This window comes from Oncorhynchus keta, chromosome 24, assembly GCF_023373465.1.
Source record: "Oncorhynchus keta strain PuntledgeMale-10-30-2019 chromosome 24, Oket_V2, whole genome shotgun sequence".
Taxonomy (NCBI): Eukaryota; Metazoa; Chordata; class Actinopteri; order Salmoniformes; family Salmonidae; genus Oncorhynchus; species Oncorhynchus keta.
Window position 1 is genome coordinate 21,192,354 of NC_068444.1, and position 288,358 is coordinate 21,480,711.

The 288,358-nt window shown below is 44.3% G+C and overlaps 5 protein-coding genes and 1 long non-coding RNA gene across 18 annotated transcripts; 2 read left to right on the forward strand and 4 right to left on the reverse strand.

Annotated features, from left to right (window-relative positions):
* Nucleotides 1–213: 213 nt before the first annotated feature.
* LOC118402803 (stonin-1-like) lies at nucleotides 214–21,064 on the reverse strand. 2 transcript variants are annotated; one of them, XM_035801070.2, is made up of 7 exons: nucleotides 20,858–21,064; nucleotides 6,217–7,522; nucleotides 5,863–6,060; nucleotides 3,981–4,121; nucleotides 3,258–3,777; nucleotides 2,676–2,878; nucleotides 214–2,369 (listed from the first exon to the last, which is right to left on the reverse strand). In XM_035801070.2, the coding sequence occupies exons 2-7, from the start codon at nucleotides 7,420–7,422 to the stop codon at nucleotides 2,304–2,306; spliced, it is 2,334 nt and encodes a 777-aa protein (XP_035656963.1). In that variant the 5' UTR covers nucleotides 7,423–7,522; nucleotides 20,858–21,064; the 3' UTR covers nucleotides 214–2,303. The 2 variants fall into 2 exon arrangements, with proteins under 2 accessions (XP_035656963.1, XP_035656962.1); XM_035801069.2 differs by having other exon boundaries at nucleotides 5,863–6,072.
* Nucleotides 21,065–23,226: 2,162 nt separating this feature from the next.
* Nucleotides 23,227–48,712, reverse strand: LOC118402804 (protein phosphatase 1 regulatory subunit 21-like). The gene is made up of 21 exons (XM_035801071.2): nucleotides 48,404–48,712; nucleotides 46,772–46,840; nucleotides 46,452–46,598; nucleotides 45,991–46,095; nucleotides 42,632–42,796; nucleotides 42,343–42,401; nucleotides 40,868–40,962; nucleotides 40,265–40,317; nucleotides 38,632–38,781; nucleotides 37,767–37,957; nucleotides 37,311–37,447; nucleotides 34,594–34,686; nucleotides 34,214–34,341; nucleotides 30,509–30,661; nucleotides 30,153–30,245; nucleotides 29,655–29,921; nucleotides 28,419–28,454; nucleotides 28,197–28,313; nucleotides 26,790–26,888; nucleotides 26,202–26,330; nucleotides 23,227–25,383 (listed from the first exon to the last, which is right to left on the reverse strand). The coding sequence occupies exons 1-21, from the start codon at nucleotides 48,455–48,457 to the stop codon at nucleotides 25,351–25,353; spliced, it is 2,373 nt and encodes a 790-aa protein (XP_035656964.1). The 5' UTR covers nucleotides 48,458–48,712; the 3' UTR covers nucleotides 23,227–25,350.
* A 30,550-nt stretch (nucleotides 48,713–79,262) lies between these two features.
* Nucleotides 79,263–133,266, forward strand: LOC118357699 (forkhead box protein N2-like). Of its 3 annotated transcripts, none has more exons than XM_052477963.1 (5): nucleotides 79,263–79,470; nucleotides 114,115–114,701; nucleotides 117,856–118,030; nucleotides 118,818–118,889; nucleotides 129,508–133,266. In XM_052477963.1, exons 2-5 carry the CDS (start codon nucleotides 114,129–114,131, stop codon nucleotides 129,969–129,971), a joined length of 1,284 nt encoding a protein of 427 aa, XP_052333923.1. In that variant the 5' UTR covers nucleotides 79,263–79,470; nucleotides 114,115–114,128; the 3' UTR covers nucleotides 129,972–133,266. The 3 variants fall into 3 exon arrangements, with proteins under 3 accessions (XP_052333923.1, XP_052333922.1, XP_052333924.1); XM_052477962.1 differs by lacking the exon at nucleotides 79,263–79,470 and adding an exon at nucleotides 79,549–79,679; XM_052477964.1 differs by lacking the exon at nucleotides 79,263–79,470 and adding an exon at nucleotides 80,117–80,286.
* Nucleotides 124,741–128,022, reverse strand: LOC127911413 (uncharacterized). Of its 8 annotated transcripts, none has more exons than XR_008078353.1 (4): nucleotides 127,914–128,022; nucleotides 126,949–127,102; nucleotides 125,238–125,430; nucleotides 124,741–124,872 (listed from the first exon to the last, which is right to left on the reverse strand). It is a non-coding gene; the product is annotated as an uncharacterized LOC127911413 (long non-coding RNA). The 8 variants fall into 8 exon arrangements; XR_008078346.1 differs by lacking the exons at nucleotides 126,949–127,102; nucleotides 127,914–128,022 and adding exons at nucleotides 125,784–126,052; nucleotides 127,758–127,906 and having other exon boundaries at nucleotides 125,238–125,391; XR_008078350.1 differs by lacking the exons at nucleotides 126,949–127,102; nucleotides 127,914–128,022 and adding exons at nucleotides 125,784–126,052; nucleotides 127,719–127,867 and having other exon boundaries at nucleotides 125,238–125,391.
* Nucleotides 133,267–148,763: 15,497 nt separating the features above from the next.
* On the forward strand, nucleotides 148,764–188,049 carry LOC118377555 (F-box only protein 11). Of its 3 annotated transcripts, none has more exons than XR_004824266.2 (21): nucleotides 148,764–149,147; nucleotides 169,808–169,938; nucleotides 170,427–170,508; nucleotides 170,809–170,953; nucleotides 172,638–172,767; nucleotides 175,975–176,058; nucleotides 176,321–176,453; nucleotides 176,723–176,829; nucleotides 177,127–177,238; nucleotides 177,578–177,684; nucleotides 177,808–177,945; nucleotides 182,763–182,980; nucleotides 183,152–183,332; nucleotides 183,767–183,889; nucleotides 184,020–184,105; nucleotides 184,289–184,365; nucleotides 184,631–184,885; nucleotides 185,238–185,345; nucleotides 185,534–185,584; nucleotides 185,935–186,033; nucleotides 186,342–188,049. XR_004824266.2 is itself a non-coding variant. In XM_035764484.2 (21 exons), the coding sequence occupies exons 1-21, from the start codon at nucleotides 149,060–149,062 to the stop codon at nucleotides 186,469–186,471; spliced, it is 2,640 nt and encodes an 879-aa protein (XP_035620377.1). In that variant the 5' UTR covers nucleotides 148,765–149,059; the 3' UTR covers nucleotides 186,472–188,049. The 3 variants fall into 3 exon arrangements, 2 of the variants coding, with proteins under 2 accessions (XP_035620377.1, XP_035620376.1); XM_035764484.2 differs by having other exon boundaries at nucleotides 148,765–149,147; nucleotides 170,812–170,953; nucleotides 185,534–185,642; XM_035764483.2 differs by having other exon boundaries at nucleotides 148,766–149,147; nucleotides 185,534–185,642.
* A 10-nt stretch (nucleotides 188,050–188,059) lies between these two features.
* Nucleotides 188,060–221,268, reverse strand: msh6 (mutS homolog 6 (E. coli)). Its single transcript, XM_035764482.2, has 20 exons — nucleotides 220,890–221,268; nucleotides 218,630–218,835; nucleotides 216,262–216,437; nucleotides 209,042–209,728; nucleotides 208,629–208,781; nucleotides 208,268–208,465; nucleotides 205,386–205,532; nucleotides 204,871–204,961; nucleotides 204,262–204,521; nucleotides 203,688–203,928; nucleotides 203,236–203,534; nucleotides 202,818–203,020; nucleotides 202,533–202,647; nucleotides 202,163–202,349; nucleotides 193,730–194,031; nucleotides 193,327–193,444; nucleotides 192,947–193,036; nucleotides 192,526–192,680; nucleotides 191,028–191,230; nucleotides 188,060–188,344 (listed from the first exon to the last, which is right to left on the reverse strand). Exons 1-20 carry the CDS (start codon nucleotides 221,147–221,149, stop codon nucleotides 188,263–188,265), a joined length of 4,173 nt encoding a protein of 1,390 aa, XP_035620375.1. The 5' UTR covers nucleotides 221,150–221,268; the 3' UTR covers nucleotides 188,060–188,262.
* Nucleotides 221,269–288,358: the final 67,090 nt, after the last annotated feature.

Genomic DNA, 288,358 nt, shown 5'->3' on the forward strand with positions numbered 1-288,358 from the left:
AACACAATAACTTGTTTCTCTTCAAATGGGTATAGGATACAAGATTTTAGAGTCAACTAAGGGCCTTTTACACTGTTAAAATTCACTTTCATGTCATTGTGTTGGGAGAGCCTACGGGACCTAACATTTAGTGAAATATATAGAGCATTTTAATATAAAGACAATTTAATATTATTATAATATGCACTGAACAAAAATATAAACACAACATGCAACAATTTCAAAGATTTTACTGACTTACAATTTGTGTAAGGAAATCAGTCAACATCATCAGTACTGACATATCACTCATGTATGTAGTAAATAAGTAGTGAAACACGTATTATTGAGTAGAACTTGTAAGGTAGTGATGAATAGTACGTTTTTAGTTTTTTTTACAAGATTGTGGCAATATACTGCTATCTGGTGGTGACTAGAACAATTGCATAATAGGAACTATTACAAATGGATGGTCCTTGAAAATAAATACTAGTGCTTGAAAAAGTACTTGAAAGTCCTTGGATTTGACTTGCCATTGTCTGTACGAACCCCGTAAATGTATGATGGACATCCGCAAATGAATGCATATCACATGAAACAAAACGTATCATGCTAAATGGTGTGTCCTGGATTTACTATCAAAATAATACAAAATGCTCTGAGACCAGGTTGCAACTTTTGATCTACACCTCTACCATTTCACATACACAGGCATAAAATGCAGATATCTTTAATTTGTTTTGTTAATAACTACCACTTAATTCATATACACATACAACACATTTAATAAATGTAGTTATATAGTTTCTTTTGTGAGCGCAGACCATTGCTGCATCTCTAGAGCCCCCTCTGAAATATTGTAATTAGTAATACATTTTAGTCATTTAGCAGACACTCGTATCCAGAATGACTTACAGTAGTGAGTGCATACATTTTCGTGCTGGTCCCCCCCATGGGAATCGAACCCACAGCCCTGGCTTGGCAAGTACATGGGACCATAATGTATGTGGGCTACTTCATATAACCATAAGTCAATGATATTGACTTATAGAATAATAGATGAGTGCACATGCTTAGCTGTGCAAAATGACCATGGTCAGCTAGCTAGTCAACAAATGACAGGACATTACATTACATTTACATTTAAGTCATTTAGCAGGCGCTCTTATCCAGAGCGACTTACAAATTGGTGCATTCACCTTATGACATCAGGACATTTTATATAATTAGCCTAATTGTCTTAATTGGAAATTCATTCCAGATAGTTTTTGTAAACACTATGGGTTGTTTCCCAGAGACAGATAGAGCCTTGTCCTGGACCGAAAAGCAAGCTCAATTGAGAATCTACATTGAAGGTGCTTTTTATATAATAATAATAATAATATATGCCATTTAGCAGATGCTTTTATCCAAAGCGACTTAGTCATGCATGCATACAGTATATTTTATGTATGGGTGGTCCCGGGAATCAAACTCACTATCCTGGCGTTGCAACTGCCAACTGAGCTACAGAGGACTAGATTTAGCCTAATCTCACATGAGGTTGGTGGCACCTTAATTGGGGAGGACGGGCTTATGGTAATGGCAGTAGCAGAATAGGTGGAATGGTATCAAACACATGGTTTCCATGTGTTTGATGTCATTCCATTTGCTCCATTCCGGCCATTATTATGAGCTGTCCTCCCCTCAGCAGCCTCCTGTGCCTAATCTGTGTCTGGAAAACCAGTCCTTTTGAGTGTGTTAAATACAAGCCTACAAGATTATATGTGGTATTTACTCTTTTATAAAGAGAGCTTCTTCAACCGCCTGTCATTTCACAATGAATAATCTTCTGAGAGAAATGTAAAGTGCATTGTGATGGTAGAGCTGTGTGTTCGGTTGTTTGTTCTTCCAATCATAATATATTTGTTTGTTGTAGCCTAATTCTATTCTACCGTGCAGGTTAGAACTAGCCTGGCTGCCAGTCTGTTTCTGCTCTCTTGTCATGTCTGGCACCCAGGATATACAACATGTTAATATCCATACATACAGGAGTACAATAGGACCAAACAATATTATGACAGACTTAAAGGTGATAAAGTGTACACCACAAACACAAAATATAAAAGCACAATTGTTCATCAGCCACATGTAGATTATGTCCCTTTCAAACATTTGTTCTTGTATTGAAACAGCGAGGATGAGTTTGGTTGGCAAAAATGTCTTGGACCAAGGAAATAGGCATCTAGTGTATAGCCTCATTTCCAGGCTTCCTTACAACTAACGAGACTTGGGAGTATGGTAATGTGAGACTTGATCCTTTAAGACTTCCTTGATCATAATCATTACTGTGTTGTGCAGCCTGATTGACCTTGTGCTTCTGTCTCAATCCACTTCTTCTCAATTTCTACCTATAAAAAGGACAGACCGATACGGTTCAGTTTCATTAGATATGGAATAATCACTATGGCATGACAACGATAGAAAATTTTGCTACACTACAGCACATGCCTAGGCTGGTCCTATAGTGTAAGGTCAGCTGGTGTCACAGTAATAACTACAGTATAAAAAATACCCTGCACCCTTAATCACAAAGCATTATTCTGCTTGGGAAATAGATTGAAATAGAATCTACAACAGCATTATAGATATTAAACAGCAAAAAAATACTAAACATTATAGATATTAAATTTAACTAATAATATCTCAGGCCTTACCTGGCAATGATAGTGGGTCCTACTGGTGACATGTTTCTGAGGCTGAATGTCACTCTCTGTGCCCAGTGACGTCACTCTGGTCTGTGAAACCACGGCCCCCACCATGTCACACTCCATTGTGACAAACGGGTACCAGTCACTGGGAATCTCCTGGTCTGAACCAAGCTCTAACTTACATGAGAAGGTATGGGGATGGTCCACTGCTGTGAGGTAAAAAGGAGAATGTGTAGTTAGCAATCTATACCACTTGGGGGAGCAATATGAGCAGAATCTGAAAGATACATGTTTCCATCCTCTGGCACAATGCAAACAAATCACTAACGTCAGTCAATTGGAATTTAATATTTAGCCAAGCAATAGTATAACAAACCATAATACTATAAATAATATGTATTGTAGCTAAACTGATTAGGGAACATAAGTTACAATTCACATAGACTATTTGGAAACCAATTTCGGTAAGTTGTAATTATAACATGTAAAATAAAGCCACTATTGTCAGAATAAACCAGCATTCCATATGAAAATAGATCAATAGACCACCATCATCAATAGACAGCCAAACTCTTCCTTAGTCCTTACCCATGTTCTTAGCAGGCAGTCTGTCGATCCTCCACACTATGGCTGAGTACACATTCTCATACTTGACCGTCCCCACGGTAACCTGCATGACTGGCTGTGACTCTGAAGCGCTGACTGACCCCAGACACGCGTTCCGGTTCATCCTGGCCGTCAGTGACTTACGTCGTAGCAACGTCACTGTACGCGACACCTTCACCCAGTCCCCCGGTACCGGCACACGGATCAGGACATTCTCGCAGAGTGGCTGAGTCTCCGACACGCTGATAAATGATGGGAAGATGGCTGACATGTTGAGAAAGGCTTGGAGTTCCACGTAGGCCCCTTGGACAGTCACCACAGCTTTGACGGAGAAGGGCAGCTCGGTACTTCCCAGGGCTAATGTCTTGTAGCGCATCAGTTCTACTCTACAGGCGTCCGGAGGAGAGAACTTGAGCAGCCGAGACCTGTGGAACTCCAAGTCGTTGATACACTTGTGGAAGTGGCAGTCACTGATCTCCATCCAGCCCTCCAGGAGGTCATCCTGAAAGACCACAATGGCAATAGACATATCTTGATTTTTTTTGGTCATCCTGGATGATTTTACTTATGTTAAAATTGTATGTTTGTGTTGATGGGTGTTAAAATTGTGCATTGATGTGTGTGTTCAAATTGTATGTTTAGTTGTTATGCATGTTAAAATGTTGTTTGTGTGTTGATATGCATGTTAAGAAACTAATACTAAACCTCCTCGGAGCCAGAGCCGTAGCTGGCGTCGAAGCGGAGAAGCCCCAAGTCGTTGAGAGCCAGGAAGCACTCCCCTGGGCCATTGAGGAACGCCAGGCAGTGGATCCTCGTCATGGCCGCTCGGTCCATCAATACACCGTCCTTGAAAAATGTATCCTCTGATTTTAGCAAATGATAGGTGGAGTGGCAAAAAGGATCCCCAAGGTAGGGAATCATTTTTATGTGAAAGATTTTAGGAAAAGACATTCATAGCCTAAATAATAAGGGTATACATTTCCATCAATGTGTTGTATAATAAGTAACAGCAATTAATAAAATAGTTTTTAATAACGCCTGATTTTAAGAACCTGTAACGTATAGCAACCCCAGGTGTAAAATAGTAAATAACTGCTACTTCTCAGAGAGAAGTATGGCTGAAAATGCACAACATTGATCTAAAATTTACCCTAGAAATAGTACTGTTAGGAGATCTGGATAGACCGGGTCAGTCAATTACTAATATAATAATACTCTTAGGAAAAGTATTTATCTTCAACTCGCAACCTGTGGATTCTATTCGATAGATTGAAATTGTACATTCAACATCACAGCATAGTTGAAAGATATGTGGCGTAGAAATCCAAACCGGGTGGCCAGCAGAGATAGATGGGATGGCCTGAGGGTGACCAGCAGAGATAGATGGGATGGGCTCAGGGTGACCAGCAGTGATAGATGGGATGGCCTGAGGGTGACCAGCAGAGATAGATGGGATGGCCTGAGGGTGACCAGCATAGATAGATGGGATGGGCTCAGGGTGACCAGCAGTGATAGATGGGATGGCCTGAGGGTGACCAGCAGAGATAGATGGGATGGCCTGAGGGTGACCAGCAGAGATAGATGGGATGGCCTGAGGGTGACCAGCATAGATAGATGGGATGGCTTGAGGGTGACCAGCAGAGATAGATGGGATGGGCTCAGGGTGACCAGCAGAGATAGATGGGATGGCCTGAGGGTGACCAGCAGAGATAGATGGGATGGCCTGAGGGTGACCAGCAGAGATAGATGGGATGGCCTGAGGGTGACCAGCAGAGATGGATGGGATGTGGGAGTGGAGTTGCTGGGCGGGAGATAGAATGATAGTCAAAGATAAAAGTTAAAAAATAAAGTCAAAATAAAACATAATAAAAAGAATGACACTGAGGGGCAGTGTTTTTACAGCTAATGCCGGTTTGCCAGAGGCTGATGCCATGCAGGTGTTTGTACACATCCATATACACACACTCTCATTCAATACACACATGTAAATAGTGCCAGACATGCACTCAAACAAACAGTTGGCCTTGCTGTTATGATTTTAGTTGTCCTTTGATGTACTTATTTTATTTTTTTTGCATTGTTTTCTGTTTTCCTTTTTGTCTTTATTCTCTTTAGTTAATATTCTTGGTTGTTGGCGCATTGGGGGGCTTCCTTGGGGTGGGGAATGGAATTCATTCATTTTTTTATTATTGGGGGGGTGTGGGAAGGGTCTCGGATGGTTGAGGGGCAGCTATTGGGGAACTGTGGGGGGAGATCTTAGAGGATTCGTGTCCCTGTTTTTTGTCTTGTGAGAGATCGGTCGACATGCCCTTGTGCAGGGCTTTGACCCTGGATGCTTCTGTGTGTCGCCCTGAATGGGAATCTGTTGAATGAATGACTGGTGTGGTGTAGTTGTTGAGCGGCTTCACTGCAAGTATATTGTATGTTTTGGATATTCTTTTTTTTTAAATGTAAAAAATTCAAACATGTAATAATGCTGAAATACCAATGAACTACACTAGCAAAGTTAAATTTCCTGACCAAAATGTGTGCTTGCGCCAACTGTCTTACAGTAGTTATATGGTAGTGGAAGAAGAAGTACATGCACCTTGTCCAGCTGCACCCAGAGGTGGTCTGTGATCTGCAGTGTCATCTCCTGTTCGTCGTAGTGCCGTTTCTGCAACAGCGGTGGTGCCAGCCTGAGAAGTTCCTCCTCCATAGTTTCGAAAAGGTCCTCCATGTCGCCGTGTTCCGTGGTTCCAAACTTCAGCAGCTGCTCCACCTCTGCCTCGTGGGACACCTCCAGCTTCAAATCAAACTTTATGCATTTAAAATCACGACACACAGTAAATCAATATGATGACATCTATAACAGTAATATCATTGATTGATTAAACGCCAAGCTACAAAGGTGTGTTTTAAATGTGATTTAAAAACCTCAATTGTGCTCCCCCCACATTACCTTGGGGTGGTAACGCTTCTTCTCTGTGTAAGACACGTGCTCCACCTTAACTGTCTGGATCTTGCGAGGCTCTCCATTGCTTTCTAGCTTGAGATCTGACAACCTGCAGTGAGGCTGCAGCTGGAACTCTTTGAAGGGCTTCTCCAGTCCTTTCTCATAGTACATCTGGAGCACACCTCCAGACAGCAAACGCAGGTAAATGGGGCCCCACTGTCGGGACGACATTCGGTTTTTCTTCTCTGGGATCCTCAGCATTAAAGACCAGCCGTCTCTCTTCTCACTACGGAACAGACCGTGAGAGACAAAGGCTGGGGATGGTCCCTCCTTGGCTGCCTCCCTGTCTCTTACTCCTCTCCTCTCCCCCCTCTCCATCCCTACTCCTTCCTCTGTGTCATTGTCTTCCTCGGCCCGCAGGCCCTCCAGCTTGTGGCAGATGTAGGAGTAGGAGCTCTGGAGGTGGTCTGGTCGAGGAGGCTTGTTGCCGTCTTTCGTCCGAATGAAGAAGCGAGGCAGACTAGAACCTCCAGCCTCGGAGTCGGAAGATGAGCTCCCAGAGTCCACGCTATGCCCACCAGCCCCCTCCCAGAATGGGTTGAAATGTCCCGGGTCCCCCTGGAAGGAGGGGAAGGTACTGGGGCCATCGGAGACAGAGACGTCACCCTGAAGATGTGTGGTGGTGCCGGTAGTGGTGGCCTGGTCTGGGCCAGGGGGAGAAGAAGAATAAGGCACAGAGGCAGAGGATGAACTGGAAAAACTACTGAAGAAATCGTGCTGATCCCAGGGCCTGCAATGGAAAGGTAACGCGCCGGTAGGAGGAACCTCCCTCACCGGAGTGCAAAGAGGAGTGTTGCAGGGCACACAGGAACTTCCATTGAGGTTAAAGTGCATTGGAGGGGAGCTGGATTCAAGGGAACTGCTGAAGATCCAGGATGGATCTCCCACTGGGGGCAGTATCAGCTTTAGTCCATTGGGACGGGGGATTGTCTTTAACCCTGTCGTTGTCACACTACCTGGGGCTGTCTTCAGGGGTGTAGAGGCAAAGGAAGGGGGTGAACTTGTCTTTGCCCCTGGTGACTTCAGGGGTGTTGCGGCCAACTTTGTCCCACTCTCTGGGATCTTCAAGGGGGTTGAGGCAAAAGAAGGAGACGTAGACGTTCTCCCCTCATCCTCGAAGGTCACCCAGTTTGGATTGTTCACGGAGCACATGGCTTTGGTTGTTTGGTGTCAAGGTTCAAGTCAGCACTTCCTGCTTCTGTTGTTGGCGTTATCCTCAGACTCCGCCACAGGGGTCTTCCCTGCTGAAACACTGAACAGAACATAGTCATAGATTAGAACACACAGAGTATCAGAAAATAATATCTACAGTTATTATATATTGATGCATTTGCTTTGAAAGATATCAGTTATCTCTTGTGTACACCGTGCAATGACCCTACAGTGTCCCCTTGTGAGTATTCTGGCCTAAGAGACATCTACAGTTAGTGTTGCCAGATAGGGTTGTTTCATGGGCTACTTTTAGTAGATTGGAGGGGGATTTTTGCTCAGATTCACCTGCAAAGTGTCATGAAAATCTGGCAACACAGTGCAGTTAGATGATGTCCCCACTCAGCCACTCGGCGACATTAAATTTCCCACATGACTGTTGGTTTAATTATTTAATAGCTGGTGTGTTGGTGTGTTTCTTTTTTCCTTTTTATTTGTGGCAATTCAGCAACTGGCTCCATGTGGTAATATTTACAATAATGCACTTTGTGCAAGGAGTAAATTCAAGTAAAATACATGAGGGGAGGAAAAAATATAGTACAACTCTTTGCTGTGTCTTGTCACCAGTCAACCACACACACTCCATGTGTTCTCTCACTGGAATTGAGTAGGATAAATATAGAAACACTGAATATGCTAGTGGACACTGCTGAGTAACATTTGGCTAAACACTACAGTTGCAGCCTTGTTGAATGAAAATGCAGAGAGGTACAGCTCTGCTCTGTCAGCCACTACCAGAGGAATTGTGGTCAATTTCAATTTGGGTTGAACTTCAGGCGTCAGCGCCCTCCTATTCAAAGGTGGTGAAATTTGGAATAAAGTGGAGTTGGAATAAAATGTAGGGTTTTGGAATTTGTAGATAAATTGTGTTGGATGAAAATACCATGCTCTGGTAGGAAATGTAGAAGACGGAACTGAATTGGGATTGGTTGGAGGGGAACCCAAAGCCTGGGTAGGATTCAGGAAACGTGTCACTGGCACTCGAGCAGAGAACCAATCATCCTCTTTATTCTGCATCAGTAAGAAGCCATCTGTGCTAACTAGGCTGTGGAACACTGGAACAGCTGGTGTGAGGGTTCTGGATTATTTAACAGCTGGTGAGATATGAGGCACAGACACTACTGTGTTGTGGTGTAATGGGAATTGGAAAATCCAAGCATAATGAATGTCCTCATAGGACTTAGTTAGTTACACCTCCAAATATATATATATATATACACACACACACACTACAAGACCAAAGACACACACTATAGGACCAAAAGTATGTGGACACCTGCTTGTTGAACATCTTATTCCAAAATCATGGGCATTAATATCGAGTTGGTGCTGCCTTTGCTGCTATAACACCCTCCACTCTTCTGGGAAGGCTTTCCATTAGATGTTGGAACTAGAGGACGACCGATTATAATTTTTCAACGCCGATACCGATTATTGGAGGACAAAAAAAAACGATAGCAATTAATCGGACGATTTTATTTTTACATTTCTTGTAATAATGACAATTACAACAATACTGAATGAACACTTATTTTAACTTAATATAATACATCAATAAAATCAATTTAGCCTCAAATAATGAAACATGTTCAATTTGGTTTAAATAATGCAAAACCAAAGTGTTGGAGAAGAAAGTAAAAGTGCAATATGTGCCATGTAAGAAAGCTAACGTTTAAGTTCCTTGAGAACATATGAAAGCTGGTGGTTCCTTTTAACATGAGTCTTCAATATTCCCAGTTAAGAAGTTTTAGGTTGTAGTTATTATAGGACTATTTCTCTCTATACCATTTGTATTTCATATATCTTTGACTATAGGATGTTCTTATAGACACTTTAGTATTGCCAGTGTAACAGTATTGCTTCCGTACCTCTCCTCACGCCTACCTGGGCTCGAACCAGCAACACAACGACAACAGCCACCCTCGAAGCAGTGTTACTCATGCAGAGCAAGGGGAACAACTACTCCAAGTCTCAGAGCGAGTGATGTTTGAAACGCTATTAGCATGCACCCCGCTGACTAGGTAGCCATTTCACATCACATCGTTACACCAGCCTAATCTCGGGAGTTGATAGGCTTGAAGTCAAACAGCAGAGCTGCTGGCAAAACGCACTAAAGTGCTGTTTGTATGAATGCTTATGAGCCTGCTGGTGCCTACCATCGCTCAGTCAGACTGCTCTATCAAATCATAGACTTAATTCTAACATAATAACACACAGAAATGCGAGCCGTAGGTCATTAATATAGTCGAATCCGGAAACTATCATCTCGAAAACAAGACGTTATTCTTTCAGTCAATTGGTTAAATATAATAGGGCAAGTTTCCCTTGATGCTATAATGAAGTATATGAATGGAGCTCAGGGGCTGTAGGAACCCAAGGTAGCATCTCAGAGTAGGAATGCTGATCTAGGATCAGTTTTTCATTTTAGATCATAATGAATCAACGGGTGTATTTACTTTACAAATAATTTCCTGCAATTCTACAGTTTGACATTACTTAAAATACCCCTCTCGAGGCATAATAAGGGGTATATGGAGGGGTATTTTGAAAACACAGTATAAGTGGAAAGAACCCCTAACTTCCTGCATTTCAACACGTTTTACTATGGGGCAGAGAAAAAAGTTAGCTGTTTTATAGCTGATCTCATGCTATTCACCACATTTTGTCATGAGGATTAGGCATAATTTTGTGGTTTTAAAGTTAATTTCCTTCTACTCTACACATTTTGCCATGAGACAGAGACAATGTTGCAGTTTTCAAGTAACTTTCCAGTGAAAATCTCACTTAAAAGTTAATATTCCCTTAACTCATACCCAAATAATGTTGTTGACTCCTCTTATACTCGTGTTTTGTGGCCAGCGCATAAATTGGAGGGGAAGCTGTCTCCAATTACCCATTCCATCTGAAGATATATAAATGCCAGTGTTCTGTTCAGGGGGGAGAATTTTTGCTGGAAGTAGTTTTGCTAGAGAATTTAGTAGGAAAGAGATTTTGCTAGAGTTTTTGCTAGAGATTTTGCTGGGAGTTCATTGCTGAGAGTTGGTATGTTTTGTTTGTTGCTCAGATAGAGCTTATTTAATGTCCTTAGTTTGTTTGTGAAATTGTTTAATATTCTGTTTCATTTGTTCCCAGGGGGAAAGGGGAAGGCACCTCTAGGGAGTGCTTAGGCAAGAGGCCCGTGGGCATACATATACCCGTAGCATATTCGCTGTCTAGGCACACTAGGTAAGACCTGGGCAGACCACCCCCTGTATTTTGGTTAGGGCACCAGGTGGTGCTAAATTAGGTAAGTAGTGGGTAGGCAGGTAAGATAGGAGAGGGGGGGCTTTGAGATTTACTTTCTTTGCTTTGGTTCCGTCCAGCCCCTTTTCCCCATATTACCGTGTAAAGGAATAAAGTCCTTGTAAACGGTACCACATTCTGTCTGTTGTCATCCTTACTCGCACCTACAGTCCATACCTTTTTCACTTCACGGAGAGTTTAGTTGTAGCAGGGTGTCGCGTTCCCTCTTCATAGAGGCGTGCGTAACACCGTGAAATACGGAACCTTTCCTTATTTTATCTAACGGATGGCATCCATCAGTCTAAATATTCCTGTTACATTGCACAACCTTCAATGTTATCTCATAATTACGTAGAATTCTGGCAAATTAGTTCGGTATGAGCCAGGCGGCCCAAGCTGTTGCATATACCCTGACTCTGCGTGCAATGAATTGCTGGCAACACTGCTCTTGGGGCTGCAGGGTAGCCTAGAGGTTAGAGCGTTGGACTAGTAACCGGAAGGCTGCAAGTTCAAACCCCCGAGCTGACAAGGTACAAATCTGTCGTTCTGCCCCTGAACAGGCAGTTAAACCCACTGTTCCTAGGCAATCATTGAAAATAAGAATTTGTTCTTAACCGACTTGCCTAGTTAAAAAAATAAAATAAAATGAACGCAAGAGAAGTGACACAGTTTCACCTGGTTAATATTGCCTGCTAACCTGGATTTCTTTTAGCTAAATATGCAGGTTTAAAAATATATCATCAACCATATGTAGTTATAACTAGTGATTATGATTGATTAAGTTTAATGCTAGCTAGCAACTTACCTTGGCTTCTTACTGCATTCGCGTAACAGACGGGCTCCTTGTGAGGCAGGTGGTTAGAGCGTTGGACTAGTTAACTGTAAGGTTGCAAGATTGAATCCCTGAGCTGACAAGGTAAAAATATGTTGTTCTGTCCAGGGCAAGGCAGTTAATCCACCGTTCCTAGGCCATAATTGAAAATAAGAATGTGTTCTTAACTGACTTGCCTAGTTAAATGAAGGTTAAATAAAGGTGTAAAAAAAAGAAGGAAAATTCGGCGTCCACAATTACCGATATCCGATTGTTATGAAAACCTGAAATCGGCCCTAATTAATCCAGCCATTCTGATTAATCGGTCGACCTCTAGTTGGAACATTGCTGCAGGGAATTGTTTCCATTCAGCCACAGCCGCATTAGTGAGGTCGGGCGCTGGTGTTGAGTGATTAGGTCGGGCTCGCAGTCGGCATTCCAATTCATCCCAAAGGTGTTTGATGGGTTGGAGGTCAGGGCTCTGTGCAGGCCAGTCAAGTTCTTCCACACCAATCTCGACAAACCATTTCTGTATGGACCTCGCTTTGTGCACAGGGGCATTGTCATGCTGAAATAGGAAAGGGCCTTCTCCAGATTGTTGCCACAAAGTTGGAAGCACAGAATCGTCTAGAATGTCATTGTATGCTGCAGCATTAAGATTTCCCTTCACTGGAACTACGGGGCCTAGCCCGAACCATGAAAAACAGCCCCAGACCAGTATTCCTCCTCCACCAACCTTTACAGTTGACACTATGCATTCGGGCAGGTTGTGTTTTCTTGGCATCCGCAAACCCAGATTTGTCCGTTGGACTGCCAGATGGTGAAGCGTGATTCATCAAGCCAGAAAATGTGTTTCTAATGAGTCCAATGGCGCGAGCTTTACACCATTCCAGCTGACACTTGGCATTGCGCATGATAATTTTAGGCTTGTGTGCGGCTGCTCGGCCATGGAAACCCATTCCATGAAGCTCTCGACAAACAGTTCTTATGCTGACGTTGCTTCCAAAGGCTGTTTGGAGCTCGTTAGTGAGTGTTGCAACTGAGGACATATGATTTGTACGCGCTTCAGCACTCTGCGTTCCCGTTCTGTGAGCTTGTGTGGCCTACCACTTCGTGGCTGAACCGTTGTCGCTCCTAAACGTTTTCACTTTACAATTATAGCATTTACAGTTGACCGGGGCAGTTCTAGCAGGGCATAAATTTGACAGACTTTTTGGAAAGGTGTTATCCTATGACGGTGCCGTGCTGAAAGTCAATTAGCTCTTAAGTAAGGTCATTCTACTGCCAATGTTTGTCTATGGAGATTACATGGCTGCATGGTCTATTTTTAAAGACCTGTCAGCAACCGGTGTGGCTGAAATAGTCAAATACACTAATTGGAAGGGGTGTCCACATACTTTTGTACATACACCGTAGGGTACTGTAAACCTCATTCCCAGACTAATTGCTAGTGAAAGAGCCGGATGGTGGAAAAATCTAATACAATGGTTACTGCATAGCCTATTATGTGGTAGCAGTTTCTTAAGAGCTGTGGAAATATAGCCTGGTTCCAGATCTGATTTGCAAGACATCACTGACAGATCTGGGACCAGGCAATTCAAAATATAGGCTAGTACATTATCCTGAGCTCTGATGTCATTCATGTCCTCCACCCTAGCCTCGACCCCAGCTGTTAAAGATTTCAAAGTTAGAGAATATGGCAGAATGGAGAGCAGTCACGCTGTAATCAACATACCATCTAGCAATTGATTCCCAGTCAACCTCAGCAGCCAATTGTTCCTTGGCTGTGACACGCTGGCAACACTGCTCTTGCCAGCAGCAGCAGCATTAATGACAGTAGTAACTCCCAGACAGAGGCAGATCAACTGGTTTCAATCTGTATCTGTCACAGCCACCGACCTCACCACAGAAATAGAGGCCTAACTTACATTACATTTACCACAGTCAATTGGTTAAATATAATAGGGCAAGTTTCCCTTGATGCTATAATGAAGTATATGAATGGAGCTCAGGGGCTGTAGGAACCCAAGGTAGCATCTCAGAGTAGGAATGCTGATCTAGGATCAGTTTTTCATTTTAGATCATAATGAATCAACGGGTGGTAGCATCTCGAGGCATGGAGGGTATTTTGAAAACACAGAATGGAAAGAACCCCTAACTTCCTGATCTAGGAAAAAAGTTCAGCTGATCTCATTTTCATTTTTTAGATTCATAATTTTGTGGTTTTGAATCACATTTTGCCATGAGACAGAGACAATGTATTTAACTTTCCAGTGAAAATCTCACAAATAATTTACCCTGACTCCTCAATTGTAAATTGGAGGGGAAAAAACACTTCAAAAGCCCCACCTCGAACGTGTATCTCAAACAGACCATTTAAAAAATGCTTGCTATCTCCTCAGAAGATGATGTCATCCTCCTGAGCAGGATGAGCTGGCCAATCAGCGGTCTACTAATATTTTTTATGACCACTATATAGGCCCACACCATTCTGTTGTTTGGGTTCGCCCACACCATTCTGTTGTTGGGGTTCGCCCACACCATTCTGTTGTTGGGATTTGCCCACACCATTCTGTTGTTGGGGATCGCCCACACCATTCTGTTGTTGGGGGCCCACACCATTCTGTTGTTTGGGTTCGCCCACACCATTCTGTTGTTGGGGCCCACACCATTCTGTTGTTGGGGCCCACACCATTCTGTTGTTTGGGTTCGCCCACACCATTCTGTTGTTGTTTGGGTTCGCCCACACCATTCTGTTGTTGGGGTTCGCCCACACCATTCTGTTGTTGGGGTTTGCCCACACCATTCTGTTGTTGGGTTCGCCCACACCATTCTGTTGGGGTTCGCCCACACCATTCTGTTGTTGTCGCCCCACACCATTCTGGGTTCGCCCACACCATTCTGTTGTTTGCCCACACCATTCTGGTTTCGCCCACACCATTCTGTTGTTGGGGCCCACACCATTCGCCCACACCATTCTGTTGTTGGGGGGCCCACACCATTCTGTTTGCCCACACCATTCTGTTGGGGTTCGCCCACACCATTCTGTTGTTGGGGTTTGCCCACACCATTCTGTTGTTGGGGTTCGCCCACACCATTCTGTTGTTGGGGTTCGCCCACACCATTCTGTTGTTGGGGTTCGCCCACACCATTCTGTTGTTGAGGTACACCCACACCATTCCTACACAGAAAAGCTGCTTTTGAACATACTTAATTACAAGTTTTTTTTAAAGAAAACTATTTTACTCATATCCCATTGATTCAGGCCTATTGAAATGACAGAATGTGGACTTTAGGGAGGAAGAACCTTGTATCGAGGCTAACTGAACCTTGCTCCAGTCCAATACTGGCAACTCCTGCAGTTCACTTCCAAACAGTACTGCCACCTCCATCAGCCTGTTCCAAAGAGATGGAGCAGAGAAATATCCTGGTCCTAGATGTATTGTCACACTAGCAGGAGTTCTGACCAGGCTAGTAGCAGGGGGAATGAAAGGTTACTAAATCTACAAAGGCAGAAAAGAACAGACATTCTAATCATTCCTAAGGGACAGAGCAGCATGCACACAGGAAATACCAGCCTACTCTACTGATTCTGCACACACACACACACACACACACACACACACACACACACACACACACACACACACACACACACACACACACACACACACACACACACACACACACACACACACACACACAACTCAATGTCAGTCTGTCAATGGGTCACAGAAAAAAAAGGAAATTTTTCTCCATTAAAATAACATCAAATTGATCAGAAATACAGTGTAGGCATTGATCAGAAATGCAGTGTAGGCATTGTTAATGTTGTAAATGACTATTTTAGCTGGAAACGGCAGATTTTTAATGGAATATCTACATAGGTGTACAGAGGCCCATTATCAGCAACCATCACTCCAGTGTTCCAATGGCACGTTGTGTTAGTTAGTTATTAGAAGACATGTTTGCAATTGCACAGCTGAAATCTATTGTTCTGATTAAAAAGCCAATAAAACTGACCTTCTTTAGACTAGTTGAGTATCTGGAGCATCAACACTTGTGGGTTTGATTACAGGCTCAAAATGGCTAGAAACAAAGACATTTCTTCTGAAACTCGTTAGCCTTAATTTCTCAGAACAAGAATAGACTGACGAGTTCCAGAAGAAAGTGCTTTGTTTCTGCCCATTTTGAGCCTGTAATCGAACCCACAAATGCTGATGCTCCAGATACTCAACTTGTCTTAAAGAATGGCGAGTTTAATTGCTTCTTTAATCAGAACAACAGTTTTCAGCTGTACTAACATAATTGCAAAAGGGTTTTCTAATGATCAATTAGCCTTTAAAAATGATAAACTTTCGATTAGCTAACACAGAGTGCCATTGGAACACAGGAGTGATGGTTACTCATATGGGCCTATGTAGATAGTCCATAAAAAATCTGCCATTTCCAGCTACAATAGTCATTTACAACATTAGCAATGTCTACACAGTATGTCTGATCAATTTTATGTTATTTTAATGGTAAAAAAAAAGCTTTTCTTTCAAAGACAAGGACATTTCTAAGTGACCCCAAACTTTTGAACTGTACTGTACATGTCACTCAGGTTTGGTTGCTCATGTCAGCTGATTTACGATTTGAAGCCCAAACTTTTAGGGTTAGGGACACCAATTAAGCCTAATCTGGGACTAAAAAGCATTTTAAATGGAACTTCTCCATTGAGCTTGCTTTTTAGGCATGGTTTCCCGGACACAAAATGTAATCTGTGTCCGGAAACCATCCCTTACTGTATGAAACTCTTTTGTTGGCATGTAGCCTAGCGGTTAAGATAGTTGGGTCAGTAACCGAAAGTTCACTGGTTGAATCCCCGAACTGACTAGGTGAAAAATCTGTCTGTGTCCTTGAGCAAGGCACTTAACCCTAATTGCTCATGTAAGTCACTCTGGATAAAAGTTTCTGCTAAATGACTAAAATATAAATGTTGTAAGGGCAAGCATGCTCAGTGGTCTAATAACTAAATAAGAAGTATATGTTCATAATGTTTGCATGATATGATCGCTCGCTTTCCAGTAATGTTTGTCTCACATGATATAAATCATCCTTTTATGACTTGAAGTGGGAGAAAGACAGCCCTTGTCCCCATGAATCAAGTTCAAAGCACCTACAAGATAGCTAAGATAACTTTTTAACATTAGGTTATGTATTTTCTGGCAGAGACTCTTTCCAAACAGTCACAAGATAATGACTTGATGAGTGAGAGACAAAAAAAGCCACATTTAGAAAAGAGATGTGACTTCCCTTGTTAAATAAAGAACCGTCTCGTTGTCTAGTCTTTAAAACTGTCAGATGCTTGCTGCAGAAGTGAGTTGAGTGAGTCACAGACAGATTTATTTTCTTACTTGATCCATAGCTATTCCTACTTGCATCCATAGCTTTGTCTATGAATTATTTGAGAGTGGTAACATTTCTCCAGTCCCATCATTCAGTTGTTTATCAAAACAAGTGGTCATATTCCAGATTGCCCCTTTGAAGGTTGTCATCGTGACCTTATTTAACGTGTTCAGCCAGTGGAAATGTACATGAATGCATATTCGACTACTGTCTTCTTGAGCGTTTTACAGTATCGTATTTGCTTCCAAACTTTGACAGAATACTTAATAGTAGAATAAACAATGTAATCTGGAATCAAATACTCCCTGCTGTGACCAAAGAAGAGATTCATGCCCCCTACAAGTACTGCTATGCCCTGCTATTCCCCCTGCTACTGTGCTGAATTCAGGCATTTAAACAGGGAATCAAATATAGAGTCCCTACAGTACCTTTGCAAAAATGGTGTCGTTTGTGAAGTTGTGGGTATTCTTATGATGTCTCCTTCCCATCTTGATTATGACCAAACGTAAACAAGAGTGTTGATGTAAACATAAGATAAACACACTATGATCTGTAGATCTTGATAATGCCTTTATAGCCATCAGTATTGACCCTGTGCTGACACCGTGTCCTCTAGATGTCCCACTGGCAACTTAGATCAGCATGGCTTGATTAGAACAAATCAATGACTTGATAAAAGGGCCAATCTGCAGGTCGAATGATAACAAAGGGGACACAGCTGAGGGATGGCGCTGAAGAAATGTAACCACTCAAACAGATCAGCTTTAATATTGCCGATATACTGAACAAAAATACAAACGCAACATTTAAAGTGTTGGTCCCATGTTTCATGAGCTGAAATAAAAGATCCCAGAAATGTTCCATATGCACAAAAAGCTATTTCTCGCAACTTTTCTACACAAATTTGTTTACATCCCTTTTAGTGAGCCTTTGCCAATATAATCAATCCACCAGACAGGTGTGGCATATTAAACAGCATGGTCATTACACAGGTGCACCTTGTGCTGGGGGCAATGAAAGGCCACTCTAAAATGTGCAGTTTTGTCACAATGCCACAGATGTCTCAAGTTTTGAGGGATCGTGCAATTGGCATGCTGACTGCAGGAATGTCCACCAGAGCTGTTGCCAGAGAATTTAATGAATTTAATCTTCATTTCTCTACCATAAGCTGCCTCCAATGTAATTTTAGAGAATTTGGCAGTGTGTCCAACCGGCCTCACAACCACAGACCACATGTAACCACGCCAGCCCAGGACCTCCACATCCGGCTTCTTCACCTGCGGGATCATCTGAGGCCAGCCACCTGGACACCTGATGAAACTGTGGGTTTGCACAACCAAATAATTTATGCACAAACTGTCAGCAACCGTCTCAGGGAAGCTCATCTGCATGTTCATCGTCCTCACCAGGGCCTTAACCTGACTGCAGTCCGGCGTCGTAACAGTCTTCAGTGGGCAAATGCTCATCTTCGATGGCCACTGGCACGCTGGAGAAGTGTGCTCTTCACGGATTAATCCCAGTTTCAACTGTACCGGGTAAATGGCAGGCAGTGTCTATGGCGTTGTGTGGGCGAGCGGTTTGCTGTTGTCAACGGTTATTACAGAGTGCCCCATGGTGACATTGGGGTTATGATATGGGCAGGCATAAGCTACAGACAACACACACAATTGCATTTTATCAATGACAATTTGAATGCACAGAGATACCGTGATGAGATCCTGAGGCCCATTCATCCACTGCCATCACCTCATGTTTCAGCCTAATAATGCACGGCACCATTTCACAAGGATCTGTACACAATTCCTGGAGTTGAAAATGTCCCAGTTCTTCCATATCCTGCATACTCACCAGACATGTCCCCTATTAAGCATGTGTGGGAGGCTCTGGATTGACGTGTACGACAGCGTGTTCCAGTTCCCGACAATATCTAGCAACTTCGCACAGCCATTGACGAGTGGGACAACATTCCACTGGCCACAATCAACAGCCTGATCAACTCTATGCAAAGGACAAGTGTCGCGCTGCATGAGGCAAATGGTGGTCACACCAGATACTGACTGGTTTTCTGATCCAGAAGTAAACTAACGGACAAGAATACTTCTATTTACAGCTATTTTCCCTTATACCTATGGTACCTGTAGTTAAATAATTATACCTATTCCTAATTTCCTCTTCAAGTGCTTGATTTTCACCCATAACGGCCAATCCACCATCATTCTGATCTTAACCCCAAACCCTCCGATGTCCACACATTAGCCCATCTTTCCCAGTATAATGCGATTTTGCAATTTCCTTTTGCAATACATCCCTCCATTTTACTATAATGTCTTACAACGGTCCTGAACCTCCCTATTTGTGAAATGTCTACCGATATTTCGCTAAAACTAAATACTTTACGCAAGAGTATAATGATAGTTCCCATTGACTGATCGTGGTTTTTCAGATCCCCCTAACAATACAGTTTCCAGGTCCATCTGAACCCTGATATTATGACATAACCATTCCTGGACCTGACTCCAAAAGCGAGCAACCGATGGACAGTACCAGAAGATGTTTTCTAATGATTCTGTTTCCTCGTGGCAAAATCTACACAAGGCTGAGTTTTCAATGCCCCATATTGTAAATGTAACCTTTATCTAACTAGGCAAGTCAGTTAAGATCAAATTCTTATTTACAACGACGGCCTACCCAGGCCAAACCCGGATGATGCTGGGCCAATTGTGCGCCACCCTATTGGGACTCACAATCACAGCCGGATGTGATACAGCCTGGATTCAATCCAGGGACTGTAGTGACGCCTCTTGCACTGAGATGCAGTGATCTGACCGCTGTGCCACTCTGGAGCAAAGGATCTTCATTTGAGCCAGTTTGCTACAGCAGGAAAATAATCCAGCAGCAACAGGAAATATTATGTGGATTATAATTAATGACCATTTTTGTAGGGGTTGATGCATTTTTCAGAAGGGAACATTTCATATTGGAAATTACAAACTTCAGAAGCCTTTTAAAACCTCAAATAATATGTTTCAAGTTAATACAAGTTAAAGATTTCCTGCATTTAAGGAAAGTAATCATGCAACAGTGTGATCAAATTCAGATCCTAAATTACAACTGCTATTGTTTATCAACCAATACATGTTTAGCAGGCACTATGTGTGGACACCATCCTGTTTGAAAGCGTCTCTGCTATAGCTGATGTATTGCTTTTGAGTGACATACGCAAAGTCTATGTCCAGTGTACAAGAATGTATTGTTGAGTGACGTCTGACCTAGTGGTTTGAAAATGGACATATAATGAGACAACAAAATGCTGAATGTTGGTCCTACCGCATCATTCTGTGAAACGGTGCATAGTGACAATCGTTGTTTTTCCATGTTTTGCTACAACGCAGACTGTGCATTGGTCTCGGTAATAATTCAACCGTGCTGTGATCGTCCATGACTCATTACCGCCGGAGGAACTCTGGTCTCAACATCAGGACAGGAACGATGTTGTTTTCAATGCAATGTCACGAAATGAGAATGAGGCTATCCTACCAGCGTATTTGTTGTATTGTCATTCGACCTATGACTTTCGCTGTAGTTTGTCAGCAATGAATATGACCGTTTTAAAATGGTTAATTATATGCTACCGTTATAAACGCAAAGTCCGCTCGTTCAAGAAATATCAATGGCCATGATAGTCAAGATTTGCCACTAAGAATAGAATACATATTTTATAGAATAAACAACTTTGCACAGTGTGTGGTAACAAGTTGTCCCCAAAATAGAAGTTAGCTATTGTTGTAGCCTTGCTTGCTTCTTCTACAGTAGGTTGTTTTGACGGAGCAATGAGATGGAAGTTGTCAATTGACTCTCTGGTGGAAACTTGCAACGAAACAAAACAATACTCACGTTCTACACAAATCCCGAAATAACAACAATCAGGTCATGATTCTTATTTTCCGTTAAAACAGCAGAAATCCCAATATGCGAGGCCGACAGGTTTCTCTCAAAATGGCAGAGGGAGAGAGAAAATGCAGCCGATTTGCTATCCCCTTTCAGTCCTCCCGTTAACGGGACGTCCCTGCTAGAGAAATGAAGTGGGGCGAGTGAAGGAATGAACCGAGGATGCCCATATTCTCCTCCCACATCTCATCTGGCCGAATGATGACGATGCTTTTGGTGTGACAGGGAGTTTGTTTTTGCCAATGTTATGAGTGTCCGGTGAAGTAGACAAAGCTTATGGTTTGGCTACAATAACACACACGATAAAACATCAAGCTGCATTGTTGCGAGCGCAAAGAGCCATTAGCATACATTACGAGTAGATAGCCTAGTTGGAAGCTTTATGAATATAATATTTTTTTGTTGATTTCCACCAACTAAGTAAAACGGTAATGAATAAGTAGTAAAGCACATTCTAGACATTCTGACTCTTTTTTTTTACGTTCCAGGTGGGACATTTAGAAGTTGGATTAGGACAAGGACTGGGTTGTCTGTCAAAGAACCTCGTTCCACCCCAGTCAACTCACTCACACACTGATTAGGACAAGGTTGTCTGTCAATTAACCTCTTCCCCAGCCCTAGCCCTAGCCCGACATCACAGTGGGCTAGTCCTAGTTACAAACTATGGAGACTGGAGACTATAAATTATGACCAAAGAGAAAAATCTGAAGTGAGAAAGAGATTTGAGCGGAGATGGAGAATTTGAGCTGAATTCTGGCAGACATGTTCATATGACTCCATGATAAAAAGGGTAGTGGTTCACACAGTGACAGAGGTCTGATGCTAGGGTGGGACAATTAGGCGTGGATGACTAGAGATTACTCACCAAGGGAGGGGTCAGCGGTTGGATGGGAGATAATTAAAGGGTTGAAGATAACAGTCATTGAAGTGCTGTCATCTGGAGTTGGTCCAGACAAGAATCACACTCTCTCACATACACACACACTAAATTAAATTAAACCAATATCAACACAAACTGAAGTGGTTTTCCTCTGTTCCCCGGGCGCTGAAGACGTGGATTAAGGCAGCCCCCTGCACCTCTGTTTCAGAAGGGTTGGGTTAAATGCGGAAGACATTCAGTTGTACAACTAACTAGGTATCCCCCTTTTCTTTCTGTTCTGTCCGATAATAGATGAGTGGAGGAGGGTGGATAAACGGGATAACATAGCACTCTTCACAGAGGGGAGGAGGAGGATGGCTATGGGTTATGGCCAACCTTCAGCCTAACACAATACAAGGTCATTTAGCCCCTTTGGAACAGACCCAAAACAAACAATGCAAACAGAGAGAGGGAGTATTTGGATGAGAACAGTGTCACAGAGAGAGAAGAGAGGTAGAAGTTAGATGAGGACATTCAGTCAGAGAGAAGAGAGGTAGAAGTAAGATGAGGACATTGTCAGAGAGAAGAGAGGTAGTAGTTGGATGAGAACATTGTCACCGAGAGAAGGGTGGCAGGTAGCCTAGTGGTTAGAGCGTTGGGCTGGATTGAATCCCCAAGCTGACAAGGAAAAAATATGTAGTTATGCCCCTGAGCAAGGCAGTTAATCCACTGTTCCCCGGGCGCTGAAGACATGGATGTCGATTGAGGCAGCCCCCTGCACCGCTCTGATTCAGAGGGGTTGGGTGAAATGTGGAAGTTGAATACCTTTCAGTTGAATACATTCAGTTGGACAACCCTAGTAGTTGGATGAGAACATTCAGTAAGAGATGGAGAGGACAGAGCGAGAGGAGTATTTGGATGAGAACACCCAGTCACAGTGGACCAAGGGCACACTGACAACATGAATGTGATCAGGGTTTATCCTGTTCTTTGCTGAAGAAGTAATAGTGCAGCTGGCAACAAGTCTGTAAGGGCCATCATCCTGGAACTGCCAACTATTATTATGGGTGGTAGTGTATGAGTGGTTGCAAAAGCTCTGACGAAGGCCTAGAGGCCGATGGGTAAAGCTTATTAAAGAGCAGTGTTGAATACTAGCAAGAGCGGTGTGCAGGTTCTTTTTTCTCATATTATTCAACTGTTACCATGCACCTGCAACAAAAATAGCTCACATGTGCGAGTGGCTTATGAAATTTGCTTGTGTAGGAGTGAGTGTTTGGTTCTAGCTGCTAGTGTTGCCTGAATTATTTGAGATTGGGAACATTTTGGACATAGTTAACAAGTTTGTTTGCCATATAACATTGGAACTTCATAAATCTACAGTAGCTTGTCAACATATCCTGAAGTGTTCAACTCTGTGGTACGTCATCAATAAGTACTAGTACTAACACAAAACAAAGAATATTGAGCTCTTTATTATTTATTTCATATGTGCAATCTGTTGGTCTGTCAGATTACATTGTTTTACAAGTTTCAGTAGTATAGGGCATGTTGGCAAACCTCTTGAATTCTCATCATATAAAAGATCCAATGGCAGGTATAATAGAGATCTCATTATTGGTAAACCTGGTGGTTGAACTGAACACGTAAGAACCAGTCAAAACCCATCAGAAGCATCCAAACTCATCAAAACCAATTTTCGGTCTAAACCGTCCACAGGATAAGGTACAAAATGGAAGAAAATGTTCCATAAACTGGCCGAAACTGCATTTAACTATCTGAACTTTCATTTTCCGTTGCTAAAAGTTTTGATACGGTGTACCCCAATGAACACAACCCTGCTGTTAATTGTAAACAGTTTAGAGATGTCATTACACATTTCCAGACAAGGGGTTGACTAGCTTGCCAACATGCCAATAATACAATTGTAAAGTGCCGTACACAAACAGTGATACAGTCTCAATCTAGTTCCAAGAGAGTGGACCTTTGTGTGTGTATTGCCTTTCAATAGACATATTTCCAAAGATCTCAAACCCAATATTCAAAAAATAAATGCAGGTGAGTGATTGATTACCTTGATATTTCTTATCTTTTTCATTGATCAACCAGTCATTTCATTGGGTCATCATGGAAATTAGACATTTCAAACTGTAGAATGAATGCCTTTTTTTTAGTATATTACTTTTAAAAAGTACACAATACAATAAATGTACATTGAATGATTCAAAAGGAGTATTATATTCACAACCCTTTTTCATCAATACATAATAACATGGGTTTAGAGACTGGTGCTACACATAATATGTCCCAAATGGCACCACATTATTCCCTATATAGTGCACTACTTTTGACCAGGGTCCATAGGGCTCTGGTAAAAGTAACACACTATTTGGGAATAGGGTGCCATTTGGGACGCAGACATAGTTCTCCTCAGTGCACATCCACACTACAGAAACATCACAGACAAAACGGTCACCATTTTATGAAATCTACATTGGCCCGAGTTCAGATAGAAATATCATATAGAACAGTTCTGTCATGTTAGAACAGATTGGGGAATCGAGACAGAAATGCAGTGACATAGATCTATTCTGCACCATCACATTCTTTACGTTTCATCTCACGGAATACACCCCTGGACTACTTCCAAAATGGCACACTTTTCCCTATATAGTGCACTACCTTTTTACCAAAGCCAGTACACTAAATATGGAATTAGTCTGCCATTGGGACATAGACAAGGGCAATCTCCACCTTCTGGCGAGTAAGGTCATAAATGCTACTTGTGTATGGATTCTTCTATCCGTTCTAGAGGATAGATGGGATATCTAGTTAAGGGAATGTGTCTGTTTCAGGCTTTCGGTCAAGCGCGAAGCCTGGACTTCAGAGGCTAGTGTGAGTCTAATTAATTGGTCACTCATTCCTTGATTTAATCTGGGGCAGCCCTTCTTCAAACAGAAGACTGTGGTAAACACAACCAACATTTGCACACATTTTCTCTCACTGAAACTAAAAACCATCTAATAAAACATGGAAAGATTCAATTATTTTCTGTCACAGTATTAGACAGACATTCCCTTACATAATGCAAACACATTGTCACTCTTCCCACTTAATAGCAATTTGAGTAATACCTATGTCATTCCTACGCTTAACACACAGAGATAGGAGAGAGAGAAAGACAGTAACCATGAGGGCCTGGTGGTCTTCATCCCTGACTTTAATGAGCATCCATGACCTCACTAGGATTTTTATTTTTTCCTCTACTTCCCTCAAACCAAAGGTCAAAGGGTCAAGCAGTTGTCAGTCTGCCCTCCATCATACGTTAGGAAGCACTTTACAAAAGTCATTATCTGTGTAAATCAGAAATACACATTAGATAAACTGCTTATTTATGGTTAAGCAGAGTGGTATCAGAGAGACACCCCCAATAGCCCACCCTCTGATAGAGAAGTTAACAGGGTCCTCCATCTTGGGGTGCTAGGGAGCTGACAGGACTGTAGTGGGTGGGTTGTCCCATAGTAAAGCTCAGTCCAGGGTGCTCTGCCGATCCAAAATGTAGCAAGTTTCCCAACAGACTTTCCTACCGACTCTTCTTCAGAAGTTTGGAGTTTCCCTGGAAAAGGCAAGAGGGGTTGAGTTACATATAACGCATGGTAAACCAAGACTCAACACATTTTTGAATGAACATTAAAGCGATAAAGCAAAAGCAGGAGCGCTAGTCCTAGTATCAACACTTCTGGTTTGGTACTGTAATCTGGAGATCGGAATGGCATTTTTTGAATAAGATTGTGGTGTTAGTACGTGACCAGTGAGCACTCATTCAAGAAACCACATGAATGAGTCTCGACTTTGAAACATTGTTAGTTCCATTCTAGAGTTTCACTCACAGCTAATCATGTAAATCGGTTTATTTCTTTACACTTGGATTGTATTCAGGTTGAATAGGCTTGTATCAGCACTTGGCCGCCACCATTCACACACAATAGCTTGGGTTGATACCCAAGAACGTATACACACACCTCATCTCAGAAGTGTTTTAAGAGAAGTGGGTTTTAACAGAAGGCCTCTTCCTCGACTTCAACAGCCCAGCCAAACAGTAATGACTTTCTCAGATGTCAGCCTGACTCCAGCAGGTGCTTTTCCTATCAGACCCTGCTGTGCCCCCCACCCCCCCTTATCCCCCACTGGCACATCCCAGCTCCCCTCAGAATGGATAGTAGTTTGTTACTGGGTTATGTTTATATCAGCATAACCTGACCTAGTACTGCTTATGTTGCTGTGTGGGCCAGTGAGTGAAGTGTTTTATTGAACCTTAACTTATCAAGGTTAGTCTCAATGAGATCAAATCTGTTTTGAAAGAGAGACCTCATCAATATAGTAGCAGTCGACAGAGTGTGTAGGAAGTGAGGAATGTGTGAGGGGACTCCATACTTTGCTGCCCAGTTTGAGTGTGTCGATCTCCTCTCTCTGTTTGCTGAGAGTCTCGTTCATGCTGCACAGGTGGTCACTCATCATACTGAGCTGTTCCTTGTAACTCCTCTTGGTCGTGGCCAGTTCATCCTGAAAAACAAGGAACATGTTGTGGCTAGGTAGAGCCAATATGTTTATTTAAAAAATGTCCAACTTTATATTCATAATCTCCAGCACCACCCGAACATCAACATATGTGAAAATTATGTCTTTTGTAGTAAAAAAAATAGAGGAAAATGACAACCAAATTTATCATCCTCTCTTTTTTACTACAAAACAGAAACGCGCAATTTTCACATGAGGTGGTGATGGAACTGAATATGAAGTTGAACATTTGTATATTTGTTTTTAAGGTTAAAGTTAATATGCCATGTTTACTGAATACATGGGAATCCTACTTTCTAAATCCTACTTAAAAAATAAAAAGGTCAGAACAAATATACATATACATAATAAACAACAAATAAACAACAAATATCAATGAATAAATTATAAAGCTGACTCGCTCTGGGATATGCTGGTTTCTTTCAAACAACAGATGTTGTTTACCTGGAGACGTGTGATGTTCTGATTGGCCAGTTTGATCTCCTCCGTCAGAGTCTCCCGTGACTTCTCTGCGATAGCCAGACGCTTGGCCAAGGCTCGACACTGAGGGTGGGAAGTTACAACACAGGAGATAGAGAATAAACAAACCTACAAAATATAACATATCCACAGATGATCACTTCAACTAATGTGAAGTCACAAAATGGGATGCTCTTCACTAAAACTATTTAAATATAGGCCTACATGATGTCTGGGTTTGAACTGAACGGACCCTGCTACAGTAATGTTTAACTTTGTGGGAGATTCTAAGTCACTACTTCCAGTTCCCCATCTATCAGGAGGAATCATACTGCCGTGATGCATAGCACGGAAGGGTTGACATGTGACAGTAATTCAATACTACATACTAACGGCACATGGCCATCTTTAGATTTGGTTAACTATAGCATAAACTTATTTCATGCCAATGCAGATACATGTATATATAAAAAAAAAAAATATATATATATATCCTAGTGTAGGTCTGGAACCGGGAACACCAGTGTAAAAATGTAATGATTTCCCTGTGAGCACACCTGTGTCCGTCCAGCTGGAAACACAGGATGGAATAGAAAGAGCGGATCGAGAGAACCGGATCGAGAGAACCCGAAAGAGGAAGAGAAAAGACACAGTTGTCTTCTTAGGGAAACAAGGTTTGACTACAGTATAGTCAACTGTTGCCGTTTCCATTTCCCTTGGAACAAGACGTATAGGACTGAAGTAGGTTACCAAAATAGCAGCAGGAACATATACACATGTACAGTGCCTTCGGAAAGTACTCAGACCCCTTGACTTTTTCCACATTTTGTTACGTTACAGCCTTATTCTAACATGGATTACAATTTACACACAATACCACATAATGACAAAGCTAAAACTGTTTTTTAGAAATGTTTGCAAATGTATTAAACATAAACAAATACATAACTATTCAGACCCTTTGCTATGAGACTGATATTGAGCTCAGGTGCATCCTCTTTCCATTGATCATCCTTGATGTTTCTACAACTTGATTGGAGTCCAATCATATATATAAACTTGTTTTTTCATTGTCATTATGAGGTATTGTGTGTAGATTTGAGGGGGAAAATTTTAGAATAAGGCTGTAACTTAAAGTCAAGGTGTCTGAATACTTTCCGAATGCACTGTATGTATTAGAGGAAGGAAGACGTGAGGGGAAATGGTTAAGTGACTGTACAACTAGTAAGTTAGTCTTCTGTATAGCAGCGTCTAAATTGAGCGCACATGTGACTTTGTTCCCCATATCTCTCCCCAGTATCCACCAACAAAATAAGATCTACACATCCTTTTACATTCAATAGGAAATAAGAGTTCTGTGTTTATGAATGGGAATTAGATCCAGTATCTCACCTCAGCATGGAAGTTAACCGCCTTGCTGTCAGAGACCTGTAGCTGTGTGGTGAGCTCTCCAACTCTGGCCATGTAGTGAGTCTTAATCAGCTGTTCTCTGGACTCCTCGTCTCCCACCTGTAAGCACACAGAGAGGACAACAACTTTACATGACATTGCTCTTACACCGGTGTTGTAATTACACTAGGAATAGTTGGGTCAAGAAGAACAAGACAAACTTACATCCTCGTTGGTAGGAGTTGTGGTTAACATGCCAACCTGATGAGATGAAAAACACAGTTAGATACTCACTCCCTATGAGAATTGAGAAAGCTATAAAAATTGAACCAAGCCTGGTCCCACATCGGTTTCTGTCATCTTGCCAACTGCTATGGTCATTTATGGCTATACAGCACAAACAGATCTGGGCCCAGGCTAATAAAACCCACTGAAATCCAATAAAACACTACAGGTCCCTAATGGTATCTGAAACTGGACCTGCAAGGAATTACATTTATAAACACCTGTGAATGAAGAGTTTAGCTGGTTGTTAATGACAACCGTGTCAAGTTAGTGACTAGCATGGTGCTAGCCAGGTCCCAGATCTGTTTGTGCGATCTTGACAACACAAATAGATCTGGGACCAGATTAAGTGGGTGTATCCTGGACCTTGAGTATGCTATTAAAATACAGGCATTATGAAACAAGGAAGCTGGTGCCTCCCAATACTATTTATTTTCTCATGAGGTGTACTCTCGTTCACTACTATAGGGCTCCAGAGTGGTGCAGCGGTGTAAGGCACTGCATCTCAATGATAGAGGCGTCACTACAGACCCTGGTTCTATTCCAGGCTGTATCACAACCGGCCATGATTGGGAGTCCCATTGTGCGGCGCACAATCGGCCCAGCGTCGTCTGGGGTAGGCCGTCATTGTAAATAAGAATTTGTTCTTAACTGACTTGCCAAGTTAAATAAAGGATTAAAAAATATATATATTTAAAAATTAAAAAACATTGAATTTGTGGAGGCATGGGCTAGAGGGAGTTTCCAACATATTCCTTATACCCATCATTTACTTTCAAATCAGAGAAGGGAAATGAACAAGTGCACACCTTGGGCCAAAGGAGAGATAATTGGAACTTAACCAGACACTGATAACACAACCGCCTTCACTGAAGCCAAAACACTCAAATGCATGTTACGGATGCTCCCACGAGGATGTGTCGGACTCATTTTGTGGGAAAGGGGAGTGTTGTAAAGGGAGGAATGATGTCCCTAGATTTAATCTCACGTCATGCCAGTCTCACACAACTGCAAAGTAGTATTGTTAAGCATGAGGATGAAGACAAATTCAATCACTGTTGAAGAAAAATAAGGTCGCAAAATTCCGGAAAGTTTTCAAAAGTTGCCAGTTTTCCTGAAATCCCTTTGAGGATTCTTGCAGCCGTAAAGAAAAAACAAGAGTGAAGATGTATCTACCAGACTGTTGCTTAGCATAGCCTCCTTCCCTGCTCCTCTCTCCTCCACCTCGCCGTCCTCCAGGCTGGTGAGGGCTGGGCTGCCCGGGGCCTGGCCCAGGGAGTGGGCTGGGCTGCCTCCTCCTCCCAGGGCAGAGGAGAGCTGTGTCTCCAGGTCATGTATGCGTTGGCTCTCCTTCTCCAGCCTCACCCTGCCCAGCTGGGCCTCCAGCAGCCAGTGCTCCTTCTCCTGCTCCAGACGAGCAATCTTCTCCTGGCTCGCCACCACCTGGGGTGATAAAGGAGAGGACACAGAGGAAAATGGAGATGTGGAGGAGAGGACACAGTGAGGAGAGGTGGAAAGAAGAGGAGCGAGTTGGTAAGAGGACTATACTTCTCTAACACACTTACCTAGTCAGTAACCAAATGGGTTACCTTGAGCATTATAAAGAGTCAGACGTGTGTACTGACAGACTGAAGGGTAGAAGGGAAGAGAGGAGCGTGGAAATACAAACAATACCTGTTGTGTGAGTCCCTCTCTGCTCTCTGTAGAGCTAGTTAGAACACGGCGGTGCAACAGGGCCTCTCTGTATGGAACAGTCTCTGGTCTGGGCTGGATACACAACAGACAGGACAGGAGTCAAATACACACTGTTGTACTGAACCACAGCATCGTTGTTAAGGGGATGTTCCACTGTTTGCTTTAGGCAGCCTGGATTGGCGTGCCAGATGGGGCAGGATTTACACTTGACTATTTTATTGGTTCTATTTTGCTAGGCAAGCTTAATTGAACACAGCTGAATGATGTTTAAAATAGTATTTTAACCCAGGTCTGTGAAGGTGACATGACCAGCAAAGCGAGGGAAAGCTACTGACCTTTCTGATGGCATGCATGTAGTCAGAGGCCTTCTTCTTGTTACCCAGCATGCTCTCTGCCTGCAGGGGGTTGAGTGCCCCGGCCCCCCCTCTTGGACTGTAGCCTGGCGAAGACGTGAAGAAATCCAGGTTGTTGCTGAAGAACGTCGCAATCTGTAGAAAAACAGTACAGAATTAATATTACGGTAAGACTTATCCAGGTATAGACACTAATTCTTTATCATTTGTTTTAAGGAAGTATAAGCTTTATAAAGGTCTTCTTATAAACAGTATTGGTGAGCCATATACATGGTCTTCTAGGCCTATATGTTGTAGTCCACACTGCTATTTCAATATCACGGTGCAACAATGTCATAGAATATACGTTTTCAATCTGTCAATATTGTATACGCTTCAATATGAGGGTGAAACAGGTGCAATTAAACAAACTAATGTGAAAGGAGTACATAAAATCTTTTGTCATGATTACTTCACTATACACACACTTCAAACAAAGCCACAACACCAAGTCAAACTTTCTTATACACACTTATCCAATACAACTACGTCTCTGTTCCTTTAAGTAGGTCAGTGGAAGGGACTGACAGAATAGACACATTTCCTATACACACTTATCTAATACAACTACGTCTCTGTTCCTATAAGTAGGTCAGTGGAAGGGACTGACAGAATAGACACATTTCTAATACACACTTATCTAATAAAAACGTCTCTGGAGGTCTGGAAGGGACAGAATAGACACATTTCTAATACACACTTATCTAATACAACTACGTCTCTGTTCCTATAAGTAGGTCAGTGGAAGGGACTGACAGAATAGACACATTTCCTATACACACTTATCTAATACAACTACGTCTCTGTTCCTATAAGTAGGTCAGTGGAAGGGACTGACAGAAGACACATTTCTAATACACACTTATCTAATAAAACTACGTCTCTGTTCCTTTAAGTAGGTCAGTAGAAGGGACTGACAGAATAGACACATTTCTAATACACACTCCCACTACAACTTTTAATTATATGACGAGTGCCTTGCTCCTCTTTTTTGACACTCCAACTACTGTTACATGGGAATAGGGCTGTCTACTGCCCCCGCTGGAGTAATTGCGTGCCCATAGTAAACATATATTTTTTTTGTCAAAAGTTGCTAATATATGCAAATAAAAAATATTATTGAATAGAAAACTCTAAAGCTTCTAAAACCGTTTAAATTATGTCTGTATGTAAAGCAGAACTCTCAGGGCAGTCATTCTCCCAAACTCTCTTGTCATCATAAAAGTTGGCCCAACTTCGACGTCATCGCCCCCACCCTTCCCAAGCAGTTACAGTTCTGGGAATAGTCTCTCTGTCTTCAGCGCGATCTCAGCTTTCAATGGGGCTTCTCATTGTGAGAATCGTGCACTCACGAGAGTTTTGGCGGGCCGAAACCTTTCGGTCACGCGAAAATACAGGTCACTTTTATGCACGCTCTGGTCAGGTCCTGTCTTTTTTCCAAGATCGATTAAACGGTGCCTGTGTTTCTGTTCGTCCTCACGATTGCTGTACACCTTTATAACATGTTAAAGCTTGATTATGAAGTTAGTTTGACAAGTTTAATCGACATATAATATGTAAGTTCGACGTTTTGGTGCGCATCCACTTGACTTTTGGCTACATTTCAACCGAAATGTGTCGTTTTTGAGAACCGAAAGACTGCAAAACTAAACGCTGTTTTTGGTAAGTATAATTCCTTCCAGGTCTTCTGATGGAAGAACAGCAAAGGTAAGGGAATATTTATGTGGTAAATTTGGGTTTATGTGGACTCCAAGATAGAGGAGCCATAATGCTACTTTTTGAGCACTGACTCATAGTATAGCCTAGTGAACGAAACCTGTAACACAGCGATTGCATTCAGAAGAAGTGTATCTAACTATATATATGTAGAACATGCATATTTAGTCAAAGTTTATGATGTGTATTCCTTGTTAGCTGACGTTATCTGCCGGAGCTATCGTCATTTCTCAGGACATTTGAGTAGCATTTTTTGAACGATGCATCATTGTAAACAGAGATTTATGGATATATATATAGCATATTATTAAAAAAAACATAAATGTACTGTGTAACATGTTATATTACTGTCATCTGATGAAGATTTCAAAAGGTTAGTGCATTATTTCTCTTTTAATCCTGCGTTTGTTGATTGCATATGTTTTTCAACTTGGCTATGCAAATTAGCCGTGTCTTCGGTGGTGGTTTGACATAAATGTGCTATGTTTTCGCCGTAAAACATTTTAGAAATCTGACTTGCTGGGTAGATAAACAAGGTGTTTATCTTTCATTTGAGCCATTGGACTTGTTAATGTATGGAGGTTAAATATTTTTAGGAATATTTTTGCATTCCATGCGCCACCTTCCAGCTGAACGTGGGGGAGGGGGGTGTTCCAAAATTGGAACCCTAGTCCCCAACAAGTTAACCAAGTTCGTATTACTTTTTTATTTAACATGGCCAGGTGGCCTGGGTGGGAGGAGTTTGCACATTTTAGACCACCTAGGGCACCAGGCCATTCAAAACAACTCGCCCACTCAGATCACCTCATAGTAAACATCCTTCCTTCAGAACTCTGCAACCAACCAGCTCAGAGCATTCCATCCCTGTTCTTCCACAACAACAGAACAGTAGCCCATCTCTCATACCTCAAACAAACAGTCAGTCTGTGTCTGGTGCATTCATCAGCCAGGCAGCAGTAGAGACTAAAAACATGCCTTACTATTATAACTGTAATACCAAAAAATAATCAGTGTGGTTATTACAGTTATAACAGTAACATATCTACTTCCTCTACATACAATCAGTTGGTACGGTCGTGGTTTCAATTCCCGCAAGGCTCTCATACGTATAGTACAAACGTATCCACTCACTGTACCGTCTCAGTTTCAAAGCCCCCATCCCCCATCCCCCACCCCTTTTATCTGGGGTACACAGCTGTACTGCTCTGATATGGTGCGGCTCTGTGAAAAAATCCCTCCTGCCCCAACTAAGCCCTCCCTTCTTATTAGTGGTCATGTATTGTAAATGACCAATCCTCACGGTTGATAAGCCAGATACCAAGGCAGTTGCTACTATTGCTTAAACTCATCATATGTAAACAGCAAAAATAGGGACCACAATGGAAATAAGTCCGATGTCATTGACTATTCCCGGGAAGTAAAAAATAAAAATACATCTTGTTTTTTTACTGACAAAAATCCATCAATATTTTTTTCATGTTACCAAACCTATGAAACTGTGATAATGTGAGAATGACAACCAAAACAACAGCGTCTCTGTCAGTGTGCTTGTTTGCTGGGGCCAGTTGTGTCCATTTAGACACAGATGTTGTGATAACAGATAGGGCCAGGAATTGCCAGGGAACTCACGATACGATATTATGACCATACTTCGGTGTCGATACAATATATATTGCAATTTGATGTTCCAAACATATTGCTCATTATACATCTGCTACAGAGACAAGAGAAAATGTGTTTTGATCAATCATGGAAATAAGTGCTGAAAACATGTTGGCTCACTAAAAATAAGATCGAGAACAAGGATGATTTGATGACAGCTGAATTGATAGAATATCATCCCAAAATAATATTGCGATATGTAACTGCATTATTTTTTCCCCCCAATCGCTAATACATTCCCAGTGTTTCTATAGCGGTAAATGGTCCTACCTTGCCGGTGCTGCTGGTGAGGGAGCCCAGGGAAGCCAGCAGACACTCATTAGTAGTGCGGAGCTTCTGAGTGATTGTAGACAACTCCTGTTCCAGACTGGCCTTCTGGCTGTAATGAGTAGACATCTCTGTAGAGACAGAGGGATTTAGCTTATACATACAAAATAATCTCCACACACAGGAAGGAGACCAACAGTTAAAGGATGGCACAGGGGGCTTACCCTGTTATTGGTTCCATTTTATTTGAAGCCTGCAGGTATATTGCTTTATAACAGTTAAGCTTAGACATCTCTACAGAACACAGAGGAAGGACAGTGGCTTGAACATTAGTCTATAAAAACAGACAAAATAACAATTTCTAGTAAAAGAAAAGGTTTCACCTTTGACCGCATCGTGAAGGCTGTGTAGACAGGCCGCTAGCTGGGTGAAGACAGCAGAGGAACTGCTCTGGGGCATGGAGTCCTGTCGAACACCTGGAAAACAATTGCACACATGATTTTCCTCAAGTCCCACACTACTCACTAGTAAGGCCAGTAAGCTGACATTTTTTATTGAATTTTTATTTAACTAGAAAAGTCAGTCTTCGAGTGGCGCAGTGTCACTAGAGATCCTGGTTCGACTCCAGGCTCTGTCGCAGCCGGCCCAATTAGCCCAGCGTCATCCGGGCTCGGGGATGGTTTGGCCGCTAGGTGCACCGGTTTCAGTGTCTCAAGAACTGGAACACTGCTGGGTTTTTCACACAACAGTTTCTCGGATGTATCAAGAACGGACCACCACCCAAAGGATATGCAGCTAACTTGACAAAACTGTAGGAACAATTGGAGTCAACATGAGCCAGTATCCCTGTGGAATGCTTGTAGATTCCATGCCCCGATGAATTAAGGCTGGTCTGAGGGCAAAAAGGGGTGCAACTTTTACACTCAGTGTAACTCACTAGGCCAGGCCAGTAGGATGATGGTAATCAAACATTATCTACAGGGCCTTCAGAAAGTATTCCTAACCCTAGACTTCCTCAACATTTTGTTGTGTTACATCCTGAATTTAAAATGGATTACATTTTGATTGTCACTGGCCTACACACAATAATACCCCATTTTGTGAAGGTGGAAATGTTCAAATTAATAAATTATCAGTACACCCAGTCACTATAAAGATCCAGGTGTCCTTCCTAACTCAGTTGAAGGAAAATAAGAAAAAACACTCAGGGATTTCATCATGAGGCCAATGGTGACTCTAAAACAGTTATAGAATATAATGGCTTTGATAGGAGAAAACTGAGGATGGATCAACATTGTAGTTACTCCACAATACTAACCTAATTGACAGAGTGAAGCCTGTACAGAATAAAGTATTCCAAAAACATGAACCCTGTTTGCAACAAGGCAGTAAAGTAATACTGCAAAAAATGTTGCAAAGCAATTGACTTTTTTCCTGAACACACCACTCTCCATATTTGTAAGCATTGTGGTGGCTGCATCATATGAGTAATTGGGTATGCTTGTAATCATTAAGGACTGAGGAGTGGAATGGAACAAAGCACAAGTAAAACCATAGAGGAAAACCTGATTCAGTCTACATTCAACAAGACACTGGGAGATTAATTCACCTTTCAGAAGGACAATAACCTAAAACACAAGGCCAAATATACACTGGAGTTGCTTACCAAGAAGACAGTGAATGTTCCTGAGTTGCAGGTTTGACTTAAATCTGCTTGAAAATCTATGGCAAGACTTGCAAATGGTTGTCTAGCAATGATCAACAACCAATTTGACAGCTTGAAGAATTTTGAAAATAATACAAATGGGCAAATATTGGACAATCCAGGTGTTCAAAGCTCTTAAGAGACTTACCCAGAAAGATTATAACATGTATTGACTCAGTGGTGTGAATACTTACAGAAAACATTCTGAATTTCATTTTCAATAAATTTGCAAAAACATGTCTTCACTTTGAAATGATGGTGTAGATGGGTAGATGGGTGAGGAAAGAACATGATTTAATACATGTTGAATTCAGGCTGTAACAACAAAATGTGGAATACGTCAAGGGGTATGAATACTTTCTGATGGCACGACCTTGACAAGATATTTGACCGTCTGCTCTACCAATGGGAATAAATGTCCGCAAAGGACAAAGGCAGGCGGGAGGAGACGGGAACATCCTAGACAACGAGAGGGCAGATATGCATGTGAACATGCACAACCCCGATATAAAATATGTTTCTCAAAGCTGCTGGGATGCCACGTTCATCCTCTTATATCAGTACTTTCGTAACAACTTCCATTCTACCAAATAAGCCTCGCTTAACAAAATTCGACACACTTCTAGGCTTTAGTAGTATATCGGGGTATTTTCGAAAACTGACTGTATGATGTTCAATACCATCCCCCAAATATTTTTCATGAATTTCTTTTTCATTCACAAAAATTCTATATAGCCAGTTACATATGTTTGTTTACAAAGATCATATGGAGCAAACTGGTGTTTTAAACTTACTTTTGTGATACGATGTCCACTGTTGAGCAGCAAAAGTGATGATCAAGTTCCACTTGAAATTCCCTACTAAATATCTTAAACATAAGTTATCTAAATGCCAAATACATTTTCTCCATCTCAGGGCTCCAGCTATGCATTTGGTTTGCTAACTTGCTAGCTGGTTAGTGTGTGATGGTTAGTGTGCAAGTTCAAGCTTCTTGGTTACAGCAGACGATCAATCCCCTCCTGGATAAAGTGAGAGTTGCCTTTTGAGACATTTGTATAACTTTATGAGTTGAGTTGTCTGTACTTGCATTTAGTTTATGTTCACTTGTGCTTGTTAGCATTTAGTTAGCATCCAATATAGGAATTCACTAGTACTTTGTTAGCATGATATATATTTTTTATACTCTGAAAGAAATAGCGCCCCTTATGTGCACTGCTGGTAATACCGTATACCCCGGTATGGTACAGGAAATGTATGAAGGTATGGAAATCCACCCAACCCTAACACCCTCCATACTAAAAAAATCCCACTTGGTCTGCTTCACGCTTTATTCTTGCGCGGACTGATTTTGGCACAGAGTCAGTCCTCTCACTTCTATCCTTTGTGTTAACTCACTAGGTAAGGCCAGTAGGCTGATGTAGCTGTGTAGTTTGTCGAACAAAGAAGTGATTCTCTTCATGTCACTCTGCAGCTCCTGGTTCTTCGAGGTGAGAGAGGAGGTACACAGAGGAGTCCAGCACTCTTCCTCCAGACTGGTGAGGAGAAGAGAGGAGGAGAGGGTGAGACACATCGGCTGCAGTTTCACAGGCAGCCCAATTCTGATATTTTCTTTTGACCAATTATTTGATGTGATTGGTCAAAAGACCAATTAGTAGGGAAAAAATATCAGAATTGGGCTACCTGTTATAGGCCCTCCATAGAGAAACACACACACTCAGAGGTGAGGGCTCAGGTACAGAGAGGGGACGTACTCTTCCTCCAGGTTGGAGAGGGGGAAAAGAAGAGGGGGATAGGGAGGAACACACACACGCATGCGTACAGTACACATTACCTAATGTAATGAGTACTGACCTTTTGAGCTGGTATGGTAGAATCTTCTGCAGAAAGTGGGTGTAGGAGGTGAAGTGATCGGCAAAGTCCTTGAGTTTCCCCACAGTCTCCAGCACTGTTACTGTGTCCTCTGTGATGCTCTGGTGTAGTTGCACTAGTCCTTCCTCCAGGGGGCGCACATAGGCTGCATTCTCATGTAGATACTGGGAGAACTGGGGAAAAGATTGCAGAGTAGAGTTCATCTTACCTACTTCAGCCAAAATCACTTATTGTATGTTACTATGGATAAGAGCAGGTGTCGAAACTCATTCCACGGAGGGCCGAGCGTCTGCGGGTTTTTGGTTTTGCTTTCAATTAAGCCCTAGACAACCCAATGAGGTGAGTGCCTTACTAATTATCAAATCAAATTGTATTTGTCATGTGCAGAATACAACAGACCTTACCATGAAATGCTTACTTACAAGCCTTTAACCAACAATGCAGTTCAATAAAGACTTAAGAAAAGATATACTAAATAAACTAAAGTAAAAAAATAATAACAATAGCGAGGCAGATTATTAATTGTTCATGGCTTGGGGGGGGACATGGAGCTCTGGTACCGCTTTCCGTGCGGTAGCAGAGAGAATAGTCTGACTGGAGTCTGACAATTTTTTGGGGCCTTCCTCTGACACCACCTAGTATATAGGACTAATTAGTGACCTTTAAATTCATCAATCAAGTACAAGGGAGGAGCGAAAACCCAAAGACACTCGGCCCTCTGGAATGAGTTTGACACGTATGAATAAGAGCATCTGCTAAATGACAAAAACAGGATGTCAGGGCATAGACTGTGTGTGTGTGTGTGTGTGTGTGTGTGTGTGTGTGTGTGTGTGTGTGTATCCCTGACCTTCTGGTTGAGTGGTGAGATGGGTTCGATAGAGGAGTCCAGAGGGTAGATGTGTACCCTCTGCTCTGTGTAGGAGTGGAAGTTTAACAGAGCAGCCACTATGTCCTGGACGAAGCCTAAGGCCTGACCAGCCACGTCTCGGGCCTTCAACTAGAGGACAGGAAAATGAGAAATTAGTACCAAAACTCTGGACCACATATCTACAATGACAACATATGATGGAGCCATAACTGTTCTATAAAATATGAGGATCATGCTATAGTTCAGGGTTCCCCAACTAGTGGCCTGTGATTTTTTTGCCCCCCCCAAGTTCTCTTAGCAAAAACATTTTGGGACACAAGTCTAAAAACACCAGCAAATCAGTTTCAAGTGATTTTAATTTGGGAAATCAGTTCCAAAGTATTCCTACACACAATAGAGATATGTGGTCTGGGCCTTAAACGGACCTTCTGGTCCACCAGCCACTGTGGCAGGCACATTTTTTTTACAAATGAAAAACATACTGTGTATATACAGTGCCTTCGGAAAGTATTCAGAGCTCCTCTGTGGAAATGGGAGAACCTTCCAGAAGGACAACCACCTCTGCAGCACTCTACCAATTAGCCCTTTATGGTAAAGTGGCCAGACAGAAGCCACTCCTCAGTAAAAGGCACATGACACCCCGCTATGAGTTTGCCAAAAGGCACCTAAAGACTCAAAACCATGAGAAAGAAGCATCTCTGGTCTGATGAAACCAAGATTGAACTATTTGGCCTGAATGCCAAGTGTCACGCCTGGAAGAAACCTGGCACCATCCCTACAGTGAAGCATGGTGGTGGCAGCATCATGATGTGGGGATATTTTCAGCGGCAGGGACTGGGAGACTAGTCAGGATCGAGACGAAGATGAACGAAACAAAGTACAGAGAGATACTTGAGCTTGAGAGGGTCTGCAGAGAAGAATGGGAAAATCTACCTTGTAGCGTCATACCCATTAAGACTTGATGCTGTAATCACTGCCAAAGGGGCTTCTAACCACTATGGAATGAGCATGCTTTGTAATGTTTCTAAAACAACTGAAGTGATGTGGTATATTGCTCAATATTACAAACATTTTTGTGAACCTAATATTTTAACCTAAATATCCCAGATTAGACATTTTCTCAACTGCTTAGTGACAATGTTCCTGTGTGAGCTAGAGAATGTCTTCGCTAGAAGTTGAAGCAAACTCCAACATTGAAAAGCAACGTAGCTTGTAAACAAAACAATGTAAATTGTCAAGAAACACAAGGACAAAGTCTCACTATTTGACTTTAGTAATTTAGACCAACTTGTATGCCTGTGCTCCTAAAAATGTATCTTCAGCACTTAAATCACACTGCTCACAGCTCCCCAGCCAGGCATCATCGCTGCTCGTTGGGCGATGTGGGATATATACTGTAGGATTCATAGTTCAACCCGCATTTAGCCGGCGTTCATTTCAAACCTTGTAAGCAAGGTTAAAAAAATAATAATTTTTACAAAATATCAGTTTCGGCTTCTTGTGATCAATTTGCAGTCTACAAATAATTTGTAATTATGTTCTGGCCCGACCATCCAATCAAGAAAAAATATATAATCTTGTTGATGATGCCTCCTATAAGACTTCCTCTCACCTGGTGTCTTCTGTTGTGTGGTGGAACGTTGAGACTGTTGTAGTCACTGAATTCTAGAGAAAAAGGGAGGGAAATTTAAAGGAGAGGTTGCGAGCAACGGCTCGCCAAACTACCTTCAAACTGCACGCAGAGACATACAAACGGTATCCATGAGTTCATCTGACTCTGGGTGCTTAATTGCCAAAATCTTGCACTATGCCTTTAAAGCGCCGAATGATGGCATGTCATAGGTCGGTCCTTCATTTAGCATGAAAACCATCTGAGGAGGAAAACAGGGCTCTAGTGGCATGACACACATTACACAGTGCTTCAGTTTTCCTCTTACAGCGTCAGTGAGATAGAAACGTAATTCAATTTCATTAGTAGTTAGTACTGCATACATATATGTGTGGGTGTCATGTCTTAGAATGGGAAGACGTGCTCATAGATAAACCATCATCGGTGATGTTTCTACAAGGTTGTGTTCATTAGAGCACACACTGCAACAGAAAATGTATAATGAGCAGTTCATATTGGACAAATCCAGGTAGTCCCTTACTCTTTCAGTCTGTTTTCTTCCTAATAAACATGATCTGGGTCAGTGAAATGTTGCATATTACTCACTGGTGTCGTTGAAGGGCACTTTCTCTTGGATGACAATGCTGCTCTTTTTCACCTGTCTGTTGAGCTCTGACTGACACTTCCTCAACTGCTGCTGACTGGAGAGAGAGGGATGATTGTGAGAGGAAGAGAGGGTAGAGGAATCAGGAGATGGTGAATGACCACTCGGTGACCATATTAAATACTTCCCTATCCACATTATTACAACCCTCATTATTCCATCATGTTAACCACAAGTCCTCTACCAGATACATACAATCATTCTCCATCTACACTGAGTGTATAAAACATTAGGATCACCTGCTCTTTCCATGACACAGCTTTCACTTGGAGGCACCTGGTCAGCCTATGATCCCTTATTGATGTCACCCGTTAAATCCACTTCAAATCTGTGTAGATGGGGCCTCCCGAGTTGCGCAGCGGTCTAAGGCACTGCATCACAGCGCTAGAAGCGTCACTACAGATCTGTGTTTGATCCCGGGCTGTGTCACAGCCGGCCCCAACCGGGAGACCCATGAGGCTGCGCACATTTGGCCCAGCTTTGTCCGGGTTAGGGGAGGGTTTGGCTGGCTGGGATGATAGTAGGTGCCAGGTGCTCCGGTTTGAGTGTGTCAAGAACTGCAACGGGTTTTTCACACTCAACAGTTTCCTGTGTGTATCAAGAAATGGTCCACCACCCAAAGGACATCCAGCCAACTTAAACTGGGAAGCATTGGAGTCAACATGGGCCAGCAACCCTGTGGAATGTTTTGGACACCTTGTAGAGTCCATGCCCCAACGGATTGAGGCTGTTCTGAGGGCAAAATGCAGTGTAACTCAATATTAGGAAGATGTTGCTAATGTTTTTTAACGCTCAGTGTAACTCACTAGGTAAGACCAGTAGGCTGATCAAAGATTATCTATAGGGCCTTCAGAAGGTATTCACACCCTTGACGTTTCCACATTTTGTTGTGTTACAGCCTGAATTTAAAATGGATTACATTTTGATACAATACCCCATAATGTCAAAGTAGAAATGTTCACAAATTAAATAAAAAATGAACATCTAAAATGTCTTGAGTCAATAAGTATTCAACCCCTTTGTTACGGCAAGCATAAACTACATTCAGGAGTAAAAATGTGCTCAACAAGTTGCATGGTCTCACTGTGTGCAGTAATTATGTAAACATGATTTTTGAATGACTACCTCTCTGTACCCCACGCACACAGATAATTGTAAGGTCACTCAGTCCAGCAGTGAATTTCAAACACAGCTTTAACCACAAAGACCAGGTTTTCCAATGCCTCGCAAAGAGGTCAACATGGGCCAGCATCCCTGTGGAATGCTTTCAACACCTTGTCGAATCCATGCCCAAACAAATTGAGGCTGTTCTGATGGCAAAAGGATTGCAACTCAATATTTGGAAGGTGATCCTAATGTTTTGTACACTTAGTGTATATCTAACTGATACATGTGTAGATTAGAACAAGTTATTTACCATTCCTCTGTCCGAGCTCTGCACTCTTTAGCTTCCCTCTCCAGAGTCTGGGATTTCACCTGTAGGAGGACACAGAAAATAGCATCATGTATTACTATTCTATCATTTACCAATAACAAAAGATTGAGTTTCGCCTTTGTTCAGTCGCTTCCCACTTGCCCTCATCCTCCTTCCAGCAGTCTCTCTCGCCATCTCACCTCTACTCAGACCTTGTCACTAACGTTTCTCAATAGTGTCCATGTAGTTGGAGGTGAGACATCCACTACTCTCCACCTCCCCTCCCTCTCACCTCTAGTCTGGCCTTGTCACTCTGTAGTCTCTCAATAGTGTCCATGTATTTGGAGGTGAGTCGGTCCACTATGGCCTGGTGCTGTTCGTGGTCTCTCTCCAGCTCCTCCAACTGGACCTTCAGCTGAGACTCCTGCTGCCTGTGCTGCTCATCAGCCTCATAGAACTTAGAATAGAACATAACTTTATTATCCAACCAAGGATTAAACATCTCTTTGGGCATCACCTTAAGAATTCTAAAAATATCATCATTCTCAGACACACATTCTAGAACAGACCAGCACACAAAAACTGATCAAATACATTATGTAGTACACATATTCAAGCCAGTAGTCTCTTTGTAAACACTTGCCCATACATACAGTTGAAGTCGGAAATTTACGTACACCTTAGCCAAATACATTTAAACTCAGTTTTTCACAATTCCTGACATTTAATCCTAGTAAAAATTCCTCGTCTTAGGTCAGGTAGGATCACCACTTTATTTTAAGAATGTGAAATGTCAGAATAATAGCAGAGAGAATGATTTATTTCAGGTTTTATTTCATTCATCACATTCCCAGTGGGTCAGAAGTTTACATACACTCAATTAGTATTTGGTAGCATTGCCTTGAAATGGTTTACCTTGGGTCAAACGTTTCAGGTAGCCTTCCACAAGCTTCCCACAATAAGTTGAGGAATGGGCCAAAATTCATCCGACAGAGCTGGTGTACCCGAGTCTGGTTTGTAGGCCTCCTTTCTCGCCCACGCTTTTTCGGTTCTGCCCACAAATTTTCTATAGGATTGACGTCAGGGCTTTTTGATGGCCACTCCAATACCTTGACTTTGTTGTCCTTAAGCCATTTTGCCACAACTTTGGAAGTATGCTTGGACTCATTGTCCATTTGGAAGATCAATTTGCAACCAATTTAACTTCCTGACTGATGTCTTGAGATGTTGCTTCAATATATCCACATAATTTTCCATCCTCATGATGCCATCTATTTTGTGAAGTGCACCAGTCCCTGCTGCAGAAAAGCACCCCCACAACATGATGCTGCCACCCCCGTGCTTCACAGTTGGGATGGTAAACTTCGGCTTGCAAGCATCCCCCTTTTCCCTCCAAACACAACGATGGTCATTATGGCCAAACAGTTCTATTTTTGTTTCATCAGACCAGAGGGCATTTCTCCAAAAAGTATGATCTTTGTCCCCATGTGCAGTTGCAAACCGTAGTCTGGGTTTTTTATGGCGGTTTTGGAGCAGTGGCTTCTTCCTTGCTGAGCGGCCTTTCAGGTTTGTCGAGATAGGTCACGTTTTACTGTGGATATAGATACTTTTGCACCGGTTTCCTCCAGCATCTTCACAAGGTCCTTTGCTGTTGTTCTGGGACTGATTTGCACTTTTCGCACCAAGTACGTTCATCTCTAGGAGACAGAATGAGTCTCCTTCCTGAGCGGTATGACGGCTGCGTGGTCCCTTGGTGTTTATACTTGCGTACTATTGTTTGTACAGGTGAACGTGGTACCTTCAGGCATTTGGAAATTGCTCCCAAGGATGAACTACACTTGTGGTCTACAATTTCTGAGGCTGAGTTCTTGTGATTTTCTCAGGATGTCAAGCATGAGGCACTGAGTTTGAAGGTAGGCCTTGAAATACATCCACAGGTACACCTCCAATTGACTCAAATTATGTCAATTAGCCTATCAGAAGCTTCTAAAGCAATGACATCATTTTCTGGAATTTTCCAACTACTTAGTGTATGTAAACTTCTGACCCACTGGAATTGTGATACAGTGAATAAGTGAAACAATCTGTCTGTAAACAATTGTTGGAAAAATGACTTGTGTCATGCACAAAGTAGATGTCCTAACTGACTTGCCAAAACTATAGTTTGTTGACAAGAAATGTGTGGAGCGTTTGAAAAACTAGTTTTAATGACTCCGACCTAAGTGTATGTAAAGTTCAGACTTCAACTGTATACAGTGCATTTGGAAAGTATTCAGACCCCTTGACTTTTTCCACATTTTGTTTCGTTACAGCCTTATTCTAAAATGGATTAGATTGATGAGGGGGAAAAATATATATCCACACACGATACCCCATAATGACAAAGTAAAAACATGTTTAGACATTTTAGCAAATGCACATAAATGTGAATAAAATATTTACATAAATATTCAGACCTTTTACTCAGTACTTTGTTGAAGCACCTTCGACAGCGATTACAGCCTCAAATCTTCTTGGGTATGACGCTACAAGCTTGGCACACCTGTATTTGGGGAGGTTCTCCCATTATTCTCTGCAGATCCTCTCAAGCTCTTGTCAGTTTGGATGGGGTGCGTCGCTGCACAGCTATTTTCAGGTTTCTGAGATGTTTGATCGGGTTCTCCCAGTCCTTGCTGCTGAAAAATATCCCCACAGCATGATGCTGCCACCACATTTCACTGTAGGGATGGTGCCAGGTTTCTTCCAGATGTGATGCTTGGCATTCAGGTCAAAGAGTTCAATATTGGTTTCATCAGAGCACAGAATCTTGTTTCTCATGTTCAGTGTCCTTTAAATGCCTTTGGGCAAACTCCAAGTGGGCTGTCATGCTCCTTTTACTGAGAAGTGGCTTCCATCTGGCCACTCTACCATAAAGGCCTGATTGGTGGAGTGCTGCAGAGATGGTTGTCCTTCTGGAAGGTTCTCCCATCTCCAGAGAGGAACTTTAGAGCGCTGTCAGAGTGACCATCGGGTTCGTGGTCACCTCCCTGAACAATGCCCTTGTCCCCCAATTGCTCACTTTGGCAGGCAGCCAGCTCTAGGAAGAGTCTTGGTGGTTCCAAACTTCTTCCATTTAAGAATGATGGAGGTCACTATATTCTTGGGGACCTTCAATGCTGCAGACATTTTTTGGTATCCTTCCCCAGATCTGTGCCTCGACACAATCCTGTCTTGGAGCTCTATGGACAATGCCTTTGACCTCATGGCTTGGTTTTTGCTCTGAAATGCACTGTCAAATGTGGGACCTTATATAGACAACTGTGTATCTTCCCAAATCATGTCATATCAACTGAATTTACCACAGGTGGTCTCCAATAAAGATGTAGAAATCTCAAGGATGATCAATGGAAACAGGATGCACCTGACCTCAATTTCAAGTCTCATAGCAAAGGGTCTCAATAATTAGGTAAATAAGGTATTACTGTTTTAATTCTAAAAACCTGTATTTGCTTTGTTATGATGGGGTATTGTGTGTAGATTGAGGATTCTTTTTTTATTTTTAAACCCATTGTAGAATAAGGCTTTAACGTAACAAAATGTGGAGAAAGGGAAGGGGTCTGAATACTTCCCAAATTCATTGTATACACTCCCATGTCTCAGACACAGACATACCTGGATATGAAGCCTCTCGTTCTCCTGGATCTTCTTCTGCAGGTCCTCATCAAACACACTCTGGGTCTGCTGCAAGCCCTGTTGGGAGGGGGAGTCCCCTTTGTTCTGGTGAAGAGAAAGTGTCTGAGATCGAGTCTGAGTGTCTGCATCCCAAATGAATACTCATTATGTGATCGAGATGAGTGATCCTGCACTTCGCCTTGCTTAAACTGATCTCAAACATGATCAAAGGTAGAAGGAAAGCAAGGTAAGCCTGTCGAACTATGACATGTCTGATTGTGGGGTGCACCCGCCTCCCAGTCTAATATAATGCCATTTTAGCAGTTGTCTTTATCCAAAGCTATAGTCATGCGTGCATACATTTTAAGCAGGGGTGGTCCCGGAAATCGTACCAACAATCCGATCGTTGCAAGAGCCATGCTTTACCAACTGAGCTACAGAGGACCCGTGTCTGTCTCTACCTTGCTCTTCTTGCCCTTGGCCTCGCTGGCAGACAGTTCCTCTTGCAGCAGCTCTACTCTCTTAGCCAGCTGCTGGTTCCTGAAGGTGAGACTGTCCATCTCCTGCTCCACCTTCCTCAGGCTCTGTTCTCGCTGCTTCACCTGATCCTGTAGTGTCGGTGTGGAGAAGACACTCAGTGATTTTAAAGTATATCACCCAAAATTCCCAGGTTTTTCAGAATTCCTGGTTGGAGGATTCCCTTCCTGATTATTTCCTCCAACCAGGATTGGAAATTGGAATTTTGAAACCCTATTCCACAGGGCTCTGAATGGTTCTGTACCTTAAGAGAGGTGGAGCTGGCCTGCTCATCTACCACGCCTTTCTTCAAGACCTGGTTCTGTGCCCGGAGCTATGGAGACATGGGGAGTATAGACACTGAGCTGTAGGTCTACTGCAGACACACCACCTCTAAATTTACAGTATTGCCTCGGCCTTTGGCTTCTAAGCAAAGCAACACGGCTATCTTATGGATTTATTTTGTGTGAGACATATTGTTAAATCATCAAATATGGATAACTCCACTGCAATGCATGACTGCACTAACATTTCTGAAGGTTGGGTGAATGTTGCTGCTTATTGGGAAACTACACCCCATATTCAATGGAAAATAGAACTAACAGGATATTGGCCAGCGGGGAGCTATGGTTTTACAACAGTCAGACAGGAAACACCATGCATTCCATTCACTGCCTGTCAACTGACAGTGTTGGTCAGGAGAATGGTTCTTATATTAACCAAAGCTAGTCAGTCTAACTGACATTTATTTTAATAATGCCTAAAAAGGGTTTTTAGGATGGGTACTATTGACATGGATACCAATCCATTTTCTACCTAACGTATGATAGAGGATTTGAAGAACATGGCTGCCCGTGTTTTACTCAGGCTATGTAACATTGTATTGTTTAGAGAAGGGTGGCTTCTGTTCTGGCCTACCCTCCTCCCTTTGTCATAAAAGACAGACAACATTGTGAGTGCCAGCTGACATATCAGGCAGTGACCTAGGCTAAATCATAGAATGAAGAAACCAACCAAAATAATGTTCACTATGAGATTGTTTTGATTGATTGACAGCAGTTAGCTACATCCCTTGCTGTACACAGTTCACGTTCATAGTAAACAGTGCAGTAAAGACACCAAATATTGCCTTCGATTATCACAAACACAAATCAACCTATTAATGGGCTGCTCTCTCTATACTTGACAATACACCCAGGAGGGTGACACTAGTGAGTAGTGACACCCTGAAAAGGAACTTGATTGGAAACAGATCGAGCTAAGTAACTAGATACTTTGGACAGCACCTTTTATTTTTTAGGTTGGTGGAGGAGGAATAATGGTTCAGGCTATGCCCCTTAGTTCCAGTGAAGGGAAATCTTAATGCTAGAGCATACATTGAATGACATTACAGATGATTCTGTGCTTCCAACTTTGCGGCAACAGTTTGGGGAAGGCCCTTTCTTGTTTCAGCATGACAATGCCCCTGTACACAAAGCGAGGTCCATACAGAAATATTTTTTTAGATCAGTGTGGAAGAACTTGACTGGCCTGCACAGAGCCCTGACATCAACCCCATCGAACACCTTTGGGATGAATTGATACACCGACTGCAAACCAGGCCTAATCGCCCAACATCAGTGCGGACCTCACTAATGCTCGTGGCTGAATGGAAGCAAGTCCCGCAGCAATGCTCCAATATCTAGTAGAAAGCCTTCCCTTAAGAGTGGAGGCTGTTATAGCAGCGAAGGGGGGCCCAACTCCATATTAATGCCCAAGATTTTGGAACGAGGTTTTCGACGAACAGGTGTCCACATACTTTTGATAGTGTACCTTGCACGTTAGTTAGAATGAATCAGCAATCGGATTAAATAGCCAAGAACTGTGGCTAACGATATAACAACAAATAACTCCTTACCTTTGAATACTCCAGGGCCAATTTGGTGTATTTCGCTTGCAGGTCTGCAGCCATTGCTTTAGTAAAAATAAAGCTAGTTAGCTGGATAACCAATATGTAATGGAATAGCTAGCGAACGCGAGAAAATAAACTGGCTAGTTACTGTAGCGCAGGTACACTGACGAGTTAGCTTGCCGTTTCTTTATCTGAATGACAGTTGGTGCAAGTGACTGATAAACAGTTTCATGCCATGTAGGAAGGGGAGGATAGCTATTCTATAATCTGATTGAGTGGTAAAGCCGGATGTTATTCAGCTAGCTAGTAAGCTAACGATCCAGCAACAATAAATAAAAAAGCACTTCCGGGTCAGTGAATTTTCCAAATAAAAGTCCTTCACGTAATAGTAGAAAAGTATCAATAAACGGTATATTTTATTATATGAAAAATAATTGTTTATAACTTAACAATTATTCATATTTGTTCTTATTTAAGTGACATTTGAACCACGAAAACATGTTTCAATGTCAAATAAAGAATAACACATTTCTGTATACAGTATACACATACAGCACTGCACAGGAAAACTATCGATTGTGTGTCCATAAAACCAGGGTCTAGTCTACTCACTGGAGTCCCTAGAAAATAAATCAGGTGAATTTGAACAAAAAGATAGGTCATAGGAAGTGTTGCTGGACTTTTACTGTGGTCAAAAAGTGTAAAATGTGCTGGTCTAGTTCCAGGTCTTTCTGCAAAGTGTTCCAAGGTGATGTAAAGGGAAACTATAACTACATGTGACTACAATCCTTTATAATTTATTTAACCAGAGGTCACACTGTGATTTATGCTGCAAGAAAGCAGCATAAATATACTGTAGTCAAGGATGTGCAAAACTTCCAAAATTCAATTACACAAAATACAATTACAAAATACCATAATGATCAATGTATCAAAATAAACAACAAAATGATTGTATTTTGAAATGCATTTAATGAAATACTTAAAAGGTGCACTATGCAGAAATCAATTCTTCAGGTGAATAAGTCGACGTGTTTGTGGTAGAGAAATTAACATTAAATTCTCTGGCAACAGCTCTGGTAGACATTCCTGCAGTCAGCATACCAATAGCATGCTCCCTCAAAACTTAAGACATCTACGGCATTGTGTTGTGTGACAAAACTGCACGGTTTAGAGTGGCCTTTAATTGTCCCCAGCACAAGGTGCACCTGTGTAATGATCATGCTGTTTAATCAGCTTCTTGATATTTTACACCTGTCTGGTGGATTGATTATCTTGGCAAAGGAGAAATGCTCACTAACAGGGATGTAAACTAATTTGAGAAAAATATTTGAGAGAAATAAGCTTTTTGAACATATGGAACATTTCTGGGATCTTTTATTTCACCTCATGAAACATGAGACCAACACATAACATATTGTGTTTGTATTTTTGTTCAGTGTAGTTCATTGAGCATGCCGTCAGACTTCTGATACCAATGCAGGGTGAAAGGGGACACAAAATTGTGAACTGCTATACAAAATATAAAAATTGCATAAAGTATTTTGAAAATACAAATTACAGCACTCAAAAGTATCTTGTTACAAAATATATTGGAGTGTAGTTCAGCCCAGTGTAATGTTAATGACAAAATACTCCAGTGAAATACATGTTTAAAATACATCCAACATAAATGTTGCATTTAGTAAACGCATGAGACACAACAAACCATAAAACATAACAATGAATGCAAGTTAAAAAGGCGCAAAGTGCATAAAACAGGTTAAAAGAGCACGTTTAAATACATGTGCAATTTGTGGTCAGCAGCCCTCCAATCTGGGATTTAAAATCATCAATCAGAGTAAAATTATCTAGTTTTAGGTCCTTCTGAAAAGTGTTCCAAGATAAGGTAAATGGAAACTATAGAGGACTTGCAGTTGACGTATGACGCCTCCTGGTGGCCATGTTGGAAGACCACATTAATTAATCCGACAACAGCTGAGTGACTACCACAAACTACTTGATAATGGTGCCTTAAACTAGTTGATTCATCACCATGGTCATTTTCTGTTCAGTATTTGCCTGCTCCAACAAGACAGGAAAGACAATGAGGATATATTTTTTTTACAGATTCCCTGCAACCATTGGTGACAAGGAGATAGCACGCGCTCCAGCTGGTATATTTCACTGGTCATCCCCAAAGCCAACACTTACTTTGGCCGCGTTTCCTTCCAGTTCTCTGCTGCCAATGACTGGAACGTATTGCAAAAATCTCTGAAGCTGGAGTCTTATATCTTCCTCTCTAACTTTAATCATCAGCTGTCAGAGCAGCTTACCGATCACTGTACCTGTACACAGCCCATCTGTAAATAGCACACCCAACTACCTCATCCACATATTATTACTTACCCTCTTGCTCTTTTGCACCCCAGTATCTCTACATGCACATCATCATCTGCACATCTATTAGTCCAGTGTTAATGCTAAATTGTAATTATTTCACCTCTATGGCCTATTTATTGCCATACCTCCCTACTCTTCTACATTTACACACACTGTACATAGATTTTTATATTGTGTTATTGACTGTACGTTTGTTTATGTGTAACTCTGTGTTGTTGTTTTTGTCGCACTGCTTTGCTTTATCTTGGCCAGGTCACCGTTGTAAATGAGAACTTGTTCTCAACTAGCCTACCTGGTTAAATAAAGGTGAAAAAATACAAAATAAGTCTCAAGAACTGTCGGAAAAATGAAAACGTTTTTACCCGTCTAGACCCGAATCCAGACAGCCTTCAGTACAGGGTCTATAACAATAATTGTGTCACTGGTTAGTCAAATCTGATCAATTTTGAGTTTTGCTGTTATTCTAACCAGGTGTTAACAACAACATTAAATTAGCCAGCTAGATAGACTATAGTGTACCTATTAGCATGTGTCGTGTGAGTTTCGCGTTTTGGGAAGCAATTCTTTTCACCATAAATCTGCACCTTTATAACAAAGTATTACATGCAGATATGATGCATTTGCAGCCTAAAAAACTAGTTTGCAGCCTAAAACTACTATTCCTAATGTTGTGAATAGATGGGATAGTCACAATGTAGGCTATTAATGAGCACGTAGTGGCATATGTTTGGCTATATCAGAGAAGTTTCTTTCCTTAGCAGTGAAAAATGTGGCCTTTTGATAAACATTGCATCCACTTCTACTATACTTTATGACTCGAGACATTATTACCCCAATCATTTTTAATACACAGCCTACACTGCTGACAACAGGTCAATGACAACGACCTTGTCTTTAATGTAACCATGTAATCTAGATCTATAAAAAGGGATCCAGCTTGCGGTTGCCAAACTGAGCAATCGGGGGAGAAGGGCCTTGTTCAGGGAGGTGAACAAGAACCCGATGGTCACTCTGACAGAGCTCCAGAGTTCCTCTGTGGAGATGGTTGTCCTTCTGGAAGGTTTTCCCATCTCTGCAGCACTCCACAAATTAAGCTTTCATGGTAGAGTGGCCAGATGGAAGCCACTTCTCAGTTAAAGGCACTTCTCAGTTAAATGACAGCCCGCTTGGAGTTTGCCAAAACATTTACATTTACATTTAAGTCATTTAGCAGACGCTCTTATCCAGAGCGACTTACAAAAGGCACCTAAAGACTCTTAGACCCTGAGAAACAACATTCTCTGGTCTTATGAAACCGATATTAAACTCTTTGGCCTGAATGCCAAGCATCACATCTGGCACCACCCCTATGGTGAAGCATGGTGGTGGCAGCATCATTGTTGGGGTGCTTTGCTGCAGGAGGGACTGGTGCACTTCACAAAATAGATGACATCATGAAGAAGTACAATTATGTGGATATATTGAAGCAACATCTCAAGACATCCAAATGGACAATGACCCCAAGAATACTTCCAAAGTTGTGGCAAAATGGCTTAAGGACAGCAAAGTCAAGGTATTGGAGTGGCCATCACAAAGCCCTGACATCAATCCCATAGAAAATTTGTTGGCAGAACTTAAAAAGTGTGTGCGAGTAAGGAGGCCTACAAATCTGACTCAGTTACACCAGCTCTGTCAGGAGGAATGGGCCAAAATTCACCCAACTTATTGTGGCAAGCTTGTGGAAGGCTACCCAAAATGTTTGACCCATGTTAAACAATTTAAAGGCAATGCTACCAAATACTAATGGAGTGTATGTAAACTTCTGACCCACTGGGAATGTGATGAAAGAAATAAAAGCTGAAGTAAATAATTCTCTCGACTATTATTCTGACATTTCACATTCTTAAAATAAAGTGGTGATCCTAACTGACCTAAGACAGGGACGTTTTACTCTGAATAAATGTCAGGAATTGTGAAAAACTGAGTTTAAATGTTTTTGACTAAGGTGTATGTAAGCTTCCGACTTCAACTGTATGTCAGAGTGACCATCGGGTTCTTGATCACCTCCCTGACCAAGGCCCTTCTCCCCAGATTGATCAGTTTGACTGGGCGGGAAGAGTCTTGTTGGTCCCAAACTTAAGAATGACAGAGGCCACTGTGTTCTTGGGGACCTTCAATGCTGCAGAAATGTTTTGCTACCCTTCCCCAGTTCTGTGCCTCGTCACAATCCTGTCTCAAACCTCTAAGGACAATTCCTTTGATCTCATGGCTTGGTTTTTGCTCTGACATGCACGGTCAACAATGGGACCTTTATATAGACAGGTGTGTGTCTTTCTAAATCATGTCCAATCAAATGAATTTGCCGCAGCTGAACTCCAATCAAGTTGTAGAAACATCTCAAGGATGATCAATGGAAACAGGATGCACCTGAGCTCAATTTTGAGTCTCGTAGCAAAGAGTCTGAATACTTATGTAAATTTTAATTTGCAAACATTTCTAAGAACAAGTTTTTGCTTTGTCATTATGGGGTATTGTTTAAAGATTTATGAGGAACATTATTTAATGAATCAATTTTAGAATAATATGTAATCTAACAGAATGTGGAAAGAGTCTGAATACTTTCCGGGTGCACTGTATATGAACGGGGAATCTGGGATCCTTGGGAAGTCCCTGTATTATTAATCTACATGGTATATGACAAATGTTTGTCTATAAATTAACTATGATTCATATTTGTTCATATCTATGACATTTGAATACAATTTGGGTTTTAAAACATTTTGCAAGGTCAAATAAAGAAGAACACATTTTTTGTATAGATTATTGGTTGATGTGTTTAGCAACAAAACAGATGCTGTGCGCAGCTATGGGGCAAAAGGGATTGGCTTAGATTGTTTAAAAACGTGTAAACTATATATTTTTTACATAAATACATTTGCACAATGAACACTTGTTGTCTCTCAAATACATCATTATAGTTGTTGATTAGCTAGCGAGCACATTTGAACCATATTAGCATAGACATGACATCAGTCATAACACCTCAAAACAAGACATAGTATCAATAGACTACCACAGTATCATAATACCCATAAAACCTAGTGGTCAAACACGGAAATGGTTCCAATCACCATTCATTTGATCCATTGTGGATTTTAGAAACACTTCAAATAAGGGCTGTGTTTCATGTAGTCTTACCCTGTGTTAAAGGAATTCGATTCCTATATCTTTATTAACCAATTCAATTCATCTCTCTGCCCATTCCTAAGAATTTGTAAGATACTTATTTGCATAAAATGGACAGAGGCCAGTCTCAAAATCAATCAATAGCGTTTATTCTCGAGAGTACTGATCATGGTACAATTTACAACAGGTTATAAACTAAACACTCCAATACAATGGCAGTATAGTTCACAAGCCTTCCCACATCGTTCACCACCCGTTAGATCATTTACTACCAGCCCAAGGTCTCTCCTCTCCCTGTGTAGATAAGCATTCTAGCCAGTCTGACGATAACTTCCTTCGTTTCTACCAAGGAACAGGCCGTCTTTGTTCTAATTCTTGATTCTAATTACACACATTATATTCAGTACTAAGATTATAATAAGATTCATACATCCATACAGTAACATTATAGTATTCTGTTTAGTCATAGTTCTGATTGAAATGTATACATAATTGAGTCATTATTAATACAAATCCCTTAACACCCTGGCATGACGTTTTGATAACCATGTAAATCTCTCTCAGACAAGGTGACTTTTATCAACATATTCGCCGGGATTTCCCCCCACCCACACAAACAAAATGCTAATTATATGCTAATGTGCTGATGGCCTTGATGATCTGGACGAGATTGTCGAATCAAGGCAATGTCCAAATTTGAGATTTTTGGTTCCACCCGATGTATCTTTGTGATGCAGTGTAGAAGAATGGATGATCTCCGCATGTGTGGTTCCCACCGTGAAGCATGGAGGAGGATGTGTGAGGGTGTGGGAGTGCTTTGCTGGTGACACTGTCTGTGATTTATTTAGAATTCAAGGCACACTTAACCAGCACGGCTACCTCAGTATTCTGCAGCGATACGCCATCCCATCTGATTTGGGCTTAGTGGGACTATCATTTGTTTTCAACAAGACAATGACCCATCACATATCCAGACTGTGTAAGGGCTATTTGACCAAGAAGGAGAGCGATGGAGTGCTGCATCAGATGACCTAGCCTCCTCAATCACCCAACCTCAACCCAATTGAGATGGTTTGGGATGAGTTGGACCGCAGAGTAAAAGAAAAGCCGCCAACAAGTGCTCATCATATGTAGGAAGTCCTTCAAGACTGTTGGAAAAGCATTTCAAGTGAAGCTGGTTGTAGAAAATGCCAAGAGTGCAAAGCTGTCATCAATGGAAAGGGTGGCTACTTTGAAGAATCTAAAATCTCATTTGATTTAACACTTTTTTTGGTTAATACGTGATTCCATATGAGTTATTTCATAGTTTTGATGTCTTCACTATTATTCTACAATGTAAAGAAAAACACTTGAATAAGTAGTTGTGTCCAAACTTTTCACTGGTACTGTATAACACATTATAACACTCTCAATTTAAAGTTGAACTTCTTGACTGATGCCGTGGCCATGGCTGCTAAGATGGAGGGAGCAGCTGTGAACCACAAGACTCCAGCCAAGGCAGCACTGGTCCATACCTGCCCTGTCTGTCAGGTGAGTAGTACTGTTGGTACTGTATGTGCCTTTTAGGTTCCTCTCCATGTGTAGTCCATTGTACTGGCCTGTGTGGTAGTCTTTCATATGTGCAGTAGTTTGTTGCATTGTATTGCTTAGTTTATCATTTATGTCAACTTTGAAGTCAATCTAAGCCACATTGTTAACTTCCTTCATTTTGTACTTGACCTTTATAGATGCAGACCCGAAGACATTCAAGTAGTACTTTTTATTTTATTTTATTTATTTGACTTTTATTTAACAAGGCAAGTCAGTTAAGAACAAATTCTTATTTTCAATGACGGCCTTGGAACAGTGGGTTAATTGCCTGTTCAGGGGCAGAACGACAGATTTGTACCTTGTCAGCTCGGGGGTTTAAACTTGCAACCTTCCGGTTACTAGTCCCTGCCGCCCCAACTACTTTGAGAGCAAGCATCCCAAGTCTCCAGTGACGGGCAACAACAGCGAAAAGAGGAATGGACATGGGAGGACGGTTTGGACGGCAAGAATATGGACTATACTACTTGGGAGGAAATAGACAGGTGGGCGGTCGACCCAGGGAGAGTGCCGGAGTCCGCCTGGGATTCGATGGAGCAGTGCACGGAAAGTTACAGGAGAATGAGGTTGGCGAAGCAAGCACGGCGGCGTGGACAGAAGCCCGAGAGTCAGCCCCAAAAATGTTATCGTGATTAGTCAAGGAGGAGCTCAGAACCAGAGCTGGTGTTGGAGGTGAGCGAAGCAGAGACTGTGAAGGAGTTCATGGGGAAATTGGAGGAGAGAGATATGAGGGAGTTTCTGTGTTGGTGCATGAGACACGGAATTCGCCCGACGGAGTGTGTCGGGGATTTGATGACACCTGGGTCAGCTCTCCATACTCGTCCTGAGGTGCGTGCTAGTCGGCTGGTGAAGATGGTGCCAGCCTCACGCACCAGGCCTCCTGTGCATCTCCCTAGCCTTGCACGTCCTGTGCCATCTCAGCACTACAGTGCTCTTAGCAGTGCTAACCGTTGCGAGCGTGGTGCTGGTCAGGCACCGTGTTATGCGGTGGTTCGCACGGTGTCCCCAGTACGCGTGCTTAGCCCGGTGCGCTACATCCCAGCTTCCCACATCTGCCGGGCTAGGGTGAAGATCCAGCCAGGGCGGTTAGTGCCAGTCCTGCTCTCAAGATCTCTAGTACGCCTTCACGGTCCGGTCCATCCAGTGCCACCTCCACACACCAGCCCTCCGGTGGAAGCTCCCCGCACCAGGCTTCCTGTGCGTGTCCTCGGCCCAGTACCACCAATGCCAGGACCACGCATCAGGCCGACAGTGCGTCCCGCCTGTCCAGCGCTGCCGGAGCCTTCTTCCTCTCCAGCGCAGCCAGAGTCTCCCGCCTGTCCGGCGCTGTCAGAGCTCCCGCCCCTCATGCCAGAGCCGCCAGAGCCCCTCATTCCAGAGGCGCCAGTGCTCCTCAGTCCAGCGCTGCCAGAACCTTCTTCTCCAGCATTGCCGGAGCTTCCCGTCTGCCCAGCGCCGTCTGAGCTACCCGTCTGCCCAGCGCCGTCTGAGCTGCCAGTCTGCCCAGCGCCGCCACCGCCGCCAGTCTGCCCAGCGCCGCCAGTGCCGCCAGTCTGCCCAGTGCCGCCAGTCAGCCAGGATCAGTTAGATCCGCCAGTCAGCCAGGATCCGCCAGTCTGCCAGGATCCACCAGTCAGCCAGGATCCGCCAGTCTGCCAGGATCCGCCAGTCAGCCAGGATCCGCCAGTGGGAGGGGCGCCGACTGAGATGGCCGCCTCGCTTCGCGTTCCTAGGAAACTATGCAGTTTTTTGTTTTTTTACGTGTTATTTCTTACATTAGTACCCCAGATCATCTTAGGTTTCATTACATACAGTCGAGAAGAACTACTGAATATAAGATCAGCGTCAACTCACCATCAGTACGACCAAGAATATGTTTTCCGCGACGCGGATCCTGTGTTCTGCCTCACAAACAGGACAACGGAATGGATCGCATGCAGCGACCCAAGGAAACAACTCCGAAAAAGAGGGAAACGAGGCGGTCTTCTGGTCAGACTCCGAAAAAGGGCACATTGCGCACCACTCCCCAGCATTCTTCTTGCCAATGTCCAGTCTCTTGACAACAAGGTTGACGAAATCCGAGCAAGGGTGGCATTCCAGAGGCTGCATTCATTGTAGCTGGGGATTTTAACAAAGCTAATCTGAAAACAAGACTCCCTAAATTTTATCAGCATATCGATTGCGCAACCAGGGGTGGTAAAACCTTGGATCATTGTTACTCTAACTTCCGCGACGCATATAAGGCCCTGCCCCGCCCCCCTTTCGGAAAAGCTGACCACGACTCCATTTTGCTGATCCCTGCCTACAGGCAGAAACTAAAACAAGAGACTCCCACGCTGAGGTCTGTGCAACGCTGGTCAGACCAAGCTGACTCCACACTCCAAGACTGCTTCCATCACGTGGACTGGGACATGTTTCGTATTGCGTCAGATGAAAATATTAACGAATACGCTGATTCGGTGTGCGAGTTCATTAGAACATGCGTCGAAGATGTCGTTCCCATAGCAACGATAAAAACATTCCCAAACCAGAAACCGTGGATTGATGGCAGCATTCGCGTGAAACTGAAAGCGCGAACCACTGCTTTTAATCAGGGCAAGGTGTCTGGTAACATGTCCGAATATAAACAATGCAGCTATTCCCTCCGCAAGGCTATTAAACAAGCTAAGCATCAGTACAGAGACAAAGTGGAATCTCAATTCAATGGCTCAGACACAAGAGGCATGTGGCAGGGTCTACAGTCAATCACGGACTACAAGAAGAAACCCAGCCCAGTCACGGACCAGGATGTCTTGCTCCCAGGCAGACTAAATAACTTCTTTGCCCGCTTTGAGGACAATACAGTGCCACTGACACGGCCTGCAATGAAAACATGCGGTCTCTCCTTCACTGCAGCCGAGGTGAGTAAGACATTTAAACGTGTTAACCCTCGCAAGGCTGCAGGCCCAGACGGCATCCCCAGCCACGCCCTCAGAGCAAGCGCAGACCAGCTGGCCGGTGTGTTTACGGACATATTCAATCAATCTCTATACCAGTCTGCTGTTCCCACATGCTTCAAGAGGGCCACCATTGTTCCTGTTCCCAAGAAAGCTAAGGTAACTGAGCTAAACGACTACCGCCCCGTAGCACTCACTTCCGTCATCATGAAGTGCTTTGAGAGACTAGTCAAGGACCATATCACCTCCACCCTACCTGACACCCTAGACCCACTCCAATTTGCTTACCGCCCAAATAGGTCCACAGACGATGCAATCTCAACCACACTGCACACTGCCCTAACCCACCTGGACAAGAGGAATACCTATGTGAGAATGCTGTTCATCGACTACAGCTCGGCATTCAACACCATAGTACCCTCCAAGCTCGTCATCAAGCTCGAGACCCTGGGTCTCGACCCCGCCCTGTGCAACTGGGTACTGGACTTCCTGACGGGTCGCCCCAGGTGGTGAGGGTAGGCAACAACATCTCCTCCCCGCTGATCCTCAACACGGGGGCCCCACAAGGGTGCGTTCTGAGCCCTCTCCTGTACTCCCTGTTCACCCACGACTGCGTGGCCACGCACGCTCCAACTCAATCCTCAAGTTTGCGGACGACACAACAGTGGTAGGCTTGATTACCAACAACGACGAGACGGCCTACAGGGAGGAGGTGAGGGCCCTCGGAGTGTGGTGTCAGGAAAATAACCTCACACTCAACGTCAACAAAACTAAGGAGATGATTGTGGACTTCAGGAAACAACAGAGGGAACACCCCCCTATCCACATCGATGGAACAGTAGTGGAGAGGGTAGCAAGTTTTAAGTTCCTCGGCATACACATCACAGACAAACTGAATTGGTCCACTCACACTGACAGCGTCGTGAAGAAGGCGCAGCAGCGCCTCTTCAACCTCAGGAGGCTGGAGAAATTTGGCTTGTCACCAAAAGCACTCACAAACTTCTACAGATGCACAATCGAGAGCATCCTGGCGGGCTGTATCACCGCCTGGTACGGCAACTGCTCCGCCCTCAACCGTAAGGCTCTCCAGAGGGTAGTGAGGTCTGCACAACGCATCACCGGGGGCAAACTACCTGCCCTCCAGGACACCTACACCACCCGATGTTACAGGAAGGCCATAAAGATCATCAAGGACATCAACCACCCGAACCACTGCCTGTTCACCCCGCTATCATCCAGAAGGCGAGGTCAGTACAGGTGCATCAAAGCTGGGACCGAGAGACTGAAAAACAGCTTCTATCTCAAGGCCATCAGACTGTTAAACAGCCACCACTAACATTGAGTGGCTGCTGCCAACACACTGTCATTGACACTGACCCAACTCCAGCCACTTTAATAATGGGAATTGATGGGAAATTATGTAAATATATCACTAGCCACTTTAAACAATGCTACCTTATATAATGTTACTTACCCTACATTATTCATCTCATATGCATACGTATATACTGTACTCTACATCATCGACTGCATCCTTATGTAATACATGTATCACTAGCCACTTTAACTATGCCACTTTGTTTACTTTGTCTACATACTCATCTCATATGTATATACTGTACTCGATACCATCTACTGTATGCTGCTCTGTACCATCACTCATTCATGTACATATTCCTTATCCCCTTACACTGTGTATAAGACAGTAGTTTTGGAATTGTTAGTTAGATTACTTGTTGGTTATCACTGCATTGTCGGAACTAGAAGCACAAGCATTTCGCAACACTCGCATTAACATCTGCTAACCATGTGTATGTGACAAATAAAATTTGATTTGATTGGATTTGATTTGAGTCACCCAGGATCTGCCGGAACCACCAGCCAGCCAGGATCTGCTAGATCCATCAACCTGCCTGAGCTTCCCCTCAGTCCCGAGCTTCCCCTCAGTCCGGAGCTGCCCCTCAGTCCAGTGGGGCCCGTTGTTAGGTTTCCTAGGCCAAGGTTAGCGGCGAGGGTCGCCACTCAAGGGACGCTAAGGAGGTGGACTAAGACAATTATGGAGTGGGGTCCACGTCCACCGCCAGAGCCGCCACCGCGGACAGATGCCCACCCAGACCCTCCCCTATAGCTTTAGGATGTGCGTTCGGAGTCCGCACCTTGGGGGTTCTGTCACGTTCTGACCGACCATCGTTCGTATGCGTTTTCCTTGTTTTAGTGTTGGTCAGGACGTGAGCTGGGTGGGCATTCTATGTTGAGTGTCTGGTTTGTCTATTTCTATGTTTGGCCTGATATGGTTCTCAATCAGAGGCAGGTGTTAGTCATTGTCTCTGATTGGGAACCATATTTAGGTAGCCTGTTTTGTGTTGGGTTTTGTGGGTGATTGTTCCTGTCTCTGTGTTTTGCACCAGATAGGACTGTTTTAGGTTTTCGCACGTTTGTTGTTTTGTTAGTTTATTCGTGTACAGTTTCTTTATTAAAGTACAATGAATAACAACCACCCTGCATTTTGGTCTGTCTCTCTTTCACCAGAAGAAAACCCTTACAGGTCTGATATACCAGAGCTTTCAGCCAATCAGCATCCAGGAGCCAAACTACCCGGGTTATAAATACAAATATAGCACTGTACAGGACAAACAATCGATTGCGTGTCCATAAAACTAGGGTCTAGTCTACTCAATAGAGTCCCTAGAATACAAAACAGGTGAGTTAGAACAAAAAGCCAGGTCATAGCAATCTCTAAATCCTGAACCATCAGCAAACATGTGAAAGGCTGCTGTGACTATAAATACTCTATAGTGACTCCTCCAACATCAAAGCAAAATAAATGGGGTGAAATTGGGTAATGATGACCTCTAACGGTTGGAAGAGTAGCTACACCTACGAGAAAAGCATGCTTGTCTGTGTTTTTTTAATGTCAGGGATGGTCTTTGTGATTTTTTAAAAAATGAATCACATTTTTAAAATCAGCTATATTTTAATGTGGAAAGGCTGTTGTCCCATGCTTCCTCTTTTGGGCAGATTTCGTCAAAGCTATGTCCCATAATCTCTACATTTTTTTCTAAAATCTCATTTGTTGATAGATTTAAATAATCCTCTATTGCCCAGTTTCTATTCCGAGATAATGCTGTAACGCATGAAGCTGTCATAAACCATATTCTGCTCTCTTTCTCTCTTTCTCTCACACTCTCTCTCTCTCTCTCTCACACTCTCTCACTCTCTCTCTCTCTTTCACACACACATGCACACACTACACTACTGTGAAGCCAGTGGCTCCAGCTCTCTGGTTGCCTGGTAACTGTTGGCGTGGCGTGGTTGCTAGGGCCATGTAGGATAGGGGGAGCCTAAACCGCTGCTCTGATTTCTAGTGAACTGAATTGAGTCAGTCAGCGGGGAGAAGAGGAGAGGCCACTGCTTGCGGCAGACACGCACACACAGACCGTCTCTGTCTCTCGCTCACACACACACGCATGAGCACACGCACGGATGCGCCTAGTACATACACACACAGGGCTGTTATGAACAATAAAGGCTGTGCCAACGGGGCATTGGGCTAGTCAGACAAGCCCTTGTTCAGGGTCACACAGGCAGCCCTAATGGCTCTGGACAAACGTTGTAGACCACATAGGGGATATACTTTCATTTAGGACACAGGCAGTGTGTTCATATATCAGACCTCCGTGACTAATTGACCAACAGGGAGGTGTCGTTAGTAGGATTTCTGATGGAGCATCCATCACACACACACGCACGTGTGCACACGCGCACACACACACACTTAGATCATAAGTAATGAAGAGTGCTTTTCTGGCTGTCTTCTATGTTGACGTTGATGTGTGAGAGAGAGAGAGAGAGAGAGAGAGAGAGAGAGAGAGAGAGACAGACAGACAGACAGACAGACAGACAGAGAGAGAGATAATTGCATCAGCATGTGTGTTTAGTTAGCTGTCCGTCTATCAGCACCTGTAGCAGCTGATTTTACAACAGTTCTTTGATGTGAGAGAGAGAGAGAGAGAGAGAGAGAGAGAGAGAGAGAGAGAGAGAGAGAGAGAGAGAGAGAGAGAGAGAGAGAGAGAGAGAGAGAGAGAGAGAGAATGGGCAGAGAGGGATCATGGTAAATACTTCCTACAGAACTGTCACGTGATTCTGCTTGATTGCATTTCTTTAACAAGCCACACAGTGGTGCTGTCTCACAATATTTTCTCTGGGTTTCTCACAATAATACAGAGAGTGGAAATTAGGTCAGAAACAGCATAGTAGTCTATTCTTTACTTCCTCCTTCCTAGTCAGTGAGGGAGCTGACCTCAAATCATCATGCATTTTCCAACCACTGTGATTTTATGGACACAGGACCCTGAGTGACAGGGTCCTGAAAATGTAGGCTCCATAACCCAGGCTATGAAACGGCCACTTAGGATTTCTATTCAAACGTAATAAGCCCTTTCAAATAGATTTCTGTTTTGGTGGTTACCACAGGTGGGTAGCTGGTACTTTGTTAGACTTGTGATCTTGATCCTGCAAACTACAGTTACTACACTCTCGTAAAATGGGGGGCATTGGAAGGTCTGCCTGACTGCTTTTGCCATTATCAGGCAGATTATATATATTTTTTAAAAGCTTATTTACTTATATAATTATAGGATTCCTTGAAAGAGGGATTGTGGGACATATAGAAGCAGTGAGTAAAAACAAAAATGCGATTAGGCCCTCTGACAATGTGACAGTTTTCCACCATTTCCATGGTGACAGTATAGTGCACAGGAAGCTGTAGGCAGGGTGTGCATGGGCGGGGAGGGGTATCAGTACACTCCAGCTGGGCTGGTGTGTGTGTGCGTGTGTGTGCGTGTGTGTGTGTGTGTGTGTGTGTGTGTGTGTGTGTGTGTGTGTGTGTGTGTGTGTGTGTGTGTGTGTGTGTGTGTGTGTGTGTGTGTGTGTGTGTGTGTGTGTGTGTGTGTGTGTGTGCGTGTGTGCGTGCGTGCGTGTGCGTGTGCGTGCGTGCGTGCGTGCGTGCGTGCGTGCGTGTCTGTGTGTGTGTGTGTGTGTGTGTGTGTGTGTGTGTGTGTGTGCGTGCGTGCGTGCGTGTGTGTGTGTGTGTGTGTGTGTGTGTGTGTGTGTGTGTGTGTGTGTGTGTGTGCGCTCATGATGGCAGGATGTGGCAAAAAGTTAAAGTAGTTATATTTTCCCAGCTGACAAAAGAAGAACAGAAACTCAACCTCAATATTGTTTTAAACTCATTCAATTTTGACACCCTCTTTTGACACACTATATCACAATTCCTTGGTATATTTCTTGAAATCTTCATAACTTAATTTGACAGTGAACCTCCTTGTAGCCTACCATGTCCCCACCCTCCTATCTCCAAATATTCGGTAAAACTAAGAGAAGAAAGTTAACAAGTACACCGTAATATCTTGTTATAACTGTTCTTGTTCTTCCTCCTGCCTGTCCACCAACACAGTCATGACTCATAACCCCAGGCTGCTACCATGACAACCATGTCATGTGGCCTGTCCTGTTGATGCACACTAAACACAAAACAGACACTTCACTCCAAGCGCATAAAGCCACACTCACACATACACTTTCAGTTTCAGTTGAAGTCCGTTAACCCCCCGCCCCCCATGCAAATGCACTATAATTATGTATATGACGTGTGCGTACATGTGAGCATATGTGATGTGCATTAACATGATAATGCTCATGGACCATCCCTAAACTTGTCTTTAATGTCTAATTTCACCAGTTGTGCCAGTTTCTCTCTCTCCCTCTCTGTCTCGTTTGCATGGAAACAGCACCATACTGTATCCTGGAAAGCTGTAAGTGAGTAACTGCTTTTATCCCCCATCAGGTTGACTTTGTACTGTTTTAGTGTCAACAAACTTGTGATGTCTATCAAAATATAGAACACTGTGTGTGTGTGCGTGCGTGTGTGCGTGCGTGTGTGTGTGTGTGCGTGCGTGCGTGCGTGCGTGCGTGCGTGTGTGTGTGTGTGTGTGTGTGTGTGTGTGTGTGCGTGCCAGCGTATGTGCATGCATGTGTGTGAGTGTTTTACATTCAGATGTTGGTGTGGTGAGGGAGGCATATGTGTTGGCTTGGTAACCAACCTAGTATCCAGTGGCAACAGAGGTCTATTGAGCAGCCAGCGATGGCTCTGTATTGGCTGCTCTGTGCCCACCACACGCCTGTGTCACAGAGACAGTCCCTATGAAGAGTATTCACATAACAGGCATTGATTACTAAATGGGGTTATTACAGTTCACCAGTCATTGTATAAACAACACTGAGCCTGTATTTATTCACACCAGTAATAGGCTTCATCACTATCAGACACTGATGTAACGTTTAGCGATCACAACATAGACACCAGCAACTACAAGAAAACCATCAACTAGTTTACTTGTCTTTTAGCTTTGTACTCAAAAGAAAATGAGGTCCTGCTTAAGTGTCACTAGAACCAAGGTATTACCTGCTATTTACACATGTTATGTTGCAAAGTTGCTTAGGAGCTGGAAGTAGAGTTGCCATGTCTGTCGGCGCCATCTTGCCTTACAGGTATACCAGTTGTAAGTACTATGTCAAAGAGAGAGAGAGAGAGAGAGACAGAGAGACAGAGAGAGAGAGAGACAGAGAGAGAGAGACAGAGAGACACAGAGAGAGAGAGATAATTGCATCAGCATGTGTGTTTAGTTAGCTGTCCGTCTATCAGCACCTGTAGCAGCTGATTTTACAACAGTTCTTTGTAAAAAAACGACTTATAAACAGAATGAACACAGCTACCCTTTAATCACACACACACATTTGAGTCATTTAGCACACACTCTTATCCAGAGAGACTTACAGTCAGTGCATTCATCTTAAGATAACTAGGTGAGACAACCACATATCACAGTCATAGTAAGTGGCTATAATAGTAATTTCCTCAATAAAGCAGCTGTCAGCAGTCAGTACTAAGAAGTCATGTGAAAACACACACAAAACCACACAACACACACACTCAACACACACTCACGCGTGCATGCACAGACGCACTCAAGCACACATTCACCAACAGTTGTCATTGCAGTTCACCAGCCATTGTCTACACAGAACTGAGCCTGTATTTAGTCACACCTGGTAATAGGCTACATCACTATCAGGCACTGATGTCACCTTTAGCGATCACAACAAGACCTGTTGAGTGTTTGGTTACCACTGACAATGCTCAGCAACATTTTTCCCAATGTGCAAAGTGAGAGTGAAGCCACGATGTTTGTTTCATGGTGTTATGATCCTTAGCTTGTCTTTCATTCTCACTCTCATCCTCTGTCTCTTCCACAGAAATACTGAATAATGTCTGAAGGTCTGAAGGTACTGTATCTATAGCAGAGCTCTTCAACCCTGGAGAGTTCCTGGAGAGCTATCACGCTGTAGGTTTTCTCACAGTTGTAACTAACCTGATTCAGTTTATTAACCAGCTATTTGTTAGAATCAGGTGCGCTAGATTGGGGTTGAAGTGAAACCTACAGGACAGCAGCTCACCAAGAAAAAGTTTCAAGTTTTATTAGTCGAATGTATGCGATACATCGTCCAGCGAAATGCTTACTTACAGGCTCCTGAATGGTTGGACAGTCCTGATCTATAGGGACAGACACAACAAGTAGAGGAGGAGTCTTTGTCTCTGTGTCCCGCCAGTAGGCTGTCAGAGCCTGTCCCCCCAGCACTCCTACTCCCCGCTCCCCAGCCCCCCTACAACCCACTCCCCCAGCCCCCTCCCTTGTTTGGGCCGCTGTGTTCAGAGAGGGCAGATGGCTCATTACCATAAATAGGACAGCTAGAGACAGAAAGAGTGTGAGGGAGAGGGGCCACCACCCCCACACCATCCAAGGGGACCATGATGCCTGCCACCCAAAAACACAGGAAATAGGAAGCCGTTGCTAGGTGAGGTAGAAACACAATGCTGCCTGACTGCCTGACTCTATGACTCCCCCTACCCTCCCATTCGACCTCATCCCAGCTCACGCCCCCTCACCCCCTGCTTTGGGGACAGCGTGTGTGTGTGTGTGTGTGTGTGTGTGTGTGTGTGTGTGTGTGTGTGTGTGTGTGTGTGTGTGTGTGTGTGTGTGTGTGTGTGTGTGTGTGTGTGTGTGTGTGTGTGTGTGTGTGTGTGTGTGTGTGTGTGTGTGTGTGTGTGTGCTCTCTGCTCCGGGGACAGTGGCTGCCTCTCTCTCTCTGCTGGTCAGGGACAGATGGCCGATGGGCCCTACCATTGCTACAACTGGAGCCAGGCTGAGGGCTGAGCCAGCACAGTGGGGCCTGGTTTGTGTGTGTGTGTGTGTGCGTGTGTGTGTGTCTGTGTGTGTGTGTGTGTGTGTGTGTGTGTGTGTGTGTGTGTGTGTGTGTGTGTGTGTGTGTGTGTGTGTGTGTGTGTGTGTGTGTGTGTGTGTGTGTGTGTGTGTGTGTGTGTGTGTGTGTGTGTGTGTGTGTGTGTGTGTGCGAGCGGGTGTGTGTGTGGCCAGCACAGTGGTACCTGGCAGAGGGAGCTCACACCTTCTCCTCTCCGGCCCTCTAGGAGCAGGGTGCCGGAAGAGAGAAGTGTTAGGACCTGGGTTGCAGACTATGAATAGCACCACACTTGCTGACTCACACCGTGTTGGTATATCAACCAAAAATCCATAAATGTTTCATTGTAGTGTGTTGTTGAACAGTTGATGGCTCATCTACTCTGAAACGTGCTCTGTCATACATCTTACATTTTACAAATACATATGACATACAAACTCAAACTTATAGAAAAGTTTATTCGCATAAATTTCCCGTCTCCTTGGATCATTGACTCCTAACAGTCAACTAGGCTCTGAATACATGCATTGATTTAGAAATGTTTTTAAATGTACAAATAGACATATCTTCTCTCACCCTAAAAGACAATCACTCAGGAGACTCACGTTTCAAGGCCCCTGGATCCCAGTGCAGATAAGACAGAGGACCAGACAGGGGTAATTTTCCCAGTCTGTGGAATGCCATTCAAGACAACACTGGAGACGCAATATCACATCTGCTCAGGCTAGACCTCATAGGTCAATAGGGCAAAGGTAAAGAGGAAGACAAGAGCAGAAGAACACAAGGAAGGAGAGAAAGAGGAATAGAGAACTCATGAAGAATTAATATAGCGGGGACAATGTGAACAAAAATTATTGAGTTAAAAAAAGATTTTCCTTCACTTTCATAAACTTTCATCACAAAAAACAGAATATGTACCTGCAGCTATTATATATGAACATGTAATAAGGCTTGTCTTTTGTTTGAGATGTAAATAGAGAGGTTTTTGATGAGTAATGAAAAGAGAGATGGCACGAGAAAAAACAAGAGCGAGGGACATGAGTGGACAGTTCATCTCGCTGAAGTCTGCACTCGTTCACTACTCCGCACAAATGTTGAAGTATTAGATTGGTGCAGGCATGGGCTAGAAGGAGTTCCCATATACCGGTCATTTTCTTTTAAATCCATGAAAGGAAGTGTACAAGTGTACGCTTTGGTTGAAAGGAGAGATTATTGTGACGCAACCAAGAGTGTGGCAGGGCTGGCAGCAGTAGCATGACCGGAGAGCAGAACAGAGCCAGGCCGGCAGGCAGCCCCCTGCACAGTGATATGGTACTGGTACTCCCTGCATATAGCTGCATTCTTGTGTTATTTATTCCATTTGTCTTACTATTTTAATTGTTCCCAAAACTATTTTTCTCTGCATCGTTGGGAAGCATTTCAAGGAGAAGTCTAAGTCTTATTGATTTGATTTGATTTTGATTTGCTGTACTGTCTCACCTCCCCAACATTGATCCTGGTTTTCGGCACCCTACCTACCCTGCAGCCACATTCTCCTCTCCTCCCCTCTCCCCCCTGCCCTCCTCCCATACTCTCCTCCACTCCCCTCTCCCCCTCCCCTACTCTCCTCCCCTCCTCTCCTCTGCCATGCTTCATTACCCTGTGCTCAGTGAGGCAGAGAGAGGCAGCACACGCTTCTTTCTATCCACACACACACTGTCTGCAGCCGTGTTGCCCATAGCCACAGCCAGCCAGCCAGGCAGGCTCCCCATAGACCTAGAGTTCTTTATACAGCCCCACGCCCCTAGGCAACGGGTCACACTCACTCACAGCCCTACACCCCACTGTACACTCAAGTCTACACAATAACAATGTCCACACCACTATAGTTCCACAATAAACATTTTAGCAGGCTAACACTTGCCCTTTAGTGCTTTACATTTCCAACACTCTGTACACACTAACTCTATTCAAACTAATTAGGACATATACTTATGTAACACTAACAGACACTAATAGACACTCAACCCCCATAGTGTATAGATTGTATCCCAAGTTTTTGTGATGCATATCCTTGACAGTCACTGCACAGTAATTGTACACACACACATGAACTTCATTAACAAAACACACACACACATGCTGCTCAGGGAACAATAGCTAGCTCCACGGCAGCCTACTATGGAGCTGATGGTGCCAGACAACATTGGCAGAGCACAAACACCACAATTGTCCCCCCAACACAAAGTGTACTTGTGCCCCAGGCAGAGTGGGGTGGATGGGATGCTGTGTAAATCAATGTGGTGGCAGTGGGACTGGTACACTCTTAGATAAAAAGGTTCCAAAAGGGTTCTTCCACTGTCCCTATAGGAGAACCATTTTTGGTTCCAGGCAGAACCCTTTTGAGTTCCATGTAGAACCCTCTATAGAAAAGTCTCTACATGGAACCCAAAAGGGTTCTACCTGGAACCAAGAACGGTTCTTTAAATGGTTCTACTATGGGGTCAGCCAAAAAAGCCTTTAAGGTTCTATACAGCCCCTTTTTTTCTAAGAGCCAAAAGTAAAGTGTTGTTACCTCTGGCAAGCCTTCACTGGTTACACTAAAGATGTTGAGGAAGACTTACGCTGAACCCCTTTCACTATAAACAACAACAATGACAACAAACAACTGATGAGTGAGGATGAATACATTTACAATTTTGGATCATTTCAACATTGTAATGAACTATACTGAACATAACACAGAGTGGCTTGTCTGTCTGTCTGTCTGTCTGTCTGTCTGTCTGTCTGTCTGTCTGTCTGTCTGTCTGTCTGTCTGTCTGTCTGTCTGTCTGTCTGTCTGTCTGTCTGTCTGTCTGTCTGTCTGTCTGTCTGTCTGTCTGTCTGTCTGTCTGTCTGTCTCTGTCTGTCTGTCTGTCTGTCTGTCTGTCTGTCTGTCTGTCTGTCTGTCTGTCTGTCTGTCTGTCTGTCTGTCTGTCTGTCTGTCTGTCTGTCTGTCTGTCTGTCTGTCTGTCTGTCTGTCTGTCTGTCTGTCTGTCTGTCTGTCTGTCTGTCTGTCTGTCTGTCTGTCTGTCTGTCTGTCTGTCTGTCTGTCTGTCTGTCTGTCTGTCTGTCTGTCTGTCTGTCTGTCTGTCTGTCTGTCTGTCTGTCTGTCTGTCTGTCTGTCTGTCTGTCTGTCTGTCTGTCTGTCTGCCTGCCTGCCATCCATCTGTCTTTTCATCCTCTTTCCCTTGTCAGTTAATAGACTTGCCGAGGTGTTCATTTGCCAGCACGAGGCAGTCATTACGAGTAGAACATAATTTAGCAGGGTAATAGAACAGTCCAGGATCAATAGGCTAATTTAATTGCCCCTGCATGTGGTTGATTGTATTGCAGGGTTATTTGCAGGAGTTTTTATAGAGAGGAATTATCCTCCCATGCAGTTTTACTGGGGCTATAAACCATGAACCACAATCACAACAAAGAATAGAAACGAGCCTGGTCTCAGATCTATTTGTGCTGTCTAATCTACTTGTTGTTGTCATAGCGACAGTACAAACAGATCTGGGACCAGCCTTAAGAGAAACGGTTGTTATTGCTCAATAAGAAACTCTGTCCAACTGTAGTTACTACCAGCACTGAATTGGTTGCTACAATGACATAAAAGCAGGCAAAGTTCAGTGCTATGCTGTTATATTGCTAAACTGAACTTCAGGAGTTGCTGTTTCAATGGACATTGCAGGTTGTAAACGTGATAAAAACAGGGTAAGTCACATGCCATATATCTAAACCTTCCTTGACAGCTTGGACAATGCCATTTCCCTAGCTGTCAGCACTCTATTGGCAGTCTAACTCATCGGGTTGGAGTTCAACTTTGCACCGCTATACTCTCCAGTTGTCCCTTTGGTCCTTCCAGGAGAAGCTGTGACCAATTGCGGTTGTAAATCCAGGTCCTGGATTACTTTAGTACCAGGCTTTACAACAAAGCCCAGGCCAAGCCAGGCCCAGGGACACTGCTTTGTGGGCGGTGATTGTATTTGTGTTGGTGCTACAGTATATCTCCATGCTCAGTAGTCAGGCAAAGTTGAGGAAATGCCAAAACAAAATACAAAAAAGGAAGCCTGTATAATACAGAGAAGATACTTAATGTAGATACTGTGTAAACAGAGGTAGGAGCAGAATTACATAGCTGAGCAACATGTTTCGACCAACCAGTCTTCCTCAGACTGTGGGTATGGAAATGGAGGCAGGGGTAGAGCTGTGGAATCCCACTCCTCTTGATCAATCCCAGGAACTGGAGTGGTTAGGTTTTCTCTAGGAAGTGGGTTGATCCCGTGATCAGAGAGAGGCATATTTTTCATGGTCAGTGCTCCAACCAGCAAATCCTAACTCCCTATTGTGATGTCATCCTCCTTTATGGAATGTCCAACCCCCCACTCATTCCAGGTCCCTTCTCACCCTCTAGCTGAATAGGCCTAGCCTGGGGTCTATTGATTTTGATCTGTGATGCCTTGGTGCCTCACACTATTGCAGCTCTCATCCTGACCTGTAAAAAGGATAGCCACTCAAGAGCAGAGAGGGTTTCCTTTTCAACCACTGACTGCTCTATACAGATAAAGCCCCATGGCCAATGCTGTTTAGACTGTTGGGATTCATGTGAGATAATAATAATTTAATTCTGGCCACACTTCCTCTCCTAATCCCTGCCTTTCTTTCTTCCTGCTTCTCTTTCTGCTTGGTTATAATGGTGTAGATTAAAACTTTTTTACTGATTTTTAAACTGTTTCAAAGAAGTTAAAGAAATACTTATTAAAGGCAGAAACTATTTTTTACACGGTTCATTGAACACAAAATGTAGATGCTGTCATTCATCTATCAGTAAACTTAGCCCGCAGCAGGACTTGGTTTAAAAAACAGGATTTACTAAGCAGCTGCTTCAACATTCCTGCATAGAAGTCTGTTAAGTCCTTTTTTATCAGTTAAAACATTGCTGATTGTTGTTTGTTCGTGTCATAGTGTTTGTGTACCAAATGGCACCCTATTCCCTTTACAGTGCACTACTTTTGACCAGGACACATGCATTATATGAAGAATAGGGTGCCATTTGGGATGCAGCCAGGGCCTGGGTGCTCATCCTGCCCTGAAGTGAATCAACAGTTCAACACCTCATCAAAAACAATGACTATTTACATTTCTAACCTGAATAAATAGGCTGAATCAATAGATAATTACTGGCTAATTGTTTGGCTTTAGTCTTTCTGAATGTGTGTTGCCTTTTTCTTTCTGGATAGCCACTCAAGAGCAGAGAGTGATTCCTAGACAGGCCGTCATTGCATATAATAATTTGTTCTTAACTGACTTGCCTAGTTAAATAAAGGTAAATATTAATAATAATACAATTTTAAAAAGAATGTTCCTACCTGCCTGTCTATTGAGTTATTTTATTGCCCCATCATTGAAGGAGGCCTTTATCAAGCTATAGATAAGAGACAGCCAGCGCCTGTTGACATAATTCATAAGGCCTGGTTAGCACAAAGGTCTGTCAAACACAGGGATTCTGTAAACAAACAGTCTCCAGTACTGCATTTAGGATTATTACTGTAGGCTAGGGAAGATAGGACACGGGAGGAGCGGGAGGACAGGAATGGAAGGAGAGGGAAAGACCTAGGGAACAAAACCTGAAGAACAGATAAGTTAAAAGAAACCTGTTAACCACACCCAGGTCTTAGGCAGGTTTTCAGTTCTTCGGTCTAAGCCACTGCCTCTGGAAGACATGGGTTTGAATCTGCTCTATCAGCGCCCTATCTTCTACCTTTCACCTCTATCTCTCTCCACCAATAAACATACAAAATACTTCACAAAATGAATACTGTATATGTTATTATTATTTTGTATTCATTTATTTTTTTATCTACAGGTGTAGCTCAGCAAAGGTAAAGGGGTTTTCCTTGAAAATCTGGATGTCCAAAGGTTTCTTGTGTTCTGTCAACCCATTTTGTTTTTGATTGCCTTCCCACACTTTTATAGTGAACTTTGATCATCATGTAATGGAGTAATAAGCTTGAGTTAGGGCTGGGCTCATTGACAGGGTAAACAAGCAGTATTTGCATTCGCCCAAGGGCAGGTACTGCCTGTTTGTCTGTGGAGCCGTCACTGCACACGTCACCTGGTGTAATGAAATGCAGTAAGTAACACTTACTGCATTGGGGCGGCAGGGTATCCTAGTGGTTAGAGCGTTGGACTAGTAACCGAAAGGTTGCAAGTTCAAATCCCCGAGCTGACAAGGTACAAATCTGTCATTCTGCCCCTGAACAGGCAGTTAACCCACTGTTCCTAGGCTGTCATTGAAAATAAGAATTGGTTCTTAACTGACTTGCCTAGTCATTACTCAGGTGATGTGTGCAGTGAGGACTCCACAGACAGACAGACAGACAGGCAGTACCTGCCCTTGGGTGAATGCAAATACTGCCTGTTTACCCTGTCCGCTGGCCTTGAGATCCTTATCTATGGAAATATAGCAGAGTAGTGTGTGTGCTCATGAGTTTTATACTGTTTAACAACTTCAGTTTCAACGAATTAGCACAAGTTGGCCTGAGAGTAGGGATCCCCTGGGAACTTCAGGTGAGAACGAGGATGAATGTGTGTGCATTTGAATGTTTTGCGTGAGTGGTGTGTCTCATATCACACTCATTCTGCAAAGGAAAACATTGTACAGGTAGGATCATTAAGCTTTGGCCCATATGACGATCCCAATCGGTGTGTCTATAGCATGATGATTCAGCCTCGTTCTCACCAGTGCTGTCATCGGCCTCTACTCCCGGTAAGAATATGATTTGACGGTAGCCATAAATAAAGAACAGGTGACAGAAGAAGGCAGTTCCACCATATGACCCGTGTCCCCAATGGAACCCTCATCAGAGACCAGTCACGCAAGACAAATATGGCCTCCCACCTTGCAATGCAACTACACATTCTCTTTCAGAAACACACCCTGGTGGAATCCCAATTAGCAATTTAATTCAACAAAATAATTAGATCCATATCGCCACTGCTGAAGGCATAGAGTGATGAGAGCACCACTGGTTTCCTGTTTCCTCCAGCGGGCCACAGGTTAAACACCTTTTATGTGTGTCTGATTGTGTGTGTGTGCATGCATGCCCCCCTGCATGCGTGCATACGCACATGTTTGTGTGTGCAAGCCTGCCTACATAGATGTGTGTTCAGGCGTGTGTACGTGCATACATGCGTATGATTGTGTGTAGTTCAACAAAATGTATGTCAAAACTAGACGTTAAACTGACATCTGTCCCCAGTCGGGAGCATGTGGGTGCATGCTTGCGTGTGTGCATGTGTATATTAAAATGACATTACCAGGCTTGTAGCAGCCATAACCTAATCTTCTGTGGAGATGCATTACAGACACGTCTATGTTAAGAGCTGCTTAAATTCAATAACAACTCCAGCACAGTGACTGAGAGTTGTTATTGAATTTTTGAATTTGCCACTTTAATGATGATGTTTACATATCTTGCATTACTCATCTCATATGTATATACTGTATTGTATACCGTCTATTGCATCTTCCCTATGCCACTCAGTCATCGCTCATCCATATGTATATGTATATATTCTTATTCCATTCCTTCACTTAGATCTGTGTGTATTAGGTAGTTGTTGGGGAATTGTTAAATTACCTGTTAGATATGGCTGCATTTGCAGAATTAGAAGCACAAGAATTTCGCTACACTCGCAATAACATCTGCTAACCATGCGTATGTGACCAATAAAATTAAATTTGATTTGATGTTGAGTGTTACCACAATCACAGATCCTCATAGGCCAAAAGTGGAACAAATATGACTGTGTAGTGTGTGTGTGTGTGTGTGTGTGTGTGTGTGTGTGTGTGTGTGTGTGTGTGTGTGTGTGTGTGTGTGTGTGTGTGTGTGTGTGTGTGTGTGTGTGTGTGTGTGTGTGTGTGTGTGTGTGTGTGTGTGTGTGTTTGTGTGTGCGTGTGTGCATGTGTGCGCGCATGTGTGTGTGTGTGTGCGTGTGTTTGTGTGTGCGTGTGCATGTGCATGTGTGCGCGTGTGTGTGTGTGTGTGTGGTTGCTCACCCTCTGGAAAGCTAAGTACGGTGTGAAGAGAGTATCAGGGGGGAGAAATAGCAAGCCAGGGAAATCAGAAGAGAGTCAGAATGAAGAGGACTTGTCATTAATGGAGTGTTTTAGGAGCTCCAACAGGGTTGGAATGGAGTATTGCTGTGTATGTATGTGTGTGCGTGTGTGTGCGTGCATGTGCAGCCTCTCTTATCGGATAGCGGCCGGCAGGGGCGTGTCTGTGTTAGTCTGTTTATGTCTGTGTGTCTGTGCGTGCGTGTGTGCATGTGTGTGTGTGTGCAGCCTTTCTAATCGGCTAGCCGCCTGGCAGGGGAGTGTGTGTGTGTGTGTGTGTGTGTGTGTGTGTGTGTGTGTGTGTGTGTGTGTGTGTGTGTGTGTGTGTGTGTGTGTGTGTGTGTGTGTGTGTGTGTGTGTGTGTGTGTGTGTGCGTGCGTGCGTGCGTGCGTGCGTGCGTGCGTGGGTGCTTGTGTGTGTGCGTACGAGTCTGTGTGTGGGAGCTTGGACACTTGCGGTCCGTAAAAAGGGCTTGATTCATTTCCGCATGAGTGGGTCTCAGTGGGGCAGTGTCAGGCTAGCCAGGCCGCACAGATTTATAGACCATTAAAGCAGCAGGACTCCTGTTCCTCCTGACCACAACGCCACCACCACTACTAACACAATGCAGCCTGTTAATCTGACACACTACACACACACACACACACACACACACACACACACACACACACACACACACACACACACACACACACACACACACACACACACACACACACACACACACACACATACATGATCTCTCTCTCACACACAAACACACACACACACTCTCTCACACACTCTTACACACAGAAAATACACAGTCTCTACAGATTGCATCCATCCTCATGTTTCATCCCTCCACTACCACCTCACATACATAGTTCATCTCACACACTCAGTTCAACGGCTAGGCAGGTAGACTAGCGTTTAGAGCGTTGTGCCAGTAACTGAAAGGTTGCTGGTTTGAATCTGTCGATGTGCCCTTGAACAAGGCACTGAACCCTAATTTAATTAGGCGGTGCTGTACTACTATGTCTGACCCTGTAAAACATCACATTTCACTGCACCTATCTGGTGTATGTAACCATAAAACATACATTAGCTCCTCCTTCTCATAGGTTCCTCTCCACATTTAATTTCTTCCTCCATCTCTCCTCAATCTTCTCACACTCTTCCTTCCATCTACTTTATGTATCCCCTTCCTTCAATTTAGCCACCATAACCCAACCATCAACACATAACCTCCTCTTACCTATGCATCCCATCTAACTACATTACCTAATGCTTTACTATTGCCTCTCTATTTTTCATAAATATTCTCCTAAATGAAATCCAAGGCAGACTGTTTTTCAGTGATCTGGTCTGTGCCATTCCCTCCTCCCTGAATCAGGTATCTGGACCTATCCCTGTCAATGGTCTCTTGGGCATAATGCTTTAGATTGTAGTAACAGATTTAAAATCAGATTAGCACAGTTCCAGGCGCACAGACTAATGGCTCTGTCTTTTCAAGGCATCCTCAATCAGCTCCGTTGCCCTGGTGATTGCTATATCTTGTTCTCCTCTCCCATTTGCTGTCTTTGCAACTTCATCATCCAGCTAGGGAAAGAGAGGAAGGAGTGATACAGGGAAGGGAGGAGAATAAAAATGAGGCAGAGTGATTCTGTGCTATAGGCTGTACGCTGCTGCTGGCTGTATGGCCCTATGAATAGCTCTTAGCATGTACAGTATGGAAATGATGACACGGCAACCTGAGCAAAAACAACGTACAGACAGTACAGTAAGTGAAGGAAGAGGATGAACTCAAGGATTCTATTTTGACTTTGGTCATAAATCCTTTCGCTTTCCTTCTCATACACTCTCGTAGAGTATGGCTCATCTATCTGCTATATCTGAATAGCAGGGAGATTGGCTATGGAAGACACCATGAATACCATTCTAAATGTATTATTATTCCTCTTTATCTCATCTAGGTCTGTGTGAGAGTAGACAAACACCACATACATACACTCACAAACCGAAACATACCTGTACATTCAGAGAGGATTACATGAACAATGTACCATGTGAATAATGAATGTAAACCATGACCGTCAGAGCTACGTCGGTGGCTACACAAGCCACATACACACAAAGGATTTATTCAAGAGAAATATAATGGTCCTTAGCTATCCAAATATATCTCTAAACAGAATGTGGCATATAGGTCAAATATATGACCTTAAAGGGTTTGATTATTCAAAGGGGCATTTTTGGGGGATGATTCATTCCACTCCCACAAGGGACTTTTAACCAGTAAACCAGAAACAGACAGACAGCTTCCTTCATCATTTGTCCATCCTTTCCTCTTCTCCAAGCACGAGATAGGCCATGTAATCCAGTCACCAACAGTAGACATGGTGAAATGTGCTGGGGGAAAAACAGAAACAGCAACTTCAGAAAGAAAACGAGTGAATGAGGACAACTCAAAACTGAGACTTCAAATCAAAGACTTGATAGAGCACCACATGTGGGATTATATTATTTCTTTCAAGCCTCAAAACCCAGAAAAGAAAAGAAACCATCAACATGAAAAGGAGTTATATGGGTTAGAACAACACGGCACCTGGGTAAACAAACACTACAGGTCCTGTTCAACCCTCTAATGGCTGGTTTACTTGAATCCAGTGTGGCTGTAGCATACCACCCACCCTATGATTCACAGAAGATCCTGTTTGTCCAGTTGAACTAACTGAAGGGCATGAAGTGAAACAGGGTGTGTTTCTGTGTTTCCACTAGAAGGATGCAAAAGCATTGTAAATACTACAACATCCCAAACAGAACAATGGCGTAGAAAGACATTTCAAAGTGAATAAAAAGGTAGGTAATTAATTACAAGGTAATAGAGAAATTATAAGCCTTGAATTCAACATATTGAAAGAAGAACTTTGGCAGGAAAATAAAATCTAAGCTACCTTGGTAGCTTTCAGAGTTATCTCTCTGAGAGAGGTTCTAAAAACAGGATCGAAGTGGACAGAGGAGGAGGTAAAGCCCCACCTTATCTTAGCTCATTGGTTACCATAGCAACACCCACCCGTAGCACACGCTCCAGAAGGTATATTTCAGTGGTGATCCCCAAAGCCAACACCTCCTTTGGCCGCCTTTCCTTCCAGTTCTCTGCTGCCAATGACTGGAACGAATTGCAAAAATCACTGAAGCTTGAGACTTATAACTCCCTCTCTAACTTTAAGCATCAGCTGTCAGAGCAGCTTACCGACCACTGTACACAGCCCATCTGTCAATAGCACACCCAACTACCTCATCCCCATAATGTTATTTTTTGTTGTTGAAGCTCTTTTGCACCCCAGTATCTCTATTTGCACATCATCATCTGCACATCTATTAGTCCAGTGTTAATGCTAAATTGTAATTATTTTGCCTCTATGGCCTATTTATTGCCTTACCTCCCTAATCTTACTACATATGCACACACTGTACATATACTTTTTCTATTGTGTTATTGACTGTACGTTTGTTTATCCCATGTGTAACTCTATGTTGTTGTTTTGTCGCACTGCTTTGCTTGATCTTGGCCAGGTCGCAGTTGTAAATGAAAACTTGTTCTCAACTGGCCTACCTGGTTAAATAAAGGTGAAATAAAAAATGAATAAAAGGAGAACAGAGGGGCGGAAGGAGGAGCTCTAAAGGGGGTCAGGTATCACATTGATGTGAGAGTTACAGTTTGGTGTAAACTCACTGATGCTAAGAGTGGCCCATACCAAATGAGTAATAGGGTCGACTCCAGAATACAAATAATGCAGCCCTTTCCATTATACTGTAGGTCTACATGACAAATGCTGTGCCTATCAGTCACATATGTACTGAAATCAGGGGTCTCTTTAGTGTTGGCTGCATATTGAGGCATTACAAAGCTTAACAGTCCCTTTAATGATGACCCGTTTGCAGCGCTTAGGGAGAGATATACTACAAATTAATCTGCTAACGGAAGAGACTGCTTAGTCCAGATAAAGTAGGCTACATTGTACCATCATCATGACGGCTCACTGGCTGGAGTCCCCCGCCAAAATGACGTAGATGCCTTCTAGTCCCCCGCCAAAATGACGCAGGTGCCTTCTATTACTTTAATCCCCACTTTCATCACCACATGCTGTGTAGTTTATTCTAACCGCTGAAATAAACTGTGTTATTTGGAGACACCCCAAAAAATGTACTGTGCGTTTTTTTCTGTATTTTAATTAAGTTTACAATATGCCATATTCTATGTAGGCTACACAATGAACTCATAAGAAAAAAAGTAAAAAAGAAAATAGAGTGGCGTCGGCAGCGCCACAGAAAAACCATGTGCTTCTGCGCTGCGGCAGTTGCCAGGGGATATGGAATGGGAGGGGTTATGATTGGTTGAAGTGGGTTTGTTGCCTTGGCGACGGCGAGGGGTTCGGTAGCGTTGCTGTGCGGCGTGATCTGCGCGTTGCGTGGATGGAGGAAGCAGCTGCCGATGTGATCTCTGACACTGAGACAGACATCTGAACACACAATTCCTGCCATACTGCTACTTTGCAGGCAGCGCTTGCATGAATGTAAGTACTTGAAAATGCGTCTAATTTATTTAATGGTGTGATATTACGGAATGCTTTAATGTGTTTTTCGTGAACGGTGAAAGGTAGCGCAAAATAAATGGGAGAAGTGACTGATAGCTCGAGCAGCCAGCATGGCAGTTCAATAGCGAACAACATGTACTGTACTTCCCCCATTTGTTCTCTGAGTTCTAGCGTTGCGTTATGGAATGGTAAGCTATAATAGAGACGATGCTATATCGAAACTTTTCAATTCTTTAGACTTTGTTTAATTTTTTCCAGTTGTGCTAATACGTTGTTTTTGGCGTCTCTTGTCTTCCATGTGGCTCTTTAGCTATCGAGTTGGCGAGATGTAACTTATTTTACGGTCGAGTTGTAAGTAGTTAGCCAACAACGAGTAATTTGACCGTCCAATGTGTTTTCATTTTCACTTGAACTTGCATGAAACACTTAACTTAAATATCAATTGCAACAATGTGTACCGACGATGGATATTTTGTATCCAGCTTGGATAGCTTCGCCGCTTTTCCACCAATTTCATTTGGTCAGATAACAAATGGCTCGTTTGCGCATGCAGTCATACGATGAAAATGTATCGTTCTAGATTCTGTGAAGTGTTGGCTTGCTGCCCGTTTTAGTTGACATTCGATTGCCATGTCACGAGTCTGGCAGTGAGTTCGACTATTTCTGTCAGACACCATATCGATAGCTGCTTGAACTTATTTCATATTGAGCACCGAGGTCGTGTGTAATTTGGATTGTGGACCATTTTAACAGTTTGATACGAGTCATCTTGAATCAAATTTCAAACGTTTTTCGGTGAGCCGTCCATACAAGGACTCTATATATTTATTTATATTGTTTAAAAAATATATATATACATCTGGTGTGTGTGTGTGTGTGTGTGTAAATGTAAGGAAACTTTATTGGGCGAAAGTAGCAAGGGGGAGGTTAACGTGTTTGTGATTATGTAGCCCATTTGCCGTGTGTCCTCTGTGATATAATATATTTCTTGGAAATTATATCAGTAATTTAGTTATTTTACTGTTATTGATTCCTCGTTTAGTGACATTGACAGTGGAAAGTGTTCCAGGGGTTATCGAAGAGCTGAGCAAGCTAAATCTAGCTTGCTAGCAGCTTGCTAACATTTCTGTTCTTCCGCTAAAGCTCCTCTGTCCCATGAGTTGGCCTGTACGCAATGCAATATGTCTGGATGGACGTTGAGTCAATTCCTCAAAAACACTCACATGCCCAGATTGTCGCGGTGTTGCAATTTTGTCAGTTGAAATGTCCCACACACAGTTCCAAACCCATCCACGCGCATGTAAGGCGCTAGTGAGGCAAGAGCGTGGCCTTTGTCATAATGCATTATTGGACAGCGACACAGCTCGCTGTTATAGAAGTCACAACAGCAACTCCGAAAGGCTTATTCACATATTGGAGCATGTCAGCACATCACTGGACATGCAATGCGTTTAGTGTCAAGTTGCCTTTGGTGTAGCTGGAAACTCCAACAGTGTCTTAAAAGGGCTTTGGGCTACCACGTGCCGCCAGAATAGCTGCAATTCACCTTGGCATAGATTCTACAAGTTTCTGGAGCATAATTGGAGGGCTGCAACACCATTCCTCCACGAGAAGTTCCATAATTTGGTGTGTTGATGGTGGATGAAAACGCTGTCTCAGGTGCTGCTCCAGAATTCCCCATAAGTTTTCAATTGGGTTGAGATCTGCTGACTGAGACACACCCTTTAAACTCCATGCTCATTTGAGACCCCTCTTTCAAAGTCACCGAGATCTCTTCTAGACAAAATAATTTACGTTGACATTTTTAGTCATTTAACAGACGCTCTTATCCAGAGCGACTTACAAGAGCAATTTGGGTTAAGTGCCTTGCTCAAGGGCACATTCAACAGATTCGTCACCTAGTTGGCTCGGGGATTCAAACCGGCGACCTTTCAGTTACTTGGCCAATGCTCTTAACCACTAGGCTAATAATGGGCAACTGGGCATTTTTAGAAATGACGCAAACCATTATGGGATGTTTATTGCTTATTTAACTACAGAACCGCCGCACCTGTGATTTTGGACATTGAAATTGGTACCAGAGGTTACAGCTAGGCTGCTACGGCTAGGTTGCTACGCTGTTCATGATGTAATGGATTGTCCCAGATACAAATCACTAGCTATCTCCAAACAGTGAGTGACTGTTGGCAGCCAATTCATTATTTTTCTCTAAAGAGCTATGTCAGTTGGTGTGATAAAATACAATGATAGTTTCCCCTCTCGTGTGTCTGTGTGACCATGTTACCCATTTTCTCTAATCTTAGAAAAGTTACACATTTGGGATTTCTGATTGTAAAAATAAAAAAATATCCTAAATCAATTATTTGGATTGAAAAGTGTTGCCTACTGTAGTTGTCTTGTTATGCAGGCAACAGTTTGTATGTGGTTTGTGTGTTTGACATGAGGGTGGAGAGGGGCAATGTTCCTTTTTTCACAAACAGTTTGCTGACTAATGTGCCTCAGATAAACAGTAAAACAAAGCAGGCCTGAGATAAAAGGAGAGGAAGAGAAGTGATCAACCTGTCATTTGTTTACTGCCAGGAATTCATGCCAATAGTGTGTTTGTGTAGTGTGTGTGAACACAGTGTACATCATGATTGGTTTTCTTGGAACCATCTGCTGTTTTTATGCTCTTTTAATACCCTGTGTGCTTTTGTAAATATGTTTTTTTATACCATTGTCATTTGGTGTACAAGTATGTATAGTTGCAGAGGAGGGCTGCAGTCAGACGGGTAAGTAGTTTAGCTGCCTGAAATAGCCTAAGACCTGCTCTCTTTCATGGCATTCATGACTATAAATATGCCCTGCCCATAACCCTAATAACGCTGCTGCTAACCCCGCTGCTAACCTCGCTATGGAATGGCTATCTCTCTTCGTACAGTGCAGCACAGGCACATGGAGCTGCACGATTGTCACATGTGTGTGTGTGTGTGTGTGTGTGGGCGGGGGGTGCTGTGCGTCGGTCATAATAAGGTTATTTAGATTGCGGGCCTGAGATTCTGGAATCTACATTTCCTCCCTGTTTTTATTTATTTATTTGCGCTCAACACTAGTTGAGAGACACACACAGACACAGCCTATTCCACAGAGTGAAAGGAGCCATGCCATTTAATCAAGAAGTGGAATAGAAAGAGCAGCTGGTTCAATCTTAGTGAATATTCTGTCCTTGTCCTCTGGGACATGTTAAAGTGTACCAGACTGACTGACATTATACATCTCACTCTGGAGACAAAGGGAATGAAACACATGTTTCTGAAACATGTAGGAGGATATTCAGTGCCTTCAGAAAGTATTCACACCCCTTGACAGCCTGAATTTAAATTGGATTAGATTGTCACTGGCCTACACACACAACCCCAAAATGTCAAAGTGGAATTGTGTTTTTAGAAATGTTTACTAATTAACGAAAAACTCAGTCAATACGCATTTAACCCCTTTGTTATGGCAAGCCTAAATATGTTGAGTCATTTTTTTTAAACAAGTCACATAAGTTGCATGAACTGTGTGCAATAATAGTGTTCAACATGATTTTTGAATCACTACCTCATCTCTGTAACCCACACATACAATTATCTGTAAGGTCCCTCAGTCGAGCAGTGAATTTCAAACACGTTCAACCACAAAGACCTGGGAGGTTTTCCAATGCCTCAAAAAAAGGACTCCTATTGGTAGATGGGTAAAAAAAAGCAGACATTGAATATCCCTTTGAGCATAGTGATGTTATTAATTATGCTTTGGATGGTGTGTCAATACAACCAGTCACTAGAAAGATATCGGTATCCTTAACTCAGTTGCTGGAGAGGAAGAAAACTGCTCAGGGATTTCATCCTGAGGCCAATGGTGTAAAACAGAGTTTAATGGCTGTGATAGGAGAAAACTGAGGATGGATCAACATTGTATACTGACCAAAAATAAACGCAACAAGCAACAATTTCAAAGATTTTACTGAGTTACAGTTCATAAAAGGAAGTCAGTCAATTAAAATGAATTAATCCCTAATCTATGGATTTCACATGACTGGACAGGGGTCCAATCAGAATAAGTTTTACCCCATAAAAGTGCTTTCTTACAGGCAGCAATACTCATCACCCCACAGATGATCCAGCAGGTAAAGAAGCCGGATGTGGATGTCCGTGCTGGCATGGTTACACGTGGTCTGCAGTTTTGTGGCCAGTTGTAAGTACTGCCAAATTCTCAAACAATGTTGGAAGCAGCTTATGGTAGAGAAATGAACATTACATTCTCTGGCAACAGCTCTTGTGGACATTCCTGCAGTCATCATGCCAATTACACGCTCCCTCAACTTGAGACATCTGTGGCATTGTTGTGTGGCCTTTTATTGGCCCCAGGACAAGGTGCACCTGTGTAATGATCATACTGTTTAATCAGCTTATTCATATGCAACAGTTGCTGTGTAGATGGATTATCTTGGCAAAAAATGTGAGCAAAATAAAATTGTGCTTGTGTGTATGGAACATTTCAGGGATTTGTTTTTTAGCTCTGAAGCATGGGTCATGTTGTGTTTATATTCTTTTTCAGTGAAGTTACTCTACAATAATAATCTAAATGAAAGAGTGAAAAGAAGGAAGCTGTACAGAATAAAAATATTCCAGAACATGCATCCTGTAAGGCACTAAAGTAAAACTGCAGAAAATGTGGCAAAGAAATTAACCTTATGTCCTGAATACAAAGCACCAAATTCAACTCATAATATTTTCAAGCATGGTGGTGGCTGCATTATGTTATGGGTATGCTTGTCATTGGCAAGGACTAGGGAGTATTTATTTATTTTAAATTTTATTTTTAGGATCAAATAGTGGATTAGAGCTAAGCACAGGCAAAGTCCTAGAGGAAACCTGGTTGTCTGCTTTCCGACAGACACTGGGAGACAAATTTACATTTCAGCAGGACAATAACCCAAAACACAAGGCCAAATATGCAGTGTCTTCAGAAAGTGTTCATACCCTTTGACGTATTCCACATTTTGTGCTACAGCCTGAATTAAACATTTATTTGTTTTTTCCCTCACCCATCTGCACACACTACCCCATAATGACAAACTGAAAACATGTTTCTAGAAATGTTTGCAAGTTTATTGAAAATAAAATGTAGAAATATCTCTTACATTACACACCCAATACTTTGTAGAAGCCCCTTTGGCAGCAATTACAGCTGTGAGTCTTTCTGGGTAAGTCTCTAAGTGCTTTCCACACCTGGATTGTGTAACATTTGCCCATTTTTATTATTTTCAAAATTCTTCAAGCTCTGTCTAATTGGTTAATTCTTGCTAGACAATTAATTTCAGGTCTTGACATAGATTTTCAGTTAGATTTCAGTAAAAACTGTAACTCGACCACTCAATTCCCTGTCTTAGTAAAGCCACTTCAATGTTGCTTCAACTTCAAATGTAGATTTGGCTTTGTGTTTTGTGTTTTTGTCCTTCTGAAAAGTGAATTAATCTCCCAGTGTCTGGTGGAAAGCAGACTAAACCAGGTTTTCTTCTAGGATTGTGCCTGTGCTTAGCTTCATTACGTTTATTTTTTATACCGGGGAAAAACTCCAGAGTCCTTAATGATTACAAGCTTACCCATAACATGATGTAGCCACCTGAAAATAGGAGGAGTGGTACTCGGTGATGTGTTGGATTTGCCACAAACAAAGCGCTTTGAATTCAGGACATGAAGTTAATTTCCTAGGCAAATATTTTTGCAGTTTTGCTTTAGTGCCTTATTGCAAACAGGATGCACGTTTTGGAATATTTTTTTATTCTGTACAGGCTTCCTCCTTTTAACTCTGTCAATTAGGTTAGTATTGTGGTGTAACTACAATGTTGATCCATCCTCTGTTTTCTCCTATCACAGCCATTATATTCTGTAACTGTTTCAAAATTCCCATTGGCCTCATGGGGAAATCCCTGAGCAGTTTCCTTCTTCTCCTGCAACTGAGTTAGGCAGGACACCTGTATCTTTGTAGTGACAAGGTGTATTGATACCACATCCAAATGTTATATTGATTCACCATACTCAAAAGGATATTCAAGGTCTTCTTTTTTTATTTATTTTTTTACTATCTACCAATAGGTGCCCTTCTTTGTGAGGTATTGGAAAATATCCCTGGTCTTTGTGATTGAATCTGTGTTTGAAATACACTGCTCGACTGAGTGACATTACAGAATTTTATGTGTGGTGTACAGAGAAGAGGTAGTCATTCAAATATCATGTTTAACACTTATGTGACTTGTTAAGCTAAGGCTTGCTATAACAAAGGGGTTATTAAATACTGACTCAAAACATTATAGCTTTTCATTTTAAATGTATTTATAAAAAAAAAAAAACTTCTCCCCAATTTCGTGGTATCCAATTGTTAGTAGTTACTATCTTGTCTCATCGCTACAACTCCCGTACGGGCTCAGGAGAGACGAAGGTTGAAAGCCAAGCGTCCTCCGAAACACAACCCAACCAAGCCGCACTGCTTCTTAACACAGCGCACATCCAACCTGGAAGCCAGCCGCACCAATGTGTCGGAGAAACACTGTGAGTCGCTAGTGCGCAATGAGACAAGGATATCCCTTCCAGCCTAACCCGGACGATGCTAGGCCAATTGTGCGACGCTCCACAGACCTCCCGGTTGCGGCCAGCTGCGACAGAGCCTGGGCGCGAACCCAGAGTCTCTGGTGGCACAGCCAGCACTGCGATGCGCCACCCCGGGAGGCCCACAGCTTTTAATTTTTTATTAATTTGTAAAACATATTTTCACTTTGACATTGAGGCATTGTGTGTAGGTCAGTGACTAAAAAATATAAATTTGATCTATTTTCAATTCAGGCTGTAACAAAACAAAATGTTGTGAATACTTTTTAATTGCACTGACGTTGAATGTTCCTTAATGGCCTAGTTACAGTTTTAACTTAAATCAGCATGAAAATCTGTGCCAAGACTTGCTAATGGCTGTCCTAGCAATGATCAATAAGCAACTTGACAGAGCTAGAATAATTTTTAAAAGAATAATGTGCGAATATTGTACAGTTGTGGCCAAAAGTTGAGAATGACACATATTACTTTTCATTCTGCTGCCTCAGGTTGTATGATGTTAATTGCAATTCATTGCAAAGTCCCTCTTTGCCATGCAAATTTACTGAATCCCCCAAAAACATTTCCACTGCATTTCAGCCCTGCCACAAAAGCACCAGCTGACATGTCAGTGATGCTCACGTTAACCTCTCTGGAATATGTGGGATAGTAGTGTCCCACCTGGCCAAAAGCCAGTGAAAATGCAGAGCGCCAAATTCAGATAAATTACTATAAAAATCAAACTGTCATGAAATCACACATGCAAGATACCAAATTAAAGCTACACTTGTTGTGAATCCAGCCAACATGTCAGATTTCAAAAAGGCTTTTCGGCGAAAGCAAACAATGCTATTATCTGAGAATCTGAGGATGGCAAATTCTGAATGCTGCCCCCTATCCTAGAGAAGTTAACACAGGTGTGAGTGTTGACGAGGACAAGGCTGGAGATCCCTCTGTCATGCTGATTGAGTTCAAATAACATACATGGAAGATTCAAGAGGAGGGTGGTGCTTAGAATCATTGTTCTTCCTCTGTCAACCATGGTAACCTGCAAGGAAACACGTGCCGTCATCATTGCTTTGCACAAAAAGGGCTTCACAGGCAAGGATATTGCTGCCAGTAAGATTGCACCGAAATCAACCATTTATCGGATCGTCAAGAACTTCAAGGAGAGCGGTTCAATTGTTTTGAAGAAGGCTTCAGGGCGCCCAAGAAAGTCCAGCAAGCGCCAGAACCATCTCCTAAAGTTGATTCAGCTGCGGGATCGGGGCACCACCAGTACAAAGCTTGCTCAGGAATGGCAGCAGGCAGGTGTGAGTGCATCTGCACTCACAGTGAGGCGAAGACTTTTGGAGGATGGCCTGGTGTCAAGAAGGGCGACAGAGAAGCCACTTCTCTGCAGAAAAAGCATCAGGTACAGACCGATATTCTGCAAAAGGTACATGGATTGGACTGCTGAGGACTGGGGTAAAGTTAATTTCTCTGAATCCCCTTTCCGATTGTTTGGGCCATCTGGGGAAAAAAAGCTTGTCCGAGGAGACAAGGTGAGCGCTACCATCAGTCCTGTGTCATGCCAACAGTAAAGCATCCTGAGACCATTCAGGTGTGGGGTTGCTTCTCAGCCAAGGGAGTGGGCTCACTCACAATTTAGCCTAAGAAGACAGCAATGAATAAAGAATGGTACCAACACATCCTCCGAGAGCAACTTCTCCCAACCATCCAGGAGCAGTTCAGTGATGAACAATGCCTTTTCCAGCATGATGGAGCACCTTTCCATAAGGCAAAAGTGATAACTAAGTGGCTCCGGGAACAAAACATTGATATTTTGGGTCCATGGCCAGGAAACTCCCCAGACCTTAATCCCATTGAGAACTTGTGGTCAATCCTCAAGAGGCGGGTGGACAAACAAAAACCCACAAATTCTGACAAACTCCAAGCATTGATTATGCAAGAATGGGCTGCCATCAGTCAGGATGTGGCCCAGAAGTTAATTGACAGCATGCCAGGGCAGATTGCAGAGGTCTTGAAAAAGAAGGGTCAACACTGCAAATATTGACTCTTTGCATCAACTTCATGTAATTGTCAATAAAAGCCTTTGACACTTATGAAATGCTTGTAATTATACTTCTGTATTCCATAGTAATATCTGACAAAAAATATCTCAAGACCCTGAAGCAGCAAACTTTGGAAATGTAATATTTGTGTCATTCTCAAACTTTTGGCCACGACTGTACAATCCAGGTGTGCAAAGCTCTTAGACTTACCTAGATAGACTCACAACTAATTGCTACCACGGGTGATTCTAACATGTATTGACTCAGGGGTGTGAATTCTTATGTAAATTATATTTAATTTCAATACATTTGGAAAAAATGTCTACATTTTTCACTCTGTCATTATGTGGTATTGTGTGTCGATGGGTAAGAAAAAAAATCTAACACAACAAAATATGGAATAAGTCAATGGGTATGAGTCCTTTCTTAATCATGCCTTACCTATAGGTGATACTTTTGTCATAAATGTATGTTTCACACAGCAATATGCTAATTCGTCTGCTTTCCAATGTTTTTCCAAAGTAAATGCTGTTCGATTGCATGCTCTTTTTGTTTTTAATCATTTGATAACCAATCACAGGAGGGGGTTGTCACATGGAATTGAAATCATTTTATAGGATCTTTATAGTGTCACATTCATTAGTGTTATGAAGGTCTTCTAGGGTCTTACAAACCCTACTATGTGTGCTTTTTTAAGTCCACACAAAGCATTCCCTATTACGTTAAAGAGATACTTCCAGATTTTGGCAATGAGGACCTTGATCTACTTCCCCAGTGTCAGATGAACTCATGGATACCTGGACGCTAAATGACTGGAAGTCTATGGTATCTACTAGAGGTCATGGGCTCCTGAACGTTTCTGCAAAAAGATTTAGTTCGATAAACTTGGAGTTTTTTCACAAGGACCTATAAAATATACTACCCTCTACAACACAACCTTCATTTTAAATCAAAACTACAAACCTACAGCCTGGATTTTGGGCAACATTACTTGGAAGGATTCTTACTTCCAAGGACTCTCCAGCTAACTTTCTAGTAAACCAACAAACAGCAGAAACATCAAAATACCATCCAACCTGGACCTGAGTGAGTATTGTTCAGTCTGAAGCTGCTTCTATAGCCAAGATGTAAAAGGTACAATCTCTAGATATTTTACTTTATAAACACTGATAAGTTAAGACTACAGAGCTACCAAGCTTGCTAGGACTGAACAGACCCAGCTGCAACTTCAATTCGCGCTGAAGTATGAAAGCCCTTGAACCCAACAATGGCAACGGAGAATCACAACCTCACCAATCCCAAATGCAGAGGGCTCTGAAGCCCCCTGCTCCATGTCTTCGTTACACCCCTGTGCAGAGAAATAAAAAATGACACCGCACGAAAAGACAACAAACAGAAGGTCCTCGGGGACAATCCAGAAACACTATTTGCGAACTGTTAAAAGACTGGGAACATAAGCAATTTAATTTTCCACACAGACAATCCCCTGGCACGGCACAGTGCTATAAGACCACACTATCCCTCTGTCAAGAGTGAGGGTATGGGCCCCGGGTGGAAACGAAGACCCTGAGACTGCGACAGCCTCTATAAATGTTGTATCAAAAGGTTGGAACAGTGGTGGTGCACGCGATTTTCAAACACTCCCAACAGGTCTGAGGTCCTCTGCTTTTGACCCGAAGAGCAGGAACCCAGACTTCACCAAATAAATCAGAAATGCAGACATTGTCATCCTGCAAGAAACACGATATAGAGGAGATGGCTCCACTGGTTGCTGCTGGACTCTAAAGGAAATTCTCTCAACAAATAAAAATGGCCTCCTGTGTGCTACCTATATTCCCCCCCCCCCTCCATATAATGCCCATAGTTTATCCAGTCTGGAGGGGGAGATCAACAATTTCCATACCCAGGGACACGTACTAGTTTGGTGAACTAAATGCCTGAACTGGACAAGAACCCGACATTCTCAGCACACGAAGACACATGCCTACCTGGAGGTGAAGGTATTGCTTCCCTAGACACATACCACAAAACAACCAACAAAAAATGGGTCACAACTCCTTGCAGCTCTCGCATGCTGGGTCTGTACGTAGGCTTTGCGGGGAATCCTACGGCATGGTGGATTCCCCTACGGCAGTATAGTGTCCTCCCTCTGCATGGGTAACGCTGCATTGAGGGTGGCTGTTGTGTTCCTGGTTTGAGCCCAGGGAGGAGCGAGGAGAGGGACGGACACTATACTGTTACACTGGCAATACTAAAGTGCCTATAAAGAACATCCTATAGTCAAAGATATATGAAATACAAATGGTATAGAGAGAAATGGTCCTATATTTCCTATAATAACTACAACCTAAAATGTCTTACCTGAGAATATTTAAGACTCATGTTAAAAGGAACCACCAGCTTTCATTTGTTCTCATGTTCTGAGCAAGGAACTTAAACGTTAGCTTTCTTACATGGCACATATTGCACTTTTACTTCTCCAACTATTTGTTTTTGCATTATTTAAATCAAATTGAACATGTTTCATTATTTATTTGATTGATGTACTATATAAAGTTAAGTGTTCATTCAGTATTGTTGTAATTGTCATTATTACAAATAAATAACAACAATCGGCCGATTAATCGGTATCGGCTTTTTTGGCCCTCCAATAATCGGTATCGGCGTTGAAAAATCATAATCGGCCGACCTCTACTGTAGACTACACACCTCAACCCAGAGTCTCTGAGTGTTCAGATAGCCCACAGATATCGCTATCAGATCACAGCAAAATCAGTCTACTTGAACAGAGCAATACTCGATCATTAGGTATTAAAGCCAAATAAACTGCATACTATTAAGAAACGCTATAGATGGGAGGAGAGTAGTGTTGAAACCTACCAAAAAACAAATCCAATCCCTTTTCGACAACTTCCTGGAGGAAACATTTCCCTGAAAAGCCTAAACAGTATATTACACCATTTTCAGCTTCCTGTCAAATGTAAAAATGTCATACGTACATTTTACAAATGGATGGTCCTGAGAATCAAACCCACCACCCTGGCGCTACAAATGCCATGCTCTACCAACTGAGCTATAAAGGACCACGCCGTAAACTAACTTCTCTCACTCCTATTCTTCTATTGGCTCCAGTGTGCTAAGGTCAACACCCTTGGTGTTCCAACATTAACGATGTGTGCAGCAACTCGGACCATCTGGAGAAGTGTGTGGGGATTGAGGTGGTGTTTTCCAATTGTAAAGCCATTTGCCTGTAAGAACAAAAACTGACGGGTTTCTTGAAAAACTACAGTACCAGTGACCTCTGGTTGCTGCCTGACATTAGTCAGTCTAGAAAAGGTCTGCGTGATTTCACAATGACTTTAAATGTGCTGTTGTCCTTCGTGTGGTTGGTTGGATAATTTGTTTTCCCATGTTGATAGCACCATGGAAGAGAAAGATGAGGAGGATTACAAAGACCATCACATTAAATCACCGATGTCTGGTTTTCATGGACAGACAGACAGGAGCAACACTTTGAACTATGCGAACGGTGTTGCATTAGAAAGTTAAACAATGAATTCCTGTCATTCAACCCAGGCTGTATGATTTTAAAGGAAGTGAAATATGAGCAAAAACGGTGTGCCTTCTTGCCGTGGTTCGTTCTTTTTGACGTCGCCCTAATTCAGTTATATTCATCATGACCGTTTATCCTTCATCCTGTCCTCTCTGTGCATTGTCCCTGTGGGGTTAGTATGTTGCGTCTCCTCTGTCCATCTCTGGCTTCTGATTTCTCCAACTAAACCAGCCGCCTTGGCTGTTGCTGCTGCCCCCTATCAACCCATCACAGCTCGTGTCTCTGCTGATATGATCTGGCCTTTGTTTGGAGGTGACTGCTTTTAATGACTGCAGCTGCACAAATGTTTCATCTCCTGACAGACAGGAGGAGGTAGCCGTACACCCCCACCACCACACACACACACCCTGAGCAACGCTTCCGTTGTCTTGGTTACATGACATCAGAGTGCAGTAATCAAATAAACGTGGCTGCTCTGAATTTGGGTTGCAAATGTATTTACCGCGCTCTCTCTCCTCTTCAGGCAGAAGTGTGCCCCTCCACTCTTTAGGCCCCCAATCACAAAACAACAGTTGGTGCCCCTATCCCAATGGGGAGCACTTTTCTGAAAGCGTCACTGTCTGATCCGGTTTAATTAAGACGAGTGTGACTTTACTGTGTGTTCAGACATAATGGAGTGTGTTTAATTAAGACGAGTGTGACTTTACTGTGTGTTCAGACTTTAGGAGTGTGTTTAAGACGAGTGTGACTTTACTGTGTGTTCAGACTTTAGGAGTGTGTTTAAGACGAGTGTGACTTGATTAAGCATGTTTGTAGTTTTGCATGTCTGATTTCTGAGAGTGGAGAGGTCGGAGGGGGGAAGACGTGTAGGACTTCATGCCCCATAGAGAGAGCGAGTAATGGTGTCTTTTTGTAGACACTAACTCCGCCATGGTTCATTGGACTAATGCCTATGGGAAAAAGCATTTTGGATGTGTTTAAGTGTGTTTAAGACGAGTGTGTTTAATTAAGCATGTTTGTAGTTTTGCATGTCTGATTTCTGAGAGTGGAGAGGTCGGAGGGGGGAAGACGTGTAGGACTTCATGCCCCATAGAGAGAGCGAGTAATGGTGTCTTTTTGTAGACACTAACTCCGCCATGGTTCATTGGACTAATGCCTATGGGAAAAAGCATTTTGGATGAACACCGAAAATAAGGTCTGTGGTAAACACGGGCTTAAGAGATCAGCTAATGTCACTTTTTTTGTGAATTTTGAAGCATTTGTCATAATAAAGGTCATGTTTAACTGACTGCCATTATCTCATAGAACAACCTGTATAAGATCTCCTAAGCCTGTGTTAACCCCTGACCATATTTTTGGTGTTTATTCCAAAAACCCTGTTTTTCACCATTCATTTTTTCCATAGGGATTGCTGAATGAGCCAGAGGTAACTTCTTTCCGGATTTTAGGACTACAAGCTGGCAAGCTCTGTTGAAATGATGCTAAACTGTGACCGTTGGAGGGTGGGAGCGAGAGTGCTTGAATAAACAGGCTGGGTTTAAAGGAGTGTGTGACGACGCAGAACACGGAGCGGCTTGGCTGACATTGATCAGGGTTTGGGCAGAGGGGGGTGACCACTGGGGCAGTGCTACTGTGGTTTTAAAGGCTTTTGTATGGTACAGTAAAACGGAATTCATAATGCTCTTAGTCCTATGTTCAAAGAATGCACAGCAACACATTGGTGTCAAGTTATTACATTGTAATTTCAAGAAAAGCTGAGACGATAGTTATTCGGTTATGAAAAAAGTATTGTCATTGTCAATACTTGTCTATTCAAATCAATCATTTCTGACATTCTCCACACAAATGAAATACTTTTTTCCGTCTTCTCAAAAGAGCACAAGCATTTTAATTGGTTTCAATAGTTGCCTTAGTGCTGCTCTTTTTTTCATGATTCTGCAACATCTCTCCTCTGCCACGAATCTGTGTTAGCTGGCTGAACTCTAAACCACATGGTCCCTAAGAGATAGATGGAAGGCATTCACACCTACCTCCCCTCACACACAGCACATGTTTTACTATCCTTGTGGGGACCTAACCCTGTGTTTCCATTCAGAATTCCATCCCCTAACCCCTAATTTTAACCCTAATTAGAACCTTCAACCTAACCCCCAATTAGAACCTTCAACCTAACCCCCAATTAGAACCTTCAACCTAACCCCCAATTAGAACCTTCAACCTAACCCCCAATTAGAACCTTCAACCTAACCCCCAATTAGAACCTTCAACCTAACCCCTAATTAGAACCTTCAACCTAACCCCTAATTAGAACCTTCAACCGAACCCCCAATTAGAATCTTCAACCCCAATTATAAACCTAACCCCTATGCCTAAAATAGCCTTTTTCCTTGTGACTGGCGAAATGTCCTCACTTGTCTGAATCTTCCTTCGTTATTTGCTTTTTTACCTGTAATGCATTGGGCAGACCGCACCACCCTCTGGAGAGCCCTGCAGTTGTGAGCGGTCCAGTTGCCGTACCAGGTGGTGATGCAGCCCGACAGGATGCTCTCAATTGTGCATCTGTAAAAATGTGTCAGGGTCTTAAAGGGCTAAGCTGAAATTCAGCTCTGTCTCTCTCTGTCTCTCTCTGTCTCTCTCTGTCTCTCTCTGTCTCTCTCTGTCTCTCTCTGTCTCTCTCTGTCTCTCTCTGTCTCTCTCTGTCTCTCTCTGTCTCTCTCTGTCTCTCTCTCTCTCTCTTTCCGTCTCTCTCTGTCTCTCTCTCTGTCTCTCTCTCTCTCTCTCTGTCTCTCTCTCTGTCTCTCTGTCTCTGTCTCTCTGTCTCTGTCTCTCTGTCTCTGTCTCTCTGTCTCTGTCTCTCTGTCTCTCTCTCTCTCTCTGTCTCTCTCTGTCTCTCTCTGTCTCTCTCTGTCTCTCTCTGTCTCTCTCTGTCTCTGTCTCTCTCTCTGTCTCTCTCTCTCTCTGTCTCTCTCTCTCTCTGTCTCTGTCTCTCTCTCTGTCTCTCTGTCTCTCTCTCTCTCTGTCTCTCTCTCTCTCTCTGTCTCTCTCTCTGTCTCTCTCTCTGTCTGTCTCTCTGTCTCTCTGTCTCTCTGTCTCTCTCTCTCTTATTCAATTGACATTTGAAGTTCATTATTACTTACATTGTCAAAGTAAACATATCGATAAATATGTATTTATATATAAATAATGGTGGGACCAACAGCAATATTAATAGTAGTAGTGGACATGGGATTACCATCAACAGCAATATTAATAGTAGTAGTGGACATGGGATTACCATCAACAGCAATATTAATAGTAGTAGTGGACATGGGATTACCATCAACAGCAATATTAATAGTAGTAGTGGACATGGGATTACCATCAACAACAATATTGATGAGAACAAGAATACATTAAAGCAATGGTAGTGGACCAGTGTCAACATGATGGAGAAGACAGTCTCTCTCTCTCATGACTGAGAAGACACATGACCTGGTATGAAAGATAAAACAAAACAATGGGAAATATGATCGACATTACATGGCACTTTTCACTGTCTGTCCCTCATGTTGTGGCAGGAGGACACATATTTGGTGGCCAAAACTGCACATTTTAGCTTTTCACCCAATAAATATATATTTTTTTCATCTTTTATAGTTTCAAATTCTTTGCATTGAATTATAATTTTGGGAAAGAAATATTCTCTTAGGTCTGAGTATTTGTCACAGTGTCATAGGAAATGCAGCTCTGTCTCTACCTCTCCCCTGGAGCAGTGAGCACAGCCTGTCCTCTCTGGGCAGCCAGGTTTGTCTGTGACGACCGGTCTCTATAGCCAGTCTGTGCTCACTGAGTTTGTACCTAGTCAATGTTTTCCTCAGTTTTCTATCAGTCACAGTGGTCAGATAGTCTACTACCACGTACTGTCTGTTTAGAGCCAAATAGCATTGACGTTTATTTATTTATTGTTATTTTATTCCCCTTCCTTTCCTGGTCTTCTTCTATATAGGCCTATGTTAGGCTGTCTGTGTCACTCCCTCACTCGGTGAGCTAAAGGACACTGTTTATCGTCACAACCTGATACTAGCTGTCTGACTCCTCCTATGACTAGTAGTCAGGTGACTTGGCCTCTCGAGTGAGGCAGTGGTCTAAGGCACTGCATCTTAGTGCTAGAGTTATCACTACAGACTCTGGTTAGATCCCGGGCTGTATTCCAACCGGCCTTGATCGGGAGTCCCATAGGGCGGTGCACAATTGGCCCAGAGTCGTCCCGGTTAGGGAAGGGTTTGGCTGGGCTAGGCCGTCATTGTAAATAAGAATTTGTTCTTAACTGACTTTCCTAGTTAAATGAAAACAAGAAACATTGCAGCTGCTGTGTGTGTGTGTGTGTGTGTGTGTGTGTGTGTGTGTGTGTGTGTGTGTGTGTGTCGTACTCATCACTGTTCTTTTACATCTTTATGTTTTCATCTTCAACTCTGTTTGGGTTCAGCGGTTTTGTATTTCCCCATATGCCTGCTATTTGGGCATTGTTTTGTCTGACAGTGCATGTTGTGGCAACGAGTACATTCAGCTGACGCATGCAGCCACACACACAGCCAGATAACCCTTCTGTGAGAAGACTAGTCTCCCTCAAGTAGGGAACTCTACTCCTTACACTGGTCAAGCACACAGTCCCATAGAGGTGTCTGTCTGTGAGTTGGTGTGTCTCTGTAAATCAACTTCCTCACCAGGCCTGAAGGGTTTCCTCCTTGCTCCGTTCTCTGTTTAGAATACTGTGGGGGTTACCAAACGTCGCCAGAGCAAAAACAACTGCTCCTTTATGAGGAGAATGTCAAGCCGAATCTAATGTCTTTTTGTCAACTCAACTCTCCTTGTTGGCTTTGACCTTTAGCACAGATCAGACCCAAGTATTTCTCAGTGTCAGAAGTTTAAAACCTCATTGAAAGGTTTATCAGAGACCTCTGAAAAAAATGATTAACCTATTAGTTGCTGTCCTTTCTAATCAGTGGAGATACCTGTGTTTACTGCAGGCAGAAAGGCAGACAGACAGACAAGGCACCCACACACACTTAATAAAAACACACATAAACCAGCTTCACCAATAAAGTAAGACGCCAACTTGTTGAAACATATCTTACTCCTTGTTCCAATATCAGACGGAGCAGGTTGTTAAGTAACCCCCACTGTTACAATGATCACTTGTTATATATGCGTAAGCATCGTGACACACCTTTGTGTACCTATTAGAGGTGTTACAGGTTTGAGTCAGTGGTTTCGGTGCAGGAGGGAGGGAGGGAGGGTGGGATGGTGTGTGTGTGCCTTTATCCACCTCTTAACTTCAAAATGTCATGTTGTTTAGATATCAATGCATTATTTGAATTGTGGTGTGGGGCCATTAAATTGTTGTTCGTAAGGTAGAGTCTCATGCTTTTACTGCACTCTCAAAGAATGACATCTGGGCTGATCTCTCTCTCCCAGTCAGTCACTGAAGCCAAGCCACCTCTTTGTGATGGAGGTTTGAGGAGAATGGGGCTAGACTGCTGGCCTCAGCACTTTAAGCGAAGCGTGTATTGATCCCTCCACATCAGCCTCTCTTCTCATGCCTCGCTCTGCCACCATCACCACCTAGAATACAATCACATCCCTTTACAGCTAGGCCCTGCTGCCACGGGAAACAACACTGCAGATCAGGAGATAAGCATCTGGTATGTGGCCTCTCCTCTTCTGTTCTTCATAACCTGCTATGTTTTAACAAGGCATTGAAGTTGCACTGAAACAGTGACAGACTACATGGTTGTCCAATAAGAATCTTTTTTTTCTTTCTTTTTTTTCCCTTTGGGAAAAGTTTCAAACATTTTGCTACTGTGTGTCTGACCTAATGAACTTAACCCTGAGCTGGTGTAATCTGTCATCTCTACCCACTATTTCAGTCCTTCTGTACACATCTATAGAGAACTGCCCAAAGAGACGTCATTAATTAAGTCACCACTAACCTAATGCCTCCATATGTTGTTTTGTGTCTTCAAATCAGTGCATTAGAAGGATAAAAGAGATCCATTTGCAAAGGATAATAGCCTAATATGTGCTCCGGCACCTGTCGTCGTCTTTTGTCTGTCTGTTACCACAATCATGTCATGAATTTGAATGGAGGGCAGGGGCTGGCCCGACGGAGAGGCGGGTTGCTTTAACTTGCAGATGAGCCACCACCCGGGCTGGTGCTGCTCCGGTAGCGAGTTGCTTAGCATTGCGCTAACAGTCAACAGGCTAATCTCTCTCATTAGCTCTCTCTCCACTCCTCCACCCCTCCACTCACAAACACAAGTGGCCCATTAACCAGCTAGCACATCCCTCGCTCGCCTTGCCGCCTCTCGCTTTGATGCCTTTTTGATAAGAGCAAGGATAATGAGGATAATCATAACAGCGATGATAATTCACTATCCAGCGCAGCGGCAACGTGCTAATCGCCTAAAAGCACTTCCTGTGTGCTCCTCAGATGGATGCTCTTCTGCTTTTTTTACACACTCACACTTTAACACACACTGTTGATATTCAAATGTGCGTGGCTGTTGGAGTGTGTGATCTAAAGGATACTGGGCCGGTGGTGCTGCAGAGAGGTGGCGGGGGGGTTGGTGTGGAGGGAAGGAGAGACTTTGTGGGTGTCGGTTGGAGGAGTGTGTGATCTAAAGGATACTGGGCCGGTGGTGCTGCAGAGAGGTGGCGGGGGGGTTGGTGTGGAGGGAAGGAGAGACTTTGTGGGTGTCGGTTGGAGGAGTGTGTGATCTAAAGGATACTGGGCCGGTGGTGCTGCAGAGAGGTGGCGGGGGGGTTGGTGTGGAGGGAAGGAGAGACTTTGTGGGTGTCGGTTGGAGGAGTGTGTGATCTAAAGGATACTGGGCCGGTGGTGCTGCAGAGAGGTGGCGGGGGGGTTGGTGTGGAGGGAAGGAGAGACTTTGTGGGTGTCGGTTGGAGGAGTGTGTGATCTAAAGGATACTGGGCCGGTGGTGCTGCAGAGAGGTGGCGGGGGGGTTGGTGTGGAGGGAAGGAGAGACTTTGTGGGTGTCGGTTGGAGGAGTGTGTGATCTAAAGGATACTGGGCCGGTGGTGCTGCAGAGAGGTGCTGGGGGGTTGGTGTGGAGGGAAGGAGAGACTTTGTGGGTGTCGGTTGGAGGAGTGTGTGATCTAAAGGATACTGGGCCGGTGGTGCTGCAGAGAGGTGGCGGGGGGTTGGTGTGGAGGGAAGGAGAGACTTTGTGGGTGTCGGTTGGAGGAGTGTGTGATCTAAAGGATACTGGGCCGGTGGTGCTGCAGAGAGGTGGCGGGGGGGTTGGTGTGGAGGGAAGGAGAGACTTTGTGGGTGTCGGTTGGAGGAGTGTGTGATCTAAAGGATACTGGGCCGGTGGTGCTGCAGAGAGGTGGCGGGGGGGTTGGTGTGGAGGGAAGGAGAGACTTTGGGTGTCGGTTGGTGATTAACCTCGACTAGCATGTTTGTTGCCCCAGACCTGCACATCATAAAACAGAGCAGATCATGGTTTTAATGGTTAAATAGTAGCTGCAGATACAGTACATTCCGAAAGTATTCAGACCCCTTGACATTTTGTTACGTTACAGACTTATTCTGAAATTGATTTTTAAAAATCCATCATCAATCTACACAAAATACCCCATAGAGCACACCTGTATTTGGGGAGTTTCTCACATTCTTCTGTGCAGATCCTCTCAAGCACGGTCAGGTTGGATGGGGAGTGTCGCTGCACAGCTATTTTCAGGTCTCTCCAGAGATGTTTGATCGGTTTCAAATTCGGGCCCTGGCTGGGCCACTGAAGGACATTCAGACACTTGTCACGAAGCCACTCCTGCATTGTCTTGGCTGTGTGCTTAGGGTCGTTGTCCTGTTGGAAGGTGAACCTTTGCCCCGTTTTCATCAAAGATCTCTCTGTACTTTGCTCTGTTCATCGTTCCCTCGATATTGACTTGTCTCCCAGTCCCTGCCGCTGAAAATATCCCCACAGCATGATGCTGCCACCACCATGCTTCACTGTAGGGATTGTGTCAAAAAGTACAATCTTGGTTTCATAAGATCAGATTCTTGTTTCTCATGGTCTGAGAGTCTTTGTTTCCTTTTGGCAACTCCAAGCAGGCTGTCCATGTGTGTTTTACTGAGGAGTGGTTTCCTTCTGGCCACTCTACCATAAAGGCCTGATTGGTGGAGTGCTGCAAATATGGTTGTTCTTCTGGAATGTCCTCCCATCTCCACAGAGAAACTCTAGAGCTCTCTGTGACCATCGGGTTCGTGGTCACCTCCCTGAACAAGGCCCTTCTCCCCCGATTGCTCAGTTTGGCAGGCAGCCAGCTCTACGAAGAGTCTTGGTGGTTCCAAACTTCTTCAATTTAAGAATGATGGAGGCCACTGTCTTCTTGGGGACCTTCAATGCTGCATAAATGTTTTGGTACCCTTCCCCAAATCTGTGCCTCGACACAATCCTGTCTTGGGGCTTTAAGGACAATGCCTTCGACCTCGTGGCTTGGTTTTAGCTCTGACATGCACTGTCAACTGTGGGACCTTTATATAGACAGGCGTGTCTTTCCAAATCATGTCCAATCAATTGAATTTACCACCGCTGGACTCCAATCAAGTTGTAGAAACATCAAGGATGATCAGTGAAAACAGGATGCATCTGAGCTCAATATCAGTCTCATAGCAAAGGGTCTGAATACTTACATAAATAAGGTATTTCTGTTTTATTGTTTTTGGCAAAGAAATTATATTTAAAAAAAAACCTGTTTTCGCTTTGTTATTATGGGGTATTGTGTGTAGATTGAGGCAAAACAAATATTGAATCAATTTTAGAATAAGGCTGTAAAATAACAAAATGTGGAAAAGTCAAGGGGTCTGAATAATTTCCGAAATGCACCGTTTATGCCAGCTATAAGTGTACTGTAGTGCAATAGATAAGCTAAGTTTGTTGGTCAGAGAGGGAAGGAAGGGAAGCTATCTGGTGTTCTGCACTAGGACACACCCACACTGTTTATACACCAAACAATACCTCTCTGCCATACCTGTTTGAACACAAACTAACCTTCAAACAAAGCTTTCTTTGCTACACTTAGCGTGTGCTTTAAGAAGCCCATGTAGGGCAGAATGTAGCCTAGCGGTTAGGAGTTGGACCATTAGGGGGCGGCAGGGTATCCTAGTGGTTAGAGCGTTGGACTAGTAACCGAAATGTTGCAAGTTCATATCCCCTAGATGACAAGGTACAAATCTGTCGATCTGCCACTGAACAGGCAGTTAACCCACTGTTCCTAGGCCGTCATTGAAAATAAGAATTTGTTCTTAACTGCCTTGCCTGTTAAATAAATAAACAATGTAAGTGTGTGAAATAGGACAAATATATATAAGCACCCGCCAAATAATTATCATTATTATGTGATGCACTTAGAAACGGGACAAACACGCACCTACACAGTGGTTATTGAGCTTGGATCAAAATGATAGGATAGTTGTAGACTAATATAACAAGTGGCATAAATGCAGACAACTGTGATTGGTTCCTACCATCCCTATACAGTACATATCGGCAGAACACAGGCTAGAGCAGTTTGTCCTCTAGTCTGAAGTGCTGCCTGTTACTACAGGTATGTTTGTGTTGTATTAAAGATGCAGTCCGGTATCTTAAGCACATATCAGTACATATTGTCCGTATTTGTAGAGCGAGGAAATTGGGGACCAAATGTTCAGGAACCCGTTTTGGCTCGTGAGCACGACTTTCAAGACTACTGACAAATGTTACAAAAGCTTTGTAGCATCACTTTAAGAGGTGTGGCACCACTCCAGAGGCTACAGACCTGTCTGTCTGGTTTTCTATATTATTTCTCCCATTTAGACCAGACAGAGCAGGGGTTGCACCCAGCCTCCCATGTGGTAATACGGGGGATGTATTTGTGTTGTGGAGCTCATTCTCTTTAAAACAAACGGCCAGTCTGACATGTCTGATTGCTCTACTTTACTCTGAGTTATGATTCATCTTCATCCTCAGCTAGCCTGCTACTGGAGATCTGACTTATTTCTTTATTTACTGTTTCTATGGCTCTTTGCTGCTTGTTTTCTCCTCTTTTCTCCATCCCTCTTTCTTCTACTCCTCTTCTCCTTCCCTCTCTTTTCTCCATCTCTCTCTTTCTACTCCTCTTTTCTCCTTCCCTCTCTTTTCTCCTTCCCTCTCTTTTCTCCATCTCTCTTTCTACTCCTCTTTTCTCCTTCCCTCTCTTTTCTCCATCTCTCTCTTCTACTCCTCTTTTCTCCATCTCTCTCTTCTACTCCTCTTTTCTCCTTCCCTCTTTTCTCCATCTCTCTCTTCTACTCCTCTTTTCTCCATCTCTCTTTCTACTCCTCTTTTCTCCTTCCCTCTCTTTTCTCCATCCCTCTCTTCTACTCCTCTTTTCTCCTTCCCTCTCTTTTCTCCATCCCTCTCTTCTACTCCTCTTTTCTCCATCTCTCTCTTCTACTCCTCTCTTCTACATCCCTCTCTTCCTCCTCTTTTCTCCTTCCCTCTTTTCTCCATCTCTCTCCCTCCTCTTTTCTCCATCCCTCTCTTCTACTCCTCTTTTCTCCTTCCCTCTCTTTTCTCCATCCCTCTCTTCTACTCCTCTTTTCTCCATCTCTCTCTTCTACTCCTCTCTTCTACATCCCTCTCTTCTACTCCTCTTTTCTCCTTCCCTCTCTTCTACTCCTTTTCTCCTTCCCTCTCTTTTCTCCATCTCTCTCTCTTCTACTCCTCTTTTCTCCTTCCCTCTCTTTTCTCCTTCCCTCTCTTTTCTCCTTCCCTCTCTTTTCTCCTTCCCTCTCTTTTCTCCTTCCCTCTCTTTTCTCCTTCCCTCTCTTTTCTCCTCCTCTTTTCTCCTTCCCTCTCTTTCTCCTTCCCTCCTCTTTTCTCCTTCTCTTTTCTCCTTCCCTCTTTCTTCTACTCCTCTTTTCTCCTTCCCTCTCTTTTCTCCTTCCCTCTTTCTTCTACTCCTCTTTTCTCCTTCCCTCTCTTTTCTCCTTCCCTCTCTTTTCTCCATCTCTCTCTTCTACTCCTCTTTTCTCCATCTCTCTCTTCTACTCCTCTTTTCTCCATCTCTCTTCATGTCTGATTGTCTACGCTCCGAAGCTGCTCCCTCCTCTCTTCTTTCACTCTCTGCCCTCCCTCTCCCGTCTCCCCCTCTTTCTCCTGCTTTCTCTCAGTCCAGAGCAAAGCTTGACCCAATTCCTCTTTAACAACAACAGTGAAAGGATGGGCCCCAGCCACCCTCCACCCCTCTGTTTCTCAGTGTCCCTCAACCTCCACCCCTCTGTTTCTCAGTGTCCCTCAACCTCAGCCCAGACATAAACCAGACCACTGAGCCCAGCACTAGTCTAGTCACAACCCACCCCATTCCCAGCCTCAGCCCCACCTCAAGCCCAAAAAGAATCAGCTCAGCACAACCCAAGCCCCAACCTGCCTATACTGGTACGTTTGGTGGTGCCCTACAGACTGTAAGGTTCCCACACGCTGAATGCTGATTTGGTTGTTGGCTACAGTCAACAGACACGGCCAGCCTAGATGGATAACTTATTTTCCCATTTACTCTCTCTCGTTGGGAGGATTTCTGTTCTTAATTGAAGTGACAGCAGCAGGGTTGTCATGGTGACACTGGGGACATAGATTAAAGCTTGTTGTGAGCAGGGAGAGGATGAGCGGGGGAGGGGGGAGGAGAGGGGTGATGTCTCTTGCTGGCTGCCTGCTGTGCTCTTGGTTGGCCTCATTGACCATCATGCAATGCTCTACACACTAGCATGTCTGTGTTAGTATTCACTGCAGCTGCATTGACATAATTGGACTATATAGCCTATATTTCTTCACTGGTTTTATGACGTAGAAGTAGCTACTGAATGTGTGCAAACATTCCAGAGGAGGACTGCCCAAAGTATGTGAGACTATTTCCTGTGGAGGGTCTTTCAGGACAGGCCTACTGAACATTGTGTAGCCCAGCTTCACTTGTCTGTTTTCCGTAGACTTTTAGCTGTTTTCTGGGAGACCAGATGATCGCTATCCGGGCTAATCAATAATATTCATATTGACTTGGCTGAATTCCTCAGTGCTTTTGAATAGCGGAAGGAGGGCAGGCAGTATGTCAGTTGAATCCCTCTGGTATCAGGTGGGTTGAGTTAAGTAATGGTCTTGACTCCAAGATGATTGCAGGGCAGGTGGCTCTTTATTTGAGAGCTGTCCACTCAAGGTAGTGTAAGAAGGAAGGATGCCCTCCTCTCTCTCTCTCCCTCCTTTACCCGGGACAGGATTTTGCAGATGGTTTCATGCTCATTGGCGTCTTAACAAGCAGGTGGTCTGGTCTGAGATGAGGTGGGCGGAGAGGAGAGCAGTCTGGAGAGACTGGAGTCGTCTCCCACACTTCAGAGGTCCTCCTCAAAGGCTCTCAGCTGGAGAGGGAGAGAGGAGGGGAGGATAGTCTCCACCATCAGCCTGCGTGAGAGAGGGGGCAGAAAGGAGGAGAGGGGATGGTCTCTTTACCATCAGCCTGTGTGGGAGAGGGGATAGTCTCTCCAACATCAGCCTGCGTGAGAGAGGGCAGAAAGGAGGAGAGGGGATGGTCTCTCTACCATCAGCCTGCGTGGGAGAGGGGATAGTCTCTCTACCATCAGCCTGCGTGGGAGAGGGGATAGTCTCTTTACCATCAGCCTGTGTGGGAGAGGGGATAGTCTCTCTACCATCAGCCTGCGTGGGAGAGGGGGCAGAAAGGAGGAGAGGGGATAGTCTCTCTACCATCAGCCTGCGTGGGAGAGGGGATAGTCTCTCTACCATCAGCCTGCGTGGGAGAGGGGATAGTCTCTCTACCATCAGCCTGCGTGGGAGAGGGGATAGTCTCTCTACCATCAGCATGCGTGGGAGGGGATAGTCTACCATCAGCCTGCTAGTCTCTCTACCATCAGCCTGCGTGGGAGAGGGGATAGTCTCTCTACCATCAGCATGCGTGGGAGAGGGGATAGTCTCTCTACCATCAGCATGCGTGGGAGAGGGGATAGTCTCTCTACCATCAGCATGCGTGGGAGAGGGGATAGTCGCTCTACCATCAGCATGCGTGGGAGAGGGGATAGTCTCTCTACCATCAGCCTGCGTGGGAGAGGGGATAGTCTCTCTACCATCAGCATGCGTGGGAGAGGGGGCAGAAAGGAGGAGAGGGGATAGTCTCTCTACCATCAGCCTGCGTGGGAGAGGGGATAGTCTCTCTACCATCAGCCTGCGTGGGAGAGGGGATAGTCTCTCTACCATCAGCCTGCGTGGGAGAGGGGATAGTCTCTCTACCATCAGCCTGCGTGGGAGAGGGGATAGTCTCTCTACCATCAGCCTGCGTGGGAGAGGGGATAGTCTCTCTACCATCAGCCTGCGTGGGAGAGGGGATAGTCTTTCTACCATCAGCATGCGTGGGAGAGGGGATAGTCGCTCTACCATCAGCATGCGTGGGAGAGGGGATAGTCGCTCTACCATCAGCATGCGTGGGAGAGGAGGAGAGGGGATAGTCTCTCTACCATCAGCCTGCGTGGGAGAGGGGATAGTCTCTCTACCATCAGCCTGCGTGGGAGAGGGGATAGTCTCTCTACCATCAGCATGCGTGGGAGAGGGGGCACCATCAGCCTGGTGGGAGAGGGGATAGTCTCTCTACCATCAGCCTGCGTGGGAGAGGGGATAGTCTCTCTACCATCAGCCTGCGTGGGAGAGGGGATAGTCTCTCTACCATCAGCCTGCGTGGGAGAGGGGATAGTCTCTCTACCATCAGCCTGCGTGGGAGAGGGGATAGTCTCTCTACCATCAGCCTGCGTGGGAGAGGGGATAGTCTCTCTACCATCAGCATGCGTGGGAGAGGGGATAGTCTCTCTACCATCAGCCTGCGTGGGAGAGGGGATAGTCTCTCTACCATCAGCCTGCGTGGGAGAGGGGATAGTCTCTCTACCATCAGCCTGCGTGGGAGAGGGGATAGTCTCTCTACCATCAGCATGCGTGGGAGAGGGGATAGTCTCTCTACCATCAGCCTGCGTGGGAGAGGGGATAGTCTCTCTACCATCAGCCTGCGTGGGAGAGGGATAGTCTCTCTACCATCGTGGGAGAGGGGATAGTCTCTCTACCATCAGCATGCGTGGGAGAGGGGATAGTCTCTCTACCATCAGCCTGCGTGGGAGGGGATAGTCTCTCTACCATCAGCCTGCGTGGGAGAGGGGATAGTCTCTCTACCATCAGCATGCGTGGGAGAGGGGATAGTCTCTCTACCATCAGCCTGCGTGGGAGAGGGGATAGTCTCTCTACCATCAGCATGCGTGGGAGAGGGGATAGTCTCTCTACCATCAGCCTGCGTGGGAGAGGGGATAGTCTCTCTACCATCAGCCTGCGTGGGAGAGGGGATAGTCTCTCTACCATCAGCCTGCGTGGGAGAGGGGATAGTCTCTCTACCATCAGCATGCGTGGGAGAGGGGATAGTCTCTCTACCATCAGCCTGCGTGGGAGAGGGGGGAGAAAGGAGGAGGAGAGTGGATAGTCTCTCCATTTGGTGGGAGAGCGGGACAGAGACGTGCAGGGCAGACCGATGGGGGTGTACCCTGCCCATGCGTGCCCTCAGGCCAACCTTAGACAAACACGTTGAGTGCTTGGAAGAGCACATAATTTCAATGTGTCACATCAATTTATTTCACATTTGCAGTGGTGTTGGGAAAGCAGCTCCCTCCTCATTCCCCAGCATAACTACTGTGTCGCTGTGAAGGAAAGTTCTATGTTTCAACCACAGTTTTTATGTAGCCACTTAAAGCCACTGGTTCTGGCCTATGTAGCCACTGTCTCTATGTAGCCACTGTCTCTATGTAGCCACTGTCTCTATGTAGCCACTGTCTCTATGTAGCCACTGTCTCTATGTAGCCACTGTCTCTATGTAGCCACTGTCTCTATGTAGCCACTGTCTCTATGTAGCCACTGTCTCTATGTAGCCACTGTCTCTGTTGTAGCCACTGTCTCTGTTGTAGCCACTGTCTCTGTACTGTAGTCTCTGTACTGTAGCCACCGTCTCTGTACTGTAGCCACCGTCTCTGTACTGTAGTCTCTGTACTGTAGTCTCTGTACTGTAGCCCCCGTCTCTGTACTGTAGCCACCGTCTCTGTACTGTAGCCCCCGTCTCTGTACTGTAGCCCCCGTCTCTGTACTGTAGCCCCCGTCTCTGTACTGTAGCCCCCGTCTCTGTACTGTAGCCCCCGTCTCTGTACTGTAGCCCCCGTCTCTGTACTGTAGCCCCCGTCTCTGTACTGTAGCCAGTCTCTGTACTGTAGCCCCGTCTCTGTCTGTAGTCTCTGTACTGTAGCCCCCTCTCTGTACTGTAGCCCCGTCTCTGTACTGTAGCCCCGTCTCTGTACTGTAGCCCCGTCTCTGTACTGTAGCCCCGTCTCTGTACTGTAGTCTCTGTACTGTAGCCACCGTCTCTGTACTGTAGCTCCCGTCTCTGTACTGTAGCCCCCGTCTCTGTACTGTAGCCCCGTCTCTGTACTGTAGCCCCGTCTCTGTACTGTAGCCACCGTCTCTCTGTAGTCTCTGTACTGTAGCCCCCGTCTCTGTACTGTAGCCCCCGTCTCTGTACTGTAGCCCCCGTCTCTGTACTGTAGCCCCCGTCTCTGTACTGTAGCCCCCGTCTCTGTACTGTAGCCCCCGTCTCTGTACTGTAGCCCCGTCTCTGTACTGTAGTCTCTGTACTGTAGTCTCTGTACTGTAGTCTCTGTACTGTAGCCACCGTCTCTGTACTGTAGTCTCTGTACTGTAGTCTCTGTACTGTAGCTCCCGTCTCTGTACTGTAGTCTGTACTGTAGTCTCTGTACTGTAGCCAGTCTCTGTACTGTAGTCTCTGTACTGTAGCCCCGTCTCTGTACTGTAGCCACCGTCTCTGTACTGTAGTCTCTGTACTGTAGCCCCGTCTCTGTACTGTAGCCTCTGTCTGTAGCCTCTGTACTGTAGTCTCTGTACTGTAGCCCCGTCTCTGTACTGTAGCCACCGTCTCTGTACTGTAGTCTCTGTACTGTAGTCTCTGTACTGTAGTCTCTGTACTGTAGCCCCGTCTCTGTACTGTAGTCTCTGTACTGTAGCCCCCGTCTCTGTACTGTAGTCTCTGTACTGTAGCCACCGTCTCTGTACTGTAGTCTCTGTACTGTAGCCACCGTCTCTGTACTGTAGCCCCCGTCTCTGTACTGTAGTCTCTGTACTGTAGCCCCGTCTCTGTACTGTAGTCTCTGTACTGTAGCCACCGTCTCTGTACTGTAGCCACCGTCTCTGTACTGTAGTCTCTGTACTGTAGCCCCCGTCTCTGTACTGTAGTCTCTGTACTGTAGCCACCGTCTCTGTACTGTAGTCTCTGTACTGTAGCCACCGTCTCTGTACTGTAGTCTCTGTACTGTAGCCACCGTCTCTGTACTGTAGTCTCTGTACTGTAGCCACCGTCTCTGTACTGTAGCCACCGTCTCTGTACTGTAGTCTCTGTACTGTAGCCACCGTCTCTGTACTGTAGTCTCTGTACTGTAGTCTCTGTACTGTAGCCACCGTCTCTGTACTGTAGCCACCGTCTCTGTACTGTAGTCTCTGTACTGTAGCCACCGTCTCTGTACTGTAGCCACCGTCTCTGTACTGTAGCCACCGTCTCTGTACTGTAGTCTCTGTACTGTAGCCCCGTCTCTGTACTGTAGTCTCTGTACTGTAGCCACCGTCTCTGTACTGTAGTCTCTGTACTGTAGCCCCCGTCTCTGTACTGTAGTCTCTGTACTGTAGCCACCGTCTCTGTACTGTAGCCACCGTCTCTGTACTGTAGTCTCTGTACTGTAGCCACCGTCTCTGTACTGTAGCCCCCGTCTCTGTACTGTAGGCCCCGTCTCTGTACTGTAGTCTCTGTACTGGAGTCTCTGTACTGTAGCCCCCGTCTCTGTACTGTAGTCTCTGTACTGTAGCCACCGTCTCTGTACTGTAGTCTCTGTACTGTAGTCTCTGTACTCTAGTCTCTGTACTGTAGCCACCGTCTCTGTACTGTAGCCCCCGTCTCTGTACTGTAGTCTCTGTACTGTAGCCCCCGTCTCTGTACTGTAGTCTCTGTACTGTAGCCACCGTCGCTGTACTGTAGCCCCCGTCTCTGTACTGTAGTCTCTGTACTGTAGCCACCGTCTCTGTACTGTAGCCACCGTCTCTGTACTGTAGTCTCTGTACTGTAGCCCCCGTCTCTGTACTGTAGCCACCGTCTCTGTACTGTAGCCACCGTCTCTGTACTGTAGTCTCTGTACTGTAGTCTCTGTACTGTAGTCTCTGTACTGTAGTCTCTGTACTGTAGTCTCTGTACTGTAGCCACCGTCTCTGTACTGTAGTCTCTGTACTGTAGTCTCTGTACTGTAGCCACCGTCTCTGTACTGTAGTCTCTGTACTGTAGTCTCTGTACTGTAGCCACCGTCTCTGTACTGTAGTCTCTGTACTGTAGTCTCTGTACTGTAGTCTCTGTACTGTAGTCTCTGTACTGTAGCCACCGTCTCTGTACTGTAGTCTCTGTACTGTAGCCACCGTCTCTGTACTGTAGCCACCGTCTCTGTTGTAGCCACCGTCTCTGTTGTAGCCACCGTCTCTGTACTGTAGCCACCGTCTCTGTACTGTAGCCACCGTCTCTGTACTGTAGTCTCTGTACTGTAGCCACCGTCTCTGTACTGTAGCCACCGTCTCTGTACTGTAGTCTCTGTACTGTAGCCACCGTCTCTGTACTGTAGCCCCGTCTCTGTACTGTAGTCTCTGTACTGTAGCCACCGTCTCTGTACTGTAGTCTCTGTACTGTAGCCACCGTCTCTGTACTGTAGCCCCGTCTCTGTACTGTAGTCTCTGTACTGTAGCCACCGTCTCTGTACTGTAGCCACCGTCTCTGTACTGTAGCCCCCGTCTCTGTACTGTAGTCTCTGTACTGTAGCCACCGTCTCTGTACTGTAGTCTCTGTACTGTAGTCTCTGTACTGTAGTCTCTGTACTGTAGCCCCGTCTCTGTACTGTAGCCACCGTCTCTGTACTGTAGTCTCTGTACTGTAGTCTCTGTACTGTAGCCACCGTCTCTGTACTGTAGTCTCTGTACTGTAGTCTCTGTACTGTAGTCTCTGTACTGTAGTCTCTGTACTGTAGTCTCTGTACTGTAGCCACCGTCTCTGTACTGTAGTCTCCTGTAGTCTCTGTACTGTAGCCCCTGTCTCTGTAGCCTGTAGTCTCTGTCCTGTAGTCTCTGTACTGTAGTCTCTGTACTGTAGTCTCTGTACTGTAGTCTCTGTACTGTAGTCTCTGTACTGTAGTCTCTGTACTGTAGCCACCGTCTCTGTACTGTAGCCACCGTCTCTGTACTGTAGCCACCGTCTCTGTTGTAGCCACCGTCTCTGTACTGTAGTCTCTGTACTGTAGCCACCGTCTCTGTACTGTAGTCTCTGTACTGTAGCCACCGTCTCTGTACTGTAGCCCCCGTCTCTGTACTGTAGTCTCTGTACTGTAGCCACCGTCTCTGTACTGTAGCCCCCGTCTCTGTACTGTAGTCTCTGTACTGTAGCCACCGTCTCTGTACTGTAGTCTCTGTACTGTAGCCACCGTCTCTGTACTGTAGCCCCGTCTCTGTACTGTAGTCTCTGTACTGTAGCCACCGTCTCTGTACTGTAGCCACCGTCTCTGTACTGTAGCCCCGTCTCTGTACTGTAGTCTCTGTACTGTAGCCACCGTCTCTGTACTGTAGTCTCTGTACTGTAGTCTCTGTACTGTAGTCTCTGTACTGTAGCCACCGTCTCTGTACTGTAGTCTCTGTACTGTAGCCACCGTCTCTGTACTGTAGTCTCTGTACTGTAGTCTCTGTACTGTAGCCACAGTCTCTGTACTGTAGTCTCTGTACTGTAGTCTCTGTACTGTAGCCACCGTCTCTGTACTGTAGTCTCTGTACTGTAGCCACCGTCTCTGTACTGTAGTCTCTGTACTGTAGCCCCCGTCTCTGTACTGTAGTCTCTGTACTGTAGCCACCGTCTCTGTACTGTAGCCCCCGTCTCTGTACTGTAGTCTCTGTACTGTAGCCACCGTCTCTGTACTGTAGTCTCTGTACTGTAGCCACCGTCTCTGTACTGTAGCCCCCGTCTCTGTACTGTAGTCTCTGTACTGTAGCCACCGTCTCTGTACTGTAGCCACCGTCTCTGTACTGTAGTCTCTGTACTGTAGCCACCGTCTCTGTACTGTAGTCTCTGTACTGTAGCCACCGTCTCTGTACTGTAGCCCCCGTCTCTGTACTGTAGTCTCTGTACTGTAGCCACCGTCTCTGTACTGTAGCCACCGTCTCTGTACTGTAGCCCCCGTCTCTGTACTGTAGTCTCTGTACTGTAGCCACCGTCTCTGTACTGTAGTCTCTGTACTGTAGTCTCTGTACTGTAGTCTCTGTACTGTAGCCCCGTCTCTGTACTGTAGTCTCTGTACTGTAGCCACCGTCTCTGTACTGTAGTCTCTGTACTGTAGTCTCTGTACTGTAGTCTCTGTACTGTAGCCACCGTCTCTGTACTGTAGTCTCTGTACTGTAGTCTCTGTACTGTAGTCTCTGTACTGTAGCCCCGTCTCTGTACTGTAGTCTCTGTACTGTAGCCACCGTCTCTGTACTGTAGTCTCTGTACTGTAGTCTCTGTACTGTAGTCTCTGTACTGTAGCCCCGTCTCTGTACTGTAGCCACCGTCTCTGTACTGTAGCCACCGTCTCTGTACTGTAGTCTCTGTACTGTAGTCTCTGTACTGTAGTCTCTGTACTGTAGCCACCGTCTCTGTACTGTAGCCCCCGTCTCTGTACTGTAGTCTCTGTACTGTAGTCTCTGTACTGTAGCCACCGTCTCTGTACTGTAGTCTCTGTACTGTAGTCTCTGTACTGTAGCCACCGTCTCTGTACTGTAGTCTCTGTACTGTAGTCTCTGTACTGTAGTCTCTGTACTGTAGCCACCGTCTCTGTACTGTAGTCTCTGTACTGTAGCCACCGTCTCTGTACTGTAGCCCCCGTCTCTGTACTGTAGTCTCTGTACTGTAGCCCCGTCTCTGTACTGTAGTCTCTGTACTGTAGCCACCGTCTCTGTACTGTAGTCTCTGTACTGTAGCCACCGTCTCTGTACTGTAGTCTCTGTACTGTAGCCCTGTCTCTGTACTGTAGTCTCTGTACTGTAGCCACCGTCTCTGTCTGTAGTCTCTGTACTGTAGCCACCGTCTCTGTACTGTAGTCTCTGTACTGTAGCCACCGTCTCTGTACTGTAGTCTCTGTACTGTAGCCACCGTCTCTGTACTGTAGCCACCGTCTCTGTACTGTAGCCCCGTCTCTGTACTGTAGTCTCTGTACTGTAGCCCCAGTCTCTGTACTGTAGTCTCTGTACTGTAGTCTCTGTACTGTAGCCCCGTCTCTGTACTGTAGTCTCTGTACTGTAGCCCCCGTCTCTGTACTGTAGCCACCGTCTCTGTACTGTAGCCCCCGTCTCTGTACTGTAGTCTCTGTACTGTAGCCACCGTCTCTGTACTGTAGCCACCGTCTCTGTACTGTAGTCTCTGTACTGTAGCCACCGTCTCTGTACTGTAGTCTCTGTACTGTAGCCACCGTCTCTGTACTGTAGTCTCTGTACTGTAGTCTCTGTACTGTAGTCTCTGTACTGTAGCCCCCGTCTCTGTACTGTAGTCTCTGTACTGTAGCCCCCGTCTCTGTACTGTAGCCCCCGTCTCTGTACTGTAGTCTCTGTACTGTAGTCTCTGTACTGTAGCTACCGTCTCTGTACTGTAGTCTCTGTACTGTAGTCTCTGTACTGTAGCCACCGTCTCTGTACTGTAGTCTCTGTACTGTAGCCCCGTCTCTGTACTGTAGTCTCTGTACTGTAGCCCCGTCTCTGTACTGTAGTCTCTGTACTGTAGCCACCGTCTCTGTACTGTAGCCCCGTCTCTGTACTGTAGCCCCGTCTCTGTACTGTAGCCCCGTCTCTGTACTGTAGTCCCCCGTCTCTGTACTGTAGCCCCCCGTCTCTGTACTGTAGCCCCGTCTCTGTACTGTAGTCTCTGTACTGTAGCCCCCGTCTCTGTACTGTAGCCACCGTCTCTGTACTGTAGCCCCGTCTCTGTACTGTAGCCCCGTCTCTGTACTGTAGCCCCCGTCTCTGTACTGTAGTCTCTGTACTGTAGTCTCTGTACTGTAGTCTCTGTACTGTAGTCTCTGTACTGTAGCCACCGTCTCTGTACTGTAGCCCCCGTCTCTGTACTGTAGCCCCCGTCTCTGTACTGTAGCCCCCGTCTCTGTACTGTAGCCCCGTACTGTAGTCTCTGTACTGTAGTCTCTGTACTGTAGTCTCTGTACTGTAGCCCCCGTCTCTGTACTGTAGCCCCGTCTCTGTACTGTAGTCTCTGTACTGTAGCCCCCGTCTCTGTACTGTAGTCTCTGTACTGTAGTCTCTGTACTGTAGTCTCTGTACTGTAGCCCCCGTCTCTGTACTGTAGTCTCTGTACTGTAGTCTCTGTACTGTAGTCTCTGTACTGTAGTCTCTGTACTGTAGCCCCCGTCTCTGTACTGTAGTCTCTGTACTGTAGTCTCTGTACTGTAGTCTCTGTACTGTAGTCTCTGTACTGTAGTCTCTGTACTGTAGCCCCCGTCTCTGTACTGTAGTCTCTGTACTGTAGTCTCTGTACTGTAGCCCCCGTCTCTGTACTGTAGTCTCTGTACTGTAGTCTCTGTACTGTAGTCTCTGTACTGTAGCCCCCGTCTCTGTACTGTAGTCTCTGTACTGTAGTCTCTGTACTGTAGTCTCTGTACTGTAGTCTCTGTACTGTAGTCTCTGTACTGTAGCCCCGTCTCTGTACTGTAGTCTCTGTACTGTAGTCTCTGTACTGTAGCCCCCGTCTCTGTACTGTAGTCTCTGTACTGTAGTCTCTGTACTGTAGCCCCCTCTGTACTGTAGTCTCTGTACTGTAGCCCCCGTCTCTGTACTGTAGTCTCTGTACTGGAGTCTCTGTACTGTAGCCCCCGTCTCTGTACTGTAGCCCCCGTCTCTGTACTGTAGTCTCTGTACTGTAGTCTCTGTACTGTAGTCTCTGTACTGTAGCCTCTGTACTGTAGTCTCTGTACTGTAGTCTCTGTACTGTAGTCTCTGTACTGTAGTCTCTGTACTGTAGTCTCTGTACTGTAGCCCCCGTCTCTGTACTGTAGTCTCTGTACTGTAGCCTCTGTACTGTAGTCTCTGTACTGTAGTCTCTGTACTGTAGTCTCTGTACTGTAGTCTCTGTACTGTAGTCTCTGTACTGTAGCCCCCGTCTCTGTACTGTAGTCTCTGTACTGTAGCCCCCTCCACTATTGTGTCCTATCCTGCAGTTGTTTTCTAACCATTTCTCTCCTCTCCAGACCTACCTGGTTTAATGGGTCCAATCATCGGGATGTCGCCGGATAAGAAAGCTGAAACGCCGGGGATGCAGGAGGAGAGGGCGGGGCTTAGGGGCGTATGTGGGGGGGTGGGGACTCTCCCGGAGGCGGAGTGCGGCGCAGCCAGCCCATTGGCCACCAGCCTGGACCGGGGATCCGGTGGCTCCGAGGACGAGGAGCTCACCAACCTCAACTGGCTCCATGAGAACCTGCTCCAGAACTTTACCCTAGGGGGGCCCGGTGTGGCCGGGGGGGCCCAACCCAGCGCCAGCCCCCTCTTTGACATCGAGGGTGACCCCGGGGCACCTCAGAACCCATCGTCTTCATCCTCTTACTCCTCGTCGCAGAGGGACTTGTTGAAGTCCAAGCCTCCCTTCTCATTCTCTCTGTTGATCTACATGGCCATAGAGCAGAGCCCCAGTAAGAGGCTGCCGGTGAAGGACATCTATGGTTGGATCCTACAGCACTTCCCCTACTTCTCCTCTGCCCCCACTGGCTGGAAGAACAGCGTCAGACACAACCTGTCACTCAACAAGTGCTTCCGCAAGGTGGAGAGGAGCCTGGGAAAGGTGAGGGAACTATAAGGTCATGCGCGCGCACACACACTTTGTTTACCTTGCAAGGAGCTGGCAGTGCCTGGGTTTGATTCTCACAAGGGTCACACGTTATTTAACCATTTGAAAGTTGTCATGCTGACACTGCAGGGTGAGATTGATATGACATTATTGTTGTGGGTTTGAAGTGGTCTTTTAATGGGGTTGAAATGAGCTTACAGTATCCTTCCCCATTGAGATGGTTTGTTGTGTAAAGGTGCCACAAAGAGTCATTAGAGTTCTTCACTGATATTCTGTAGTGGCATTAGTGTGACATTGACAATGTGCTCAAAGTGTTTAACTAACAGTGTTAACTGTACACCTCCACTCTGTGTACCTGTGCCTGTGTAGGATTTGCTGCTCTCTGTATGGCAGACTGGCAGGGCCAGGGTTTTAACCCACCCTGAGGTCCCCTGACGTGTGTGTGTGTGTGTCAGGACCAGTGTAGTGCTGCACCCTGCCTGCGGCCCCCTGTGTGCCTCCCCTTGCTGTGATAAGGCTGGGAGAGTCGGTGTATACCAGTCAAGGTCATAGACCCTCCTCTCTCTCCTTCAGAGGAAATGCAAACGCAGCAGTAAGATGGGGCGCTATCTCCCAACGCACCCCACACACTTCAACTGTAGAGCCATGACCAGGCAGTGGACACACACACACACACTGCAACTGTAGAGCCATGACCAGGCAGTGGACACACACACACACACACACACACTGCAACTGTAGAGCCATGACCAGGCAGTGGACACACACACACTGCAACTGTAGCGCCACGACCAGGCAGTGGACACACACATACACACACACACACACACTGCAACTGTATAGCCATGACCAGGCAGTGGACACACACACACACACACACACACACACACTGCAACTGTAGAGCCATGACCAGGCAGTGGACACACACACACACACACACACACACACACACACACACACACACACACACACACACACACACACTGCAACTGTAGAGCCATGACCAGGCAGTGGACACACACACACACTGCAACTGTAGCGCCACGACCAGGCAGTGGACACACACACTGCAACTGTAGAGCCATGACCAGGCAGTGGACACACACACTGCAACTGTAGAGCCATGACCAGGCAGTGGACACACACACACACACACACACACACACACACACACACACACACACACACACACACACACACACACACACACACACACACACACACACACACACACACACACACACACACACACACACACACTGCAACTGTAGAGCCATGACCAGGCAGTGGACACACACACACACACTGCAACTGTAGAGCCATGACCAGGCAGTGGACACACACACACACACACACACACACACACACACACACACACACACACACACACACACACACACACACACACACACACACACACTGCAACTGTAGAGCCATGACCAGGCAGTGGACACACACACACACACACACTGCAACTGTAGAGCCACGACCAGGCAGTGGACACACACACACACACTGCAACTGTAGCGCCACGACCAGGCAGTGGACACACACACACACACACACTGCAACTGTAGAGCCACGACCAGGCAGTGGACACACACACACACACTGCAACTGTAGCGCCACGACCAGGCAGTGGACACACACACACACACACACACACACTGCAACTGTAGCACCACCACCAGGCAGTGGACACACACACACACACTGCAACTGTAGCGCCACGACCAGGCAGTGGACACACACACACACACACACACACTGCAACTGTAGCACCAGGCAGAAGACAGGCCCAGGACTGAAGACCTGACCTGCACAAACACAGAGGGAGAGAGACGAGTGTCTGTGAAAGAAGGGAAATGAAAGGACGAAGTGAGGGAGAAAGTAGAGCATATATAGGAAAGAGACATGGTTTCTGTAGTTGTGTTGGACACTGGTTCAAGCTCAGCTTGGGGACAAAGAGAATATAACTATACTGTTACAATGGGCTCAGTGGCTAGATAGCATGTAGTCTGCTAGGAGGGGCTGAAGACCAGTTAGAAGTAGAAATGAGCTCAGCGGCAGCAGGGCTGTTGTCCTGTGCATCACAATGTAGACAGAGTTCAGTGTGTTGGGGGCTCAGTGTGAGCCCACCCGTCTGCTGAGCTGAGTGAGCGCGCAGCACTGGTTTCAGATGACACGCTGCCTGGTGGTTTGCGTTGCCATGGTGACATTTCCTCCTTCCTGCCTGCGAGCCGGCTGGTAATCTGAGTCAAGGTTATATCCCTCCTCCCTCGCTCCTTCCTCCTCCTCCTGGACAGAACCCCAGAGATACATAATGAGAGAACCATTTATACACTCTCACCCCCCCACACCCACATAAACATTTGTTTTTCTTGTGAAAACACTATGGAGACGTGTTGTCTCAGTCGTAGTTCATGAACTTGCATACAGGATATGACAATGCCTTCACATGTCTTTGGCTACTGTAGTGAGAGGTTCTACAAAGGCAAGTCACATGGACAGCACTATAAAAAGCTAAACTCAGTCCAAACCTGTAATAAATCATTTAAGGACGGTGTGGATTGTTTATCGACTGTTTTCCTCCCATCATGCAGTTCACCCAGCAGGGTCTGGATGGTTTATCACATGCTCAGGTGACTGCATTATGAGTCATCAACGTTTGTCCTAGTTAAGCAGAGTATAAAACAATCTGAATGGAGAAAGCCTGTTAAAACCACTTAGAATTAATGAGTTGATGTCCTAGGGTCATGCAATACTCATAACATATTTAGAACTTTTTATTATTCAGAAACATAAAATACTGTCAGATACCGCCATACCGTCAAAAATGAGAATATGATGATATATTGTTTTGTCCATATCGCCCAGCACTAGTCAGACTACAGGGAGACTACCGTGAGAGTCAGCCAAGCAGGCAAAAAAGTTTGAGGTGTTTGCTGTGGAAAATCTAGTAAGGCTCGTCATGATCAGTACTTTACCAAAGTATCTCTTGATACTACTGTGAGATTCTATATGAATTTATCCAATAAGAAATGCTCGGTTTTGAAACATTTTGTTACAATGTGCCCCAATGAACACCTCAGGTCAGTCTTACTGCTTTGTGATGTAGTATGTGATGTAGTATGTGATGTTTTTTCAGGTGAATGGTAAGGGTTCTCTGTGGTGTGTGGACCCAGAGTACAGACCCAACCTGATCCAGGCCCTGAAGAAGCAGCACTTCCCTGCAGCACATACCTTCTGCACACCACCCGCCTCCCCACCCAGTGCCTCCTCACCACCCAGACACCACTTCCTGCAGGGCTGCTCCCTCAAAGGTGATTCCTGACTTTTTTTTTGTTAATTTTGTACAATGTTACACATTTTGCCAAGAGGTGTAAAGAAAATGTTGCTGTTTTTATAGCAAGTTTGCTGCAATTCTACACATTTTGCCATTGGGCTGAGAGAAGATATAGCAATTTTATAACTCATTTTGAAATTCTACAACAACAAAAAATGGGGAGGGTGGGATTGATTTGAGGGCCTTCAAAAGAGGGGCCCGCCGCCTGTTGCCCATCCCTGGTCTAGAAATAGGATTGGTATTAGATTTGATCCAGTGCATGTGATTTCAAATTCACATGGTTATTGCCTCTACATATTTTTGTCATGCAACATTGGCCGGCAAAACATTCAGCATCACCATCCCCTCATCTCCAACTGTCATTTTAGTGTTTATTTGATTTCTAATCGTAGATGCCTCAAGGTAGATTATTCTAATCTGTATCCTCCACTCTCTCTCTGTGTGTGTGTCTCTGTCTTGGTGTCTCTCACTTTAACGCTCTCTCTCTCCCCTACCCTCTTGTTTGGTAACCTTGACTACAGAGGCCCTGGTGATGCTGATAGAGTGTAGAGCAGAGCACTCAGTCTCCACTCTAGTTGATTATAAATAATTTAGGGCCCCTGAAGTGAGGTATGGAGAGAGCTAGGAATCCTCTCTTCCTTTAACCCTCTACAGCCTCCTTCACCAGTCGGCCACACACACACACACACACACACACACACACACACACACACACACGCTCAGGCTATTCCACTGACCACCATGCATGTTCTCTCCTCTTCCAGAGTCTGACATAGATGCTGCCACTGCCATGATGCTCTTAAACTCTGCCCCTGGTCATCACCACGCCAACCCATGTAAGAGACGCCACCCCACACCATGCCTCTTCCACTTCTCTCTGTCTCTACCTTTTCATTACTACTCTCCCCCTTTCTCTCTGTCTCTACCTTTTCATTACTACTCTCCCCCTTTCTCTCTGTCTCTACCTTTTCATTACTACTCTCCCCCTTTCTGTCTCTACCTTTTCATTACTACTCTCCCCCTTTCTCTCTGTCTCTACCTTTTCATTACTACTCTCCCCCTTTCTCTCTGTCTCTACCTTTTCATTACTACTCTCCCCCTTTCTCTCTGTCTCTACCTTTTCATTGCTACTCTCCCCCTTTCTCTCTCTCTACCTTTTCATTACTACTCTCCCCCTTTCTCTCTCTCTACCTTTTCATTACTACTCTCCCCCTTTCTCTCTCTCTACCTTTTCATTACTACTCTCCCCCTTTCTCTCTGTCTCTACCTTTTCATTGCTACTCTCCCCCTTTCTCTCTGTCTCTACCTTTTCATTACTACTCTCCCCCTTTCTCTCTGTCTCTACCTTTTCATTGCTACTCTCCCCCTTTCTCTCTCTCTACCTTTTCATTACTACTCTCCCCCTTTCTCTCTGTCTCTACCTTTTCATTACTACTCTCCCCCTTTCTCTCTCTCTACCTTTTCATTACTACTCTCCCCCTTTCTCTCTGTCTCTACCTTTTCATTGCTACTCTCCCCCTTTCTCTCTGTCTCTACCTTTTCATTGCTACTCTCCCCCTTTCTCTGTGTCACTACCTTTTCATTGCTACTCTCCCCTTTCTCTCTGTCTCTACCTTTTCATTACTACTCTCCCCTTTCTCTGTGTCTCTACCTTTTCATTGCTCTCCCCCTTTCTCTCTGTCTCTACCTTTTCATTGCTACTCTCCCCCTTTCTCTCTGTCTCTACCTTTTCATTGCTACTCTCCCCCTTTCTCTCTGTCTCTACCTTTTCATTGCTACTCTCCCCCTTTCTCTCTGTCTCTACCTTTTCATTGCTACTCTCCCCCTTTCTCTCTGTCTCTACCTTTTCATTACTACTCTCCCCCTTTCTCTCTGTCTCTACCTTTTCATTGCTACTCTCCCCCTTTCTCTCTGTCTCTACCTTTTCATTGCTACTCTCCCCCTTTCTCTCTGTCACTACCTTTTCATTGCTACTCTCCCCCTTTCTCTCTGTCACTACCTTTTCATTGCTACTCTCCCCCTTTCTCTCTGTCTCTACCTTTTCATTGCTATTACTCCTCCCCTTTCTCCCCTTTCTCTCTGTCTCTACCTTTTCATTGCTACTCTCCCCCTTTTCTCTGTCTCTACCTCCCCCTTTTCATTGCTTTCACTCTCTCCCCTTTCTCTCTGTCTCTACCTTTTCATTGCTACTCTCCCCTTTCTCTCTGTCTCTACCTTTTCATTGCTACTCTCCCCTTTCTCTCTGTCACTACCTTTTCATTGCTACTCTCCCCCTTTCTCTGTGTCACTACCTTTTCATTGCTACTCTCCCCCTTTCTCTTTGTCACTACCTTTTCATTGTCACTACCTTTTTCATTCCCCCTTTCTCTCTGTCTCTACCTTTTCATTGCTACTCTCCCCCTTTCTCTCTGTCTCTACCTTTTCATTGCTACTCTCCCCCTTTCTCTCTGTCTCTACCTTTTCATTGCTACTCTCCCCCTTTCTCTCTGTCTCTACCTTTTCATTGCTACTCTCCCCCTTTCTCTCTGTCTCTACCTTTTCATTGCTACTCTCCCCCTTTCTCTCTGTCTCTACCTTTTCATTGCTACTCTCCCCCTTTCTCTCTGTCTCTACCTTTTCATTACTACTCTCCCCCTTTCTCTCTGTCACTACCTTTTCATTGCTACTCTCCCCCTTTCTCTCTGTCTCTACCTTTTCATTGCTACTCTCCCCCTTTCTCTCTGTCTCTACCTTTTCATTACTACTCTCCCCCTTTCTCTCTGTCACTACCTTTTCATTGCTACTCTCCCCCTTTCTCCCTGTCTCTACCTTTTCATTGCTACTCTCCCCTTTCTCTCTGTCTCTACCTTTTCATTCACTACATTCTCTCCCCTTTCTCTCTGTCTCTACCTTTTCATTGCTACTCTCCCCCTTTCTCTCTGTCTCTACCTTTTCATTGCTACTCTCCCCCTTTCTCTCTGTCACTACCTTTTCATTGCTACTCTCCCCCTTTCTCTGTGTCACTACCTTTTCATTGCTACTCTCCCCCTTTCTCCCTGTCTCTACCTTTTCATTGCTACTCTCCCCCTTTCTCTCTGTCTCTACCTTTTCATTACTACTCTCCCCCTTTCTCCCTGTCTCTACCTTTTCATTGCTACTCTCCCCCTTTCTCTCTGTCTCTACCTTTTCATTACTACTCTCCCCCTTTCTCTGTGTCACTACCTTTTCATTACTACTCTCCCCCTTTCTCTGTGTCACTACCTTTTCATTGCTACTCTCCCCCTTTCTCTCTGTCTCTACCTTTTCATTACTACTCTCCCCCTTTCTCTCTGTCTCTACCTTTTCATTGCTACTCTCCCCCTTTCTCTCTGTCTCTACCTTTTCATTACTACTCTCCCCCTTTCTCTGTGTCACTACCTTTTCATTGCTACTCTCCCCCTTTCTCTCTGTCTCTACCTTTTCATTGCTACTCTCCCCCTTTCTCTCTGTCTCTACCTTTTCATTACTACTCTCCCCCTTTCTCTGTGTCTCTACCTTTTCATTACTACTCTCCCCCTTTCTCTGTGTCACTACCTTTTCATTGCTACTCTCCCCCTTTCTCTGTGTCTCTACCTTTTCATTACTACTCTCCCCCTTTCTCTCTGTCTCTACCTTTTCATTACTACTCTCCCCCTTTCTCTGTGTCACTACCTTTTCATTACTACTCTCCCCCTTTCTCTGTGTCTCTACCTTTTCATTACTACTCTCCCCCTTTCTCTGTGTCTCTACCTTTTCATTACTACTCTCCCCCTTTCTCTGTGTCACTACCTTTTCATTACTACTCTCCCCCTTTCTCTGTGTCTCTACCTTTTCATTACTACTCTCCCCTTTCTCTGTCACTACCTTTTCATTACTACTCTCCCCTTTCTCTCTGTCTCTACCTTTTCATTACTACTCTCCCCCTTTCTCTCTGTCTCTACCTTTTCATTACTACTCTCCCCCTTTCTCTCTGTCACTACCTTTTCATTACTACTCTCCCCCTTTCTCTGTGTCTCTACCTTTTCATTGCTACTCTCCCCCTTTCTCTGTGTCACTACCTTTTCATTGCTACTCTCCCCCTTTCTCTGTGTCACTACCTTTTCATTGCTACTCTCCCCCTTTCTCTGTGTCACTACCTTTTCATTGCTACTCTCCCCCTTTCTCTGTGTCACTACCTTTTCATTGCTACTCTCCCCCTTTCTCTCTGTCACTACCTTTTCATTGCTACTCTCCCCCTTTCTCTCTGTCTCTACCTTTTCATTGCTACTCTCCCCCTTTCTCTGTGTCACTACCTTTTCATTACTACTCTCCCCCTTTCTCTGTGTCACTACCTTTTCATTGCTACTCTCCCCCTTTCTCTGTGTCACTACCTTTTCATTACTACTCTCCCCCTTTCTCTCTGTCACTACCTTTTCATTGCTACTCTCCCCCTTTCTCTCTGTCACTACCTTTTCATTGCTACTCTCCCCCTTTCTCTCTGTCACTACCTTTTCATTACTACTCTCCCCCTTTCTCTGTGTCACTACCTTTTCATTGCTACTCTCCCCCTTTCTCTGTGTCACTACCTTTTCATTACCTTTTTCATTACTCTCCCCTTTCTCTGTGTCACTACCTTTTCATTACTACTCTCCCCCTTTCTCTGTGTCACTACCTTTTCATTACTACTCTCCCCCTTTCTCTGTGTCACTACCTTTTCATTGCTACTCTCCCCCTTTCTCTGTGTCACTACCTTTTCATTGCTACTCTCCCCCTTTCTCTGTGTCACTACCTTTTCATTACTACTCTCCCCCTTTCTCTCTGTCTCTACCTTTTCATTACTACTCTCCCCCTTTCTCTGTGTCACTACCTTTTCATTACTACTCTCCCCCTTTCTCTCTGTCTCTACCTTTTCATTGCTACTCTCCCCCTTTCTCTGTGTCACTACCTTTTCATTACTACTCTCCCCCTTTCTCTCTGTCTCTACCTTTTCATTACTACTCTCCCCCTTTCTCTGTGTCACTACCTTTTCATTACTACTCTCCCCCTTTCTCTCTGTCTCTACCTTTTCATTACTACTCTCCCTTTCTCTGTGTCACCCTTTCTCTGTGTCACTACCTTTTCATTACTACTCTCCCCCTTTCTCTCTGTCTCTACCTTTTCATTACTACTCTCCCCCTTTCTCTGTGTCACTACCTTTTCATTACTACTCTCCCTTTCTCTGTGTCACTACCTTTTCATTACTACTCTCCCCTTTCTCTGTGTCACTACCTTTTCATTACTACTCTCCCCTTTCTCTCTGTCTCTACCTTTTCATTACTACTCTCCCCTTTCTCTGTGTCACTACCTTTTCATTACTACTCTCCCCTTTCTCTGTGTCTCTACCTTTTCATTACTACTCTCCCCTTTCTCTCTGTCTCTACCTTTTCATTACTACTCTCCCCTTTATCTGTGTCACTACCTTTTCATTACTACTTCTCCCTCTCCCCTTTCTCTGTCTCTACCTTTTCATTACTACTCCCCCTTTATCTGTGTCACTACCTTTTCTGTGTCACTACCTTTCATTTACTACTCTCTCCCCTTTCTCTCTGTCTCTACCTTTTCATTACTACTCTCCCCTTTCTCTCTGTCTCTACCTTTTCATTACTACTCTCCCCCTTTCTCTGTGTCACTACCTTTTCATTACTACTCTCCCCCTTTCTCTGTGTCACTACCTTTTCATTACTACTCTCCCCCTTTCTCTGTGTCACTACCTTTTCATTACTACTCTCCCCCTTTCTCTGTGTCACTACCTTTTCATTACTACTCTCCCCCTTTCTCTGTGTCTCTACCTTTTCATTACTACTCTCCCCCTTTCTCTGTGTCTCTACCTTTTCATTACTACTCTCCCCCTTTCTCTGTGTCACTACCTTTTCATTACTACTCTCCCCCTTTCTCTGTGTCTCTACCTTTTCATTACTACTCTCCCCCTTTCTCTGTGTCACTACCTTTTCATTACTACTCTCCCCCTTTCTCTGTGTCTCTACCTTTTCATTACTACTCTCCCCCTTTCTCTGTGTCACTACCTTTTCATTACTACTCTCCCCCTTTCCCCTTTCTCTGTGTCTCTACCTTTTCATTACTACTCTCCCCCCTCTTCTTTTCTGTGTCTCTACCTTTTCATTACTACTCTCCCCTTTCTCTGTGTCACTACCTTTTCATTACTACTCTCCCCTTTCTCTGTGTCACTACCTTTTCATTACTACTCATTACCCCTTTCTCTGTGTCACTACCTTTTCATTACTACTCTCCCCTTTCTCTGTGTCTCTACCTTTTCATTACTACTCTCCCCTTTCTCTGTGTCACTACCTTTTCATTACTACTCTCCCCCTTTCTCTGTGTCACTACCTTTTCATTCACTACTCTCCCCTTTCTCTGTCTCTACCTTTTCATTACTACTCTCCCCTTTCTCTGTGTCTCTACCTTTTCATTACTACTCTCCCCTTTCTCTGTGTCTCTACCTTTTCATTACTACTCTCCCCTTTCTCTGTGTCTCTACCTTTTCATTACTACTCTCCCCTTTCTCTGTGTCACTACCTTTTCATTACTACTCTCCCCCTTTCTCTGTGTCACTACCTTTTCATTACTACTCTCCCCCTTTCTCTGTGTCACTACCTTTTCATTACTACTCTCCCCTTTCTGTGTCACTACCTTTTCATTACTACTCTCCCCCTTTCTCTGTGTCTCTACCTTTTCATTACTACTCTCCCCCTTTCTCTGTGTCTCTACCTTTTCATTACTACTCTCCCCCTTTCTCTGTGTCTCTACCTTTTCATTACTACTCTCCCCCTTTCTCTGTGTCACTACCTTTTCATTACTACTCTCCCCTTTCTCTCTGTCTCTACCTTTTCATTACTACTCTCCCCTTTCTCTGTGTCTCTACCTTTTCATTACTACTCTCCCCTTTCTCTGTGTCACTACCTTTTTTCATTACTACTCTCCCCTTTCTGTGTCACTACCTTTTCATTACTACTCTCCCCTTTCTCTGTGTCTCTACCTTTTCATTACTACTCTCCCCCTTTCTCTGTGTCTCTACCTTTTCATTACTACTCTCCCCTTTCTCATTTCCCTTTCTCCCCTTGTGTCTCTACCTTTTCATTTCATTACTACTCTCCCCTTTCTCTGTGTCTCTACCTTTTCATTACTACTCTCCCCTTTCTCTGTGTCACTACCTTTTCATTACTACTCTCCCCCTTTCTGTGTCACTACCTTTTCATTACTACTCTCCCCCTTTCTCTGTGTCTCTACCTTTTCATTACTACTCTCCCCCTTTCTCTGTGTCTCTACCTTTTCATTACTACTCTCCCCCTTTCTCTGTGTCTCTACCTTTTCATTACTACTCTCCCCCTTTCTCTGTGTCACTACCTTTTCATTACTACTCTCCCCCTTTCTCTGTGTCACTACCTTTTCATTACTACTCTCCCCCTTTCTCTGTGTCACTACCTTTTCATTACTACTCTCCCCCTTTCTCTGTGTCACTACCTTTTCATTACTACTCTCCCCCTTTCTCTCTGTCTCTACCTTTTCATTGCTACTCTCCCCCTTTCTCTGTGTCTCTACCTTTTCATTACTACTCTCCCCCTTTCTCTGTGTCTCTACCTTTTCATTACTACTCTCCCCCTTTCTCTGTGTCACTACCTTTTCATTACTACTCTCCCCTTTCTCTGTGTCACTACCTCCTTTTCATTACTACTCTCCCCCTTTCTCTCTGTCTCTACCTTTTCATTACTACTCTCCCCCTTTCTCTGTGTCACTACCTTTTCATTACTACTCTCCCCCTTTCTGTGTCACTACCTTTTCATTACTACTCTCCCCCTTTCTCTGTGTCTCTACCTTTTCATTACTACTCTCCCCCTTTCTCTGTGTCTCTACCTTTTCATTACTACTCTCCCCCTTTCTCTGTGTCTCTACCTTTTCATTACTACTCTCCCCCTTTCTCTGTGTCACTACCTTTTCATTACTACTCTCCCCCTTTCTGTGTCACTACCTTTTCATTACTACTCTCCCCTTTCTCTGTGTCACTACCTTTTCATTACTACTCTCCCCTTTCTCTGTGTCACTACCTTTTCATTACTACTCTCCCCTTTCTCTGTGTCACTACCTTTTCATTACTACTCTCCCCTTTCTCTCTGTCTCTACCTTTTCATTGCTACTCTCCCCCTTTCTCTGTGTCTCTACCTTTTTTCATTACTACTCTCCCCTTTCTCTGTGTCTCTACCTTTTTCATTGCTACTCTCCCCCTTTCTCTGTGTCACTACCTTTTCATTACTACTCTCCCCTTTCTCTGTGTCACTACCTTTTCATTACCTTTTCTACTCTCCCCCTTTCTCTGTGTCACTACCTTTTCATTGCTACTCTCCCCCTTTCTCCTGTCTCTACCTTTTCATTGCTACTCTCCCCTTTCTCTGTGTCTCTACCTTTTCATTACTACTCTCCCCTTTCTCTGTGTCACTACCTTTTCATTACTACTCTCCCCTTTCTCTGTGTCACTACCTTTTCATTACTACTCTCCCCTTTCTCTGTGTCACTACCTTTTCATTACTACTCTCCCCTTTCTCTGTGTCTCTACCTTTTCATTACTACTCTCCCCTTTCTCTGTGTCTCTACCTTTTCATTACTACTCCTCCTTTCTCTGTGTCTCTACCTTTTCATTACTACTCTCCCCTTTCTCTGTGTCACTACCTTTTCATTACTACTCTCCCCTTTCTCTGTGTCATTCTACCTTTTCATTACTACTCTCCCCTTTCTCTGTGTCTCTACCTTTTCATTACTACTCTCCCCTTTCTCTGTGTCTCTACCTTTTCATTACTACTCTCCCTTTCCTTCTCTGTGTCTCTACCACTACCTTTTCATTACTACTCTCCCCTTTCTCTGTGTCACTACCTTTTCATTACTACTCTCCCCCTTTCTGTGTCACTACCTTTTCATTACTACTCTCCCCCTTTCTCTGTGTCTCTACCTTTTCATTACTACTCTCCCCCTTTCTCTGTGTCTCTACCTTTTCATTACTACTCTCCCCCTTTCTCTGTGTCTCTACCTTTTCATTACTACTCCCTTTCTCTGTGTCACTACCTTTTCATTACTACTCTCCCCTTTCTCTGTGTCACTACCTTTTCATTACTACTCTCCCCTTTCTCTGTGTCACTACCTTTTCATTACTACTCTCCCCTTTCTCTGTCTGTCACTACCTTTTCATTACTACTCTCCCCTTTCTCTGTGTCTCTACCTTTTCATTACTACTCTCCCCTTTCTCTGTGTCTCTACCTTTTCATTACTACTCTCCCCTTTCTCTGTGTCACTACCTTTTCATTACTACTCTCCCCCTTTCTCTGTGTCACTACCTTTTCATTACTACTCTCCCCCTTTCTCTGTGTCACTACCTTTTCATTACTACTCTCCCCCTTTCTCTGTGTCTCTACCTTTTCATTACTACTCTCCCCCTTTCTCTGTGTCACTACCTTTTCATTACTACTCTCCCCCTTTCTCTCTGTCTCTACCTTTTCATTACTACTCTCCCCCTTTCTCTGTGTCTCTACCTTTTCATTACTACTCTCCCCCTTTCTCTGTGTCACTACCTTTTCATTACTACTCTCCCCCTTTCTCTGTGTCACTACCTTTTCATTACTACTCTCCCCCTTTCTCTGTGTCTCTACCTTTTCATTACTACTCTCCCCCTTTCTCTGTGTCTCTACCTTTTCATTACTACTCTCCCCCTTTCTCTGTGTCTCTACCTTTTCATTACTACTCTCCCCCTTTCTCTGTGTCTCTACCTTTTCATTACTACTCTCCCCCTTTCTCTGTGTCTCTACCTTTTCATTACTACTCTCCCCCTTTCTCTGTGTCACTACCTTTTCATTACTACTCTCCCCCTTTCTCTGTGTCACTACCTTTTCATTACTACTCTCCCCCTTTCTCTGTGTCACTACCTTTTCATTACTACTCTCCCCCTTTCTCTGTGTCACTACCTTTTCATTACTACTCTCCCCCTTTCTCTGTGTCACTACCTTTTCATTGCTACTCTCCCCCTTTCTCTGTGTCACCTGCCCGTTTCACGCATTCTTCTTTATTGCTTTTACATCACTCGCCCAGCATCACTCGCCCAGCATCACTCGCCCAGCATCACTCGCCCAGCATCACTCGCCCAGCATCACTCGCCCAGCATCACTCGCCCAGCATCACTCGCCCAGCATCACTCGCCCAGCATCACTCGCCCAGCATCACTCGCCCAGCATCACTTGCCCAGCATCACTCGCCCAGCATCTATCCACCCCTTGTAAAACATATTCCTGTGTCTCTCTATTGCTTATTATGTACACTCAACAGCACAGTTGAAGTCCTGCATAGTCCCGTTCCAAGCCAGACGAGGTTTTGCATATAGAATTATCTTCCTGTGAATAAGTGGTGTTGTATTTCATGCCTCCCCCATGTGTTTTAAGTGTTCATTCCATGAGACACTTCTGCCTCTGCTGTTATGAATCTAGCCTGCTGGACACGGACACTCCCTAGCCTGCTGGACACGGGGACACTCCCTAGCCTGCTGGACACGGGGACACTCCCTAGCCTGCTGGACACGGGGACACTCCCTAGCCTGCTGGACACGGGGACACTCCCTAGCCTGCTGGACACGGGGACACTCCCTAGCCTGCTGGACACGGGGACACTCCCTAGCCTGCTGGACACGGGGACACTCCCTAGCCTGCTGGACACGGGGACACTCCCTAGCCTGCTGGACACGGGACACTCCCTAGCCTGCTGGACACGGGGACACTCCCTAGCCTGCTGGACACGGGGACACTCCCTAGCCTGCTGGACACGGGGACACTCCCTAGCCTGCTGGACACGGGGACACTCCCTAGCCTGCTGGACACGGGGACACTCCCTAGCCTGCTGGACACGGGGACACTCCCTAGCCTGCTGGACACGGGACACTCCCTAGCCTGCTGGACACGGGGACACTCCCTAGCCTGCTGGACACGGGGACACTCCCTAGCCTGCTGGACACGGGGACACTCCCTAGCCTGCTGGACACGGGGACACTCCCTAGCCTGCTGGACACGGGGACACTCCCTAGCCTGCTGGACACGGGGACACTCCCTAGCCTGCTGGACACGGGGACACTCCCTAGCCTGCTGGACACGGGGACACTCCCTAGCCTGCTGGACACGGGGACACTCCCTAGCCTGCTGGACACGGGGACACTCCCTAGCCTGCTGGACACGGGGACACTCCCTAGCCTGCTGGACACGGGGACACTCCCTAGCCTGCTGAACACGGGGACACTCCCTAGCCAGCTGCTTATTGGATTAAAAACACTTGACTCTTGATCACATAAGCTACTCTTACTGCCCTGTTGCATTCAGAAACACGGTTTCTTTAGTGTGAAGATGGTTTCTTCCTCAATCTCTCTTTCTCATCTCTCTCTTCTTTCCCTCCCTCTCCCAGGTGAACCAGACAGTCCCCTGGACTTGTCCCAGCCAGACTTGGTCCTGGTGAGCAGCGATCCTAAGCAGGACCACAACTATAGTAGCATGACTCTGCAGCGCTGCTCCTCCCGCTCCTCCTCCTCCTCCCTCTCCTCCCTGGATGAAGGAGGCCCAGGCCACGGCAGGCCACGCCCACGCCGCGCCGGCAGCGAGGGTTTCCATAGCGAAGAGGAGGACTCTGACCTCGGGGACCGGGACGAGAGGGGCGGCCACTCCCAGCCTGCTCCTCATCGCCCCTCCCCCTCTTCCTCCTCGGTGAAGTGCCCGGCAGGTAAGAGGGCACGTAGGGAGCTGACAGCCAAGCCGGAGCTGGATGAGGAGCTGAAGGAGGCGGCTGGGTCTCTGCTTCACCTGGCTGGGATCCGTACCTCCATGGAGCTCAACAAACGCAGTGCCAAGAGCAAAAAACTGAACAGGAAATGAGGTGGTCGTACTGCCTCGCCCTCAGACTCCCGCCCCTGTAACCCTGATCTGATTGTGTGTCCTACTGATAGGTCCAGGTTGTGCCGCCTCCTGCTTTTCTGATTGCTGATTTTTGAGCCAGTTTTTTGGTTTGACACATGATGGGATGGGAAATCCCTCCCTATCTCAACACAACAAATGGCAATAGTATCATTCACACACAGGAGAATAAAGCCATATTGAGACTTTTGTAACTTGGGCGTGTCAGGTGGGTGGGGTTAAGTGGGGTGCTTGGGGACTACTGTGAAGAACCATCACAATACCCATCGATCCAAAACGAACTGCCTGTTTCTGATGGCTTCTCCACAGATCCTCGCAATTCAAAGGATTTTCTTCTGGATAAAAGACAAGACCAGAAAAAGCTTAAAGTTTTTAAAACTCAAAGCATTGCATGCTTCCTCCTCAACCTGTATCCTCTTCCAAGTGAAACTATTTATAAGAGAATGAGTGCATGTCTGTAACAAACAACTAACCTCTCATCTTCCTGTCAGTTTCTCCCTTCTCCGTGCAAAAATCAAATAAAAACATGAGTGTTTTTTGATAGGCGACAACCTTGGCCTGGAAATAACAAACAAAGAGAGATGCAATAATTGATCCGTAACCTTAAACTGCTCTTTATATTATTTAATTTGTTCAATGTTGGTATTTTTCTTGGGTTGATGACAACACTGGTGTCTAAAAGCAGCACATTATTGGGAATGTATTGAAGTAGTGAGGTTCATGGCACTGGCTGTTTAGAGTGATCTGAACAATCTGATCCCAGAGCAGAACACTGGACTAGTTCCATGTCAGGATGTAATAGCCTGGTGGGGAAACGCAACAAAGGAAATGTTGGAACTCTGCTACTGCCGTGTTAAGAAAAGGAATGAAACAAAGATAACCGACTGTGTGAAGATTGGCACGGTGAGGAAGAGTCCACTCTGGTTTCCTACACTGAGAGGAAAAGGTCATTACATCGTCGTACCATCAGAACCCACTCGTCTTCATGGCTTTTCCTCTGTGGCCCCTCTTATTCTGTTATACATACATTATTTGCGTTTAGTGTGTAAACTGAGAAATGACACATTTTGATACATTTGTGATTCTTCTCTTGATCTATCCTGTTCTTGTCCTACCCTGTCCTACCCTACCCTATCCTATCCTATCCTATCCTATGCAAGGTGTATCTGGCTGAAACACAGCTAAGGTTGTAACCATCGTGATCCCAAGACGATGCGCTTGCAGGAGAGCACTCACTGGCAGATGTGCTGCTCAGTTTTCAATCATGTAATATTAGTCACACCTACTGACTTAGTATTCAGGCCAAAGGGAAGTTAAGACAAGGATTTAGTTATAATAACGTTGTAGTGAGGTTAGATTGACAATATTGTACTATTTACTGCCTGTTGTTGGCTGTGGCAAAGTTCCGACCGTGTTGCCAGAAAGAGGCTTTGCTTTGTCTTGCTCCACAATAAGAAAACGCAAAGGGAAAACCAGGAAACACACCACCCTCTTCGCTCCGCTGTACAGTAATGTGTTTACTGTCAGTTGATTGCATAGAGTTCAGTGACGGGAAGTACAGGATGTTGCAACAGAACTTGTGAAGAGAAGAGGCCAGACTGGTTTCAGCGCTTGCATGCATTAACCTGCATTAGTAAGCAAAATGCCAAAAGCCCAGAGCATGCCCATATGATAGAATTGCTTTTAGCTGGTTCACTGAATGACAGTATACTGCCCTCTGTCATGAGCCCACTTAACTTTCCACTTCTGTTGTATAATGTTAAATTAATTCACTTCCATAAATACAGATTGCATGCAGTGCCAAACATTCATTTGTACCATTGCGACCATGTTCCTCTTCTCACAGTTTTTGTGACTGACAGTTACATTGGTGCCCTAGAAGCCAACTAACAGGAAATGTAGGAGGACTCTGACCTTGTGGACTGACTTTAGTCTGACATGCAGTTTATATTTTAGTTGTTGGGGAATGGGAAGCGCTTTGTTCCTAGAATGGAAATGTTGTTGTTAGAACTAAACCGCGGTTCTCCTAAATAAGATGGACATAGAATACACGGTCTGTGAATAAACAAAGAACAAATTAATGTTGTCCATTAAATCATCAATGTATTTATTATAATTAATTTATAATGGGACGATTGAATGGAACTTCTATCAAATAATGGTCATTTGAAGCGAGTGGAAAGGTTACTTCTCTCCCCTCTGGAAAATTATTTTGATGAATTTAGTTTTATTTTCATTTTACTGCCATAGACCAATACTTTCACTATGTGATATAGTGATGAAGATGTGATCTGTGTCTGAGAAAGTATTTTGCCAATGTATTTAGTCTTTCCACCAGGGATTTTTCAATTTAACCACGACTGCCAAGTGTACCGATTGTTTTGTTGTTGAACTGGATAGAAGAAAATTGCTGAGCAAATTGATCCTGAACCATTTTTTGCCAACAGTGGTGTTGTGTAGACGTTTCAGATGAATGGATATTTCCTAACTATTGAGAACTTCTCTGCCAATTTAAGTTGAATCATCAAACTTCACAGCCTTTATCTGAATTAGTATTGTTTAAGTTTCTATAATATTCTGACTGCCAGAAGTAGTCGCACCATAGATATTAGTTGGCATTCCTTCTCCATGTTAGGATCCTGCCACCATAGAAGTCATCTACATGTTTCCACGGGTTGCCCTGGTGTTAGTCTTGGTACCCCCATGGACTTCTGTTTAAACTTAGATAGTTGAGGACAACTTCCAGTAACTTGTTCATGCTGTAGTGCTTGTAGCTAGAAGGAAGATGTTATCAGACTCCAAGTGAACTTTATCCTGAGTCTCTTAGTAAGTGAATGTTTTTGAGATGGATCTTTAGGACTACCTGCATGACATGGGGCTCTAAGACACACTGTGGGGTACCCCAGGGGTCTATATTTTTCACTTTACACAGTGATACATTGTTAGACTCAAAGCTGCATACATAGGATTGCTTCATTGTTTGAAAACTTGTTATTGGATATTGATTATGTGATTTTTATTTTTTTCAAAAATGCAGTTGCAATTTATTGATTCTGATAAAGCGTTTTGTGTTGAACTAACTAAAGCTGCCAACCCAGTATCAGTCAGTCGTCTGCCATGTCTGTTAGACAGACACACCTTTTGGTTTTTGTATGCTAACCTCTGTTAATAAAATGTTTATAAAGTTTATTTTCGCCAAAGATATGCAATTGCATTATATATGGTATTACAAAATAAAAAAAATATTGTTTTATCATTTTTGTGTTTTTTCATGTTATTGTTTACTTTGATTGAACTATTATAAAAAAAACTTCTGTCTAATCAAAGGATATATCAGGATAAATGGACTGTTTCATCTGAGGCACTGATCACAAATCCAAAATGACATTGACATCTGGTGCATTTGTGAAAAATAATGATGAATTCCATAAACTACACATTTGAACAACCAAGAATGTGACTCAGGCAGCCCCATTTGTTTTGTTTTTTTTACAAATTTGATCAGTTCCCAAAACGTTCTGATGTGAAAAGATCTGTGATTTGGTCAAAAGCCCAATTAGTGGGAAAAAATATCAGAATGGTCTGCCTGTGTAAACATTCAGTCATTGGTTATGAAACCCGAAAGTCAAGGGATCTTGCTTTAGTAATAAAATGGTGATCAACATCGCCACCTGCTGTTTAGATGTCAAATGTAATGGTGATCAACATCGCCACCTGCTGTTTAGATGTCAAATGTAATGGTGATCAACATCGCCACCTGCTGTTTAGATGTCAAATGTAATGGTGATCAACATCGCCACCTGCTGTTTAGATGTCAAATGTAATAGAGGTCAGAAGTGACTGTTGAAATGCAAATAATTATAGGTGCCTTTGTCCCAAAAGTATTTTTTTTTTGTGTCATTCTCCTTTAAAATGTGAAATACATTTTATTTCTTACTTCAAAACAGAGTGCTAACGTGGTTAAAATGGTCAAAATTATTTCTAAACTAAGGAGGTAACTACTTTTTTTGTGATGGTTCTATTTATAAGAACCCTTGAAGTATCAAAAATAATATTTGATGAGGAATAATTTTTGGCCTGACTGCTATTAGCCCATATAAATGCACTGAATAACAGATTCAATACATGGAACAACTATATGCCCCACAAAAAAAGTGTCTGTCCTGTATCTGAGAGATTCACCAAACAGTCAACCCTGTCTATGCCGGGGGGTTCTAAGCTATATGGAATTGTTTTAAGGGCTTTCGAGTGGCGCAGCATTTCAGTGCTAGTGGTGACACTACAGACACCCTGGTTTGAATCTAGGTTGTATCACAACCGGATGTGATTGGGAGTCCCGTAAGGCGGTGCACAATTGGCCCAGTGTATCACAACCGGATGTGATTGGGAGTCCCGTAAGGCGGTGCACAATTGGCCCAGTGTATCACAACCGGATGTGATTGGGAGTCCCGTAAGGCGGTGCACAATTGGCCCAGTGTTGTCTGGGTTTGGCCGGTGTAGGCCATCATTGGAAATAAGAATTTGTTCTCAACTGACTTGCCTCATTAAAGGTTAAAAGTGTTACATAGCCGCATGCGGTGGTTTGAGATGGATTATTATGCTAATTAGATTTCCTCTGGGGCACGGACATTTACTTTAGGGGATTTTAACAAGTCTTAGCTGATCTATAATTCTATTCTTAGACCTAGATAATACAGTAGCATCCTCTAGTAGTGAAACGTCCTTTTATCAATTAGTTTACTTCTAAACTTGGTGATGTAACACAGATAAATCTGTTTTATTCATGTCTAGATAGTATTTTCCTGGTTAATAACCCATTACAGTCTAAGCCCTGTTCGTGAGAGTCTCACCTTTACACTGAGGGATTATATTAGTGTGTAGCCCCAACTGTTCGGACGCTACAGACAGAAGTCGACAGATCGGCTGTGTCGACTTTAGAGTCCCAAGATGCTTGTTGGGGTCATTGAGCAACAAACACCATGGTGTTCGTGAGAGTCTCAACTTTCCATAGAGGGTTCATAATAGGTTATAGACAAACCGTTCAGACGCTACAGACGATTGTGAGAAGGACATTTTTTGGGGGATGTCTCATGGTCTGACAAACATTGCTCTGGCTCTGTCACCTTTCACCACAGATGACTCATGGTCTGACAAACACTGCTCTAGCTCTGTCACCTTTCACCACAGATGACTCATGGTCTGACAAACACTGCTCTAGCTCTGTCACCTTTCACCACAGATGACTCATGGTCTGACAAACACTGCTCTAGCTCTGTCACCTTTCACCACAGATGTCTCATGGTCTGACAAACATTGCTCTGGCTCTGTCACCTTTCACCACAGATGACTCATGGTCTGACAAACATTGCTCTGGCTCTCACCTTTCACCACAGGTGACTCATGGTCTGACAAACAATGCTCTGGCTCTGTCACCTTTCACCACAGATGTCTCATGGTCTGACAAACATTGCTCTGGCTCTGTCACCTTTCACCACAGATGACTCATGGTCTGACAAACATTGCTCTGGCTCTCACCTTTCACCACAGGTGACTCATGGTCTGACAAACACTGCTCTAGCTCTGTCACCTTTCACCACAGATGACTCATGGTCTGACAAACATTGCTCTGGCTCTGTCACCTTTCACCACAGGTGACTCTTGGTCTGACAAACATTGCTCTGGCTCTGTCACCTTTCACCACAGGTGACTCATGGTCTGACAAACATTGCTCTGGCTCTGTCACCTTTCACCACAGGTGACTCATGGTCTAACAAACATTGCTCTGGCTCTGTCACCTTTCACCGCAGGTGACTCATGGTCTGACAAACATTGCTCTGGCTCTTTCACCACAGATGACTCATGGTCTGACAAACATTGCTCTGGCTCTGTCACCTTTCACCACAGGTGACTCATGGTCTGACAAACATTGCTCTGGCTCTGTCACCTTTCACCACAGGTGACTCATGGTCTGACAAACATTGCTCTGGCTCTGTCACCTTTCACCACAGGTGACTCATGGTCTGACAAACATTGCTCTGGCTCTGTCACCTTTCACCACAGATGACTCATGGTCTGACAAACATTGCTCTGGCTCTGTCACCTTTCACCACAGGTGACTCATGGTCTGACAAACACTGCTCTAGCTCTGTCACCTTTCACCACAGGTGCGGATGAGCGACATCGGAGGAGGCAGTGGATTGAGACGTAGAAAAACGGATATCAATTCAATTCAAATGGCTTTATTGGCATGGGAAACATGTTTACATTGCCAAAGCAAATGGATAAACAGTAAACAAAAGGGAAATACACGGAAGGGAAACATTAGTCAACACTCACAAAAGTTTTAAAAGAATATTGACATTTTAAATGTTATATTATTGGCTATGTACAGTGTTTTAACAATGTGAATGTAGTTGAAGTTTGGAAGGGAAAATAAATAAACAGATAAATATAGGTTGTATTTACAATGTTGATAGTTCTTCAATGGTTGCCCTTTTCTCATGGCAATGGGCCACAAATCATGCTGCTGTGATGGCACACTGCGGTATTTCACCTAACAGATATGGGAGTTTATCAATGTTTGATTTGTTTTGAAATTCTTTGTGGGTCTGTGTGATCTGTGGGAAAATACATCTCTAAAGTGGCCATACATTTGGCATGAGTTTAGCAAGTGCAGCTAAGTTTGCACCTCATTTTGTGGGCAGTGGGCACATAGCCTGTCTTCTGCCTATGGCGGCCTCTCAATAGGCTAAGCTCACTCAGTCTGTAATAATTTTCATAAATTTGGGGTCAGTCACATTGGTCAGGTATTCTGTCACTGTGTACTCTCTGTTCAGGGTCAGATAGTATTCCAATTTGCTCTGTTATTTGATTGATTCTTTCCAGTGTGTCAAATAGTTCTGTTTTTGCTTTCTTATAATTTGGTTGGTCCAAATGTGTTTCTGTCCTGAGGCTCAGTGGGGTCTATTTGCATTTCTGAATAGAGCCCCAGAACCAGCTGGCTGAAGGGGACACTTCTCTCGGTTCATCTCTCTGTAGCTGAGGGCATTATTGTGGAATGTGTGGGCATCGTTTCCTTTAAGGTGGTTGTAGATTTTAACAACTCTTTTCTGGATTTTGATAACTAGCGGGTATTGTCCTAATTATGCTCTGCATGGATTGTTTGGGGTTTTGCGTTGTACACTAAGTATATTTTTTCAATTGGGTGTTTGTCCCATTTCAAGAATTCTTGGTTGGTGAGTGGACCCCAGGCCTCACCACCATAGAAGGCAATGGGTTTGATAACTGATTGAAGTACTTTTAGCCAGATCCTAATTGGGATGTTGAGTTTTATGTTCCTTTTTGATGGCATAGAAGGCCCTTCTTGCCTTGTCACTTAGATCTTTCACAGCCTTGTGGAAGTTACCTGTGGTGTTGATGTATAAGCTGAGGTAGGTGTGTGCTCTAGGGCAACAGTGGCTAGATAGAATTTGTATGTGTTGCCTGGCTACTGGACCTTTTTTGGAACACAATTATTTTTGTCTTACTGAGATTCACTGTCAGGGCCCAAGTCTGACAGAATCTGTGCAGAAGATCTAGGTGCTGCTGTAGGCCCTCGTTGGTTGGGGACAGAACCACCAGGTCATCTGCAAACAATACACATTTGATTTATGAATCCAGTAGGGTGAGGGCAGGTGCTGCAGACTTTTCTAGTGGCCTCGCCAATTCATTGATATACATGCTGAAGAGGGTGAGGCTCAAGCTGCATCCCTGTCTCACCCCACTGCCCTGAGGAAAGATATCTGTGTTTATTGCCCATTTCAACTGCACACTTGTTGTTTGTGTACATTGATGTTATAATGTCATATACTTTCCTCCCAACACCGCTTTCCATCAATTTGTATAGCATACCCTCTTGCCAAATTGAACAAAAACCTTTTTTGAAATCAACAAAGCATGAGAAGACTTTGTTTTTGTTTTGTTTGTTTGTTAATAAGGGTATGCAGGGTGTGCACGTGGTCTATTGTACGGTATTTTGGTAAGAAGCAAATTTGACATTTGCTCAGGACATTGTTTTCACTGAGAAAATGTTGGAGTCTGCTGTTGATGTACATATGTACATACTACCTCAATTGGCCCGACCAACCAGTGCTCCCGCACATTGGCTAACCAGGCTATCTGCATTGTGTCCCACCACCCGCCAACCCCTCTATACGCTACTGCTACTCTCTGTTCATCATATATGCATAGTCACTTTAACCATATCTACATGTATATACTACCTCAATCAGCCTGACTAACCAGTGTCGGTATGTAGCCTCGCTACTTTTATAGCCTCGCTACTGTTTTTCACTGTATTTTTACTGTTGTTTTATTTCTTTACTTACCTATTGTTCACCTAATACCTTTTGCACTATTGGTTAGAGCCTGTAAGTAAGCATTTCACTGTAAGGTCTACCTACACCTGTTGTATTCGGCACACGTGACAAATAAATGTTGATTTGATCCTGCAGAGGATTGTTTCTGATATTGGTGCTGACACATAGTTCAAGGTAATTATTGGGGTCAAATTTGTCTCCAGTTTTGTGGATCGGGGTGATCCGGCCTTGGTTCTAAATATTAGAGAATATAGCAGAGCTGAGGATGATGTTGAAGAGTTAGCCCATTTGAATATGTGGTCTATATTTTTATAATATTTTTTTAAATAATATTTTTATAATATTGTTTAGTATACCATCAACACCACAGGCCTTTTTGAGTTGGAGGGTTTGCATTTTATCCTGTAGCTCAACCAATGTAATTGGAGAGTCCAGTGGGTTCTGCTAGTCTTTAATAGCTGATTCTAAGTTTTGTAAATTATCATGTTCAGTGTATTCAGAAAGTATTCAGACCCCTGGCCTTTTTCCACATTTTGTTACGTTACGCCTTATTCTTAAATTGATTAGATTGTCCCCCCCCCTTCATCAATCTACCCACAATACCCCATAATGACAAAGCAAAAACAGGTTAAAAAATTGGAACAAATTCCAAAAAAATACAAAACTGAAATATTGTATTTACATAAGTATTCAGTACTCAGTACTTTGTTGAAGCACCTTAGACAGCGATTCCAGCCTCGAGTCTTCTTGGGTATGACGCTACAAGCTTGGCACACCTGTATTTGGGGAGTTTCTCCCATTCTTCTCTGCAGATCCTCTCAAGCTCTGTCGGGTTGGATGGGGAGCGTCGCTGCACAGCTATTTTCAGGTCTCTCTAGAGATGTTTGATTGGGTTCAGTTCCGGGCTCTGGCTGTTCCGCTCAAGGACATTCTGAGACTTGTCCCGAAGCCACTCCTGCATTGTCTTGGCTGTGTGCTTAGGGTCGTTGTCCTATTGGATAATATATAATATATATCAACATTCACCCCAGAATGAGGTCTTGAGCGCTCTGGAGCAAGTTTTCATCAAGAATCTCTCAGTACTTTGCTCTGTTCATCTTTCCTTTGCTCCTGACCAATCTCCCAGTCCCTGCCGCTGAAAAGCTTCCCCACAACAGGATGCTAACACCACCATGCTTCACCGCAGGGATGGTGCCAGGTTTGGATGGTGCCAGGTTTCCTCCAGATGTGACGCTTGGCATTCAGGCCAAAGAGTTCAATCTTGGTTTCATCAGAGCAGAGAATCTTGTTTATCAGGGTCTGAGAGCCTTTAGGTGCCTTTTGGCAAACTACAAGTGGGCTGTCATATGCGTTTTACTGAGGAGTGGCTTCCGTCTGGCCACTCTACCATAAAGGCCTGATTGGTGGAGTGCTGCAGAGATGGTTGTCCTTCTGAAATGTTCTCCCATCTCCACATAGAAACTCTGGAGCTCTGTCAGAGTGACCATCGGATTCTTGGTCACCTCCCTGACCAAGGCCCTTCTCCCTCAATTGCTCAGTTTGGCTGGGCGGCCAGCTCTAGGAAGAGTCTTCGTGGTTCCTAACTTATTCCATTTAAGAATGATGGAGGCCACTATGTTTTGGGAACCTTCGATGCTGCAGACATTTTTTGGTACCCTTCCCCAGATCTGTGCCTCGACACAATCATGTCTCGGAGTTCTATGGACAATTCCTTTGACGTCATGGCTTGGTTTTTGCTCTGACATGCACTGTCAACTGTGGGAGTTTATATAGACAGGTGTGTGCCTTTCAAAATCATGTCCAGTCAATTGAATTTACCACAGGTGGACTCCAATCAAGTTGTAGGAACATCTCAAGGATGATCAATGGAAACAGGATGCATCTGAGCTCAATTTTGAATCTCATAGCAAAGGATCTGAATACTTATGTAAATAAAGGTATTTCTGTTTTTTACATTTAATAAATTAGCAAACATTTCAAAAAAACGTTTCGCTTTGTCATTATGGGGTATTGTGTGGAGATTGATGAGGAATATATTTGATTTGATCCATTTTAGAATAAAGCTGTAACGTAACAAAATGTGGAAAACGTCAAGGGGTCTGAATACTTTCTGAATGCACTGCTATATGTTTTTTTGCCCTTGGTTCTTTGTTATATGGCCGAAAAGGTTGGAGAAGTGGTTTATCCAGACATCTCCATTTTGGATAGATAGCTCTTTGTGTTGTTTGTTTAGTGTGTTCCAATTTTCCCGGAAGTGATTTGATTCTATGGATTCCTCAATCACAATGAGCTGTTTTCTGTCATTCTGTTCCTTCTTTTTCCTTTGTGTATTTCCGTATTGTTTTTGTGTTCCACCATAGTGAAGGCGTAAGCTAAGGTTTTCTGGTTCTCTGTGTTTTTGGTTGGATAGGTTTAATCAATTTCTTTCTTAGGTTTTTACATTTTTCATCAAACCATTTCTCATTGTTAGTTGTCTTAGGTTTTCTGCCAGAACTTACATTTGATATGTCAGCTGAAAGGTCAAATATATTGTTCAGGCTTTCTATTTCTAAGTTATGTTGTTGGCCAATTGTTTGTTGATAGGTTAATACACTACCCACCTTCCATCTATACAATTTCTTAATAGTATGTAGTTTGTTCGGCTTTGATGCCTCATGCTTGATTCTTACTCCGTTCAAGTAGATTTCGATTTTGCTGTGATCTGATAAGAGTGTCAGTGGGCTGACTGTAAACGCTCTGAGAGACTCTGGGTTGAGGTCAGTGATAACGTAGTCTACAATACTACTGCCAAGAGATGAGCTATAGGTGTACCTACCGTAGGAGTCCCCTTGAAGCCTACCGTTGACTATGCACTTACCCAGCGTGCAACAAAGCTGCAAGAGTTGTGACCTGTTTTTGCTGGTTATGTTGTCGTAGTTGTGTCTAAGGGGGGAGGGGCATGCGTTGGAGGGAATGCTGTCACCTCCAGGTATGCGTTTGTCCCCCTGTGTGTTAAGGGTGTCAGGTTTTTGTCCAGTTCTGGCATTTAGGTCACCACAGACTAATAGATGTCCCTGGAAAGGATTGATGTCCTCGTCTAGGATGGAGAAGCTGCCTTCATTAAGGTATGGGGATTCTAGTGGGGGGACTATAGGTATCACACAGGAGGACATTTTTCTCTGTTGAGATCATTGGGCTCCCGAGTAGCGTAGCTGTCTAAGGCAGTGCATCTCAGTGCAAGAGGCATCACTGCAGTCCCTGGTTTTGAATCCAGGCTGCATCACATCTGGCCGTAATTGGGAGTCCCGTAAGGTGGTACACAATTGGCCCAGTGTCATCTGGGTTTGGCCGGGCTAGGCCGTCATTGTAAATAAGAATTAGTTGTTAACTGACTTTCCTAGTTAAAAGTAAATAAATGCCCTTTTGAATTTCAAGCCAAATGTTTCTGTTTTGATTAATGTAATAGTTCATATAATAATGAAATAATTGTTCTTTTTAAAATTGTATTTTGTGTTATTGACTGTACATTTGTTTATGTGTAACTCTATGTAGTTATTTTTGTCGCACTGCTTTGCTTTATCTTGGCCAGGTCACAGTTTTAAATGAGAACTTGTTCTCAACTGGCCTACCTGGTTACATGAAGGTGAAATATAATAAATAAATAAATAATAGATGAGTTAGGTCTTTTCTATACCAGATTAGCATACCCCCCTGAGTACCTTTCCTGTTTCGCACCTGGTAGTTTGGTAGATGGAACTACCAGCTCTCTGTAACCTAGAGGGCAACCAGTGGGTCCGTCTCCTCTATACAATATTTCTTGTAGGATGACAATGTCTGTATTTCAAATTTTTGGGTGAATTCCAGGTTCCTGCTCTTTAGTCCTTGGATATTCCAGGATGAGATAGTGAAGGTTTGTGTTCCATAAAGTATCCAATGTTGTTAGTCCTGTGGTTTGGCCTCAGACCAGTAAGTATGAGCAGAGCCTGCTGAGCATCTGATACATACCAATGGCTTGGGCTAGTGTAGAGTGGGGTTGCTTCTGTTTGCCTGCTCAAGGCCTGGGCGTATGTGTGATTTTCATGTTGAGGCCCTCTTTGCAGAGTTGGGGGGCAGGAGGGGCATAGGTCTGATCTGAGTGGGCCTGAGGAGAGGTGTGGGCATGGGGTGTGGGCATGGTTGATTTGGGGGAGTATTGATTGGTCAGGGTGGGGGTGTGGATGTGACTGGTGGTGCTGTGGTCTGGATGTACGTCTTCTCAGCGTTGATCCTCTAGGTGTAGGACCTGGGGGGTCCCGCAGGTCTGGGAGAGTGTCTCGCTGGTCTGGGCGGGGTGTCCGTTGAACTGTTGCTCCTGTGTGAGTTGTTAGGGCTGCGGTTGAGGGCGATGTCCTTTAGGGTCCTGGCGAAAGTGGGCACTGCTGCCTTGTATAGGTGGACCTGGTCGTAAAGGCTGTTAAAGTCTAGGGTGAAGTGGTGAGCCAGGTAAACATAGGATTTTGAGGCAAAGTCACGGGAAATACTTGCGTTTACCCGCTGCATGGTAGCAGAGTAGAAGTATTTTTGTGGTAGCAGGGTGGAGATAACCACTTGTGCGTGGAGGAATGTAGAAGAAGCCTTTTCAATCACTTCCTTGAGTGCTGTGCCTGTGTTTACCATTATTTGGCTGGGTGACCCTAATTGGTCCTCATACAGAAGGTCTAGGGCACGCTGGGTGTTTGGACACTAGAGTTTAGACACTGTGTGTTTGGGAAAAAGTGTATTTTCTTGTATATATTTCTCGTTTTAGTCCATATGGATTACAATCTGTGGCTTGTTTGACAGGGGGAGGGGGGTTGCTAGGAGGGTGTGGGGTCCCCTGGGCTTGGGGTTCTTCATTCATCTGTCCTGCTGTGATGTCGAGGCTATGTTCAAGATCTGAGGTGGGATGTTCTGCTGGCTTCTCAAGCTTATCTCTAGCTTAAACTGACAGATTTTAATGGGGATTTTGTTATTACGCTAATTAAATTTCCGTGGGGGTGCGGACATCGACTCTAGTGGGTTTTAAGTTATCATGTCCAGCATTGGGCCCCGGTGTAAAACGGTATTGCAATACAGACTGACATTGTGTTCTAAGGTTGTGTATTGTGTGTGTGACAGGACAACACACACACACACACATACACACACACACATACACACACACACACACACACACACAGGGAACATGCAAGGAATGAAGGAATGCCCTCTCTTACAAAATATTATTTCATGGCTATACACTACAGCAAAGAGATAAGATTATGTAAGAAATACACAGCAATTTTTTATTTAACATTTATTTAACTAGGCAAGACAGTTAAATAACAAATTGTTATTTACAATGATGGCCTACACCAGCCAAACCCGTGCCAATTGTGCACCCCCCTATGGGACTCCCAATCACAGCTGGTTGTGATACAGCCTGGAATCAAACCAGGGTATTTGTAGTGACGCCTCAAGCACTGAGATGCACTGCCTTAGACCGCTGAACCAGGGTCTGTAGTGACACCTCTAACACTGAGATGCAGTGCCTTAGACCGCTGAACCAGGGTCTGTAGTGACACCTCTAACACTGAGATGCAGGGCCTTAGACCGCTGAACCAGGGTCTGTAGTGACACCTCTAACACTGAGATGCAGGGCCTTAGACCGCGGAACCAGGGTCTGTAGTGACACCTCTAACACTGAGATGCAGGGCCTTAGACTGCTGAACCAGGGTCTGTAGTGACACCTCTAACACTGAGATGCAGTGCCTTAGACCGCTGAACCAGGGTCTGTAGTGACACCTCTAACACTGAGATGCAGGGCCTTAGACTGCTGAACCAGGGTCTGTAGTGACACCTCTAACACTGAGATGCATTGCCTTAGACCGCTGAACCAGGGTCTGTAGTGACACCTCTAACACTGAGATGCAGTGCCTTAGACCGCTGAACCAGGGTCTGTAGTGACACCTCTAACACTGAGATGCAGTGCCATAGACCGCTGAACCAGGGTCTGTAGTGACACCTCTAACACTGAGATGCAGTGCCATAGACCGCTGAACCAGGGTCTGTAGTGACACCTCTAACACTGAGATGCAGGGCCTTAGACCGCTGAACCAGGGTCTGTAGTGACACCTCTAACACTGAGATGCAGGGCCTTAGACCGCTGAACCAGGGTCTGTAGTGACACCTCTAACACTGAGATGCAGGGCCTTAGACTGCTGAACCAGGGTCTGTAGTGACACCTCTAACACTGAGATGCATTGCCTTAGACCGCTGAACCAGGGTCTGTAGTGACACCTCTAACACTGAGATGCAGTGCCTTAGACCGCTGAACCAGGGTCTGTAGTGACACCTCTAACACTGAGATGCAGTGCCATAGACCGCTGAACCAGGGTCTGTAGTGACACCTCTAACACTGAGATGCAGTGCCATAGACCGCTGAACCAGGGTCTGTAGTGACACCTCTAACACTGAGATGCAGGGCCTTAGACCGCTGAACCAGGGTCTGTAGTGACACCTCTAACACTGAGATGCAGGGCCTTAGACCGCTGAACCAGGGTCTGTAGTGACACCTCTAACACTGAGATGCAGGGCCTTAGACCGCTGAACCAGGGTCTGTAGTGACACCTCTAACACTGAGATGGAGTGCCATAGACCGCTGAACCAGGGTCTGTAGTGACACCTCTAACACTGAGATGCAGGGCCTTAGACCGCTGAACCAGGGTCTGTAGTGACACCTCTAACACTGAGATGCAGTGCCATAGACCGCTGAACCAGGGTCTGTAGTGACACCTCTAACACTGAGATGCAGGGCCTTAGACCGCTGAACCAGGGTCTGTAGTGACACCTCTAACACTGAGATGCAGGGCCATAGACCGCTGAACCAGGGTCTGTAGGGACACCTCTAACACTGAGATGCAGTGCCATAGACCGCTGAACCAGGGTCTGTAGTGACACCTCTAACACTGAGATGCAGTGCCATAGACCGCTGAACCAGGGTCTGTAGTGACACCTCTAACACTGAGATGCAGGGCCTTAGACCGCTGAACCAGGGTCTGTAGTGACACCTCTAACACTGAGATGCAGGGCCTTAGACCGCTGAACCAGGGTCTGTAGTGACACCTCTAACACTGAGATGCAGGGCCTTAGACCGCTGAACCAGGGTCTGTAGTGACACCTCTAACACTGAGATGCAGGGCCTTAGACCGCTGAACCAGGGTCTGTAGTGACACCTCTAACACTGAGATGCAGTGCCATAGACCGCTGAACCAGGGTCTGTAGTGACACCTCTAACACTGAGATGCAGGGCCTTAGACCGTTGAACCAGGGTCTGTAGTGACACCTCTAACACTGAGATGCAGGGCCTTAGACCGCTGAACCAGGGTCTGTAGTGACACCTCTAACACTGAGATGCAGTGCCATAGACCGCTGAACCAGGGTCTGTAGTGACACCTCTAACACTGAGATGCAGGGCCATAGACCGCTGAACCAGGGTCTGTAGTGACACCTCTAACACTGAGATGCAGGGCCATAGACCGCTGAACCAGGGTCTGTAGTGACACCTCTAACACTGAGATGCAGTGCCATAGACCGCTGAACCAGGGTCTGTAGTGACACCTCTAACACTGAGATGCAGGGCCATAGACCGCTGTACCACCCGGGAGTAATAGTGTGATGTGCATTTGATGGTGATTCAAGGTCCAATGCAGCCATTTTTATCTTAATATCAAATCATTGCTGGGTATCAATTAAGTACCTTACTGTGATTGTTTTCCATTGAAATGGTCAAAAACAAACACAAATAGTTTCTAAGCTAAGAGCAATTTCTTAAGCAAGAATTTTGCTAGGACTGTCTGGGAGTGGTTTGAGTGGGGAGGAGAAAACCCGAAAATTAGCTGAGAAATTTGGAACTCTTTCTTATTGGTCTATTAACTAATTTACTGCATGGTGATGTCACCATGGAAGGCCAAAACTCCCTCCCACCAAAACAGGCTGACATTTCAGGCGGTCTTTTCAAACAGCTCTTACACTACAAGGGCATTATCATAATTTTCACTGTATGATTCCAACCTCATAGTATGGAAATATAAAACCCAGGTAATCATGGTTTTGACTGCACTGGGCCTTTGAGCAGAGTGGGAATCTCACTGCTGCTGTAGTTTGTTGATGGTGCTGTTGATATTGCTGTTGTCAAAGAGGGAGCTGACTGAGACTGGAACAATTAGTAGTCTCTTCCCACAGCCCATAAAGGATTGAACAATTAGAAAAAACAAATCAGTAGAAGATTTGCATCCATCTGTGATATGTACCTATTTTCATTATATGACATCTGGGGTGTAATCATTACACAGATTCTGTTGCAAAAAGTTTTTCAACGGACACCGTTTACTCCAACGGAAAATGTAAACAATAGTTTTTATTGAACAAATTCAGGTAGGTTCCTCCCCGTATCATTTGCTTCTTTAATGGTATATGGTTTCCATAATGAATACACCCCTGATCTTTTGGTTTGGAGTAAACAGCTTCCATTGCAAAAGTTTGCAACTGTTAGCAACATTGTCTGACTAATGAATACACCACAGGGGGCAGTCCTAGGTTTGAGGTTTACGTGGCATCATCATTACCTCCCAACAGATGGCGTTCTTTCCTACGTGACATTACTAACCCTTCGCAAAGAGGAAATCAGAGCATGATGCCTCAATATGGCTCCATCTGTGAGTGAACATTCACTAGACTAGAGTGCATGAATAGATAGGCTACCTCCTCTCAGTCAAATGTATATTATTCATGATGCCATTCCAGAGTTTCCCCTAGGACTTTTTTCAGCAACGGTGGCAAAGTTAGCGCAGGGCGGGCATGGCCAATTGCGCGGCTTCCGACCAAAGATTTTAGAGGCTCACCTCTTGGTCTCAGAGACAACATTTTGCTTGTTTCCTGCATTCCTACACATTTTGCCACGGGGCTGATATATTTAAAAAAAATGCAGTTTCAAAGCTCATAATTTCCTGCAATTCTAAACATTTAGCGGTGGCCAGCCACTGCTAAATGAATATAGGAGAAACACTGCATTCAAGGTCCCACACATTAACACTTGAATGATCACTATTTCACTGAAATATTTAATCATGAATGAGCTTTGTTCAGAAATTTCACAAATAAACTGCCCATTGAATAAAGGCATTGAAACTCAATATCTAACTCTCAGAATGTTTACCATACTATGAGAAATACACAAGTAAAGAGCATTCAATGAATAATTAACACTAGAGCTCAGAATTAGTAGCAGGACGGCCTACTACTGGATATGCTCAGTCAGAGAGACCCATCAATCCCTATGCATAAAATGTGGCCACCTTGTAGTTCAATGATGCCAATTACTTAACAGACACTATTTGCCATGGGCTTCAGTGTCTGCATCCCAAATGACCTATGGGCCCTGTTCAAAAGTAGTGCACTAAATAGGGAATAGAGTGCCATTTGGGTCACAATCAGCCAGCCACCAACCACACAACATGTGGTCTATACAGCTGTCAGTCAGGAACAAACATTAATGACAGCTGACCACAAAGGAGAAGACCTCAGCTGTGAGATGAAGTTCAACACTGGTGATTGATAAAGTATGTTTTTATTACAGTGATTTACATAGACAGCTGAGCTGTGAGAAAGACCATGTACAGGAGTAGTGATGTCTGTCTGTAGGCTTATTTGTTCCGTCTAAGCACTGAGTCAATCACTGGCAGTGGCACACAAACTCAGGGTTTGAATTACACGTTAACTCTTGGGGTGCACGACGAGGTGTCTTATGGATCCCACACATTGATATCTTTGAAAATTGTGGGGGGGGCATATTGGTATTAAAATTCTTCTGAGGGGCCCTGATTTGATGACCCCTCTAGCCCACCTGTTATCCAAACCCTGTGCCCAATCCTGTGTTGTCAGGGGGGAAAGAAAATGGTAACCTAGTCTATCCTACAGGAGTCAATCAGGTGCTTGTTTAGACATCGTTATACAAGGCATTGTGCCAGATATGTCAGGACTGTAATAATAAAACTATACTGGCTTCTACTTCAGACAACACAAGGAAACCACATTGACCAATTATATTTTCCGATAGATGAATTGGCAAATAATACTTTGAAATGGAGTGGACTTCTTTAGCCATATATGCCTTTGTTCTTCAGTCCCTGTTGTGGGTTACTAGCCCCCTGTACTGAATAATGTCTATAAATCTGGAAAGACTGTTCTGAACAGGAGACTCACAGTGTGTGTCGGATTTGGTTCCAGCCTAGAACTATCACACATAATAGTGATGATTAGGCTACAGTAGGCTAATAATAGTTTAGAGGTAACGTGAGCCCATAATATACTTTGTTTCATTCTCAGCCATTTTCAGACACACATTCATGTTTGCAGTGGCAAGAAAAAACGTCGAACTACGATGTGCTATTGGTGGAAGTTCTTCCCATGTGATTGATGTTCAATTTTCTTGTTGTCGGACGGTCTCTGCGCTAATGGCTCCTCCTGCAATAGCAAAACGCAGCTAAGCAAGGGTTGCAGGGGCAACGCAAATATATACATGTTTTTCTCAAGCCGCAGGAAAGGGGTGACTTATTGAGCAATGTTTAAGAAAAAAACGTTTTAGATTGCGTGCTTAGACGTCGTTCCAACTGCAGCGAAGGGTTCGGTTTTTCTTTTAAATTCTAAATACCCCAAATGAACTCCGTCAGAGCAACCAGCAGAAGACCCAGGCGAGTGTCGAGGCCGCGCCCGGTACAGCCGGAAAGGAACAACCAGGAAAGAGGTAATGCATTTAATGTAGTCGCTAAGCTAATTGGGCCCATTTCAAACCTTTACAGACACACGTTAATTACGTGACTTGTTGACTCAAGTTGAACAATTGCGTGTTGTCAGGTTGATTTTCAAAATTAGGGTTGAAAACATTTCCCTTTTGGTTGAGACGGTAGGAAACATCGAGGCATCTTGATCTGTCCGCAATCCTTAAGGCCGCGCTTTGTTTGGTTTGTTCCTAGACCTAAACTAGTCCTTGCTGATCTTGACTAGCTACAGATCGTAGAAGAGAATACTCAAACACATTGTAAATCATGGTTAGTCAGTCTCTTGTGGATGTCTTAGTATTTCTAGTCTCGCTAACGTTAGTTTTTACTGGTATAGAGTTAGCCAGCTAAGTGAACTAGTAGTACGTTAACGTAACGAGCAAATTGGCAACACATGACGGACGTTATCGGTAGACAGCTCGCTAGTAGCTACGCCTTTGTTTAAATAACAATTAGGAAATTATCGAAGTGAAAATTACTTCATTGTTATTTGCACACTATGTAGAGGACAATTTTAGTTTCCTGTCATTACGCATTCCCCGTTACTAGTTTAACCAATGTTGCGTTCTCTGGAGTTGTGATTTGTTGGCTGGTTAGCTAGCTAACATTAACCATCTAGCCAATGCAGCTAGCTGTTGCTGGTCACAAATTGTAGAGAAAATAACTAAGTGAACAAATCACGTTTTAGCTGTGGCTAAGGCTAGCTACTCTCGTTGGCGTAGACAGCTAACGTTAGTAGCTTGCTAAATTCGCTTGACGCATCTAAAGTAACTAACACATTTCTGTGCGGCGTCTCACACCACCTTAACCAAGGCCTGGTTGTGTTAGGATTAGATTAGTATCTATGACTGAGGACACCCACCGGCGTTGTACCGAGGCACACAATGGGGTAACCAGGCACTCTTACGAAAGCTAACCTTTCAAATGTAAACAACGTTTAGGTTCTATGTGCGACAATCTCCGATGACAGCAATCGTCTAGTTACGGGTACGTTGACAGCTGATGGTTAGACAAAGCGAGCTAATTACAAAAGCAGGGGAAATTCACTTGGGACCGACCGTCAGAGCTTTTTGAGTGCTAACATACTCCTTTCTCTATTTTGCTCCTCACTGTGGTTGAGGAGGCTTCAAAATAGTCAAGGCAGCTGTTCACATGATGGTCTGAGGCCTCCGAAGTGAAGAGGTACATGTAGGCTATATTGGCTGCGCTGCCCAATTATTGGCAAAGGCACTGATCTGATTGGTCAAAAGACCAATCAGTTGAGAAAATATCAGTTTTGGGGTTCCTATGTACATGCAGCCATTGACATCTAAAATAAATTGGGTATAAGTTATGGGGTACTCATCATGTGACAGCGTGACCAAGCAGAGAGGTACTACTAAACATCCTTTTTTAATACACTACCTCCAATTGTTAGAAAAGAGGGCACTGTACTAATGTGTATTTTCCTAATTAAGTATTTAGGGTGTTTAGACAGGCTGCCAATTCTGATATTTTTTCCTGCTAATTAGTATTTTGACCAATCGCATCAGATCTTTTCGGAGCTGATCTGATTGGTCTTTTGAACAATGAGGGAAAAACATATCAGAATGCATCTGCCTGTCTAAAAGCAGCCTTAGGAAAACATAGCTATGAAGTGCAATAAGAGTGTTTGATGCTGTCACTTGTGATCTGAGCTCTCAATACTGCAGATTACAGGCCTACATATAGACATTTGCATTCTTCATCGGCCTGAAAGAGAGGAACATTGTTTTGTTTTTGGTCATGCTGCCACCTCTTAAACTGTTCCCAACCCATGGTATCCTATTAAATTAGAGCCGCCTTTGTTTTTGTACCCTAAAAACCTGAAATGTTATTTATCAGAATTTGGCAAAGTCTTTAAAAGAGGGTCGGGATGATACCAGTATCGTGATACTGGTTTGTATCATGGCAAGAAAACAAAACAAGACACAGACTTAATGTTGGAAACAAACATCATTATGTTGTCATCTAAAGTTACATGTATTTATTTTCCAAGCTATAACACACTATTTTACATACAGCAGGTTTTTAAAGGACCGAAGAGTTTAGTGTGCTTCACGTCTTCATTTTTGCCATGGAAAAAATATTACAATACGGGTATTGTCCTGGCCCTACTGCCCATATCCATTGATCAGTTTGATTACTAACTAGTGGGTCACAGGAACAATGCAGCTATATATACTCTTTCGTTAGGCTGTCTTGATTAAGTGAACCCTGCTTCTTCCTGATGAGGTCTTTACTGTCTCCTCCCCACCATCCCCATGATCCGAACTCTGGTCTTGTTTTTTTTCCAGCAAGGATGTATTTTTTTGTGCTAAAACAAAAGTGGAGCGCAATGCGTCACACTATATGTCCTTTGTAATGGTTGTTTGTCAACAGCAGGGAATCGGTTGGCTTTTCTGTGTACTGTGTTTTGAATAGACTATATGTACCGCTTTTAGGCCTAATGAGTTAGTTGCTTGAGTGCCACTTGTGTTTGGGATGCACTTGTTGTAGAAGACTAGAGATGATGTTGTAGTGAGCTAAGCAGAGACAGTGTTTGTAGTGGTTACTGAAATAGTAGCCTGGGAGAGCAGCCTTGCTACCAGAGCAACAGACAGTTTGCTGGAGCTAGGAGCTCCCAGCTTGGGTGGTTTTGATTGGCAACAGTTGACCTATGGATTCATACGTTATGGATCCTCCAGGCAGAATGGACCTCTTGTTATTCACCTGGTGAAGGTAAACGGTCTGCAGTCATTGCAAATTATTTGAATCCTCTGTCATCTGGGTGCTAGCAGGAGATGTAAAGAGTGTGTCTACGAATATGGTCAAAGGTTAACAATCTTTTGTCATAAACAAACACATTAGATTGTGCAGACAGTGGTCAATACGTTTCAGCAATTGATCTTCACAATTTGTAATATATGGTCTGTCAGCTTTTATGGGACATTAATTTTATTCTGTGTTTCATGTATAGGCCTACTATGTAGTTTGAATGGTTCTCCCAATGGACTGCATTAGGCTTTACATGTGACACTATCTAATCAGAGGGAAAGCTCAGTAGCACCACACAGCTGCTTGAAAGTTTTAGCCAATGAAAATATCCTCCTCTGCCTTGTTAGAAGGCTCTGTGCAAAATTGCCAGAAGGCTGCAACATTTCTACAAGGGACTGAACTTTTTTCATCTGTTGCAGCCCTCCCAAATGTTGTCATAGGATTCATTCCCTCCTCAGGGAACAGCAGACTGTCAATTCTATATATGGTACCAGTCAAAAGTTTGGACACACCTTCTCATTCCAGGGTTTTTGTTTATTTTTTACTATTTTCTACATTGTGGAATAATAGTTGAAACATAAACACTATGAAATAACACATATGGAATCATGTAGTAACCAAAAAAGTGTTACACAAATCAAAAATATATTTCAGTTTCTTCAAATGCCACCCGTGGCATTGATGACAGCTTTGCACACTCTTGGCATTCTCTCAACCAGCTTCATGAGGAGGTAGTCACCTGAAATGCATTTCAATTAACAGGTGTGCCTTGTTAAAAGTTCATTTGTGGAATTTCTTTCCTTAATATGTTTGAACCAATCAGTGGTGTTGTGACAAGGTAGCGGTGGTTTACCAAACAGTGCCATCTTCTGTATAAGACAAAGTCCATATTATGACAAGAACAGCTCAAATAAGCAAAGAGAAACAACAGTTCATCATTACTTTAAGACATGAAGGTCAGTCAATCTGGAACATTTCAATAACTTTTCAATAAGTTTCTTGAAGTGCAGTCGCAAAAACCATCAAGTGCTATAAAGAAACTGGCTTTCATGAGGACTTCCACAGGAAAGTAAGACCCAGAGTTACCTCTGCTGTCGAGGATATGTTCATTAGTTATCAGCCTCAGAAATTGCAGCCCAAATAAATGCTTCACAGAGTTCAAGTAACAGACACATCTCAACATCAACTGTTCAGAGGAGACGACTGTGAATCAGGCCTTCAAGGTCAAATTGCTGCAAATTAACCACTACTAAAGGACACCGATAATGAGAAGAGACTTGCTTGGGAAAGAAACACGAGCAATGGACATTCTTCACCTGCGGGATCGTCTGAGACAAGCCACCCAGACAGCTGATGAAACTGAGGAGTATTTCTGTCTGTACTAAAGCCGTTTTATGGGGAAAAGCCCATTCTGATTGGCTGGGCCTGGCTCCCCAGTGGGTGGGCCTTGGCCCCCTGGGCCTATGCCCCTGTGAAATCTGTAGATTAGGGCCTAATGAATTGATTTAAATTGACAGACTTTCCTTATATGAACTGTAACTCAGTAAAATCGTTGAAATTGTTGCATGTTGCGTTTATATTTTTGTTCTGTGTGTAAAATATATATATATTTATTTATTTATTTATTTGCCCAGAGCCACATGTATGTATGGCTGATTATTGACCTAATCATATGATGTAGCTATTTTATGTGCCTATGGTTAGGCTTGATACAATCTGACAGGGAAGGTTTTAGGGGGTCTCTGGGTGACCCAATTACACAATGTACACACACACACACACATGGAAGTTCTTCTGACCCTGATGACCTGAGAGGTAGCCTAGTTCACCAAGCCAGTTGATTTGACATATCTTGTTTGTACAACAGGACGTTTAGGCTCCTATTAATGTCATGTTGATGTAAATAATTTGTCCTATGTCTTCCAGGCAGAACCCTTTTGGCTTTTCCAGGGGAACGTTCTGACCTGCTGCTTCTGAACCTACGATGTGGTTTTCTTTTTATGGTCTTTCAGACCTAGTGGAGGTCACGAATTACAAGTTTAGTAGTGGGAGGACTGGTCTGGGATCGATGTTCTTTATTGTTTGTTACAATTAGCCTACTTTCCCAAACGGCTCTTCATTTTTGTTGCTCCTGATCGAGGCCTAGAATCTGACCTCTCATCAGGAGAGTTAAATAGTCATAAAGCTGCTGCTGGCACAGAGACATGATAGGATCGAGGCTGGCTCCGTTGTTGTTGCTACACTCTAGGGAGATCTTTGTAACCCATCTAAATGTGTTTAAGCCTCCTCCTTGTGGACAAAGGGGCTGTGCCCAGATGTGAGCAAGCTGTTGGGGGGTTACTTAATTCACTGCTCATTTCCTTTCTGTCAGGAGGAGTTCTCATCCAGCAGCTAGCTTCGCTGGCCAATATCCTTGTATTTATTCTCTCTCTAACCAGGTTTTGGTTACGCGGTAATAGCTGGTTTTAGGGCTATTAAAAAAAAAATGGTTACGCCAATGAATAAAATTTTTGACTATTAATTGATGGAAATACATGCTTATTGGTTAACTTAGTGGAATTAAATTGGCGCGTGCGTACATAATTAAAATATTGTATCTTATCACACCCGTACAGCATACAGATAGATACAGCGCAGAGAATCTGTCACAGTGCGAGAGCTGCTACTGCAGCATCTCAAACGGCAACAGAAGGCAGGTTTCATCAGCATGTCACACACCACTTTGCAATGAGCTGGAGGCAGTAGGTTATGCATTTTGAAAACATACTTCATCGTTTGAAACTTGAACGTTTTAATACATACAGTTTAAGTCGGAAGTTTACATACACCTTAGCCAAATGCATTTAAACTCAGTTTTTTCCCCATTCCTGACATTTAATCCTAGTACAAATGCCCTGCCTTAGGTCAGTTAGGATCACCACTTTATTTTAAGAATATAAAATGTCAGAATAATACTAGAGAATTATTTATGTCCGGTTGTATTTCTTTGTGATGGCCACTCCAATACCTTGACTTCATTGTCCTTTTTTTGTCCCATTTTGCCACAACCTTGGAAGTATGCTTGGGGTCATTGTCCATTTGGAAGACCCATTTGCATCCAAGCTTTAACTTCCTGACTGTCTTGAGATGTTACTTCAATATATCCACATAATCTTCCTACCGCATGATTCCATCTATTTTATGAAGTGCACCAGTCCCTCTTGCAGCAAAGCACCCCCACAACATGATGCTGCCACCCCCGTGCTTCACAGTTGGGATGGTAATCTTCGGCTTGCAAGCCCCCCCTTCTTCCTCCAAACATAACGATGGTAATTATGGCCAAACAGTTCTATTTTTGTTTCATCAGACCAGAGGACATTTCTCCAAAAAGTACAATCTTTGTCCCCATGTGCAATTGCAAACCGTAGTCTGGCTTTTTTTATGGCGGTTTTGGAGCAGTGGCTTCTTCCTTGCTGAGCGGCCTTTCAAGTTATGTCGATATAGGACTCGTTTTACTGTGGATATAGATACTTTTGTACCTGTTTCCTCCAGCATCTTCACAAGGTCCTTTACTGTTGTTCTGGGATTGATTTGCACTTTTCGCACCAAAGTGTGTTCATCTCTAGGAGACGGAACGTGTTTCCTTCCTGAGCGGTATGAAGGCTGCGTGGTCCCCATGGTGTTTATACTTGCGTACTATTGCTTGTACAGATGAACTTGGTACCTTCAGGCGTTTGGAAATTGCTCCCAAGGATGAACCAGACTTGTAGAGGTGTACAATTTTTCTCCTGAGGTATTGGCTGATTTCTTGTGATTTTTCCCATGATGTCAAGCAAAGAGGCACCGAGTTTGACAGTAGACCTTGAAATACATCCACAGGTACACCTCCAATTGACTCCAATGATGTCAATTACCCTATCAGAAGCTTCTAAATCCATGACATCATTTTCTGAAATTTCCCAAGCTGTTTAAAGGCACAGTCAATTTAGTGTATGTAAACTTCTGACTCACTGGAATTGTGACACAGTGAAATAATCTGTCTAAACAATTGTTGGAAAAATTACTTGTCATGGACAAAGTAGATGTCCTAACTGACTTGCCAAAAATACATTTGTGGAGTGGTTGAAAAATGAGTTTTAATGACTCCCACCTAAGTGTATGTAAACTTCCGACTTCAACTGTATGAGGCATGTCTTACCTTGCTTCAAAGTAGCCTATTAGATCTCCTCTTTTTCTCCATTTCTAATGGATATTTTCATCACTGTCACATGAAACTGTGGTGCCCTTTTGACAACAGTGTTTTCCAGCGAATTGCATTATGGAATGAACATACCCACGTATCCTACTGCCTTGTGCGCTTATAATGTGAAGAAATACTAGTTTATCAACATTTTAAGCCAAACATTCTGATATGTTGCATCAGACTCATTGCTTTTTAACTGGGTTTTTTGTGTAGCCTAGGCCTCGTTGTTGTATGCATTTGGGCTCTGTCTTCCCACAACTGTCCTAGAGTCATAATCTAAATGTGATTTCTGTCATTCTGAGCACCGTGGGTGGACACCCTAATCAAGTTATGCACCCAGTGTATGTGCGTCCTACAGATTTCTCAAATGTCCGGTAAATTAAAATGTTGCCGGTGAAATGTCCAGCGCCACATATTCCTAACTAGTTTATGAATTTGTTAGTGCACTGCATTGTAATATTTATCTTATGTCATGTTGTCAAGGAACCTGAGACAGAGATTGAATAACACAGTGGGAAAGTTTGTGGGAAATGACTACAGCTAAAAGGAAAGGATAGCCAATGCTATAACAAAAGTCAAATAGATTAGAGAGGAGACTGAGAATTGGTGAGTAGGCTTGGTCCCTTCTGGTAATTCTATGATCTGTGATCAGCATACACCACCATCCATGTCTCACTGCGTCACTAGTAGTGATGCACCGATATGCCATTTTTGGCCAATACTGATATCTGATATTTTCCTTGCCCCCCAAAAAAATGATACTGATAACCGATATTTTGTATTTTAGCAGCCTTTTAAGCATTCTAGTACAGTTAAATAGTTAAAACACACACATGGACTCGCGGTCTAAGGCACTGCATCCCAGTGCAAGAGGAATCATTACAGTCCCTGGTTCGAATCCAGGCTGTATCACATCTGGCCGTGATTGGGAGTCCTATAGTGCGGCTCACAATTGACCCAGCGTTGCCCAGCCGTCGTTGTACATAAGAATTTGTTCTTAACTGACTTGCCTACTAAATAAAGGTTAAACACACCACCACTGACCAAAAATGTATTTTGTTGGCATTTGTGTGTGTCCCCATTACCAGTAAAACATCATCAAAACCTATTTATTTTACTTACGGTTTCGTTGAGTCGTTTTATTCTCAACCAGGATTTCTATGGAACGGCGTTTGGGTCTTTGCGTGTCAAAAAAGATATATGCCGAATAGCACTATTTGACAAATAAGCTTGTTGACCCATCAGGACCTGAATATGACTGCACATCACATAATAATTTAACGCCTCCGTAAACTTTTTACCAAGTTATTACATAGTGGTTCTGTAGCTCAGTTGGTAGATCATGGCGCTTGTAACGCCAGGGTAGTGGGTTCGATTCCCGGGACCACCCATACGTAGAATGTATGCACACATGACTGTAAGTCGCTTTGGATAAAAGCGTCTGCTAAATGGCATATATTTATTTATTTACATGTTGATTACACTATCACTTGAATATTATATGTCACAACGATTCATCGATACGTATGATGATGCTGGTCAAGTTGTCTCGCGCACCTACAGTGCTGGTCATAAAAAAAAGCTAGCTAGCTCATGGATGCAAACAATGTTCTTCCCCAAAAACATAGCAAAATGACATCTGTTTCAGTAGCTATATAGTTAACTAGCTAACTATATAGCTAGGTGTCATCTAAATAACCCTAATTTACAAGACTGTTCTTATTTGATTAATGGTGGTCGGACCCATCTATGTGAAGCTAGCCACAATAGTGGTTAGCCTTCAAAATAAAAGTAAGTAATTGACAGTGATGCAAATGAATACAAATAGTGGAATTATGCCATAATTGAATGGATCATGCTAAACGAGGTTGCAATGTTATTGTATAAAATCAACCAAAGACAATAATTTGACAATCCTTTGAAATCACACTGGATGTATTATACTTTAGAATTGCATTGGGGGCATACTTAATTCATTGTACAGCCTTACCCCATGTCATTGATCCACAATCCATAGGTATCAGTCTACTCAGTGACACCCAGAGAACATTAGCGTCATAGCTCTTATTGCGGGACTCTCAAACAACTGTGAATTGAGACACATTTGTCAACCTATGTGTATTGAACACCTGAGGAAAAACAATACTGCGTGAATGTTTTGGAGTCTAACTCTGAGGAATATCTTGGGTATTGAGTAGACTGATACCCAATTTCATTGATCCCCAATCCTTAGGTAAAGCTGTACAGTGCAAAATGAATGTCAATACACACAATAAGCTGACTGGGGAGGTGATTTCACACAGTCACAGTCCCGCAATAAGAGCTACAACGCTAATATGTGCGTAAATTCTTCAGTTGTGTTCTGTAGGTGTCACTGACTAGGCTGATACCCCATTTCAATGCTTCACATTCCAAGCTTGTTTAATTAAAACTTCTTATAGCTGAGATCCCGTTACCGGGAGCGATATAACAACAACCAGTGATAGTACAGGGCGCCATATTCAAAAGAACAGAAATATCATAATTAAAATTCCTCAAACATCTTATATCGTTTTCAAGGTAGTCTTGTTGTTAATCCCACCACAGTGTCCGATTTCAAATAGGATTTACGGGGAAAGCACCACAAACGATTATGTTAGGTCACCAACAACTCACTAAAATACACAGCCAATTTTACCAGCCAAAGAGAGAGAGAGAGAAAAGGCACATGGAGATAAAATTAATCACTAACCTTTGATAATCTTCATCAGATGACACTCATAGGACTTCATGTTACACAGTACATGCATATTTTGTTTGATAAAGTTCATATTTATATCAGAAAATCTGAGTTTACATTGGCGTATTAGATTAACTAGTTCCAAAAACATCCAGTGATTTTGCATAGCCACATCATTCAACAGAAATACTCATCATAAATGTAGATGATAATACAAGTTATACACATGGAATTATAGATATACAGTGGGGCAAAAAGTATTTAGTCAGCCACCAATTGTGCAAGTTCTCCCACTTAAAAAGATGAGAGAGGCCTGTAATTTTCATCATAGGTACACTTCAACTATGACAGACAAAATGAGGGGGGAAAAATCCAGAAAATCACATTGTAGGATTTTTAATGAATTTCTTTGCAAATTATGGTGGAAAATATTTGGTCAATAACAAAAGTTTATCTCAATACTTGTTATATACCCTTTGTTGGCAATGACGGAGGTCAAACGTTTTCTGTAAGTCTTCACAAGGTTTTCACACACTGTTGCTGGTATTTTGGCCCATTCCTCCATGCAGATCTCCTATAGAGCAGTGATGTTTTGGGGCTGTTGTTGGGCAACATGGACTTTCAACTCCCTCCAAAGATTTTCTATGGGGTTGAGATCTGGAGACTGGCTAGGCCACTCCAGGACCTTGAAATGCTTCTTACGAAGCCACTCATTCGTTGCCCGGGCGGTGTGTTTGGGATCATTGTCATGCTGAAAGACCCAGCCACGTTTCATCTTCATTGCCCTTGCTGATGGAAGGAGGTTTTCACTCAAAATCTCACGATACATGGCCCCATTAATTCTTTCCTTTAAAATAGTTTTCAGGCTGGTTGTATTGGTGATAGCTTGGTACCAAGCTTAAGCTAGCTAGCTACTTGCGGTCGGACAAATACTGCTTTATTACCAATGCGATATTGTAAACACATCTTTCGTGGCCGGTGTCTGCAGACTTTTTTTGTACAGCTTTGACAGTGCTACTGATAGTAGTGGTGGCGCTTGGCTTGCACTTGCAAATTCAGAACACACAACTTTCTATAATAGAACTGTGTTATTTAACACATCAAATATTGTTATTTGACGTGTATTTTTTTGACATGCAAAAGACCCAAACTGCGTTCCATAGTATGTCGTGAAGCTAATAGCAGTGACGCTATTACAGTGTAAGTCCGGTAGGGCAACATGAAAAATAGCTCACTTGGTAACCTTAGTGTGTACCGGTGCTCGACCAGTCACGAAAGCCAACATCACCCACGACAGAACGGTTGATTGTCAAGGGAAATGAATTTGTTGTCTTGCCGTTTAATGGATTTAGCCTTTTTAGTTGTCTTGCTGAAATGTTCATAATCTTTCAAATGACTGCTTGACTTGTTGACTGCTCGCTCCACACAGCAGACATTGTGGGCTAGGTTAGGAATGCTGTGTTTTACATGGCGTCATTACGTCATGTAACTACGTTAAATAGGTATACACGTCAGCTTTGACATCGGTTTTGCACATCGACTTTAAACTAGACGTTGGGCCGATACCGATGTTGGCATTTTTAGCTAATATCAGCCAATTCCGATATGTTCACCGATTATTGTGCATCACTAGTCATGCTAGCCGGTTTCTCTTGGTTCTGTAACCTGCTCCGATCAGCACAGCTGTTGATATTAGGTGCTTTCCATGACAAGGGGGTTTTGTAAACTGCTGCTTCTAATTTCTGCTCGGCATCACACATTCTGTGCTTCAGTTGCACTTCTCCACTTGGATGAGAATTCACCAACGGGCATTCTATCAGCAGACATCTCTCTGACTGATGTGTAGCTACTTTTCTCGGCTTAGCCAGCCTACTTTTCTCTGGTAAAATACCAGATTAACTTTAGACAACATTAGGGAACATAGCTGGCTACATTCGTTCTATGGTAAACATTAGACATAGGATGTCCATGTGTCGTTTTTGCGAAAAAACACCTTTTTCATTGTAAGCTCATTTACTTGTGTGGCTGCTAGCCAAATAGCCTTGCACTTCTTTGTCTTCTGATGAATATGTTACACTCATTTATTCTGTGAAGGAAAACTATAGTTGCATGTCCCTAATCACAGCTGACTTTCAATATAAAACGCAGCCCTGTCAATACACAGCTGGATTCACCTGCTCCCGCTTTCTCCTATTGTGCTATTTTCAAACACATGACGTGCTCAACCGTTCTGGTGAACTCTACGGTAAGCTTCATAATGTGACTGGTGAAATTAAGAACATGTATGCTTTATCTCCTAACGTATTGCACAAGTTAACTGCAGGTATTCACTTAAGTAGCTTCAAATATGAACATTTATTGAAAAACTTCTAAGAAATAATTTCAACAATATAGAAAAACCACTACGTGGTGGAAAAAAGTACTCAATTCTCATACTTAAGTGAAAGTAAAGATGCCTTAATAGAAAATGACAAGTAAAAGTGAGTCACCCAGTAAAATAATACTTCAGTAAAAGTCTAAAAGTATTTGGTTTTAAATATACTTAAGTATCAAAAGTAAATGTACTAATAATTTAAAATGCCTTATATTAAGCAAACCAGGCAGAACAATGTTCTTGTTTTTATTTATTTACAGATAGCCAGGGTCACACTCCAACGCTCAGACATAATTTAAAAACAAAGCATTTGTGTTTAGTCAGTCCACCAGATAAGAGGCAGTAGGGATGACCAGGGATGGGGAGGGCAGGTAGCTTAGTGGTTAGAGCATTGGGCCAGTAGCCGATCGAATCTGCGAGCTGACAAGGTAAAAATCTGTCGTTCTGCCCCTGAGCAAGGCAGTTAACCCACTGTTCCCCGGGCGCCGACGACGTGGATGTCGATTATGGCAGTCCCCTGCACCTCTCTGATTCAGAGGGTTTGGGTTAAATGCAGAATACACATTTCGGTTGAAGCCTTTCAGTTGTACAACTGACTAGGTCTCCCCCTTTCCCTTTTTCTTCATAAGTGTGCGAATTGGACCATTTTCTGTCCTGCTAAGCATTCAAAATGTAACAAGTACATTTTCCCTACACCCAAAAGTATGGAGTAAAAAGTACATAATTTTCTTTAGGTGCGTTCCATGACAGGAATGTAGTGAAGTAAAAGTAAAGTACAGATACCCCAAAAAATTACTTCAGTAGTACTTTAAAGTACTTTTACTTAAGAACTTTACACCACTGTATATGGTGTGTATATACTAGGGCCGGGCAATATGACCAAAATATCCTATTTTTAAATTGACGTTATTTTATGTTTTTGAATAATTAAAGTTCTAAATTTGCTTTGAATAGTGCGTGGCCCTAGGGTAGCAAAAATTAGGGCTGTCCCGACTAAAAAAATAAAATAAAATCTTAGTTGACCGAGAGCGGTCCTGTTCTTTTGACCAATCAATATGTTGAAATATTTAAACACATTTTTTCATATAGATATACAGCCTATGTGTTTTAGAATAAAATCAACTACATATGCACTTTTATTTATTTAACCTTTATTTTAAATTTTTTTTATTTTATTTTTTTTTACCTTTATTTAACCAGGCAAGTCAGTTAAGAACATATTCTTATTTTCAATGACGGCCTGGGAACAGTGGGTTAACTGCCTGTTCAGGGGCAGAACGACAGATTTGTACCTTGTCAGCTCGGGGGTTTGAACTCGCAACCTTCCGGTTACTAGTCCAACGCTCAAACCACTAGGCTACCTGCCGCCCCACTGACCTTGTCTAATGCTTTAAGGACACTGTTTGATTAGATAATAAAGACGCACAAATTACTCAGAGCCTGATGGTCACACTGTTTAAAGAACAAATGACAGCGTGTGACTGGTGCACGTTGTCTCTATCTCCTCCCTACGGCAGTGAAAAGGCACCACAGCAAGTGTTTATTGTGCTGTCCGTGCTGAAGCCTCTACATCATTTCAGCCATTTGGTTACTTACTTGTTTGACTGAAAAGTTCTGTTACTGAAATCCCTAATTTGTTTAGGAAAAACATTCCCTATTCGCTCAACCCTAGCTCTCTTTACGTGAAACATGTAAGCATCGCATGCATGTGAACAATATGGCCTGAGCTATAGCCTATCATAAACACCTCAATAAATTGGTTATAACAAACTCCGAACACAGTAACACATGACAGCAAAATGGATGTGGCGCATGTGAAAAAGAAACTCGAAACGGGTGAATGTTTACTGGTTGCCCAGGAGGGAAAAAGGAAGTCAGATCTGTGGAAGACATTTGACTTAGTTGTGGAAACAACTGGAAATCCAGATAAATGAGAGTATAGGATCACGCATCCTGAGAGTATTGTGCCCGAACAGTTGCTTTTAGATTACAATCTATTTTTATTTAAACCGTGTAAACAACACTAAATAAGTGTATCAGACAGTCTGTTTTAACGTAATTTTTTTATTTTTAATATTATTTTATATATATCAACCTTTTATTACAGCGGTATAACATCGGTTGCATGCATTCGTGAATTGCGGTTGATTTATTGTTTAGGCTAATTATTCAAAGCTCCATTTTTGTTTAATTTTTAAACTACAATCCTGGATTGCATTTCAAAGCATGAATGTCTCGTATGCTGTGTGATGGAATGAATGATTGATTGATATTGTAGCCTATATATTGAAATATAGGCCCAATAAGTTACGGAATTAAGACGAAACAGGACGCGCTCTTAGACCGACAGCTCGATGGTGGTTATACAAGGATACTATACTAATGCTACTGATAACAACATTACATTATTATAATGATGATTGTAATAATAACAATAAGAAGAGGGTATAGGAGAGAGAGCTGCGTGCAGATGTTAGATGAGTTATTTTTCTGCCTGTTTGGAACAGTGTAAACAACACTGAATAAATGTTAAGTAATACCAGTCTGTTCTAATGTAAAAAATGTGTCAAGCCTTTATTACAGCCTAGCAAAGATTAGAAACAGCTCAATCTGTGAAATTGCTTTATCTGACATTCGCTGTTGCATGAGGCTTGGTGCTCATGGAATCAGTAGGCTATTAAACAAACACTCAAACAGGCAACAGAAGCAGGATCTATCTGTCTTATTTATGTAGATATACAGTGGGGCAAAAAAGTATTTAGTCAGCCACCAATTGCAAGTTCTCCCACTTTAAAAGATGAGAGAGGCCTGTAATTTCATCATAGGTACACTTAAACTATGACAGACAAAATGAGAGAAAAAAATCCAGAAAATCACATTGTAGGATTTTTTATGAATTTATTTGCAAATTATGGTGGAAAATAAGTATTTGGTCAATAACACAAGTTTATCTCAATACTTTGTGATATACTTTGATATATTTGACATTTGATTTGTGATATACCCTTTGTTGGCAATGACAGAGGTCAAATATTTTCTGTAAGTCTTCACAAGGTTTTCACACACTGTTGATGGCATTTTGGCCTATTCCTCCATGCAGATCTCCTCTAGAGCAGTGATGTTTTGGGGCTGTTGCTAGGCAACACAGACTTTCAACTCGCTCCAAAGATTTTCTATGGGGTTGAGATCTGGAGACTGGCTAGGCCACTCCAGGACCTTGAAATGCTTCTTACGAAGCCAGTCCTTCGTTGCCCGGGCAGTGTGTTTGGGATCATTGTCATGCTGAAAGAAACAGCCACGTTTCATCTTCAATGCCCTTGCTGATGAAAGGAGGTTTTCATAGAATCTCACGATACATGTCCCCATTCATTCTTTCCTTTACACGGATCAGTCGTCCTGGTCCCCTTTAAGAAAAACAGCCCCAAAGCATGATGTTTCCACCCCCATGCTTCACAGTAGGTATGGTGTTCTTTGGATGCAACTCAGCATTCTTTGTCCTCCAAACACGACGAGTTGAGTTTTTAACAAAAAGTTATATTTTGGTTTCATCTGACCATATGACATTCTCCCAATCGTCTTCTGGATCATCCAAATGCTCTTTAGCAAACTTCAGACGGGCCTGGACATGTACTGGCTTAACTTGTTCACGCTACCACGTTCCCCAAGGGCCCCCCCACGCTCAACTCAAAAGATGGCGCAAAGAATGCAAAAATATTCTTAGAAATATTTAACCTCCACACATTAACAAGTCCAATAGCTCAAATGAAAGATAAACACCTTGTTCATCTACCCAGAGAGTCAGATTTCTAAAATGTTTTACGGCAAAAACATAGCACATATTTATGTCAAACCACCACCAAAGACAGCCGATATACAGCCATTTTGTCGAACAAAAGATGCAATCACAAACGCAGGATTAAAAGAAAAATAATTCACTAACCTTCATCAGATGACAGTAATAGGACATGTTACACAGTACATTTGTTTTTTTTCAATAATATGCAATTTATATCCATAAATCACCGTTTACATTGACGCCATGTTCAGAAAATGCTAAAAAAATGTCCGGAGAAATTATAGATAACTCCGCCAGATAACAGCAATACACATCATAAACTTTGACTAAATATACATGTTCTACATATAGTTAGAAAGATACACTGCTTCTTAATGCAATCGCTTTGTCACATTTCTTTTTAACGTTACAGAAATCGTTCATTTTTCAATAATCTGAGACGACGCTCAGACATAAGCAATATTTCTCCGCTATGTTGGAGTCAACAGAAACACAAAATTACAACTGAAATATTCCCTTACCTTTGATGGTCTTCGATCAGAATGTAGTGGAAGAAGTCATACTTACCCAAAACATCGTTTGGTTTCAATTCGTGTGTCTTTGTATTAGCATATGCTGCAAGTTCCAGCTGAAATACTGCCAAAAATGACTTCTGGTCACGAACAGTTGCGCATCAAAACTTCAAATGACATATTATATGTCGACTAAACTGGTCAAACTAAGTGCAGAATCAAGCTTTAGGATGTTCTAAACGTACAAAACAATTATCTAATCTATCGGACATTCTTGCTTGCTCTCAGGCATTCTGGAACAAAAGGACGTCTCTCCAAAATGCGCGCTCTCCTGACTCGTGACACTCAGTCTTTTGCCTGCCAAAGGGTCAAAACCCCACGGGATTTGCACAATTAAACGCTGTACTGACTGAGGACATCTAGTGGAAGACATAGAAAGTGTCTCCAGATCCATAGCTGGTTGGGAAGTAGATTTTTTTCTTTCTCTCCTCACTTTTCTTAGACAATTAGGCTAATGCAAGGGCTGTTTACTCATCTCTGCTGCTGCTGCCTCACATTGTTCTCAATCTCAATATGCTGGTCAACTTTGCTATTATGCACATAGCAACATAGGGGAAGGTGCAAATTCTACGGTGCTCTGAAGATTGTTTCAGAACCGCGGACAGTGACTTTATCCAATGTGGGAGAGTGCATTTGTTATAAAATAATATTAGATTTATTAGTGATGCACCATCATTTTTTTATATAATATAACCATATACAATTTCAGCATCACGTCTTAGTGGTGGACTGTGCCATCCACATGGCCTCTGCAATGGATTAGTCCACTCAGTCAGGCGCTAATCAGATTGTGCACCATAAAAAAATGAATACAAATAATTGCGACTGGTCGACTAAATAGTGCCAACCCTACATCACACATATTCTAAGTGATTTCAATGGGTCTTTCTCCATTCTGATAGTTTTTGGTTGAATTGAATAGTATAAAATCATTTTAATTTGAGGTCATTTCCACTGCCACATAGGGCTACACGATATGGGCAAACAGTCTAGGCATTATTTTTCTACCAAAATGTTGCAATTCCTCTCCAGATGAGGATGTCCCTGCAGATATGGTTGTTTTGACTGTGTCCTCTCTTCCTCTCCAGATGAGGACGTCCATGCAGATATGGTTGTTTTGACTGTGTCCTCTCTTCCTCTCCAGATGAGGATGTCCCTGCAGATATGGTTGTTTTGACTGTGTCCTCTCTTCCTCTCCAGATGAGGATGTCCCTGCAGATATGGTTGTTTTGACTGTGTCCTCTCTTCCTCTCCAGATGAGGACGTCCATGCAGATATGGTTGTTTTGACTGTGTCCTCTCTTCCTCTCCAGATGAGGACGTCCATGCAGATATGGTTGTTTTGACTGTGTCCTCTCTTCCTCTCCAGATGAGGACGTCCATGCAGATATGGTTGTTTTGACTGTGTCCTCTCTTCCTCTCCAGATGAGGACGTCCCTGCAGATATGGTTGTTTTGACTGTGTCCTCTCTTCCTCTCCAGATGAGGACGTCCATGCAGATATGGTTGTTTTGACTGTGTCCTCTCTTCCTCTCCAGATGAGGACGTCCATGCAGATATGGTTGTTTTGACTGTGTCCTCTCTTCCTCTCCAGATGAGGACGTCCATGCAGATATGGTTGTTTTGACTGTGTCCTCTCTTCCTCTCCAGATGAGGACGTCCCTGCAGATATGGTTGTTTTGACTGTGTCCTCTCTTCCTCTCCAGATGAGGATGTCCCTGCAGATATGGTTGTTTTGACTGTGTCCTCTCTTCCTCTCCAGATGAGGACGTCCCTGCAGATATGGTTGTTTTGACTGTGTCCTCTCTTCCTCTCCAGATGAGGACGTCCCTGCAGATATGGTTGTTTTGACTGTGTCCTCTCTTCCTCTCCAGATGAGGATGTCCATGCAGATATGGTTGTTTTGACTGTGTCCTCTCTTCCTCTCCAGATGAGGACGTCCCTGCAGATATGGTTGTTTTGACTGTGTCCTCTCTTCCTCTCCAGATGAGGACGTCCCTGCAGATATGGTTGTTTTGACTGTGTCCTCTCTTCCTCTCCAGATGAGGATGTCCATGCAGATATGGTTGTTTTGACTGTGTCCTCTCTTCCTCTCCAGATGAGGACGTCCATGCAGATATGGTTGTTTTGACTGTGTCCTCTCTTCCTCTCCAGATGAGGACGTCCATGCAGATATGGTTGTTTTGACTGTGTCCTCTCTTCCTCTCCAGATGAGGACGTCCATGCAGATATGGTTGTTTTGACTGTGTCCTCTCTTCCTCTCCAGATGAGGACGTCCATGCAGATATGGTTGTTTTGACTGTGTCCTCTCTTCCTCTCCAGATGAGGACGTCCATGCAGATATGGTTGTTTTGACTGTGTCCTCTCTTCCTCTCCAGATGAGGACGTCCCTGCAGATATGGTTGTTTTGACTGTGTCCTCTCTTCCTCTCCAGATGAGGACGTCCATGCAGATATGGTTGTTTTGACTGTGTCCTCTCTTCCTCTCCAGATGAGGACGTCCCTGCAGATATGGTTGTTTTGACTGTGTCCTCTCTTCCTCTCCAGATGAGGACGTCCATGCAGATATGGTTGTTTTGACTGTGTCCTCTCTTCCTCTCCAGATGAGGACGTCCATGCAGATATGGTTGTTTTGACTGTGTCCTCTCTTCCTCTCCAGATGAGGACGTCCCTGCAGATATGGTTGTTTTGACTGTGTCCTCTCTTCCTCTCCAGATGAGGACGTCCATGCAGATATGGTTGTTTTGACTGTGTCCTCTCTTCCTCTCCAGATGAGGACGTCCCTGCAGATATGGTTGTTTTGACTGTGTCCTCTCTTCCTCTCCAGATGAGGACGTCCCTGCAGATATGGTTGTTTTGACTGTGTCCTCTCTTCCTCTCCAGATGAGGACGTCCCTGCAGATATGGTTGTTTTGACTGTGTCCTCTCTTCCTCTCCAGATGAGGACGTCCCTGCAGATATGGTTGTTTTGACTGTGTCCTCTCTTCCTCTCCAGATGAGGACGTCCCTGCAGATATGGTTGTTTTGACTGTGTCCTCTCTTCCTCTCCAGATGAGGACGTCCATGCAGATATGGTTGTTTTGACTGTGTCCTCTCTTCCTCTCCAGATGAGGACGTCCATGCAGATATGGTTGTTTTGACTGTGTCCTCTCTTCCTCTCCAGATGAGGACGTCCATGCAGATATGGTTGTTTTGACTGTGTCCTCTCTTCCTCTCCAGATGAGGACGTCCCTGCAGATATGGTTGTTTTGACTGTGTCCTCTCTTCCTCTCCAGATGAGGACGTCCATGCAGATATGGTTGTTTTGACTGTGTCCTCTCTTCCTCTCCAGATGAGGACGTCCATGCAGATATGGTTGTTTTGACTGTGTCCTCTCTTCCTCTCCAGATGAGGACGTCCATGCAGATATGGTTGTTTTGACTGTGTCCTCTCTTCCTCTCCAGATGAGGACGTCCCTGCAGATATGGTTGTTTTGACTGTGTCCTCTCTTCCTCTCCAGATGAGGACGTCCATGCAGATATGGTTGTTTTGACTGTGTCCTCTCTTCCTCTCCAGATGAGGACGTCCCTGCAGATATGGTTGTTTTGACTGTGTCCTCTCTTCCTCTCCAGATGAGGACGTCCATGCAGATATGGTTGTTTTGACTGTGTCCTCTCTTCCTCTCCAGATGAGGACGTCCATGCAGATATGGTTGTTTTGACTGTGTCCTCTCTTCCTCTCCAGATGAGGACGTCCCTGCAGATATGGTTGTTTTGACTGTGTCCTCTCTTCCTCTCCAGATGAGGACGTCCATGCAGATATGGTTGTTTTGACTGTGTCCTCTCTTCCTCTCCAGATGAGGACGTCCATGCAGATATGGTTGTTTTGACTGTGTCCTCTCTTCCTCTCCAGATGAGGACGTCCCTGCAGATATGGTTGTTTTGACTGTGTCCTCTCTTCCTCTCCAGATGAGGACGTCCCTGCAGATATGGTTGTTTTGACTGTGTCCTCTCTTCCTCTCCAGATGAGGACGTCCCTGCAGATATGGTTGTTTTGACTGTGTCCTCTCTTCCTCTCCAGATGAGGACGTCCCTGCAGATATGGTTGTTTTGACTGTGTCCTCTCTTCCTCTCCAGATGAGGACGTCCCTGCAGATATGGTTGTTTTGACTGTGTCCTCTCTTCCTCTCCAGATGAGGACGTCCATGCAGATATGGTTGCAGAAGAATCAGGTCCAGGAGCTCAGAATAGTCCGTACCAACTTCGAAGAAAGTCTCTACTACCCAAGAGAACAGCAGCGTGTCCAGCAAAGACTAACATGGAGGTGAGTCATTAGAATGGAATGTGTCCCAAATGTCTGCCTATATAGATAGACATATGTTATGTAAAACAAACATGATGCCTCTGACATGTAGAATAATGACTAATTTTAGCTCTACTCATGACATTTCTATCTGTTTGCCTGCTGAACATGGATCTGCCATAATGAATCAGCTTACTTAACTCGGGCTGTTGAGTGCCACTGGTTATAAAGACATATTGCAGACATTATAACCTAGACTATTGAGCAATATCAGTGGGTAATGCATGTCATCCTTTCACCCACGGGCTGAATTTGATAATTCATATTTTGTCTTTGCATAATTGATTAGTATTTCACTAGCGGTAGCGATTAATTGAAGAATTTGATTTATTAAAAACAATGCTGAAATATTAATACGGTCGTTTTAAGCAGATGACCACTGTTTGTTCTATCAAAACGTGTCAAAGCTATCAATGCTTATACCCATATATATATTTTTTTATGCGCAGGGTGCTTCCACTTCAGCCACAGAAGACTTTGGCCATCGGGCAAAACGTGCCCGAGTGTCAGGAAAGTCTCAAGATTTACCAGGTAAAATAATACTTTGATCTTTAACTTTTTATTGAATTTTGATTTATTAGAATCATTGTCCTGTCACTTCTCACCTCTGGCTAATCTTACAAAAATCTTTAAAAGACAACAATGACATACACAATAGAGTGAAACCAACGACAAAGGTTTTGGAGGTGTTGGTTAACCTTTTATGAGAATTGGAGGTTAAAAAAGACCCTGCTCTGTGTTGGACATTCTTTCTGTCCCGATCCTGTTATTACTTTGGACATGTGAACACCTCCATTAATAAAGTGTCCATCTCATTGCTTTCACCACTAGCAGCGCCTGCGGAGCACTACCTCGAGGAGAAGCTGCCAGACGAGGTGGTTCTGAAGATCTTCTCCTACCTGCTGGAGCAGGACCTGTGTCGCGTAGCATGTGTCTGCAAACGCTTCAGTGAACTGGCCAATGATCCCATCCTCTGGTGAGTGGCTGGTTCAGTTGTCCCTGTGTCTCTGTCTGGTTGCCTGTCTGCTTCAAATTCAATTGTATTTGTCACATGCACAGAATACAACTGGTGTAGACCTTAGCATGAAATGCTTACTTACAAGCCCTTAACCATCTTTGCAGTTCAAGAAATGGTTAAGACAATATTTACTAAATAAACCAAAACATGTAACACAAAATAACAATGAGGCTATATACAGGGGGTACCGGTACCGAGTCAATGTGTGGGGGTACAGGTTAGTTGAGATAATTTATACATGTAAGTAGGGATAAAATGACTATGCATAGATAATAAACAGCGAGTAGCAACAGTGTAAAAACGGGCGGGGGGTGGCATTTGATTAATTGTTCACCAGTCTTATGGCTTGGGGGTAAAAGCTGTTAATGATCCTTTTGGATTTAGACTTGGCGCTCCGGTGCCGCTTGCCGTGCGGTAGCAGAGAGAACAATCTATGACTTGGGTGACTGGAGTCTGACAATTTTTTGGGCTTTCCTCTGACACCGCCAAGTATATATTGTTCCTGCATGGCAGAACGCTTGGCCCCAGTGATGGTCCATACACACTACCCTCTGTAGAGCCTAATGGTCAGATGCAGAACAGTTGCCATACCAGGCGGTGATGCAACCATTCAGGAATCTCTCAATGGTGCCTCTGTAGAACTTTTTGAGGATCTGGGGACCCATGCCAAATCTATTCAGTGTCCTGAGGGGGAAAATGTGTTGTCGTGCCCTCTTCACGACTGTCTTGGTGAGTTTGGACTATGGTAGTTTGGTGGTGATGTGGACACCAAGGAACTTGAAACTCTCGACCCACTTCACTTCAGCCCTGTCATGTTAATGTGGGCCTGTTCGGCCCTCCTTTTCCTGTAGTCCACGATCAGCTCCATTGTCTTGCTCACATTGAGGTGGTGGTTGTCCTGGCACCACACTGCCAGGTCTCTGACCTCCTCCCTATAGGCTGTCTCATCGTTGTCGGTGATCAGGCCTGCCACTGTTGTGTCGTCAGCAAACCTAATGATGGTGTTGGAGTCATGCTTGGCCACGCAGTCTTAGGTGAACAGGGAGTACAGGAGGGGACTGAGCACGCATCCCTAGGGGCCCATGTGTTGTGGGTCAGCGTGGCAGATGTGTTGTTGCCTACCCTTACCACCTGAGGGCAGCCTATCAGGAAGTCCAGGATCCAGTTGCAAAGGGAGGTGTTTAGTCCCAGGTTCCTTACCTTATTGATGAGCTTTGAGGGCACTATGGTGTTGAATGCTGAGCTGTAGTCAATGAATAGCATTCTCACATAGGTGTTCTTTTTGTCCAGATGGAAAAGGGCAGTGTGGATTGCGATTATGCCATCTGTGGATCTGTTGGAGCGGTATGCGATTTGTAGTGGATCTAAGGTTTCCGGGATGATGGTGTTGAAGTGAGCCATGACCAGCCTTGTTTGACTGGTTGTGTGTGTCTGGATGGTGAGACAGACTGCCATTCGTTCTGACTGACTGGAAGGATGGTGAGACCATAGCAATAGAATGGACATCCCCATTCAAGTCCCTCCCGCACCACTCAGTTAATCAGCAGTTTCAGCAAGCCGATGCACAAAATCTAATCTAGGTCACATAGTGAAGTAACCCTGTCTGATGGTGTCTGTCTGTGTGCCTTGCTTTGCTTCACAGGAAGAGGCTGTACATGGATGTGTTTGAGTACACGCGTCCCATGATGCACCCTGAGGCGGGGAAGTTCTTCCAGATTAACCCAGAGGAGTACGAGCAGCCCAACCCATGGAAAGAGAGCTTTCAGCAGCTGGTAGGACTATGACCTCTATACAACAACTGTCCTAATTGTTACTCACCTCTGTCCTCTATACTCTCACTGTTACCTCTGATCTCAGGACAGTGATTGTTTACAAACAGTTACCTCTGACCTCTACCTTCACTGTTACTAAACCATATACAGTCCATTCGGAAAGTATTCAGACCCCAGGTCTGTAGCCATGAAGTGCTTTGAAAGGCTGGTCATGGCTCACATCAACACCATTATCCCAGAAACTCTAGACCCACTCCAATTTGGATACCACCCCAACAGATGATGCAATTTCTATTGCATTCCACACTGCCTTTTCCCACCTAGACAAAAGGAACATCTACGTGAGAATGCTATTCATTGACTACAGCTCAACATTCAAAACCATAGTGCCCTCAAAGCTCATCACTAAGCCAAGGACCCTGGAACTAAACACCTCCCTCTGCAACTGGATCCTGGACTTCCTGACGGGCCGCCCCCCAGGTGGTAAGGGTAGGTAACAACACATCTGCCACACTGATTCTCAACACGGGCCCCTCAGGGGTGCGTGCTCAGTCCCCTCCTGTACTATCTGTTCACCCATGACTGCCTGGCCAAACACGACTCCAACACCATCATTAAGTTTGCAGACGCCAAAACGGTGGTAGGCCTGATCACCGACAACGATGAGACAGCCTATAGGGAGGAGGTCAAAGACCTGGCAGTGTGGTGCCAGGATAACAACTACAGAAAAAGAGGAGCGAGCACGCCCCCATTGTCATCTACGGGGCTGTAGTGGAGCAGGTTGAGAGCTTCAAGTTCCTTGGTGTCCACATCACCAACATACTGTCATGTTCCAAACACACCAAGACAGTTGTGAAGAGGGCACGACAAAACCTATTCCCCCGCAGGAGAGTGAAAAGATTTGGCATGGGTCCTCAGATCCTGAAAATGTTCTATACCTGCACCACCAGCATTCTGACTGGTTGCATCACCGCCTGGTATGGCAACTGCTCTGCCTCCGACCGCAAGGCACTACAGAGGGTAGTGTGTACGGCCCAGTACATCACTGGGGCCAAGGTTCCTGCCATCCAGGACCTCTATACCAGCTGTGTCAGAGGAAGGCCCCAAAAATTGCCAAAGACTCAAGCCACCCTAGTCATAGACTGCTCTCTGCTACTTCACGGCAAGCATTACCGGAGCGCCAAATCTAGGTCAAAAAGTCTTCTTCTACCCCCAAGCCGTAAGACTGCTGAACACTTAATCAAATGGCTACCCGGACTATTTGCATTGTCCCCATCCCCATTTTTACTCTGTTACTCTGCTACTCTGTTTATTATCCATGCATAGTCACTTTACCTCTACCTACATATTACCTGGACTAACCGGTGCCCCCTTCGCACATTGACTCTGTACCGGTATCCCCTGTATATAGCCTCGCTACTGTTATTTTATTGTTGCTCCTTAATTTTTTTTATTTTATCTATTTATTTTTTACTTCAGTATATTTCAGTAAATACTTCCTTAACTAACAATACAGTTAACACTTTTTTTCTTAAGGGCTTGTAAGTAAACATTTCACTGTTGTATTTGGCGCATGTGACAAATACAAATTGATTCGTTACAGCCTTATTCTAAAAAAAAAAATGTTTTATCCTCATCAATTTACACAGAATACCCCATAATGACAAAGCAAAAAGTTTATTTTTAAATTTGTAAATGTATTCAAAATAAAAACTGAAATATCACATTTTACTCAGTACCTTGTTGAAGCACCTTTGGCAGTGACTTCAGCCTAGAGTCTTTTTGGGTATGATGCTACAAGCTTGGCACAACTTTATTTGGGGAGTTTCTCCCATTCTTCTCTGGAGATCCTCTCAAGCTCTGTCAGGTTGGATGGGGAGCGTTGCTGTACAGCTATTTCCAGGTCTCTCCAGAGATGTTCAAGTCAAGGACATTCAGAGACTTGTCCCAAAGCCACACCTGCGTTGTCTTGGCTGTGTGCTTAAGGTCGTTGTCCTGTTGGAAGGGGAACCTTCACCCCAGTCTGAGGTCCGGAGAGCTCTGGAGCAGGTTTTCATCAAGGATCTCTCTGTACTGACTAGTCTCCAAGTCCCTGCTGCTGAAAAACATCCCCACAACATGATGCTGCCGCCACCATGCTTCACCGTAGGGATGGTGCCAGGTTTCCTCCAGACATTACACTTGGCATTCAGCCCAAAGAGTTCAATCTTGGTTTTATCAGACCAGAAAATCTCGTTTCTCATGGCCTTGGAGTCCTTTAGGTGCCTTTTGGCCAACTCCAAGCGGGCTGTCATGTGCCTTTTACTGAGTGGCTTCTGTCTGGTCATTACCTTAAAAGGCCTGATTGATGGAATGCTGCAGAGATGGTTGTCCTTCTGGAAGGTTCTCCCATCTCCACAGAGGAACTCTGAAGCTCTGACAGAGTGTCCATCGGGCTCTTGGTCACCTCCCTGACCAAGGCCCTTCTCCGATTGCTCAGTTTGGCCGGGCAGACAGCGCTTGGAGGACTCTTGGTGGTTCCTAACTTATTCCATTTCAGAATGATGGGAGGCCACTGTGTTCTTGTGGACCTTCAATGTTGCAGAAATTTGTTGGTACCCTTCCCCAGATCTGTACCTCCACACAATCCTGTCTCAGAGTTCTATGGAAAATTCCTTCAAACTCATGGCTTGGTTTTTGCTCTGACATGCACTGTCAACTGTGGGAGTTTATATAGACAGGTGTGCCTTTCCAAATCATGTCCAATCAATTGAATTTACCACAAGTGGACTCCAATCCAGTTGTAGAAACATCTCAAGGATGCTCAATGGAAACAGGATGCACCTGAGCTCAATTTCGAGTCTCATAGGAAAGAGTCTGAATAGTTATGAAAATAAGGTATTTCAGTTTTTTTTTTTTTGTACATTCGCAAAAAAATCTCAACTTTGTCATTTTGTAGTATTGTGTGTAGATTGAGGGAAATTGTGTATTTAATCCATTTTAGAATAAGGCTGTAACAAATGTGAAAAAAGGTGAAGGGGTCTAAATACTTTCTGAATGCATTGTAGATAGTGCTGCTGCTAAAACGTACAGACGTATGCATGCAAGAACAGAGTCCCAGTGGAGTCTAATATCACTTAAGGTTGCTGTGATTCTAGAAGGTATCTCACCATAAGTATTACTGTGTAATAATAGCAATGGCTAGATTAATTATTTTTCTGCTTTCAGTATAAAGGAGCACATGTGAAGACAGGCTTCGCAGAACACTTCTACAGTAATCCTGCCAGATACAAAGGAAGAGAGAACATGCTTGTAAGAGTTGTTTGTTTGTTTCAGAGAGTTTAATGGCCAGTTTCCTTGACACAGATTGAGCCTAGTCCTGTACTAAAATGCACACTGATTGAAGAATGTCAATTTATATTGGCCTAACTTTTTAGTTTAGGACTAGGCTTCTTAATCTGGGAAACTGGCCCAGAGAGTTCTGTTTGTTTTAAGGTTGTTATTGAGTGATTTGTCATCATGTGTTCACTGTGACTTGGCTTTAACACACTTCTCTGTTCTGCCTCTTCCTCAGTACTATGACACCATAGAGGATGCACTGGGGGGTGTTCAGGAGGCCCACTTTGACGGCCTCATATTCGTCCACTCAGGGGTCTACACTGACGAGTGGATCTACATAGAGTCACCCATCACAATGATCGGAGCTGGCACGTATTCATTATTGAGTTGCCCTACTGTCTGTTCGTTGTCTATCTGTACCAGTGGTTCCCAACCTTTTTGGGTTACTGTACCACCAAATCCATTTAGCTCTGCTTATAGGCCTGTGGTCTCAGGAGTCTTCTCAAGTACTCCCACTGAGTTATACCACTTGACCTGTTAACTAGGTTAATTGATTGTCATTGCTGGACACCTTTTAGCTCGACGTTGTCTTCCTAACCTCGCCCTTTTAATCCTAACGACGTTCATTTTTCAACAGCACCTGGTAAAGTAGCGGACAAAGTGATCATTGAGAACACCAGAGACTCCACGTTTGTCTTCATGGAGGGCTCAGAGGAGGCATACGTTGGCTACATGACCATCAAGGTGAGCTATTATGTAATATGACTCTAGCCTAGCTGCCTGACTGTATGCAGGAACTCTGTACATTAGTGGTCCACATGTCATTATAAATACAGCTGGTCTGAAACAAAGGGCAGTCTTGACATATCAGTTGTGGTTGTTAGTCATATATGTTATGAACATGACTCATATCTTAGTTATATAATATATGCCATTTAGCAGAAGCTTTTATTGACTTTTAGCCTGACGTTTGTCATGTCTTAGTAATATCTTAGTCATGTAATTAACTTGTCTAACTCCCGTATGTTTGTGATCCTTTAGTTTAATCCTGACGATAAGTCTGCCCAGCACCACAACGCCCACCACTGTCTGGAGATTACAGTCAACTGCAGCCCCAGCATTGACCACTGTATCATACGCAGCACTTGCACAGGTACCTTACAACACAATGTCTCCCCAGACCTACATGCCTGTCATAAAACATAGTATTACCCTCTCAGACCTACTTAGTGCAGTCCAATTATGGGGAATTGATTGATTTGGTTATTTATAGGGCCTTTTAATTTTGGATTGCATTTTTACTCCCAAATACGTAATAATTATCATAGCACATAGGCTTCTACTCATTAAAATAATGCTGGAGCTATGCTAGCTATTTTCAGTGTCAACCCGTTCAATTGAGACAGTTAGTATCTGTATGAGAAGTCTAACTTAGTCGATTCACGTGGCTCTAGCATGCTGACCTTGCTGGCTCTACACCTGTTTATTTCAGTGGGCTCAGCGGTCTGTGTGAGCGGCCAGGGAGCTTGTCCCACCATTAAACACTGCAACATCAGCGACTGTGAGAACGTGGGGCTTTACATTACCGACCATGCACAGGTAGGTAATGCAAACACACGCACACACACACACACACACACCTCTCTTTCCTTATGACACTTGATAACTCAAATAATCCCATTTCCAAGATTCTGCTGTGAAACTGACACTCTGTGTTTCCAGGGTATCTATGAGGACAACGAGATCTCCAACAACGCTCTGGCTGGGATCTGGGTGAAAAACCATGGCAACCCCATCATCAGACGGAACCACATCCACCACGGCAGAGACGTGGGCGTCTTCACTTTCGACCACGGCATGGTGAGATGACACTCCATATTGGTCTGGTCTCTATTGGTCTGGCTACCACTGAGATGACATGTCATTGGTCTGGCTATCACTGAGATGACACGCCATATTGGTCTGGTCTCTATTGGTCTGGTCTGGCTACCACTGAGATGACATGTCATATTGGTCTGATCTGGGTACCACTGAGATGACACGCCATATTGGTCTGGTCTCTGTTGGTCTGTCTGGGTACCACTGAGATGACACGCCATATTGGTCTGGTCTCTATTGGTCTGTCTGGGTACCACTGAGATGACACGCCATATTGGTCTGGTCTCTATTGGTCTGTCTGGGTACCACTGAGATGACACGCCATATTGGTCTGGTCTCTATTGGTCTGATCTGGCTACCACTGAGATGACACTCCATATTGGTCTGGTCTCTATTGGTCTGTCTGGGTACCACTGAGATGACACGCCATATTGGTCTGGTCTCTATTGGTCTGTCTGGGTACCACTGAGATGACACGCCATATTGGTCTGGTCTCTATTGGTCTGGTCTGGCTACCACTGAGATGACACGCCATATTGGTCTGTCTGGGTACCACTGAGATGACACTCCATATTGGTCTGGTCTCTATTGGTCTGGTCTGGCTACCACTGAGATGACACGCCATATTGGTCTGTCTGGGTACCACTGAGATGACACGCCATATTGGTCTGGTCTCTATTGGTCTGGTCTGGCTACCACTGAGATGACACGCCATATTGGTCTGTCTGGGTACCACTGAGATGACACTCCATATTGGTCTGGTCTCTATTGGTCTGGTCTGGCTACCACTGAGATGACACTCCATATTGGTCTGGTCTCTATTGGTCTGATCTGGCTACCACTGAGATGACACTCCATATTGGTCTGGTCTCTATTGGTCTGATCTGGCTACCACTGAGATGACACGCCATATTGGTCTGGTCTCTATTGGTCTGGGTACCACTGAGATGACACGCCATATTGGTCTGGTCTCTATTGGTCTGGTCTGGGTACCACTGAGATGACACGCCATATTGGTCTGGTCTCTATTGGTCTGATCTGGCTACCACTGAGATGACACTCCATATTGGTTCGGTCTCTATTGGTCTGATCTGGCTACCACTGAGATGACACTCCATATTGGTTCGGTCTCTATTGGTCTGGTCTGGGTACCACTGAGATGACACGCCATATTGGTCTGGTCTCTGGTCTGATCTGGCTACCACTGAGATGACACGCCATATTGGTCTGGTCTCTATTGGTCTGTCTGGGTACCACTGAGATGACACGCCATATTGGTCTGGTCTCTATTGGTCTGTCTGGGTACCACTGAGATGACACGCCATATTGGTCTGGTCTCTATTGGTCTGGTCTGGCTACCACTGAGATGACACGCCATATTGGTCTGTCTGGGTACCACTGAGATGACACTCCATATTGGTCTGGTCTCTATTGGTCTGGTCTGGCTACCACTGAGATGACACGCCATATTGGTCTGTCTGGGTACCACTGAGATGACACGCCATATTGGTCTGGTCTCTATTGGTCTGTCTGGGTACCACTGAGATGACACTCCATATTGGTCTGGTCTCTATTGGTCTGATCTGGCTACCACTGAGATGACACTCCATATTGGTCTGGTCTCTATTGGTCTGTCTGGGTACCACTGAGATGACACGCCATATTGGTCTGGTCTCTATTGGTCTGATCTGGCTACCACTGAGATGACACTCCATATTGGTCTGGTCTCTATTGGTCTGTCTGGGTACCACTGAGATGACACGCCATATTGGTCTGGTCTCTATTGGTCTGTCTGGGTACCACTGAGATGACACGCCATATTGGTCTGGTCTCTATTGGTCTGGTCTGGCTACCACTGAGATGACACGCCATATTGGTCTGTCTGGGTACCACTGAGATGACACTCCATATTGGTCTGGTCTCTATTGGTCTGGTCTGGCTACCACTGAGATGACACGCCATATTGGTCTGTCTGGTACCACTGAGATGACACGCCATATTGGTCTGGTCTCTATTGGTCTGGTCTGGCTACCACTGAGATGACACGCCATATTGGTCTGTCTGGGTACCACTGAGATGACACTCCATATTGGTCTGGTCTCTATTGGTCTGGTCTGGCTACCACTGAGATGACACTCCATATTGGTCTGGTCTCTATTGGTCTGATCTGGCTACCACTGAGATGACACTCCATATTGGTCTGGTCTCTATTGGTCTGATCTGGCTACCACTGAGATGACACGCCATATTGGTCTGGTCTCTATTGGTCTGGGTACCACTGAGATGACACGCCATATTGGTCTGGTCTCTATTGGTCTGGTCTGGGTACCACTGAGATGACACGCCATATTGGTCTGGTCTCTATTGGTCTGATCTGGCTACCACTGAGATGACACTCCATATTGGTTCGGTCTCTATTGGTCTGATCTGGCTACCACTGAGATGACACTCCATATTGGTTCGGTCTCTATTGGTCTGGTCTGGGTACCACTGAGATGACACGCCATATTGGTCTGGTCTCTATTGGTCTGATCTGGCTACCACTGAGATGACACGCCATATTGGTCTGGTCTCTATTGGTCTGTCTGGGTACCACTGAGATGACACGCCATATTGGTCTGGTCTCTATTGGTCTGTCTGGGTACCACTGAGATGACACGCCATATTGGTCTGGTCTCTATTGGTCTGGTCTGGCTACCACTGAGATGACACGCCATATTGGTCTGTCTGGGTACCACTGAGATGACACTCCATATTGGTCTGGTCTCTATTGGTCTGGTCTGGCTACCACTGAGATGACACGCCATATTGGTCTGTCTGGGTACCACTGAGATGACACGCCATATTGGTCTGGTCTCTATTGGTCTGTCTGGGTACCACTGAGATGACACTCCATATTGGTCTGGTCTCTATTGGTCTGATCTGGCTACCACTGAGATGACACTCCATATTGGTCTGGTCTCTATTGGTCTGGTCTGGGTACCACTGAGATGACACTCCATATTGGTCTGGTCTCTATTGGTCTGTCTGGGTACCACTGAGATGACACGCCATATTGGTCTGGTCTCTATTGGTCTGATCTGGCTACCACTGAGATGACACGCCATATTGGTCTGGTCTCTATTGGTCTGGGTACCACTGAGATGACACGCCATATTGGTCTGGTCTCTGTTGGTCTGTCTGGGTACCACTGAGATGACACGCCATATTGGTCTGGTCTCTATTGGTCTGATCTGGCTACCACTGAGATGACACGCCATATTGGTCTGGTCTCTATTGGTCTGGGTACCACTGAGATGACACGCCATATTGGTCTGGTCTCTGTTGGTCTGTCTGGGTACCACTGAGATGACACTCCATATTGGTCTGGTCTCTATTGGTCTGGTCTGGGTACCACTGAGATGACACTCCATATTGGTCTGGTCTCTATTGGTCTGATCTGGCTACCACTGAGATGACACTCCATATTGGTCTGGTCTCTATTGGTCTGGTCTGGGTACCACTGAGATGACACTCCATATTGGTTCGGTCTCTATTGGTCTGATCTGGCTACCACTGAGATGACACGCCATATTGGTCTGGTCTCTATTGGTCTGGGTACCACTGAGATGACACGCCATATTGGTCTGGTCTCTATTGGTCTGGTCTGGGTACCACTGAGATGACACGCCATATTGGTCTGGTCTCTATTGGTCTGATCTGGCTACCACTGAGATGACACGCCATATTGGTCTGGTCTCTATTGGTCTGTCTGGGTACCACTGAGATGACACGCCATATTGGTCTGGTCTCTATTGGTCTGTCTGGGTACCACTGAGATGACACTCCATATTGGTCTGGTCTCTATTGGTCTGGGTACCACTGAGATGACACGCCATATTGGTCTGGTCTCTATTGGTCTGATCTGGCTACCACTGAGATGACACGCCATATTGGTCTGGTCTCTATTGGTCTGTCTGGGTACCACTGAGATGACACTCCATATTGGTCTGTCTGGGTACCACTGAGATGACACGCCATATTGGTCTGGTCTCTATTGGTCTGGGTACCACTGAGATGACACGCCATATTGGTCTGTCTGGGTACCACTGAGATGACACGCCATATTGGTCTGGTCTCTATTGGTCTGTCTGGGTACCACTGAGATGACACTCCATATTGGTCTGGTCTCTATTGGTCTGATCTGGCTACCACTGAGATGACACTCCATATTGGTCCATTGTGGCCAGCTCATTGTCTACTGTAGTGACTTAAGGTTAAGGCGCCATCTCAATTCATCGTACCATCTCTTGCATCCTCTCACCTATTGCAAGATAAAATCCAAGGTCTCTCCCCTCTGACCTTCCTCTCCAATGTGTTTTGAGAAGGATAGGATGCGAGGGAACAAGGAAAGAAGAATTGAGGAAGAACCTTTGTACTGTAGAACCTCAGTCTGCAGCCGTTTCTTCTTCAAGAGAAGCGTTGGCTTGCAGTTTAATCCATGTGTAGGTTTTAGAGAAGCACCACTGATTTTAGTTACATAAGCCTTAATCCACAGCTTTTCCCTTTTAAAAACATGTAAATGTGTTCCTACTCACACGGTAGCTTAGTTACATAAGACATCGGATTGAGGTAATTTTCTCAAGAGGAAAGAACAGTTTAGCACCTTGCTCTTCTGAAACGTATTAGAGAAGGTCCAAGCTTCCTCCTCACTGACCATCTTCTCCAATGCTTTTGGAAAAGGAGGCAAGGAGAGAGAATTGAGAAAGAGCCTTGGCATTCTAATTATTTTGACTGACTGTGACTGTCACCCCCTGCAGGGCTACTTTGAGAGCTGCAACATCCACAGGAACCGCATAGCTGGCTTCGAGGTGAAGGCGTACGCCAACCCCACGGTGGTGCGCTGTGAGATCCACCACGGACAGACGGGAGGGATCTACGTGCACGAGAAGGGCCGAGGACAGTTCATCGAGAACAAGATCTATGCAAACAACTTTGCTGGAGTGTGGATCACCTCCAATAGTGATCCTACAATAAGGTCAGTGGGGTTTTAAAGTCAAACACTTTCTATCGCCCTCTCCCCACTTCTCTTTCCCGCTTTTTATATCGCTTGTGCTGTTGTCTGTTATACAACCCATATTAATTTATATTGATGCTGATGTGTAAATGGATACTCTGATGAAATTTTCCCACGTTGTGTCAATCACAGGGGCAACGCTATCTTCAACGGTAACCAGGGTGGAGTTTACATATTCGGTGATGGGCGAGGTCTCATCGAGGGGAACGACATCTACGGTAACGCCTTGGCAGGGATCCAGATCAGGACAAACAGCTGCCCCATCGTACGACACAACAAGATCCACGACGGACAGCATGGGGGCATCTATGTGGTAAGTAGGGCTTTCTTATAACTTTTATAAAATGTGTATTTAAAGAAAACGTGTAGGCAAATACTTACGAGACATATAGCTGTGGTTTATTTGCAATCCTTTAGCAACTTTAACTGCTAGCCCACCTTATTAGTGTCTGAAAATAAATAGCTCTAAAACGCTAGGCAGGTAGCCAAGCGGCTAAGAGCGTTGGGTCAGTAACCGAAGGTTGCTGGTTTTAATCCCCAGCCGACTAGGTGAAAAATCAGCCCGTGTGCCCTTCAGCAAGGCACCTAAACCTAATTGCTCCTGTAAGTCACTCTGAATAAGTGTCTGTCTGCTAAATGACGAAAATGTAAATTGATACAGAGCCATCTTGTAGTCAGTGGACTCGGGGCAGTTTTCGTTGGATAAGGGTATTAGTAATGTAATGAATCTGTGTGTCTCCCCTGTAGCATGAAAAGGGACAGGGGGTGATAGAGGAGAACGAGGTGTACAGCAACACGCTGGCAGGAGTCTGGGTGACTACAGGAAGCACACCTGTCCTCAGGAGGAACAGGATACACAGTGGGAAACAGGTACGGAGATGGAGAGAGACCCGTCTGTCTGTTCAGATGGCTCTATGGGCTACTCATCTCTTACAGATGAATGAATGAAATTTGACAATAACCTGCAAACTAAACACTTGGCCTTGTGTGGGTCATACAGGTTGGTGTCTACTTCTACGACAACGGCCATGGAGTGTTGGAGGACAATGATATCTACAACCACATGTACTCCGGAGTTCAAATCAGGTCAGTGATAGAGCAGGAACTCAAAATGAATGGCCAACCATACAATAGGACCTAATGGCAACCTGTGTAGATCATGTAGTGCATGTTGTAATACATCACAGTGATATGAGCTTTATTATAGCACTATCAATGTTTTATTATATGCATTGATTGATTGATGGTTAATGTTTTCCACTGTAACAGAACTGGCAGCAATCCCAAAATCAGACGGAACAAGATCTGGGGAGGTCAAAATGGAGGCATTCTGGTTTACAACTCAGGTGAGAAACCAGTATCTATTATTCTGTCTTTATCCATCCTCCTCTCACACTGCTTGATCTTGTCTGGATAGGGGTGAAGCAAGCACACGTGTACCTTTCTACATTTTAAATTCATGTGCAGAACAGTGAAGACACCCTGGACTCACAGGTTCTGAGTGAAGTGGACCAATTAAAATCCTGTGTAATTCAGATGCTCCCTCATGAACCTTCTAACCAGGATAAATGAAAGGGAGACCCATTGGCTGATATATTGACTCTGTTTCAGGTTTGGGCTTCATTGAGGACAATGAGATTTTTGACAACGCCATGGCGGGGGTGTGGATAAAGACTGACAGCAACCCCACCCTCCGGAGGAATAAGATCCACGACGGGCGAGACGGAGGGATCTGTATATTCAACGGAGGACGAGGTTTACTGGAGGAGAACGATATCTTCAGGAACGCCCAGGCAGGGGTCCTCATCAGCACCAACAGCCACCCCGTCCTGAGGAAGAACAGAATATTTGACGGCTTCGCTGCAGGTGCATTATGCAATTCTAGAAAGCAGGGTTCAATCCAGGTCTGTTCATTAGGCACCATATGGTGGAAAGTGGAATGAAATGAGAGGGAGGGACTACGTGGATTTGTCCAATAAGAAATCCAAATGTTCTGTTTTCCATTGTGTGCCCTAATGAACACAGCCTAGCAGTATTTTGCTTTGTATCCTTTTGATTAATAGTAGACAGAGTGAGGCCCAATCCAAAATGTGGAAGTTTCACCATGTTGCTTATACCAATCAAATCCTCTTGGATCTCCACAAGTGCATAGGGCTTAGGGGTCAGGCCTGAATCTCCACTTCCTCCACGCTGATCCTGACCTGTCTCTGTCCACCAGGTATTGAGATCACCAATCATGCCACGGCAACCCTGGAGGGCAATCAGATCTTCAATAACCGCTTTGGAGGGTTGTTTCTCGCATCTGGTGTCAACGTTACAATGAAAGGTAAGAGGGGGGAGACAATGTGTCACCATGATGTGATTTGTGGATGTTTTATTCCTGGAATCTAGCGTTGTAGGATCTACTTAATTCAATTTTGACAAAGACTAACTGATGTATCTTAAATTGCCTCCTTACTTTTTCTTCTCTGTACCTGGACTGATCCAACTACACCTGACCTCCTGTCTCCCCAGATAACAAAATAATGAACAATCAAGATGCCATTGAAAAAGCTGTGAGCAGAGGTCAGTGCCTGTACAAGATTTCAAGTTACACCAGCTATCCAATGCACGATTTTTACAGGTAATCATTTCTTACCTTATATATCTAACTTCTACCAGTGGGATTTTCCAGAAAGCAGGATTATTAAATTAGCCATTTAAACTTTAATAAACAGCCACTTAACTCTTGACTTTCTGGTTGATTTGAGAACACTATGTTCTGAAGATAACATTATTTCAAGCAATGTTGGACAGTTAGCTGGCTAACTCATTGATCCAGCTTTCTGCCCCAGCTGTCCACTTGAATTGATGTAACCTGGACAACTCGTTTGGCTCGTCACCTGTTTCTTTGTTCTGTCCCTCCGTGTGGTCAGGTGTCACACCTGTAACACAACAGACCGCAACGCCATCTGTGTGAACTGCATCAAGAAGTGCCACCAGGGGCACGACGTCGAGTTCATTAGGCATGATAGGTACGTTACTCTTCTCTTGTTTAATAAGACCCATACACACTGTATTTTACAGTGATACTTCATTCTAAATGACTTTGTAGATATGCAAATTATATCTGGTGTTGTTGCAGAACCTCTTCCTCTTGTGCCAAATGAAATGTTGCATTCAAACGTGTTAGTATATTGTCAGTAATTGACTTTAATTTTTTAAAATGTAGTCTACAGATCCAACTGGATGTCTTCTAGTATTTCAGTGGCTACCTGATCAGTTGGTAGTTTAGTCTTCCATGTCATTTCCAGCATAATTCTTTCTTTTGTCTTCGCTGTAGATTTTTCTGTGACTGTGGAGCCGGGACGTTGTCAAACCCCTGCACGCTAGCCGGAGAGCCCACGCATGACACAGACACATTGTACGACTCAGCCCCTCCTATAGAGTCCAATACGCTGCAACACAACTGAGCTGGACCCCCCAGGCCTTTTCCCTATATAGTGCACTACTTTTGACTCAAACCTTATGCTGGCCCTGGTCAAAACTAGTGCACTGTAGGTAATAGGGTGTCATTTTGGACAGAGACTCCTGTTTGCTCAGCTAACTAGTCCACCTATGGGGAGGATGAAAAATACAAACTTATAAATATCACAATGTAAATAAATATGGATGTTGTGATGGACAAGCTGAAAGGAGACATGACATTTCCGCTGTGGATGCACTGACTGCCTGCACCGCTTCTCCCTTTTTATTTTCCTTCCCAACATGGTGACGAGGAGGCAATGGCACTTGGTCGGTGATGAATGGGTATTCTTATTCCCTTCATAGGGCACTACTTTTGACCAGGGCCAGTATTGGGTCCTAGTGAAAAGTACCCTATGAACTGAATAGTGTGCCATGTCAGATATTGACTCAGGTTGGAGAATTCATGGGAAGCATTTCAGCTTTATAGCGGAGTTGTGGATGGACACTAGACATTAATGCCCCTCCCTTTCTTGGCAAAGTGGGCAAGTGAAGTCTGACTGCAGTTATTGTACAGAGCCATACGAGGAACTAGTTCCTCAGGCAGAGGCAGTGCCTCGCCACACACTGCTTCTGTCTCTAGCAGCAAACCGTTGTGCTGGTATATGTATGGTTACAGAAAAAAAATGACCTAGCACTTCGGGGGTTTTTTAAGAAAAAAAGATTTTAAAATGCTTTTCTCATGTAGTTTTGTATTTTCATGCAGAAATGTTACTGTACTTGAATGTCTTAGTTTTTGTTGGTTTTACCCCCCATGGACTTGGAATGTCGCAGTATCTACATTCTTTCTGTGAAAGAAAACAGCAACATTTTCTCCAGCAATGTTGACTTAAGAAAAGCTGCAAAAAATACATTGATTGGTCTTGTTAACTTTTAGAATTGATCTAGAACTGTGGCCATTTGTTTTGACTATGAACACCCAAATACATTTGTCTGCAATATGGAGATAAGGAACCATGAATGCTACATATTTCCTATTATTTGAACCACACTGGAGGTAAACCTCTGTATAAATGACAAAAGTATTAAGGGCTGGATTCAATTGGTATCTTACGCGTTAAAATGTAAAGGACATTTCTGACTGCAGCGTTTACCGATGACATTGCCTTCCAAATTTAAATTGAGCTATAATGCAGATCTTCTACGATACTGACTGAATCCAGCCCTAAGTCTTGTGAACTCACAGCTGTCCTGGCGCTTTTCTAGCCTGGTCCCAGAGCTGTCTTGCAAACGCCTCTGGTTATGTCATTTCCCTTTGGCAATGCCACACAAACCGATCTGAGCCCAGGTTAAGGCAAATATTTTCACATTGGAGTAAAGCATTGCCAGAGATCCTTTTCTAAAGTAAAGCTCTTAAATATAACCAGTATATGGTTATTGCTTTCCCATTCATGTGTTTCGGTGACTGGGTTCTCAAACAGCCAGAATTGTATGCATGTACCATAACATCTTGACTTAATATATTGTGGAGTATTCAATAACCATTTTGTAGATGCTCGTGAATTAAAAGGGTTTCATTTCCTAGAGAGGAAGGCGGTCTTTTTTAAATAAACTTTATTCGATCATAATACAGTAGTGATTTGTGATGATGGAAAGGTGAGAAGAGCAAAACATGGATGTGAAAGGTTTTAAATGTTGCAAATAGACTGAAGACAGTTTCCTATTCTACTCGATAAAACACTCAAATTAGAAATGTAAAGTTCTCTTGAACAGGCCCAAAAAACTAAACGGCTTCATCTTCACAGGTTGCTGATCATCTGGAGGAGCAAGGCAAACTGTGTGCTGGCTGCTGTGGGGTCTTCAGCATACAAACACAGCTTCCTGTGGAGCAAAAAGATGGAAAAATAACACTAGTTACTTGAAGACTTGTGTATAGAAAACATTAACACCTGCTCTTTCCCTGATAGACTGATCAGGTGAACCCTATGGTCCTTGTTAAATCATTGTAGACTGAACAAACAATTTTGAGTTAGTTCATAAAGAAAGTCAATTTAAATTATTCCCAGTCATGTGGAATTTCAGATACCGTAAAAACATTTTTAAAGGGGTGTGGCTCAGGCAGCGAGACATCTTTGTATTAGAGTTGATTGTGGCCCGTAGAATGTTGTTCCACGCTTCAATGGCTATGCAAAGTTGCTGGACAGAAGCAGGAACTGGAACACGCTGCCACACATGCCGATCCAGAGCATCCCAAATATGATCAATGGATGACATTTCCGGATGAGTATGACGGCCATGGAAAAACAGGGACAGTTTCAGCTTCCAGAAATTATGTACAGGTCTCTGTGCAATCGAATTGTCATGATTCAACAGTGAAGAGCACACTTCTCCAGCATGCCAGCGGCCATCGAAGGTGAGCAATATGCCCACTGAAGTCTGTTACGAACTACAGTCAAGTCAAGACCCTGGTGAGGTGGTGAGGATGACGAGCTTCCGAGACTTTCTGACAGTTTGCAAACACAGATGTCAGGGTGGCAGGTCTCAGACAATCCCGCAGGAGAAGCAGCTGGATGGGGAGATCATGGACTTTTTTGGTTTTAGTCTGCGGTTGTGAGGCCAGTTGGACATACTGCCACATTGTTTAAAACAATCAATTCTCTGGCAACAGCTCTGGTGCACATTCCTGCAGTCAGCATGCCAATTGTACACCACTTCAAAACTTGAGACATCTGTGGCATTGTGTTGCGTAACAAAAAACTGCACATTTTAGAGTGGACTTTTAATTGTTCCCAGCACATGATCATGCTGTTTAATCAGCTTCTTGATATGCCACACCTGTGAGGTGGATGGATTATCTTGGCAAAGGAGAAATGCTCACTAACAGGGATGTAAACACATTTTGCCCAAAATTTGAGAGAAATAAGCTTTGTGCGTATGGAACATTTTTGGGATCTTTTATATAAGCTCATGAAACAAAGGACCAACACTTTCCATGTTGTGTTTATATTTTTGTTCAGTGTTCATGAAGGGGAGGAGACGATTAAGACATGGATTGTGTATGTGTGCCATTCAGAGAGTGAATGGGCAAGACAAGAAATGTCAGTGCCACGCGCACCAGTTTGTCAAGAACTGCAACGCTGCTGGGTTTCACACACACACACCAGTCTCCTGTGTGTATTAAGAATGGTCCACAACCCAAATGACATCCGGCCAACTTGACAACTATGGGAAGCATCGGGCCAGCATCCTTGTGGAACGCTTTCGACATCTTGTAGAGTTCATGCCTCAACAAATTTAAGCTGTTCTGAGGGCAAAAAGGCAGAGTGGGCCACTCACTATTATGGTGTTCCTAATGTTTGGTATACTCAGTTTACATACACTTAGGTTGGCATCAAACTCGTTTTTCAAACACTCCACAGATTTCTTGTTAACAAACTATGGTTAAGAAATCTACTTTGTGCATGACAAGTAATTGTTTACAGATGAATTCACTATCACAACTCCAGTGGTTCAGAAGTTTACATGCACTAAGTTGACTGCCTTTAAACAGCTTGGAAAATTCCAGAAAATTGTCATTGCTTTAGAAGCTTCTGATAGGCTAATTGACATCATTTGAGTCAATTGGAGGTGTACTTGTGGATGTATATCAAGGCCTCCCTTCAAACTCAGTGCCTCTTTGCTTGACATCCTGAGAAAATCACAAGAAATCAGCCAAGACATCAGAAAACAAATACCTCCACAAGTCTGGTTCATCCTTGGGAGCAATTTACAAATGCCTGAAGGTACCACGTTCATCTGTACAAACAATAGTACGCAAGTATAAACACCATGGGACCACGTAGCAGTCATACCGCTCAGGAAGGAGACGCGTTCTGTCTCCTAGAGAAGAACATACTTTAGTGTGAAAAGTACAAATAAAAATCTATATATCCACAGTAAAACAAGTCCTATATCGACAACCTGAAAGGCCTCTCAGCAAGGATGAAGCCACTGCTCCAAAACCGCCATAAAGCAGCCAGACTACGGTTTGAACTGCACATGGGGACAAAGATCAGATTTTTTGGAGAAATATCCTCCGGTCTGATGAAACAAAAATAGAACTGTTTGGCCAGAATGACCATCGTTATGTTTGGAGGAAAAAGGGGGAAGCTTGCAAGCCTAAGAACGCCATCCCAACCGTGAAGCACAGGGGTGGCAGCATCATGTTGTGGGGGTGCTTTGCTGCAGGAGGGACTGGTGCACTTCAAACTAGATGGCATCATGTGGATGGAAAATGATGTGGATATATTGAAGCAACAGCTCAAGACATCAGTCAGGAAGTTAAAGCTTGGTCGCAAATGGGTCTTCCAAATGGACAATGACCCCAAGCATACTTCTAAAGTTGTGAAGGTGATGAAAGTAATAAAGCTTAAATAAATCACTAACATTCTGACATTTCACATTCTTAAAATAAAAGTGGTGATCCTAAGGATTAAATGTCAGGCATTTTGAAAAACTGAGTTGAAATGTATTTGGCTGTGTATGTAAACTTCCGACTTCACTGTAACTTCAGGTTAACACATACTTGAAGACTCGTAGGGAAATGGTGCTCCTCTCAAACTCCTTGGCCTTCCTGTGGCCTGATTGTATAACATCCTCAGGCAGGTTGGCGAGGCGTGCAGCGTTGAAACCGTAGCTTTTAGGACAAGCTCCCGCGATAAACTTGTAGAGGAAGGTGATGGTCTCCTGACTAGGGTCCTCATCTCCCTCATTCTCCACCATACAGGCCTAAGGGGGACAGTGATTGGTTAATTGATGTGTTAATTGCTTGAACTTAAAGAGGATGGCGATGTCTCCTGGCTAGGGTCCTCATTTCCTTCTTTCTCCACAATGCAAACCTGATAGGGCATGACTGACTGGTTGATTAAAGGCCCAGTGCAGTCTGTTTACTGTTTGCTTAATAGACTATTAGCAAAGAGTTCCAAACTGCTCTGCTAATAACAGCTAGTTTTCAGTTTCTCCTCCCAGACAGTCCTAGGAAAATTGTTGCTTGAGAATAAGTTTACCTATTTTTGCCCATTTTAAATGGAAATCTATTACAGTAGTTAGGTTTTTATCCAATTGGCGACAGATTCACGCAAATATTTTTAAAAACGAATCATAAAACTATATATTTCAAATGTTCCTTCCAGAGATGCGTTTCCATAAAATGGACTTGTTGCATTTAAAAGGATGTGCGTGATGACGTAGGGCACAAAAATAGATTGCGGTTAAATTCGTAAGTACCAAAAAAAATAAAAATACAAGTCAAATAGGTTTCCATCGCATTTTTAACTCTGATGGTTTTCCTCAATTTCTTTTGCGTTATATAGCCAGTGTGCCCACTCTGATACTGGCAGGTTGGCTCTCGTCTAGCCAATGAATAACGCTATCTATGTGCAGTTGGCTAGAACACACGTACAGCCTTCATGAATTTGTTATGGACAAACGAGCAATCATTTTTTAATTTGTCAAACGACAGCCAAGCATCGTGTGAATGTGAATAGAATAAGATCCTCCTTATTGGAAAGGAGCATCAAGCTCCTCACCTTGCACTTTCACCAGCCTATGAAGTTCACAACTGATTTCATCTGTAGCCTAAAAAACGGCAAGCTCTCCTGACAAGTCGTAGTAGGAGAAACACAAGATGTCATCACATACTTCGATATGATGGTTATCAATATTTGCGAAGAAAATTATTTCCACCGACAGTTCTAGCATAATTAATTTTACCGACACTGTCTAGCATATGTGTTGTGTGGACATTTGGAAAGTTTCCATCAGTCCTGCCATTTGTTATCCGACATATACTTTATTCACATAAAAAGGTTGGCTGGAAACCTGGTTAGAACAGTACGTAATTGTTACCCAGAATTATTTGATATGGCAATAAAACAGTCTACAATTTGTGATTGATTGACAGAGCTGAAAATAACTGTCCAGCCATATAAAATCCGAAGGCACAATATTTGTCATTGAATTGTTATGTCCGTGTACTGTGTTGATTATCATTGAGCTTGCTTGTGTGTGTGCTGTCTCCTCACCATGTGTCCGAGCCGTACAGCAGGGTTGTTGGTGTAGTCTTCTACTAAGGAGTGGTAATGTGTGGAGAAGAGGGTCCGACAGCAGATCCTTTTCGCCAGCTCGTTCACCACAGCACTGGCTATCGCTGTGCCGTCATATGTGGCTGTGCCCCTTCCTGTAACACAACGGATCAGTTTCTCTCTCACTTAAAATGTACGGGCCGATTTCCCAGACACAGATTAAGTCTTTGACTTAAAAACATGTTCAAAAGAGAATCTCCATTGATCATGCTTTTAAGTCCCAAACTAGTTCTGGGTCTGAAACTGGCCAAAGAACTATGCCTCAGAAGTGGAGGATGAACCCTAAAGCTACATCTTCTTGTAGTACCCACACCATGTTAAGATTTAAGACAGACAAATAGATAAGAGATGTGTTGTTTACCCAGTTCATCCAGCAGCACCAGGGAGTGCTTGGTCCCATGGTGGAGGATACTTGCAGTCTCACTGAGCTCTACAAAGAAGGTGCTCTCCCCTGGAACACACAGGCCAGGGTTACATTCACTTAGTTCAGGAGCACATCTTAAGGAACTCCTGGGACTCGCGGAAAATACTTATGTATCTCAATTTTCAATCCTTATGCCCCAAGTGTACACTTCACACTTAATAGGAAAGGTTGATTAAATATGGTTAAAACTCCCAGTTGCCCATGCTTACACCAATCAAATACTTTTAAAATGCACGGGGAGCAGTGCACAAGTCCACACTTCAGAAAAATTGGGACACACCCATTCACTTGCTGGGGAGTGGGGTACAAGTCCTTACCAGCCATGATACGGTCCGATGCTCCCAACCGGGTGAAGACTCTGTCCACAGGGGTAAAGGACAGGCTCTCAGCAGGAACATAGCAACCCAACTGGGCCAAGACCACCACCAGACCACACTGCGGGAGGAGTGACCAAGCACAGGAAATAATACACATCAGGACCAAGGAAATCCAGAATCATATTAGTCCAGACTGTGCCAGGAACACAGAACCACCACAGATGGAAATCTAACAACTTCAAGCCAACAACTACAGGAGAAGCAAAAGTACACACATGACCTAGGTGAGGTTCAAGATCAACTGCCATTCCTGTTAAATGTTTATTTGTTGTCTTTAATGTGTGATCTTGCAGCACAACCACTTTCTCTCTGGGAAAAACAAAGTTGAAAGAAAAACACATACCTGTCTCATAAGAGTTGACTTTCCTCCCATGTTAGGCCCAGTGACCAGCACGCAGGGTGCATGTCCTTTATCCTCCTGGCCCTCCTCCTGGCCCTCCTCCTCGCCGCCAGGGCACCCAATAGCAATGTCATTAGGGATGAAGTCATCACCGAAGAAGGTTTTGGTGACACAGGGGTGGCGGGAGCCCCTCAAGTCCAGGAAGGCTGCTGATTGGCTGATGTCACCAGGAAGTAGTACTTGAGGCCGTGCCATTGGTCCTCCATCACCCCCCTGGCTGTATCGTGTCAGACTCAGTAACACATCTATACAGGTAAAAGCAGACCCTAACTTAGTATATAAACATGCATTTTGTATATATGTAGATGTTGTTTGTGTATAAATGCATGTCTGAAGTTAGTTACGTCCTACAAAATTGTTTTAAATACTCACATGACGATAACATAAAATATAGACCAAATGTCAAATGCATTTAATATTGTGATTGGGGTTGCACATTTTGGGGAATATTCAGAGATGGAAATTCTCTGTGGGAATTAACGGGAATATATGGGAATTAACAGAAATATGCAAATTAATACCATTTAAATTTAGATGTTTTTTTGTGTTGGATATATTTACCATAACATATGGAGCCAGAAACAAACCTTTTACCTTATCATAAGTAGACAATTGCAAATTATTAAATCCTTCCAATAGAAGAAAAAATTAAAAAAATAAAAGACTACGTGCTTTGGTGTGTGTTCCCAAACAAGGACCAGTTGCGCTCTGAGGTGGCTGATGTTGGTGGGATTTAGAGGATGATGGAGGCGCTCCGCACTGCTAAAGCTAACTCTCTCTCCTCTGCTCTCATCCTTCTAGACCTATCGGCTGCCTTCGATACTGTGAACCATCAGATCCTCCTCTCCACCCTCTCCGAGTTGGGCATCTCCGGCGCGGCCCACGCTTGGATTGCGTCCTACCTGACAGGTCGCTCCTACCAGGTGGCGTGGCGAGAATCTGTCTCCTCACCACGCGCTCTCACCACTGGTGTCCCCCAGGGCTCTGTTCTAGGCCCTCTCTTATTCTCGCTATACACCAAGTCACTTGGCTCTGTCATAACCTCACATGGTCTCTCCTATCATTGCTATGCAGACGACACACAATTAATCTTCTCCTTTCCCCCTTCTGATGACCAGGTGGCGAATCGCATCTCTGCATGTCTGGCAGACATATCAGTGTGGATGACGGATCACCACCTCAAGCTGAACCTCAGCAAGACGGAGCTCCTCTTCCTCCCGGGGAAGGACTGCCCGTTCCATGATCTCGCCATCACGGTTGACAACTCCATTGTGTCCTCCTCCCAGAGCGCTAAGAACCTTGGCGTGATCCTGGACAACACCCTGACGTTCTCAACTAACATCAAGGCGGTGTCCCGTTCCTGTAGGTTCATGCTCTACAACATCCGCAGAGTACGACCCTGCCTCACACAGGAAGCGGCACAGGTCCTAATCCAGGCACTTGTCATCTCCCCGTCTTGATTACTGCAACTCGCTGTTGGCTGGGCTCCCTGCCTGTGCCATTAAACCCCTACAACTCATCCAGAACGCCGCAGCCCGTCTGGTGTTCAACCTTCCCAAGTTCTCTCACGTCACCCCGCTCCTCCGCTCTCTCCACTGGCTTCCAGTTGAAGCTCGCATCCGCTACAAGACCATGGTGCTTGCCTACGGAGCTGTGAGGGGAACGGCACCTCAGTACCTCCAGGCTCTGATCAGGCCCTACACCCAAACAAGGGCACTGCGTTCATCCACCTCTGGCCTGCTCGCCTCCCTACCACTGAGGAAGTACAGTTCCCGCTCAGCCCAGTCAAAACTGTTCGCTGCTCTGGCCCCCAATGGTGGAACAAACTCCCTCACGACGCCAGGACAGCGGAGTCAATCACCACCTTCCGGAGACACCTGAAACCCCACCTCTTCAAGGAATACCTAGGATAGGGGTAAGGGTAAGTAATCCTTCTCACCCCCTTCTCCCCCAAAAAAAGATTTAGATGCAAGTGGCTGTTCCACTGGATGTCATAAGGTGTATGCACCAATTTGTAAGTCGCTCTGGATAAGAGCGTCTGCTAAATGACTTAAATGTAAATGTAAAATGGAGGCAACAGGGGAAAGAGCCTCCGATCCACGATGTCCCTTCCACCAGGTGGCTGATGAGATACTTTGGCACGACTGCCATATTGCATTTCCATCCCAAAGCCCTTGCTTGGAAGTGTACTTCACCAGACTGCCACGAACATCGCCCTCATCCCGGCCAAGGTGGCGAGACACGGTAGTGATGACACCGTAGGCCTTATTGATCTCTACACCAGACAGAATGCTCTTGCCAGCATATTTGGGGTCCAACATGTATGCTGCGGCGTGTATGGGCTTCAGGCAGAAGTCTTCACGCTTTTTGATGTATTTCAGAGCTGCAGTTTCATCTGCTTGGAAAAACAGTGAAGTGGGCAGAGCAGTACGGATTTCTCTTACGTCTCTTACTTGGGGTCCAACATGTATGCTGCGGCATGTTTGGGCTTCAGGCAGTGTGCAAGATCTTGAGAATCAGCTGTACACGTGATGGAAGAAAGCACTGTGTATGCAGAGGGTTGCAATGTCATTGAATTGGGGGTAGTTTAACCAAAATATGCCACAAGACCTGGAATTGCCTTGTGTATCCCACAAAAAAAAGGTTAACTGTTATAAGCTAACTTTGATGAATTTAAGCAAAATTACCAGGCTTAACTTCCCATGGAAAAAGTCTGGAAATTTTCCTGGAAAGTTTCCAACCCTAATTGTGATAGCCTCTCATTGACCACATTGGCTTCAAGGCAACCATCAAAGCCCAGTAAATCCCCATCCACATCATCCTCTCCTTTAGACCAACACTGGCAGAGTGTTCTGTCCTCATTAGGTTCATCAATATTTTATAGGGTTGTTTTTAGCAGCGTAGCTCTCTACACACACTGGAAGTGTCCCAAATGGCACCCTATTCCCTATATAGTGCACTACTTTTGACCCAATAGACCAAGATAGCGGAGCAGTAAGACATGTTTGTTTTCGTATTGTCTTTTGTATACATTTCAATCTATTTTTTCCATTTTCAAATTAAACATACCTTCCTGCAACCTGCCTCACCCAACATGGTACGGATCGGCTATTTTTTGACCTTATAACTGGAACCTCCAGAGGTTAGCTCGTTGCTACCGAGTAGCTATTGTGGCTAACGCCCTTGTCCAGAAGCATGCACCAGCTAGCCTCGAGCTAGGCCCATTTCCCAGCTAGCAAACAAAGTACACCAACTACAATACCGCTCTTGCCAATTGGACTGGACCCTTTGTCGACACGGAGACCCGCCGATCCATCACAACTGGTCTGCGGACGTAACGTCGCCCGATGTGCTCTCAACCGGCCTCTGTGTCGTGGATGTTGGTGTTGATCAATCTGCTAGCCTCGGCCTGCTAGCTTCCTGAACGCTGAGTCTCCAGCTCGCCTTGCATAGTTATCGACTACTGAACAGCTCCGTTTCATCTTTACTGCTCATTGGACCCTATGATCTCTCGGCTACAGAGCTGATGCCTGCTGGACTGTTCATTAACACTTCATTTTGTTTATCTGTCGGCCCCAGCCTCGAACTCAGGCCCTGTGTGTCGCTAACTGACCCCCTCTGCCCATTCATCCGTTGTTGTTGTCCTAGCGGTTTACCCATTGCCGTCTCAGCTCTCCCAATCAACACCTGTGATTGCTTTATGCCTTTCTCTAGATGTCAATATGCCTTGTATACTGTTGTTTAGGGCAGCTCTCAGTTTTATTTTACTGCAGAGCCCCTAGTCCTGCTCAACATGCCTCAGAAAGCCCCCCCATGTCCCACCCACCATACATGCGGAGACCGCACCTAGCTTAACTGGCGCCTCCAGAGATAAAAACCTCTCTCATCGTCACTCAACACCCATGTTTACCCCCACTGTACTCGCACCCTACCATACCCTTGCCTGTACACTATGCCCTGAATCTTTCCTACCACGCCCAGAAATCTGCTTTAATTCTCTGTTACCAAAGCACTAGACGGACAGGTCTTATAGCCTTTAGCCGTACCCTCATCCTACTCTGTTCCTCTGGTGATGAAGAGGTTAACCCAGGCCCTGTGTCCCCCCCAGGCACTCTCAATTGTTGACTTCTGCAACCAAAAAAATCTTTGGGTTCATGCATGTTATCAGAAGCCATTTCCCTAAGTTTGCTTTATTCACTGCTTTAGCACACTCGGCCAACCCCGACGTCCTAGCCGTGTCTGAATCCTGAATCCGTCAAGACAGAACTGCTAAAAAGGGGGCGGAATTGCAATCTACTGTAGAGATAGCCTGCAGAGTTCTGTCATACTATCCAGGTCTATGCCCAAACAGATCGAGCTTCTACTTTTAAACATCCATCTCTATAAACAAGTCCTTCACGGTTTCCGCTTGTCATAGACCCCCCTCAGCACCCAGCTGTGCCCCGGACACCATATGTGAATTGATTGATGATGAATGGGGGGCAGAGTTCATACTGCTAGGTGACCTAAATTGGGATATGCTTAACACCCCGGCCGTCCTACAATCTAAACTAGATGCCCTCAATCTCACACAACTTAAAGGAATTTACCAGGTACAACCCCAAATCCGTAAACATGGGCACCCTCATAGATATCATCCTGACCAACTTGCCCTCTAAATACACCTCTGCTGTTTTCAACCCAGATCTCGGCGATTACTGTCTCATTGCCTGTGTCCATTATGGGTCCGCAGTGAAACGACCGCCACTCATCACTGTCAATCACTCCCTAAAACACTTCTGCGAGCGGGCCTTTCTAAATCGACCTGGCCCGGGTATCCTGGGAGGATATTGACCTACAGACCAATATATATCCTGCCCTGCCTTTCTAAAGCCTTCGAAAGCCAAGTGAACAAACAGATCACCGACCATTTCAAATCCCACCGTACCTTCTCCGCTATGAAATCTGGTTTCCGAGCTGGTCACAGGTGTACCTCAGCCACGCTCAAGGTCCTAAACGATATCATAACCGCCATCGATAAAAGACTACTGTGCAGCTGTCTTCAACCTGGCCAAGGCTTTCGACTCTCTCAATCACCGTATTCTTATCGGCAGACTCGATAGCCCTTGTTTCTCAAATGACTGCCTCGCCTGGTTCACTAACTACTTCTCAGACAGAGTTCAGTGTGTCAAATCGGAGGGCCTGTTGTCCGAACCTCTGGCAGTCTCTATGGGGGTGCCACAGGGTTCAATTCTCGTTCCGACACTGGTTCCAACTCGGCCAAAATGACGACAAAGTATCTAATAAATTACCTGTAATCTTGGTCCAAACATTTCAAACAACTTTCCTAATTAGAAAACTAATGGGAAACAGACTGACCCCCCCCCTCCCCATACTCAGACATTATTCAAACAGCTTTCTTTGGTCTTGGCCATAGTGGAGTTTGGAGTGTGACTTTTTGAGGTTGTGGACAGGTGTCTTTTATACTGATAACAAGTTCAAACAGGTGCCATTAATACAGGTAACGAGTGGAGGACAGAGGAGCCTCTTAAAGAAGTTACAGGGAGCCAGAAATCTTGCTTGTTTGTAGGTGACCAAATACTTATTTTCCACCATAATTTGCAAATAAATTAATTAAAAATCCTACAATGTGATTTTCTGGATTTCCCCCCCTCATTTTGTCTGTCATAGTTGAAGTGTACCTATGATGAAAATTATAGGCCTCATTTTTTTAAGTGGGAGAAATTGCACAATTGGTGGCTGACTAAATACTTTTTTGCCCCACTGTATATCACTGGTCATCCCTAAAGCCAACACCTCCTTTGGCCAACTTTCCTTCCAGGTCTCTGCTGCCAATGACTGGAACGAATTGCATAAATCACTTAAGTTGGAGACATATCTCCCTCACTAACATTAAGCGTCAGCTGTCAGAGCAGCTTACCAATCACTGCAGCCTTACACAGCCCATCTGTAAATAACCCATCCAACCAACTACTGACATCATCCCCATATTTGTTTTTCTGCTCTTATGCACACCAGTATTTCAAGTTGCACATATCACTCCAGTGTCAATAGCTAAATTGTAATTACTTCCCCACTATTGACCTATTTATTACCTTACCTCCTTACTTCATTTGCACACACTGTATACAGATTTGTCTGTTGTGTTATTGACTATACGCTTGTTTATCCCATGTGTAACTCCGTTTTTGTCGCACTGCTTTGCTTTCTTGGCCAGGTCGCAGTTGTAAATGAGAACTTCTCTACCTGGTTAAATAAAGGTGAAGAAAAATAAATAAATATATATTTTAAAAAACAGTCATGGTCAAAAGTAGTGCACTATAACAGGTAATAGGATGCCATTTGGGAAACATTCCATGCTTAGAGTAATGACCCAGACAAGGCTGTTAGTGAAACACATTATGTTGCTGCAGTAGAGCGCAATCATTAACAATGCAATCATCTCCTTTCCCCTTCTGTTTTCATTAGAGCAGAACTGAGTATGGCTAATGTGGCTTGGTAAAAGTGTAGGCATGCCAAGTGAGGAGAGGTTGGAACCTAAATCCCTTTCCAATCGTTTCATTCTGAATAGAACCACTATTTATCTTGTTCCGTTCTACTGTTCCAACCAGAGAAATAGAGTTCTGAACTGGTACGAACCCCCCAAACTGTACAGGTTTATATTGTTCCTTTAAATTCCTTATTTAACCTGTGCAATCAGAGCTAAATGTTTTTTTTTTTAAACTGTTGGATTCTAGCTTGAAATATACTTATTCATTTTACCATACTAGAACATATTGATTACTTTACATGTGTAAGAAATGTATTGGGGTCAATAGAGGGTGGATAAGAACTAGGTGTATGTATGGAAAGTTACTGAGTGAGGAAGGGGGAGTACAGAGCGTTTACATTCTGTTAAAACATGGTATTGTTAAATCTCAAGGCTCTTAAAGAGGCAAAGGGCAACAGTCTGGTTTCAGTCACTGATAAGGTAGGACAGGCGTGGAGAGGAGCGAGGAACTCATCCGAGGTCAGATGAACAGTCCTATACTACACATATTTCCACTCCCAGGTTTTAGCAGGAGGCGGGGCCATGAGTACGCCAGTGAAAGGAACCAATTTAAGTTCCTGACGAGCAACAGATGTATTGGCTGTCTAGACGTGCAACAAACTGACTCCGCCTAGGAGGGTATAAATATATGAGCTTGTGTAAACATGTCTTTGCAGCTGTTTCACCCAGTGGGGAATAAACTGGGTTTGACCTTTTCCTAGTCATCTGTTTGAGTTTTTACTATGTTTAGAACCAAACAGCTCATTGAATTACTTCAATCAGTGCGGCTAGAGCAGCTTGCTATGAAGCAGGTAAGCTAGTTGTTCACATGCATGATGGACTGACACGTGTAGGGAGTGAGATGCGACACATTTTGAGGGTGTGGAGACAGAGGTTTGGCTTGAAGTGCTGGGCATCTTGTTATGACATGCATTATCTGAATTAGATACACACAATTATACCTAGGAGCTTCTATGGAGGAACTTTGAATGTCCTTTGAACTTCACGCTGGACCACTGGTAGCTAACAAGCTTGTGTGCAGAGCTGCACCAGAATTAAAAACACATTATTTTTTGTAGTTAAGGAATCCATTGTGAAATGTGATAACTATAGTATCCTTAACTAGCATTGAAAAAGTTAATCCATTCTTCTGTAAAATCTCTGTCCCCATCTTCTGAATCATGCTTGTATAGTCAGTAGGCTACAGCCGTCTATGCTTCGCAGGGGGGAGGGGCATGTAGCTTACACACGCAAAGATTTTCAGCAGCAGGCAGACACTGGAATAGGTTTGAGTGAGGGCTTTGCTTAGGTGTTTTGAAAAAAATGCCAGTAAAATCAAATAAACCAGTTCCCATGCTTTTAAAATAACAGTTCTATTCCAGAACAGTAGAAATCACTTTCATTCCAATGCAGAAAAAAATGTCCCTTTTCCAGTTTTTGGTTTGGTTCAAACCCCTGCCAAATATGATTATAAAGCCTACTGTTTATAATGGGTGTACAAGATCAGTTTGTAAATGTGTTTAGGCATTGTCAACAAACCAATGTCTGTGGCTCACCAGGTGCATGAACTGTATCTATGGTAACCAGCAGCACCTGGCTGCAAATCAATATTAGGTATAATGCACCTCAATACAGTGAGTAAGCTGTAGGTTTATGGAATCGTTGATTCTTTTGAATTCAACTAGACCTACATGATCATGAGAAGATGTTGATCAATGTGCATTTGATTTGACTATTTAAAATACATACAAATGGTACACCAGGCAACAGATGTATACCAACAATTGCCCAGGATACTCAGAAGACTCATTGAGCTAGTTAAATAAAACTAATAAATCAAAGCTTACCTAGCACAGCCATGCACTCCACCCCAGTCTGCCAGTCCCTATAGTTCTTGTCAAAGTTGTAGAAGAGTCTTCTCATGCAGTCCTTCAGAGCTGCGTCTCTCTTCTCCTCAAGACTCTGGAGCTCTGAGAACAGACGCTCTATCTCCCTGGTCCAGTAGCGTTTCCAGCCCTTCTTAGTAGACTTCACCTGATAAAATAGAGTTCAGAAAAGTTTCTTAAAACTGTCACTCCACAATATTTTACAAGACATACTACAGATTCAAAATCACATTGTGGAACACTCAGTATTTCTAATTTGGCAGACGCTTCTTATTTTCACCCCAGCGGGAATCAAACACCTAAAAATGGCATTGCTAGCAGCCACTCTGACCTTGTACTCCTCAGGAATGTTCCTCTCCGAGACACTGTCTGGTACTTCCATCTGAAAGCGGTTCCGTCCCGTCCCCCAGTAGGTCAGGTTCCTGCAGCCCAGCCTCTTCTTCTGCCTGGCAACATTCAAGTTTGTTAACTGCATTTAACATATGCATTTGTCCAAGAAAAATATAGCAAAAAAGCTCATTTCAGTTCTCCATTGGGCATGCTTTTTAGTCCAGGACTAAGTGTAATGTGACCCTGGGAAGGTGTCCTAAATGTGTTTCTCAAGAGATGAAGGTACCTGTCCAGGTAGTCCTGTAGGTCCCTCTCACAGGCCTTGATGCCGCTGAGAGCCTGGTCAAACTCTGGGTCAAAGCCAGTCTTAGGGGTGATGACTCCGGTGGCGCGGGCCTTCTGGTGGTCGAAGGCTGTGTCCCAGCGTTTCAGCTCGGCCGACAGGTCAGGGAAGAGGCCCTCCTGACCATCATCCTTCAGGTTGACCACCTGATGAGATTACATGAAATTGTAATTTATTAAATCGCCAAGAGGAAAACAGTTTGTCATACTTGGTTACAACCACAGTAAAAACAAACACAAATACTCAACATTTAAAACAATCACAAGACGACACCAATAAATACAGGACATTTAAAAAGTACAGAATTAATATAGTAAAAAGCACAATTATAGTGACAGGTAGTGCTGTGGTGTGTACAAACCTGGCGCAGCAGCCTGGACCGGAAGTCGACCGCGACCGGTCCTAGTATGGTCACAATCTCCTGCATGGTCTTGAAGCCCTCCAGAGCCGAGAGGAAGTCCGCAATCTTTTTCTTACTGTAGGTGACCTCTTCATACAGAACAGCCCTGCTGTCCGGGTGGTCCTGACCCTTCGGAGTACCGATGCTGTGGATCTTACTAAGGAGCCTCTCCAGATCAGGGAGATTTTTGAGCAGGTCTGAGACCTCTGTAGCCTGGGCCTGCACTCCCATCAGGTCCTCCAGGGCATCCAGGCGTTCCCCTATAAACATTATAATACATGGGGTTTATATAGCGCATTTCAATGACCGAGCAAATCAGAAGAAATAAGACCATAGCAGACCAACCAATGAAAACAAGAACAGGGTTCAAAACAATAGGTTTCTGCATTTGTGTATTTTCGTGTTCCCCTCACCTATGGATGTGGGGTTACAGAGCGGGGAACAGAGCCACTGCTTCAGCAACCTTTTACCAAATGGAGTACTACAGGTATCCAGGCGTTCCAACAAGGTCCCCTCTGTACCCCCCGACACATTCTGCAGGATCTCCAGGTTGGCTAGTGTCACCCCATCCAGGACCATACGCTGACGGGTCTGGGAGAAGAAACTGGTCGGCCCGGCTGCCTTCTCCATCGCCACATCCACTGGGATATATTCCTAGAATTTGGGATAAAATCATAACTTGGCGCACCCCTGGAACCTCTTGCCTAGGCGCCAGGCTGTTTCTGCTCTCTTGACAACTCCATATGGAATCGTCCTGCCATGTTTGGTTTGACAGTGTCAAAAGAATAGGCCAAAGCATAAACAGATCTGGGACCGGGCTACGCCTGAAAGGCTCAAACTAACCAAACTACTTATTCTCCTACAACATTCACTAATTTATGGTCAGCAAATGTTCATAATACAAATGAAGCATTAAATCAATGACTTAATTGGTTTAATTGCTTAATTATTATGGTGGGCTAATCGGTTAACCATTGACATCCCTACCTGGAAGTTGGTCATGGACAGCAGCTCCTGGTCAACCAGACATTTTTTTAAGTAGAACATACAGCCTCCCAGGGCCGACAGAGCCAACTCATACCCCTCCTTAGGGGTCAGACCCAACGAGTCGCTCTCAGACGTCATGGATTTGAGGACAGAGGGGAGAACACTGCTCTCAGACTCCTCATCCTTCCTCACACTCTCTTTAAAGTAGTCTTCTTCAGCTAGGGTCTTCAGGGTCTTCTGTGCATCCCAGAACTGGGAGCCTGTTGAGAGGGAGGAGGGTGTAATGTAGTGAACATTACTGTTATTCCAGTCCATGTTTTCATTATATTGATAACCGATATACAATATTCCAGTCCATGTTTTACTCACGCACTAGTTGAGCGAGAGAGAGCAAGTGAACAACAATGTTGGTAAAGTACAGTTCAGACACCCAACCAATTTTCATAAACAAAGACTGACGTTACAGACTGGAAGTATGGGAGAGGAAGGGGTCACTGTAAAGCTGTAATCAGTATCATTGTAAATAAAGTACTAAAAAAGTGGATGAAGTGAAATATTGATGTATACAGACTGACATGATAAAAAAAGTATTGAAAAAGAACTGTGAACCTGCAGTCAGCCCCTCCTGCATAGCCGAGGACAAAGAAGCCTTGAAGATTTTACGGGTTTCGGCTGAAGGGTTCCCCTTCTCAAAGAGCACCTGTGTAAACAGAAAGAAAATAAGGGAGCATTTTATATACATTTTCCTTTATGTCTAAAAACTTTTACGACCAGGATGGGGCAGATCAATGTAGTGTGTCTTGTTGTTGGGTGATTGTGATATGCTGTAAGTGTTGTGAAAACTAGAAAGGGTAATTTCTCTAAATAATAATTGTGTGACTTCTGTCCAAACATGAAAATATTTTTATGGTAGTGACCGAAGTTAACAAGTTTAAATTGTTAGTGTTGAACAGTAGAGGATGCTGAGGGGAGGACAGCTCATAATGGCTGAAACAGAGCGAATGGAAAGCATGTGTTTGATGTATTGGATATCATTCCACTTATTCAGCGACAACCATTACCATGAGCCATTCTACCCAATTAAGGTGCCACCAACCTACTGTGCTGTAGAAGTAGTGACTGACCTGTGCAGGGGTGTAGTGAGACAACAGGGTGCGGAGCCGGGAGCAGTGTCGGTCGTCCTGGAATTGGCCCACATAGAAGTACCCTACAGATGTGTCCACGAAGCTGACCCCATAGGTCCTGCAGCGCCCTGAACTTTCCTCCTCTGCCTTGAGATGAGAGGTGATACTTTGATGCAAAACACATTACTGCACAACCTCCATGTCACACAATATGGAAAACTCAAGGTTAGAGGAATTTGACCCAAACATAATTATTAGATAAACTAACCCTGTAAAAAGGACAGTGTTGGGGAGTGGTAAAATACATGTAGTTCAACTAGTAATTTAACTATATTTTGCAGTAGCTTGGTGGTAGTTGAACGCAATGGTGTGTTGGTAGCTAGAAAAGTAGGTCATCTAATTTTGCCCAGAATTTCCCCAAACGGCCCGCCCGGCAAAGGAATGGCGCCCTGTGCGAAACATTCCAAGAGAAACTCTGAATTAGAAGTCGACCGATTAAAAACTGGCACGGCCGATTTAAAGGTTTCATAAATCGGTAATATGCATTTTTGGACACCGATTATGGCCGATTACATTGCATTCCATGAGGAAACTGCGTTGCAAGCTGAGCACCTGTTAGGCGAGTGCAACAAGGAACCAAGGTAAGTTGCTAGCTAGCATTAAACTTATCTTATAAAAAAACAAATCATTCTTCGCATAATCACTAGTGAACTACACATGGTTGATGATCTTACTAGGTTTACTAGCTTGTCGTGCGTTGCATATAATCAATGCGGTGCCTGTTAATTTATCATTGAATCACAGCCTACGTCGCCAAACGGGGGATGATTTAACAAAAGCACATTCGTGAAAAAAAGCACAATTGTTGCACGAATGTACCTAACCATAAACATAAATGCCTTAAAATCAATAAACCTGCATATTTTAGTTAAGAAATGTGTGTTAGCAGGCAATATTAACTAGGGAAATTGTGTCACTTTTCTTGCGTTCAATTGCAACAAGAGTCAGGGTATATGCAACAGTTTGGGCTGCCTGGCTCATTGCGAGCTAATTTGCCAGAATTCTACATAATTATGACATAACATTGAAGGCAATGTAACAGCAATATTTAGACTTAGGGTTGCCGCCCATTCGATAAAATACGGAACGGTTCCGTATCTCACTGAAAGAATAAATGTTTTGTTTTCGAAATGATAGTTTCCGGATTTGACCATGTTAATGACCAACGGCTCATATTTCTGTTTATTATAATTAAGTCTATGATTTGATAAAGCTATCTGACTGAGCGGTGGTAGGCAGCAACGGGCTCGGAAGCATTCATTCAAACTAAGCAATGCTTGCTTCACAGCAAGGTTTATGACTTCAAGCCTTTTAACTCCTGAGATCAGGCTGGAAATACTATTAGAACATCCAATAGTCAAAAGGTATATGAAATACAAATGTTATAGAGAGAAATACTTGACTCGTCATAATTCCTATATTAACTACAACCTGAAACTCCTATATTAACTACAACCTGAAACTTCTTAACTGGGAATATTGAACCACCAGTTTTCATATGTTCTCATGTTCTGAGCAAGGAACTTAAACGTTATCTTTTCTTACATGGCACATATCACACTTACTTTCTTCTCCAACACTTTGTTTTTGCATTATTTAAACCAAATTGAACATGTTTCATTATTTGAGACTAAATTGATTTATAAAAGTGTTTATTCAGTATTGTTGTAATTGTCATTATTACACACAGACACTTAAACATAATAATGATATTGATATTATTATGATATTGATATTATTATGATATTATTATTCCCCCCCAAAAAATGTGGGCCTCCAGTAATCCGTATCGGCGTTGAAAAATCATAATCGGTTGACCTCTAGTAAGGTCTACTGTATCCGGCGCATGTGACAAATAAATGAGACGATCAGTCTTAAAATGGAAGAAGTTTGAAACCACCAAGACTCTTCCTAGAGCTGGCCGCCCGGCCAAACTGAGCAATCAGGGGAGAAGGGCCTTGGTCAGGGAGGTGACCAAGAACCTGATGGTGACTGACAGCGCTCCAGAGTTCCCCTGTGGAGATGGGAAAACCTTTCATAAGGACAACCACCTCTGCAGCACTCCACCAATCAGGCCTTTGTGGTAGAGTGGCCAGACAGAAGCCACTCCTCAGTAAAAGGCACATAACAGCCCGCTTGGAGTTTGCCAAAAGTCACCTAAAGACTCTTGGTTTCATCAGATGGTGAAGCATGCTGTTGAGATTTTTTTCAGCAGCAGAGACTGGGAGACTAGTTAGGATTGAGGCAAAGATGAATGGAGCAAAGTAGAGAGAGAGATCCTTGATGAAAACCTGCTCCTGAGCGCTCAGGACCTCAGACTGGGGCAAAGATTCACCTTCCAACAAGACAACGACCCTAAGCACACAGACAAAACAATGCAGGAGTGGCTTCGGGACAAGTCTCTGAATGTCCTTCAGTGGCCCAGCCAGAGCCAGGACATGAACCCAATCGAACATCTCTGGACAGACCTAAAAATAGCTGGGCAGCAACGCTCCCCATCCAACCTGACAGAGCTTGAGAGCATCTGCATAGAAGAATGGGAGAAACTCCCTAAATACAGGTGTGCCAAGCTTGTAGCGTCATACCCAAGAAGACTCAATGCTGTAATGACTGCCAAAAGTGCTTCAACAAAGTACTGAGTAAAGGATCTGAATACTTATGTAAATGTGATAGTTATTTTTATTTAATACATATGCAAAAATGTCTACAAACCTGTTTTTGCTCTGTCATTATAGAGTATAAATGATTTAATCCATTTTAGAATAAGGCTATAAGGTAACAAAATGAATATAGTGTACAACGCATCACAAAACATATCCTACCTTCTCCTTGATGCTGAGGAGGTATTTGCTGTGTGTCTCAGAAGGGGCTCCGTCCAACACACTGTAGGTCTGCGTTCCCCGTGTGATGATTCGGCATACCTCACGCTGTACCACCCGGTCAAACTTGGTGGGCTTCAGCATGGTCTTACAGCGAGCCTCCATCATGTCTGGAGTCTCCGTCTGCTCCACACGTGCCACCTAACATAAGAAATACTTTAATGACTGAGGAGAAATTGGTTTGCCAGCAAAACAGCAGTGATGGGTGGAAATAGTTACATATCACAATATTATTTTGGATAACATTAAGCCTTTTAAAAAGGATGAGTCTAAGCTTTCTTTTAAAAACAAAATGGCTCCCCACCTTGTATCCCCTCTGCACCAGTCCATCTGAGAAGCGTCCAAAGCCTATCTCGGGGAAGCCAGAGTGGGCCCAGGCCCCCTTCATGAAGGTCAGACCCAGCTCGTTGACACCAATCACAGCATCCATGTGGTACAGCTCATAGAACTTACCCACCTGAGTAATAATACATTTGACTTGCACCTTTCTAGATGAGGACACTAAAAGGTCAGATTCACAGCCACAAATTCTGCCTAGTCCTAGACTAATAAGCATGTTCAAAGGTGACTCTCCAAGATTTCAGGCCTTTCTGGAGGCAACAGGGTGTCTGACCCTGTACAAGATGGGGGTGCCTAATAAACTGGCCAGGGAGTCAATGTTAAACAAAGAAGCATTGCACCTCCACCAAAATACAGCATTTTAATGATTTATAGTACCTTGAAGAAGAGCACGGCATCGAACGTCTCCGACTTGAGCTGCCACCAGCGCCGCATGCCTGGAGTCGTTTTGTTCAAGAAGTCTTCTGGGACATACAGAGTCGTGGGATCGTAGTCTTCCTCAGACTGTCTCCGTCTCTTGGCGTCTTTCCTCCGGCCTTCCTGTAGCCAATCAAGCTTCTCATGGTCCCATACCGTAGCCCCACCTTGCCCGCCGGCACCTGAGCCATTCGCCTGGCTGTCGAAGCTCTCCGGGGCCGAAAAGGCTGAGAGTCGAGACTTTGTGTCGGCTGTGAAGGTGCTAGATAAGGGGGCTCTCTTGGCGGTTTCTGGAAGAGTGGGAGTCTTGGGTTTTGGTTTGGCACTGGATGGCTTCTCTACGGGTCGTTTGCGTTTCACCGGTTTAACTGGGCTGTCAGGTTCAGCCTCACATTCACTTTCTACATCTTCCTCCGACATACTGTTCACTACCTCTTCCTCATCTTCCTCACTGCTGCATCCGGCCTGTTCTGGTTTGAATTCGTCACCCGAGCCTTCACTGTCGGAGGCAACCACGATGCGGCGACGCTTGGACTTGCTGCCCTGTTCTGCTGTGGCACGGGAGGAACGGCGACTAGGCTTAGACTTCACTGTCTCCTCATCTTCCTCTTCAGTTAAATCTTCGTCGGTCAATGTTGACTTATCAAGCTGTAGGAGAAAAGGCAAATGAAAATACAGTACTTCAGTTTTTCAAGAGAGAAAAAAAATGATATGGGCTCCCGAGTGGTGAAGTGATTTAAGGCACTGCATCTCACTGCTTGAGGCGTCACTAGACACCCTGGTTAAAATACAGGCTGTATCTAAACCAGCCGTGATTGGAAGTCCCATAGGGTGGCGCACATTTGGCCCAGTGTTCTTTTTCTTTTCTTTTTTATTCAACACATTTGCTTTACACATGCCAGTTTGCACACAAGACAAAGAGTAACATATGTATATATAATGATACAGTATTTATCATTATTGAGTGGTAAGTTCAATGTTGAAAATAACTTGTTCTACACTACAAGATGGGAAAAGTTTTGATACTGGCTTACATTTTTCGATGCAAATGTGTCGAGATCGTAGGAGAGTAATTGATCCGTACGGATCAACCGCCCATGGTTCGGCACGCGTGTGAACTGCAGATCAATTGCAAAGTTTAACCATCAGCGTGAAATACAGTTTTACTGCCGCTGTTACTTTTAAGTCATTTCCTACGTCTCGATGCAGAGTTGCAGTGAAAAGATAAAGACGGTGCTGTGTTTTGCTCTGAAGCCTGATTGAATAACTTTTTAAAAGCTGTTGTGTTTACTGTTCACGTGTTGAATCCCAACGTATCAATCCTGGATGCTCGTGTTGCAAAAAGCAAAGAAGAAACGAGCAGTGACAGCCATGACTGGCAGAGGAGCTGAAGAACAGGAAAAGCCTCACGCTTTATTTAAGTCTCATGGATGGGAGCATTTAGGCTTCCCTGTCAAATATGAAGATGGAAGAAGGGTGGTGGACAACACCATTACGGTGTGTGGGCATTGTGCCACAAGAAAGCCGTATGCTCATGGAAATACATTGAGCGTGGCCACACATTTAGAGCAGCATCACCCTGGTGTGTCAGTGACGGGAGCCAACTCAGCCAAGAGACAACTTCTCCCCGCGGCATTTAAGCAGCCCGTTGCTGTAGAATCAGACCGGGCTAAAGCCATCACCAAATCTATTGGGATGTTTATCTCTGCAGACATGAGGCCATATTCTGTTGTGGAAAACAAAGGGTTTAAAAATATGGTGAAGATCATGCCAGAACTTTAGGAACCGGAAAATAACAAAATTGACGATTAATTATCCAAGGCATCCTCTGTTGCTCTCACCTCACACAGGTTGACCTCCAGGGTAACGGAAAGCTTTGTGACTGTTCACTACACCAGAGGAGTGGGAGATGTTAAGTCCGGTGCTATAGACACGCCCTCTATGAGAGAAACACAAATCTGGCGCAGGTACTGCTAGGAGCAGGAGCAGAGTGGAAGCTAGAGAGGCCCAATAGCAATATCCCAATCATCACAGATAACGCCAAGAACCAAGTAAATGCAGTGATAGAGGCTGGACTGGGGATACAGATAGCTTGCATTGCACATGTGATCAATTTAGCATCTCAAAGGGGAATCTCAGTAAACCAGATGGACCGCCTCCTTGGGAGGATCAGGAAGGTTTCCTTTTTCCACCGGAGCACAACAGCCACTCATGTGCTTAACACCAAGCAAGAAATGCTACAGCTACCAACTCACAAGCTCATACACCATGTCACAACAAGATGGAACTCCACCTATGACATGTTGGAGCTCGATCTTGAGCAGCAGGCAGCTGTGAAAGTGGCAGGAGGTCCTCCAGGTGCTCAAACCCCTCAAAACGGTTACAACCTTATTGAGCACCGAAACTGCACCATCAGTGTTCATGATCCTACCTCTGAAAACAAGGAATAAAGCACCATATCATTAGAGATGTCAAGGCTGCCATTAGAGGACCTGAACCCCAGATACCCCCCTAATGTACAGGAGTACCTTCATAGATCTACCGCACTGGATCCAAGGTTTAAGTCAAATGTTATTTGTCACATGTGCCAAATACAACAGGTAGAGAGACCTTACAGTGAAATGCTTACTTACAAGCGCTTAACCAACGATGCAGTTTTAAGAAAATATAAGAATAAATATTTAAAGAGCAGCAGTAAAACAACAGCGGGGCTATATACAGGGGGTACCGGTACAGAGTCAACGAACGGGGGCACCAGTGGAGGTAATTGAGATAATTATGTACATGCAGGTAGGGTTGTTAAAGTGCCTATGTATAGATAACAGGGAGTAGTAGCAGCGTGGGGGGGTGGGGCAAATAGTCTGGGTAGCCATTTGATTAGCTGTTCAGGAGTCTTATAGCTTGGAGGAAGAGGCTGTTTAGAAGCCTCTTGGACCTAGACTTGGCGCCCCGGTACCGCTTGCCCTGCGGTATCAGAGAGAACCGTCTATGACTAGGGTGGCTGAAGTCTGACAATTTTTAGGGCCTTCCTCTGACACCGCCTGGTATAGAGGTCCTGGATGGCAGGGAGCTTGGCCCCAGTGATGTACTGGGCAGTAAGCACTATCCTCTGTAGTGCCTTGCGGTCGGAGGCCGCGCAGTTGCCAAACCAGGCAGTGATGCAACCCGTCAAGATGCTCTCGATGGTGCAACTGTAAACCCTTGGAGGATCTGAGGACCCATGCCAAATCTTTTCTGTCTCCTCAGGGGGAATAGGTTTTGTCGTGCCCTGTTCATGACTGTTTTGGTGTGCTTGGACCATGTTAGTTTGTTGTTAACTTGTTCCGCTAGCGGAACCCCTTACCAACAGCCAATGAAATTGCAGGGCGCCAAATTCAAAATCAACAGAAATCTCATAATTCAATTCTCTCAAACATACAAGTATTAGACACCATTTTAACCTGTTTAGGGTAGGGGGCAGCATTTTCACTTTTGGATAAATAGCATGCCCAAACTGAACTGCCTCCTACTCTGTCCCAGATCCTAATATATGCATATTATTATTAGTATTGGATAGAAAACACTCTGAAGTTTCTAAAACTGGTTGAATCATGTCTGTGAATTGTTGGGGAATAATCAGAATTGGTTGGTAACATAGGTAAGATGTTTTATATTCATCATATGTTTGTAAGTTACTTCTCATCAGAATGTTATTTTTGTATAATACTGTGGCGGGGTTGCAGTTATCCGTTCTATGTGAAGACTAAGTTGCATGGGCCGCAGAGAGGGGAGAGGTCAAGGTGTCATCATGTGTAAACATATCTTTTGCTCCACTGTGTCTGTGTGCCAGTCACTCCCTACTTTTCCCATTGGGGAGAGGAGGATGGAAGTGTCTGGAATCATTCTATGCTCTCCGTGAGTTTGTATCTAAATGACAATTTGAAATATGCCTGTTGATATGGAGGATTGGTTTATGGTTCTAGGGTTTGAGTAAGGAGACAAAGCTGAACGATTTATTATGTCTATGCTGTCTGACTATGTGTGTTCTTTGCTATTAAAGGATCTCAGTTGCAATGTGTAAGGGGGCTCTCAGAGAATTCATGGATAGACACTGAATTGATTTCTCTGAGAGTCACAGGGTTGTGATAAAGCTCCTATAATTAAAGATGGACTTTGATAACTAACTCTGACTTGTGTTGTGGTTTGCGCTCATGATTTGGTAAATAGAGGAAATTTCCATGACAGAGTATAACAGGTCTTATTTAGAATGCGAAACCTGGAGGACAAACCATTGACTTTTTTTACGATTTTTTCGACTTTCCTGCATTTCCTACCACTTCCACTGGATGTCACCAGTTTGTAGAAATTGGTTACGGTTTTTCCTTTGTGTAATGAAGAAGTACCATTGCTCAGAACGAACGTCACTTCATTCTGTATCAAACGTGCCAAATAAATTGACATTTTGGATATATAATAGATGGAATTAATCGAACAAAAAGACCATTTTGATGTTTATGAGACATAGGAGAAGCTTGTCAAACAAAAGAAGCTTGTCAAAGGTAAGGCATGATTTAGATTTTATTTCTGCATTTTGTGTCGCGCCTGCAGAGTTGAAATATGCTACTCTCTCATTGTTTACTGTTGTGCCATCATCAGATAATAGCATCTTATGCTTTCGCCGAAAAGCCTTTTTGAAATCTGACATGTTGGCTGGATTCACAACGAGTTTAGCTTTAATTTGCTACCTTGCATGTGTAATTTAATGAAAGTTTGATTTTTATAGAATGTATTTGAATTTGGCGCTCTGCATTTTCCCTGGCTATTGGCCATGTGGGACGCAAGCCTAACATAATGATATGTTCTGTCAGCAACTAGTCACAGAAAGCATACAGCGATTTTCCAACCAAAGAGAGGAGTCACAAAAAACAAAAAGAGATAAAATGAATCACTAGCCTTTGATATTCTTCATCAGATGACACTCCCGGAACAACATGTTACACAATACATGTTGGTTTTGTTCGATCAAGTTCATATTTATATCCAAAAAAACTCAGTTTACATTTGGCTTTGCCTCCAAAACATCCTGTGAATTTGCACAGAGCCACATAATTACAGAAATAATAAACATTGATAAAAGATACAAGTGTTATTCACAGATTTAAAGATATACTTCTCAATGCAACCGCTGTCAGATTTCAAATAAACTTTACAGAAAAAGCAAACCATGCAATAATCTGAGTACAGCAATCAGAGACCAAAACAACCCCAAAAGATATCCGCCAAGTCAGAAATAGCATTATAAATATTCACTTAATCACTGCCAGACCAGTGACTCAAAGATTCCTTATGAGCCCCTCCTTTATAGTAGAAGCCTCAAACAAGTTTCTAAAGACTGTTGACATCTAGTGGAAGCCGTAGGAAGTGCAAAATGACACTATAGACACGGTGTATTCCATAGACACTGTGTATTCGATAGGCCAAGAGTTTTTTTTTTATTTTATTTTTTTAAATACTACAAACCTCATATTTCCCACTTCCTGGTTGGATTTATCTTAGGTTCACCTGCCATACGAGTTCTGTTATACTCAAACTGTTTTCTATCCAAATCTACTAATAATATGCATATATTAGCAGCTGGGACTGAGTAGCAGGCAGTTTACTCTGGGCACGCTTTTCATCCAAATGTGAAAATGCTGCCCCTTAGCCATAAGAAGTTAATGTGAATGCCAAGGAACTTGAAGCTCTCAACCTGTCTCACCTAGACCATGCCCTACACCGGAGGACATACCTTGTCACTGAGATTGTAACTACTGAAGAGGTAAAAAAAAAAAAATCTTAGTCTACGCTATTGCTATTAGAATCATCAATTTTTGAGTCGTAATAATAATGTTTTTTATTAAATGTTATTGCCACAATTATAGTTCTATGAAATTTGAAAATAAATAGTTTAATAGATAGTCCTTTTTTCTGCAGGGTCAAGCCAGAGCCAAAATAATTTGTCCATGGAGCTTTTCGGGGAGACTTTTGCGAGCAAGGACACAGGCAAGACATTTGCCAACACCATCAAAGAGGTGGTGGCATCCTACAAGGCAGAAAGCACCATTCCAGTGGATGACATGGTGAAAAAGCAATAAGTATAAATATCCTCACATTGCCATGATGGCAAGTCACGACCTGGCTGTGTGCCTGGCACTTCAGGTCAAAGCGAGAGGGTGTTTTCCACAGCAAGGGACATATTAACTGCAAAGAGGTCAACCCTCTCCCCAGACAATGTAGACATCCTCATCTTTCTGAAAAAGAAGTTACGCTCAGGTTTGCTTTGCTTTTTTAAAACTTTTATTTTTATGTTGACACAGGCTATTTTTTCATTCACCATTGTTCAAAGGAAGACGGTATCATGCCGCATATTGCACTTTAATTTAACAAAAGAGTATTGAATATTTTATTTTAAGATTTTATTTAAACATTGCAAAGTTCATTGCTTTAAGTGTTCTTTAAGTAATAAATGGAAAGCAAAGTTATTAGTCTCCCTTTTTTTGCAGTGCTGAAAAATGATCCGATCCATGACCCAAAACCGTGAGTTTTGTGATCCGTTGCATCACTACTACCGTAATTGCTGGACTATTAAGCGCACCTGAATATAAACCGCACCCACTGAATTATTAAAAAAGCACATGTCTATAAGCCGCAGGTGCCTACCGGTACATTGAAACAAATGAACTTGGTCACTATCTTCCTCCTCCTGTGCACTGAAACCACTGAAGTCATCTCCTTCGGTGTCGGAGATGAATAGCCTCAACTCATTAAGGCCAAGCTCCCGTGCAGCAGCTCTTTCCTTTTCCAACAGCCAGATCGATCGCCTTCAACTTGAAAGCTGCATCATATGCATTTCACCGTGTCTTTGCCATGATGAGGGTGACAAAATTACTACCGTAATCAGAATGATGGGAAGTTTGAGCGCTCTCGATTTTACGTCACATTATGTGACGGTGCTCAGTTTTTTGGCGGCATGAATATTGTGAAAGCGGGAAAAATCCATAAATTAGCCGCGTCATTGTATAAACCGCGAGGTTCAAAGCGTGGGAATAAAGTAGCGGCTTATAGTCCAGCAATTACGGTAGATAGAAAAATAGATTGTAGATTAATAAAATATCAATCAAATGGAAATGCAATGTTCGCAGCAAACGGAAAGATTCTCTCACCTCCATATCCTCCTCCTCGTCTTCCTCAGCATCAGATGGGTCCATACAGACAGGCATCTTCAGTCTAGTCTGTGGGCTCTCTGGCATAGCAGCATCAGCCAGCTCCATGGCCTTGCGGATCACAGGCTTACCACTGAAGAACACCCCTCCTGTCTTAGCCTCACTGCTGTCCGAGCCTGGGATGGAGTACAAGTGAGAAGCGACATTATTTTTAGTACACTCCAAAGTGTATATGGCTCGAAAACAATGTTCTGTCTAAGCTGCGCTCACAGTAGCTCCGAGACTGCCGAGCAGCTCCCCTGGACTGTCCGCAGAAATATTAGCCCACAGAGAGAAGCACGAGATTGAACTTCACTCAACTTACTAGAGCAGTGGTCACCAAGGCATTAATAGTGAATCACCAACAATTGTGTAAAAAACCCAAAGATAAAGCAGTGATGCTTTCCCCCCACATTAATTTCATATAAAGCAATAAAAAGTCATGTGCTCAGTTTTAGGACAATTTTAAGCAGAATACATATTACAAAAACAATGAGCACTTTAGATGTTTCAATTTTGTTTATTTTCTTGAGAAAACAGCTCTGTCATAATCTACTTACACATTCACCTCTCCATCAGGCTTTGGGCTTGCCATCAACACGAGATGGATCTCACATTCCTGCTCACGCTAGCTCTCTCAAAAAGAGTTGATTCAAAGCTGATCAATCGCTTCCAATTTAAGGATCAATATTTCTTTCTCACAAGTTGTCTTCAAAATACTTGATTGTGATTTTTTTCAGAAACGGTCGTAAGGGAGATGAACAGAAAACGTACAAATAGAGTATTGATGGGTAATATATACTTTTGAAACAATATTACCATTTCTAAAAAATACAGAAAGATTGTGCTTTAGTGATCCGGATTAAGTTTTAGAGTTTAAAATGGCAAAGCTGACAAATTGCACTCGGTGCTTTGATCAGCGCTCTCCATAGACAGACTGGGGAGAGCAGAGTGCTGACCACCCTACTAAAGCCAAGGTTAGCGGAGTAAAAGTTTGAGTAAAACGACACTCACTTTGATTCTTTCAGCGCTGCCACAGTTTTCCCTGCTACCACTTCAATCGTGGTGATCTGCCACTGCTGTGGGAACTGTTGACATTCTCATATTCTTTGCTGATTTGAAGTGATTGTTGAATTTCTCTAGTTTCCAAAAACACTTGGAAATTGTTTCGCACGGTCGTTTGTTAGCAAATGAGATTGATTTCTGTTCCTTGTACTGCCCGTCAGCCATCAACAATCACCCATAATCCTTGCACGTGAATACACCGACAGGCCAAAGGGAAAAAACGTTGATGTTGGATTGGACAGTGCAGGAATTAGTCAAAATTACAAACCCGCTTTTTGATTGGACCGTTTAATGCGCTAAAAGTGCAGGGATATGTCAAAATTGCGAGCTCTCGCATAACATGCGCTGATTGGTTGATTTTGCATTAAATTATGCAATTGCAGAATTGCGGAATCCTGGAGGGACTGTTAATTGGTTAACATTGCATAGGCATATGTTTTTTATATGTTTTTTAAGTCATGTTTAAAAAAAGCTGAGCAATAGATCTCAGCTTGCATTTTTACTCAGACCTTCACTCATAAAAAAGTTGGTGACCACTATTCTAGAGTTTTCACTGTTAACACTATCAATTGTGATCGAATCAACGCATTATTAGTCACTTTCAATGCAACATACCAAAACAAACTATGCAAGAGATTTTGTTATAGGCAGAACACGGAGTAAGATTCTATTGCATTGACACGCACTACTCAGCCCGCACGCTACAGACTGGTGTGGCATAAACAATCAGAGCTGCAGTAGGTCTATACGGATCTGTGCCACTTACTTTTAACTGGACTGTGTTTACAGCATAAACAGTTGAGTAGATGTGCTCGTTTTGAGATCAAAGCAAAAGCTTCATGTAGCCACATGTGCACATTTTGGTCATACACTTTGCTAGTTAGTGAGTTATCAGCCAAGTTACAGATAATTTGTAGTCAGCAATAGCAAACATTGCTTTAGAATCAATAAAACCCTTTTTTGGAGAAGCTATTGCTGTAGTAATATAGCTTACCTCAACCGGCATCTTACATCACTAACTGTAGCATAGCTAGAATTAGCCTGATATCAGATTTTCTTGTGCCGTCTTGTAAACTCCTATGGTCATTGTCTTCCATGACAACAAACATAAGAGTTGGAAAGACAGAACATACAGATCTGGGACCAGGCTAACCAAGAATAGATAGACAATAGATGTCCACCTGCACAGGCTAGGTGAGTGACGCAGCACACTGTAGATAGTAAAGGAAGGGAGTTTTGGACAGGTAAATCATAGCTTTCTCACCTTGATACTCGCGGATATATTTGGTGCTGACCCAGCCTCTGGTCGGTGGCTCATCGAAGAAGTGGACATGCAGGCGCTGGCTTTTACCCCTACCCCTCATCTGCTGCCCGCCGACAGGCTGGGGAACTACCATACACGGCCACCAGGGGTGCCCCTCTAGCTTGGCCCACACCAAGGCTCCAGCACTGAATGGACATGGTGCTGGACTGGAAGAAAATGGAGAATTAAAATATCCGACAACAGGTCGTCTAGTAACAATCTCTCCTGTCTAACCAAGTGTCTACTTGTTGAACTTCCCTTTATGGATTTGAAAGGAAATCACTGGTATAGTAACTCCCTTGTCTACTCTAGCCAATGCTTACTCCAATCCAATTAGTTTTTACATGTGGGGAGCAGTGAACGAGTGCACACTAAGAGGAAAGGGAGATTTAGGGAAATATGGATCCGTCCCATTCATTTGTTTTACATTAACCTAAGGTAGCAGGCGTAAAAGAAAACACCCGAGCGGAGTTTCCATATCCAGTTTTCAGCTGAAAATTGATCTAGATTGAATAGGGTTGAATTAGCTGTATCACAGAGTTTCTAAACCCAGAGGCGCAAGATCATGAGACTTACGGGAATGCTTGTGAAACAGACCAGGCCGGGTTGTGGGGTTTGATTAGTAAAAAAATAAAATCTCCCTTGTTAATTCTCAAAATCTAAAAAAGGCACAACCTAGATTCGAGCAAATGTCTTTAGTTAAACATATTACTCCAACCTTGTGAAAGTGAAACTGAAACGTTTACATTTTTGCCAAAAACAACTTCATGTCAAAGGAGCGCCTTTGATTTGATGGCCTGCACAGGTGCAGTTCACCACGGGTTGACCGTCAGACATGACGACGTGTTTCTGAGCATAGTGTCTAATGGTCGCCTACAAATGTGATCAGTGATTTATATTGAAGCAGCTTCTGCCCATCTTTGGCTGTATCCCTTAAAAGCGGATGCATCCAGTTGTTGTCAACTCAGCTCACGCCTCCTTCACACGACAGCATATTTGCGCAAAATGGTACGCAGCATCATCTGGATGTGTGTGCAACAAAAGTTCAACAGTCACCTTCCTCTACCATTTCTGTCAAGCCATCTAAGCAAATAGTTTTACAAATACGTTTGATGAATTAAACAACGCTGCAGGGCAAACGCAGCGTTCCATTGGAAATGAATCTACTTCCACAGATAGAACAATGAGTCAGATATTTCACCAGATGTATAAGTGTGAGGCATCTGCTTGGCGTTGCCACTCACTACCAAATATGGTAGTGAGAGGAAGCCCAGTGGCTGGCAGTGGGAGAAGATGGATTTTGACACTTTCTCATCATCGAAATATTTGATCTCAACACAGTTCTGTTCCCGAAACTAAAATATGTTATTTACAGAGTGGACTACATTTTGTAGGCTTTACCCTTTGCCAAAGTTGCAAAAAAAAAGAAATTGCGTGGTTTAGTAGGAGTGTAAAGGCGAATTTAGTTATTGCACACGGCACTTGATAGAGTAGGCCTTCCCTAACGGAAATATGCAGATGCACGCTAGAACGTGTTAATAGGATCTCGCTAACTCATGCTTGGCTCTGTCCATCTCCTTGCTTGTTCTGCCCACTATAACTAATTTGTTCCCATTGGAAACGGCAGGCTGTTGTCTATCTTGGTTCAGTTATAAAAACAACAATTGGTACTTCTGGTGTTCCAAACTGCAATGACACTGATCGAGGCTTAATAAACATAGTTTCACATAGACCTGAAGATATGGTATGATGCCTTGCCCCTTTGAATATAATTGGTCCCCCTGGGTCTACGACCACCCGCATCATGCCAGTCACGAAAGTGTTGAATTACATGACACGATCTCCCGCCAAATGAGGACGCATGCATGTTACTGTGCACTTTGACATGCTTGATCAAAATGTATCATTACTCCAACACTGTCAGACAACAGATACACAAGGAAGTGTGTTGAAGGGTTGAGACACAAATAACATTAAACGTTACTAGTTAAGTAATCCACTGACTGGTTAGCCAGTTTTATCCAGCTACTAATCTGTCTAAATCGTATTGCATTACATAACGTCTGTCCTGTGTAGATGAGAGTTAGCCATTTCACAAATCAATGAGCATTTCTGCATGAGTTATAATTAGCTACCGTGGCTAGCTACCGCTAAAACCACTAGCCACAACAAAGCAACTCGTTATTTGTGCTAGCTAACTAATTTGAGCCACCTGTCTTACCTCTCCTTTATTGTTAGTGTCTTATTCGCAAAGAGTTTGCCGAATCCGCCTTTGCTCGCTTTCGCATTAAGGGGTTTTGCAGGAGTCTTTTTGGTGGTGGGAGTTTGAGATGCATGCTTAGCTTCTTCTTTTGGAGAGCTGTTCTTTTTTCGAACTGAGGATGGCAAGTCGGCTTCTGCAGGCGAGGGACTCGGTTTCGCCTTCAGAACCGGTGGCGGAGACTTATTGAAAAAGTTGAAAATGCTGCTTTGCTTCGCCATAAAGCCTGTTTATGGAAAAAAATATAATAAAGTGATTTAGTTCATCAAATGTTTAGAGTCTGCTAACTCTGTCTGGTCTGCAGGCATCAATGCTCGTGCACTGTTCGCGGGAAATTCTCAGAAGGTAAAAGGTCATGTGGGAGTGGCTCCAAGGGAATTCAGCCAATGGCAAACCATCTTTATTCTTGGTATTTATTAATCAAATAAATATTTTGGGGTTCATACTGGTTCATGTCAAACAATTAAAACATGTATTTTCTCTTCCTGAGTAAGAATAAGTGAATACATATTTGTATTTATTTAGGAGTTACATTTCATCATGATACAGACCGATAGCCACATCACCAGCAGAGTGCAGTCGTGGTATTTGTATAACTGATTGCAGATTATGGGAGACGTGTGTAAACCTAACGTGTAAATCATTCATCATAGATCACTTTGGAATTCACCCTGTGAATTGTTCGTCCCATTTCACAAACTGTGAGTTTCCCTTATATTTTGATTTACCATTCTAATATTTTCATCACTACACTTTCACTCTACTCTTCCCCAGTATGAGGACTGGGACCCTCATTTTTCTACCTGGTTGTTGGAAACAAACTGGTGTAAACTAACCACACCCCAAAAAATATCGGGTGATATGTTTTTATTGAGAGTACCCTCCCATCAAACTAAACAGCACAGATTTGTAAAACATCTCATATCTTACCAGGCACAACTTTGTTTTAGAAGTGGTGAGGAGAGACATATATATGTATATATATATGAGAATATGCATTTTTTATATATGAGAATGTGAATTTTTAAGTCAGAAAAATATATACAAAATGTACACATCCAACTTAACAGGTGCAGAACAGAAGCAGGTTTTTAAAAAAGGAACGTCCACAACTCTGGTATGTTCCCATGGTGATTTAATCATCAGGTCAAACCACTGGAGTCACATGACTTGGACTTGAGTCTGACTCGAGTCACAAATTTGATTTGGACTTGCAAGCATGAAACTGAATATGTATTTGAATAGGTTACATAGGTGGCCTACCATTTATATTTTATATGTATACCTTAGCTTATTTGATCAGGTCACTAACATAGGCCTACGGAAATGCACCAAATTATTGTTTCAAAGACATCTATCAATCGGTGCTTCAGAACCAAAAAGTTGATTGTTGACCAGTGACGCGTAATCACCATTGGCGCGCAAAGGCAGTTGCAGGTATCCAGATTACAGTTTTTTCCAACTGCTTACACAAAATCTTTTCATGTCACCAGATTTTTGAAACCTCTCACTCAAAGTGCAAAACTACACACCAAATATCCAAAACCATAAGCTATTTCTCAGCCTTTGACTCAGTTATCAATTGCATAAAACACTTTTTTCAAAACACTACGCACAATTCTCTACCTAAAACACAAAAATCTAACAGGAAGTGACTTGCTTTCCTTTTCCAAACACAACCAATCAAAATGCTGCACTTATTCACCAGGTCACACACACACTCCTCACATGTGCAAACACAAATAGCTTAACTGATCACTAACCAATCACTGCTTTACTGTAGTATTGGCCTATAAATAGGTCAAAGGTCAGATGACCTGTTTTGAACAATGGATGCCAACAATGGACAGAGAGCAAGAGGAGTAAGAGGAAGAAGAGGAAGAGGGCAAAGAAGAGAAGGAAGGAGAGCCATCTCTGATGAGATTAGGGCAACACTTGTTGAGCATGTGATCACCCACGGTTTGACCATGAGTCGATTTACAGTGGCGTCCATAATTCAAACCTTCAGAAATGACTATTTTAGCATTACAGTAATGTACTGTAAAATACATATGACTGCATAGTATTGCATAAACATTTGTAACTCCAAGCCATCCATTTACTGCACTGCATTGAATGAATGAGGTTGGTTATCATGCTGTACTACCTTTTTTTGTACATTGTTTACAGTTCCTATGCTGAACACATATTGAGTTTGAATTCTGTACAGAGTGGAAAGGCAAAGACATCATGGAGGACGAGGACGCTTGTTTACAGATGTACAAGAGACTGCAATTATAAATATGGTTTTGGCCAACAATGCAATTAGGACTCGAGAGATGAGAGTGCATATCTTGAATAATGACACCATATTTAACAACATCAATGCTGTAAGCCTGTCGACCACACAACGCATCCTCCAACGGCACCGAGTGACGATGAAACAACTTTACACGGTGCCATTTGAGGGAAACTCTGACAGAGTCAAGAATATGCGACATGACTTTCTAGAGGTATGTACGCAACACTACTTCCAGTACTTCAGACATACCATATTTACTCATCTGTATATCCTTTTGTCTGTTACAGAGAGTATTGGAGCTGGATGCCCATGTAATCCACCATGAATTTGGACAGCGTGTGGATAATATAACTGTGTGCTGCAATCACTCAAAACGGGGTTCTCCATCACAATGCCACACTGGGTCCGTACAACACCGGCCATATGCTCACTTTTCTGGATGCAATTGACACAATGCTTGTCCCTGATCCAGATCAAGAGATTAGTGGTTTTATGGGACAATGTTAGTTTTCACCGGGCTGTTCTGGTCCAAAACTGGTTTGCCACCCATCCACAATTTGTAGTTTTGTACCTACCCCCATATTCACCTTTTCTAAACCCAGTGTGACATTGTGATGGAGAACCCCGTTTTGAGTGATGGCAGCACATAGTTATATTATCCACACGCTGTCCAGGGACATTGGTAATTGCCCTCTGTCCTATTACATTTCTTCCGCGGCGCCTGGTTTTGGTGAGGTTGAAGCCAACCTCATCCACATAAATAAATTCATGGCGAATTACATGGGCATCCAGCTCCAATACTCTCTGTAACACAAAATGATATACAGATGAGTAAATATGGTATGTCTGAAGTACTGGAAGTAGTGCTGCATACATACCTCTACAAAGTAATGTCGCATATTCTTGACTCTGTCAGAGTTTCTCTCAAATGGCACCTTGTAAAGTTGTTTCATCGTCACTCGGTGCCGTTGGAGGATGCGTTGTGTGGTCGACAGGCTTACAGCATTGATGTTGTTAAATATGGTGTCATTATTCAAGATATGCTCTCTTATCTCCCGAATCCTAATTGCATTGTTGGCCAAAACCGTATTTATAATTACAGTTTCTTGTACATCTGTAAACAAGCGTTCTCGTCCTCCATGATGTCTTTGCCTTTCCACTCTGTACAGAATTCAAACGCAGTATGTGTTCAGCATAGGAACTATAAACAATGTACAAACAAATGTAGTACAGCATGATAACCAACCTCATTCATTCATTGCAGTGCAGTAAATGGATGGCTATAGTTGCATACCTGTTCTCATTTCTGAAGGTTTGAATTATGGACACCACTGTAAATCGACTCAAGTTGGGCTGGACTCTCAGTCCAGCCTCTCATGGTCAAACCGTGGTTGATCACATGATCAACAAGTGTTGCCCTAATCTCATCAGAGATGGCTCTCCTTCCTTCTCTTCTTTTCCCCCGTCCTCTTCCTCTTCCTCTTCCTCTCCCTCCTACTCCTCTTGCTCTCTGTCCATTGTTGGCATCCATTGTTCAAAACAGATAATCTGACCTTTGACCTATTTATAGGCAGTAAAGCAGTGATTGGTAAGTGATCAGTTAAGCTATTAGTGTTTGCACATGTGAGGAGTGTGTGTATGACCTGGTGAATAATTGTAGCATTTTGATTGGTTGTGTTTGGAAAAGGAAAGCAAGTCACTTCATGTTCGATTTTTGTGTTTTAGGTAGAGAATTGTGTGTAGTGTTTTGAAAAAAGTGTTTTATGCAATTGATAACTGAGTCAAAGGCTGAGAAATAGCTTATGGTTTTGGATATTTGGTGTGTAGTTTTGCACTTTGAGTGAGAGGTTTCAAAAATCCTGTGACATGAAAAGATTTTGTGTGTAAGCAGTTGGAAAAAACTGTAACTCGATGTTTGGCAAGAGAAAGCGTATCTTGTGATGTGGACGAAGTATTGTGGCCAGACCCAGGCCGGAGCAGAGATGAAGCGTAGCTTAGCACTGGTGACTGCCCCCCCACCCCCCACCCCACACACACAATTGTGTTCTTTACTGTATTCTAAAGAATATACTTTTGGTTTACATATGTTTATGGTTTTGTTGTAAGCTACTGTATACAACAGTAATGTTTGGCCTAATAAATATTTTCTGTTTCTACATTGCATTGGTGTTTACAGTGTACTTGTTACCCCTCTCAGCAGATTACTTTCACTGTAGAACATTGTATTGAAATGTAGATATAAGCCTATGAAAGACCAAAGAGCTTTAGATTTAGAACAACAGTGTTTACAGGGTATATCCAAAAATGTACTATTATGAAAGCAGTGTTTGCCATTTGATGCAAATGCTTCATTCTGACATGTGTTTATGGCATTTTGAATGCAGTGTTACATTTTGAAGGAGTTGTGAGGCATTTTGCATTTGTGTGTGCAGTTTTGGGAATTGTGTGTAGAGTTTTGAAAAAAGGAGACAGTTTTGAAAACGTGTGCAAGCAGTTGGAAAAAACTCTAATGACCAGAAAGCGCTTTGCATGGCAAAAACAGAGTAGTTTACCTACGTTAATATTTTCCATATAAAGTAACGTTTAGCAACCCTGGTGATTTCATTGACAACTTTCATACTTCAGATAGGCCTAGTTTGTGTGTGTTATAATTCTATAACTCAGTGGTGGTACTGCATATGTCTAAAGATAGCTGTAACATCGTACTACCTGCAATACTCATGTGATGAAGATTTAACATTCTGGCGAATTAACTAGGATATTTTTGAGGAAGAAAAAAAGTCTACAGACAAATCATGCTTTCCATCTGATACTGCAACACCCCAGCCATAGGATCATGCTTTCCATCTGATACTGCAACACCCCAGCCATAGGATCATGCTTTCCATCTGATACTGCAACACCCCAGCCATAGGATCATGCTTTCCATCTGATACTGCAACACCCCAGCCATAGGATCATGCTTTCCATCTGATACTGCAACACCCCAGCCATAGGATCATGCTTTCCATCTGATACTGCAACACCCCAGCCATAGGATCATGCTTTCCATCTGATACTGCAACACCCCAGCCATAGGATCATGCTTTCCATCTGATACTGCAACACCCCAGCCATAGGATCATGCTTTCCATCTGATACTGCAACACCCCAGCCATAGGATCATGCTTGCTCTGGAATCCAGAGAAGTGACAATGTGACATGATATTCCTAGTAAACATTGACTGCTAACATGAATGACTTCCAGCTGAAAATGCAGGCATAAAACGCATTTTATTTCTGTAAATAAACTTAGCATAAAAAGAAACGTCCCTTTTCAGGATCCTGTCTTTCAAAGATAATTAGTAAAAATCCAAATAACCTCACAGATCTTCATTGTAAAGGGTTTAAAAACTGTTTCCCATGCTTGTTCAATGAACCATAAACAATTCATGAACATGCACCTGTGGAACGGTCGTTAAGACACTAACAGCTTACAGACAGGAGGCAATTAAGGTCACAGTTATGAAAGCTTAGGACACTAAAGAGGCCTTAAATTGCAATGTCCGTACTGTGAGACGCCTAAGACAGCACTACAGGGAGACAGGACGGACAGATGATCGTCCTCGCAGTGGCAGACCATGTGTAACAACATCAGCACAGGATCAGTCCCACCGTAGCTGGACCAGACAGGACTGGCAAAAAGTGCTCTTCACTGACGAGACAGGGGTGATGGTCGGATTCACGTTTATCGTCGAAGGAATGAGATTAACACCGAGGCCTGGACTCTGGAGCGGGATCGATTTGGAGGTGGAGGGTCCGTCATGGGCTGGGGTGGTGTGTCACAGCATCATCGGACTGAGCTTGTTGTCATTGCAGGCAATCTCAACACTGTGCGTTACAGGGAAGACATCTCCTCCCTCATCTGATACCCTTCCTGCAGGCTCATCCTGACATGACCCTCCAGCATGACAATGCCACCAGCCATACTGCTCGTTCTGTGAGTGATTTCCTGCAAGACAGGAATGTCAGTGTTCTGCCATGGCCAGCGAAGAGCCCGGATCTCAATCTCATTGGGCACGTCTGGGACCTGTTGGATCGGAGGGTGAGGGCTAGGGCCATTCCACCCAGAAATGTTCGGGAACTTGCAGGTGCCTTGGGGGAAGAGTGGGGTAACATCTCACAGCCAGAACTGGCAAATCTGGTGCAGTCCATGAGGAGGAGATGCACTGCAGTACTTAATGCAGCTGGTGGCCACACCAGATACTGACTGTTACTTTTGATTTTGACCCACCCTTTGTTCAGGGACGCATTATTCCATTTCTGTTAGTCACATGTCTGTGGAACTTGTTCAGTTTATGTCTCAGTTGTTGAACCTTGTTATGTTCATTCAAATATTTACACGTTAAGTTTTCTGAAAATAAACGCAGTTGACAGTGAGAGGACGTTTATTTTTTTGCCGAGTTTAGTATGGTGATCAAGAATATCAAACATTTACTTTGCAAGCTCAACAGAAATGGGGCACCAATTACTAGCATTGGCCTACTGGTCTTTTGGTACGTCAAAATTGCTTGAAATTGATCATTTACTTTTGAAGCTTGCATTTGAAATTTGTTGTTAAAATGTATTACTACATAATAAATATTACATAGGAGACGTGAATACATTTTGGTTTGTTTATCCATTTCTATTGATATTGGAGCACAATAGATTAAAAACCTGAGACAAATGAGTCAATCATTTTGTAAACAATATTATATAGGGAAAATGGAAAAGTTCCCCTGTGAGCAGAACACATTTTATAGAAGGTTTTATATTTTGTTTCTCATTTAGACCACTTGGAGACAGAGTGGTGAGGAAATGTATCGAAAAGGATTCTCATCTAAGGAGGAAATTGTCAATATCGCCCTCTCTACATGGAAATTTCACATGTTCAATTCCCGTGTAGGGGAGAGAGGACAAGTTGTGCAAGTTGTCCACCTGGGCCTTGTTTTGTGAGCGTTGTGTTGTGAGCACCATGCCAATAGCCTACTACAGTATGTTGTGTTGTGAGCACCATACCAATAGCCTACTACAATATGTTGTGTTGTGAGCACCATGCCAATAGCCTACTACAATATGTTGTGTTGTGAGCACCATACCAATAGCCTACTACAATATGTTGCAGCCCAGCTGCAGTCATTTGTCTTCTCATGGTAAGTTCTCACTTGCTTTGTTCTCACCTTTGTCTCTCCCACTCACTTCGTGTTCTTCTTCTCTCCCTCCTGCAAATGAATTACATCACTATGCTCCCTATTGTTTTGGTTCTACCTGTTTCTCACTTCCTCCATATTGTAGGATTTTCTTCCCCTTTTTCCCATTTTTAGGTTATGTGTTTCTCATTGCACCTCTCTCCATATTTTTGGGGGGTTCTAATCCTCTCCCCTTCTCCCTATTTGTAGGTTCTAGGTGTTTATCACACAACACTCCTTATACCTCTACTGTTGAGCAATGTTCACTTCCAAACCTTCGTACTAAGTCTGGTTTCTCACTGATTTAATTTCTTTGGCAGCAACCATAGAGCATGTGTGTTTAGCTTGACTGTGTATTACATGCTTTTTGAAGCGCCTTCTGAATGCATGATCATTGAAGCTCTGCTATGCATGCATAATAATTGAGTGTAAAGTATTTGAGATGTGCTTTAAACCCCTATACCTGGGAGGGATGTATAGGCTACCGTTTGCTGTGGAATTTGAAATGATTCAAATTTGAGCACGTTTGTAGTGATATTCTGTGGGAGAAAAAAGGACTTAGGTTGCCAGATTGCCTGTATCAACCTGTAAGTCCCATGTTTGTCATCTCCCCTCTGACAGAGTCTCATGTAATCCGCTCTCTGAACTGTACTGTGTTTATTCATTTAATTATAATAAAAAATGGTTTCATTTGCAAAACCCCATGCTTGCTGTCTGTGGTGTCTTTGGAAACTGTAAGAATCTGGTGTGTGTGAGAGAGAGAGAGACATTTTAGACGTTCTAGCCCTTCTCTACTCAACTCTCCTCTGCTGACATTTCTGTCTCACTATGGTGCAATAGTTTTGTACTTTGGGTTTTACCTCACAGAAAGTGTTGCCTTTTTGGGGTGAATATTGATGATTTGAGAGTATCCAGTATCAAGGTAGAGGTTAGTGTGTGTGTGTGTTGTGTGTGTTGTTTGCGTGTGTGGGTTGTAGTAGTAGTAATAGCCTACTACTATCTACACTCCTAGTCAAAGTCATAGTCTAGACTATTCCTATATTATTACGACTATTATGATGTCCCCCTGAACATGATTCATCTCTACACTCAGACCAAAATCTGCATCCCAAATGGCACCCTATTCCCTATACAGTGCACTACTTTTGACCAGGACTCAGGTAAAAAATTGTGCATTGTATAGAGAATTGAGTGCCAATTAGGATGCAGCCTCAGACCAAAATAATGCTCACTATTTCTCATAATGAACATCTCTGTTTGAGGGCATCATTGCTCATAACACTCTGAACTAATAGTTATTTTGGATAATTACACCAAATTGCACCTATTAATTACACCAGCTCCCTTGTCCCTGGAGCCAACCTGCTGACCAGACCGGACACGTCGCATGCGTCAAGTCCTGCCTCCCCCATCTCCTCATTGGTTTATAGAAGCAGGTACCCATGTGCCATCTCCTCATTGGTTATACGCACGTTGGTGATTGAAAGATGAAATGTTTTGGCGGTTGTCGTGGTAATACTATGAAAGTGTAGATGCCAATCACCATATGAATTCAAAGATGAAAAAGCCTGGAAGGAGGAGAGATGACTAGAAACGATTCGGTTGGCCATTTTATGTGTGGATTAATTGTCGGTGTAGAGGACCTTGTGCATTTCAGGTAAAATAACAACTCAATGTTTAAATCCCAGGACAAATTAGCTAGCAACAGCAAGCTAGCTAAATAGGACAAATTAGCTAGCAAGTGCAAGCTAACTAGCTAAATTGCCATACATGTTTAATGCTTTTCAACCTGTCCCCAAATTAATGTCATTGGTTCAGAGTTTGTTTTGATATTTTAACCTGCGTGTCGTGATCGCGTTTGGTGTAGGGGGACAAAATGTATTTATGCACGATAGTGCACGATAGTGCACACACGCAGCCGGTTTGGGTCCCGTGTTAGCTGTTCAGTGTTCTCACATCTGTGTCATCTCAAATTAACAATGTAAAACACATGCATAAAACCATATATGGTTTCAAATACTATTTTAAATAATTGAGCTTGATTGAGCTTGCCTGTTGCAATGAAACAAATAGAAAAGCCTCAAAAGTTCAAACCCCACACACCTGGCACTTCAGGAAGGCTAAACCAAACTGTCAAAGTATTTCAAAGATTTAAAATAGTATTTTGACCCAGGTATGCATGAAACTAACTACAGTAACGATGGCTGTGTCACACAGGCAGCCCAAATCTATTTTATGTTTTACTAATTGGTATTTTGAAAAAGATCTGATGTGAAAAGATCTGATGTGATTGGTCAAAATACCAATGAGAGGTAAAAAAAGATCAGAATTGGTATGCTTGTGTAAACACAGCCTACAGTATGTGATGGGTAGGGTCATTTTTTTTGGTTGTTTTTTCTTTGACTTCCAGCATTATCCACTAGGTTTGCTGCAGGTAGAAAATACTAGAAATTTGTATTTAATGGACACAACCTGTCTGAGATCAATCAATCAATTTCTGGTTGTGCGTGAATGTTTGGTGGATGGATTGCCTGACTCAAGGGTTGCGAAGCTCTACAAATCTTGATTGCACCAAGTCTATTGTTTGGCAGGGAACACGTTTTGTAGATCAGTGATTCTATACCTCATTTTGCTCAAGCTAATCCTATCCAACAAACTCGGAAGTTGTTGCTAAAAATAGGTAAATTAGAGGCAGTGTAAGCGGAGAGTCAATAAAACCAACCATGGAAGTACATTGTACTCAAACCCAGGTCCAGTGACTGTTATGCCGACAGTTTGGCCTCTTGGCATAACGGTTAAAAGGATACCTCAGGATTTTGGCAATGAAGCCCTTTATCTACTTTCCCAGAGTCAGATGAACTCATGGATACCATTTTCAAGTCGCTGACTGCAGGTTGAGGGAAGTTGCTGACTAGCATTAGTGCAATGACTGGAAGTCTATGGTAACTGCTGATACCATAGACTTCCAGTCATTGCATTAACGCTAGGTAGCATTGGCTCGCAAAACTACCTCTAACTTCCTTCATAATGGATGCAGAGACATTAAAAAGGTATCCATGAGTTCATCTGACTCTGAGGAAGTAGACAAAGGGCTTCATTGCCAAAATCCTGAAGTATCTCTTTAAGGTACTGGACAAAAGGTTTGGACCTCTTGGTGTAACGGTTAAGGTGTTGGCTTTAAAGTCACTGGACCAGAGTTTGATTCCCAGGCAGGGCTACCCCCGAGTTAGCTACAACATACTTCCATGGTTGGTTTCATCCTGGACCAGAGTTTGATTCCCGGGCAGGGCTACCCCCGAGTTAGCTACAACATACTTCCATGGTTGGTTTCATCCTGGACCAGAGTTTGATTCCCGGGCAGGGCTACCCCCAAGTTAGCTACAACATACTTCCATGGTTGGTTTCATCCTGGACCAGAGTTTGATTCCCGGGCAGGGCTACCCCCGAGTTAGCTACAACATACTTCCATGGTTGGTTTCATCCTGGACCAGAGTTTGATTCCCGGGCAGGGCTACCCCCGAGTTAGCTACAACATACTTCCATGGTTGGTTTCATCCTGGACCAGAGTTTGATTCCCGGGCAGGGCTACCCCCGAGTTAGCTACAACATACTTCCATGGTTGGTTTCATCCGTTGGAGAGGATCAGCTTGAAAAAGGTTTTCCCTGCCGAATAATAGACTTTGTGCAATTAATATTGGTAAAGCTATGCCTCCCCTGACTTAGGCAATCCCCCCACCAAACACTAATGCACAAGCAGACATTGGTTAATTGACTGATTGGAGACAGCTTGTGTCAATTAAATAACACTTTCAATTGGATTTTCAACCTGCAGCAAACCTAGTGGATAATGCTGGAACTACCAGTCAAAGAAAAAACGACCAAAACAACTGGCCCTAGTGATGAGTCAGCCTTATCACCTCCATTGGAAAATGATTAATTAAATAAAATATCTCTCTCTGCTGTAAAAGTATACATAATTATGCAATGTGGTAGCCTAATTGTCACAGGCAGCCCAATTCAGATTTTTCCCCACTAATTACTATTTTGACCAATCAGATCAGCTCTTTTGCCAATAATTGGGCAAAAGGTCAGAATGGTGCTGCCTGTGTAAATGCAGCCTACATGCTTTAAATGAAAAGCGTTTATATTTCTAAGTATTAGACAGACAATTTTCTCTGGGAACAAGTCAGGGCCATAATTTAATCAAGCAACCATGGATGAAGGCATCCCGGAAACGGCAGGCAGGGCATTACGAAAGGAAAGGGTACTGTATGTTTAGAGAAGAAAAGGTTATGTATGCCCTCAGAATAGCCTCAATTTGTCAGGGCATGGACTCTACAAGGTGTAGAAAGTGTTCCACAGGGTTGCTGGCCCATGTTTACTCCAATGCTTCCCACAGTTGTGTCAAGTTGGCTGGATGTCCTTTGGGTGGTGGACCATTCTTGACACACACAGGAAACTGTTTAGCGTGATAAACCCAGCAGCGTTGCAGTTCTTGACACAAACCAGTGCACAGTCCCTCAGTTGTCTCAAGGCTTAAAAATCCTTAATTTACCAATCTCCCTTAATCTACACTGATTGAAGTGGATTTAACAAGTGACATCAATAAGGGATCATAGCTTTCATAGCTTTCATCTGGCAGCATCTCTCTCTCTGTGTCTCTCTCTGTGTCTCTCTCTCTCTGTCTCTCTGGGTCTCTCTCTCTCTCTCTGTCTCTCTCTCTCTCTCTCTCTGTGTGTCTCTCTCTCTCGCTCTCTCTCTCTGTGTCTCTCTCTCTCTCTCTGTGTGTCTCTCTCTCTGTGTGTCAGTCAGGGTGCCACTCTTTGTGGCTTCTTAAAGAGCTCAAACTCACTATTAGCTAGTCCTCCAGAGCTGTTGTTGATACTGACAATGCAATACATTCCTCAATGCAATACATTTGCACTGCCGTCTTTCTCTCTCACGGTTTCTTTCACCCTGTCTCTCTCTTAATTTCTCTCTCTCACTCTTACTCTCTCTACCTCTGTGTGTATGTATCTTTCTCTACTCTCACTAATCCTCTCACTGTTCACCTCTCTCTCTCATTCTCTCTACTCTCACTTCCTATCTTTCTCTCTCTCACCCCACCCCCCCCATCTCTCTCATCTCCCCCCCCTCTCTCTCCTGTTTACTGTTATTTTTGGACTGGCCTCTGCTATGTTATGACAGCACTACAAACTCCTGTCCACACTGAAAATCCCTTGTCACTCAAACTCTCAATCCCTTAAATGTAGAGCGAGAGAGAGAGAGAGAGAGAGAGCGAGAGAGAGAGCGAGAGAGAGAGAGAGAGAGAGAGAGAGAGAGAGAGAGAGAAAAGCTTGAGCAGCAGCACTGAAACACCCAGAGCTATGAAGTAAATGCTTGTCCCCTCTCCTTGTGTGAAGTAAATGCTTGTCTCCTTCCCTCGTATGAAGTAAATGCCTGTCTCCTCCCTCCTCGTATGAAGTAAATGCCTGTCTCCTTCCCTCGTATGAAGTAAATACCTGTCTCCTTCCCTCCTCGTATGAAGTAAATGCTTGTCTCCTTCCCTCCTCGTATGAAGTAAATGCTTGTCTCCTTCCCTCGTATGAAGTAAATGCCTGTCTCCTTCCCTCCTCGTATGAAGTAAATGCCTGTCTCCTTCCCTCCTCTTCTGAAGTAAATGCCTGTCTCCTTCTCTCCTTGTATGAAGTAAATGCCTGTCTCCTTCCCTCATATGAAGTAAATGCCTGTCTCCTTCCCTCGTATGAAGTAAATGCCTGTCTCCTTCCCTTGTATGAAGTAAATGCCTGTCTCCTTCCCTCGTATGAAGTAAATGCCTCTCTCCTTCCCTTGTATGAAGTAAATGCCTGTCTCCTTCCCTTGTATGAAGTAAATGCCTGTCTCCTTCCCTCATATGAAGTAAATGCCTCTCTCCTTCCCTTGTATGAAGTAAATGCCTGTCTCCTTCCCTCGTATGAAGTAAATGCCTCTCTCCTTCTCTCCTTGTATGAAGTAAATGCCTGTCTCCTTCCCTCCTCGTATGAAGTAAATGCCTGTCTCCTTCCCTCGTATGAAGTAAATGCCTCTCTCCTTCTCTCCTTGTATGAAGTAAATGCCTGTCTCCTTCCCTTGTATTAAGTAAATGCCTGTCTCCTTCTCTCCTTGTATGAAGTAAATGCCTGTCTCCTTCCCTCATATGAAGTAAATGCCTGTCTTCTTCCCTCGTATGAAGTAAATGCCTCTCTCCTTCCCTTGTATGAAGTAAATGCCTGTCTCCTTCTCTCATATGAAGTAAATGCCTCTCTCCTTCTCTCCTTGTATGAAGTAAATGCCTGTCTCCTTCCCTCCTCGTATGAAGTAAATGCCTGTCTCCTTCCCTCCTCGTATGAAGTAAATGCCTGTCTCCTTCCCTCCTCGTATGAAGTAAATGCCTGTCTCCTTCCCTCCTCGTATGAAGTAAATGCCTGTCTCCTTCTCTCCTTGTATGAAGTAAATGCTTGTCTCCTTCTCTCCTTGTATGAAGTAAATGCCTGTCTCCTTCCCTCCTCGTATGAAGTAAATGCCTGTCTCCTTCCCTCCTCGTATGAAGTAAATGCCTGTCTCCTTCCCTCCTCGTATGAAGTAAATGCCTGTCTCCTTCCCTCCTCGTATGAAGTAAATGCCTGTCTCCTTCTCTCCTTGTATGAAGTAAATGCCTGTCTCCTTCCCTCCTCGTATGAAGTAAATGCCTGTCTCCTTCTCTCGTATGAAGTAAATGCCTGTCTACTTCCCTCCTCGTATGAAGTAAATGCCTGGCTACTTCTCTCCTCGTATGAAGTAAATGCCGGTCTCCTTCTCTCCTTGTATGAAGTAAATGCCTGTCTCCTTCCCTCGTATGAAGTAAATGCCTGTCTCCTTCTCTCCTCGTATGAAGTAAATGCCGGTCTCCTTCTCTCCTTGTATGAAGTAAATGCCTGTCTCCTTCTCTCATATGAAGTAAATGCCTGTCTCCTTCTCTCATATGAAGTAAATGCCTCTCTCCTTCTCTCCTTGTATGAAGTAAATGCCTGTCTCCTTCCCTCCTCGTATGAAGTAAATGCCTGTCTCCTTCCCTCCTCGTATGAAGTAAATGCTTGTCTCCTTCCCTTCTTGTATGAAGTAAATGCCTGTCTACTTCCCTCCTCGTATGAAGTAAATGCCTGTCTCCTTCCCTCCTCGTATGAAGTAAATGCCTGTCTCCTTCCCTCCTCATATGAAGTAAATGCCTGTCTACTTCCCTCCTCGTATGAAGTAAATGCCTGTCTCCTTCCCTCGTATGAAGTAAATGCCGGTCTCCTTCCCTCGTATGAAGTAAATGCCTGTCTCCTTCTCTCCTTGTATGAAGTAAATGCCTGTCTCCTTCCCTCGTATGAAGTAAATGCCTGTCTCCTTCCCTCGTATGAAGTAAATGCCTGTCTCCTTCCCTGGTATGAAGTAAATGCCTGTCTCTTTCTCTCCTCCTATGAAGTAAATACGTCCCCTCCCCCTCCACATATACAAATACCCTCAACCCCCTCCACATATACCCTGTCCTCCCCCTCCACATATACCCTGTCCGTATGAAGTAAATGCCTGTCTCCTTCTCTCCTTGTATGAAGTAAATGCCTGTCTCCTTCCCTCGTATGAAGTAAATGCCTGTCTCCTTCCCTCGTATGAAGTAAATGCCTGTCTACTTCCCTGCTCGTATGAAGTAAATGCCTGTCTCCTTCTCTCCTTGTATGAAGTAAATGCCTGTCTCTTTCTCTCCTCCTATGAAGTAAATACGTCCCCTCCCCCTCCACATATACATATACCCTCAACCCCTCCACATATACCCTGTCCTCCCCCTCCACATATACCCTGTCCTCCCCCTCCACATATACCCTGTCCTCCCCCTCCACATATACCCTGTCCTTCCGCTCCTCATATACCCTGTTCTCCCCTTCCACATATACCCTGTCCTCCTACTCCACATATACCCTGACTTCCTCCTCCACATATACCCTGTCCTCCCCCTCCACATATACCCTGTCCTCCCCCTCCACATATACCATGTCCTCCCCCTCCACATATACCCTGTCCTCCCCCTCCACATATACCCTGTCCTCCCCCTCCACATATACCCTGTCCTCCTACTACACATATACCCTGTCCTCCTACTCCACATATACCCTGTCCTCCCCATCCACATATACCCTATCCTCCTACTCCACATATACCCTGACTTCCTCCTCCACATATACCCGGTCCTCCCCCTCCACATATACCCTGTCCTCCTACTACACATATACCCTGTCTTCCTACTCCACATATACCCTGTCCTCCCCCTCCACATATACCCTGTCCTCCCCCTCCACATATACCCTGTCCTCCCCCTCCACATATACCCTGTCCTCCTCCTCCACATATACCCTGTCCTCCCCCTCCACATATACCCTGTCCTCCTACTCCACATACACCCTGTCCTCCTACTCCACATATACCCTGTCCTCCCCCTCCACATATACCCTGTCCTCCCCCTCCACATATACCCTGTCCTCCCCCTCCACATATACCATGTCCTCCCCCTCAACATATACCCTGTCCTCCTACTCCACATATACCCTGTCCTCCCCCTCCACATATACCCTGTCCTCCCACTCCACATATATGTCCTCCCCCTCCACATATACCCTGTCCTTCCGCTCCACATATACCCTGTTCTGCCCTTCCACATATACCCTGTCCACCCCCTCCACATATACCATGTCCTCCCCCTCCACATATACCCTGTCCTCCTACTACACATATACCCTGTCCTCCTACTCCACATATACCCTGTCCTCCTACTCCACATACACCCTGTCCTCCTACTACACATATACCCTGTCCTCCTACTCCACATATACCCTGTCCTCCCCCTCCACATATACCCTGTCCTCCCCCTCCACATATACCCTGTCCTCCCCCTCCACATATACCCTGTCCTCCCCCTCCACATATACCCTGTCCTCCCCCTCCACATATACCCAGTCCTCCCCCTCCACATATACCCTGTCCTCCCCCTCCACATATACCCTGTCCTCCCCCTCCACATATACCCTGTCCTCCCACTCCACATATATGTCCTCCCCCTCCACATATACCCTGTCCTTCCGCTCCACATATACCCTGTTCTCCCCTTCCACATATACCCTGTCCTCCTACTCCACATATACCCTGACTTCCTCCTCCACATATACCCTGTCCTCCCCCTCCACATATACCCTGTCCTCCCCCTCCACATATACCATGTCCTCCCCCTCCACATATACCCTGTCCTCCCCCTCCACATATACCCTGTCCTCCCCCTCCACATATACCCTGTCCTCCTACTACACATATACCCTGTCCTCCTACTCCACATATACCCTGTCCTCCCCCTCCACATATACCCTATCCTCCTACTCCACATATACCCTGACTTCCTCCTCCACATATACCCTGTCCTCCCCCTCCACATATACCCTGTCCTCCCCCTCCACATATACCCTGTCCTCCTACTACACATATACCCTGTCTTCCTACTCCACATATACCCTGTCCTCCCCCTCCACATATACCCTGTCCTCCCCCTCCACATATACCCTGTCCTCCCCCTCCACATATACCCTGTCCTCCCCTCCACATATACCCTGTCCTCCTACTCCACATATACCCTGACTTCCTCCTCCACATATACCCTGTCCTCCCCCTCCACATATACCCTGTCCTCCCCCTCCACATATACCCTGTCCTCCTACTCCACATATACCCTGTCCTCCTACTCCACATATACCCTGTCCTCCCCCTCCACATATACCCTGTCCTCCCCCTCCACATATACCCTGTCCTCCCCCTCCACATATACCCTGTCCTCCCCCTCCACATATACCCTGTCCTCCCCCTCAACATATACCCTGTCCTCCTACTCCACATATACCCTGTCCTCCCCCTCCACATATACCCTGTCCTCCCCCTCCACATATACCCTGTTCTCCCCCTCCACATATACCCTGTCCTCCTACTCCACATATACCCTGTCCTTCCGCTCCACATATACCCTGTTCTCCCCCTCCACATATACCCTGTCCTCCCCCTCCACATATACCCTGTCCTCCCCCTCCACATATACCCTGTCCTCCTACTACACATATACCCTGTCCTCCTACTCCACATATACCCTGTCCTCCCCCTCCACATATACCCTGTCCTCCTACTACACATATACCCTGTCCTCCTACTCCACATATACCCTGTCCTCCCCCTCCACATATACCCTGTCCTCCCCCTCCACATATACCCTGTCCTCCCCCTCCACATATACCCTGTCCTCCCCCTCCACATATACCCTGTCCTCCCCCTCCACATATACCCTGTCCTCCTACTCCACATACACCCTGACTTCCTCCTCCACATATATGTGGAGGGGGAGGACAGGGTATATGTGGAGTAGGAGGACATACCCCCCCCTCCACATATATATGTATATATATATATATATATGTTTTAGCCTTTATTTAACTAGGCAAGTCAGTTATGAACAAATTCTTATTTTCAATGACGGCCTAGGAACAGTGGGTTAACTGCCTGTTCAGGGGCAGAACGACAGATTTTGTACCTTGTCAGCTCGGGGATTTGAACTTGCAACCCTTCACCTCCACATACCCCACCTCTCCACATATACCCTTCCTCCCCCTCCACATACACCCCCCTCCTCAAATACACCCCCCCCCCTCCAAATATATCCCCCCTCCACATATACCACCCTCCCCCTCCTCATATACTTGACAGGTCATTTTCTTGACTGCATCGCATCCTGGATGAGACCTGCTGGAGATGGACGGGAATGTGTAAGTGCGCACATGTGTGCGTGCAAGCGTGTGTGTGTTTGTGTGTGTATGCACAGGAGAGGAGAGGAGACCAACTCTATCTTTGGTTGATTAGCTGGGCTGAAAGAGCTACTACTGCTAGTTGCTGTTGCTGCTAGATGTTGCTGCTAGATGATGCTGCTAGATACTATTGGTGCTAGATGCTGTTGGTGCCAGATGTTGCTGCTAAATGCTGTTGGTGCTAGATGTTGCTGCTAGATGTTGCTGCTAGATGCTGTTGTGTTGTCATTGTGAAGGGAAAATGACATGCTGCTAGCAGGGAGAGACCTACCTCACAAAAAAAAAACATTATTTCACATGCTAAATCATGTGAAAAACATGTTATCACATGTTGCTTTACACCCCCACCTACATGTACAAATGACCTCATCTAACCTGTACCCCTGCACACTGACTTGGTACCGGTGCCCCCTGTATATAGCCTCCACACTGACTTGGTACCGGTGCCCCCTGTATATAGCCTCCACACTGACTTGGTACCGGTGCCCCCTGTATATAGCCTCCACACTGACGGTGCCCCCTGTATATAGCCTCCACACTGACTCGGTACCGGTGCCCCCTGTATATAGCCTCCACACTGACTCGGTACCGGTGCCCCTGTATATAGCCTCCACACTGACTCGGTACCGGTGCCCCCTGTATTTAGCCTCGTTATTGTTATTTTTATTGTGCTACTTTTTATTATAACTTTTTATTTTAATCTACTTGGTAAATATTTTCTTAACTCTTCTTGAACTGCATTGTTGGTTAAGGGCTTGTAAGTAATCATTTCACGGAAAAGTCTACACTTGCTGTATTCAGCGCATGTTACAAATAAAGTTTGATTTGATTTGATGTCACATGTGATCACATGAAAACTTTTTTCCATAAGGGCATGTTCCATATGGCACTATATTCCCTATTTAGTGCACTACTTTTGATCAGGGCCATAAGGGCCTCCTGCCTCAGCTCCACTCTCATTAAAGCTCAACAAGTGTAATTACAGTTAATGTGACATATCAGCCCCAGGATTAAGACCTTTGTGCCCTCTCTATATATTCTGTAACTGGATCGCTGTGTGTTTGTCTCTCTCTCTCCCTCTGTCTCTCTCCCTCTCTTTCTCTCTCTCTCTCTCTCTTGCTCTCGCTCTTTCTTCAATCATTAATACTATATTAACTCTACCCTCTAGCAGTCTATGAGGGTCTATCATTCGAAGAATGTGATCATTGAGGATGTTTTCGTCTATAACTAAGGCCTTATGATATTGTAAATGTGAGATAAAACAAAATTATAATTTACAAGGTAACACTTGCCTTTCTCAATTACCTCCTCTCCATTCCCTCCTTACACCTCTCCTCTTCTCTCGTTACATTCACTTGTGTCAAAGTCCCCCATAAAAAAAACTGCAATAGAAAGAAATTGCCTTGGTCTCCCATTTCCTAACGCTGCTTTCCAAGCCTCTGACCCTAACTTTGGCTAGTTATGTAGCTCGACAGATAAATTATAGATTTCATTCAGGCTGCTGACTCTGACTTATGACCATAACCCTAACGGCATCCTATTCCCTATATAGACCCTATGGACCGTGGTCAAAAGTAGTGCACTCTCCCTCTCTTGACCGGAGCGCCAAATGTAGTGCACTGTATAGGGAATTGGGTGATATTTGGGGCGCAGCCCATGACAGCTGTGATTGATGGGGAACTGGTGCAGGTGTGGGAAGCAATAAGAACAGGAATCAAGGAGATAAACCTGATGTTGAACACTAGACAGCCAGGGGTGGATAATATAATAATAATAATAATAATAATATATGCCATTCATTTTATTTTGTCATTTAGCAGACACACACACACACACACACACACACACACACACACACACACACACACACACACACACACACACACACACACACACACACACACACACACACACACACACACACACACACACACACACACACACACACACACACACACACCTTCTCTCCTTTTTTTCCTGTCTGATCGCAGACCGTGGTGTTTCCAGTCAGGAATCCTCCTAATGATATATAAACTACTATCTCTGTGACACATTGCAGAGAGAGAAAGTGTGTGCGTGTGTTTGTTTGAGAGATAGAGAAAAAGAGGGAGTGTGTGTGTGTGTGTGTGTGTGTGTGTGTGTGTGTGTGTGTGTGTGTGTGTGTGTGTGTGTGTGTGTGTGTGTGTGTGTGTGTGTGTGTGTGTGTGTGTGTGTGTGTGTGTGTGACAATTGTCTCTGAGACACATTGCCTTTGTGTTGATATGGACAGGTTATTCGGATGAGGGTGAATCCTACCTTCCACAATAGTCTTATTTTTACTCAGTAATGCACTGATGTCAATGTTAGTCTAAGTGAAAATTTGACTTGAGTAGAAGTTGGGATTCACCTCTTAGACAGATTTAAGTAATTTCAACACACTGAAAGCTCAAAGGGACATCCTCCTTTCCACTAATTGGATAAAAGTGCCCAGGATCAGGATATTGTTGAAAGGTTTGTATTGATACAGTTGATACAATACAAGGCAGAGGCTTGTATTGATGCAGTTGAAAGGCAGAGGCTTGTATTGATGCAGTTGAAAGGCAGAGGCTTGTATTGATACAGTTGAAAAGCAGAGGCTTGTATTGATACAGTTGAAAGGCAGAGGCTTGTATTGATACAGTTGAAAGGCAGAGGCTTGTATTGATACAGTTGAAAGGCAGAGGCTTGTATTGTATTGATACAGTTGAAAGGCAGAGGCTTGTATTGATGCAGTTGAAAGGCAGAGGCTTGTATTGATGCAGCTGAAAGGCAGAGGCTTGTATTGATACAGTTGAAAGGCAGAGGCTTGTATTGATGCAGTTACAGTTGAAAGGCAGATGCTTGTATTGATGCAGTTGAAAGGCAGAGGCTTGTATTGATGCAGTTGAAAGGCAGAGGCTTGTATTGATACAGTTGAAAGGCAGAGGCTTGTATTGATGCAGTTGAAAGGCAGAGGCTTGTATTGATGCAGTTGAAAGGCAGAGGCTTGTATTGATGCAGTTGAAAGGCAGAGGCTTGTATTGATGCAGTTGAAAGGCAGAGGCTTGTATTGATGCAGTTGAAAGGCAGAGGCTTGTATTGATGCAGTTGAAAGGCAGAGGCTTGTATTGATGCAGTTGAAAGGCAGAGGCTTGTATTGATACAGCTGAAAGGCAGAGGCTTGTATTGATGCAGTTGAAAGGCAGAGGCTTGTATTGATACAGTTGAAAGGCAGAGGCTTGTATTGATACAGTTGAAAGGCAGAGGTTTGTATTGATGCAGTTGAAAGGCAGAGGCTTGTATTGATACAGTTGAAAGGCAGAAGCTTGTATTGATACAGTTGAAAGGCAGATTGATGCAGTTGAAAGGCAGAGGCTTGTATTGATACAGTTGAAAGGCAGAGAGGCTTGAAAGGCAGATTGATTGATGCAGTTGAAAGGCAGAGGCTTGTATTGATACAGTTGAAAGGCAGAGGCTTGTATTGATGCAGTTGAAAGGCAGAGGCTTGTATTGATGCAGTTGAAAGGCAGAGGCTTGTATTGATGCAGTTGAAAGGCAGAGGCTTGTATTGATGCAGTTGAAAGGCAGAGGCTTGTATTGATGCAGTTGAAAGGCAGAGGCTTGTATTGAAGGCAGTGATGAAAGGCAGAGGCTTGTATTGATGCAGTTGAAAGGCAGAGGCTTGTATTGATACAGTTGAAAGGCAGAGGCTTGTATTGATGCAGTTGAAAGGCAGAGGCTTGTATTGATGCAGTTGAAAGGCAGAGGCTTGTATTGATACAGTTGAAAGGCAGAGGCTTGTATTGATACAGTTGAAAGGCAGAGGCTTGTATTGATGCAGTTGAAAGGCAGAGGCTTGTATTGATACAGTTGAAAGGCAGAGGCTTGTATTGATGCAGTTGAAAGGCAGAGGCTTGTATTGATGCAGTTGAAAGGCAGAGGCTTGTATTGATGCAGTTGAAAGGCAGAGGCTTGTATTGATGCAGTTGAAAGGCAGAGGCTTGTATTGATGCAGTTGAAAGGCAGAGGTTTGTATTGATGCAGTTGAAAGGCAGAGGCTTGTATTGATGCAGTTGAAAGGCAGAGGCTTGTATTGATGCAGTTGAAAGGCAGAGGCTTGTATTGATACAGTTGAAAGGCAGAGGTTTGTATTGATGCAGTTGAAAGGCAGAGGCTTGTATTGATGCAGTTGAAAGGCAGAGGCTTGTATTGATACAGTTGAAAGGCAGAGGCTTGTATTGATACAGCTGAAAGGCAGAGGCTTGTATTGATGCAGTTGAAAGGCAGAGGCTTGTATTGATACAGTTGAAAGGCAGAGGCTTGTATTGATGCAGTTGAAAGGCAGAGGCTTGTATTGATGCAGTTGAAAGGCAGAGGCTTGTATTGATACAGTTGAAAGGCAGAGGCTTGTATTGATGCAGTTGAAAGGCAGAGGCTTGTATTGATGCAGTTGAAAGGCAGAGGCTTGTATTGATGCAGTTGAAAGGCAGAGGCTTGTATTGATACAGTTGAAAGGCAGAGGTTTGTATTGATGCAGTTGAAAGGCAGAGGCTTGTATTGATACAGTTGTATTGATACAGTTGAAAGGCAGAGGCTTGTATTGATACAGTTGAAAGGCAGAGGCTTGTATTGATACAGTTGAAAGGGAGGCTTGTATTGATACAGTTGAAAGGCAGAGGCTTGTATTGATGCAGTTGAAAGGCAGAGGCTTGTATTGATGCAGTTGAAAGGCAGAGGCTTGTATTGATACAGTTGAAAGGCAGAGGCTTGTATTGATACAGTTGAAGGCAGAGGCTTGTATTGATACAGTTGAAAGGCAGAGGCTTGATACAGTTGAAAGGCAGAGGCTTGTATTGATACAGTTGAAAGGCAGAGGCTTGTATTGATACAGTTGAAAGGCAGAGGCTTGTATTGATACAGTTGAAAGGCAGAGGCTTGTATTGATACAGTTGAAAGGCAGAGGCTTGTATTGATACAGTTGAAAGGCAGAGGCTTGTATTGATACAGTTGAAAGGCAGAGGCTTGTATTGATACAGTTGAAAGGCAGAGGCTTGTATTGATACAGTTGAAAGGCAGAGGCTTGTATTGATGCAGTTGAAAGGCAGAGGCTTGTATTGATACAGTTGAAAGGCAGAGGCTTGTATTGATACAGTTGAAAGGCAGAGGCTTGTATTGATACAGTTGAAAGGCAGAGGCTTGTATTGATACAGTTGAAAGGCAGAGGCTTGTATTGATACAGTTGAAAGGCAGAGGCTTGTATTGATGCAGTTGAAAGGCAGAGGCTTGTATTTGTAACGATGTGCGCTGAGAGTCGGGAAGCAAGTTCAGGGAGTGAGTGTTTTAATAAATAAACAAACAATAAACACAAAAAACGTACTGACACGAAACAGAGTCAATAACACCTGAGGAAAGAACCAGGGGGAGTGACAGATATAGGGAAGGTAATCAAGGAGGTGATGGAGTCATGAGACACTGGTGCGCTTGACGATGGTGACAGGTGTGCGGGATAGTCAGCAGCCTGCTGACCTAGAGGCAGGAGAGGGAGTATACATGATAGTATTTATACAGTTGAAAGGCAGAAGCTTGTATTGATACAGTTGAAAGGCAGAGGCTTGTATTGATACAGTAGAAAGGCAGAGGCTTGTATTGATACAGTTGCCTTATCAGTTTTGAAGAGGTATCACTACTGTATCTCATTCTCCTTATGATACTGTGGTGCTAACAGTTTGGCTACTCCACTGCCCCTGTCTGTACAGGGACTGGAACTAGTGGTCCTTTGCTTAGGAAGCACACGTGACCACCCTGCTTGACACCATTCTAATCAGTTGCACCACCAAAAAGGCAGCTCCATTGGCAACATTTCAAGCTGTTGAGTGTGCTTATTGGTCTGATCTAACTCTGTCACACATCATTGATGGTTACCATTTTCAATACCCTGGCTCTTCTACAACTGGGACATAAAGACGTTTTTTTTCACCTTTATTTAACCAGGTAGGCTAGTTGAGAAAAAGTTCACATTTGCAACTGCAACCTGGCCAAGATAAAGCATAGCAATTCGACACATACAACAACACAGAGTTACACATGGAATAAACAAAACACACAGTCAATAATACAGTAGGAGAAAAAAAGTGCAAATGAGGTAAGATAAGGGAGTTAAAACCTCTTGGGGTTAGGGGGCAGCATTTTCACTTTTGGATAAATAGCGTGCCCAATTTCAACTTCCTGCTTCTCATGCCAAGAATACAAGATATGCATATTATTAGTAGATTTAGAAAACACTCTGAAGTTTCTAAAACTGTTTGAATCATGTCTGTGTGTATAACAGAACTTATGTAGCAGGCAAAACCCTGAGGACTAAGCGTTCAGAATGTATTTTTTAGGTCTCTGTCTGTTCAGTGAGTTCTCGTTGGCAAACAATATTTCTTAGGAACTGGTTTACAGTTCCTACCACTTCCACTGGATGTCACCAGTCTTTGGAATTTGGTTGAGGTTATTCATTTGTGCAATGAAGAAGTAGGCCAACTAGGAACTGGGTAACACTGTTGAGAGTTGCGCAAGACGTGAAAAGTAGCGTTGGTTTGTTGGTTTGTTGTATTGAACACAGATAGACCCGTCTACAACTTTTGAAATATTTTGTAGTGACGTTGCGTTTTCTGGAAGCTGTTTTTTTCTGGATCAAACGCGCTTTATAAATTGACATTTGGATATATATGGACGGAATTAATCGAACAAAAGGAGCAATTGTGATGTTTATGGGACATATTGGAGTGCCAAAAAAAGAAGCTTGTCAAAGGTAATATGCTACCCTCTTTGTTTACTGGTTGTGCTATCATAAAATAATAGCTTCTTATGCTTTCGCCGAAAAGCCTTTTAAAAATCGGACATGTTGGCTGGATTCACAACGAGTGTAGCTTTAATTTAGTATCTTACATGTGTGATTTAATGAAAGTTAGATTTTTATATCATCTAAAAAAAATTGCCACTCTGCATTTTCCCTATTTTTTGCCCAAGTGGGACGCAACTGTCCCGCCTATCCGTAAGAAGTTTAAGGCAATAAATAGGCCATGGTGGCAAAGGAATTATAATATAGCAATTAAACACTGGAATGGTAGATGTGCAGAAGATGAATGTGCAAGTAGAGATACTGGGGCGTAAAGGAGCAAGATAAATAAATAAATACAGTATGGGGATGAGGTAGATAGATGGGCTGTTTACAGATGGGCTTTGTACAGGTGCAGTGATCTGTGATCTGTTCTGACAGCTGGTGCTTAAAGTTAGTGAGGGAGATATGAGTCTCCAGCTTCAGTGATTTTTCCAGTTCGTTCCAGTCATTGGCAGCAGAGAACTGGAAGGAGAGGCGACCAAAGTAGGAATTGGCTTTGGGGGTGACCAGTGAGATATACCTGCTGGAGCGCGTGCCACTTGTGGGTGCTGCTATGGTGACCTGTGAGCTGAGATAAGTGGGATTTTACCTAGCAGAGACTTGTAGATAACCTGGAGCCAGTGGGTTTGGCGACGAGTATGAAGCGAGGGCCAATCAACGAGAGAGTACGAGTCGCAGTGATGGGTAGTGTATGGGGCTTTGGTGAGAAAACGGATGGCACTGTGATAGACTGCATCCAATTTGTTGAGTAGAGTGTTGGAGGCTATTTTATAGATGACATCACCAAAGTCGAGGATCGGTAGGATGGTCAGTTTTACGAAGGTATGTTTGGCAGCATGAGGGAAGGATGCTTTGTTGCGATATAGGAAGCTCTAGATTTAATTTTGGATTGGAGATGTTTACAGTCTAACCAGACACCTAGGTAGACACAGTGTCCTCCATAGAGTTAAATGAAATATAGAATTACCCCTGTGGTTTATTCCAACCTTCATGCTATCATGCAGCATATAGTCTTCATGCAACATGTTAGAACTTGCAGGAATCCAATATAGGCGGATAAATATTAAATGGTCCAGTGACTGTATATATGTATATATTTCCAGTCATGTTGTGCTGAGATTGATCACCTTGCATTCCAAAAGAATGTCTCCCACATCCATTTGTGAGAAATTAAATCAGAGAAAGAGAGAGCGAGAGCGAGAGAGAGGAAGGATGCACACACGCACACTCTCTCTCTCTCTCTCTCTCTCTCTCTCTCTCTCTCTCTCTCTCTCGCACTCGCACTCGTACTCTCTCTCTCTCTCTCTCTCTCTCTCTCTCTGAACAAAACAATGAAATGAAACACCTTCCTTGGACATTTCTTGCAGTAAAGGTATGCGTCCCAAATGGCACCCTATTCCCTTTATAGTCCGTGCTTGACTTGGGCAGAAAGAAGCTCACCAGAGCTGAGTACCGGCACCTCAAATGTTCTGCTTGAGCTGCTGTTCCTCTTGTCGAATATTAGCTCAAAAGCATTATGGAGCTCCTGCACCTACATATTAACTGTACCTGCACCCAAAATGAGTACCGGAACCTATTTCCGTCCAAGTCAAGCACTGTTTGTAGTGCACTACTTTTGATCAGGGCCCATAGGGTATTGCACCATGTGGGGAATAGGGCGCCTTTTGGGATGCTACCTACTGTAGGACATATAGTTTTGTATTATGCAGTCCAGATGCACGCCAGCACCTAACCTTGAACATCTTGTTATGCCAAGTTACCATCCTCCCACTCGGTAACCATATGGTATGTGGGTGATAGAAATATCATTAACATCATATTAAATATCATGCATGATAGGGTAGAGATATGGTTTTACTCAGTGGTAGGGAACTACTTTGCATATACACTGTTATAATAATTCACAAACATGATTGATTCTTCCTTTTGGGGAGTTTCTTTCTTGCCACTGCTTCAGCTTGCTCTTCTGCTGGCGTCTAGGCTGGGTTGCTGTTGATATAAAAGTGCATGTAATAAATATGTTTGATTGATTGATTGACAAACATGGTCTGACATTAGGCTGCTGTTGTCATGTGACAGGATTCGACTAACTCAAAATTAGCTACTGAATGTGTGTGTGAGTGTGAGTGAGTGTGTGTATGTGTGTGTGCATGCTTGCGCGGTCTGTCTGTCAATTAGCTGCTGTAACTATGATGACGTTTAGATCCTGTTGTAACCTTGCTCTGATGAAGGTCGTGGTGACCGAGAGCTTGGCACATTCAAACACTGACTATTTGCATGGATTTAAGTGTTCTTGACTAATCCCAGACCTATCACCATGTACATTTCTATTTCATATTCAGTATACAAAGATAATTGAGAAAATCTAGCCTCTCATTACTTTACCGTACATGCAGATTGCATGTTCATACTCATTGCAAGTACAGCTATCTGCTCCCTAAATGAGTTCCATGACTGTCACTTAGAGCATCAGACTGTCACAATGTTCTAAAATGGAACAGCCTGTATGTGTCACGGTTTTCATGTGGTGAAGGAGAGTCGGACCAAACGGCAGCGTGTATATTGCGATCCATGTTTAATTACACAACGTAACACGAATCCAAAACACAAACTCTACAAAACAATAAACGTAGTGAAAACTGAAACAACCTTAACTGGTGCAAACTAACACAGACTAAGGACATCAAGACACTCAGAACAATCACCCACGACAGACTCAAAGAATATGGCTGCCTAAATATGGTTCCCAATCAGAGACAACGATAAGCACCTGCCTCTGATTGAGAACCACTCCAGACAGCCATAGGCTTTGCTAGATAACCCCACTAGCTACAATCCCAAATACATACACACCAAAACCCCAAGACAAAACACACCACAATACAAAAACTGCATGCCACACCCTGGCCTGACCCAATACATGAAGAAAAACACAAAATACTTAGACCAGGGCGTGACAGTATGCAAATGAGGTTGATGCAAGGACTGGGTACGGTTGCATCCCAAATGGCACCCTAATCCCTAAATACAGTGCCTTCAGAAAGTATTCATACACCTTGATTTATTCCACAATTTGTTGTGTTACAGCCTGAATTCAAAATGCATCTATACACAATACCCCATAATGGCAAAGTGAAAACATGTTTGTAGAAATGTTTGCTGATTTATTGACAATGAAATACAGAAATATCAAATGTACATACAGTGCCTTGTGAAAGTATTCGGCCCCCTTGAACTTTGCGACCTTTTGCCACATTTCAGGCTTCAAACATAAAGATATACAACTGTATTTTTTTGTGAAGAATCAACAACAAGTGGGACACAATCATGAAGTGGAACGACATTTATTGGATATTTCAAACTTTTTTAACAAATCAAATCAAAAACTGAAAAATTGGGCGTGCAAAATTATTCAGCCCCTTAAGTTAATACTTTGTAGCGCCACCTTTTGCTGCGATTACAGCTGTAAGTCGCTTGGGGTATGTCTCTATCAGTTTTGCACATCGAGAGACTGACATTTTTTCCAATTCCTCCTTGCAAAACAGCTCGAGCTCAGTGAGGTTGGATGGAGAGCATTTGTGAACAGCAGTTTTCAGTTCTTTCCACAGATTCTCGATTGGATTCAGGTCTGGACTTTGACTTGGCCATTCTAACATCTGGATATGTTTATTTTTGAACCATTCCATTGTAGATTTTGCTTTATGTTTTGGATCATTGTCTTGTTGGAAGACAAATCTCCGTCCCAGTCTCAGGTCTTTTGCAGACTCCATCAGGTTTTCTTTCAGAATGGTCCTGTATTTGGCTCCATCCATCTTCCCATCAATTTTAACCATCTTCCCTGTCCCTGCTGAAGAAAAGCAGGCCCAAACCATGATGCTGCCTCCACCATGTTTGACAGTGGGGATGATGTGTTCAGGGTGATGAGCTGTGTTGCTTTTACGCCAAACATGACGTTTTGCATTGTTGCCAAAAAGTTCAATTTTGGTTTCATCTGACCAGAGCACCTTCTTCCACATGTTTGGTGTGTCTCCCAGGTGGTTTGTGGCAAACTTTAAACAACACTTTTTATGGATATCTTTAAGAAATGGCTTTCTTCTTGCCACTCTTCCATAAAGGCCAGATTTGTGCAATATACGACTGATTGTTGTCCTATGGACAGAGTCTCCCACCTCAGCTGTAGATCTCTGCAGTTCATCCAGAGTGATCATGGGCCTCTTGGCTGCATCTCTGATCAGTCTTCTCCTTGTATGAGCTGAAAGTTTAGAGGGACGGCCAGGTCTTGGTAGATTTGCAGTGGTCTGATACTCCTTCCATTTCAATATTATCACTTGCACAGTGCTCCTTGGGATGTTTAAAGCTTGGGAAATCTTTTTGTATCCAAATCCGGCTTTAAACTTCTTCACAACAATATCTCGGGTCTGCCTGGTGTGTTCCTTGTTCTTCATGATGCTCTCTGTGCTTTTAACGGACCTCTGAGACTATCACAGTGCAGGTGCATTTATACGGAGACTTGATTACACACAGGTGGATTGTATTTATCATCATTAGTCATTTAGGTCAACATTGGATTATTCAGAGATCCTCACTGAACTTCTGGAGAGAGTTTGCTGCACTGAAAGTAAAGGGGCTGAATAATTTTGCACGCCCAATTTTTCAGTTTTTGATTTGTTAAAAAAGTTTGAAATATCCAATAAATGTCGTTCCACTTCATGATTGTGTCCCACTTGTTGTTGATTCTTCAAAAACAATACAGTTTTATATCTTTATGTTTGAAGCCTGAAATATGGCAAAAGGTTGCAAAGTTCAAGGGGGCCGAATACTTTCACAAGGCACTGTAGGTATCAATACTTTTTAGAAGCACCTTTGGTGGAGATTACAGCTTTTCACAACCGAATTGTAAAATATTTGACCATTATCTTTAAAAAATTCTTCAAGATCTGTCAAGTTGATTGTTGATCATTGCTAGACAGCCATTTTCATGTCTTGCTGTAGATTTTCAAGCTGATTTAAATCAAAACTATAACTAGGCCACTCAGGAACATTCAGTATCGTCTTGGGAAGCAACTCATAGATTTAGCTTTGTGTTTTAGGTTACTGTCCTGCTGAAACGTGAATTTGTCTCCCAGTCTCTGTTGGAAGGCAGACTGAAGCAAATTTTCCTCTAGGATTTTGCCATCCCTGAAAACATGAAGATTGTTACTTAGTGAAGTGTTGTGTTGGATTTGACCCAAACATAATGCTTCGTATTCAGGACAAAAAGTGAATTTATCTGCCACATTTTTTGCAGTGTTACTTTAGTGCCTTATTGCAAACAGGATGCATGTTTTAGAATATTTTTATTCTGTACAGACTTCCTTATTTTCACTCTCTCATTTAGGTTAGTATTGTAGAATAACTCCAATGTTGTTGATCCATCCTCAGTTTGAGTGGTACTCAGTGATGTATTGTGTTGGAAAAGGTATGTGTTGGAAAAGGTATGAAAAAAGCATGAAAATGTATTCACTCACCATTGTAAGTCACTCTGGATAAGAGTGTCTGCCAAATTACTCAAATAAAATTAAAATAAAGGTTCATTTCTTTGCCAACTGTTGCAGTGCCTTGTTGCAAACAGGATGCATGTTTTGGGAATACTTCCTTCTTTTCACTCTGTCATTTAGGTTAGTAATGTGAAGTAACTATGTTGTTGAGCCATCTTCAGTTTTCTCATATCACAGCCATTAAACTCTGTAACTGTTGTAAAATCACCATTGGCCTCGTTGTGAAATCTCTGAGCAGTTTCCTTCCTCTCCAGCAACTGAGTTAGGCAGGACGCCTGTATCTTTGTAGTGATTGGGTGTACAGTACACTAGCATCATTTTTTCTTCACATCTACCAATCGATGCCCTTCTTTATGAGGCATAGGAAAAAACTCCCTGGTCTTTGTGATTGAATCTGTGCATGAAATTCAGTACTATTGAGGACCTTACAGAAAATTGTGTATATGGGGTACAGATATGGGGTAGTTACAAAATAATAATGTTAACCACTATTATTGAACACAGAATGAGTACATGCAACTATAATGCACTTTGTTCAGCACATTCTTACTCCTGAACTTATTTAGGCTTAACAAAGGGGTTGAATACTTATTTACTCACAACATTTCAGCTTGAAATGTTTTATTAACTTTCAAAAATGTTATACAAACAAAATTCCATGTTGACATGATGGGGTATTGTGTGTAGATCAGTTACACAACATCTCAATTACATGTACAGTTGAAGTCGGAAATGTACATATTGTCATGCATAGGTGTAATAAGTGGCAGGGAAGTCAGGCGCAGGAGAGTCAAATGGAGTGTAAATATGGAGTCTTTTAATAAAGTTCCAAGAGTATGCTCCATAACAATAAATGTACAAACAAACAAAACATGGGTACGAGGACCCGACGCGCACCTATACAAACACTCACACTACACTGACAACAAATCAATCTCTGACAAAGACATGAGGGGAAACAGAGGGTTAAATACACAACAGGTAATGAATGGGATAGAAAACAGGTGTGTGGGAAGACAAGACAAAACCAATGGAAAATGAAAAAAGGATCAATGATGGCTAGAAGACCGGTGACGTCGAACGCCGAGCACCGCCCGAACAAGGAAAGGCAACGACTTCGGCAGAAGTCGTGACAGTACCCCCTCCCCTGACGCGCGGCTCCAGCTGCGCGTCGACACCGGCCTCGGGGACGACCCGGAGGGCGAGGTGCAGGGCGATCCGGATGGAGACGGTGGAATTCTGATAACATGGAAGGATCTAACACGTCCTCCACGGGAACCCAGCATCTCTCCTCCGGCCCGTACCCCTCCCAGTCCCCGAGGTACTGAAGGCCCCTCGCGATGTCTCGAATCAAAAATGGATCGAACAGAGTATGCCGGAACCCCCTCGATGTCTAGAGGAGGCGGAGGAACATCACGTACTTCAGCCTCCTGGAGCGGGCCAGCCACCATCGGCCTGAGGAGAGACACATGGAACGAGGGATTAATACGGTAATGAGTGGGTAGTTGTAACCTATAACATACCTCGTTCACTCTCCTCAGGACTTTAAACGGCCCCACAAACCGCGGACCCAGCTTCCGGCAGAGCAGGCGAAGGGGCAGGTTTCGGGTCGAGAGCCAGACCCTGTCCCCTGGTGCGAACACTGGGGCCTCACTGCGGCGACGGTCTGCGCCAATTTTCTGGCGCCTTATGGCACGCTGAAGGTGGACGTGGGCTGCCTCCCAGGTTTCCTCAGCATGCCGAAACCAATTGTCCACCGCAGGGGCCTCGGTCTGGCTCTGATGCCAAGGAGCCAGAACCGGCTGATACCCTAATACACATTGAAAGGGAGTAAGGTTAGTGGAGGAGTGACGTAGCGAGTTCTGAGCCATCTCTGCCCATGGCACGAACTTCGCCCACTCCCCCGGCCGATCCTGGCAATAAGACCGCAGAAACCTACCCACATCCTGGTTAACTCTCTCCACCTGCCCATTACTCTCGGGGTGAAAACCTGAGGTAAGACTAACCGAGATCCCCAGACGCTCCATGAACGCCTTCCAGACCCTTGATGTGAACTGGGGACCCCGATCAGACACTATATCCTCAGGCACCCCATAGTGCCGGAAAACGTGTGTAAACAGGGCCTCTGCAGTTTGTAAGGCCGTAGGGAGACCGGGCAAAGGGAGGAGACGACAGGACTTTGAAAAACGATCCACAACGACCAGGTGTAACCCTGTGAAGGTGGAAGATCAGTCAAAAAATCCACCGACAGGTGCAACCATGGCCATTGAGGAACGGGTAGAGGTTGTAGCTTACCTCTGGGCAGGTGTCTAGGAGCCTTGCACTGGGCGCACACCGAACAGGAAGAAACATAAATCCTCACATCCTTAGCTAAAGTGGGCGACCAGTACCTTCCTTCAAGACAGCGCATCGTCCGACCTATCCCAGGATGACCAGAGGAGGGTGACGTGTGAGCCCAATATATCAATCGGTCGCGGACAGCAGATGGAACGTACAGACGACCAGCTGGACACTCAGGGGGAGAAGGCTCTGCACGTGACGCCCGCTCAATGTCCGCGTCCAGCTCCCACACTACCGGCGCCACCAGACACGAAGCTGGGAGTATGGGAGTGGGATCCATGGACCACTCCTCTGTGTCATACACCCGAGACAATGTGTCTGCCTTAACGTTCTGGGAGCCTGGTCTGTAAGAAAGAGTAAACACAAAACGAGTGAAAAACATGGCCCACCTTGCCTGGCGAGGATTCAATCTCTTCGCCTGCCGGATGTACTCCAGATTGCGGTGGTCAGTCCAGATGAGAAAAGGGTGTTTAGCCCCCTCAAACCAATGCCTCCACACCTTCAAGGCTTCTACGACAGCTAACAGCTCTCGGTACCCCACATCATAGTTTCGCTCCGCTAGGCTGAGCTTCTTCGAAAAGAAAGCACAGGGGCGAAGCTTCAGTGGCGTACCCGAACGCTGAGAGAGCACTGCTCCTATCCCAGCTTCGGATGCGTCCACCTCCATTATGAATGGCAAAGAGGGATCCGGATGAGCCAGCACAAGCACAGAGGTAAACAGAGTCTTCAGGTGCTCAAAAGCCCTGTTCGCCTCAGCCGACCACTGCAAGCGCACCGGGCCCCCCTTTAGCAGTGAGGTAATGGGAGCTGCCACCTGACCAAAACCCCGGATAAACCTCCGGTAGTAATTGGAAAACCCCCAAAAATGCTGCAACTCCTTTACCGTGGTTGGAGTCGGCCAATTACACACGGCTGTAATGCGGTCGCTCTCCATCTCCACTCCTGAAGTGGAAATCCGATGCCCTAGGAAGGAGATGGATTGTTGGAAAAACAAGCATTTCTCAGCCTTGACATATAGATCATGCTCCAACAGGCGACCAAACACCCTGCGCACCAGGGACACATGCTCGGCGCGTGTAGCAGAGTATATCAGAATATCATCGATATACACCACTACACCCTGCCCGTGCAGGTCCCTGAAGATCTCATCTACAAATGATTGGAAAACTGATGGAGCGTTCATCAACCCATATGGCATAACCAGGTACTCATAATGACCTGAGGTAGTGCTAAATGCCGTCTTCCACTCATCACCCTTCTTAATACGCACCAGATTGTACGCACTCCTGAGATCCAATTTTGTGAAAAAACGTGCCCTGTGCATTAACTCAATAACCGTATTGATCAGAGGTAGCGGGTAGCTATATTTCATTGTGATTTTATTAAGACCTCGATAATCAATGCACGGGCGTAAACCGCCATCCTTTTTCTTCACAAAAAAGAAACTCGAGGAGACGGGTGAAATGGATGGCTGAATGAACCCCTGATGCAGGGATTCAGAGACATATGTCTCCATAGCCTCCGTCTCCGCTTGCGACAGGGGATACACATGACTCTTGGGATATGCAGCGTCTACCAGGAGATCTATCGCACAATCCCCCCGTCGATGGGGTGGTAATTCAGTCGCCTTCTTTTTACAGAAGGCGAGAGCCAAATCGGCATATTCGGGGGGAATGCGCACGGTGGAGACCTGGTCTGGACTTTCCACCGTAGTAGCACCAACGGAAACCCCTAAACACCTACCTGAGCATTCTCGCGACCACCCCGTGAGAGCCCTCTGTGGCCAAGAAACAGTGGGGTTATGACAAACTAACCAGGGTAGGCCTAGCACCACTGAATACGCAGGAGAATCAATAAGGAAAAGACTAATATTCTCCTTGTGACCCTCCTGCGTTATCATACACAAAGGTGCGGTAACCTCCCTGATAAACCCTGACCCTAATGGTCGACTATCTAAGGCATGAATAGGGATAGGCATATCCACAGGAACAATAGGGATCCCTAAACTATGAGCTAGACTTTTATTAATGAAATTCCCAGCCGCACCTGAATCTACTAGTGCCTTATACTGGGAATGCAGTGAAAAATCAGGAAAAGAGACAGAGACAAACATTAGTGCTGCAGAGGGCTCTGGATGAGAATGGTGCCTACTCACCTGGGGTGACGCCAGAATGCCCTGCTTGCCCTCTCTATTCCCAGAGGAACCAACCCGGCACCGACCAGCAGTGTGCCCTCTGCGACCATGAATGGTGCTCATGTGCTCGAGCAGGAACCCCCTCCGGTCTCCCTGCGCACCATCCCTCCCAATTCCATAGGTTCGGGAGAGAGGGTGCGGGAGGATGGAACAACCAGACCCCGATCTAGAAGTCCACGAGTAGCCAGCATGTTGTCCAGCTTGATGGACATGCCCACCAGCTGGTCGAAGGTGAGGGTGGTGTCTCTACAGGCCAGCTCCCGACGGACGTCCTCGCGTAGACTACAGCGGTAATGGTCGATCATGGCCCTGTCGCTCCATCCAGCTCCGGTAGCCAAGGTCCTAAACTCCAAAGCAAAATCCTGTGCACTCCTCGTCTCCTGCCTCAGATGATAGAGGAGCTCACCCGCTGCTTTGCCTTCAGGTGGGTGATCGAATACTATCCGGAATTGGCGGGTGAACTCCTCAAAATGGTCCAACGCCGCATCCTCCCTTCTACACACAGCGCTGGCCCATTCCAGGGCTTTCCCGGTGAGGCATGAGACGAGGGTGTAACTCTTCTCACTGTCAGTGATTCTGTCATGCATAGGTGTAATAGGTGGCAGGGAAGTCAGGCGCAGGAGAGTCAAATGGAGTGTAAATATGGAGTCTTTTAATAAAGTTCCAAGAGTATGCTCCATAACAATAAATGTACAAACAAACAAAACATGGGTACGAGGACCCGACGCGCACCTATACAAACACTCACACTACACTGACAACAAATCAATCTCTGACAAAGACATGAGGGGAAACAGAGGGTTAAATACACAAGAGGTAATGAATGGGATAGAAAACAGGTGTGTGGGAAGACAAGACAAAACCAATGGAAAATGAAAAAAGGATCAATGATGGCTAGAAGACCGGTGACGTCGAACGCCGAGCACCGCCCGAACAAGGAGAGGCAACGACTTCGGCAGAAGTCATGACACATATACCTTAGCCAAATACATTTAAACTCAGTTTTTTTTACAATTCCTGACATTTAACCCTGGTAAAAATTCTCTGTCTTAGGTCAGTTAGGATCACCTCTTTATTTTAAGAATATACATTTACATTTAAGTCATTTAGCAGACGCTCTTATCCAGAGCGACTTACAAATTGGTGCATTCACCTTATGACATCCAGTGGAACAGTCACTTTACAATAGTGCATCTAAATCTTAAAAGGGGGGTGGGGGGAGAAGGATTACTTATCCTATCCTAGGTATTCCTTAAAGAGGTGGGGTTTCAGGTGTCTCCGGAAGGTGGTGATTGACTCCACTGTCCTGGCGTCGTGAGGGAGTTTGTTCCACCATTGGGGGGCCAGAGCAGCGAACAGTTTTGACTGGGCTGAGCGGGAACTGTACTTCCTCAGTGGTAGGGAGGCGAGCAGGCCAGAGGTGGATGAACGCAGTGCCCTTGTTTGGGTGTAGGGCCTGATCAGAGCCTGGAGGTACTGAGGTGCCGTTCCCCTCACAGCTCCGTAGGCAAGCACCATGGTCTTGTAGCGGATGCGAGCTTCAACTGGAAGCCAGTGGAGAGAGCAGAGACAGAAGAGGAAAATGTAGAGCGGAGGGAGTGAAAGGATGCCAGGTCCGCAGGGAGGCGAGTTTTCCTCCATTTCCGCTCGGCTGCCCGGAGCCCTGTTCTGTGAGCTCGCAATGAGTCATCGAGCCACGGAGCGGGAGGGGAGGACCGAGCCGGCCTGGAGGATAGGGGGCATAGAGAGTCAAAGGATGCAGAAAGGGAGGAGAGGAGGGTTGAGGAGGCAGAATCAGGAGATAGGTTGGAGAAGGTTTGAGCAGAGGGAAGAGATGATAGGATGGAAGAGGAGAGAGTAGCGGGGGAGAGAGAGCGAAGGTCGGATACCATCCGAGTAGGGGCAGTGTGGGAGGTGTTGGATGAGAGCGAGAGGAAAAGGATACAAGGTAGTGGTCGGAGACTTGGAGGGGAGTTGCAATGAGGTTAGTGGAAGAACAGCATCTAGTAAAGATGAGGTCGAGCGTATTGCCTGCCTTGTGAGTAGGGGGAAGGTGAGAGGGTGAGGTCAAAAGAGGAGAGGAGTGGAAAGAAGGAGGCAGAGAGGAATGAGTCAAAGGTAGACGTGGGGAAGTTAAAGTCGCCCAGAACTGTGAGAGGTGAGCCGTCCTCAGGAAAGGAGCTTATCAAGGCATCAAGCTCATTGATGAACTCTCCGAGGGAACCTGGAGGGCGATAAATGATAAGGATGTTAAGCTTGAAAGGGCTGGTAACTGTGACAGCATGGAATTCAAAGGAGGCGATAGACAGATGGGTAAGGGGAGAAAGAGAGAATGACCACTTGGGAGAGATGAGGATCCCGGTGCCACCACCCCGCTGACCAGAAGCTCTCGGGGTGTGCGAGAACACGTGGGCGGACGAAGAGAGAGCAGTAGGAGTGGCAGTGTTATCTGTGGTGATCCATGTTTCCGTCAGTGCCAAGAAGTCGAGGGACTGGAGGGAGGCATAGGCTGAGATGAACTCTGCCTTGTTGGCCGCAGATCGGCAGTTCCAGAGGCTACCGGAGACCTGGAACTCCACGTGGGTCGTGCGCGCTGGGACCACCAGATTAGGTGGCCGCGGCCACGCGGTGTGGAGCGTTTGTATGGTCTGTGCAGAGAGGAGAGAACAGGGATAGACAGACACATAGTTGACAGGCTACAGAAGAGGCTACGCTAATGCAAAGGAGATTGGAATGACAAGTGGACTACACGTCTCGAATGTTCAGAAAGTTAAGCTTACGTAGCAAGAATCTTATTGACTAAAATGATTAAAATGATACAGTACTGCTGAAGTAGGCTAGCTGGCAGTGGCTGCGTTGTTGACTTTGTAGGCTAGCTGGCAGTGGCTGCGTTGTTGACACTACACTAATCAAGTCGTTCTGTTGAGTGTAATAGTTTCTACAGTGCTGCTATTCGGGGGCTAGCTGGCTAGCTAGCAGTGTTGATTACGTTACGTTGCGTTAAAAGAACGACAATAGCTGGCTAGCTAACCTAGAAAATCGCTCTAGACTACACAATTATCTTTGATACAAAGACGGCTATGTAGCTAGCTATGTAGCTAGCTACGATCAAACAAATCAAACCGTTGTACTGTAATGAAATTAAATGAAAATGTGATACTACCTGTGGAGCAGGGTTGTTGAGTTCTATTCAGAAGACGTTGGCTAGCTGTTGGCTAGCTAGCAGTGTCTCCTACGTTAAGGACGACAAATAGCTGGCTAGCTAACCTCGGTAAATTAAGATAATCACTCTAAGACTACACAATTATCTTGGATACGAAGACAGCAAAGACAGCTATGTAGCTAGCTAACACTACACTAATCAAATCGTTCAGTTGAGTGTAATAGTTTCTACAATATGGGTCAGAAGTTTACATACACTCAATTAGTATTTGGTACCATTGCCTTTCAATTGTTTAACTTGGGTCAAAAGTATCGGGTAGCCTTCCTCAAGCTTCCCATAATAAGTTGTGTGAAATTTGGCCCATTCCTCCTGACAGAGCTGGTGTAACTGAGTCAGGTTTGTAGGCCTCTATGCTCGCACACGCTTTTTCAGTTCTGCCCACACATTTTTTATAGGATTGAGGTCAGGGCTTTGTGATGGCCACTCCAATACCTTGACTTTGTTGTCCTTAAGCCATTTTGCCACAAATTTCGAAGTATGCTTGGGGTCATTGTTCATTTGGAAGACCCATTTGCGACCAAGCTTTAACTTCCTGGCTGATGTCTTGAGATGTTGCTTCAATATATCCACATCATTTTCCTTTATCATGAAGCTATCTATTTTGTGAAGTGCAGCAGTCCCTGCTGCAGCAAAGCACCCCCACAACATGATGCTGCCACCACCATGTTTCACGGTTGGGATGGTGTTCTTCGGCTTGCAAGCGTCCCCCTTTTTCCTCCAAACATAAGAATGGTCATTATGGCCAAACAGTTCTATTTTTGTTTCATCAGACCAGAGGACATTTCTCCAAAAAGTACGATCTTTGTCCCCATGTGCAGCAAACCGTAGTCTGGCTTTTTATGGCAGTTTTGGAGCAGTGGCTTCTTCCTTGCTGTGGCTTCTTCATTCCACCTACTCAGTCAAGGGTTTTTCTTTATTTTTACTATTTTCTTCAATGCAGAATAATAGTGAAGACAACAAAACTATGAAATAACACATATGGAATCATGTAGTAACCAAATTGTATTAAACAAATACATTTTAATATTTTATGTTCTTCAAAGTAGCCACCCTTTGCCTTGATGAAAGCTTTACACACTCTTGGCATTCTCTCAATCAGCTTCACCTGGAATGCTTTTCCAACAATCTTGAAGGAGTTCCCACATATGCTGAGCACTTGTTGGCTGCTTTTCCTTCACTATGCGGTCCAACTATGCGGTCCAAAAACCATCTCAATTTTGGTTGAGGTCGGGTGATTATGGAGGCCAGGTCATCTGATAAAGCACTCCATCACTCTCCTTCTTGGTCAAATAGCCCTTACACAGCCTGGAGGTGTGTTGGGTCATTGTCCTGCTGAAAAGCAAATTTTAGTCCCACGTGCAAACCAGATGGGATGGCGTATCACTGCAGAATCAGTGACTAGATAAAATATAAGTCACGTTCGTTATAAGGATCGGACCAAGGTGCAGCGTGGTTTGCGCACATTCTTATTTATTGAAAGAGTGAACACTGAACAAAATAACAAAATAACAAAAAAACGAAACATGAAGCTATACAAACGAGTGCTGACAGGCAACTACACATAGACAAGATCCCACGAATACAAAAAGGAAATGGCTACCTAAATATGATCCCCAATCAGAGACAACGATAAACAGCTGCCTCTGATTGGGAACCATATCAGGCCACCATAGACATACAAATTCACCTAGACTTACAAAAACCCTAGACATACAAAAACCCTAGACAATACAAAAAGCAGCATACCCACACATATCCAACACGTCTTCCACCGGCACAAGGCATCTCTCCTCCGGAACGTACCCCTACCACTCCATGAGGTACTGAAGGTCCGTCGCCCAACGCCTTGAGTCCAGTATGGATCAGACTGCATACCCCGGGGTCCCCTCTAGTTCCAGAGGGGGCGGAGGAACCTCCTGCAACTCAGACTGCTGGAGTGGACCAGCCACCACCGGCCTGAGGAGAGACGCATGGAACGAGGAGTTAAGTTAATACGGTAATCTGGGGGAAGCTGTAAACTGTAACAAACCTTGTTTACTCTCCTCAGGACCTTGAATGGCCCCACAAACCGCGGACCCAGCTTCCGGCAGGGCAGGCGAAGGGGCAGGTTTCGGGTTGAGAGCCAGACCCGGTTCCAACACCGGGGCCTCACTGCGGTGGCGGTCAGCGCTGGCTTTCTGACGCCTCACGGCCCGCTGGAGGTGCACCAGAGTGGCGTCCCATGTCTCCTCCGAGCGCCTAAACCAGTCGTACACCACAGGAGCCTCAATCTGGCTCTGGTGCCACGGTGCCAGAACCGGCTGGTACCCCAGTACGCACTGGAAGGGGGCGAGGTTGGTAGAGGAGTGGCGGAGTGAGTTCTGGGCCATCTCCGCCCAGGGTATGATCCCCCTGACGCTTGTGAAATCTCTGCAAAGAAACACTTGGACAAACTTCAAAAAATGATTTGGCTATTTTCTGGTAATTGTGTCGTTATTATGTGTCAGATGTTAAGACTACAAACCATTATAATTGGGTTATTTGCGGGATTTACTTGTAATTTAAAAAGCATTGGGTCTTTGTTACTCACTGAAATCGGGTTTATGATTGTGGTTTAACTTTGCCATGGTTTGCTTAGACAGCCTACAGTAGCCTGGGTAAGATGTCAGTGGGATGTGGGCTGAACGTTGTAGCAGTTTGCTTAGTTCCAATTGACAGACGAATTTGTTCAACATGAATAGTGAGGCGATTTCGAGGTGCGGAGTTCTTGTGTTGCCTAATAGCCTGCTGGAAAAGGCCACTGAGAATGGGGTCGTAATTTCAATCACTGAATCAAATATTAATAATATGGATATGAACTGAATATATGCTTGTCAACAACAGCCAGTGTTTGTTTTATTACCTGTAGCCTAATCTTACAGACTGTTACCTAAATCTAAAGCATTCTAATAACAGCTGACAATTGCGATAGAGATGTGACCATGATCACAATTGATAACTTTCAGTTAGGGTAGACTACAATGAAAACAATGCCTTCTAATAAGGAGAGAATTATCATGTTTGGTTTGTTTTGTTTTCTAAACCTTACTAAGTGACAGTGACAAAGACATTGATAAAGAGGGTTGATGTGGAATTGTATGAGTGTTGACAGTATGTGTATGGTAATATTTTTTAGGGGTTTTTGGATAGCACTCGAATAATGCCATATTTTAGTAAATTGAAGCAGCTGAGGTTTCAATACAAGGTTAAATCATGAATAGAGGGATTGAGCCTTGAGACTGACAAATAGATACGCCACGAGTAAGGGACAAAATGGGACATTTGGAGCAGAGGTATCCCACCACAGTGTCCGATTTCAAAAAGGCTTTATGACGAAAGCATACCATGTGATTATGTTAGGTCAGCACCTAGTCATGGAAAAACACAGCCATTTTTCCAGCCAAAGAGAGGAGTCACAAAAATCAGAAATAGAGAGAAGATTAATCACTAACCTTTGATTATCTTCATCAGATGACACTCATAGGACTTCATGTTACACAATACATGTATGTTTTGTTCGATAAAGTTCATATTTATATCCAAAAATCTCTGTTTACATTGGCGCGTTATGTTTTGCTTCCAAAACATCCTGTGATTTTGCAGAGAGCCACATCAATTTACAGAAATACTAATCATAAATGTTGATGAAAATACAAGTGTTACACATGGAATTAAATATATACTTCTCCTTAATGCAACCGCTGTGTCAGATTTCAAAAAGCTTTACCGAAAAAGCACACCAGGCAATAATCTGAGTACAGCGCTCAGACACCAAAACAAGCCATACAGATACCCGCCATGTTGTTGAGTCAACAGAAGTCAGAAATAGCATTATAAATATTCACTTACCTTTGATGATCTTCATCGGAATGCACTCCCAGGAATCCCAGTTCCACAATAAATGTTTGTTTTGTTCGATAAAGTCCATAATTTATGTCCAAATACCTCCTTTTTGTTCACGCGTTCAGTTCACAAATCCAAATTCATGAGGCACGGGCACTTAGTCCAGACGAAAAGGCAAAAAAGTTATATTACAGTTCGTAGAAACATGTAAAACGATGTATAAAATCAATCTTTAGGATGTTTTTAACATACATCTTCAATAATGTTTCAACTGGACAATTCCTTTGTCTTTAGAAATGAAAAGGAACGCAGCTCGCTCTCACGGCCGTGCGCATGATTTAGCTCATGGCATTCTGCCAGACCTCTCAGTCAAACAGTTCTTATTCGCTCCCCCTTCAAAGTAGAAGCCTGAAACTGTCACCCCCGATGTGACTAGGGTGGATATGCTAGTTTTTGTATTGTCTAGGTGTTTTTTATTGTCTAGTGTTTTTGCATGTCTAGGGTTTGTAGGTCTAGGTATTTTTATGTTTATGGTGGCCTGATATTTATTTATTTTTATTTTATTTCACCTTTATTTAACCAGGTAGGCTAGTTGAGAACAAGTTCTCATTTGCAACTGCGACCTGGCCAAGATAAAGCATAGCAGTGTGAACAGACAACACAGAGTTACACATGGAGTAAACAATTAACAAGTCAATAACACAGTAGAAAAAAGGGGAGTCTATATACAATGTGTGCAAAAGGCATGAGGAGGTAGGCGAATAATTACAATATTGCAGATTTATCACTGGAGTGATAAATGATCAGATGATCATGTACAGGAGATATTGGTGTGTAAAAGAGCAGAAAAGTAAATAAATAAAAACTGTGGGGATGAGGTAGGTGAAAATGGGTGGGCTATTTACCAATAGATTATGTACAGCTGCAGCGATCGGTTAGCTGCTCAGATAGCTGATATTTGAAGTTGGTGAGGGAGATAAAAGTCTCCAACTTCAGCGATTTTTGCAATTCGTTCCAGTCACAGGCAGCAGAGTACTGGAACGAAAGGCGGCCGAATGAGGTGTTGGCTTTAGGGATGATCAGTGAGATACACCTGCTGGAGCGCGTGCTACGGATGGGTGTTGCCATCGTGACCAGTGAACTGAGATAAGGCGGAGCTTTACCTAGCATGGCCTTGTAGATGACCTGGAGCCAGTGGGTCTGGCGACGAATATGTAGCGAGGGCCAGCCGACTAGAGCATACAAGTCACAGTGGTGGGTAGTATAAGGTGCTTTAGTGACAAAACGGATGGCACTGTGATAAACTGCATCCAGTTTGCTGAGTAGAGTGTTGGAAGCGATTTTGTAGATGACATCGCCGAAGTCGAGGATCGGTAGGATAGTCAGTTTTACTAGGGTAAGCTTAGCAGCGTGAGTGAAGGAGGCTTTGTTGCGGAATAGAAAGCCGACTCTTGATTTGATTTTCGATTGGAGATGTTTGATATGGGTCTGGAAGGAGAGTTTGCAGTCTAGCCAGACACCTAGGTACTTATAGGTGTCCACATATTCAAGGTCGGAACCATCCAGTGTGGTGATGCTGGTCGGGCATGCGGGTGCAGGCAGCGATCGGTTGAAAAGCATGCATTTGGTTTTACTAGCGTTTAAGAGCAGTTGGAGGCCACGGAAGGAGTGTTGTATGGCATTGAAGCTCGTTTGGAGGTTAGATAGCACAGTGTCCAATGACGGGCCGAAAGTATATAGAATGGTTGATATGGTTCCCAATCAGAGGCAGCTGTTTATTGGTGTCTCTGATTGGGGATCATATTTAGGTAGCCATTTCCCCTTTGGTGTTTGTGGGTTCTTGTCTATGTGTAGTTGCCTGTCATCACTCATTTGTATAGCTTCACGTGTCGTTTTGTTATTTTGGTTAGTTTGTTCAGTGTTCATTCTTAATATAATAAAGAATGTACGCATACCTCTCTGCGCCTTGTTCCGATTCATACGACGAACGTGACAGAAACAAGGTTCAAAGACTGTTGACATCTAGTGTAAGCCTTAGGAAGTACAATATGACCCCATAGACACTGTATATTGGATAGGCAAAGACTTGAAAAACGACAAACCTCAGATTTCCCACTTCCTGGTTGGATTGTTTCTCACGTTTTTGCCTGCCATATGAGTTCTGTTATACTCACAGACATCATTCAAACAGTTTTAGATACTTCAGAGTGTTTTCTATCCAAATTGACTAATAATATGCATATGCATAGCTTCTGGGCCTGAGTAGCAGGCAGTTTACACTGGGCACCTTATTCATCCAAGCTACTCAATACTGTCCCCCATGCATAAGAAGTTTTTAAGCAAGAAGGTAATGTCATTTAAGATAATCTGTTTCCATTACGAGGAATAGTGTTTAAAATTAAGGTAGATCTAAGTAAATGTTTTAGTTCCGAATATTAAGCTGATAAATCAGCACCAACTTTTTGAAGGTACTAACAGATTTGTTTAAACAACAGGTTTTATATTTTGACTCCATTAATGCAACAGGTTAAAATGATAAGATTACCGGAAAGGGGCTCTGAGAATTTTTTTAAGGTGTCTATTCCACTTAATGGGACACTGTATTATCTGATGTGTCTTCAGTAGGATTATTTCTTCCAGGACTGACGGAAGTCCACTACACAGTATGTTAAATGAAATAAGGCCTGGTTTTTTTTGTTAGTTTTTACCCTACGTTTTGAATATTTGTTAGTGGTGTTAATACCATGTTTTATTTATTGTATGGGGTCTATTTTATTTGGTTTAGTGGGTTTCTCACAGGTTAGAAAGGATGCGCCTTAAAGGGCACACAGAATTTTCTGAAGTTTTCATTTTCTGAGCTTTCATTGAACACATGTAAATTATTTTGGGGTGGCAGGTAGCCTAGCGGTTAGAGCGTTGGACTTGTAACCAAAAGGTTGCAAGATCGAAGGTTGCAAGATCGAATCCCTGAGCTGACAAGGTAAAAATCTGTCGTTCTACTCCTGAACAAGGCAGTTAATGTTCCCATTCCGTCATTGAAAATAAGAATTGGTTCATAACTGACTTGCCTAGTTAAATAAAGGTAAAAATAAGAAAAACCCAATACACAAAATGTTAAAGGTTTGAAATATCTTTGAGTCAGAGTAAGAGAGAAACACTCACTTGAAGGGGTTGAATGAACTCTGACTTTCAGGTGTGGCCTGATCATCCTCACTAGAAAGACTGAAGAACGGGTGAGATTAAAATGTTATATGTAAACAATAATAATTAGGAACAAGTTTATAATTTAGCAATCGTCCTACGTGTGATTCGAACCATGACAAAGACAGAGAGAGTGCGCTGACTCTGAATGAGGGACACCTGTCGCAAGTCAATTTTACTATTCCTTGAATTACCTTATGGGATACAATTAAGTTAAAATGGCATTATCAAGGGTTGTAATTCTAATTGTATTTGTTATTTTTTATTTAACAGGCAGTGTGAGTCCCCTGAGGCCTTTTTAGTAAATATGCAAATAGATTTTCTTCACATCTGCCTGTAAAAGAAAAAAAGAGATGTTGGTAATAGTTGACAGTACTCCAAATTGGTTAAAGTTTTACCCACCTCGAGTGATACAGTTGAAGTCGGAAGTTTACATACACCGTAGCCAAATAAACTCTGTTTTTCATAATTCCTGACATTTAATCCTGGTAAAAATTCCCTGTTTTAGGTCAGTTAGGATCACCACTTTATTTTCAGAATGTGAAATGTCAGAATAATAGTAGAGAGAATGATTTATTTCAGCTTTCATTTCTTTCATCACATTCCAAGTGGGTCAGATGTTTACATACACTCAATTAGTATTTGGTAGCATTGCCTTTAAATTGTTTAACTTGGGTCAAACGGTTCGGGTAGCCTTCCACAAGCTTCCCACAATAAGTTGGGTGAATTTTGGCCCATTCCTCCTGACAGAGCTGGTGTAACTGAGGCAGGTTTTGAAGGCCTCCTTGCTTGCTTTTTAAGTTCTGCACACACATTTTCTATAGGTTTGAGGTCAGGGCTTTGTGATGACCTCTCCAATACCTTGACTTTGTTGTCCTTAATGATTTTCCAGTGTTGGTGATTGCGTGCCCACTGGAGCCGCTACTTGTTTTTAGATGATAGGAGAAAAGTCCAATGTGGTCGTCTGCTGCAATAGCCCCTTGACAAGGCCCGCTGTTAAGTCGCATTCTCCTTTCGACCTCTCATCAACAAACTGTTTTCACCCACAGGACTTCGCACCATTCTCGGTAAACCCTAGACACTGTCATGCGTGATAAGCCCAGGAGGACATCCGTTTCTGAGATACTGGAACCGGCAGGCCTGGCACCGACGACCATGCTCAAAGTCGATTAGGTCACTCGTTTCACCCATTCTAACATTCAAACAAACAGTAAATGAATACCTCAATGCCTTTACTCGTGGTAACGACTGGAGCAGAATTAGTGTAATGTTATCAAACACATGGTTTGATGCCATTCCATTCACTCCATTCCAGCCATTATTATGAGCTGGTCTCCCCTCAGCAGCCTCCAATGGGGCTCTCCAAACCTAATCAAGTGTTTCACTTGATTCTAATAATTAGCTGGTTGATAAGATGAATCAGGTTAGTAGGGAGGGTAGTTCTCCAGGAACAGAGTTGGAGAGCCCTGGTCTATGTCCTAAAGAGCTCTCTCTCTCACACAAACCTTTCTCTCCCTATATCCCTCTCCTCCCCATCTCCCTCTACTCCCACTCTTTCCCTTACTCCCTCCATCTACATGTGTAGTCCTTTGGTGCAGTGCTGTGTTTGTATGTGTGCTGTGCTAAGCAGTAATGAGGAGTGGAGTTCCCTCTCTCTCTCTGCTCATCAAGCGCCTCACCCTCTCAATTAGTCAGAAACCGTTTATCTTTCCGCACTGCATAGTGAGAGGCGAAATATCAACCTGCAGTCCTCCACTCCATAATTTCAGAACTGTTTGGCCATCATGACCATTGTTATGTAGAATTGTTATGTCGAACACCATCCCAACCGTGAAGCACGGTGGTGGCAGCATCATGTTGTGGGGGTGCAGGGACTGCTGCACTTCACAAAATAGATGGCATCATGAGGTTGGAAAATTATGTGGATATAGTGAATCAACATCTCAAGACATCAGCCAGGAAGTGAAAGCTTGGTCGGAAATGGGTCTTTCAAATGGACAATGACCCCAAGTATACTTAAAGTTGTGGCAAAATGGCTTAAGGACAACAAAGTCAAGGTATTGGAGTGGCCATGACAAAGCCCTGACCTCAATCCTATAGCAAATTTGTGGGCAGAACTGAAAAAGCATGTGGAAGCAAGGAGGCCTATAAACCTGACTCAGTTACACCAGCTCTGTCAGGAGGAATGGGCTAAAATTCACCCAACTTATTGTGGGAAGCTTGTGGAAGGCTACCCAAAAAGTTTGACCCAAGTTAAACAATTTAAAGGCAATGCTACCAAATACTAATTAAGTGTATGTAAACTTCTGACCCACTGGGAATGTGATTAAAGAAATAAAAAATGAAATAAATCATTCTCTCTACTATTATTCTGACATTTCATATTCTTAAAATAAAGTGGTGATCCTAACTGACCTAAAACAGGGAATTTTTACTTGGATAAATGTTAGGAATTTAACGTTTAAATGTATTTGGCAAAGGTGTATGTAAACTTGACTTCAACTGTATGTATATGGCTGACTTTTGTTATGATAGCTGATGTTTTTACTGTGTTGAAATAAATGTAGTGTATAAACAGTCATTCTCAGTGCAATAATGACCGTTCTGTCACCGCTGAGCACAGATCAGTACAACAAGCAATCTACTATAGTGCCCATGAATTTCACATTTGTGGGAAGAAGCCAATTTGGATGTAGTCATTTAGGTCAATATTTGGATACAAACTCTTAATGAAATACATTTCAACTCTATATCTGACATGGTACCAATGTCTTCTTTTTTAAAGAGCATAACCATGTGTGTGAGGTGTATACTTTAGTTTCAAAGTAGATTTTGTTAAGACTACCAATAATCACCCTGATTTAGACTACCAAGAATCATCTTGATTTAGACTACCAAGAATCACCCTGATTTAGACTACCAAGAATCACCCTGATTTAGACTACCAAGAATCACCCTAATTTAGCCCACAAAAGGTTAATCAGTAAAAATAAACAAATGAGTGATCAGCTATAGTACACCTACAGGACCACTTTGAGTTCTGCTAGGTACCCACTGGGCACGTACAGTATTCAATTCAACGTATATTTCATGTTGGTTCGAGGTAATTGTTATTGAAATGACGTGGAAACAGATAGTTTAATAAGCCATCCCTAGCAGGCTACTACCCAGTTACTCAACCCTGCACTTTACAGGCTACTACCCAGTTACTCAACCCTGCACTTTACAGGCTGCCACCCAGTTACTCAACCCTGCACTTTACAGGCTGCTGCCCAATAGAAATGATGTGGAAACAGATAGTTTAATAAGCCATCCCTAGCAGGCTACTACCCAGTTACTCAACCCTGCACTTTACAGGCTACTACCCAGTTACTCAACCCTGCACTTTACAGGCTGCCACCCAGTTACTCAACCCTGCACTTTACAGGCTGCTGCCCAATAGAAATGATGTGGAAACAGATAGTTTAATAAGCCATCCCTAGCAGGCTACTACCCAGTTACTCAACCCTGCACTTTACAGGCTACTACCCAGTTACTCAACCCTGCACTTTACAGGCTACTACCCAGTTACTCAACCCTGCACTTTACAGGCTGCTGCCCAGTTACTCAACCCTGCACTTTACAGGCTACTACCCAGTTACTCAACCCTGCACTTTACAGGCTGCTGCCCAGTTACTCAACCCTGCACTTTACAGGCTGCTGCCCAGTTACTCAACCCTGCACTTTACAGGCTGCTGCCCAGTTACTCAACCCTGCACTTTACAGGCTGCTGCCCAGTTACTCAACCCTGCACTTTACAGGCTGCTGCCCAGTTACTCAACCCTGCACTTTACAGGCTGCTGCCCAGTTACTCAACCCTGCACTTTACAGGCTGATGCCCAATAGAAATGACGTGGAAACAGATAGTTTAATAAGCCATCCTTTAGCAGGCTACTACCCAGTTACTCAACCCTGCACTTTACAGGCTACTACCCAGTTACTCAAACCTGCACTTTACAGGCTGCTGCCCAGTTACTCAACCCTGCACTTTACAGGCTGCTGCCCAGTTACTCAACCCTGCACTTTACAGGCTGCTGCCCAGTTACTCAACCCTGCACTTTACAGGCTGCTGCCCAATAGAAATGACGTGGAAACAGATAGTTTAATAAGTCAGCAGGCTACTACCCAGTTACTCAACCCTGCACTTTACAGGCTACTACCCAGTTACTCAAACCTGCACTTTACAGGCTGCTGCCCAGTTACTCAACCCTGCACTTTACAGGCTGCTGCCCAGTTACTCAACCCTGCACTTTACAGGCTGCTGCCCAGTTACTCAACCCTGCACTTTACAGGCTGCTGCCCAATAGAAATGACGTGGAAACAGATAGTTTAATAAGCCATCCCTAGCAGGCTACTACCCAGTTACTCAACCCTGCACTTTACAGGCTGCTGCCCAGTTACTCAACCCTGCACTTTACAGGCTGCTGCCCAGTTACTCAACCCTGCACTTTACAGGCTGCTGCCCAATAGAAATGACGTGAAACAGATAGTTTAATAAGCCATCCCTAGCAGGCTACTACCCAGTTACTCAACCCTGCACTTTACAGGCTACTACCCAGTTACTCAAACCTGCACTTTACAGGCTGCTGCCCAGTTACTCAACCCTGCACTTTACAGGCTGCTGCCCAGTTACTCAACCCTGCACTTTACAGGCTGCTGCCCAGTTACTCAACCCTGCACTTTACAGGCTGCTGCCCAATAGAAATGACGTGGGAAACAGATAGTTTAATAAGCCATCCTTTACAGGCTACTACCCAGTTACTCAACCCTGCACTTTACAGGCTGCTGCCCAGTTACTCAACCCTGCACTTTACAGGCTGCTGCCCAGTTACTCAACCCTGCACTTTACAGGCTGCTGCCCAATAGAAATGATGTGGAAACAGATAGTTTAATAAGCCATCCCTAGCAGGCTACTACCCAGTTACTCAACCCTGCACTTTACAGGCTGCTGCCCAGTTACTCAACCCTGCACTTTACAGGCTGCTGCCCAGTTACTCAACCCTGCACTTTACAGGCTGCTGCCCAGTTACTCAACCCTGCACTTTACAGGCTGCTGCCCAATAGAAATGACGTGAAACAGATAGTTTAATAAGCCATTTAGCAGGCTACTACCCAGTTACTCAACCCTGCACTTTACAGGCTACTACCCAGTTACTCAACCCTGCACTTTACAGGCTGCTGCCCAGTTACTCAACCCTGCACTTTACAGGCTGCTGCCCAATAGAAATGATGTGGAAACTGCTAGCTCAAAATGCCATCCCTAGCAGGCTACTACCCAGTTACTCAACCCTGCACTTTACAGGCTGCTGCCCAGTTACTCAACCCTGCACTTTACAGGCTGCTGCCCAGTTACTCAACCCTGCACTTTACAGGCTGCTGCCCAGTTACTCAACCCTGCACTTTACAGGCTGCTGCCCAGTTACTCAACCCTGCACTTTACAGGCTGCTGCCCAATAGAAATGACGTGGAAACAGATAGTTTAATAAGCCATCCCTAGCAGGCTACTACCCAGTTACTCAACCCTGCACTTTACAGGCTACTACCCAGTTACTCAAACCTGCACTTTACAGGCTGCTGCCCAGTTACTCAACCCTGCACTTTACAGGCTGCTGCCCAGTTACTCAACCCTGCACTTTACAGGCTGCTGCCCAGTTACTCAACCCTGCACTTTACAGGCTGCTGCCCAATAGAAATTATGTGGAAACAGATAGTTTAATAAGCCATTTACAGGCTACTACCCAGTTACTCAACCCTGCACTTTACAGGCTGCTGCCCAGTTACTCAACCCTGCACTTTACAGGCTGCTGCCCAATAGAAATGACGTGAAACAGATAGTTTAATAAGCCATCCCTAGCAGGCTACTACCCAGTTACTCAACCCTGCACTTTACAGGCTACTACCCAGTTACTCAAACCTGCACTTTACAGGCTGCTGCCCAGTTACTCAACCCTGCACTTTACAGGCTGCCACCCAGTTACTCAACCCTGCACTTTACAGGCTGCTGCCCAATAGAAATGATGTGAAACAGATAGTTTAATAAGCCATCCCTAGCAGGCTACTACCCAGTTACTCAACCCTGCACTTTACAGGCTGCTGCCCAGTTACTCAACCCTGCACTTTACAGGCTGCTGCCCAGTTACTCAACCCTGCACTTTACAGGCTGCTGCCCAGTTACTCAACCCTGCACTTTACAGGCTGCTGCCCAGTTACTCAACCCTGCACTTTACAGGCTGATGCCCAATAGAAATGACGTGAAACAGATAGTTTAATAAGCCATCCCTAGCAGGCTACTACCCAGTTACTCATTCCTGCACTTTACAGGCTACTACCCAGTTACTCAAACCTGCACTTTACAGGCTGCTGCCCAGTTACTCAACCCTGCACTTTACAGGCTGCTGCCCAGTTACTCAACCCTGCACTTTACAGGCTGCTGCCCAATAGAAATGATGTGGAAACAGATAGTTTAATAAGCCATCCCTAGCGGGCTACTACCCAGTTACTCAACCCTGCACTTTACAGGCTGCTGCCCAGTTACTCAACCCTGCACTTTACAGGCTGCTGCCCAATAGAAATGACGTGGAAACAGATAGTTTAATAAGCCATCCCTAGCAGGCTACTACCCAGTTACTCAACCCTGCACTTTACAGGCTGCTGCCCAGTTACTCAACCCTGCACTTTACAGGCTGCTGCCCAGTTACTCAACCCTGCACTTTACAGGCTGCTGCCCAGTTACTCAACCCTGCACTTTACAGGCTGCTGCCCAGTTACTCAACCCTGCACTTTACAGGCTGATGCCCAATAGAAATGACGTGGAAACAGATAGTTTAATAAGCCATCCCTAGCAGGCTACTACCCAGTTACTCATTCCTGCACTTTACAGGCTACTACCCAGTTACTCAAACCTGCACTTTACAGGCTGCTGCCCAGTTACTCAACCCTGCACTTTACAGGCTGCTGCCCAGTTACTCAACCCTGCACTTTACAGGCTGCTGCCCAATAGAAATGATGTGGAAACAGATAGTTTAATAAGCCATCCCTAGCGGGCTACTACCCAGTTACTCAACCCTGCACTTTACAGGCTGCTGCCCAGTTACTCAACCCTGCACTTTACAGGCTGCTGCCCAATAGAAATGACGTGAAACAGATAGTTTAATAAGCCATCCCTAGCAGGCTACTACCCAGTTACTCAACCCTGCACTTTACAGGCTACTACCCAGTTACTCAAACCTGCACTTTACAGGCTGCTGCCCAGTTACTCAACCCTGCACTTTACAGGCTGCCACCCAGTTACTCAACCCTGCACTTTACAGGCTGCTGCCCAATAGAAATGATGTGGAAACAGATAGTTTAATAAGCCATCCCTAGCAGGCTACTACCCAGTTACTCAACCCTGCACTTTACAGGCTACTACCCAGTTACTCAACCCTGCACTTTACAGGCTGCTGCCCAGTTACTCAACCCTGCACTTTACAGGCTGCTGCCCAGTTACTCAACCCTGCACTTTACAGGCTGCTGCCCAGTTACTCAACCCTGCACTTTACAGGCTGATGCCCAATAGAAATGACGTGGAAACAGATAGTTTAATAAGCCATCCCTAGCAGGCTACTACCCAGTTACTCAACCCTGCACTTTACAGGCTACTACCCAGTTACTCAAACCTGCACTTTACAGGCTGCTGCCCAGTTACTCAACCCTGCACTTTACAGGCTGCTGCCCAGTTACTCAACCCTGCACTTTACAGGCTGCTGCCCAATAGAAATGATGTGGAAACAGATAGTTTAATAAGCCATCCCTAGCAGGCTACTACCCAGTTACTCAACCCTGCACTTTACAGGCTGCTGCCCAGTTACTCAACCCTGCACTTTACAGGCTGCTGCCCAATAGAAATGACGTGGAAACAGATAGTTTAATAAGCCATCCCTAGCAGGCTACTACCCAGTTACTCAACCCTGCACTTTACAGGCTACTACCCAGTTACTCAAACCTGCACTTTACAGGCTGCTGCCCAGTTACTCAACCCTGCACTTTACAGGCTGCTGCCCAGTTACTCAACCCTGCACTTTACAGGCTGCTGCCCAATAGAAATGATGTGGAAACAGATAGTTTAATAAGCCATCCCTAGCAGGCTACTACCCAGTTACTCAACCCTGCACTTTACAGGCTGCTGCCCAGTTACTCAACCCTGCACTTTACAGGCTGCTGCCCAGTTACTCAACCCTGCACTTTACAGGCTGCTGCCCAGTTACTCAACCCTGCACTTTACAGGCTGCTGCCCAGTTACTCAACCCTGCACTTTACAGGCTGATGCCCAATAGAAATGACGTGGAAACAGATAGTTTAATAAGCCATCCCTAGCAGGCTACTACCCAGTTACTCAACCCTGCACTTTACAGGCTACTACCCAGTTACTCAAACCTGCACTTTACAGGCTGCTGCCCAGTTACTCAACCCTGCACTTTACAGGCTGCTGCCCAGTTACTCAACCCTGCACTTTACAGGCTGCTGCCCAATAGAAATGATGTGGAAACAGATAGTTTAATAAGCCATCCCTAGCGGGCTACTACCCAGTTACTCAACCCTGCACTTTACAGGCTGCTGCCCAGTTACTCAACCCTGCACTTTACAGGCTGCTGCCCAATAGAAATGACGTGGAAACAGATAGTTTAATAAGCCATCCCTAGCAGGCTACTACCCAGTTACTCAACCCTGCACTTTACAGGCTACTACCCAGTTACTCAAACCTGCACTTTACAGGCTGCTGCCCAGTTACTCAACCCTGCACTTTACAGGCTGCTGCCCAGTTACTCAACCCTGCACTTTACAGGCTGCTGCCCAATAGAAATGACGTGGAAACAGATAGTTTAATAAGCCATCCCTAGCAGGCTACTACCCAGTTACTCAACCCTGCACTTTACAGGCTACTACCCAGTTACTCAAACCTGCACTTTACAGGCTGCTGCCCAGTTACTCAACCCTGCACTTTACAGGCTGCTGCCCAGTTACTCAACCCTGCACTTTACAGGCTGCTGCCCAGTTACTCAACCCTGCACTTTACAGGCTGCCACCCAGTTACTCAACCCTGCACTTTACAGGCTGCTGCCCAGTTACTCAACCCTGCACTTTACAGGCTGCTGCCCAGTTACTCAACCCTGCACTTTACAGGCTGCCACCCAGTTACTCAACCCTGCACTTTACAGGCTGCTGCCCAGTTACTCAACCCTGCACTTTACAGGCTGCTGCCCAGTTACTCAACCCTGCACTTTACAGGCTGCCACCCAGTTACTCAACCCTGCACTTTACAGGCTGCTGCCCAGTTACTCAACCCTGCACTTTACAGGCTGCTGCCCAATAGAAATGATGTGGAAACAGATAGTTTAATAAGCCATCCCTAGCAGGCTACTACCCAGTTACTCAACCCTGCACTTTACAGGCTACTACCCAGTTACTCAACCCTGCACTTTACAGGCTGCCACCCAGTTACTCAACCCTGCACTTTACAGGCTGCTGCCCAATAGAAATGATGTGGAAACAGATAGTTTAATAAGCCATCCCTAGCAGGCTACTACCCAGTTACTCAACCCTGCACTTTACAGGCTGCTGCCCAGTTACTCAACCCTGCACTTTACAGGCTGCTGCCCAGTTACTCAACCCTGCACTTTACAGGCTGCTGCCCAGTTACTCAACCCTGCACTTTACAGGCTGCTGCCCAGTTACTCAACCCTGCACTTTACAGGCTGCTGCCCAGTTACTCAACCCTGCACTTTACAGGCTGCCACCCAGTTACTCAACCCTGCACTTTACAGGCTGCTGCCCAGTTACTCAACCCTGCACTTTACAGGCTGCTGCCCATTTACTCAACCCTGCACTTTACAGGCTGCCACCCAGTTACTCAACCCTGCACTTTATTATTATTATTACTTTACAGGCTGCCACCCAGTTACTCAACCCTGCACTTTACAGGCTGCTGCCCAATAGAAATATGTGGAAACAGATAGTTTAATAAGCCATCCCTAGCAGGCTGCTACCCAGTTACTCAACCCTGCACTTTACAGGCTGCTGCCCAGTTACTCAACCCTGCACTTTACAGGCTGCTGCCCAGTTACTCAACCCTGCACTTTACAGGCTGCTGCCCAGTTACTCAACCCTGCACTTTACAGGCTGCCCCAGTTACTCAACCCTGCACTTTACAGGCTGCTGCCCAGTTACTCAACCCTGCACTTTACAGGCTGCTGCCCAGTTACTCAACCCTGCACTTTACAGGCTGCTGCCCAGTTACTCAACCCTGCACTTTACAGGCTGCTGCCCAGTTACTCAACCCTGCACTTTACAGGCTGCTGCCCAGTTACTCAACCCTGCACTTTACAGGCTGCTGCCCAGTTACTCAACCCTGCACTTTACAGGCTGCTGCCCAATAGAAATGATGTGGAAACAGATAGTTTAATAAGCCATCCCTAGCAGGCTACTACCCAGTTACTCAACCCTGCACTTTACAGGCTACTACCCAGTTACTCAACCCTGCACTTTACAGGCTGCCACCCAGTTACTCAACCCTGCACTTTACAGGCTGCTGCCCAATAGAAATGATGTGGAAACAGATAGTTTAATAAGCCATCCCTAGCAGGCTACTACCCAGTTACTCAACCCTGCACTTTACAGGCTACTACCCAGTTACTCAACCCTGCACTTTACAGGCTGCTGCCCAGTTACTCAACCCTGCACTTTACAGGCTGCTGCCCAGTTACTCAACCCTGCACTTTACAGGCTGCTGCCCAGTTACTCAACCCTGCACTTTACAGGCTGCTGCCCAATAGAATTGACGGGGAAACAGATAGTTTAATAAGCCATCCCTAGCAGGCTACTACCCAGTTACTCAACCCTGCACTTTACAGGCTGCTGCCCAGTTACTCAACCCTGCACTTTACAGGCTGCTGCCCAGTTACTCAACCCTGCACTTTACAGGCTGCTGCCCAATAGAAATGATGTGGAAACAGATAGTTTAATAAGCCATCCCTAGCAGGCTACTACCCAGTTACTCAACCCTGCACTTTACAGGCTGCTGCCCAGTTACTCAACCCTGCACTTTACAGGCTGCTGCCCAGCTGCACTTTACAGGCTGCCACCCAGTTACTCAACCCTGCACTTTACAGGCTGCTGCCCAGTTACTCAACCCTGCACTTTACAGGCTGCTGCCCAGTTACTCAACCCTGCACTTTACAGGCTGCCACCCAGTTACTCAATCCTGCACTTTATTATTATTATTACTTTACAGGCTGCTGCCCAGTTACTCAACCCTGCACTTTACAGGCTGCTGCCCAATAGAAATGATGTGGAAACAGATAGTTTAATAAGCCATCCCTAGCAGGCTGCTACCCAGTTACTTACTCAACCCTGCACTTTACAGGCTGCTGCCCAGACTGCTTAGTTACTCAACCCTGCACTTTACAGGCTGCTGCCCAGTTACTCAACTCTGCACTTTACAGGCTGCCACCCAGTTACTCAACCCTGCACTTTACAGGCTGCTACCCAGTTACTCAACCCTGCACTTTACAGGCTGCTGCTCAACCCTGCACTTTACAGGCTGCTGCCCAGTTACTCAACCCTGCACTTTATTATTATTTTACAGGCTGCCACCCAGTTACTCAACCCTGCACTTTACAGGCTGCTGCCCAATAGAAATGATGTGGAAACAGATAGTTTAATAAGCCATCCCTAGCAGGCTGCTACCCAGTTACTCAACCCTGCACTTTACAGGCTGCTGCCCAGTTACTCAACCCTGCACTTTACAGGCTGCTGCCCAGTTACTCAACCCTGCACTTTACAGGCTGCTGCCCAGTTACTCAACCCTGCACTTTACAGGCTGCTGCCCATTTACTCAACCCTGCACTTTACAGGCTGCCACCCAGTTACTCAACCCTGCACTTTATTATTATTATTACTTTACAGGCTGCCACCCAGTTACTCAACCCTGCACTTTACAGGCTGCTGCCCAGTTACTCAACCCTGCACTTTACAGGCTGCTGCCCAGTTACTCAACCCTGCACTTTACAGGCTGCCACCCAGTTACTCAACCCTGCACTTTACAGGCTGCTGCCCAGTTACTCAACCCTGCACTTTACAGGCTGCTGCCCAATAGAAATGATGTGGAAACAGATAGTTTAATAAGCCATCCCTAGCAGGCTACTACCCAGTTACTCAACCCTGCACTTTACAGGCTACTACCCAGTTACTCAACCCTGCACTTTACAGGCTGCTGCCCAGTTACTCAACCCTGCACTTTACAGGCTGCTGCCCAGTTACTCAACCCTGCACTTTACAGGCTGCTGCCCAGTTACTCAACCCTGCACTTTACAGGCTGATGCCCAATAGAAATGACGTGGAAACAGATAGTTTAATAAGCCATCCCTAGCAGGCTACTACCCAGTTACTCAACCCTGCACTTTACAGGCTGCTGCCCAGTTACTCAACCCTGCACTTTACAGGCTGCTACCCAGTTACTCAACCCTGCACTTTACAGGCTGCTGCCCAATAGAAATGACGTGGAAACAGATAGTTTAATAAGCCATCCCTAGCAGGCTACTACCCAGTTACTCAACCCTGCACTTTACAGGCTGCTGCCCAGTTACTCAACCCTGCACTTTACAGGCTGCTGCCCAGTTACTCAACCCTGCACTTTACAGGCTGCCACCCAGTTACTCAACCCTGCACTTTACAGGCTGCTGCCCAGTTACTCAACCCTGCACTTTACAGGCTGCTGCCCAGTTACTCAACCCTGCACTTTACAGGCTGCTGCCCAGTTACTCAACCCTGCACTTTACAGGCTGCCACCCAGTTACTCAACCTTGCACTTTACTCAACCCTGCACTTTACAGGCTGCCACCCAGTTACTCAACCCTGCACTTTACAGGCTGCTGCCCAGTTACTCAACCCTGCACTTTACAGGCTGCTGCCCAGTTACTCAACCCTGCACTTTACAGGCTGCCACCCAGTTACTCAACCCTGCACTTTACAGGCTGCTGCCCAGTTACTCAACCCTGCACTTTACAGGCTGCTGCCCAATAGAAATGATGTGGAAACAGATAGTTTAATAAGCCAGCAGGCTACTACCCAGTTACTCAACCCTGCACTTTACAGGCTACTACCCAGTTACTCAACCCTGCACTTTACAGGCTGCCACCCAGTTACTCAACCCTGCACTTTACAGGCTGCTGCCCAATAGAAATGATGTGGAAACAGATAGTTTAATAAGCCATCCCTAGCAGGCTACTACCCAGTTACTCAACCCTGCACTTTACAGGCTACTACCCAGTTACTCAACCCTGCACTTTACAGGCTGCTGCCCAGTTACTCAACCCTGCACTTTACAGGCTGCTGCCCAGTTACTCAACCCTGCACTTTACAGGCTGCTGCCCAGTTACTCAACCCTGCACTTTACAGGCTGCTGCCCAATAGAAATGACGTGGAAACAGATAGTTTAATAAGCCATCCCTAGCAGGCTACTACCCAGTTACTCAACCCTGCACTTTACAGGCTGCTGCCCCCACCCTGTTACAGGCTGCCACCCAGTTACTCAACCCTGCACTTTACAGGCTGCTGCCCAATAGAAATGATGTGGAAACAGATAGTTTAATAAGCCATCCCTAGCAGGCTACTACCCAGTTACTCAACCCTGCACTTTACAGGCTGCTGCCCAGTTACTCAACCCTGCACTTTACAGGCTGCTGCCCAATAGAAATGACGTGGAACCCTGCACTTTACAGGCTGCTGCCCAGTTACTCAACCCTGCACTTTACAGGCTGCTGCCCAATAGAAATGACGTGGAAACAGATAGTTTAATAAGCCATCCCTAGCAGGCTACTACCCAGTTACTCAACCCTGCACTTTACAGGCTGCTGCCCAGTTACTCAACCCTGCACTTTACAGGCTGCTGCCCAGTTACTCAACCCTGCACTTTACAGGCTGCTGCCCAGTTACTCAACCCTGCACTTTACAGGCTGCTGCCCAGTTACTCAACCCTGCACTTTACAGGCTGCTGCCCAGTTACTCAACCCTGCACTTTACAGGCTGCCACCCAGTTACTCAACCCTGCACTTTACAGGCTGCTGCCCAGTTACTCAACCCTGCACTTTACAGGCTGCTGCCCAGTTACTCAACCCTGCACTTTACAGGCTGCCACCCAGTTACTCAACCCTGCACTTTACAGGCTGCTGCCCAGTTACTCAACCCTGCACTTTACAGGCTGCTGCCCATTTACTCAACCCTGCACTTTACAGGCTGCCACCCAGTTACTCAACCCTGCACTTTATTATTATTATTACTTTACAGGCTGCCACCCAGTTACTCAACCCTGCACTTTACAGGCTGCTGCCCAATAGAAATGATGTGGAAACAGATAGTTTAATAAGCCATCCCTAGCAGGCTGCTACCCAGTTACTCAACCCTGCACTTTACAGGCTTACAGGCTGCTGCCCAGTTACTCAACCCTGCACTTTACAGGCTGCTGCCCAGTTACTCAACCCTGCACTTTACAGGCTGCTGCCCAGTTACTCAACCCTGCACTTTACAGGCTGCTGCCCAGTTACTCAACCCTGCACTTTACAGGCTGCTGCCCAGTTACTCAACCCTGCACTTTACAGGCTGCACCCAGTTACTCAACCCTGCACTTTACAGGCTGCTGCCCAGTTACTCAACCCTGCACTTTACAGGCTGCTGCCCAGTTACTCAACCCTGCACTTTACAGGCTGCCACCCAGTTACTCAACCCTGCACTTTACAGGCTGCTGCCCAGTTACTCAACCCTGCACTTTACAGGCTGCTGCCCAATAGAAATGATGTGGAAACAGATAGTTTAATAAGCCATCCCTAGCAGGCTACTACCCAGTTACTCAACCCTGCACTTTACAGGCTACTACCCAGTGACTCAACCCTGCACTTTACAGGCTGCCACCCAGTTACTCAACCCTGCACTTTACAGGCTGCTGCCCAATAGAAATGATGTGGAAACAGATAGTTTAATAAGCCATCCCTAGCAGGCTACTACCCAGTTACTCAACCCTGCACTTTACAGGCTACTACCCAGTTACTCAACCCTGCACTTTACAGGCTGCTGCCCAGTTACTCAACCCTGCACTTTACAGGCTGCTGCCCAGTTACTCAACCCTGCACTTTACAGGCTGCTGCCCAGTTACTCAACCCTGCACTTTACAGGCTGCCACCCAGTTACTCAACCCTGCACTTTACAGGCTGCTGCCCAGTTACTCAACCCTGCACTTTACAGGCTGCTGCCCAGTTACTCAACCCTGCACTTTACAGGCTGCCGCCCAGTTACTCAACCCTGCACTTTACAGGCTGCCACCCAGTTACTCAACCCTGCACTTTACAGGCTGCTGCCCAGTTACTCAACCCTGCACTTTACAGGCTGCTGCCCATTTACTCAACCCTGCACTTTACAGGCTGCCACCCAGTTACTCAACCCTGCACTTTATTATTATTATTACTTTACAGGCTGCCACCCAGTTACTCAACCCTGCACTTTACAGGCTGCTGCCCAATAGAAATGATGTGGAAACAGATAGTTTAATAAGCCATCCCTAGCAGGCTGCTACCCAGTTACTCAACCCTGCACTTTACAGGCTGCTGCCCAGTTACTCAACCCTGCACTTTACAGGCTGCTGCCCAGTTACTCAACCCTGCACTTTACAGGCTGCTGCCCAATAGAAATGATGTGGAAACAGATAGTTTAATAAGCCATCCCTAGCAGGCTACTACCCAGTTACTCAACCCTGCACTTTACAGGCTGCTGCCCAGTTACTCAACCCTGCACTTTACAGGCTACTACCCAGTTACTCAACCCTGCACTTTACAGGCTACTACCCAGTTACTCAACCCTGCACTTTACAGGCTGCCACCCAGTTACTCAACCCTGCACTTTACAGGCTGCTGCCCAATAGAAATGATGTGGAAACAGATAGTTTAATAAGCCATCCCTAGCAGGCTACTACCCAGTTACTCAACCCTGCACTTTACAGGCTACTACCCAGTTACTCAACCCTGCACTTTACAGGCTGCTGCCCAATAGAAATGACGTGGAAACAGATAGTTTAATAAGCCATCTTTAGCAGGCTACTACCCAGTTACTCAACCCTGCACTTTACAGGCTGCTGCCCAGTTACTCAACCCTGCACTTTACAGGCTGCCACCCAGTTACTCAACCCTGCACTTTACAGGCTACCACCCAGTTACTCAACCCTGCACTTTACAGGCTGCTGCCCAGTTACTCAACCCTGCACTTTACAGGCTGCTGCCCAATAGAAATGACGTGGAAACAGATACTTTAATAAGCCATCCCTAGCAGGCTGCTGCCCAGTTACTCAACCCTGCACTTTACAGGCTACCACCCAGTTACTCAACCCTGCACTTTACAGGCTACCACCCAGTTACTCAACCCTGCACTTTACAGGCTGCCACCCAGTTACTCAACCCTGCACTTTACAGGCTGCTGCCCAATAGAAATGATGTGGAAACAGATACCCTAAGCCATCCTTTAGCAGGCTGCTACCCAGTTACTCAACCCTGCACTTTACAGGCTGCTGCCCAGTTACTCAACCCTGCACTTTACAGGCTGCTGCCCAGTTACTCAACCCTGCACTTTACAGGCTGCTGCCCAATAGAAATGATGTGGAAACAGATAGTTTAATAAGCCATCCCTAGCAGGCTACTGCCCAGTTACTCAACCCTGCACTTTACAGGCTGCTGCCCAGTTACTCAACCCTGCACTTTACAGGCTACTGCCCAGTTACTCAACCCTGCACTTTACAGGCTGCACCCAGTTACTCAACCCTGCACTTTACAGGCTGCCACCCAGTTACTCAACCCTGCACTTTACAGGCTGCTGCCCAATAGAAATGATGTGGAAACAGATAGTTTAATAAGCCATCCCTAGCAGGCTACTACCCAGTTACTCAACCCTGCACTTTACAGGCTGCTGCCCAGTTACTCAACCCTGCACTTTACAGGCTGCTGCCCAATAGAAATTACGTGGAAACAGATAGTTTAATAAGCCATCCCTAGCAGGCTACTACCCAGTTACTCAACCCTGCACTTTACAGGCTGCTGCCCAGTTACTCAACCCTGCACTTTACAGGCTGCCACCCAGTTACTCAACCCTGCACTTTACAGGCACTGCCCAGTTACTCAAGCCTGCACTTTACAGGCACTACCCAGTTACTCAACCCTGCACTTTACAGGCTGCCACCCAGTTACTCAACCCTGCACTTTACAGGCTACTACCCAGTTACTCAACCCTGCACTTTACAGGCTGCCACCCAGTTACTCAACCCTGCACTTTACAGGCTGCTGCCCAATAGAAATGACGTGGAAACAGATAGTTTAATAAGCCATCCCTAGCAGGCTACTACCCAGTTACTCAACCCTGCACTTTACAGGCTGCTGTTACTCAACCCTGCACTTTACACCCAGTTACTCAACCCTGCACTTTACAGGCTACCACCCAGTTACTCAACCCTGCACTTTACAGGCTGCTGCCCAGTTACTCAACCCTGCACTTTACAGGCTGCTGCCCAATAGAAATGATGTAAACAGATAGTTTAATAAGCCATCCCTAGCAGGCTACTACCCAGTTACTCAACCCTGCACTTTACAGGCTGCCACCCAGTTACTCAACCCTGCACTTTACAGGCTGCCACCCAGTTACTCAACCCTGCACTTTACAGGCTGCTGCCCAATAGAAATGACGTGGAAACAGATAGTTTAATAAGCCATCCCTAGCAGGCTGCCACCCAGTTACTCAACCCTGCACTTTACAGGCTACTACCCAGTTACTCAACCCTGCACTTTACAGGCTGCCACCCAGTTACTCAACCCTGCACTTTACAGGCTGCTGCCCAATAGAAATGATGTGGAAACAGATAGTTTAATAAGCCATCCCTAGCAGGCTACCCAGTTACTCAACCCTGCACTTTACAGGCTGCTGCCCAGTTACTCAACCCTGCACTTTACAGGCTGCTGCCCAATAGAAATGACGTGGAAACAGATAGTTTAATAAGCCATCCCTAGCAGGCTACTACCCAGTTACTCAACCCTGCACTTTACAGGCTGCCACCCAGTTACTCAACCCTGCACTTTACAGGCTACTACCCAGTTACTCAACCCTGCACTTTACAGGCTGCCACCCAGTTACTCAACCCTGCACTTTACAGGCTACTACCCAGTTACTCAACCCTGCACTTTACAGGCTGCTGCCCAGTTACTCAACCCTGCACTTTACAGGCTGCCACCCAGTTACTCAACCCTGCACTTTACAGGCTACTACCCAGTTACTCAACCCTGCACTTTACAGGCTGCCACCCAGTTACTCAACCCTGCACTTTACAGGCTGCTGCCCAATAGAAATGATGTGGAAACAGATAGTTTAATAAGCCATCCCTAGCAGGCTACTACCCAGTTACTCAACCCTGCACTTTACAGGCTACTACCCAGTTACTCAACCCTGCACTTTACAGGCTGCTGCCCAGTTACTCAACCCTGCACTTTACAGGCTGCTGCCCAGTTACTCAACCCTGCACTTTACAGGCTGCTGCCCAGTTACTCAACCCTGCACTTTACAGGCTGCTGCCCAATAGAAATGACGTGGAAACAGATAGTTTAATAAGCCATCCCTAGCAGGCTACTACCCAGTTACTCAACCCTGCACTTTACAGGCTGCTGCCCAGTTACTCAACCCTGCACTTTACAGGCTGATGCCCAATAGAAATGACGTGGAAACAGATAGTTTAATAAGCCATCCCTAGCAGGCTACTACCCAGTTACTCAAACCTGCACTTTACAGGCTGCTGCCCAGTTACTCAACCCTGCACTTTACAGGCTGCTGCCCAGTTACTCAACCCTGCACTTTACAGGCTGCTGCCCAGTTACTCAACCCTGCACTTTACAGGCTGCTGCCCAGTTACTCAACCCTGCACTTTACAGGCTGCCACCCAGTTACTCAACCCTGCACTTTACAGGCTGCTGCCCAGTTACTCAACCCTGCACTTTACAGGCTGCTGCCCAGTTACTCAACCCTGCACTTTACAGGCTGCCGCCCAGTTACTCAACCCTGCACTTTACAGGCTGCCACCCAGTTACTCAACCCTGCACTTTACAGGCTGCTGCCCAGTTACTCAACCCTGCACTTTACAGGCTGCTGCCCATTTACTCAACCCTGCACTTTACAGGCTGCCACCCAGTTACTCAACCCTGCACTTTATTATTATTATTACTTTACAGGCTGCCACCCAGTTACTCAACCCTGCACTTTACAGGCTGCTGCCCAATAGAAATGATGTGGAAACAGATAGTTTAATAAGCCATCCCTAGCAGGCTGCTACCCAGTTACTCAACCCTGCACTTTACAGGCTGCTGCCCAGTTACTCAACCCTGCACTTTACAGGCTGCTGCCCAGTTACTCAACCCTGCACTTTACAGGCTGCTGCCCAATAGAAATGATGTGGAAACAGATAGTTTAATAAGCCATCCCTAGCAGGCTACTGCCCAGTTACTCAACCCTGCACTTTACAGGCTGCTGCCCAGTTACTCAACCCTGCACTTTACAGGCTACCACCCAGTTACTCAACCCTGCACTTTACAGGCTACCACCCAGTTACTCAACCCTGCACTTTACAGGCTGCCACCCAGTTACTCAACCCTGCACTTTACAGGCTGCTGCCCAATAGAAATGATGTGGAAACAGATAGTTTAATAAGCCATCCCTAGCAGGCTACTACCCAGTTACTCAACCCTGCACTTTACAGGCTGCTGCCCAGTTACTCAACCCTGCACTTTACAGGCTGCTGCCCAATAGAAATGACGTGGAAACAGATAGTTTAATAAGCCATCCCTAGCAGGCTACTACCCAGTTACTCAACCCTGCACTTTACAGGCTGCTGCCCAGTTACTCAACCCTGCACTTTACAGGCTGCCACCCAGTTACTCAACCCTGCACTTTACAGGCTACCACGCAGTTACTCAACCCTGCACTTTACAGGCTGCTGCCCAGTTACTCAACCCTGCACTTTACAGGCTGCTGCCCAATAGAAATGACGTGGAAACAGATAGTTTAATAAGCCATCCCTAGCAGGCTGCTGCCCAGTTACTCAACCCTGCACTTTACAGGCTACCACCCAGTTACTCAACCCTGCACTTTACAGGCTACCACCCAGTTACTCAACCCTGTACTTTACAGGCTGCCACCCAGTTACTCAACCCTGCACTTTACAGGCTGCTGGCCAATAGAAATGATGTGGAGACAGATAGTTTACTAAGCCATCCCTAGCAGGCTGCTACCCAGTTACTCAACCCTGCACTTTACAGGCTGCTGCCCAGTTACTCAACCCTGCACTTTACAGGCTGCTGCCCAGTTACTCAACCCTGCACTTTACAGGCTGCTGCCCAATAGAAATGATGTGGAAACAGATAGTTTAATAAGCCATCCCTAGCAGGCTACTGCCCAGTTACTCAACCCTGCACTTTACAGGCTGCTGCCCAGTTACTCAACCCTGCACTTTACAGGCTACCACCCAGTTACTCAACCCTGCACTTTACAGGCTGCCACCCAGTTACTCAACCCTGCACTTTACAGGCTGCCACCCAGTTACTCAACCCTGCACTTTACAGGCTGCTGCCCAATAGAAATGATGTGGAAACAGATAGTTTAATAAGCCATCCCTAGCAGGCTACTACCCAGTTACTCAACCCTGCACTTTACAGGCTGCTGCCCAGTTACTCAACCCTGCACTTTACAGGCTGCTGCCCAATAGAAATGACGTGGAAACAGATAGTTTAATAAGCCATCCCTAGCAGGCTACTACCCAGTTACTCAACCCTGCACTTTACAGGCTGCTGCCCAGTTACTCAACCCTGCACTTTACAGGCTGCCACCCAGTTACTCAACCCTGCACTTTACAGGCTACCACCCAGTTACTCAACCCTGCACTTTACAGGCTGCTGCCCAGTTACTCAACCCTGCACTTTACAGGCTGCTGCCCAATAGAAATGACGTGGAAACAGATAGTTTAATAAGCCATCCCTAGCAGGCTGCTGCCCAGTTACTCAACCCTGCACTTTACAGGCTACCACCCAGTTACTCAACCCTGCACTTTACAGGCTACCACCCAGTTACTCAACCCTGCACTTTACAGGCTACCACCCAGTTACTCAACCCTGCACTTTACAGGCTGCCACCCAGTTACTCAACCCTGCACTTTACAGGCTGCTGCCCAATAGAAATGATGTGGAAACAGATAGTTTAATAAGCCATCCCTAGCAGGCTACTACCCAGTTACTCAACCCTGCACTTTACAGGCTACCACCCAGTTACTCAACCCTGCACTTTACAGGCTGCCACCCAGTTACTCAACCCTGCACTTTACAGGCTGCTGCCCAATAGAAATGACGTGGAAACAGATAGTTTAATAAGCCATCCCTAGCAGGCTGCCACCCAGTTACTCAACCCTGCACTTTACAGGCTACTACCCAGTTACTCAACCCTGCACTTTACAGGCTGCCACCCAGTTACTCAACCCTGCACTTTACAGGCTGCTGCCCAATAGAAATGATGTGGAAACAGATAGTTTAATAAGCCATCCCTAGCAGGCTACCCAGTTACTCAACCCTGCACTTTACAGGCTGCTGCCCAGTTACTCAACCCTGCACTTTACAGGCTGCTGCCCAATAGAAATGACGTGGAAACAGATAGTTTAATAAGCCATCCCTAGCAGGCTACTACCCAGTTACTCAACCCTGCA

Excerpts from the sequence above, each read along its gene's own strand:
- LOC118402803 (XM_035801069.2), bottom strand. The coding sequence starts at position 7,422 with ATGTGCTCCGTGAACAATCCAAACTGGGTGACCTTCGAGGATGAGGGG. Across the intron at positions 3,778-3,980 it reads ACGGCTCTGGCTCCGAGGAG|GATGACCTCCTGGAGGGCTG; the intron begins GTTTAGTATTAG and ends GTGGTCTTTCAG. Across the intron at positions 2,370-2,675 it reads GGACCCACTATCATTGCCAG|GTAGAAATTGAGAAGAAGTG; the intron begins GTAAGGCCTGAG and ends TCCTTTTTATAG.
- LOC118402804 (XM_035801071.2), bottom strand. The coding sequence starts at position 48,457 with ATGGCTGCAGACCTGCAAGCGAAATACACCAAATTGGCCCTGGAGTAT. Across the intron at positions 40,318-40,867 it reads AGTGCCCTTCAACGACACCA|AATTCAGTGACTACAACAGT; the intron begins GTGAGTAATATG and ends CTTTTTCTCTAG. Across the intron at positions 30,662-34,213 it reads TCACCAGCAGCACCGGCAAG|ATTGCGACGTTCTTCAGCAA; the intron begins GTAGGACCATTT and ends GTTTTTCTACAG.
- LOC118357699 (XM_052477962.1), top strand. The coding sequence starts at position 79,568 with ATGGGAGAAGTGACTGATAGCTCGAGCAGCCAGCATGGCAGTTCAATA. Across the intron at positions 114,702-117,855 it reads TGGAGAGGAGCCTGGGAAAG|GTGAATGGTAAGGGTTCTCT; the intron begins GTGAGGGAACTA and ends ATGTTTTTTCAG. Across the intron at positions 118,890-129,507 it reads TCATCACCACGCCAACCCAT|GTGAACCAGACAGTCCCCTG; the intron begins GTAAGAGACGCC and ends TCCCTCTCCCAG.
- LOC118377555 (XM_035764483.2), top strand. The coding sequence starts at position 149,060 with ATGAACTCCGTCAGAGCAACCAGCAGAAGACCCAGGCGAGTGTCGAGG. Across the intron at positions 170,509-170,808 it reads AAAGTCTCAAGATTTACCAG|CAGCGCCTGCGGAGCACTAC; the intron begins GTAAAATAATAC and ends TTTCACCACTAG. Across the intron at positions 182,981-183,151 it reads AATAGTGATCCTACAATAAG|GGGCAACGCTATCTTCAACG; the intron begins GTCAGTGGGGTT and ends TGTCAATCACAG.
- msh6 (XM_035764482.2), bottom strand. The coding sequence starts at position 221,149 with ATGGCGAAGCAAAGCAGCATTTTCAACTTTTTCAATAAGTCTCCGCCA. Across the intron at positions 209,729-216,261 it reads ACGAGGAGGAGGATATGGAG|CTTGATAAGTCAACATTGAC; the intron begins GTGAGAGAATCT and ends TTTCTCCTACAG. Across the intron at positions 204,962-205,385 it reads CTCACTACACCCCTGCACAG|GTGCTCTTTGAGAAGGGGAA; the intron begins GTCAGTCACTAC and ends CTGTTTACACAG.